We start from the raw sequence: 216,649 nt of genomic DNA, 5'->3' as shown, positions 1-216,649 counted from the left end.
TCCTCTCCCCTCACTCATCACAGATCCCCTAACCTATCGCCAGATGCCTCCAGGCTGCCTTCACCAACTACAGACCGCACCACCACCCCGCCCAAGCACTCGTTAGGCGCCGCCCCTCTAAGCGAGCACTACAGACTTAGCCCATCAGCGGAGGTTTAAAAGAACGGCACACGACACTTCCGTTTCCGGCGCACCCCGCGCCGACCACCTCTGCCGCTCACTCTTGGGCACGCGGAGATAAGAGGGCCGCATCCTCCCAAACACTGGAATTCAGGGCCGTGGATCCACGGCAAGTAATGCTGCTGCCCGCACTGAGCGGCTTCACAATGGGAGCGGTTGTCTTGAAATACGTGCGGGTCTGAGGCCTCCGCTCACGTGTCCTGCTCTGTCTCGCTCCCTCGCTTCCAGGCCCGCGCCTCTGCAGCCCGCCCGGGCCGCCACGCATGCTCAGTAGCGCGTCCAGTCCGCCGCGCCTCCGGGAGCCGCTACGCATGCTCAGTAGCGCGTCCGAGGCGCAGCGCCTCCCGATTGGCACCTCCAGCAGGAGGGTTGGTAGCGGAATCCAGGAAGACTTCTGATGAAGGGCAGCGGGCTCTGGGGGACACAGTAGACCCGTGCGTTGAGGAGAGGTAACTCTAGGGTATTCGTATAGAGGTTGTGGCAGAGGAAAAGGGAAAGGAGACACCGGGGCCAGTAGGAGGGGAAAGCCAACTGTGAGGGCGGGCTGCGTGCCTGACCCTGAGAAAGAGGGCCCAGTGGAGGGGGGCGGGGGAAGCTCTGCACGTGGCCGAGGCGCCCGGCCGCAGCAGAGCCGGGGAACTGTTGCGAATGCTAAAGCCAGAAAAAGTGCAGATCGGAACTACTGCATTTCTGGAATCGTCTGCCGGGCTCCGCTGATCATACCAACCAGCCCTACCCCAAACTCCACAGTCTGTGACACATCCTGGGAAACAAGAGTTCAAGTTACTCCATCAAAGAAGAGTATACTTCACCTGGATGCCTCCAACCTATCTGGGTTGGAGATGTCACATAAAGGCTTGGCTTTAAGTGCTTCTTCAACACGCAGGAAGAGTATTTTGTCATCTTCCCAACGACAAAGTGGAGACCCAGGCCCAAATGGGACTGGTCATGTTAATGTGACCTGTCGTCAGGCGGCAGCCAAGTCTCCTGGTGTACACTTTTATGGCTCTTATTACTTAGGGAATCCCCAGTGGCTTAACTTCCACTGTTTAATTTCTTAGGTTTAGTAATGATGTTTTGATTATGTAGGGGATGCATGATAATATAGATGTGATATAAAAAAAAAAGTAAAAAAAAAAAAAAGGGGGCGCCTGGGTGGCGCAGTCGGTTAAGCGTCCGACTTCAGCCAGGTCACGATCTCGCGGTCTGTGAGTTCCAGCCCCGCGTCAGGCTCTGGGCTGATGGCTCGGAGCCTGGAGCCTGTTTCCGATTCTGTGTCTCCCTCTCTCTCTGCCCCTCCCCCGTTCATGCTCTGTCTCTCTCTGTCCCAAAAATAAAATTAAAAACGTTGAAAAAAAAATTAAAAAAAAAAAATAGATGTGATAGTATCTTTACGACCAGAGGATTCTGAAAAGATAAACAGGCAGGTAACTAAATGGAAAATAGGTACATAACAAAATGGTGAAGTTGCTGAACCTATTTTGTAGGTACATAGGCCTCATCATTATTTAGACTTTCAATCTTTTTATACTTAAAAATTGTTAGAATGCAAAGTTGGAAAAATAACGATTTCTTCTTTGACTCATGCAATGTGGGGGGATAAGTTTAAGAATTCTCTGAACTTGCACCAGTGGGTTCACAAGGCTTAGGGCGGACAGCCGCTTTCACAGGACGAAAGCCTGCGAGAACTGGTAGAGGCGGAGAGCCGCGGCTGCAGGGCTAAAGCGTCCCAGGTTTGCTAGCGAGAAATATGCCTTGTTAAGCCTGAGGTGGCATGCCCCATTCATCTTAGTCCCTAGAAAAGGTAGACAAATACGGTGCCAGCAGTGAAGGGCTGCCTGCTTGGCACCAAGATGTTGATTTGTGTTGACCCTAACCCCTAACATCACATACCTTTGGAACCCCTTTTCTCTCACACACATGAATAATGATAACTGTTTTATTGTCTCTTTCGGCATGACCATCATATACGTAGTCCTTCTGATCCTAATGTGGAGAAAGGACCTTACTCAGGGCTCTTGTCTCCTCCCAGACATTAGCCTCTCTCGTGTTCATTTCTGTGTCTGCTCTCTTGCTGAACATGAGAGAACTCCAGACTCAAGGTCTGCAACAATGTAATATTTATAATTTATTTCTTGATTCCCAGAATTACAGATTTCTAGCTAATTTTTGTCCTGGACTTAGTGTATGTCGGCTTACAGAACAAGAGTGCACATTATTTAGTCCTTTCAGGTTTGTTGAGATTTGCGTTATAGGCTAGAACATGGCCAACACGGTAAACTATGGAAAATAAGTGCTTGAAAATTCTGTGAATTTTGAGAACATTGTATACAATATCTCCATTATATTGATTTTTGTTATGTTGTTCAAAACTTCCTTTCATAAATATTTTTATCAGCGTAAATTTATCTTTTTTTATTCCACGTTTCTTTATACTCTGCCTTCTTTTGGGTTCATGGTAATTTTTGTTTTTTAATCATTCTGCCTTTGCCCTTGACTAGTTTGGAAAATATGTACTCTGTTCCTGTTCCCTTAATGATTACTTTAAACATGGATTTTTTTTTAGGTTTTATTTACTTAAAATTAAAGTTTATTTTTTTATTTTAGAGAGTATATGAGCAGGGGACTGGGGCAGATACCAGCTGCTTCCAGTTTTTCAAAACTCAGGGACAGAAGAGTTGTGATTACTCATCACTCTTAAATCTCAGTATTTTGGGGGGTACCTGGGTGGCTCAGTCAGTTAAGCTTCCGACTCTGAATTTTGGCTCCTGATCTCATGGTTCGGGGGATTGAGCCCAGCATTGGGCTCTGCACTGACAGTGTGGAGCCTGCCTGGGATTCTCTTTCTCCTACTCTCTCTCTCTGCCTCTCCCCTGCTCATGTGCACACACACTCTCTCTCTCAAATAAACATTAAAAAAAATAATAATGGAAAAGGAAAGGGAGGATTTGGGGAAATGGTGAAAAGGGACCTTGTTTATTCTATAGACTTATTTAACTTTTACACCACACGTATTGATATATTTAAATCAATTAAATCAGAGTGGCAGAAGACAATTTGTGTTAAAAAAGAATATTATCCCAAATGGCTAAAAAGTATTACCAGATCCGTTCACACATACCAGCCAAGTTTTTTTTTTTTTAAGTCTTGTTTAGTTTTAAGCCTAATTACTTCCCTTGCAATTTATAAGATATACAAAAATTTACAATGCTGGCATTTCTTGATGGATTCTACACCTACAAACAAGAATTTTATGGTATACGATTTTCTTTCATGATCTTATGAAACCTGAAACTCAGGACATACACGTGCTACAAAAATCCTCTGGACACAAAATCACATACATCTTGGACCTTTCTTAAATTACTGCTTTGACTATTCCATATATTCAAACATGAAACAAAACTGTCTTTTAGCATACTGCAGTTATTTGCTCTTCTTGACTACTTCATGTTGTATTTTTTATAAATAAATGGTAATGTGACAGGAACAGAATTTCTATTATAAAGTTTATATGTAAGCAACTGGCCCAGCGTCATTACATTACACTAACTCTCCTTAATAAGTATTATCTGATGCACAGTAAGTTTTGGACTTCATGCCAGAGGCATCTCTTATCACAAGTCTTCAGTCAGCTATCTTCTTTGGTGTGAAAGCTCATTTGCTTGGAAGGTGTTCCAGGATTCCCAACATTTACGAGTTTTTTTCTTCCCCCTCAGTGAAAACTATTATATGATGACCCCTCAAACACATCTGTTGCGGCCAGGTTTTATTTCTGTGTGACGTATAATGGGATTTCTCTTCTCGAGAAAAGATGTTGACTTTTCACCTCATTTGTAGGCCTTTCCCTAATGAAATTAGGCTACACTGGTGGTAGATGGTTTTCCTATATTCACTGCATTTAAAAGGTCCCTCCTGGATAAGTTTTCTGGAACTGACAAAGACCAAAATTATCCTAACGTTCCCTGCATTCAGAGGGTGTCCTTTGTGTGGATTCTTTTGTATTCCGTGAGATCTGGCCCTTCACTAAAGTCTTTCCAGCGCTGTGTTCCCGAGATTTCTTTCCTGTGTGAATTTCCTCGTGTGAAGTGAGAAAGAACTTGACAGAGAATGTTTTCCCACACTCATTACAGTGATAAGGTTTCTGTCCCACGTGACTTCTCTGATGAACACTGAGGTATGATTTCTCAAAAAAGGCTTTCCCACATTGAGTGCACTGATATGGTTTCTCTCCTGTGTGGCGTCTCTGATGTCTGATGAGCTGTGACTTCTGGTTGAAGATCTGACCGCACGGAACACACCCATAGGGTTTCTCTCCAGTATGGCACCGTTGATGGATGATAAGATGGCTTTTTTGGCGGAAAGCTTTTCCACATTCATTGCATCCATGGGGTTTCTCTCCTGTGTGAATCAACTGATGTCTACTGAGCATTGCCATACTGCTAAAGGCTTTCTGGCATTCGACACATACAAAGGGTTTCTCTCCTGTATGCGTTCTGTGATGGACAATGAGCATCGCCTTTCGTATGAAAGCTTTTCCACACTCACCGCATTCATACGGTTTCTCTCCTGTATGAGTTCGCTGATGGACAATGAGATGTGACTTGTCGATGAAGGCTTTTCCACACTCACTGCATTCATAAGGCTTCTCTCCTGTATGAATTCTCTGATGTGTTATGAGGGATGACTTTTTATTAAAGGCTTTCCCACATTCCTTGCACTCGTAAGGTTTCTCTCCTGTGTGAGTTCTTCGATGAACGATAAGCTGGGAGTTGTCTATAAATGCTTTTCCACATTCACTGCATTCATAAGGCTTCTCTCCCGTATGGATTCTCTGATGTGTTATGAAGTGTGACTTTTTATTGAAGGCTTTTCCACATTCCTTACACTCATAAGGTTTTCTTCCTGTGTGATTTCTCTGATGTACAATGAGCTGTGATGTGTGTACGAAAGCTTTTCCACACTCATTGCATTCATAAGGCTTCTCTCCTATATGAATTCTCTGATGTGTCAGGAGATGTGAGTTTTTACTGAAGGCTTTCCCACATTCCTTGCATTCGTACGATTTTTCTCGTGTGTGAGTTCGCTGGTGAACAACAAGCTGAGACTTACTGCAGAAGGTCTTTTCACATTCTTTACATGCATAGGGTCTGTCTCCTGTATGAGTTCTTTGATGGATAAGTAGGTTTGACTTCTGCATGAAACCTTTCCCACAGTCACTACACTCAAAAGGTTTCTCTCCTGTGTGTGTGCGGTAATGCAACCTGAGCTTTGTCTTCTCTCTGTAGGCTTTGCCACACTCTTTGCATTCATAGGGTTTCTCTCCTGTGTGAGTCCTGTGGTGTAAAATGAGATGATACTTTGTTCTGAAAGACTTTGGACACTCAAAACATCCATACGGTTTCTCTCCTGTATGAGTTCTCTGGTGCAGAGTAAGATGACATTTTGTACTGAAAGCTTTCTGACATTCAGGGCATCTGTACGGCTTCTCTCCTGTATGAGTTCTCTGGTGTATTATGAGCTTTGACTTATACCTGAAGGATTTGGGACATTCACTGCATTCATAAGGTTTTCCTTCTGTGTGAATTCTGTGATGTCTTTTGAGATTTTTCACCGTGCTGAAAGTCTTCACACAGAAATTATGTTCACTGTACTGGGCTGAAGTATGGCAGGTTTCATGTAGAGTATGGAAAAATGATTTCCCATGGCCACTTAATTCATTGGAATTCATTTCTGCAGAATTTTTATTCTGAAGTTTTGGATCTGAATATTGTTTCAAACGTATTCCTCTTGAGAAACACTGAAGGGGTCTTTCTACAAATGGAACAGAGTTTTGCTCAGAGAAAAATTTTTTCCCAATGCATTATTTTCATTATTGCTTAACAGATTCATCATTCTCAATATTTTCCTGATACTAATCCTAAACCTGCCACATTACTTCAGGGAAAAAAAAAAAAATCCTATCATTATGAAATGGAGGGGGATGGAATCTCAAGTCCCTATCTAAAGAGAATGAAGAAAGTGACACAGCAGGTGCACAGAAGTCAGAGGCATCCAATAAAAGAAATAGATAATAAGTAATGAACTGAAGGACATGGGTGTCATCAAATTTTGGAGGGAATCTATGAAATCTCTAGAAGCGTAACAGAAGGGCTATGTGGGGGTGCCTGGGTGGCTCAGTTGGTTGAGTGTCCACAACTTCAGCTCAGGTCATGATCTTATGGTTTGAGGGTTCAAGCCCCATGTTGGGCTTTGCACTGACAGTGCGAGCCTGCTTGGGATTCTCTGTCTCCCCTTCCCTCTCCCCTCCCCTGCTCAGTCTCCCTCTTTCTCGAAAACAAACATTAAAAAAAAAAGCCTACCTCTTTAAAAAAAAAAAAAAAAAAAAAGGAGAGCTAAGTGAATATGGGTAAGACATGGGGAAAGTGGGTTGTGTCTGACAAGCTGCAAAAGAACAACTGAGCCAAAAAAGAAAGACCGAATGAAACAGGCCAAGATCTGACCCAGGGCAGATAAAAGGAGGTACGTCTTCTCTGAGGTGGCTAGCAAATGAGTCATACACGGTAAGAGAAGGAAGCACCATTCACACTGGTGACCTCTGTTCACTCAAAGTCACCTCTAAAGGTTCAAAGACGATGAGAAAAAAAAAAAAAACAAAATAACAAGGGTCCCAAAGCACCAAGATCAACTGTCACTTGGCTTCCGCTAACTCCCACTGCGCTGGTATACTCACCTGGACTACACGAACTTGGGAATTCTCTCTCTACCAGTCCTTGCACTCCTTTCTCCACAGGAACCGTTGCTTCTGGCCAGGGAGCGTGATAACCTGTCAAGGGGTCATCACAGAGAACGGAGCAGTATTAGGGCCTATTGAAGGAAAGTTCTGTTTTAGGGAACAGACAGTAAATCTCAGCAGAACAGAAACTCTTTATTCCAAAAATGAAAATAAGTACCGTCACTGGTCATAAGGAAAATAGGTTCTATCACCTTTCCAAGTCCAAAATCATTAAGGATATCAGAGTACCCATAAATTGTAGCAATGGCGGGGGGGGGGAAGGGGCAATTAATGGGCTCATGCTGAGATATTTAGGAAAGTTGTCTTTACCCAATGACATTAGGTTGCTGTAATTTTCCAACATCACATCCCGGTAGAGGTTCTTCTGAACAGTATCTAGTAGCTCCCATTCTTCGCAGGTGAAATCCACAGCCACATCACTGAATGACAATAAGCCCTGTAATAACATAACCCTTTTTGATCTGGAGTTAATATAATGGAAAAAATGTAGGAGACAGATATTATTCTGATTATTTTTTCTACAGACATTTATAAACAAGTATTTCTCTATGCCTAGTTTTGATTTATGCTTTGTGGGCTAATAACTTCATTTAAGCTATCCTTTCTGCATTCTTCATTCACTTCACTCATTCATTCACCCATGCAAAATGTTGCTAAAACTTTGCCTAAAAACCATCTGCAACCCACCTTAGGAGTGTTTAATGTTGGGGCGCCTGGGTGGCTCAGTTGGTTAAGTGTCCGACTCTTGAGCTCAGCTCAGGTCATGATCTCACGGTTTGTGAGATCAAGCCCCGAGTCGGCTCTGTGCTGACAGCGCGGAGACTGGTTGGGATGGATGGACTGATTGATTAATTGATTCATTCATTCTCTCTCTCTCTCTCTCCCGCCCCCTGCCCCTCTCTGCCCCTCCCCATTCACATGTGCGCATACTCTTTTCTCTCAAGTTAACTTTTTAAAAATGAGTAATGTTACCTACTGTAATAGGAATACATATGCACTAAAAAAGGAAATAAAGCATAATCCAGCCTTCATGTAGCTTCTGATAGTGCAGAGTGGCAAGTACACTCCTTGACAGAGTTGACATATGGGAAGACATTGTGGTTTAAGGGTTACGACAGAAGTATACTCAAGTCAAAACATGGGCACAAGTAGGTGGAGAAATAACAGTCCTGAAGAAGTGGTCAAGCTAGAGCTACATCCGGTATGTTCAGTGGTGTGTCCCACAGTAAGAGCTAGAAGAGGTGGGAGCCATGGGTCTTCCAAAGGGAGGACGAGTTCAAAGTGTTAAATCCTGGGGAGCCTGGGTGGCTCAGTCAGTGGAACAGCTGACTCTTGATTTCAGCTCAGGTCATGATCTCACGGTTCGTGGGTTCAAGCCCCAAGTTGGGCTTTGTGCGAACAGCGCTGAGCCTGCTTGGGATCCTCTCCCTCTCTCCTGCTTGTGCTCTTTCTTTTTCTCTCAAAATAAATAAAGTTAAAAAAAAAAAAAAGTGTTAAGTACCATACTGGCTTCAAGAAACTGCAAAAAGTTCAGCGAGACAAAAGAGGCCAAAGAGAACAGATGCCCTGGGCACAGGCAGCAACAGACCTTGGAGCAAGTGTTCATATTTCCTATAGACACTTGGTAGACACTATAGTGTTTTTCTTTTTTCTTTTTTTTTTTAAGTTAGTTTATGTATGTAATCTCTACACCAAATGCAGGGCTTGAACTCATGCCCCAAGATCAAGAGTCACATGCTCTTCCAACCGAGCCAGCCAGGTGCGCCTGCAGTGTTTTTCATATACAAAAGTATGTTATGCTCAGAATTACCTTTTAGAAATTGACCGTGCTACATATTAACTCATGATACAAAAGCAAACAGAAAGCACTTACTATGTATTGCTCTAAACACTTCATATGTGTTAACACAATGATCTGCACAATGACCCTCAGGTGAGCATTACTCTTCGCAAATAAGAAGATATTTTTTTTAAGTTTTCTAGCTATGCCTTTTATATCTCCTACATTTCCTTAGGAAGATGACCGTTCACTGGGTCCATACTCTGGAGAAGGACAGGAGAAGAAGACCCATCGATATTTGAGGACACTTCTTCACACTTAATGCCTGGGAAATATTTACTCAAAAAGTTCATGTGCTTCCTCCTTATATACAAAGTAAATCCCTTTTTTAAAAAATGTTTATTAATTTTTGAGAGAAAGAGAGACAGATAGAGCATGAACAGGGGAGGGGCAGAGAGAGAGGAAGACACAGAATTGGAAGCAGGCTCCAAGCTCTGAGCTGTCAGCACAGAGCCTGATGTGGGGCTCGAACTCACAAGTGGTTAGATCATGACCTGAGCGCAAGTCAGACACTTTAACTAACTGAGCCACCCAGGTGCCCCTATACAAAGTAAATCTTATGTTTTTATTCTTTTGTGATGGTTTCCAGTATTACCACATCTGTGAGTCTGCAACTCAGCTCTGGATCCCACTGCTTATGTGGCAATGTTCCAACTGTTATTAGCACCTTGCAACATGTGACATGCAGATTAGCTAGAACTCCCTCATTAGCTCCTCTGGATCATTTATTCCGTCTCTGGGTCTAAGCACATCTCTCCCAGCTGCAATGTATCTATATACATAGTTCACTTTGATTGTGTACGTGTTTTAAATTGTTAACTAGTTAATTAGTTGTCACACAATGTTACACTAGCTTCAGTTGTATAATAGAGATTCAACAAACTATAGTCATGTCGTGTTCACTGCATGTGTAGCTGTCTAAATACAACACTATTACAATATCATTGATTACATTCCCTATGCTGTACATTAAAAAATTTTTTTTAAATTGTTTTATTTTAGAAAGAGAGTGTGAGTAGGGAAGGGGCAGAGGGAGAGAGGGAATTTTAGGCTCTCAGCGTGAAGCCTGATATGGGACTCAATTCCAAGATCCTGGGATCATGACTTGAGTGAAATCAAGAGCCGGCCGCTCAACCGACTGGGCCACCCAGGTGCTACCCTATGCTGTAGCTTTTATGCTCATGATTTCTTCATTCCAAAATTGAAAGCCTGTATCTTCCACTTCCCTTCATCCATTTTGCCCAACTCCTCACTCCCTTACCAACTCTGGCAAGCATCAGATTGTATGCATTTTTATAAACCTCTAGAAATATGGGAAATAAACAGCTCACCTGGGACTTGGTCATTTTCAGCATTCAGGTGTCTCCGGTGTCAAGAGTATCCTCAGTAAGGATGAATTTCTAGACTCGAGATCTACTTTTTTTCTTTTATAGGAAGTGCCTCATTCTGGGAAGGCAGCATCTATGGATTCAAAGAAAGATTTGTTTGGCATGGAAATAATAATAAAAGCAAGCTCCTGTGCAGGCAAGGAACTGTTTTTAAGCGTCTTCTTTTCTCACTTAACCCTCACAATCCTAGTGGCTAGACTATAATTATTCCATTTGAAAGAAAAGAAAGATCAAACACCTAACTAAAAGCCACACGGTAACTGGTGGACCAAGGATTAAGACGCAAACCCTCAGAAATGATAGAATCTGATTCCAGGGAAATTACCAGAATGATGAATTATCCTTTCAGCCTAATCAACTAAAAAAAATGGGGGAAATATCTAAACTATTTTCAGACACAGAAGTCAGAGACGAAGGGGAACATTTGTGTGCTGAGACTCACTGCCTGGAGACCTTCTAGGCCACAGTTGGGGAGAAGGAACCCAAAGAGTCAAGCAGGCTTGCTGAATTAATGATAAAAAAGTCAAAGTCTGAGGAAGCAAAGATGACAAGCACTTGCCAGGCAGTATACCAGAGAAGAGAGAGAGGGAAAACTCACTCTGCAGATGCACAGAGGGTTCTTTTGAGTCTCTGGCTAAGGTCTAATGGACTGTGAGGAAAGGAGAAGGTCCAACAATTCCTGGAGCTCACACCAGATCAGGAACAGCCAGTGTTCCCACTAGCCTGGGTGGAAAGACCTTCTAGTATGCCTGTTTTTCAAATGTGCAGAGGTCTCAGGAGAATATTACCTCAATAATGGGGACAAAATAAGACCAAAAAGACTCTTATGGCCCCACCTAAGAAAGCTTAAAAGAAAGCCTGCAAAGAATCAAAACTCTTTCAGAGTAACTTGGTTACATCCCAGAGCAAACCTTAAAAGTAGTGAAAGGAATAAAAGAAAATCCTGCTAACAGTGTGAAGCTGACGATATATGATATCCAATCAAAAATGACCAGAGATGCAGAGAAGCAAGGAAATATGACCCACAGCTAGGGGGGAAATCAAGCAAGAGAAAGAGACAAAAATGGCCAAAGGGAGAGACCTGGCACCCAGTACACTAAAAACGCTATCATAGGCACACCTGGGTGGCTCAGTAGGGTAAGCTCAGGTCATGATCTCGTGGTTTGTGGGTTCGAGCCCCATGTCAGGCTCTGTGCTGACAGCTTATAGCCTGGAGCCTGCTTTGGATTCTTTGTCTCCCTCTATCTCTGTCCCTCCCCTGCTTGTGCTGTCTGTCTGTCTGTCTCTCTCTCAAAAATAAACATTAAAAAATTAAAAACAAATGCTATTATATATATATACTCCATATATTCAACACATTAGAGACAAGCATAAACATGATGAAAAACTATTAAAATGTTTAACAAATGTGACTGAAACACTAGGAGGACATTTACGTTTACCTCATACCAAAATTAACTCAAATAGATTACAGTTGTAAGAATTGAAACTGTGATACTTCTAGAAGAAAGCACAGAAAAAAATTTTTAAGTTTATTTATTTGTTTTAGAAGAGAGAAGGGGGAGGAAGCGGGGCAGAGAGAGAGAGAAAGAGAGAATCCCAAGCAGCCTCTGTGCTGTCAGTGGACATGAGATCATGACTTGAGCTGAAATCAAGAGTTGAATGCTTAACTGACTGAGCCATTCAGGAGCCCCAAGCACAGAAAAACTTTAAGTGATCTTGGATTAGGCAAAGATTTATTACAGGGCACAAAACGCACAATAAACAAAAAAAAAAATTGATAAATTGGACTTCCTCATTACTAAACATTTTTGATATGCAAAAGATAGTTGTAAAATGAAGGATGAAGCCAGAGGTTAGAGTAAAACATTAATGAAGTGCATACTTGATTGAAAGACTTCTATGTAAAAAATATGAAGAACTTTTCCAACTTCACAAAAGAGACAATCTAGTAAAAAAAGGAACAAAAGATTTAAACAAACACTTCCTCCCAAACATAGAGAGACAGCAATTAAGCACATGAAAAACTGTTTTAGGTTACACAACGAAAGCAAATTAAAACCAAAATAAAATACTGCTACAAACCTGTTAGAATGGTCATTTATTTATGTGTTTACATATGTGTGTATATATGTATTTATTTATTTATAAGTAAGCTCTAGGCCCAATGTGGAGCTCCAACTCACGACCCTGAGATCAAGACTTGCCAGGTGCCCCAGAATGGCTATAATTTAAATTTTTTTTTTCAACGTTTATTTATTTTTGGGACAGAGAGAGACAGAGCATGAACGGGAGAGGGGCAGAGAGAGAGGGAGACACAGAATCGGAAACAGGCTCCAGGCTCTGAGCCATCAGCCCAGAGCCCGACGAGGGGCTCGAACTCACGGACCGCGAGATCGTGACCTGGCTGAAGTCGGACACTTAACCGACTGTGCCACCCAGGCGCCCCTGGAATGGCTATAATTTAAAAGACCGAGGGGCACCTGGGTGGCTTAGTTGGTTGAGCATCTGAGTTCGCTCAGGTAATGATCTCACAGTTTGTGAGTTCGAGCCCCACAATGGGCTCTGCGCTGATGGTGCAGAGCCTGTTTGGGATTCTCTCTCTCTCTCTCTCTCTCTCTCTCTCTCTCTCTCTCTCTCTCTGCCCATCCTCCACTGGCACTCCCTCTCTCAAAAAAAAAAAAAAAAAAGAAAGAAAAAAACAAAAGAACTGATAAGTGTCATTGTATGTAAATTACACCTCAATCAAGCTAACTTTTGCCTACAAAAGCAAAACAAATACAGGCTGTCTGCCTCTGAAAACAAAGTTTGTGTCCTTCAATTCTGCAATGAAGTCTCAACTAAAATCTCAAATACTTATCTCTTGTTGAGACTTTATCTTCACATAAAATCCCAGCTGGATCTCTTATGTACTCCGAGCAGTGCTGACTGTTAAAGAATTAATTCTGGCTATGCAAAATTAATTTACCACAGAGTAATGTGGAGATGCCAGGACATCCTGGAAATACTTGGACACAGTTTATTACTCTCAATATCACACTGCTGAGAACTCTGAAAGAAAATACAACTCTGTGTCTTAGACTGTAGGAGAACTGAAGAAAACAGAACTGGATTTCAAAGACAATGGGAGAAAGAAATTTATAGGCCAATTGCATTTATTAGCTTCTCTATAAAAACCTGAAATAAGGGACTCCTGGCTGGCTCAGTGGGTAGAGCATGCAACTCTTTTGTTTTTAATGGTATTCTCTTTTTTTAATGTTTATTTATATCTGAGAGAGAGAGAAGAGTGAGCGCGCATGAGAGGGGGAGGGGCAGAGAGAGAGGGAGACAGAGGATCCAAAGCTGAAAGCACAGAGCTTGATGCAGGGCTTGAACTCATCAACCACAAGATCATGACCTGAGCCAGAGTCAGACGTTTAACTGACTGAGCCACCCAGGCGCCCTGAGGATGCAACTCTTGATCTCAGGGTTGTGAGTGTGAGCCCCATGTTGGGTGCAGAGATTGCTTAGGAAAAAAATAATTTAAAAAAAAACTCGAAATAAAATGCTAGATAACTGTATCCACTGGTATGTAGGAGGTATATACTAGGAAAACTGAATACAGAAGAACTGTACTATGCACAGCTGACTTTATTCCAGTAATGCAAGGATAGTTTAATAAGAACCATTTAATTCTCTCAAAAGATGAAGAAAAGAGATGTCAGAAAACCCCAAGCCACTCAATTAAAAAAAAATATATTACAGGGGCGCCTGGGTGGCGCAGTCGGTTAAGCGTCCGACTTCAGCCAGGTCACCATCTCGCGGTCCGTGAGTTCGAGCCCTGCGTCAGGCTCTGGGCTGATGGCTCAGAGCCTGGAGCCTGTTTCCGATTCTGTGTCTCCCTCTCTCTCTGCCCCTCCCCCGTTCATGCTCTGTCTCTCTCTGTCCCCAAAAAAATAAACATTGAAAAAAAAAATTTATAAAGTTTAAAAAAAAAAAAAAAAAAAAAAAAAATATATATATATATATATATATATATATATATATATATATATATTACTAAACTAGAAGTAGACAAGAAAGAGTATCTACAAAATAATCCACAGCACATTTCTTTAAACTCAGGGACATGGATAACCTCTCACTGAACCTTTAGTCAAAAATGTACCACAGATCAGAACCTGAGCAATAAAATGGGCAAAACCAATTGAAAGAAGACTGGAAAAAAACCAAAACTGTCATTATGCAACTGTTTTGAGATCAATATAAACATCAATTGGAATTTCACATTCAAACAACAATTAAGGTTTAAAAGGGGTTAAAACCAGTATTTACAATACCAGCAAAACCTATGAAGTACCTGGGGGGAACCTGTGCAGGGTAACAGATTATAGCAAAAGAATGCAAATCGTAAGCAGTCAAATGGAGAGAGGGACAAGAGGGTGAGGTTCGGGAGGATCCCAAACCAGAAGTTTCCATTGTCCTATCCTCTGGGAGTCGGGACACATTACTTATCCGTCCAGCATATCCACGAGTGCCAATATGTACGGTATTGCCACCACACAGGTGCATCTGAGTTTCAGTGTCTGTAGTTTTTATTAGAATTTCATTAATCAGTAAGCAGGACTGATTTTTTTTTTCAACGTTTATTTATTTTTGGGACAGAGAGAGACAGAGCATGAACGGGGGAGGGGCAGAGAGAGAGGGAGACACAGAATCGGAAACAGGCTCCAGGCTCTGAGCCATCAGCCCAGAGCCTGCTGCGGGGCTCGAACTCCCGGACCGCGAGATCGTGACCTGGCTGAAGTCGGACGCTTAACCGACTGCGCCACCCAGGCGCCCCTAAGCAGGACTGATTTAATCACTGGCCACTTGACTCAGCCTCCAGCACCACTACCATCTTGGAGCTAAGGCTGGTCTCACCAGGCTCAAAGCCCCCACCCTCTAATCGCATGGTTGGTCTTTCTGGCATAAATAGCCCCATGCCAAGTCTCCTCATTGGCATAAACTATCCATAGACCCACCATGAATAATAACAGGGACACGCCTGTCACTTAAGACATTCCAACAGTTTAGAGGCTACCTCCCAGGAACTGGGGACAAAGCCCAGGCAAATGGTTTATCACAAAATACCTAGCAAAAGACTAAGTTTCTAAGTACGTGACTATTCTCTAAAATGAGTAAAGACGAACTTGTAAGTTTTAAAATTGGCCAACGTAATATATAAAGATGTTGAATGACTATGTTGTACACCTGTAACGTTGTTGTATCAACTGTAATGAAATTTAAAAATTAAAGTAAGTAAATAAAATAAAACTGGCCAATGAACATATAAAAAGATGATCGGGGCACCCAGGTGGCTCAGTTGGTTAAGTATCCGACTCTTGATCTCGGCTCAGGTCATGATCTCACGGTTTTGTGAGTTTGAGCCCCACATCAGGCACTGTGCTGACAGCGTGGAGCCTGCCTAGGATTCTCTCTCTCTCCTCTCTCTCTGCCCCTCCCCCACTCATGCTGTGTCTTTCTCTCTCTCAAAATAAATAAACATTAAAATTAAAAAAAAAAAAAAGATAACCATCATAGTTATGGGAATAGTACATATGGAGACCACAACGAGAGGACTTTGACACCCAAAAGATGGTCAAAAACAAGAATGAAAATACTAAGTGTTGGAGAGCTTACTGATCAACAGGCACTTTTACAATACTGATGAGAGAGTAAGGTGGTACAAGAGAAATTTGGCTTTTCCTTTAGATGAAAATTCATCTATTTTATGTCAGAAATTATACTTCTGGGCTAGACTATATAAATTCTCACAATGACCAGGAGATATATAAGACTTTGGAACTTCGCTACTTTTAACAGCCGAAACCCAGAAACAATACGAATGTCCAACAGTAGGAGAATGGATGCGTGAACTACACTATATTCATGCAATGAAATTCATTTTAATGACCCAAACTTACATGCAAGATGGATGAATCACAGACTTTTTTTTTTTTTTAATTAGAAAAACAAAATTGGGGGCACCTGGGTGGCTCAGTCGGTTAGGCGTCCGACTTCAGCTCAGGTCATGATCTCACAGTCCGTGAGTTTGAGCCCTGCATCGGGCTCTGTGCTGATAGCCTGGAGCCTGCTTCTGATCCTGTGTGTCTCTCTCTGCCCCTCCCCTGCTCATGCTCTGTCTCTGTCTCAAAAATAAAAACATTTTAAAAATGTTTTTAATAAATAATTAAAAAAAATTTTTTTTTTTTACTTTAGAGAGAGAGTGCGAGCAGGGGAGAGGGGCAGAGGGAGAGAGCATCTTAAGCAGGCTCCAGGCTGAGCATCGAGCCTGACACAGGGCTCGATCCCATGACCCTAGGATCATGACCTGAGCCGAAATCGAGAGTCAGATGCTCAACTGACTGAGCCACCCAGGCGCCCGCAATCACAGACTTGTAATGAATCAAGAAAAGCAAGCCTCAGAAGACCACATTATAAGATTCTTATTATAACACTTACAAACTAGAAAAATTAAAGAGTGTACTCTTATGGTATTCATAGACGTGATAAAATTATAAAAGTCAAGGGAAGACTACATACTAATTTGTGAACAGTAGTTCCAAAGTTTGGGAGAGTTAAAAGGAGGGACTAGGAAGATGAATAAGCATGGAGACTTTTCCATTTTTAAATAATCAAATATGACCTTTAATTAAACAAAACTATAAAGAAAAGCCGAGGTTAATCACCTTTTTCTAAATGGGGCTATCACACTAGAAAAGACTCATAAAAGGATGATAACACCCACTGTCGCTAAAGATGTAGAAAAGCCTGGCACATGGTGTGTGCAAGCATTACATAATGGAACATTACTGGGGAGTTTGGTAAAACTAAACCAGAAGCCTTTGAAATATGCCGGCCTACTTTTATATATTAAAAAAGGAAAATAGATATAAAATATAATTCGGTTTAAAAATGCATTTCAAAATAGTACACTTTAAGGTGATTTTTATCTGCTTTTATTGATGATAAGTATATAACGATAACTTCCTTTTGTCAAGTACCTACCTGTTATGGACTTAATATTTATGTCGTCTAGGTGGCGCCTGGCTGACTCAGTCAGTAGAGCATGCCACGCTTGATCTCAGGGTCCTGGGTTGTGAGTTCAAGCCCTACCTAGGGCGGGGAACCTACTTAAAAAAATAAAAAAAAATTCACAGCCCCCAAACTCAGGATTAGTTGTGTATTTGGACACAGGGCCTTTGGGAGACAATTAGGTTTGATGAGGTCATGAAGGTAGGGCCCTCAGGAGTACCTCTGTGACGTAGATACCAATTTGTCTGCATGGGAAAAATGCGAATTATAGATAGAACTTGGTACCTCACCCCAAATCACACAAACAAGTAGCAGAACGGACATAAAAAGCTAGGACTAACATGTTTCACTTGCATGCAAACACGTATACACTGGCTGACACGCGCACACAGTGTTCATGGCACAATTTTTAACAATGGATCTATTTATGGCAGGTATACTCGTGATCACTTTGCTGTTCTTTCGAGTTCTCTTTATGCTTAAAATTCAGTATGAAAAGCTGGGAAACGTAACACTTCAATGCTTCATACACACCCAAATGTCTGTCTCCCTGAGGCCTCCTCGCGTGCCAACCCCACCCACCTCTCCCACGGACGCCAGGCTGCTGCACACCCTGCCCTTCGCTCTTGCACCTACTCACAGCCCCACCCCCCCCAGACAGCTATTTTCACAGGGATCACGAACCCCTCGGATGCTCGAACTCGGACCACAGGAACCCCAGACGACTAACCCCCAATCCTTTCCTCACCGACCGGACCCCGATGGGCCCCTGGGTCAGTGGCTCCCCCAGAGCCTCTGTCTACGGCCTGGGAGCGCGTTCCGAAGCACACCTGTCACTGTCAGCAGGAATGGTCTCTCGTCCTAAACACTGATGCCAGCCGAAGACTCCGACAGCCTCCAAACGGCCTTAAACAAGCACCTTCCTACGAGCACCCACCGCAAACCGCAGCTCAGGTCGAGGAATTCCCACAACGAGGGACTCTGAAAGGAGCCTGTAGAAACCTCACGGGACCTGGACCGCGAATCTGTGACCTTACGCCGTGGGAACCCAATCCTCAATACGCCACTTCCGCTTCCGTTCACCTGGTGTGCTGGCCCGCGTCCAGAGCCATTACTCAGATTGAGTAGCACTTTGGAGTGAGCGATCAAGCCACAAACCCTCACTCCGGCCCCGGCTAGAATTACCGCTGGCTAACTCCGCCGCGACGATTTCGCTGCGTATTGGCGGGAGCGGCCATTGCGGATCGTGCCCGCCATCTTGGGTCGTGCGCTGTACGGAGAGCGAGATGGCCACCGTAGGCGACCGGAGTAGGCCGGCCAGACACGAAAGGTGCAGATCCAGCCCATCCTTTCTCCACTTTTCGAGACTTCTCATGTCCGGTTCTTCCACCTCGGCAGCGGCTGTCAGTGCGGTCGCGCATGCTTAGTAGAACCTCAGCGCTCTCTCCTGCAGTCTTCCAACCTCACCGGGACGCTAAGCCAATCACAGACCAGGCCTGAGCCGGAAATGGCCGCTCCCGCTCTGTCTCGTCGCCGCTCTGAGGGCGCGGCCATATTGGGAAAGTCTGGATCCGTACAGGGAAGAGCGGACTTCAGGGCTGGGAATCCGGAGGCGTTCACGGCACGTTTGAGAAAACGGGGAATAGGAGGCTAGAACTGGATCTGGAGGAGCAGGGGCGGTACGAGGAGAGCGCTCTGGATGTGTGCTTCGCGATGAGAGACGGTTGTGAAGCATTCACTGGGACCCGAGGTCCACGCCAGAAGATTAACTCTTGTATCTCGTGTCCCAACATAAACTGAGTACATTAAAGAAGGATCCTGTGTATCCTCGTTAGTCACAGCCCACCAGTCATTTGTTTTTGTGAATGCCGCACAGATAATGATCCCAGCAGCATTATTTAGTCGGTTTCCCCCACTGCTTTGTAGTACCATCTGTCATAAATCAAGTCTCCTTACCTTCATGGCTCTGACTTAGGACGTTCTGTTCCATTGGTCTCTTTGTTTATCCCTGTGCCGGTGCCACTATGTTTTAGCTATGGGAGCTTTCCAAGTCTTCACAATCCGATAAAGCAAGGTCTCCTACCATACTCTTTTTCTATGAGCCTGTCTTTGTTCTTTAGGCCCTTTATATTTTCAAATAAGATTTTTTAAGTTTATTTTTGAGAGAGACAGACTGTGAGTGGCAGAAGGGCAGAGAGAGGGACAGAAAGAATCCCAAACAGGCTCCCGTCTTCAGCACAGAGCCTGAAGCAGAGCTCCAACCCAGGAACCATGAGATCATGACCTGAGCCAAAATCGAGTCAGACACTTAACCAACTGAGTCATCTAGACACCCCTATATTTTCAAATAAAATTTTAACTCACCTTGTGAACTTCCACACACACAGAAGTGTTTGTGGAAAAATTCTAGAATAGCATTCCAGGGCTATCTCTGTGAAGGGATCGGGACCATTGAAAATGATGAGAAGGAGGAACGCCTGGGTGGCTCAGTCACTTAAGCATCTGACTTTGGCTCAGATCATGATCTCCAGGTTCGAGAGTTCGAGCCCCATGTTGGGCTCTGTGCTGACAGCTCAGAGCCTGGAGCCTGCTTCGGATTCCGTGTCTCCCTGTCTGCCCCTCCCCTGCTTGCACTCTGTCTTTCTCCCTCTCTCAAAAATAAATATTAAAAATTTAAAAATGATGTAAGGGTGTTTACTGGAAAGGGATAAATAGGGCTTCTGGAATGTTCTATGGCTTGATCTGAGTGGTAGCACATAATTGTTAACACATGGGTGTTGCCATTTTATGTTAAACTAATACATATGTGTGTGATTGTATTTAATATACTTTTCTGTATGGTATATTCTAGAATACAAATGTTTTAATAATTGTACATACTCCACTTTACACAGCTGGCAACTAGGTAGAATTAATAGATTTTTAGTTACAGGCAACAACTGCCTTCACTTTTATGAATACTTCACGGAACCAAATAGCTTAAACATCCCAAAAGAGAGGATTGTGTTTGGGGTGCCTGGCTTGCTCAGTTGGTGGAGCATGTGACTCTTGATCTTGGGGTTGTGAGTTTGATTCCCACATTGGGTATAGACGTTACTTAAAAATAAAATCTTTAAGGGGCACCTGGGTGGCTCAGTCAGTTGAGCATCTGACTCTTGGTTTTGGCTCAGGTCATGATCCTGAAGTTTGCAAGTTCAAGCCCCATGTGAGGCTCCACACTGACAGTATGGAGCCTGCTTGGGATTCTCTCCCTCTCTCTCTGCCCCTTCCCTGCTCTCGCTCACTCTCTCAAAAAAAAAAAAAAAAAAAAAAAACTTAAAAAAAGAAGGGGGGGGGGAACACTTGGGTGGCTCGATGGTTGAGCGTCTGACTTTAGCTCAGGTCATGATCTCACTGTTGGTGAGTTTGAGCCCCACGTCAGCACAGAGCCCACTTCGGATCCTCTGTCCTCCCTCTCTCTATCCCTCCCCTGCTTGTTCTTTCTCTCTCAAAAATAAATAAATCATTTAAAAATATAAAAAATACAGAGAGGATTGTGTTTAGCTAGGCCCGAGTGTCTGGTCTAGGAGCCAAAAGCTCATGTGAAAAGAGCACTATCCTAAGAGCTCCCATTTTCCCCTCCTTTTCATTTACCTGCTAGATCTTGAGTGTTGAGCTCAATTGTTTCATTGTTTTCATAGAGGCATTAAAGGACTCTGGTCTTCAATTTGCCCAACTTAAAGGACTATGGTTGTTCAGTCCCAAGACCTAGTAACCATGTGGAAGCTAATACAGTAGGGCCTGATTCTGAACACGGTCATAGGATTTTTAAATTTCATGAAGGTTCTGTTGCTGCTTTATATTGTATCTTTGGCTTTGGGGGCTTCCTGGCCCCAGGAAGCTTCACTGTGGCTTTCTTGTCTGACACTTTCATTGAAGTGAGGTTTCTCTTTTCAGTATCTGGGCCTTATTTTTTTCCAAATACCACACTATCAAAGGATTAGCGTCAGAAAGACACTGTGGTTTGTAGGAGAGTATCTTTTATTATTAGAAGATTCAAGTTGAAGGCTCCTGGATGGCTCAGTTAGTTGAACTTCTGACTTTGGCTCAGGTTCATGAGTTCGAGCCCCACATCTGGTTCGCTGCTGTCAGCACAGAGCCCACTTCGCTTCAGATCCTCTTTCTCCCTCTCTCTGTGCCCCTCCCCCACTCGTGTTCTCTCTCTCTCTCTCTCTCCCTCTCAAAAATAAATAAAGAAGATTCTAATTGAGGTATTTGGCAGCGAAGGATCATATGTCTGCAATCTTACTTTCAATTAGTTCAATCAAAAGTAGATTGGGGGGTGACTGGGTGGCTCAGTTGGTTAAGCATCCGACTTTGGCTCAGGTCATGATTTCATGGTTCACGTGTTCGAGCCCCACATCGGGATCTCTACTGTCAGTGTGGAGCATGCATCAGATACTCTGTCCCTCCCTCTCTCTCTCTGCCCCTCCCCCACTCATGTTTTTTCTCTCTTCCTCTCTCAAAAATAAATGAACTTAAAAAAATGTTTACTTTAGGGGCGCCTGGGTGGCGCAGTCGGTTAAGCGTCCGACTTCAGCCAGGTCACGATCTCGCAGTCCGTGAGTTCGAGCCCCGCGTCGGGCTCTGGGCTGATGGCTCAGAGCCTGGAGCCTGTTTCCGATTCTGTGTCTCCCTCTCTCTCTGCCCCTGCCCCGTTCATACTCTGTCTCTCTCTGTCCCAAAAAATAAATAAATGTTGAAAAAAAATTTTAAAAAAATGTTTACTTTAAAAAAGCAGTAAATTGGATAGTAGAGATGGATGGATAAGTAGAAGATACACAGATAAAGCAAATACAGCAAAATGTAACATTTACTGAACTTATGTGATCTATATAATGGTGTCCACTGTACTATTCTTTGAGTTTTTGTATGTACATGAAGATTTTTATGATAAAAGGCTTGGGAAACTACTAGTGACTGCTTTTGGATATGTAACTGATTCTCCTTAGTGTGTTTGTTTGCAGTTGGGAGGAAGTGGGAGAAGAAAGTAGAGGTTCTGTGCAAACTTAGATTACTGGTAGAAATCAGCACTCATCTGGAAGAACCCATGCTATACTCATCCCCAGGGACAAGCAGGGTTTCTGTCTGGCTTCCTGGACTGAAAGCCTGTGGGGAAGGTAATGAATTGACGCTACTTGGGAGTATGTGAGCTTCTTGGATGTATAGAGTGTGTTCATCAAATTTGGGAGCTTTTGTCATTATTTGTTCAAATATACCTTCTGCCATGTATTCTCTCCCCCTTCTAGGGATTCCATTATGCATATGGTGGTATGCTTGAGGCTGTGCTATAGATCTCTGAGGCTCGGATCACTTTTTCTTTTTCTTTTTTTCTACTTCACTTTTTCCTTTTTCTCACAGTGGATAATGTTTATTGATCTTTCTTCGTGTTGGCTTGTTCTGTCTTGTGCCAGATCAAATTTGCTCTGAGCCCCTCTAGTAAATTTATCGTTTTTATCTCTTTGTTGATATATGCCATTTGGTGAAGAACCATTATCATACTTCCCTTTAGTTCTTTAGTTTTCTGCTCCTCGAACACACTTCTAACAGCTGATAATGTCATTGTGTATTAAGTCTGACACAGAAGACCTCTCAGGGACAGTTCCTATGGACTCCTTTTCTCCTTGTGTATGGGCCACACTTTTCTGATTCTTCGTGTATCACAAATTTTTATTGAAACTAGGCATTTTAGATAATATAAAGTTGCCCCCCCTTGCCTCATGGTTTGTTGCGGTTACTGTTGTTGCAATTTGTGTGTTTGGTGACATTCCTGGACTAATTCAGTAAAGTCTGTTTTCACTGTAGAATGTGGTCACTGAAATCCTTGCTTGGCTATCAGATTAGTCAGGGATTTCCTTAGCTGCCTTGGAAGTCTTCCCCTTTTGCCAAGAATAATTTGTGTGTTGAGGCACCACTTCAATGCTGAGGCAGGTGACAGTTTGGCCATGCTTCCATCAGTTATTTCAAAGAAAAAAAAATCACAAAGCGCTGAGACAATATAGACATTTATGCATTATTGTATTTATTTGATTGCCTTCTAAGCGAAGCTGAAAGCCTCTACATGACTCCGACGTCCTGTAAATCTTTTTATCATCAGTATCTTGGGTACATGTCTGTCATGTTCTAGACAGCCCTATGTCTTTGCTTGAGTCAGTGAATAACCAGATTCTTTGAAGAAAAGAGAAAGTGTTGTGAATGCATCGTTAGTAACTTGGGATTTTTTTCCGCACCATTTAAGAGCAGAATCTTGGTGCTTGGGGATCTCGATGCAACAGTATCAGGGGGCTGAGGGTGGGATAAGAGGCCGCCAGAAAGGTGGTGGTTTGCTGCATCCAGAGGTGAGACTTGAACAAAACACTGTAAAATGTAAGGACAGAATTGGTGAAGTAAAAAAATGTGAACGTGCTTGCTAGAAGCAAGATGGTTTGAGTGGCTCTCCCCTCTGGAGAGAATCGATGGGCGTTTTTGAGGGTGTGAATGTGCCTCACTCTCCGGTGGTGTCTATGAAGGAAAAGTACCATGTAAACACTGGCCCCAATCATGGCTCCCATGAAGACACCATCTGGGAAAGTCATTAGAATTGTGCATTTTGTAGCACTAGGTGTTTCAGGAGTTTTAGAAGAGCACAGTCCATAATCCTGTATGTTGGTAGAATTGTGAACAGGCTGCAGAGATTCTAAATTTATGGGAATAAAGATGTTTATCAGCAGGTTGGAGATCCAACATAAAAAGCAAGAAGACCTGATGTTTTTCCAAGCTCTTTCTTTGAGGCCCATCCACCTGCCGGCTCTGGGGCTGATGGTGACTGCCTGAAAACTGCTCAGGAGGGAAGTGGTGCAGAGGGAAAGGCCTCGGGCCATTCTATGGATATAATAGACAAATTTACACCCGATGGTGCCCAGCACATGTGTTACTCCCCAGGTGAGTATCATCTGGGGGATCCCCTTGGAGACAAGAACCAAGAAGTTGGCCACAGCCATGTTGGTGAGAATCAAGTGTATGGGCCTCAGGGCATGGTCAGTCCATGACGTGGAAGCATAGGATGAGAGAAGAAAGGTATTCCCCAGGACCCCAATCCCAGTCTGGACAAAGAAAAGTAGCATCAGGATCAAGTCGCCAAACATCATTCTCTTGGCATCATGGGAAGAAGCGGTTCAGCAAAGAGCCTGAAGGTCACAAAGTTAGAACTCAGTGTGACAGCATCGGTCACAGATTTGTTCCAATATTTCCAGCTCTGAAAGAGACTCTTGCGTCCTTGACAACTACCCTTTCTGAGGATGGAAATAACGTTTCTGGGAAGGGCACTCCACACCAGTGAGCTCAAAACTGCCCCTCAGAGTAGCCATCCTGGCATGTTTCTGCTTATGTTCATATAGCCATTCAAGATGGTTCATTATTTAGTCTATTCCCAAATCCTTGAGTGTTCGTGCCCAGGACATAACCTCCACTCCCAATGAGTGGATTCTAAAGATTAAATGAAGAATAACATGCTAGGTTAGGTAGGAAAAGTATAAAATTGCTATGAGCTAGAGAGTAGTTCTATCAGAAATTAAAACATACTTCAAAGTCTCTGTAATTAAGAGTGTCATACTTGCACACAGACAAACAGAACAGTGGAGCAGATGAGAGCAGAAAGATAACTAAGATAAATAAGTCTGTTAAAATGAAACACTCCATATAAATATTAGAAGATGTAAAATCTGGGAAATGCTTTCTAATGGACTCAAAATCAGAAGGTAATAAAATATCAATGAAGTCAACTACACCAAAGATTAAAAGAAAGAAGTCTTCCTGGCCAAAACACTAACAGTCAACTAGAAAAGAAAGAGTAGTTCCTGCTTCTGGTAATAGCTGAGCAACTCTCACTGAACCAGCTTCTTTGCAAACAATCGCCATAGACTCCAGACAAAATATTTTTTTTCATGACTAACTAAAGGGTTAGTTCACTAAAGAGGGAACACAACAAGCAGATCCTGGAAGGGGCTGACACTTGGAAGAACTATGGGTTTTCTTTCTTTTTTTTTTTTTTTAATGTCTATTTATTTTTGAGAGAGAGAGAGAGCTTGCAGGCACAAGGGAGGGAGGGGCAGAAAGCGGGGGAGAAGGATCCAAAGAAGGCTCTGTGCTGACAGTAGACAGCCTGATGCGGGGCTCGAACTCACGAGCTGTAAGATCATGACCTGAACTGAAGTGAGACGCTCAGCTGACTGAGCCACCCAGGCGCCCCAGGTTTTCCATTTTTTTTAATGACACTGTTTCTGAGGTTCAGGTTGTAGCTGGCAACATGCAAAATGCCTGAAGCCAAACAGATCTCCGTAGTCCTGTTGGTCTAAAGAACCAAAAAACAAAGTTCAGGATGATCACAGAAGCTGCAAAGGAGAAGGAAGTCTGTGAAAAAAGAAAGCCACAAAGGTGGAACTATAGATTTGGATGTAACCTCTATCCAAGGCTCTGGCTGACCCCTGACTATGCACACGTGGACAAGATGGCAGGTGGTCCATCTAAGCCTAAACTATCCAAACTGAGATTTCAAAATATGGTATTTAAACTTAGCCAAATTAAATGTTGTCTGAAAGAAAATAATCTATATTCTTTGGGGAAATGTAACAAAATCCACTCTCTACAGTGTATCAGTAAACAACCCTCAATTTCTAAACATGCAAAGGAACATGAAAATGTAGCCCATGCTCAAGGAAGAAAAATAAATAAATAAAGTAACCAATAGAGACTAAACCCGAGATGACCCAGATGTTGGAATTGGCAGACAATGATTTTAAAACAGATTTTATAACTGTGATCAGGGTAGTAAAGGGAATTTCTCTTCATTTAGTTCCTTGATCACAGTTACAACAGCAGGGCTTACCATCTCAAGGTGCCAGGGAACAGAATTCAGGGATAAAGAAAAAAAAAAAAGGCTGCAAATTTAAGGAAATCCTAGAAGTGGGAGAACTGAAGACGAAATAAACACCCACATCTAAATATGGATACTTCTAAAACCGCCGACTCACACCAAAACCTAATGGGTGCAGGAGAGATCCCAGAAGGCGGAGGGACTTTCTGTGACTTCTAAACTATTCCCATATAAAAGGGTTTTCAAAAATGGTTAAAGTTGAATGATATTGAAAACACTATACTTCTAAGCCTTGGAGTTTGTTAGAGCTATTCTCAGAGGTAAATGTATATCCTAAATGTTGAAAGAGAAAGAAATTAGAGAAAGAAAGAAGATAGAGAAAGAAAATTAAGAGGTATAAAGTTCTAGTTATAAGATAAGTCAAGGTGGCGGGGGGCAGCACCTGGCTGGCTTCAGTCAGTGGAGAGGGTGACTCTTGATCTTGGGGTTGTGAGTTCAAGCCTCCTGTTGGGTGCAGGGGTTACTTAAAAATAAAATCTTTAAAAATAAAATAGTGCCCAAGGGGCTCAGTTAGGCATCTGACTTCGGCTCAGGTCACACAAATTGTGGGTTCAAGCCCCACGTCGGGCTCTGTGCTGACAGCTCAGAGCCTGGAGCCTGCTTCAGATTCTGTGTCTCCCTCTCTCTCTCTGCCACTCCCCAGCTTGTGCTCTCTCCCTCCCTCTCTCTCAAATATAAACATTAAAAATACTTTTTAGATTAAAATAATAAAATAAAATAATAAAAATAAATAATAAAGTAAAATAAAATAAATAAAATAAAATAAAATAATGGGGCTCCTGGGTGGCTCAGTCAGTTGAGTGTCCAAGTCTTGATTTTGGCTCAGGTCATGATCTCATGGTTTGTGGGTTCAAGTCCTGAGTCAGGCCCTGCCCTAATGGTGTGGAGCCTGCTTGGGATTCTCTCTCCCTCTCTGTCCCTCTCCTGCTCTCTCTCTCAAAAATAAATAAATAAACATTAAAGAAATAAAAATAAAAAAGTCATGGGGATGTAAAGTACAGCATAGATAAAATAATGAATCGTATTTTAGTGACTCTGTATGGTGACACATGGTAACTAGACTTACCATAGAGATTGTTTCATAACGTATATAAATGCTGAATCACCATGTGCACCTGAAACTAACATAATACTGTATGTCAATTCTACTTCATAAAAAAAAACTGAACATAAAATGCCAAACATTTATAAAATTAGTGAAATAAATATCCCCTCCTCCGCCAAAAAGAAGAACTAAAAATGGAACTTTTAAATTTATAAATTTGGCTTCAGATAAGTGTATCTGGCACGTCTCTTGTCAGTATTGTTTTCTTTTCAAATTATTTGTCATTTTCCCACATTTTCTTCTTTAAGTGAATTATTAGAATAGTTTAAGTTTTGGCTGGAATTTCTCTAAATTCATAGAGAAAAAGGAGAAGAACTAATATCCTTATAATATTGTGAGATACATTTCCTAATTTTTTCTCTTTCTTTACTGCTCTGCTTATTTTCAGCTCACATGTTTTTTTTTTCTGCACACTTCTTTCAAACTTATTCCATTTACTGCTACATTTTGCCACATTAATTTCTTATTTCCTATTTGCTAATAATTTCCATTCCTATTTCTTATTTCCTATTTTCTTGCTTTTGTATAAGAAAGCTAATGATCATCATCTCTTATTTCCCTAACTGAACAAGCATATTACTACTCATATTTTTTCCATTAATTCTCTTGGACTGTCCAGCAGTGTTGCTACATTATCAGTAATTGCGATGGCAATTTGTCCCATTTATACCCGACACGGCCCTTGCTTCCCACCAACGCATTCTCCAGAGCAGGCTAATACTTTTGGAACCTGGATTGTATCACGTCACTCCCCGGATGAGCTTTCGCTGACATCCCATAGTGCTTAGGATTAAAGACAAAATCCTTCCCCAAGTCCTACCTTCCCGGCTTCATCTTCCTGCCCCTGTGCACAGCCAGTACGCCCCCGGGATGCAGCTGTCCTTCTCAGGACTTGTGTTTTCAAGCCCGTTCCTATTTTCAAGACAGAGAATGTTCTCTTTGCCTGCAACATCCTCCACAGTCCAGAGGCCAGCATTACTCTGAGTCATTACTTCGGTCTCAGCTACGGTTGCTCTGTCTGCGACACTGGCGCTAAGCCTTCCTCCTAAGTCAGGTGCCACCAGTTATTTTTTCCCTTGGAGCAAAAATCCTTCAGCTTTCATTCAGGCCTCTTTCTGCTACTCATACAAGATTTTATAGCCACTTTGTGTTTCAGCCCCCCAGCTTAAATTCAGTATCAGCAGGGGACGCGTTTGTTCTGTGGTCTCTGCCTACCCAGCACTCGGCAGGCTACCTGGCCCACAGGACACGTCAACAAATAGTTTCGAAATGACGGCAGTGGCTTGAGTTTCATTGGCAGCTTTCTCAACCATTCCCCCACGTGGCCGTCAATCATTCCTGAAGGCGGCGAAGTTATGCATGGCCCCGGAGGAGGCAAGATTTAGGACTGTGAATTTTTGACACAGGTTTATATTCTAGTTAAAACACACACACACACACACACACACACACACACACACACACACACACACGGGGACACGGGGACACAGACTAAGGGCTCAACATAACCCTGGAGGTGAATTTACTACCATCTTTACCAACACACAAGACTTTTTTTTCAAAAATAGTAAGTAGCAAATACCTCCAAGATTCTGCTTTTTTCCATTCTTTTTTTTTTTCAACGTTTACTTATTTTTGGGACAGAGAGAGACAGAGCATGAACGGGGGAGGGGCAGAGAGAGAGGGAGACACAGAATCGGAAGCAGGCTCCAGGCTCTGAGCCATCAGCCCAGAGCCTGACACGGGGCTCGAACCCACGGACCGTGAGATCGTGACCTGGCTGAAGTCGGACGCTTAACCGACTGCGCCACCCAGGCACCCCTGCTTTTTTCCATTCTAAAGTGAATATGGTGTACCAGGGAACATGTATCTCATGCTTAAGAAAAAGGTCTTACGACAATATATAATGATGGTATTGTCTGAATATCCCGAGAGGCTCCCCATAGTAAGGACAAAGAGTGCCCCACCTAGTAAAGAAAGCATCTAGGCCTGAAGAACAGAGGTGAGAGATCTGGGTTACAGTCTAGGACTAGTCAGATCTACCTGCAAATCTGTTTGACTATCAGCCACAGCTCTGCGTTTTGCGACCTAATTATGTCTTCCTTCTAACATTTGTCTTTCAGTCCAGACTGTAACAAGACCCACTGGCTTGTCTGTCCCAGGGAGACTTTTCTATAGAGTGACAGTGCCGGCTCCATAAAGAGCTGTGACACCCACAGACAGTATTGCTGAGTTCCTGTAAAACCCGCTCACGCTGACTCTCGTCGACACGGCCACCCTCCTGTTCTCCAGCAGCGAGGGCACCATCAGGACCAGAAACTGCAGAACGTGCGCGCGAGAGAATAGCACAGCCAGGTCATGGATCAAATTGGGGCTGGGTGAACTAGTGTTTCCTTCTGGAAAGGTGACACATGGTTCCCATACATCAAATCCCACCAAATCCCAGCCCTGCTCCAGGCTCCAAATGAAACGTGCACTATAACCTATGCTTTGTAAGACCAGGACAATAAGGATAATAAGGAATTAGTGAAAACTCACTGAGTATTGACTCTGTGCCAGCTCTCAGGGTTTTGAATACAGTGATTTCATTTAATGCCCATGTAACCCAATGGGATAAATAGAGTAATTATTCTTCTCATTTGGCAGGTAGCGACAATGAAACCCAGACAGTGCAAATCTTGCCCAAAGTCACACAATTAGTTAGTGGTGGGTGTGGGAGCTGACCCCCGGAAACCAGGTCTTAGGGATCCTGTGTCATCTGCTTTGTTTTGCCACGGACTAAAAGTTTCTGCAGTGGACCCCAAGATGTCCACTGGGTTTCCTTCTTCCCCTGGGTGCCTGTGCTTTGTGGGGTCTTCTTTATGGAAACAAATTTTAAGCTGACAGCAGGAACGAGGGGGGAAAAACTCCATTAATGCAAGTGCCCCAGGGGCAAGCCCTCACCAGAAATAAACACGAAAATTAAAATAAATGGAACTGTGAGGGACAGGTCCAGTACCGGTGACTTAGGCACAGTCAGATGTGCTAGCTGGAGCCAAGCGGGAGCGATGTTTGAGAGAGCTCCTGGCTTCAAGAGTTCTGGAAATAACCCCTGGGTCTCACTTAGAGATGAGCGACAAGGAAGAAGAATGGGACTGGAAGAACCTAGTGACCTAAGGGGGAGCATAATGAGAGGCAGGAGAGGAAAAGAGAAGGAGTAGGAAGAGAGAAATGCAGACGACGGAAAGAAGACGTTAGAACAGAGCTACCATTTCCTGTATTTCTAACCCACTTCCCAACAAGTGGCTCACAGTCTGTTCAGACAAACTATGAACAGATACAATTGCTTGATGACCTTCTCTGTATGTTGGGCATTAGGGGGAAGTACAGGGCCTTCACGTAAGTTAACACGGAGTGTTCGGTGTTAAAGAATATTCTTATCCTATTTTACATGGATAGAAAATGAGGCAGAGAGAATTCAACTTTCTCAAGGTCACTCAATTCCAGGACATGGCAGACAAGGTCTGATGACCTGAGGTATGTAATGTCTCATTATTCATACATATCTGGGAGAGGATTAATTCACCGGAATACTGGTAAGCATGGTGTCTAGATACCCATGTCCAGCTTTGGTCTCCCAAACACACACACACACACACACACACACACACACACACACACACACACACACACACACAGAGTCATTCAGACTCATCCCACAAAGTGTCCAAAACCACACAGAAATGGAGTTGGGACGTCAATAGGGAGAGTCACACAGAGATGGGGTGAATTTGATGATGCGGCTGCCAGCTGTGTGTTCATCTTATTGCAAAACACTGGCTCTAGAATCATGCAGAAGGGACCTATGACTACTATTTGCTAGAGATTTCCTGTGTACCAGCAACGCCACCCTCTTTCAGTCACTCTACTTGGTGTGCGGACTGACCCTGCATTCTTATCCCTGGCTCACAGGTTGGGACGTTGAGACGCACGGTCAGGAGCTCCCAGTCCCTCAGGGAGGGAGGCTGAGTCAGGAATTGAAAAAAAAAAAAAAAAAGCTGCCCCTCGTTCTAAAGGCTGGACTCTTCGTCAGTGTTGCTTTTAAATGGTGCCTTTCAGTGGTGAAGAAAAGCCACACGCTATCACAACCCACATCCATCCATCTCTCCAGCTCCATTCCAAATCCTGAAATCTGTCTGCGGGAGGTCCTGAAGCAGCAGGAGCCTGTGTGTTCACCCCGAACTCTTGACATCAAATTTATCAACTGCTCCCAGCCCAGTTCTCAGTGGTTTGAGCCAATGAAACTCCTCGTCTGCACTCTTAAGGGGAAAGTGGAGGGAGAATTGCAACTCTTTCCCCTCGGGCTGGCCTCAGCCTCAGCAATGTCCAGCCCCATCCAGACTCGTACCCATGACCATCCCTTGCCTGTCTTGGGGTCTCTGTGGTCACGCTGTCCCACCACTCTGTCAGCCAAGAAAGGAACCCAGAGCTGAGGCAAAGTTGCCCTGAGACCCAAGGGGAAAACTGCTGTCCTGTTCAGTTCTGTACCTGCCCTCTCCCCTCAGACATTCCCCCCGTACCTTATCCGAGCCTAAGCCGTAATGAGACACTCACCAGGGCTACAGGAACCGGCAGCAGGTCTGTGGCCATCAGTAAATATATGCCACGTAGAACCAGAGCAGTCATCTGTCTTGAGATTCCCCAAGTTCATTTCCCCCCATGAGCCGCAATTACCCTGTCATCTGCGAGGCACTGACACCTTCTGCAAAGGGACCACGGTGCATCTGCAGAGAAGCTGTAAATGTTAGTCCCAAGACAAGTCAGCATCGGCAGTTCCTGGGGATCATTAAGACATAGACTAATTAACAGCAGGTGCAGCTGCGAGAAAACTTTGCCGAGCCCCCTGCGGTGAACCTCGCGTCTAAGGGAGTGAGGGACAGACAGGGCGTGCTCAGCTCTGTGCTGAGAAAGGTCCTACCAGCGTCTGCAAAGTGAATCGTCATTTCCAAGTCCTGCTCCCACTTAGGGTCACAGTGATGAGATGTGTCACATACACACTAGACTCTGAGTTCTAATGGTTCACTGTTAAGGGCGTGACCTCTGCTGATAGTCTGAGTCACCCAGACATTGGGAAGGCTGCAACAAGTGCTATCCCCATCCTCCGGTGGGGGCCCTGGCCATTACTGCCAGTCCTACCCACCTCTCAGGCCGTTCCCAAATTTGTCTTCTCGAGCTGTCCTGCCAAGGCAGCGTGGTCCACAAGTGACTCCACTTTCCATTTCTGAAGGTGCCTCCACCCTAATCCTGGAATCCCTACTATGAGGAATAGTACAATTCACACCGTTCTGCTTCCTTTCTTTCCTTCCACTACCCGGAGCTGACTACAGATCTTTCTCGATGTTTCTTTATATACTTTATGTGTATTTGTTCTTCCACTTTTTGATAAGTCAGTTTAGATATTTACCTCCCTCCCTAAAATGATGAGATCAAGGTTCTCACATTACCTTTCACCTTCTTTCCCCAATTCTCTCCCAAATTTTTGTTTTACAATTTCTATATTATCATTGTTTTTAGCACTTACGTTAGGCTCTGTGACTAAAATTTTCATAATCTACTAAAGGCTTTTATATCTCTGGTTAAAGGGATTTGACACTTACACTCAGTTCTTTTGCCATTGTTTACCACTTCAACTCTTATGGGTAAAATTCACGTTCCAGTAACTTCTTGAAGTTCATGGGAACTACACTTCAGCAGTTCTTGCCTGTTCAACAATGTTTGACGGCATCTTGGCACTTGGAAGACTTATTTATTGGAGGTGAAGGTGGTCTTAGTGACCCTGAGCCTTCACATTTAGGAACCTATCTACCTCTTCCTTTATTTCGGTTATCTCGAGTAGTTTTCAATAAAGTGGTGTAAAACTGTCTAATTCTCTTATAATGTTTATCGTGAACAGAGAACTTAAAAAAAATTTTTTTTTACATTTATTTATTTTTGAGAGACAGAGCACAAGTAGGGGCAGAAATAGGAGACAGAATCTGAAACAGGATCCAGGCTCTGAGCTGTCAGCACAGAGCCCGACGCAAGGCCCGAACTCACAAACTGAGATCATGACCTGAGCCGAAGTCAGACGCTTAACCGACGGAGTCGCCCAGGTGTCCCGTGAACAGAGCACTTTTCAAAAATGTTCTGATTATTGCCTAGCACTCAACTGAAGCTGCATATTGATCAACATCCAGAGAATCCTCCTGGGTTCCCTTACTATTCTACGTGGTTGCCTGTGGATTCTGCTGCCATGTAGGCAATCATATCCTCTGCACATAATGGCAATTTTTTCCTGTTTCCAATTTTAAGCCCTTTCGTTTTTATTATTGTCATATTGTGCTGACTGAGATCTCCAGGAGTGCTCAGGAGAAAGGTGGCAGCAGATGTGTGTACCCCATTGCCCAACAACCTGGGAACATCTTTGAGGGTCTATCATTAAATGTGATGTTAGCTGTAAAGTTTTGCTAGCCAATACCCATTAAGCTGAGAAGTTATATTTACATCTGCTTTGCGGAGAAATTATGTTTTTCACAAATAACTGTTGACTTTTATCTGTATTTTGAGGGCCAGGGTTCTTGCAATGATATTCTTTTCAAGTATATTTTTATTGATGTAGAAGTTGACATAATATGTTAGCCTTTCAAAGTATACAATTCAGTGACGTTTACACCTTCACGATGCTATGCTACCACCATCTCCACCTCGTTCCAAAACATTTTCATCGTTCTAAAACCAAACCCAACCCGTGACCATGAATCAGTCAGTCTCCATACCCTCTTCTCCCCAGGCCCTGATAGCCAATCCAACAATTTGCTGTATTTTTTTTTCAAGTTTTATTTATTTGAGCAATTTCTACACCCAATTGTGGGGCTTGAACTCACGACCTCCAGATCAAGACTTGAATGCTCCTCTGACTGGGCCAGCCACGCGCCCCACCGCCAATTTGCTTTATGTCTCTATATAGATTTACCTATTCTGCACATTTTATGTAAACAGGAATACAACATGTGGTCCTCTTTGTCTGGCTTCTCTCACTTAGCATGTTTTTGAGGCTTCTGTGATAACATTTAACAACACTTCACTTGTATAGGTAATCAATATTCCATCACAGATATATGAGTGTATACGTGTGTGTATGTGTGTATATATACGCGTGTATATATATTTATACACGTGTATATATATATACACACATATATATACACGTATATATACATATATACATATATATACACGTGTATACATATATATATACATGTGTATACATATATATACATATGTATATATGTATACATATATATACACGCATATATACATACACATATATACATAAATATATATACACGCATATATATACACATATATATATACATACACATAACATATACGTGTATGTATATACATACCACATTTTATTTGCCCATTCATTCACTGATGGACATCTAGATTATTTCCACCTTTTGGTTATTGTGAATAGTGCTGCTGTGAACATTCATGTACAAGTATTGAAGTACCTGTTTTCAATTTTGTTGAATATATACCTATGAGTGGAATTCTGGGGTCATACGTAATTCCATATTTAACTTTTTGGAGGGACCGCCAAATTGTTTTCCACAGCAACTGAACCACTTCACATTCCAGTTATGTTCAAGAATTCCAATTTCTGCAATGTCATTCCTAATGTTAGTAAATACTGGGTATTTTAGGGAATGCTAAGACAGAAAATGTTTCTAGTGCTTAAGGACGTGTTTTCATAATAAATCCAAAGTTCCTGCATGATACAGCACTTGCAATAAATATACATGAACACACACACACACAAACCCAAGTCTTTTCTTCCCCTTTGTCTCATGTGTTGCTTGGTTTTTAGTATTTCATGTAAATCTTTTATCACTTTTGCATATTTAAGAAATAAGGCTCTAGAAAAACGGAGGCTTCAAGTAGTGATGATTATCACACTTGGCAGAAACATTACAAAACACAGTAAAAATAAGGAGAGCAAACTTATGCAGCCTAATTCTTTATAATACTTATTAATGAGTCAAATTACATATTACAAGACATTCTGACTCATAAGGAAATAGAACATCTCTATTTACACAAGATTGTGTTACTCAATATTCTATGTCTATGCTGAGAAATAAACCCTAAAAATAATGTTCCTTCATGTAACTCTAAGAAACAAAGGTAAATATATAAAGTCTACATTACACAGTATAGTCCAGAACATAACTCCTATAAACCTTTGTCACTATTCAACTTCTTATTCTGATTTTTTAAATGTATTCAAATGGTGTCATATTTGCAGAGAAAATATCTGATATCTCTGGAATCCTTTCTAAAACCATTATGTTAATCCCTTATAAAATAATTTCGTTCTATATATAGCTTCCAAGTTTAGCTAATAACCCAAATCTAAAATGCCATCAAACATAGAAAAACCCTGACTTTCCATCAAATCTAACACGCATCACACGTAAGATATGGTCAGATGTGAAGAAATAAATCCAGAAATGCAAAAGTAAAACACAATCTATTACTGATGCTTTTGCCACATTCACTGCTCTGTGGACAGCAAAGTCTATTTTTAAGAGCTTATTATGCTCAATGATATCCAATCCTCCACAGAAAGCATTTTTAGTGACTATGATCACAGTATTTCTATAATATATCAGACGTGATTCCTTATGGGTTTTATAACTTCACTGAACCTGGAAATTGTTTCCTCGTCTGAGAATAGGATCTCTCTGCTATGGGAGTTAGGGGGCAATTAAAAAGCTCTGAATTGTATCTTGTTTGAGGAAAGCGTCAGCATCCTAGAAAGTCTGATTGGAAAGCAAGGGCTTTGGGTGAATGCACTAACCTGTGCCTCTATACTTGCCAGCCTGCTGTCTCCTACAGGTCCAGCCCAGCCATCCCTGCTGCAGACTGGCTGCCCACATCCTGCCATCCTGTCCATTTCTCCTGCCTCATGGGGTTTTGTGCAATTTGGAGTTTTTCTATAAACTGACACTCTTATTTGTGTAGCCTTTAGTTAAGAAGAGATTTTTGTAGTAAGAAACTAAGGACATCCCTTCAGCCCTGAACAGGTCTCCCCTCTGATTGTAACTCAAAGTTTTACATACCTTTCCAGTTTACTACTCACTAAATGTGTGACTATGACTTCACCCCCCTTCACTCTTCTACATTCTTAAAGTCTTATTTTAGCTTTACATTTCAGAAGTGGTGAAAGATCCCTCTGTTCAACAAGATATGAAATTATTATTAAAAAGCTCTGAATTGTAGGGGCGCCTGGGTAGTTCGGTCGGTTAAGCATCTGACTTCAGCTCAGGTCATGATTTGCAGTTCGTGAGCTTGAGCCCCACATTGGGATCTGTGCTAATGGCTCAGAGCCTGGAGCCTGCTTCGGATTCTGTGTCTCCCTTTCTCTGCCCAACTTGTTCGTTCTCTCTCTCTCTCTCTCTCTCTCTCTCTCTCTCTCTCTCAAGAAAATAATAATAAAAATAAAAAATAAAAAGCAATTTAAAAAGCTCTGAATTGTAAATAAAGTATTAAATTTTTTTAAATGTTTATTTAGTTTTGAGAGAGAGAGAGAGATTGTGAGCAGGGGAGGGGCAGAGAGAGAGGGAGACACAGAACTCAAAGCAGGCTCTGGGGTCCAGGCTCCACACTGTCAGCACACAGCCTGACACAGGGCTCAAACTTACAAACTGTGAGATCATGACCTGAGCCGAAGCCGGAAACTTAACCGACTGAGCCACCCAGGAACCCCATGTAAATAAAGCATTTTAGATAATCAGTGTAATTAATGGCATTTCTTTCTTGCTATGCAAGGAGTTTTGTGGCCAAAGGATTTACCTACTATATGAGTTTGCAGATAATTAGTGAGCTCTGACGTCTAGATGCAGCCTTTACTACATTTGCTACATTAATAGGGTTTTCCTCCTACATGAGTTTGTTGATGTACAAAGATATGCATTAATTGGAGGACTGTATCACATTCACAGTGTTTCTCTCCTGCACAAGATGGTCAACGAGTCTGACTTTCCAGAGAATGGTAAGTCCTTTATCACAACCTTCCTGTAATTTTTATGTACAATGAGATGTGATTTTCCTTGGCTTTTCTGCACTCACTGCAACTCTAGGGTCCCTCTCCTGAACGAGTACCCTAAAGTATAACAAATGTGCTTTGAAAATGATTTGAGGGGCGCCTGGGTGGCGCAGTCGGTTAAGCGTCTGACTTCAGCCAGGTCACGATCTCGCAGTCCGTGAGTTCGAGCCCCGCGTCAGGCTCTGGGCTGATGGCTCAGAGCCTGGAGCCTGTTTCCCATTCTGTGTCTCCCTCTCTCTCTGCCCCTCCCCCGTTCATGCTCTGTCTCTCTCTGTCCCAAAAATAAATAAAAAACGTTGAAAAAAAAAATTGAAAATGATTTGAAATTGATTTCCCACTTTCCCTGCATCCCACAGGTATTGCCTCCTAAATGCACAGCGTCTTCCAAATGACATTTTTTAAATGTTTGTTTACTTTTGAGGGGGGGAGGGAGGCACAGAATCTAAAACAGACTCCAGGCTCTGAGCTGTCAGCACAGAGCCCAACGTGGGACTCGAACTCTGGAATGGCGAGATCATGACCTAGGCTGGTCTGACGCTTAACTGACTGAGCCACCCAGAGGCCCCCAAATGAAATTTTTGACAATCACTGCATTTATAATGTTTCTCTCTTTTGGTGAGATCCCTGTGGTATACTGAGAGGAGTCTTCAGATGAAAGGCTTACAACTTTCCTTGCATCTATAAGGTTTACTTCCTATTGAAGTTTCAGAAAGGTCTACTATAATCACAGCATTCATGGCATTTCTATTCTGAATGAGTTCTCTGAACAGAGAGGACTGACTCATCAAAACCTATTTCTCATGTTCCTATGGTCACTGCATAGACACTTTTCCTCTATGCTGAGTTTGCTGATGATTAAGAACAGCTGACTTCCGAAAGAAGGCTTTTTGGCATTCATTGCATCCATAGGGCCTCTCTCCTGTGTGAGTTCTCCGGTGACCTATGAGAGTTGACAAAGTAGCAAATGCTTTCTTACAATCAGAGCATTCATATGGTCTCTCTCCTGTATGAATTCTCTGATGGACAGTGAGATACGATTTAGCCGTGAAGGCTTTATCACATACGTTACATTTGAAAGGCTTCTCACCGGTATGGGTTCTCTGATGTATAATGAGAGTTGACTTACAGGACAAAACCTTTCCACATTCACTGCAGCCATGAGATTTCACTCTTGCATGACAATTTTGCATATGGTTAGTGAGACCTGATTTCTGGATGAAAGCCTGTTGACATTCACGGCATTCATAGGGTCTCTCTCCTGTGTGAATTCGCTGGTGAATCATAAGATGTGCCTTAGTGGAGAAGGCTTTCTCACAATCCAAACATTCATATGGTTTCTCTCCTGTATGAATTCTCTGGTGGACAATAAGATGTGCCTTTGATGTGAAGGCTTTATCACATACACTGCACTTGAAGGGCTTCTCACCTGTATGGGTTCTCTGATGTATAACGAGAGTTGACTTAGAGGACAAAACCTTCCCACATTCACCGCATCCATGAGATTTCCCTATTGCATGCTGAGTTTTCTTATGATTAGTTAGATCTGACCTCTGGATGAAGGCTTGTTGACACTGACTGCATTCATAGGGTCTCTCTCCTGCGTGAATGCGCTGATGAACCATGAGTTGAGCCTTTTTTGAGAACGCTTTCTCACAATCCAAGCATTCATATGGTTTCTCTCCGGTGTGAGTTCTCTGGTGCACAGTGAGATGTGTCCGAACCATGAAGGCTTTATCACATACTCTGCATCTGAAAGGTCTCTCTCCCGAATGAGTTCTCTGATGTAATTCGAGTTTTGACTTCCAAGGAAAAGCTTTCTCACATTTACTGCATCCATAGGATTTTCCTTCACTATGACGAGTTTTCTGATGATAGACGAGTGCTGACTTTGTAATGAACGCTTTCTGACATTGACTGCATCTGTATGGTCTCTCTCCTGTGTGAATTCGCTGATGGATTACGAGCTGAGCCTTTTTTGAGAACGCTTTTTCACAATCCAAGCATTCATATGGTCTCTCTCCTGTGTGAGTTCTCTGATGTACAGTCAGATGTGTCTGAACCATGAAGGCTTTATCACATACTCTGCATCTGAAAGGTCTCTCTCCCGAATGAGTTCTCTGATGTAATTCGAGTTTTGACTTCCAAGGAAAAGCTTTCCCACATTTATTGCATCCATAGGATTTCCCTTCTCTATGATGAGTTTTCTGATGGCAGCTGAGTGCTGACTTTGTAACGAAGGCTTTTTGACATTGACTGCACCCTAACAGTCTCTCCCTTGTGTGAATCTGCTGATGAGTAGCTTTACTTATTAGCTTCACCTTACTGGGAAAGGCTTTCCTACAATCAGTGCATTCATGGGATTTCCTTCCTGCACGAGTTCTCTGAAGCACGGTCATGAGTGGTTCAAAAGCGTTCACTGCACATTCATTGCATCCATATGGTTTCTTCCCTAAAGGAGTTAGGTGATAATTAGTGAGCTCTGACTTCTGGGTGAAAGCCAGTGTACCCACAACAGAATGAGCGAGATAATAAGGAAAGGTCCAGAAAAAATTTATTTCATTTACTATAAAAAAAATTAATGAGAAAATCAGTAAAGTTTGAGGAAGCTCTGTATATTGTGAAATAGTTCTGCATCAATGTCAGCATTCTGATTTGGAGTATTTTTTTTTTATTTTTTATTAAAAAAAATTTTTTTTTTCAACGTTTATTTTTGGGACAGAGAGAGACAGACCATGAACGGGGGAGGGGCAGAGAGAGAGGGAGACACAGAATCGGAAACAGGCTCCAGGCTCTGAGCCATCAGCCCAGAGCCTGATGCGGGGCTCAAACTCACGGACCGCGAGATCGTGACCTGAGCTGAAGTCAGACACTTAACCGACTGCGCCACCCAGGCGCCCCTGGAGTATTTTTTTGATAATTTTTTGAATATTTTGCTTATATGAAAAAACTAACTTGTTCCTAGGAAACACACACTTACATATTTAGGGGTAAAGAGTTCAGAAAAACAGTATGTACATATGTATGGAATAATAGGTAGATATACTATGATAAAGCAAATGTGGTAGAATATTACCAGTTAGGGAAACCTATAAAAACAATGTGTAAGAAATTTGTGTATAATGTTGGGATTTCTCATTGAGTTAAACTATTCAGAAATAAACATTTTCAAATGGAGAAAAATAAAAAATAAAGGACATCTATGTAAAGATATATAGGAATATTACTTACAACACCTGAATGTGGAAGAGATTATTTTATGTTCACACAGTGGATCTTGCATGGAACTCTGGTACTTTTGATCTACTGCTGGTTACACAGTATACTGATTGTAAAAATTAACTGAGCCGGACCCTTGTATCTATACACTTTTGTGTGTGTATGCTATACTTAAAAAAAATTTTTAGGGGCACCTGGGTAGTCGGTTAAGCGTCCGACTCTTGATTTCGGCTCAAGTCATGATCTCACAGTTCATCAGTTTGAGGCCTGTGTTGGGCTCTGCGCTGGCAGCTCAGAGCTTGCTTGGGATTCTCTGTCTCTCTCTCTCAAAAATAAATAAACATTAAAAATTTTTACATAAAAAAGCAAGCAAAAATTTGGGCAAGAGTCAGGAAATGCTCACATGTGGGAGGATCCTGGAAAGAATTAAGATATTATACTAATAGTTGCAAGATGCCATTCAAGGTAACGGTGGGAGACAGGTGACATGTCCTGATTTTCTCTTTAAGAATGTCATCCTGTGTGTATATATCCGTTATCACACTAATAAGGTCTTAAGTATTGCTACGTAAACACTATTTTTAGGATTGTGGACTATGCTTGTGAAAATTGGTAAAGATCTACTATTGCATACAGGATTTTTCTTGGATTATACTTTAGATATTTCCCTCTATTCTCTAACTCAGAAGATCATTCTTTCTATATGATGGCTTAATTAACTTCCATACCCATTTCTTCCTACCCAAGTAACTGTCAGATCGTGGTATCTTTATAAATCCAGATTTATAAAGTTTGTTTGTTTCTGTGTCCATGAATTTGGAGGGTGAAAGGCTGGAAAAACTGACTTCTATTACTTTTTTTTTTTTAATGTTTATTCATTTCTGAAAGAGACAGAGTGTAAGTGGAGGAGGTGCAGAGAGAGAGGGAGACACAGAATCTGAAACAGCTCCAGGCTCTGAACTGTCAGCACAGAGCCCAACGCAGGGCTCAAACCCACACACTGTGAGATCATGACCTGAGCCAAAGTCAGACGCTCGACCAACTGAGCCACCCAGGCTCCCCCTATTACTTTTAAAAACAAGCAATAAAATCAGACACACACAAAAAAAATCTGGCTGTTATGTGGCGAACAGAGAGAAGCAAGAGTAAAGAAGTGAGAGCATTTTCAAGAAAACTATATTAATTTTGGAAAGAGACGATGAACGTTGGGCGTTGGGTGAAACATTAGTTACAGAAAGGAGTGGAGGACCTCCAGATACAATAAGGAGAAAGTATAGACTGAAGTCGCTTATGGATTGGATTTGTGGTGTAAGTGAAAAGAGGAACCAGGTGACATGATGTTTGAAGCAGCTATTAAGTCTCCAAATGCAGAAATGAAATATCTAGGTCAATGTGCATGGATAAAAGAAGGTCTGGCCTACAAACAAACATTTGGGGGTCATCAGCACATAAATGGTATTCTTAAGTCCATGAAAATGAATGAAACCACTGAGAGCAAATGATGGAAATGGGCAAGGATGAAGCTTCATGCTCTCTGACTCTGGAGACTTTAGAAGATGCCCAGAGGATGAAGTAAGTCCATCCATCAGGTGCAAACGATGCCCAAGGAAAGATGCCAACTTAAGTCTTGAACAAATACCTGGGAGAAGCAGGTTAAATTTAGGGACCTTCGGCTTCTCACTGCAAGATAAGCATAGTTATTCTCTCGTACTGATTCTTCTCTAGTTCTCCATGCTATAGACAGTGAACCTTCCCAAAGCTCTAATACCATATTTAGAGAATACCACTGTGGTCAACATTCCCAACTTCTCGCTTGTTTTTTTTAATTTTTTTTTTTAATTTTTTTTTTTCAACGTTTATTTATTTTTGGGACAGAGAGAGACAGAGCATGAACGGGGGAGGGGCAGAGAGAGAGGGAGACACAGAATCGGAAGCAGGCTCCAGGCTCTGAGCCATCAGCCCAGAGCCTGACGCGGGGCTCGAACTCACGGACCGCGAGATCGTGACCTGGCTGAAGTCGGACGCTTAACCGACTGAGCCACCCAGGCGCCCCACTTCTCGCTTGTTTTGATACATTTTTCACATGGCCCACAGAAATCCAAAAACCAGATCCCTGGATAAAAGGCTTCGGTGTTAACTAGGTGAATTGTGACATTGTTCAGTCAGGGGAGAGAGGTGAAAACAAGAGCTGCGGAGAACACAGGGAGGGACATTGCCAGGCAGGAAGCAGAAGAGGAGAAGGAAGTCTGCAAGCTGCAAAGAAAACTTCCTCCTGAATATGAAACAACCCAAAAGAGAGAACAAGAGGTGCATCTCCCTTGAAACACCAGGCAAATGAGAGCCTCGCTAATGACTTAGGTATTTGCAATGATCTTTAACGTTCTGCCCTGGCCTTGTTAAACACATTTGGAAGGGGTCATCCCCTCATGGGCAACTACTTTACTTTCAAAGTCTCACAGCTTCCTGGTTCTCAGCTGCTCACTTACCTGAAGAGTACTGACATTGCAGTTCATCTTCTATGCTCCATGGCTTCCCTCCGTGCTCGAAATTAAGGATCATATGTGGGTTGGTAGCTGGATAGCCTGTTCATGGGAAACGACAAAGACTTGGACACTTATAATCTGACTGGGTGGGGGATACCCAGGAAAAGCACAAGGTCTCAGGAACTGACATACTTCCACTCTGGCAGATTAAGGATCTATTGAAGGTGACAGCACATAAATTCTGTCTGGGAACAGAAGACAGATTAAGACTCTATTGCCTATAAACTAAAGTCCAGTATGTTGAAGCTCTTTGGAAGCCAGGGCAAATGAAAAAGGAAAGGCTACTGTCTGTGACACTCTGATTGACACAGGGCAATCATCTTGAACTGCTGTCACAGGTTGCTATAATTCTCCAACATCATATCCTGGTATAGATTCTTCTGAGCAGAACTAGATGGCACCACTCATCCCCAGTGAAGTCCACAGATACATCCTTAAATGACACGAATCCCTATAATAACACATTCTTCTTCAATTTGTGGTGATCGTTACTGTCGTGAGAAAGATCTCTAGGTATATGTTTCGGTTGTTTTTACCATACCTTACAAAGGCTATGTTTTTGTGTAATACTTTTCATTATTCATTATGGTAAGAAATAAAATGCCATTAAATCTGCCTTCCCATATTATAATACATAGGTGTGTCAAATCAACATGTTACACACCTTAAATTTATATGATGTTATATGTCAAATATATTTCAATTTAAAAAATATATTGCAATTGTGCACTTAACTATCAATTAATCCAATAAATTAGAAGTTTGGGGGGCACCTGGCTGGCCCAGTGGGTAGAGCATGTGACTCATAATCTCAGGGTTGTGAGATCAATGTGGAGCCTACTTTAAAAAATAAATAAGTAAATTCGAAGTTTTTGAAAGGAATACTTAAATCCTACAGGTAAAATATCCCTGAAATAGAAATCTCTGAAAAACATTTTTTTTTAATTTTTTTTAACATTTATTTATTTTTGAGACAGAGAGAGACACAGCATGAACGGGGGAGGGGCAGAGAGAGAGGGAGACACAGAATCGGAAACAGGCTCCAGGCTCCGAGCCATCAGCCCAGAGCCCGACGCGGGGCTCGAACACACGGACCGCGAGATCACGACCTGAGTTGAAGTCGGACGCTCAACTGACTGAGCCACCCAGGCGCCCCTGAAAAACATTTTTAGTGTTTATTTTGAGAGAGAGAGAGACAGAGAAAGGGAGGGAGGTGTACCCACAGGCACGGGGACACAGAGGAGGGGCAGAGAGAGGGGGAGAGAGAATCCTAAACAGAGTCCTTGATGTCAGAGTAGAGCCTGACACAGGGCTCAATCTCATGACCGTAAGGTGCACAACTGGAGCCAAAATCAAGAGTAGGACACTTAACCTACTGAGCCACCCACACGCCCCTCTGAAAAACATTTTTAACATCTACTTAAAAGGTAGAGAGCAAAGTGCTAACATAAAAACACAGCAAGTAGCCCTCAAGGACCTTTTATCTTGTTTCCAACTAAACACTACCTTTCATTTATTTTTATTGAGGTATAATTGACATACATTATATCAGTCTCAGGTGTGCAACATAATGATTTGCAAAAGATCTGTGAGATGACTGTCACAGTAAGTCTAGTTAACATCTATCACGATGCACAGTTTCAGGGAAACATGTATCAACAGAGAGAACACGGAATCAGACATGAAATGACTGCACATGCATTAATTATCAGCATGGGCCATTAGTATGTTGTAATATATTGAGAAATAACACATCCAAAATATGAGGAAAGAATGAGATATTATTAAAATGACCATTCAGGGCGCCTGGCTGGCTCAGTTGGAAGACTATGTGACTCTTGATTTCAGGGTTGTGAGATTGAGCCCCAATTTGGGTGTGGAGATTACTTAAAAATAAAATCTTGGGGCGCCTGGGTGGCTCAGTCGGTTGAGCGTCTGACTTCACCTCAGGTCACGATCTCGCGGTTCGTGAGTTCGAGCCCCGCGTCGGGCTCTGGGCTGATGGCTCAGAGCCTGGAGCCTGCTTCCAATTCTGTGTCTTCCTCTCTCTCTGCCCCTCCCCCATTCATGCTCTGTCTCTCTCTGTCTCAAAAATAAACAAACATTAAAAATAATTAAAAATAAATAAAATCTTGGGGCTCCTGGGTGGCTCAGTTGATTAAGCATCCAACCCTTTTTTTTAAATATTTATTTACTATTTTTGAGAGAGACAGAGCATGAGCAGGGGAGGGGCAGAGAGGTTGGGAGACACAGAATCTGAAGCAGGCTCCAGGCTCTGAGCCATCAGCACAGAGCCTGACATGGGGCTCAAACTCGTGAACCGTGAGATCATGGTTTGCACCAAAGTTGGACACTTAACTGACTGAGCCACCCAGGCGCCCCATCATCTAACTCTTGATTCCAGCTCGGGTCATGATCTCACAGTTTATGAGTTTGAGTCCCACATTGAGCTCTGTGCTGACAGCATTCAGAGACTGCTTGGGATTCTCTCTTTTTTCTCTCTTCTCTTTCTGCCCAACCCCCTGCTCTCACTCATGCGTGCACACTCTTCTCTCTCTAAAAATAAATAAACTCAAGGGTGGCTGAGTGGCTGTCGGTTAAGCATCGGACTTCAGCTCAGGTCATGATCTCACAGTTCAGGAGTTCGAGCTCTGCATCGGGTGAGCTTGAGCCCCACTTCGGGTGAGCACACGCCCTGCTTCTCTCTCACTCCCTCTCTCTCTGCCCCTCACTCACTTGTGGCCTCTAAATACGTAAATAAATAAATAAATGAACTAACTTAAAAAATGTTTTAAATATATTAAAATTTTTTATTTTATTTTATTTTTTAACACTTGTTTATTTTTGAGAGAGAGAGAGACAGAGCGTGAGCAGGGAAGGGGCAGAGAGAGAAGGAGACACAGAATCCGAAGCAGACTCCAGGCTCCGAGCTGTCAGCACAGAGCCCGATGTGGGGCTCGAACCCACGAACTGTGAGATCATGACCTTAGCCGAAGTCAGACGCTCAACCGACTGAGCCACCCAGGTGCCCTTAATTTTTTTTTAATGTTTATTTATTTTTGAGAGAGAGACAGAGTGTGAGTGGCGGAGGGGCAGAGAAGGAGACACAGAATCCAAAACAGGCTCCAGGCTGTGAGCTGTCAGCGCATAGCCCGACACAGGGCTCAAATTCATGAACAGTGAGATCATAACCTAAGCTGAAGTGAGAGGCTTAACTGACTGAGCCACCCAGGCACCCCTATTTTTTTTTAAGTTTATTTATTTATTTTGAGAGAGAGAGAGAAGGGGTGGGGGGAGAGAATCCCAAGCAAGACTTTGGGCCTTGAACCCACGAACTGCAAGATCCTAATCTGAGCCAAAGTTAGACACTCAATGACAGAGCAACCCAGGCTCTCATAAAAAAATTTTTAATGACTATTCAGATGTATATGAACCTGTGGACCCTTGAACAATGTGAGGGTTAGAGGCAGCAACCCCTTATGCAGTCAAAAATCCATGTATAACTTTTGACCCCCCAAAAACTTACCTACTAATGGCCTAATGTTGACCAGAAGCCTTACCAATAACATAAACCATTAACACATATTTTGTATATGTTTAAATACTGTAGTCCTTCAATAAAGGATGTTAGAGAAATGTGACGGATCCACGCAGTTCAAACCCATTGTTGTTCAAGGGGTCAAGTGTACAGTCAACCCTCATTAGTCACAGAGGGTTTCTTGACTGTGAATTCACCTACCTGCTAATATTTCATTGTAACCTCAATATCAACAGTCACAGTGAAATTCTGCAGGGAGCGAAGAGTCATTTGAGCAGTGGGTAATTGGAATTGCCCCCTTGGGTATATTCCCAGTTGAGTTTGAACAAAATGATGTCCTGCCTTCTTGTTTCAGTTCTCATACTGTAAACCAGGGTCCTTTTCATGGTCTATTTAATGCCATTGTTTTTGGGTTTTTTCCCCCAAGTTTTTGCTTTTTTCTTAGTGATTTTGCTATTTGAAATGGTCCCCAAGCACGTGCTGAAAAACTGTTTAATGTTCCTAAGTGCAATAAGGCAGTAAGGCAGTGATGCCCCTTATGGAGAAAATATATGTGTTAGATAAGCTCTGTATAGGCATGAGTTATAATGTAGTTGGTCATGAGATTTATATCAATAAATTAATGATATATGTTAAATAAGGTGTCTTTAAACATAAGCACACAAAAACCAAGGTTATGCATTGCTTGACGAAAATGTTGTGACCAGGGGCTCACAGGAATCTAACCCATATTTCTCCTAGGAGCAATTGTTCAATATTTGGTAATCAGTGTTCATGGTGACTTTACAGAATGTAACTATTGTCAATAATAAGAATTGACTGTATATAGTGTATATAGTAACTAAAACTGGTGACCTAATTGACAATTTAATAGCTGAACAGATACAGATGAAGAATTAGTATATTGGAATAGAGATCTAAACCTCCAGCCTGAAATGCAAAGGAGAGAGTAAGAAACATAGAGGTCAATTCTAAACTGTATACAGATGTAGAAAAGACTTGGAATATCCAAGGCAATGTTGAAGAAGAAAAAACCTGGAGAGGATAACCCTCACAGATTTTAAGACTTAATACATAAAAACCTATAGTAATCAAGATATGGTAGTATTATTAGTACGAGGATAGTAAACACAACAATAGAAAAAAATACAAAGATCCCAGAAAGACGACTCAGTATACAAAATTACCTATTTTATGACAAGATGCCAATGTAATTCAGTAGGGGAAAAATAATGGTCTTTTCAACAACAGCTGTTCAATTGGATAACTATACGGGGAGGGGGCAAGATTTTCACTCCCACCTCACACATACCGAAAAGTAAATACAGGATGGATCACAGGCCTAAATATAAACAATGAAGTATTCAAATTTCTAGGGAAAAACTTACAAGACTCATCGATTATGATGGGATATGCAAAGATTTCATATACAAGATGCAAAAAGCACTAACTAGGAAGGAAAATATTGACAAAGTGGGTTATTACCAGGCATGACTAATCTTTACCAATTCTCAAAACCATGGCCCACTTTAAAAATATCATTCTGGGGGTGCCTGGGTGGCTCAGTTGGTTGAGCATCCAACTTCAGGTCGGGTCCTGATCTTACAGCTGGTGGGTTCGAGCCCTGCATCGGGCTCTCTGCTGTCAGCACAGAGCCTGCTTTGGATCCTCTGTCCCCCTCTTTGCCCCTCTCCCTCTCCCTCCCTCCCTCCCTCCATGTCTCTCTCTCTCTCTCTCTTTTTCAAAAACAAATAAAAAAAATTAGAGGTGCCTGGGTGGCTTAGTTGGTTAAGCATCTGACTTCAGCTCATGATCTCCCAGTTCACAAGTTTGATCCCTGCATCAGGCTCTGGGCTGACAGCTCAGAGCCTGGAGTCTACTTCAGACTCTGTGTTTCCCTGTCTCTCTCTGCCCCTCCCCCACTCATGCTGTCTCTCTCTCAAAAAAAAAAAAAGAATATTTTTTTAAAAATTAAAAAAATCATTGTGTGTGCTTGGCAGTTATACTGATAAGGTCTACATAACATAAATGCAGCCTACCAGTGGTTATAGGTAAAAGAGAAAGGTGTAAAATCAATGATCTAATTGCCACTTTATGAGGCTAGGGGGAAAAACAGCAAACAAACTAAACATGCTAAAAACAAATGAGTAGGAAACTGATAAACAAGAAAATTGAAATTGGTAAAGCCATAGGGAGACTGATTAACAAAAGAGAAACTAAAACAAAGTGATGAAAAATTAATCAACACTACTAACCCTAAAGACATTAAAAGGAAAATATGATATCTTTTAATGACAAAGCACATTTCAGGCACATCATACTGAAGCTGCTGAAAACCAAAGATAAAAACTAAATCTTGAAAAGAGTCAGAGGGGGAAAAAAGGCACATTATATACTGAGAAATAGCGATAGGAATGATTGCTGACTTCTAACCAGAAACAATTCTGGGAGGTCAGAAGATACTTTAATCACATCTTTAAAGTGACCCTTGGGGCGCCTCGGTGGCTCAGTCGGTTAAGCGTCTGACCAGCTCAGGTCACGATCTCGCGGTCCGTGAGTTCGAGCCCCGCGTCGGGCTCTGGGCTGATGGCTCAGAGCCTGGAGCCTGCTTCCGATTCTGCGTCTCCCTCTCTCTCTTCCCCTCCCCCGTTCATGCTCTGTCTCTCTCTGTCTCAAAAATAAATAAACTTAAAAAAATAAAAAAAAATTATTAAAATAAAGTGACCAATAAACAAACAAACAAACAAGCACTGTTAACCCAGAATTCTATCCTCAGGGAAAATATTATTTTAAAAGCAGTGCGAAATAAAGACATTTTCGTCACTAGAAGTCCAATGCACTACACATTACACCACAGAGCCACTGGAGATACATTTTTAAATAAGCAAAATCTGAGAGAATTCACTGCTGAAAGATCTGCACAAATGAAATCCTAAAGGATGTTTTCAGGCTGAAAGAAAATTTTCTAGTTGAAAACTCCAATCAGTAGAAAGTAGTCAACACCAGATATGGTAAATAATAAGATATTCTTCTTACTTTCCTTAAAGGGTGAATTGTTTAGAAGCGAGGTCCATGGGCCAAATTCAGCTCCCTGACTACTTCTGTAAATTAAGTTTTATTGGAACATAGCCACATCTATTTGTTTACATATCTCTGAATGCTTTTGCTCTAGAAGAGATCATTGAACAGATGTGATAGAGACTGTATAGCCAGCAAAGCTGAAAATATTTACTATCTCACCGTTTATTGCCTTAGTACAAAATAATTAACACTGTAAGGTGGGCTTATAACAATAAAAAACTAAAAAGCGGGACAACAATAGCTCAAAAGACAAGGTGTGGACCTAAAAGGAATTATATGGCCCTTAGGTTATTACATTTTTGGAAGTGTGACGTGGAATGTGTGAATTACAAGTGTGAAGTAGGAAAGGTAAGGTGTCATGTGTGAAATGAATAGTGTAAAACGGCACAATATCAATTCTAAGTCAACCTTGATGAATTAAAAGATGTCACACTGTGAGCTCTATAGCTACCACTAAAATAATAACAATAAAATCAACAACAATAATAAAAACAAGACATACCATTCAACCCAGCACAGTCTGTCCTTGAGGCACCAAAATTCACAACCATTCCATGTGCAAAATGCACTTTTCCTTTAAGACTGAGAATGAGACAAAATGTTCACTCCCATACTCTACATCATACTAGAGGACCTCACAGCGTGATAAGACATGAAAAATAATAGGCTTAAATATCAGAAAAGAATATTGTTATTTGCAGACAACAGGATTCTGTATAAAGAAAACCCAAGAAAGCCTACAGAAACTACAAAATTTATGAGTGAATCTACCAAATTCATAAGATAAAATGTCGGGGTGGCTGGGTGGCTTAGTTGGTCAGGTATCTGACTCTTGGTTTCAGCTCAGGTCATGATTTCACGGTTCATGAGTTCAAGCCCCGCACTGGGCTCTGTACTGACAGCTCAGAGCCTGGAGCCTGGTTCAGATTCTGTGTCTCCCTCTTTCTCTGCCCCTCCCCCGCTCGCTCACGCTTTCTCTCTCTCTCTCTCAAAAAAAAAATAAATAAAAACATTTTTTAAAAAGCCCTGTGGGTCCACACCTTGATTTCAGTCTTATGGAATTCAGGGCAGAGAAATTAGCCAAGCCAATCCAAACCTCTGTGGGATAATAAATTTGCATTATAAAAGTTTGTGAGAATTTTTTGGGCAAGAGAAAACTAACACATTATTGATAATGGAAAGATTAGAAAGTATTTGTAATTTGGGGCACCTGGCTGGCTCAGTCAGTAGAGTGTGAGACTCTTGATCCTGGGGTTGAGTCTGAGCCCCACGTTGAGCATGGAGATACTTAAAAATAAAATCTTAAAAAGTATTTGTAATTCAACTTACATACATCATACATTCTTACGTATCTATTCACCAGTATTCCTTTAAGTGAACTCTATGGTCTACATTTCCCTATTCTACCTTTGTCCTAATCTTAATGTTATGGCTTATTTTTCCTTAAATTCTGAATTTAGGAAAGCGTATGTTTCCATTTGATAATTATTTTTACATGCCTCTGCAAACCCATGAGAATGAAGGCAAAACACAGAAACAAACAAAAACCCACCAGGACCTTTCTTTTGTTCTTAGGAAATGGCCAGCATTTTTAGTCAATTGTCTTTTCTGGTTCTGAACATCTGACAAGAGAGCGCTGACCAAGGATAAAGGAGCCATTTTTAAAAAATGTTTATTTTTGAGAGGGAGAGAGACAGAGAGAGACAGAGCGCGAGCAGGGGAAGAATAGAGAGAGACACACACATAGAATTTGAAGCAGGCTCCAGGCTGTCAGCACAGAGCCCGACGCAGGGCTCAAACCCACAAACCATGAGGTCATGACCTGAGCCGAAGTCGGCCGCTTAACGGACTGAACCACCCAGGCGCCCCTAAAGGAGACATTTCAATGAGAGGCTAGCTTTTAGGGTTTTGACAATTACTCAACTCCCCTCTTTTCATGAAGGATGAACCCTCAAAAGCACAAAGCTAAGGTTAGGAAGACAGCCTCAGACAGGGGACTAATCAGCCCACACAGCAACTAGGAATCTCTAGTCTTCTACCTTCGCCCCTAAAACAAACCTACAAACACAGAAAAGGGCAAACCTGGAGTAAATCCTCCCCTGTACCAAACCAGCACCAGACAACTTGTTGTAGGGTAGCTGATTCTGGACTTCTCCTCTGAGGTCTGGCAGGTTCTAAAATCTAGAGACTGAAGCTCTAGGCTGGAAATCAAGACAAAGTAGGTAGAATCTATAAATGTGTACAGATTGTTGTATGTTCTAAAGTGTGTAAATCAAATTTCTTTCTGCCTAAATCATCTCATTCATAAGAATACTATTTGAAAGTTGCTTGCTTAGTCCTCAAGGCACTGCATGGCAGACACTGTTCTAGAAGTTTTTTGTTCGTGGTGACACAGCAGGTAAGAGGAGGCTAGGACAAGACACCCCACAGAACACAAAGACACTCCAAGTTTTTCTGGGGACCAGGAGGGGAAGGGGTGGGATAGAAGGTATAGTAAGGTTCAGTAGGACCCACAATCAAATTCCCCTCCCAAGCTCCCAACACGGGGTCCATCTAGCCACCTAGAACCCGGAGGAACAAGGGTGAATGCCTCCCACACAACAAAGGAGCTGTCTAGTGCCATCTCTTACCCCAGCCATACAGCAGGACGGACCTACCAAGATCTGACCTTGCCCAAGCTGAGCCACAGGATGAGTTTGGAACTGACCCACGGAAAGCCAGTTCCCTCACATGCTGCATACAAAAGCCCCAGTGGTCTTTGATAAGATTCTGACAGGCACCCTCTTCAACAACCGCTTGGACCCAGGCCAAATTCTCATGTGAAGAAAAACAGACAAAGGCAGACGAACTACATGTGCCAGAACCCCCGTGGCAGCCAAACAGCCAAGAAGCACCAGCCCGTAACTAGGAAGACCATGCACCCCAAACCACACTTTCCAGAAACCTGTGGCCGTGCACAGGTGCCTCAGTTCCCACAAAAACCAAAGACGGACTAGACGGAGGTCAAACTACACTCCCCAACTTCAGCTGGGTCTGGGTCTCCTCCTCACAGGACCTGGTCCTCACTGATGGAAATGATCTTCTGGCCTCTTCCTGCGAGGCTGAACAACCTGGGGCTAGGGGCTCCAGTGACCAGGCTGGGCATCTATCCCTTTGCTCCCGTGGAGAGAAACCCCAGGAAATTATAATTCTTATAATCCACTTGACACCACCTTCTTGAGCATACAGAACACTTACAATGGCTGTTTTTAACATCATTTTCTGTTAATTCTGTCACCCATGCCAACTCTGGGTCTCTATTGACTTTTCTTCACGTTTACAGGTCCTGTTTTCCTGTTTTTGTTTTTATTTGCATCCCTGGGTAGGTTTTGACTAGATGCCAGACACTGAGTTTGACATTGTTGGTCGATGGGATTCCTTTCTATTCTTTAAATACTACTGGGCTTTGGTCTGGGAAGGAGTTAAATTACTTGGAAACAGTTTGCGTTGGTAGCCGCTTGCCTTTCTACTTTGTCAGGAGGGTTCAGAGCAGCCTTTAGTCTAGAGCCAACGTGAATCACCCAGTAGAGTCACTATTTTTCTGAAGTCCCACTGTGATTCTCCCGATGCTAGGAGGGGTTTCCATTCCGGCTGTTGGAAACACAAATTATTCCCCACGTGTGCAACCTCCAAGGATGGTTCTGCCTGTTCATTTCCAGTGGTTCTTTCTCCAGCCCTGGGAGTTTCCGCACATATATGTGCTGCTCACAACTGAAAATCCTATGGGGGCACTCTCTCACCCTGGGTGCAGCTCTGTCCTCTCCTGTGATCTGCCCCATGAACTTGAGTCGCTTTGAATTCCCCGAACTCTAAACTGTCTCAGTTCACAGACTGTCAGGATCTGATTAGATTCCCTCTCCCTGTGCTGCAGAATGGAAACTCTCTCCAGGCTATAAGCTGAGGGCAATAGTAAGGCTTCCTTCATTTGTTTCCTTTCTGAGAGACAGCTGTCCTGATGTCCCTATTACCCTATGTCTGCAGTCCATTCCTGTATTTTTCTATTATTTTCTTTTTTTTTTTTAATTTTTTTTTTCAATGTTTATTTATTTTTGGGATAGAGAGAGACAGAGCATGAACGGGGGAGGGGCAGAGAGAGAGAGGGAGACACAGAATCGGAGACAGGCTCCAGGCTCTGAGCCATCAGCCCAGAGCCCGATGCGGGGCTCAAACTCACAGACCGCGAGATCGTGACCTGGCTGAAGTCGGACGCTTAACCGACTGCGCCACCCAGGCGCCCCTTATTATTTTCCATTCTGTAATACAGTCCATTTCAGTATTTTTCATTATTTAATGAGGGTATATACATTAAACATTTACTGTTAAAGAAAAAGGGCTGTTGGAATTGGCTGTGAAAAATTCTCACACTTAGGTGTGGTATGGAGTACCATACTCAGAACGGGATAATTTATACAATTTCAGAATAGATACAAACATACGTTTGGCAACATCTGCAGCACATAAATCTCATGTTCCTTTAAAACATTTAGTTCTTCTCCAGTGTATCACTTGATTTACATATTTCAAGAGCATTCCACGGTGATCACATCTAATGACACAAGTGTAAGATTCCTTGATTTCAGGGAAAAAAGTTACTGTATTTGGACCATGATAACTAAAGACAATTACTTCTCTGAGAACATGCTTCTCTACATTTATTTAATGGCTAGGTAGGAATTTACTGTAGTATGAATTCTCTGAAATGTAATGTTTTTGTGGTAGACAAAATGATCTCCCAAAGACATTCATGTCCTAATCCCCAGAACCTGTAAATACGTTATGCTATAGGGCACAGGGCATTTGAAGTAAAAGACGCAATTGGGTATTTTAGGGCCATGTGACTCGTATCTGGAGTTTCACAGGCTCACAGTCAAGAGAGGAATTGTGCCTCAGGACAATCTGTATGCAGAGCCTCACCCAATGCTTGATTTAGAGCTTTTGAGCTGATAAGATTTAGGTGGGAGTTTTGGACTTTGAGTTGGTGCTGTTAATAGTTTGCGACATTTGGAGGTGCTGGGATAGAGCGAATGTATTTTCCATGTGGTATGGACACAAATCACTGGGTGACAGATGGTGGTCTGCAATAGGCAGGATAATGGCCCCCCAAAGATATCCACATCTTAATCTCCAGGACCTGTGAATATGTCAGAGAATAAGGCAAGGGAGAATCAAGGTAGTTAGGTGGAGTTAAGGTTGCTAATTAGCTGATTTTAAATAGGAAGGTTATCCTGGATTATCTGGGTGGGCCCAATGTAGTCACACGGGTCCTTAAATGTGGGAGAGGGAGGCAGGAGGCAGTGCCAGAGTGATGGAGGAGTTGACTGGCCATTGCTGGCTTTGAGGTGGAAGGGACCTGCAAGCCACAGATTTGGGCAGCTTCTAGAAACTGGAAGGACAAAGAGAACAGGTTCTCCCTGGAGCCTCCAGAAAGAAATGCAGTCCTGCCAACCCCTTGCTCTGAGCCCAGTGAGATGCATTTCAGACTTCAGACCTCCAGAACTATAAGATAATACATCTCTGTTATTTTAAGCCAACACATTTATGGGAATTTGTTACAGCAGCGATAAGAAACTACTACACTTGTATCTCCACATTCATCATATTCATAGGTTTTTGCTACATAACGCAATTCCTGGTGCCCAAGATTTCATTTATTAGAGAAGTCTTTCCCAGATTCATTCCCAAGGTATAAAATTGTGACACATTAGTTAGTTTGGTGACAGAATTTCCATCTTTTATTGCATTCAGGGGTCTCTCTTTCCTATGAGTTCTTCCACATTTTACTAAAAATGCTGTCTGTATTCAGTGTCTCTAATATCTTTCTACACTTCTCTGGCATGTGATTAGGTACAACTTATCATTGAAAACATCATCACATTCTTTCCTCATGTTCTGGTCCTGTGGGAATTCTTTGAGAGCAATGGAGATAATCATCTCCGGGAAACGGGTTCCCCACAATAGCTGCATTTCTGTGGACTGGGCTTTCATGGATATTTAATAAGTCTGAATTCTCACAGACGTAGCCTCCACCACTGCTGCCTCCATAGCATTTCTGCCCAAAATGAGCTCTCACATAGAATGTGTGGAGGATTCTTGCTAAAGGCTTTTCTAGTATCAGATAGATCCTGGTACCAGAGGATTTTCTTTCTTACACAATGTCTGTAACATATAAAACATAATTTATTACAGAAGGTGTGGTCACATTCACTGCATTTGCAAGACATATTCCTTGTGAAAATTCCAGATTACTTACTGAGGCCTGACTTCTTAGAAAAGGCTGTCCCAAAAACACTACATTTCTACCCCCAAGGAGCTCACTGAGGTTTAACAAGGGCCGAGTTCCCGAAGAAGGTATTTCCACAGGCACCGTGTTCATCTGGTTTTGCTCCTGGGCAAGTTTACTCACGTATAAAGAGCTATGACTCCCTGAGGAAGGTTTCTCCACTTTCAGTGAATTTATAGTTTTCTCTCTTGCATGAGTTTTCTTATGTTTCATGAGGACTGACATGTGGGCAAAGGCTTTGCCACATTCACTGCATGCATACGGCCTCTCTCCAGTATGAGTTCGCTGATGCTGAATGAGCTTTGACTTGCTCCTGAAGGCTTTTTCGCACTCACTGCATTCATAAGGTTTCTCTCCTGTATGAATTCTCTGATGCTTGGTCAGGTCTGACTTAAAAAAGAAAGTTCTTCCACATTCACTGCACTCATAAGGCTTCTCTCCTGTGTGAAGTCTCTGATGTGCAATGAGGTATGCCTTCTGGGAAAAGGCCTTCCCACACACGCTGCATCCATAGAGTTTCTCTCCAGTGTGAGATCGCTGGTGTCTATTGAGCCGGCACTTCCTGCTGAAGGCTTTTCCACATTCACTGCATCCATAGGGTTTCTCTCCTGTGTGAGTTCTCTGATGTACCATAAGCTGTGACTTCCTAGAGAACGCTTTTCCACATTCATTACATTCATGGGGCTTCTCTCCAGTATGAATTCGCTGGTGTTCAGTGAGCTGAATCTTCCTCATGAATGTCTTCCCACATTCACTGCATCCATGGGGCTTTTCTCCCCTTTCAGTTCTCTGATGTCTAATGAGCTGTGCCTTCCTGGAGAAGACCTTACCGCACTCACTGCATTCATGTGGTTTCTCTTCTGCGTAAGTTTTTTGATGTTCACCGAGCTGTGATTTAGTGCATTTAATTCCAGTAAGAGTTGTATCCTGTTGGATGTAGACAGAGGATTTCCCATATCCACTAAACTCATCAGGCTCTTCTCCTGCATATCTTCTATTCTGGAGAACAAAACCTAAATGTGATTTTAAACCTTTACAATGTGAACCAAATTTATTGTGTCTTTGTGTTAAAGGAACAAGACTTTTGCATAAATTGAAATTATTTCCAAGTGCATAATTTTGCTGACATCTTTCCAAAGTTTTAATCTCGTTTTGGTTTTCTGGGTGCCACTGCATATGGTCAATCTCCCATATTTCTTCTAGGAAAAAGAACAATGAAAACATCCATGATAATTTTAGGGGGAAAAGAAGGTTAAAAAAAAAAAAAAAGCCATGGTTTGGGCTAGCTCTAAGATCGAAGTCTAAGAGAAATGTACCCTGTGCTCTGTGAGAAAAAAACAACACTATAAAACAGCAAAAGGAAAAACACGTACTTTAGAAACAACAATGGACAGTCTACAATGAATAAATATAACTTGGGCTTCTCTCCAAATAGGACCTTGCAAAATGGAGACAAGTAAAAACAGAACCACACCATGACTGGAACAGAACAAAAGAAGACGGAGGGGATGGATCCTTTCATCCAACAAACACTGAATGCGCTGGTGTTTGGGAATACATTAGAATATGATATCAGAATATTACCATACTATGTTTGAATATTAGAATTACAATATATTGGTCACACTAAGGCAACTTATATATTCTGTCTCTGTGGAGCTGTCATTCTAGTAACGAGACAGAGAAAAAGATGGGGGGAAGGGAGGATCAAGAAGTAACCAAAGAAATAAAAAAATTACAGAACGTGCAAAACAGTGTGTATGAAGAAGGTGACAGAGTAGTAGTAGGTTAGTCTTAGATAAAATAATCATCCATGAGACAAGGAAGTTAAGGTGACATCACAGGGTAAGAATGAGCGGTGTTATACAGATAACTCAATGAATAACATTCCAAAAAGGAACAACCAATGCAAAAACTCAGAAGCAGAAAAACTTAGGCATGATCAAATAAAATAAGAGAGGCTGGTGCACCTCGACTATGTCCTTGGCTTGAGTGAAGTAGAAACAGGTAAGTTTGGAAAGGGAGGCAGAACTGAGACCATATACATGATGTAGGGAGACTTTGTTAGAAACTGGATTTTCTATCGGGGTGCCTGGGTGGTGGCTCATTTGGTTAAGCATCCAACTCTTGATTTTGGCTCAGGTCGTGATCTCAAGGTTCATGGGTTCAAGACCCCGCATTGGGCTCTGCACTTGACAACACGCAGCCCGCCTGGAATTCTATCTCCCCCTCTCTCTGCCCCTCCCCTGCTTGCATGCACATGTGTGCTCTCTCTCTCACACACAATAAATAAACATTAAAAAAAAAAAAGTTTAAAAAAACTGGATTTTATGATAAGAGCGATGGCCAGAAGCCACCAAACATTTTCCGGCAGGAATACAACCCATTCTGAATTGGTATTTCCAAATGCCACATGGCTGTTGCATGAAGAATGAACTGGAGAGGTGAAAATATTGAAAGAATACACAAGAATCTACAGCAGAGTTCAGGCAAGAGGTAACAGCACCTTCTGGGGAACCTGGATGGTTCAGTAGGTTAAGCGTCCAACTCGATATTGGCTCAGGTCGTGATCTTACGGTTGTGAGACGGAGTCCTGTGCCGGGATCTGTGCTGAGTGTGGAGCCTGCTTGGGATTCTTTCTCTCCCTGACTCTGTCTGCCTCTCCCCCGCTCAAAAGAGGTAACAAACAGCAGCTTCAGTGCGACTGACTACAATGGAGTTAGAGAAATGTACAAAAACAAGGACATAGTACAGAGAAGGGAAAGAGTGACAGGAGGAAAAGAGAAGGCTCAGTCAAGAGTGAGTGCTAGAAGAAGAAAAGGGAATCACTGAAGATAGCTCCTCGATATGTGGCTTAAGTATTTGTGTAGGGTGCTGGTGCCATTTAATACGATGAGGAAAATCAGGGAGTTAGGTTTGGTATGTGTGGGGAATCAAGCGTTCCGTTTTGAGGGATGCATCAGGTCTGAGACAAACATTCAAGAACAAATATGAAGTATCCGGTTAGATCTAGGAGTGTGGAGAAAGTTCCAGACTTCAGATAACAATTTTAAGTTGAGTACATAAACAGTACTTAAACATTTGGACTACACAGAACCAGATGAGGTAATGGACAGAGAAAGCGGAAGGCCCTGGACAAGAATTTCATGGATTCCAAGTCTTCAGAGTTTTGGGAGAGTGATATGCAAAGAGAATATGAAAATCCCATCCAGAAACATCAAACAAAGGCTGACCAAACATATAAACAACGGAGGTTTTCATAAGAAAGGGCTGAAATTGGAAAATCAGAATGCAGGATCTACGGAATCTTATCCCAAGATTATTGAGGCAAAAGAGTCAAAATCCCTTGTTACTAAACCTTTCCCCTCTCATTCCACCTGCATATCAAAACTAAACTTTTATAATAACACCAATTACCTATTTAGAGTAGTACAGTAGCCAATACTTCAACTTTCTATGTAAAAACGATACAACCTCCCTCAGTCCAATATATACAGACACGTATATGTCCACCTGGAATTTAAAAATAGGTCCTTGGTGGGGCGCCTGGGTGGCGCAGTCGGTTAAGCATCCGACTTCAGCCAGGTCACGATCTCACGGTCCGTTGAGTTCGAGCCCCACGTCGGGCTCTGGGCTGATGGCTCAGAGCCTGGAGCCTGTTTCTGATTCTGTGTCTCCCTCTCTCTCTGCCCCTCCCCCGTTCATGCTCTGTCTCTCTCTGTCCCAAAAAATAAATAAACGTTGAAAAAAAAAATAGGTCCTTGGGCCATCCGCCCTTGCCCCAGAGAAGAGTATAGCTGTCCTAACTGGTGGAAACATCAGCTTCTCCTCAGGTTCATCATACTGCAACTGTGTAATGTGCTATTCAATAAAATCTTCTGCAACAATGGGAATGTTTTATATCTGTGTTTTCTAATATGGTACCCACTAGCTGTGTGTGGCTATTGGGCACCTGAATGTGGGTGACCAGAGTGACAGAACTGAATTTGTAACTTTACGTAATGTTAAATAAATTTAAGTAGCCACATGTGACCAGTGGCCAACACAATGGACGGCACAGTATAGACCATCACATCCGTATATACTGTAATATCCATATTTGCCATTATAATCTACTTGATAGACTCATCTCCCAATTTTTTCCCTTCAACTAATGCTACATTCTTCCTTAATCTCTGTTCCTATCTCCTCTCTGGCACCAGTTAAGAGATTCTGAAGAATCATCCTCTATCCAGGAGCAAAACATTGACCTGCCTTATCTTCCACTTATTCTAGAGCTCCAAGCTCTAACTTCTTATTGTTCCAATGCTACTACCCAGCTATCTATCAAGCAAGACTCTCTAGAAATAGCAATGAAAAGCTCAGACAGAACCAAAGTCACACTTTCTAAGCCAATTATTAACATAAAATCCACAGTAATCAGCCATTTCCTTTCACATAGTCTCATCTCTCAATTGCCTTCCTCATTTCCATCTCCAAAATCTTTTTACTGACCCACAGGCCTTCCATCATCATTTTTATTTGAAACTCTAACATCTTTCTTGCAGAAATTATTTTATCATGCTTCCAAAAAGTACTTCATTCTTTCTGTAACACTTTATCAAAGCTCAATTTTCTCTAACTTTATAAAAACAGTCCTTTCTATGCCTCATAATCAAATGCTAACAATTTTAGAATTTCAGGCATCTCTGTCAACCCTTCGCAACTGAGGACTTTGGACACTTGGAAGGTATTTCTGTCCTGCATTACATTTGAACCTTTTGGAGCTGTATTTGGGTGGCAGTTCTACTACAGGGATCAGAGCACAGCTGGCCTAGCGAGCATTTCCAACCTCATTTGCTCAGGACCCTCCCCATACCTAGTAGATCAGAAGATAAATCTTAAGAGACAAAGTCTGTGGTTTGAAAAACTTCCCACACAGTTTACGCAGATCCCTGATTTAAAAACAAAACAAACAAAAAACCGAAGCAAGACCTGTTTTCAAGATGTGATAAACAGATGCACATGAATGATTATGCAGTCTGTACGCAGTAAGGAAGAGTGAGATAGAGACCCTTTCTCTGTATGGAAAAGGAAGCCTCATCCTAACCAGCGAAGCAATACAATAACACCCGTCAATCATGACTGAGTCAGTGCAGTTTAGATAGAGTACAGAGACGTTAGGGAAGATGGAGTTCCAAGTGTGCACTGGAACTTTGGGGAGATAAAAAGAAGGCAGTATCTGGACGTAAAAATGCAACACAATCAAATGCATAGATGCCAGCCGTTAGTTCACTGGACATTGTGGTATCTGTGGCATTCAATAAACTATATCACTTCTGCCTCCCCGGAATAAGTTTGTGGCTTGTTTCTGGGACATCTTCTGACCCTCCTCCTCCCAGAGCCCTGATACTTCTCACTCTACCTGGCTGGGTTCTTATCTTCTCAACTTCTAAATACATGTGGGCCTTTTTTTTTTTTTTAACCAATTCTCACTTTCATGTTTTCTCATTAAGTTTCACTGCTTTAATGCCCCCTGCCCACAAAGGAATGCAGCCATACCATGAAAAGGGACTAACTGGGGGTGCCTGGGTGGCTCAGTCGGTTAAGTGTCTGACTCCTGATTTTGTCTCAGGTCATGATCTCACAGTCATGAGATCAAGCCACATGTCAGGCTCTGTGCTGGGTGTGGAGCCTGCTTACGATTCTCTCTCACCCTCTCCTTCTGCCCCCCTTTCCCCTTCATACTCTCTCTCTCAAAAGAAATAAAAAAAGGGACAAACCAAAAACTGGAAACAGCCAGTGTGGGGGTGAGTGTAGCAACTCAGCAATCCAAGTCTAAATCATCACAGCCTACTCTGAGGTGGGACTTGAGCATGTGCATGCAATTTCCAAAGGCCTTTCCAAAACAACAAAAAGAGCTTTTTTAAAGACTGTATTTTTAAGTAATCTCTACACTCAATGCGGGGCTCGAACTCACAACCCCGAGATCAAGAGTCGCATGCTCCACTGACTGAGCCAGCCAGGCACCCCAAAACAACAAATTTAATACAAACAGCAAAGACCTTCCAAAAAGTAATAGAGAAATACGGAAAACTCAAGGCAAAACTCACCGGTGACCAGGCACCAGTGTGAACAGCAGTACAGCAGAAACTAAGTAAAATGCACTTGGAATGAAAGGATTTACCAGGAGGAAAAATGATCTCAGGTTCCGGCACTGAAGCACAAGGAAAAAGGATTTCACAGGATAATTTGCCTGGGTGCAGGCAAAATAGAGAATTAGAGATCAGATCAGACTACAGAAGGGCAGGTGTCCACTTGGGAATAACTGTCAGACTACAGAAAGCTCAGCTCGTCAGTATATATGAATACGCTCTATGATGGCAAAGACAGCATCTGGGAGAAAGGAGGACTCTGGTTTCGCATATGGGGAGTAGGACGTCAAAGGGCAGCTGCCCTGGTGGCTGGCAACGTACCTGCATTACAGTGCAGATTAGACGTTAGCAGAAGAGGTCAATTTGGGACTCTCCCAACCTGGGACTCTCTCAGAACAGGAGCTTAGGCCTTGACAATGAATGAAACTTTTTTTTTTTAATTTTTTTTTTCAACGTTGATTTATTTTTTGGGACAGAGAGAGACAGAGCATGAACGGGGGAGGGGCAGAGAGAGAGGGAGACACAGAATCAGAAACAGGCTCCAGGCTCTGAGCCATCAGCCCAGAGCCCGATGCGGGGCTCGAACTCCCGGACCGCGAGATCATGACCTGGCTGAAGTCGGACGCTTAACCGACTGCGCCACCCAGGCGCCCCTGAATGAAACTTTTAATATGAGAATTAAGCAGAAGATTTAAAAAAAACAACAGAACCTGCAAGTTGGGGAAGCAGAGGGTGAAGAAATAGATAGAGGTACCCTGAGAGACAAGGTACGTGTGGTTTCAGATGACCTCAGGGTACGTGAGTTGTCAGGGAGGGATACCAGCCCTTTCAAAAGGGGCAGGGATGTGCAGAAGATGAGAGCTGGGCCAAGTGCAAAGCCATCTGTTTGAGAGCAAGCAGGCGGAGAAGAGGAAGTGGGAACGCTGCAGAAAAAGAAAGGGAGGGGCGCCTGGGGGGCTCAGTCAATTAAGCATCTGACTCTTGATTTCGGCTCAGGTCATGATCTCATAGTTCATGAGTTCGAGCCCTGAATCGGGCCCCTCACTGACAGTGCAGAGCCTGCTTGATATTCTCTCTTTCCCTCTCCCTCTGTCCCTCCCCCACTCCTGGGCGACCTCTATAAATAAATACATATAAATAAATAAATAAGGAAGAAGGTGTGCAAAGCTGAGGCAGGAGAGAACCAGGTAAGTATATGGATCCAAGGTGGGACAGACTGTAATCAGATCTAGAAATGAGGAGAAAAAAAAAAAAAAAAAAAAACGGGGTGGGGGGAAAACCTCATCCTTTAATAGCTGACAAAGAACAGCCCTAATAAAGAACAAAGATACAGAAAGGAGTTGATTATATTTGTGTCACCAACTGGTATAAGAAAAGCTCTCCACACAACAAAGTGTTAACCTTTCCTTGACCGACTGGAATTCTAGTTTTCTTGGTTTTCCTTTCAGTCACTCACCTGGACAGGGTGGCCTCGGAGCTGCTCCCTCTACTGCCCTCAGTGGTCCTGCATGCTCCAACTGGAAGAGTGAACCTGGTTCGCTGGCTTGGTATCCTGTAAAATGGGAAATCACTGAAGACTTGGCACCAAGTATTTTAGCTTGGGCACCTACAAAAACCGGAGAAAGTTTATGCATCATTTGTACTTCAGTAAAGTAAAATCTTTTTCCTGGGGGAAGGGAGAGCGTATACACTCTAGGGCCAAACGGGAAAATAAAAGTCTATACCCTACAACATGTTAGTGCCAACCAGGAGATATTTCAGAGACACTATGGGTTCTACTCAATGAGAAATGAAAGACAACGGACTGTGATGCTGTCCTCACCCACTGACACCAGGTTCCTGTAGTTCTCCAGCATCACGTCCCGGTACAGGTCCTTCTGGGCGGGGACCAGGAGCCGCCACTCCTCCCGGGAGAAGCTCACGGCCACGTCCTCAAATGATAACGGTGCCTGTAACAACAAATGCCAATGCACTCTAAGGCAGAACAGATGATGCAGAAAAGCGGGACAGGAACACGTTCTGATTGACTTCCTGTGATAAATTATGTGCATAGTTACTATTTCACATACCACAGGACCCTGTGTCTTAGTCTCAGGCTGCTATAACAAAATAACACAGACTGGGTAGCTCATAAAAACAGTTTATTTCTTACAGTTGGGGAAGGTGGGAGGTCCCAGATCAAGGAGCCAGCATGGTTGTATTCTGTTGAGGGCCCACCTGCTGGTCCAAAGGCCCCCACCGCCTAACACCATCATCCCTGGGGGGCAAGATTTCAACATATAAATTTTGTGGGAACACAAACATTCAGACAACAGCACCATGGAATTCTACTAATTAGTTCTTTGTAGGCTAAAAGAGTATCAAAACAATATTCGAAAATATTTTCAGAGACAAAACAATGTGCAGAAGGAAATGTTCATTCTTTGTTTATAAGTGAAAAACTATCCATCATCTAAACACCCATCAAAAGCAGGCAAGAATGTGTTACAGCACCTCCATGCTGTAATAAACCATGCAAATGTTAAAATCAATTTGGTAGATATAAACATTGGTATCAATGATCTTCAAGGCATTCTCTTACATGAAAAAAAAAAAAAAAATCAAGTCCCCAACTAGTATATATGTATTCCAGACATATCTTTATAGATTAAAGACCAAAAATCTTTATAGATTTAAGATTTTTTTTGATTTATTTATTTTTGAGAGAGACAGAAAAAGACTGCAAGTGGGAGAGGGGTAGACAGAGAGGGAAAAGATCTGAAGTGGGCTCTGAGCTGACAGCAGCAGGCCGGATGCAGGGCTCAAACTCACAAACCATGAAATCATGACCTGAGCTGAGTCGGATGCTTAACTGACTGAGCCACCCAGGTGCCCCTAAAAAATCTTAACATATACCCATACGTATGCATATAGAAATGTGTATAAATATATTCTACCACATGTCAATTATACAGAGATTAGTCAGAGACCCAAACTATTAACATCTGTTACTCCTTGGTTTGGGGGTTGGGCAGGAAAAGGTAAAAGGGGATATTCTCTTTTAGTGCGAATACTTCTTTTTGCTTGACTTTTTTACATTTAAATATAGCCATGCACCATTAAGTATTTAAAAATACAAAGGCCAGGGGCACCTGGGTGGCTCAGTCAGTTAAGCATCTGACTTTGGCTCAGGTCATGATCTCACGGTTCATGAGTTCGAGCCCCGTGTCGGGCTCTTTGCTGACACCTCAGAGTCTGAAGCCTGCTTCAGATTCTAAGTCTCCCTCTCTCTCTCGGCTCCTCCCCTACTCGTGCTCTGTCTGTCTCTCTCTCAAAAATAAATAAACGTTAAAAAAAATTAAAATAAATAAAATAAAAATACAAAGGCCAAACTAAGAATAGTTGACTCTGACTTCTTTTTCTGAACCTGTGGTTAAGAAGGTATAGGGGCGCCTGGGTGGCTCAGTTGCTTAAGTGTCCGATTTCGGCTCAGGTCATGATCTCACAGTCTGTGGGTTCGAGCCTTGTATCAGGCTCTGTGCTGACAGCTCAGAGCCTGGAGCCTGCTTTGGATTCTGTGTCTCCCTAGCTCCCTGCCCCTCCCCTATTCTCTCTCTCTCTCTCTCTCTCTCTCTCTCTCTCAAAATTAAATAAACATTAAAAAATTTAAAAAGTTAAAAAAGAAGGTATAAAGGAGGGGCCGTGCTGTCAGCACAAAGCCCGCTTTGGATCCTGTCTCCCCTTCTCTCTCTGCTCCTCTCACACATAACATGCGTGCAGGTGCATCCTCTCTCTCTTTTTCTCTCCCTAGAAAACAAACAAACAAAAAGGTGTACAGGGAGCATTGTCACTATCTGTATTCCAAGCTGTTATCAAAGAATGGAACTTTTAGCTGTCTTCCGCCAAATGGCAGAATTCTTCATGGAGAATGGCTCAAAGGTCAAGCAGCCCATTCATTCTATTAAATAATCCAGGCTTTATTCCTGGGTAAAGTGTGGACTGCTGGAAGGTTCTATTGTCAAGGTGCGCTGCTTTTGAAGAATTCTGTCCAATCCAGTTCTGCTCTGGCATTACCCCCTGAGCTTACTCTGAGGAACACGATGAGAAAAAGCCAAGGGAAGCATCCTATGCCTTTATGACATGGTTGATATTGAGGACACTGTCTACCACAAAATCTCTCTGGAGGGCTAGGAAAAGAAATTTCTTAGACTCTCTGAGCAATGAGATTACTTTCCCTGAAGAAATGGTTCGCTTTCCCCTCACGGACACTGCAAATCATGTAATATTTCGTGTTTTTCTTAGTACCACAGCTGCCAAGAGGAGGAGACACAAGTTCAAAGCTAAGGCAGCCCACAAGGCCTTATAGAGCCATTTAGCTCCCATCCTTAAGGACTTTGTATGGACCTTAGGACCTATGTATATCCCTTGCTTCCTAATTTGCCCAGATTTGAAGATTATAACCCAAACTTATTTTCCAACAGATCCCGACTTTTATCAACATATACTGTCTCATTTTATCAGACTGTCTGTTAGAAGCTTCCACAAATCCACTGGGAAACAAAGGACAGAAAGGTACAACAAACCTCACCTGGGCCTTGGTCATTTTCTCCTGTTCTTAAAAAGGGCTACAAACTCCAGGATATGCTCTGTCTTCTGTCTGCTCTGGGCCTGCCCAGAAGAGACGGTCAAGGTATCTCAGGTCAGGCTGCTGCCAGAAATGATGACCTCCCAGGCCTGGAACCTCTTCCTTCTTCTAGGACCAATAATGCCTTGTTCCCCTGGACTAGAACCTGTGGATTCAAGAGCAAATTAATGGCAAGAGGACATTCACCTGGGACCACAGCTCTCTACGGCTGTGTGGATTCTAACAACAGGCCCCAACATTTCCTCTGTCTCTTTAACACCCAGGAAGCTTTTACATCATGAGGCCAGGCTCCATGGGGAGATACGGAATGGGTGAGAGGAATGCCTTTTTTTTTGGGGGGGGGGGCAAAGTTGGACAAGAATGGATATGAAAGAAATGGGAGAAGAACACGGCTCATGGTCTTGCCTGCTGTCAATTTCTCACACAGATCAATTTTAGGAAAGATAATGTATATAAGTGGTGGCTTTGGAAACTGCCTTAAACCCACCTGTGCCTACACATCCCTAAAATTTTTGTTTATTGCACTGGAGCAATTATCCCATTTGAAGACCAAGGTACTATACAAATCATGACCATTGTCTTATTTAATCCTCAGTACTACTCTATAAGGTAAGCATTATCTCCATTTTTTTTTAATTTTTTTTTTTAACGTTTATTTATTTTTGAGACAGAGAGAGACAGAACATGAACGGGGGAGGGTCAGAGAGAGGGAGACACAGAATCCGAAACAGGCTCCAGGCTGTCAGCACAAGGCCTGACGCGGGGCTTGAACTCACCGACCGCGAGATCATGACCTGAGCCGAAGTCGGACGCTTAACCGACTGAGCCACCCAGGCGCCCCAGCATTGTCTCCATTTTAAGCGCAAGTAAGCTGAGGCTCGGTCAGGTGAAGTGTGTTGTCCAGGTTAACATCCTTCCTAAGCAGCAACGTGGGATCTGAATCCACATCTGCCTCTCTCCTTTATGACATATCCCTTTTCCAATAGCCTCACGATACAGTTTTCTCTCTCTCTCTCTCTCTCTCTCTCTCTCTCTCTCTCTCTTTCTCATGCACTTTATGAACTTGACTCCCTTGGCACATCACACTGTGGAGTGGCCATACTGTGGAGTGGCTATATGGTCACAGTTACAAAAACAGAGCCCCTGCAACTGTCTCTTGTAATATCTGTTGTGCACCCCCAGCCAGCTCCTTCCACATAATCAGGAAAGCAAATGCAGCCCCATTCTTGCCTCAGTAGCAGCAGATCAGAGATCAGTCTCCCCACGGGCCAAGCCCTGGAGTCATGCTGGAAACTGGAAACCCACACCGAGGACACCAACACCATGAAGTCAATTTGAATACCGCTTTCACCCTACAAGGCAGCAACTAGGGAGTTAGATAGGAATGAGTTTACAACTGAGATCTCTAGGAATGGAGATCAAGGACCCAACTGTTTCCAAGAAGCTCCTTGGCAGACTTTCCCTCACATTTAACAGATCAGAGCTGCGTAAAATGTTCACGCCTGGAACACAGCAGTGAAACTGAGAATGGCAATGGACGTACCCTGACTGGTAGGACTAATCTGCATTTCCTGCTGAACTGAATGTTAAGGTCAAGTTCCCAGATGGATAGCTATCTAAATAAAATAGGGATTTTTTTTTTTAAGGGGCATAGATGTCAGGTTGGCAGCCAACCTCTTTATTTTATTAGTCCTTTATTTTAGTAGCCACTAAAATAAATTAATAGGTTACAGGAGAAAAGCCTAAATTGATATTTAAAAAGCAGTTCATAAGATACAGTATTCTTTTTGTTACAAACCTAGGAATGGAGTGGCTACTTCCTTAGACTCATGGTACAATGGGAAATAGATATTTGGTATTTGTCCCAGATTCCTGGCACAGAGCTCCTAAAATCTCTGGACTCTCTGGAGAGACAAGAGTAGCTTTTATATGCCAATGATTTATGGGTGGCTGGGGGTCCCCAAATAGCCTCAGGATGGGACTTGGTCCCCAAAAAGACCAAGGCATGATTAGAGGGTTGGAACTTTCAGCCTCACCTCTGGAACCTCTGGGAAGCCAAGAAGGGCTGGAGATTGAGCTTGGTCAATGATTTAATCAATCAGGCCTATTTAATCCACAAAATCTCCTACATTACAGGGTTTGGAGAGCTTCTGAGTTGGTGAACACTTCGAGGTGCCAAGAGGGTGGTGTACCCCAACCGCACAGGGACACAAGCTCCTGTGCTCAGGACCCTTCTGGACACTACCCCATGTACCTCTTCACCTGGCTGTTCCTTTATATCTCTTATAATAAACTGGTGATAGTAAGTAAAGTAGTTACTTTACTGAGTTCTGTGAGCTGTTCCAGCAAATTACTGAACTTGAGGAGAGGGGGTGTGTAGAAACCCCTGAGGTACTGTTTAGGTCCACTGATAGAGGATTAACTGAATGAATAATTATATTCTACCTAATGGAATATTATGTGATTATTTAATATGTTAATACATATTTCCGAAAATAAAAAATGTCCACGCTATACAGCTCAATGAACAAAGCACATTTCTACTCATTATGTATATAATATGATACTGTATTTCTGCCAAAGTAAAGCAATACATCTACACCTGTGTGTGTGTGTGTGTGTGTGTGTGTGTGTGTGTGTGTGTGCGTGTGTTTATACACACAAAAATAAATATAACAATGGGAATAACTGTTATAGCTGGCTCTGTAGATTGGGAAAATGGAATTCACGTCTTTTTTCTTCCCTGCAATACCACAGGATTTTTTTTAATTAAATATTTTTAAATTAAAAAAAAATCTCCATTTGAAATAAAACTAAAGATGTTGCAGGTCATTGTAAATTGACAGCCATAGGCTTTGAGAAGGAATGAAGGGAGGACAGAAGAAAACAAGTACCCTGGCCCATAAGATACCCTAGCTTCAGGATTTGGCTGAGTGCTTCATCATTCTATAGTTTAACTTGTTCTTCCCCACCTCCCCTAAACTTTTCTTATAACCTGGGTAGTTGGACTTATGAGGTCTGATGACTCTTTTGGCAAGAATCTTTCATTAATGGTGCCATATACTTAATGCAACATGTTGACACGTAAGAGGAGGAAAAAAGGAAACAGAAGAGGGGCTGTTAAAGAATAACAGAGACCTAAGGGGTATAAGAAGGAAATGTAATGCACATTATTTGGGTCATAACTCAAACAACCCAATGTTAAGGGCAACATTGCCAATATCAGAAAAAATTTGAATATGAATATGCACTGGGTCTTGGGTCAAATAAAAGAATTATTCATTTTGATACATTTGAAAATGGCCTACTGGTTATGAATTTTTTAAATGACCTTACCAGTTAGAGATGCACAAGAGAATATTTACAAGTTTAAGGACAACAGGCCTTGGATGTGCTATGACATTCTCCAGAGAAAAACGAGAAGTGGCAGAGGCATGATGAACCTGACTGGCCATGAGTTGATAATTGTGGAAGCTTAGTGATGGGCATGAATTGTACTGTTCTCTCTACTCTGAATCTCCATGAAAAAAAGTTAAAAAGAAAAAAGTCATCAGGGCCTGATGACTTCTACCTAAAGTTTACAGTACAGATGATTCTGGTATTATATAAACTCTCACAGATCACAGTAAAGTAGGAGAAGTTTCTGTACTAATTGTATGAAGCCAGCACTTTAAAATACTAATCACTACGGGGCTCCTGGGTGGCTCAGTTGGTTGAGCATCTGACTTCAGCTTGGGTCATGATCTCGTGGTTCATGGGTTTGGGCCCCATGTCGGGCTCTGTGCTGACAGCTCGGAGCCTGGAGCCTGCTCTGGATTCTGTGTCTCCCTCTCTCTCTGCCCCTCCCCTGCTCATGCTCTCTGTCTCTCAAAAATAAGTAATGTTTAAAAAAAATTTTTTATAAATAAATATTAAAGTAAATAAATAAATAAAATACTAATCATTAGATTTTTTTTAGAAAAAGAGAGAACTACAATAGATGCTTGCTTATACATTGATTTTCATTCTTCCTTCTTTTTAAAAAATGTTTATTTTAAGACAGAGCACAAGCATGAGTAGGGCAGGGACAGAGAGGGAGAGAGAAAGAATCCCAAACAGGCTTGGTGCTAAGAGTGCAGAGACTGATGTGGGACTTGAACTCACGAACTGTGAGATCACGGCCTAAGCCAAAATCAAGGGTAGGATGTTAACCGAATGAGCCGCCCAGGCGCCCCAAAATGGAGATTTTTCTAGATATCATTTTGGTATTGCTTTCTAAGCTTAATTACACTGTAGTAGAGAAAATCTTCCAAATGATTTCAATCCTTTGAAATTTGTTTAGACTGGCTTTATGGCCTACCACATGCAAACTTTATATAAATGTTCTATGTGCATCTGAGGAAAATTGTTGGGTGGAGTGTTTTACATCTATCAAGTTTGTTAATCATGTTATTCTTGTTAATCATGTTATTCTAACGGTTCAGGGTTAGCACTATCGTAGGCTGGTGACCTGTTTTTGTAAATAATGTTTTTCCAGACCTCGGCCATACCCATTTGTTTATGTATTTTCTATGGTTACTTTCATCTTACAATGGCAGAGCTAAGCAGGTGCAGAGAGACTATCTGGCCCGCAGAGCCTAAAATATTTACTCTCGCTGCCCTTTACAGAAAGTTTGCTGACCACTGTTAAACTATAGCCTTCTAGCTTTTTCTCTCCTTGTTCTATGTTACCGAGAGAGGTGTGCTGAGAACTCCCATTATCACTGGGCATTTGTCATTTCTCCTTGTATCTAGTACACCCTACATTCAGGAATTCTACTAAGTGTATACCCAGTACAGCTTTTATGCACCAAAAAGTACAAAAATGTTCATGTCAGCACTACTCATAATAGACACAAGTCAGTAACAACCTAAATGTCTGTTAATAGCAGAATGGATACATAATATAATCACACCAAAGAATACTACACAGCAGTGAAAAGAAATGACCTACTGCTATATGCAACAATTTAGATCAATTTCACAACAAAATACTGAGCAAAAGAAGGCAGATACAAAAGGACAGGTAACCTATGGTTCCATCTGCATAAAGTTAACAACCAGGCAAATTTAATATAATGTTTTTAGGATAAGAATACCTCTAGAGAAGAAGGGGATTAGGATGAGTTGGCACTCCTAGGTTGTTATAATAGCTTATTTTTTCATTTTTCATTTATACTTTAAAAATGCTTAAATTTTTTTTTAATTAATTTATTTATTTCTGAGAGAGGGACAGAAAAAGCATGAGCAGGGGAGGGGCAGAGAGAGGGGGCGAGAGAGAATCCCAAGCAGGCTCCACACTGCCAGCATGGGAGTCCAATGTGGGGCTCAGACTCACGAACCGTGAGATCATGACCTGAGCCAAAACCAAGAGCTGGATGCTTAACTGACTGAGCCACCCAGGTGCCCCTTGAAAAATACTTTAAAATAATTTTTTAATGTTTAATTTATTTATTTTCGAGAGAGGGAGAGAGAAAGGAGAGGGCAAATAGAGAATCTCAAGCAGGCTCCAGGCTATCAGCACAGAGCCCAACGTGGGGCTGGAACCCACGAACCATGAGATCATGACCTGAGCTGAAATCAAAAGTCAGACGCTGGGGCACCTGGGTGACTCAGTCAGTTGAGCGTCCAACTTCAGCTCAGGTCATGATCTCGCAATTCGTGAGTTTGAGCCCTGCATCGGGCTCTGTGCTGACAGCTCAGAGCCTGGAGCCTGCTTCAGGTTTCTGTGTCTCCCACTCTCTGCCCCTCCCCCCACTCATGCTGTCTGTCTGTCTCTCTCTCAAAAATAAACATTAAAATTAAAAAAAAAAAAAAGTAGGATGCTTAACCAACTGGCCCACCTAGGCGCCACTTAATTTTTTTTTTAATGTTTATTTATTTGGGGGGGGGGGCGCAGAGAGAGATGGGGACAGAAGATCTGAAGCAGGCTCAGTGCTGACAGCAGTGGGCCCCATGCAGGGCTCCAACCCACGAACTGAAAGATCATGACCTGAGCCGAAACCAAAAGTTGGACTGACTCACCCAGATGCCCCTACTTGAAAAATACTCTTAAAGAAAAGTACAGCTCAGTTTCACTTATAAATGTAGAAGCAAATATTTTTAAATTTTATTATGAAAAATTCCAAATCAAAGAAGAAGAAACAGTATAATTAAACCCCATGCACAAAGAAAGAGGAAAGAACAGTATAATCAAATTCCTCACATCCATTGTGTCTTCAATAGTTAGCAACGCAAACCTAATTTTGTGTATCTACACCACCACTCATCTCCCTCTACCACTGGATTATTCTAAAGCAAATCTGAGACATCTTTTTATTTCTAGACGCAAAAATACTAAGTAAAATATTAGCAAATAAAACCCAACCACATATTAAAAGAACAAATCATTATGGAGAAGTATGGTTTCTCCCAGGAATATAAGACACTGGGAAATCTAGCTATCTATAAAGCAAATATTAGAGAGAGGAAAAATGTAAATGAAAATAATTTTATAAAGTGATTCGAAGAGCTTTAATATACAGCATAGTGATTACAATCAACACTGTACCATAGAACTGAAAGCTTTAAGATCTAAGCAAGTAGATCTTAAATGTTTTCACCACATAAAAGAAATAGTAATTACGGGGGCACCTGGGTGGCTCAGTCGGTTGAGCGTCCGACTTCGGCTCAGGCCATGATCTCACAGTTTGTGAGTTCGAGCCCCGCGTCGGGCTCTGTGCTGACAGCTCAGAGCCTGGAGCCTGCTTCAGATTCTGTGTCTCCCTCTCTCGCTGCCCCTTCCCTGCTCATACTCTGTCTCTCTCTGTCTCTCAAAAATGAATAAATGTTAAAAAAAAAATTTTTTTTTAAAGAAATAGTAATTATGTGACATGATGCAGGTGTTAGCTAACTTAAGGTAATAATTATTTTGCAATACGTAAGTATATTAAATCAACACAGTTGTACACCTTAAACTTACAGAATGTTATATGTCAATTATATCTCACTAAAGCTGGGGGGGGGGATCTTTGAGAATGGTGGGGGGGGATCTTTGAGAAAGAGGAATAAAGCTTGATAAATCACGGCTACCATTTATTCAGACTAGACTAGGTGCCAGGCACTACACTTTGTATTTATTTTATTTTTTATTTATTTATTTTTTTTAAAGTTTTTAATTTTTTTTTTTAACATTTATTTATTTTTGAGACAGGAAGAGACAGCTCATGAATGGGGGAGGGTCAGAGAGAGGGAGACACAGAATCTGAAACAGGCTCCAGGCTCTGAGCTGTCAGCACAGAGCCCGATGCAGGGCTCGAACTCACGGACCGTGAGATCATGACCTGAGCCGAAGTCCGCCGCTTAACCGACTGCGCCACCCAGGCGCCCCTACACTTTGTATTTAAAGAACATCTGCTAGGGGCCCCTGGGTGGCGCAGTCGGTTAAGCGTCCGACTTCGGCCAGGTCATGATCTCGCGGTCCGTGAGTTCGAGCCCCGCGTCAGGCTCTGGGCTGGTGGCTCGGAGCCTGGAGCCTGTTTCTGATTCTGTGTCTCCCTCTCTCTCTGCCCCTCCCCCGTTCATGCTCTGTCTCTCTCTGTCCCAAAAATAAATAAACGTTGAAAAAAAAATTAAAAAAAATAAAATAAAGAACATCTGCTAATTTAATTTTCATAATGACGCTACGAACTAGGAATTACGATAGCTTTTTCACAAATGAAGAAACTGACTCAGACATTAACCTCCCCAAGTCAGAGGCAGAGGCAGGTTCTTCTTATTCCACAGTCCATACACTTGCCACCTGACCAAAATTATTTGCAGGTAACAAAAACCGTCAACTAGAAAATATAAAGGAATTGATTTATAAGCTAGTAGCAGTAACGGTAGTAGACTGAGGTGACAGAATAAACGTACCTTTTAAAGTTTTGTTCTTGTGCATTATATAAAATTAGAAGAAAGAAAAAAGAGGGAGTGGGGTCATAAGGAGAAAAACCACACCATTTACCATTACAACAACAGTATAAACTATTTTTAATTTTTTTTAATGTTTTATTTATTTTTGAGAAAGAGTACAAGCCTGGGAGGGGCAGAAAGAGAGGGATACACAGAATCGGAAACGGGCTCCAGACTCTGAGCTTTCAGCACAGAACCTGATGCGAGGCTGGAACTCGAGAACTGTGAGATCATGACCTCAGCCAAAGTCAGACGCTTCACCAACCGAGCCACCCAGGCAACCCAACAGTATAAACTATTTAGGAATAAACATAACCAGATATGTCTAAGACACATGTGGAAAAATCACCACCACAGCTGGTCAAATCCTCTTTAAACACTTGGGTTAAAGGAAATCCATCAAATGTTCCAGAAAGTGGTGGACCTAACCCTCATCAGTTCCACCCAAATTAAAGCACCCACTTGATGGAACATAACTGCAGTAATTAAAAAAAAAAGAAAGATGAAAATTTCCAGAGTTAAAAATATGGAAATAGCTGATAAAATTAAGTCACTACCTACACAAAACTGATCCCAACACTAAAAGCGAAATACACTATATTTTAACAAGAGTTATTTTCTGGAGTATGTAGGAGTTTGGGCATGTCATTACATGGGCAGGAAATAAAACTGGAAACATGTACTTTCAATAAGAATATACAGTAAACATGGACGCAAGTGGCCAGAAACCCCATCTTTGAAAGTAAGGATGTGAAAAGCATCAACAACGGAACTCCCCATAGGCGGTCACCGACACGGACACGACTCCCGCTTTCCCCGACCAGACACCCCACAGCGCTACTCTCTCCAAGTGCACGTCCCAACACGGAACCCCCACGTGACCCTCCGACACAGAACACCCCAGCGGGAATTCCCACTAGCTTCCCCCAACACCGACCCCCCACGAGCTCCGGGGTTTGAAAAACAAAAAACAAAAAACCAACGAGCTCTCCCTGGCCCCGAAACACTCCCAGAACCGACACTGACCTGGCGATGGCCTCGCTCTTCACCACTGGAGAAAACCACGGTACCACGTCTCTAAACACTTTGCCTCTGTGTCCACAGAACCCCCCGAGTCCCACCTCAGCCTCTCCCAGACGCTCACGGAAAGGATGGTGACCGGTAAGGGTCAGCGCGCGTCGTTCCAGAGACGCGAATTCTGGCGCTAGGTTCGGCCTCTGTGACGTCATATTGCAGCGCCCGCTCCAGGCTACTTGAAGGGAGCCGCCGGTTCTTCACCTATTGCCCTACGGCGGGGGTCATCTCTTTTTCTGTTTTTCGCGGGAAGGCCCAAGACGGTGAGAAGCTATTGAAAACGCTTTATTTCACTTCATTTCCAGGCCACTTGACCCCCTGGGCCCCGAATTTACAACTTCCACCAGGGGCAGTGCATAAACTGCTTAGCTTCTCAGCAACTCGGGCCTGCCCAGAATTCTTCTCAGGACGGGCGAGAAGGTGGCGGACTTTGACGCTCTGATTTCAAGGCGAGGGAAAAGCCGGGTGGGCGCAGCCAGCGTAGAAGTTCGACAGGGAGGAAGCCCGAGCCGAAGGGAACAACAGTTGGGAGGGAACCCGGCTAGCATCTTGGGAATGCTGGCTAGAGGGGGCTTTGTGGAGAAAGTGGCATTTCAGGCCAGTCTAGGGTTGTAGAGAACCGCTGAAAAAGCCGTTGGTCAGAGAGCAGGTAGACAGAATCATAGAGCTCTCGGTATGATTTGTGTAGGAGAAAATGTGGCTGGTGGTTGTTAGGGGTCAACAGAAGGGGCAGAGCCAATGGAGAATCGTGGCTCTACCACGGTGGAAGGAGCCAAAGGCCGGGCAAGATTTTCCTTCCATAAAGATGGAAAATTCCTTGCATCAAAAGTGCTGACGCGGGGGGGGGGGGGGGGGGGCTGTGGGGGGGCGCCTGGGTGGCTCAGTCGGCCAAGCATCCGACTTCGGCTCAGGTCATGACCTCACGGTTCCTGAGTTCCAATCCCGCGTTGGGCTCTGTGCTAACAACTCCGAGCCTGGAGCCTGCTTCCATTCTGTGTTTCCCTCTCTCTCTGCCCCTCCTCCACTCATACTCTGTCTGTCTGTCTCTCTCTCAAAAATAAATTAAAAAAAAAAAAAAAATTAAAAACATTAAAAAAAAAAGTGCTGAGGGGGCCTCTCTGGCTCAGTTGGTAGAGCATGTGACTCTTGATCTTGGGGGTAGACTGTATTTAAAATTAAAAACTTAAAAAAAAAACTCTAAGAAAGGGAAGTGGTTGTATTCAATATTTCAGCCCAAATGATTAAACTGAGGAGCTCCCAGTGCAAAACTCATTCCCCATAGTTACACAACCACCATCAGAGCGCCTCCCCATTAAAGGGATTAATGATTCATTCATTCACTCAGCAGATGCTTATAAAATGTGGCACTGTTCTGCGTGCTGGGGATACAAAAGCTATAAGTGCAGACATACCCTTTGCACATAAGTGCAAAAATACCCTTCGTGGAGCTTAAAGTTCTACTGACATGCAGAATGTAAAATTGATGGTTTGAATGTAAAGTTGCAAGACTGTTATGAGTCCTACCTACAATGCCTACCAGCCAGAGCATAACCGAAGATAAATTACCAAAGATCATTATTTTTTTTTTAAAGTCTGTGTTATTAGCTTCCATGCTTTAAGGAAAAAAAAATTTTTAGTGAGAGAGCCGGGGGACAGGCAGAGCGAGAGAATCTTAAGCAGTCTCCATGCTCAGCACACAGCCAGGCTTGGGGCTCCATCCCACAACCCCAGGATCATGACCTGAGCCAAAATCAAGAGTTGGACCCACCGAGAGGTGCCTGGGTGGCTCAGTTGGTTAAGTGTCGGACTTCGGCTCGGGTCATGCTCTCGTGATCCATGAAGTACAGCCCCGCATCAGGCTTTGCACCGACACCTCAGAGCCTGGAACCTGCTTCAGATCATGTGTCTCCCTTTCTCTCTGCTTCTATCAAAAATAAATAAACATTAAAAAAAAAAAAAAAGAGTTGGATGCACTGACTGAGCCAACCAGGCACTCCAAAGATGATTATTCTTAAGATCTAATGGGATATGCTTTGCTAGGTTTTGGGTTTGCTTGGGACTCCTCACCCCCTTTCTTCTAATTTCTCTCTCTCGGAATGGGAATGTCTATCCTACCCCTGTCCCACCATTTTTTTTTGGAAGTGAATCACCTCTCTGATTTTAGTTCACAGCTGGAGAGGAATTTTGCCTCAGGGTAAATTGTACCAGAAGTCTCACCTATATCTGATTTAGATGAGACTTAGATTATATAGACTTTAGAGTTGATGCTGGAATGAGTTAGACTTTGAGGGTTGTTGGGATGGAATGTGTTTTGCATGCAAAAAGGTCATGAATTGGGGGGTGGTTAGGGGTGGAGTATTATGGACTGAATGTTGGTGTCCTCTTAGATTCACGGGTAGAAACCCTAACACCCAGTGTGGCCATATTAGGGGATGGGACCTCTAATGAAGTCATTAAAGTTAAATGAGGTCAAAGGGTAGGGCTCTGATCTTAGTAGTTTGGTGTCCTTAGTACAAGAGACACCAGAGTGCTCTTTGTCTGTGCAGACAAACTGAGGAAATGCCTTGCAAGGACATGGGGAGACGGCAGCTAGAGTCCTGACCAGAAACCAAATCTGCTGGAAACTGGATTGTGAACTTCTAGCCTCAGGAACTGTAAGAAAAGGAATTTCTGTTGTTTCAAACACCCACTCTGTGTTATTTTGTTATGACAGCCAAAGCAGTCTAATACAGTGGTAAGGGGTGCTGGATGGCTCAGTCGGCTAAGCATCTGACTTAGGCGCAGGTCATGATCTCACAGTTAATGAGTTTGAGTCCCATATTAGGTGAGCTTGAGCCCCATTTTGGGTGAGCCCCTCTTCTCTCTCTCTTCCTCTCTTTCTCTCTGCCCCTTGTGGGATTCTCTCACTCCGCCCTTGCTCACTTGCGTCCTCTCTCAATTAAAAAAAAAAAAAAAAGAAAACTAATTAACTAACTTAATTTGCATCCCTTGGATAAACACAATGTAATTATGAAGTATTTATTTTTTTATATATATTGCTTATATAAAGAGAATCCTGGGAAACATTTGTGGGATTATGGTAAAAAGGAATAAAAATTTGGATCAGGCAAACTTAACAATATGGGCTGACCATGAATGGATTCTGGCTTTAATGTGTAAGCTCAGTTAGAATGGCTTTAGTTTGCTTTGTTGGTTGAATGTAACCTGACTCAAAGGTGGCCTAAAGTTTAAATGCCAGAAATTTCTTCATATTTTGTAAAGATTCTGAAAGTATATGGAGTTAGAAATGCTAATGTGTAATTATGTAAAGCCAGTTTATCCATCCCCTAAAAATATATCCTAGGGTTTAAAAAAAAAAAAAAAGTGTCCCAGGAGCATCCAGAAGATAATCTCTTCAACGAAGCTGATCTGGCTGCAGAAAACTGAAGTATACTATTACAAGTATTACAAGTATACTATTACAAGATTCTAGTACTACATGTGAAAAGTATGATAACTTGAAGATACACTGTTAAGTGAATGATACATTCTGTAAACTCTAAAGGAACCACTTAAGTAACAAAGTTACACCTAATGAGCCAACAAAGGATATAAATAATCATAAAACATAGCTACTCCAAAAGAAGGTAGAAAAAGACAAAAAGGAGAGCAAAACCAGATAGAATAAATAACAAATTGCACATTATTTGAACATAACCACATTAATTATGAATGACCTAAATACCCCAATAAAAAGAGATTGTCAACTAGATTAAAAAACAAAACAAACAAAAACCTAGGTCTAACTATATGCTGCCTACTTTTTTAAAAAAATACTTATTTTTGAGAGAGAGAGAGGGAGAGAATCCCAAGCACACTCTGCACTAGAGCCCAGTGTAGGGCTCGAACTCACAAACCATGGTAACATGACCTGAACCAAAATCAAGAGTCAGATGCTTAACTGAACTACTCACTTTAAATACTGAAAACTCACTTTAAATACTGTCACAATTAGGTTAAAAGTAAACCATGTTGGGATGCCTGGCTGGCTCAGTCGGTAGAGTATGCGACTTGATTTCAGGGTTGTGATCTGTAGAGACTACTTAAGTAAAAACTTAAAAAAAAAAGTAAACCATGTTTTTTGTTTTTTGGTGCTTATTTATTTATTTTGAGAGAAAGAGAGAGACACACACAGCATCTGAAGCAGGCTCCAGGCTCCGAGTTGTCAGCACAGAGCCTAGTGTAGGGCTTGAACCCATGAACCCCAAGATCATGACATGAGTTGAAGTCAGACACTCAACTGACTGAGCCACCCAGACCCAAAAAATAAACCATATTAAATAGAGATATGAACGATCTAAAAAGAAAGGCCCCATTCAAATTTCTAGAAATAAGACATACTCTTGATGGGATTGATGGCAGAGTAAACATTGTTTCTTTTTAGTGTTTATTTATGTTTGAGAGAAAGAGGGAGATGAGTGTGAGTGAGGGGTGGGGGCAGAGAGAGAGAGACACAGAATCCAAAGCAGGCTCTAGGCCCTTGAGCTGTCAGCACAGAGCCTCATGTGGGGCTTAAACCCATGGACCACAAGATCATGACCTGAGCTGAAGTTGGAAGCTTAAAGGACTTATCCACCCAGGTGTCCCTAGCAGAGTAGACATTGTGTAAGAAAAAATTAGTGAACTGAAAAGACACAGCAATACAAACTATCCAAAATGAAAAACAGGTGGGCGGGAGTCTAAAAACTAGGAATTTACCCTATTCGTGTATGCAAAACATCAGTGAACTTTATGGCAAGGCAAAAGAAAGTACAAATTTAAGCATAATGAGGACAAAAGATTTTATTAAAAAGTGAAAAACTGTTCAGAGAACCTGAACTTAAAAAAAAAAAAAGGCGGCCTTATGTTCTTGGCCAAGTGGCAAAAGAGGTATTGTGAGGAATGCCTAGGGGAAACTGCTAACTGCCCGTCACTCTCTGATCAAGATAGTGAACAAACAACAGTATTCTGGGAAGGTTTATAAAATATGAAGTAAAATGTATTACATATCTTATCAACCCAAGACATGGTTGTTATTAACATGTTAATCATTCCTCTTTTTGATATAATGGAATACAGCTATAACCGTTTATACAATGTCTTTGTTCGCTCAATCTAGCGTTGATATCAGTTCTAGGTCACTTTTGATTGGTCTTTCAACACTGGTCACATTTTCCTGCCTGATAAGTTTGTCAACTTTATTATGGGATTATGGGGGAGTAGGTACAACAGGGGAGATCAGGATATTTTTGCACTCTATTTATTTATTTAGTTAATTTATTGAGAGAGAGGAGAGTGGGGTGGAGGGGCAGAGAGAGAGGGGCCAGAGAGAGAGAATCCCAAGCAGGCTCTGCACTGTCAGTGCAGGGCCCAGCATGGGACTTGAACCCACAAACTGTGAGATCATGACCTGAGCCAAAACCGAGTTGGATGCTAACCGACTGAGCCACCCAGATGCCTCTCTTACAAATATTCTTGAAGCGCCCCTCTTACAAAGAATTGTTTTGGGATACATTGAGGTTACTTGAAAAGTTTGGTCCTTTCTGGCCCTGTTTTATTATTTGGTTAGTTAATTTCTTCCTGGCCCTGCTTTAAATCTCAGTTAAGCAAGACAAGATTGCTTATTGGATGGGATTCAGTCAACTAACCATGTGTATCAAGTGCCTACCCTATATCACATATTCTTCTAGACATCTTGTATACAGGGGTTATCAGAAGTTCCCTACCCTCATGAAGCTTATAGTCTAACTTTTACAGTGTATAACTTACATTCAAGACCTTACACTTGCGCATAAAGTTGATATTGTAATATGGTTTGTATTAAAATTGGTAACATTTATACATGACCCAAGGTCTTTATATTCCATATCAAAATCTCGAAGAAAACAAGTGAAATGTTCTCTCCAAGTGATTCTAGTGTTTACATCACTGATTTACAAAAAAAAAAAAAATCAACTGCCTAAATGCCACTCAACTATCTCGTCTGACAGACCTCTACCTTTAGTTTCTCCCTGAGACCTGACCTCATGCCCTTTTCAGATCAGTTTTTCACCAGTAGACGTGGTCTGAACTTCTTCCTGTATTGTTTATGCCAGCCCCTGTGATTACCCCTGACTACATTTAACTAATTATACATATCAGATTCCAAAAATACTTTCCAGGCTGGTTACAGGCCTTCAGTAATTCCAGCACTAGATTCACCCTACTCTTCCAGAAACCCTATGCCTACTCTAGGTCCAAATCCAGGTCTCTCTGGCTTTGTGGAGCATGAGATACCAGTCCAAGGCTGATTCTATGAAGATCTACTTTTGTCTTCCTCGTGTTTGTAGGACTCAGAGTCCCTCTGAGTTGAGAGAAAATGGGAATAGATGCCAGGAAGAATGTTGGGGTGGTTCCATCAATGAAGCAAAAGTTAGGGTTAGACAGGGTATTGCCTCCAAGGGGAGGCAACTGGATAGTTATCCATGCATTTAGAACTTCAGATTCCCAGCATTCTGAGAATTCAATAATCAGGGAAGGGACAGGGAGAGCTAGGATGGAAGTAATCCTCCTAATTTGTGTTCAAATTGCCTACCTTACTTTCTCATGTTTTCGAAAATGACTACTGAGAGCTTTGTTGGAATGTATTTTGTTATTTAATGTGTAGGTTTAAATTACTAATTGTAGGGGCGCCTGGGTGGCGCAGTCGGTTAAGCGTCCGACTTCAGCCAGGTCATGATCTCGCGGTCTGTGAGTTCGAGCCCCGCGTCGGGCTCTGGGCTGATGGCTCGGAGCCTGGAGCCTGTTTCTGATTCTGTGTCTTCCTCTCTCTCTGCCCCACCCCCGTTCATGCTCTGTCTCTCTCTGTCCCCAAAAATAAATAAACATTGAAAAAAAAAATTAAAAAAAAAATTACTAATTGTACTTGGGCTTTTAGTTCATTTTGCAAACCTGGTTTCTCTATCTTTTCAGGTCTAGAAAATTTTAAAAATCGCTTTTATGGTGACATTGTGTAATGCTTGCTCTTATTTTTAAATTGAACTTAAACTCATCAAAGGACAGTAAATTATATTCATGAGTTTAAAATATTCATTTCTTTTTGAAGGACTTCAGTTGCCTGAAATAAAATCTAAAGCCAAAGAAATGCAACAGGGTAAACATTATATGATACTGAAGAATTTTAGAATTGAAGAAAATTTTAGAAAAAGAGAAAGAGGTGCACCTGAGGTTACTTGGGAAGTTTGGTCCTTTCTGGCCCTGTTTTATTATTTACTTAATTTCTTCCTGGCCCTGTTTTAATTCTGACTGGCTCAGTTGGTTGAGCTTCCAACTCTTGATTTCAGTGGAGGTCATGATCCCAGGGTCATGCTTGAGTCTCTCTCTCCCTCTGCCCCTATCCCCAGCTCACATGCGTACACTCTCTCTCTCTAAAACAAAATTAAAAAAAAAAAGAATCCACAAACGGGAAAAGTGAATATAGTGTGATAATGTTAGCCAGTGATGTAGGGCAGAAACTATCTCCTCTAAATTATGGAATCACTAACATGGTAATTAGGAATGTGGTTCAAGGTACCCTGTCTGAAAATGTACATTAGGTGTATTACATGACATAGGTCAAATTAGAAAAGGTACATAAAGCTCTCAAATGTTCCTCATCTTCACAAACCTTTCACAAGAACTTTAGTATTTCGTTAAAGGAATTCCACAATTAGTGGATTAACAGTTTTATTTCTCTGTGATTTTACCTAATGCATGAGGCAGAATGTACCACTGAAATCCCAGCCATGTTCACTGCCTTTTTTTTTTTTTAATGTTTATTTTTGAGAGAGAGACAGAGCTGAGTGGGGGAGGGGCAGACAGAGAAGGAGACACAGAATCTGAAGCAGGCTCCAGGCTCTGAGCTGTCAGCGCAGAGCCCGACATGGGGCTTGAGCTCACGAACCGTGAGATCATGACCTGAGCCACCTAGGTGCCCCACGTTCATTGCCTCCTGTTTCTCCTCAGTATGAACTGACACATATTAAGGGTAGGGACTTTCCCACTATTGCCATGTCTCTACTCACTATAAGCTCCCTGATGAGCTATGTTGATCACTGATGACAGACAGAGTCGGTCTTCTAAAACTAGCCTCTGCACTCATGGGTTTTGTTTGTGTATAACCATATTATCAACAAGACATTATTGCTCAAGGCTTTTCCTAATTGAATGTACCAGTTTTTTTCTATGTGTTTTTCGTGACATAAAATAAGATGTAATTGACCACTGAAGGCACAACCACATTCGCTGCATTCATAAGGTTTCTCTCCTGTACAAATTCTCCGTTATTTCCTGAGGGTGCACATCTGGCAGCTGGCTGTCCCACTAGGACTGCATTCCTATCTGCGAGGAGCCCACTGATGTTTAATGAGGTCTGAGGGATAGCGGAAGGCATCTGTGCAGTCACTGTATTAACAGGGCTTTCCCCCTGCATGAATTCACTAGTATCTAATAAGCTGTGACCCTCTGTGGAAGAATATTCAACCTTCACTGAATCTACATGTTTCTCTCTTGTGTGTATCCTCTTATGTTTAACAAGGCATGACATGTGGGAGAAAGCTTTCCCACATTCATTGCATCCATAGGGTCTCTCTCCTGTATGAGTTCTTTGATGGACAGTGAGCATTGTCTTTGTAGTGAAGGCTTTCCCACAGTCACTGCATTTATAGGGTTTCTCTCCTGTGTGAATTCTCTGATGTTTAATGAGTCCTGATTTCTGTGAACAAGATTTTCCACATTCAGTACATACGAAGGGAGTCTTTCCTGTATGAAATCGCTGATGTGCTATCAGGCACGCCTTCTGGCTGAAGGCCTTACCACATTCAATGCATCCATAGGGTTTCTCTCCAGTATGAGTTCGTTGATGTATAAGGAGATTGCCCTTCTGAATGAAACCTTTTCCACATTCACTGCATATATAAGATTTCTCTCCTGTATGAGTTTTCTGATGTAGAATGAGTTGTGATTTTCTGGCAAAACCTTTTCCACATTCACTGCACTGATGGGGCCTTTCTCCTCTTTCATTTCTCTGATGTATAATCAGTTCTGCCTTCCTGCAGAAGGCTTTGCCACATTCAGTACATCCATAAGGTTTCTCTCCTGTGTGAGTTCTCTGGTGTTCAGTCAGCTTGAACTTTCTGGAGAATGCTTTCCCACATATACCGCAGCCATGGGGTTTATTTCCTGTATGAGTCTTCTGATGTTCAGTAAGCTGAAATTTCCTGAGGAAGGCTTTCCCACACTCACAGCACTCATAGGGTTTCTCTCCTTTGTGAATTCGCTGATGTTCAGTGAGCTTGAACTTCTTGGAGAAGGTTCTCCCACATACACTACACCCATGGGGTTTTTTTCCTGTATGAATTCTCTTATGTTCTGTGAGCCGAGACTTCTTGAGGAAGGCTTTCCCACATTCAGGACATTCGTGGGCCGTCTCTATTTTGTGTATTTGCTGATGTTTAAGGAATTGTGACTTAGTGCTGGTGGGCCTTCTACTTTCATGGAATTGAATTTCAGTGTGAGTTTGCTTGTGATTAGCACTGAGAAAGGATCTCCCGTCTCCACCAGACTCAGCAGGCTCTTTTATGTCACAGCTTCTACTTGGGTTGATTAAGTGTGGCTTCAAAGTTTTTCCACGTAAATGAAACCTATCATGATTTGGCCTGAAAGGAAAATGACTTTTGCTCTGATGAACAGTCTTTCCACATGTGTTCAGTTCATAACACTGTTCCATCCTCTTCGGCATTTTGAGATTTTCTAAGTGCTGAGGCAGATGATCGTCAACTCTCTCAATTTCTAGGAAAGAAGACAACGGTGAATCTTTCCATGACCATCATATGGAATAAAACTGCTTCAAAAGTACTGTGGGGTGGGCTGGCTCTTTAGTGGAAAACTTTTAGTATCAACATAAAAGAAATTCCAAGCATATCCTTGTATACATATTCCTTATCTTTTTTTTAAAAAAGCTCTTAAAATTGTAGCTAAATACACATAAGGTAAAATTTGCCATTTTAACCATTTTTAAGCGTACAGTTCTGTGTCATTAAGTACAGTCACGCTGTGGTGCAGCCACCACCATCATCCATCTCTAGAACATTTCTATCTTCCCCACCTAAAAAAATTCTGTACTCATGAAACACTAACTTACCTGTTAGAAATGTTTAAAAACACAGTAATACAAATACAACAAACCAAAAGATGACAGCTGTCAGTGTCATATAGGGTAAATTCACAACAGATCAAGAATTATCTGCTTCGTAAATAAGGCCCTGGAGATAGTAAAATACAAGGAAGTCACTAGCAGCATCAGATCACAGAGGCTGGAGGGATACCTGATTCAAAATGGTAAGAGACAAAATCCACTCATTCAATACATCCTTCTTAAGTGGCTACTACCATATACCAGGTATCATGTTAGTGTTGGAGAAATAAAAAAAATACTCTTTATTTTCACTGAACTCCTACTCTAAGGATGGGAAGAGAAACAGAATAAACACGCAAGAAAAAGAAGAAAGTAGGCAATTGCAAATGTGACCCTAGTTGGAGGAAGCAAAGGGAATGAAAAGTGGAAGAAATCTGGATGTGTTTTGAAGAATGGATAAGACCCATTACTGGATTTATCTGGGGATAAGTAACAGGAGGAAATCAAAGCGTGTTCCTAAGTATTTGGCTTGAGCTAATGGGTAAGTGGGTGATGCCTTTTAATAAGATGAAGATGTTGTTCAAGTTCAAATAGGATGAGAACAAGTGCATTTTGAAGCACATCACCTTTGAGGTAATTATTAGATATCCAAGTACAGACATGGAAAAACCAGTCAGATATACATGAAACTTGAGAGAGGTCTTAAATGGAGATATGTGGAAATCATCAGAACGTAAATATCACTAAGGTCAGAGTGTTAAACGGGATCACATTTCAGAAGGTCAAGACTGAAAGCAGATGAAGGCACAAGACTATGACCTTAGTCATTTCAACATACAGAGCTTTGGGACTCTGCGAGACCGCTGAAGAGACCCAAGCATCAACCACACTGATAGAGAAATAAGCGGACCCAGTGTTAGAACAAATATCCCAGAGACAAGTCGGAATGTTGGATGCATAGAATCTGATTTCAAAAAAATTCTAACAGACTCCGGGGCCTCACCTTGTTGCTAAAACACGTCATTCTTGTTCATTATGTAGACCATCATCAAATGAACTTTCCCAAACACTCTAACCTTTCTTCTAGGTGTGACACATTCTCATATGTTCCCACAGAAAGACGGACTTGATCATCCTTACAGACTTTTACAACATGCAGTCTTCTCTACAAGCAGATCTGCTGCACCAGATGTGGGAACTGTCACCTTCTTCATCATACTGTACCTGCATGGAGATCATACTGGAGTTTCTCCCATTTCACTGTCCCTGACAGACTAATCTCTCGTCTTGCCACTAACAGCTTCTTCCTTAATTCTACACTCTTTATGTTATCGGCAAAACTTCTGGTCAACAGTAGACTATTAATAGTTAGGTTATGGGGTATCATTTAAGGGGTCCTAATGGACCACCTTCCTCCTGAATCAAGACTCTGGCAGGTTTGCCTTTAGTTTTACTTAGAACATCTGGCTACACCTTATTATTGCTACAGTGCCTACCTACAGAAATTTAGAAAACCTAATCTCTACCGTGCCCTGTTTATTGCTAACATGGAAAAATCACAAAAGTAGCCTGGTGATAAACCTTTACATTAACATAATGTGCCCAGTTTACCCAATTTTCCACTCACTAGTCTCCAACAAATACCTTCTGACCTTGATCTTCATGTGGCTGGTTTTAGGCCAATCTTTTGACAGTTCCCATATGGCTGTGCATATTTCCAATTTTGTGGCATGTTTCTTCATCATCTTCTTCAAAGCCTAGCTATATCTCTTGCAACGTAAGGTACTTTGTGATACTATCATTCTCCATTCCTTCTATACCACTTTAGGTTACTTTTCTTCTCAACTTCTAAAACACAGTTGACTGTTAAACAACATGGGAGGTTAGGGGTGCCAACCCCCCCTTCCCTGTGGTTGAAAATACACATTATGGGGCGCCTGGGTGGCGCAGTCGGTTAAGCGTCTGACTTCGGCTAGGTCACGATCTCGCGGTCCGTGAGTTCGAGCCCCGCGTCAGGCTCTGGGCTGATGGCTCAGAGCCTGGAGCCTGTTTCCGATTCTGTGTCTCCCTCTCTCTCTGCCCCTCCCCCGCTCATGCTCTGTCTCTCTCTGTCCCAAAAATAAATAAACGTTGAAAATACACATTAACTTTTGACTTACCCAAAACCTAACTATTAATAGTCTACTGTTGACCAGAAGCCTTGCCGATAACATAAAGACATTAACACATATTTTGTCTGTTATATGTGTTATATACTGTATTCTTATTTAAAAAAAAAAAAAGTAGAGAAAAATGTGTTATTTAAAAAATCATAAATTAGGGGCACCTGGGTGGCTCAGTTGGTTGGGTGACTGACTTCGGTTCAGGTCATGATCTCAGTTTGTGAGTTCGAGCCTCACATCGGGCTCTGTGCTGACGGCTCAGAGCCTGGAGCCTATTTCAGATTCTGTATCTCCCCCTCTCTCTACCCCTCCCCTGCTCATGCTCTGTGTCTGTCTCTCAATAATAAATAAATGTTAAAAAAAAATTTTTAAAAATCATAAATTACATTTACAGGACTGTATTGGAAAAAAAATTGTGTATAAGTGGACCTGTGCCTTTTAAACCTGTGTTGCTCAAGGGTCAACTGTAGTCCCTATGTTTATTATTTGCTTGAATTTTGTAGAGCCTTGAATTATAGCAAAAACATCTCACACAATCAAAAGCTTCATTTCTAAATATTACATGAAGATCTGTCCAATCTTTGCTTATCAAATCTTTGGTGTAGAGAAACACTTAACTTTGTTTCCCACTAATTTCAATCTCTTTTACTGTGTGTTAGGACTGTAGTTCATCAGCTTGGGTCACAATAGCACCCTTGCGGGGCTCTGCATAAAGACATATGCGGGCCCTGAACCCTATTCTAATAAAACCCAACTCTCTGAGGAAGCAGCGTTGGTAAGATTATAATGAAAACTCCTTCAATACCAATCTGGCATTTAAGAAATCCTTGATATACAGATGGAAAAGTGTGGGTCTCTCTCCAACCTGGCTACAATAGTTATTTGATGAAGACATAAATGGATGACCAGATGTATTTTCTTCTTGTACAAGGAGGAATGAAAAGCAAGCCCTTGACACAAGAATAGTAAAGAAGCCTCAGGTACCACCAAATCATAGAGATATAGTATCTTTTGGAGTGGCTGGTTAACTGGGGCCAAAGTACAATTCAGAGAAGGAAGATAATACTATATTTTTGTTTAGCAATAAACCATCTCATGGGAAGAATTCAAAGTGAAAATATATATTATTTGAGTGGGAAGAACAAACAAAAGTGAAAATATATATTATTTGAGTGGGAAGAACAAACAAAAAATGACCTACTTCTCTCTGAGTTCTTACCTTACTTGATGCATTGTCAACTCTCTAGAAAATGTTTGACTTTGTCTTTCACAAAACACTTGCTCATCATGCACTCTCTCTCTACCATGTTTGTTATACACTCATCTGTTGATCCCTGACTGTCCAAGGCTCTTGTTTTCTTTATCTGGATCCACTCCCCAGGAGATCTCATCTGGTCCAAATTTCTTTCTCTGCACCTCACCTATCCCTGACCTTTCCAGGTACATCAAACTGCAACAGAGAGCCCCACTTAGATGCTAACAAGCACATCTAACTTACAATCTCCGCTATAGAACTCTTTGACTTCCCAGCCCAAATCTCCTCCTCCCACATATCTTCTCTATCACAGTAAATGACAGAAGAGTCACTCTTCTGGTGACTCATGCTAAAAATTCTTAGCATCATCATTCATCTGTCTCCTTTTCTCACCCCATGTTGTGGGTTGAACTTGTTCCCCAAGGAGATATATTCAATTGCTAACCCCCTGGTACCTGTGAATGTGACCTTTTTTGGAAATAGTCTTTGCAGATATAAACAAGTTAAGATGAGCTCACTTTGGATTAGGGTGTGACTGGCATCTTTATAAGGAAAAGGAGATTTGGGACACAGACACAGAAAATATACACAGAAATGGCCATAGGATGACAGAAGCAAAGACTGGAAAGGTGTTCCTACAAGTCAAGGAAGGCCAAGAATTTCCAACAACCACCAAAAGCTAGAAAGAGGCAAGAAAAGATTCCTATTTCGACTCTGGAGGGAACATAGCCTGCCAACACCTTGATTTCCAACTTTTAGCATCTAGAACTAGAAGGTAAATTTCTGTTGTTTTATGCCACCTAACTTACAGTTCTCTGTTAAGCAGCCCTAGGAAACTAAGATACCTGATATCTATTTTGATGGCAAATTCAGTCTTTATATATATATCCAGAATCTTCTATTACTCACATCTCAAGCCTAGGGAAGCCCACCAATGACCAGGTCTCCTATCTGGCTTTCTGCTTCAACTTCTGCCCTATTCCAGTCTACCCATAGTCAAAGTGACACTTCCAAAATATAAATTATATCTGTCACTGCTATACTATAAACTTTGTTTCTCGATTTACTAGGAGTAAAATCAAGTCCTCAGAATGGACTACAAGGCCCTCCATGACCAACCAACCTATCACCACTACTCCATTGACTTCATCTCCAGTAATTTTCCCTCTTGCTCACTCTGCAGTATCCACACAGGCTTCTTTGATGTTCCTCAGACACATTCTTGCCTCTGGCTCTGCACTTCCCATTCTCTTCATTTTTCACCCAGGAAACCTACTCCCTGTCACTCATCCTCTGCTCACAGGCGTCTTGTAGTCCACAGACATTCCTATTTGTAGAAGGGCAGACCCCATCCCTTCCACCCACTGTTCCGTGATGCCAACGGATTGGTGTTCACAGCCCTTTTCACCACTAGACATAGTTTCTATGTACTTTTCCCACTTCTTAAATTGTGATAAAATCCACAACACAAAATTTATCATCTTAACCACTCTGAGTTTACAGTTTAGTGGTATCAAATATATTCATAATGTCATGCAACCATCATCACTATCCACCTTCATAACTCTTTTCATCTAATAAAATTGAAACTCTGCATGTTTACTTTTGTTATATTTATGCCTCCCCCTTTCTGAGAGTAGAGACTTTAGGTCTTTGAAAGAAATAAAATTTCTGTGTCATGGATGATAATAGGGTCAACTGCAACTTACTGTCATCAATCTATGGGGAGACAAGGGAAAGCTTTAGGGACAATAATCCATTAACAAAATCTAAGTTAAATTAAGAAAGAGTAGAATTAACAAATATACAAAGGAATTACAGTAAAGCAGAGAGGAGGCTTTATTTAGGCTAGGAACTGAGAAGAAGAAATTGTATCCTAATTAAAGAAGAGGAACAGTAGACACCTTAAATACCCTAGAGAGTAGAGAAGGTTCAAGGTAATCACAGCATGGCCAGGATTTAATATGTACAGAAGTACAAGAGAATTTCAAATTAAAAAAAAAATTTTTTTAATGTTTATTTAAACATTATCATTGTCTTTTTAAAAACTGAAATTCTCTTGGGGCACACCTAGGTGGCTCAGCCGGTTAAGCCTCCCACTTCGACTCAGATCATGATCTCACAGTTCGAGCCCTGTGTCAGGCTCTGTGCTGACAGCTCAGAGCCTGGAGCCTGCTTTGGATTCTGTGTTTCCCTCTCTCTCTGCCCCTCCCCCACTGGCGCTCTGTCTCTCTCTCTCCCTCCCTCAAAAATAAAAAATAAAATAAACATAAAAAATTGTTTTAAAAAATAAAATAAAAAGACAATGAAACTGTAAAATAATGTAATGTCAATTATACCTCAACAAAACCCTAGCAAATATTAAAAATAAATTTTTAATGAAAAAGATGATGGAAAAGGGTTTTCTTAGAGGGAAGATCATTCTAGTTTCTCACATAAGTGTGAACCCTAGGGAGTTGCCATGGAAAGAGGTAAGCTACAGCTGACCCTTGAACAACACAGGAGTTGGGGTACCGACCCTCTGGGGCAGTCGAAAATATACATGCAACTTTGACTCCCCCAAAACACAACTAGTAATAGCCTATTGTTGATTGAAAGCCTTACTACCAACAGCCAGTTAGCACATACTTTGTATATGTATTATATACTGTATTCTTACAATAAAGTGAGCAGAGGAAAGAAAATGTTAAGGAAATCATAGAAGAGACAGTATATTTATAGTACTATACTGTAAGGAAAAGAATCCGTGCATAAGTGGAGTCAGGCAATTCAAACCCATGTTGTTCAAGAGTCAACTGTGTATAGATTAGACAATATTAAAGGAGATCTCAACTTGGGAATCTCCACAAAGAACAGGAACTTAACATTTTTTAATAAAGTAAGGTTTTAAGGCCTTTGAGACAGAGCAGAGAATAAAAAGAGAAACTTTGAGTAACCCCAGAGTGGGGAAAGAGAGAAGCAGATAAATGCATAAGAAGAGACCAGGTTGGGGTGCCTGGGTGGTTCAGTCAGTTATGTGTCTGATTCCTGATTTTGGCTCACATCATGATCTCATGGTCCTGAGATCAAGCCCTGCATTGAGCTCTGCACTGGGCGTGGAGCCTGCTTGAAATTCTCTGTCTCTGTCTCTTTCTGCCCCTCCTCCATGCGTGCACACCCTCAAAAAAAAAAAAAGCAGCTTTAAAAAAGAGAGAGATGAGGTTACCGTGGAAGCAAAGCATCCGGGGGGGGGGGGGGGGTTGGATGTTATGAAGGGAAATAAGTATTTCCCAACGGGGCAGGAAGGTGTATTAGAAGACAACAATGAATTCAAAGTTTTCTCTTAGCAAGACATGGAAGGAAGAATTTCATAAAGAGAGGTGAAAGGGACTCTGACAAGTGATGAAGTGGGAAGATGTGCAAATCTAAGCAAGAATAGTCCTAGGGTAAAAAATGTTGACATCTAAGAAAAAATAGATAGGGATTAGTTCCATGAAGAGATCAAGCAGTATGTTTTCCTCTAAATTCCTACAGCGAGAAAGAGTTCTCATCTGAGGAGAAAGATACATAGAAGTTCCAGTTCTGTAGCCCCAGACACCCTCACCACTATGATGCCTTCCTGAAATGACAAGAAAGTGATTTCCACAGCCTTCCCCTCCCCTCTCCCCCTCCCCCACTGCTGGTTTTCTCTCACCTGGGTGGGTTTGACTTTGGACTTCATCTTTGAAAACCCATGGTGGTTCTTCTTGTTCCAATTCAGAGAGTGAATCTGGTTGGCGAGCTTGATACCCTGTATATGGGAAATGACAGAAGACTTCTTAGGCTCATCAAACTGCCCCGGGCTCTGCAATGATATGAGGGCGATACATGTTAGGGACTGCACAATTTGCATGTCGCAAATCAAAGGCTTTTCTCTGAGACAAGGAGAGCTTCTACCTTCACATCAGGGGCCAGGGAAGGGACTGAAAACCTACACTTCAGCACAGACACGCCACAGCCCTCAGAAGCTGACAGAGGAAAGGCCTCCGAGTGACAGGGAAGCTGTCCTCACCCAGTGACACCAGGTTCCTGTAGTTCTCCAGCATCACATTCCAGTACAGGTCCTTCTGGGCGGGGGCCAGGAGCTGCCACTCCTCCCACGTGAAGTCCACGGCCACATCCTCCAGTGTCAGCGATTCCTGTAACAAAACGGTCCTCTTTGGAAGTATTTCCCTTTTATTGAAATGGAAGGTGCGAGGTAATAGAAAATATATATATTGGGCTCTGTCCCTGGTTCCTGGCAGAGCTCCTAAAACCCCTATAATTTCCTAGGTGATAAGGGCCCTGGGAGCATCTTTTATTTTCTAATTGGTCTTTAACTCCAATTTCTCACAGGGTTCCTGAAACCGTTGTAAATTCCTAAGTGTTAAGAATGGTATGAATGTCTTTGTTCTGATGGGGCAACTGGCTGGGCTCCTGGATGCTGCTGGTCACCGGAAATACCAAGCCATGATTGGAAGCTTGCAACTTTCAGACCAGTTAACTTTCCTTAATTCTCGTATCTCTTGAGATATGATATCTATTCTCTTGAGAACGGAGAGGGGCTGGAAAACAGTTAATGATCAATCATGCCTAGGTGAGGAAGCCTCCATAAAATCCCTAAAGTACAGGGTTTGGAGAGCTTCTGGGAGGATGGTGCCTGGAGAGGGGGTAGAGGCTCCATGCCCTTTCCCACACACCTCACCCTACACATCTCTCCCGCCCAGCTATTCACCTGTGTCCTTTATTACCTTTTCTAATAAACTGGCAAGTGTGTTTCCCAAGTTCTGTGAGCCACTCTAGCAAATTCATTGAAACTGAATTTGAACTGGAGGAGGGGTCGTGGAGAACTTCCAATTTGTAGCCAAATCAGACGGAAGTTGTGAGTAACCTGGGGACCTACTGTTTTTCAATTAACATCTGAGTAGGGGACAGTCTTGTGGGAGTGAGCCCTTAACCTGGAATCTGATGCTAACTCTACGAAGTGTCAGAATTGATTTGAATTGTAGGCCACCCAGCTGGTGTCAGAGAATTGTTTGGGGGGGGGGTCCCCATGCCTGGCATCAGAAGTGATGTGACTGGCAGTGATATGAGAGTTAAGGAGACATAAAGGAGGAAGGGCGAGGTTTTCCCTACTCAAAAGGAATGTGAAGGAAGTGGTTCTGCTCATTTTCACCTTGTAAGCTGTTTCTATTCTTATTTTTTTCAATTAATCACAAAAGAAGCAAAGTCATTAAAATATTCAGTCATTCTTTTATCCCACAAGTCACAGATATCTGTGATATGCAGCCATTAAATCCTCTTGCTACCCTGAGATCATTTGCAATCTGTGTATTTCAGCACCTATTTGTCAGTCACTGTATGAAATGCTAGGGACATCAGGGTGACATAGTATGAGTTCATGCTCGTAAAAATGTCTTCACAGGTGTAAGCATTTGCCTACATAGATTCACGTAGATATATGCACACACAGGCATGCACATATACACACACACACATAGATACACGTAGGTAAATGCCAGAACACAGGAACACACTACCAAGCATGTGTTAATGATGTGCCAGAGAATTGTGGGCCAAAGAATGTATGGAGGGGAACTTTATCACTATGTGTACTATATAATGAGCCTTTTACATTGAAAATGTATCTGACTCTGTGGTTCTTCCTGACACCAAATACATGGTCTCTTCCAATACTAATTTTCCAAGTCTCTGATTCTCAGACACTGGGTGTCTACTCTGACACTATTCAGAGTCAGCATCAGACCTTAACCGGCTTAAGGGCTCACTTGATTCTACAAGACTGCCTTCACTTCAGAGACCGGTCACAAGTACCAGGTCCCCATGTTAGCTGCACTTCTATGCAACGTGGCTATAAATTTAGGGGTTCCCACAACCTTCCCCTCTCAGGTGTGATTTTGCTAGAACTCACTCAGGAAAATATTGGACTTAAAATTACAGTTTATTATGGGGGCACCTGGGTGGCTCAGTTGGTTAAGTATTCTACTTCGACTCAGGTCATGATCTCACGGTTTGTGAGTTCCAACCCTGAATCGGGCTCTTTACTCTCAGTGCAGAGCCTGTTTCCTGTCTCCCTGTCTCTATCTCTCTACCCCTCTCTCAAAAATAAACAAACATTAAAAAGTTAGTTTATTATAAATCATACTATGAAGAGGTACTCAGGTGAGGTCCAAAGAGGTCCTGCGTGGAGGAGCCTCTGTCCCCAAGGAGTTGGGGTGCACTGCCCTCCTAGCAGGTGGATGGATCTGCCCACGTGGAAGCTCTCTGAACCCTGTCAAGTTTCTTTTTTTTTTTTTTTTTCAACGTTTATTTATTTTTGGGACAGAGAGAGACAGAGCATGAACGGGGGAGGGGCAGAGAGAGAGGGAGACACAGAATCAGAAACAGGCTCCAGGCTCTGAGCCATCAGCCCAGAGCCCGACGCGGGGCTCGAACTCACGGACCGTGAGATCGTGACCTGGCTGAAGTCGGACGCTTAACCGACTGCGCCACCCAGGCGCCCCAAGTTTCTATGGAGGTTCCGTTACACAGGCACAACTGATTAAATCACTGGTTACTGGTGACAGAACTCCAGCTGCAGCTCTTCTCCTGTCCCGAGTTCCAGGTGGAGCTGAAAGTTCCAGCCCTCTAACCAAAGCTTGGTCTTTTGGGGGATCAGCCCTCATCCTGAAGCTATCTAGGGGCTTACCTTGAGTCACCTCATTAGCATAAACTTAGATATGCTCAAAGGGGCTTGTCATGAAAACAAAAGACACTCCTGCCACTTAGGAAATAATGGGATATAGGAGCTCAGCCAGGAACCAGAGACAAAGAGCAAATACATATATATTTTTTATTAGGCCACAATGAGTCATTTGTGTAATTAAAGGCAGTACAAAGGTGGAAGGTGACAACTCGATTTTGAACACAGAAGGCTCTGTGTTTTCTGAGATGAGCTGAAGTTCTAAGGCAACCCTGTGTAGATCTCAACAACCCGAGCCAGCACCAGATAAGAACTTGTAACTCCCTCTGGCCAAATCTGTACTCAAACACCAGTCCAGCGACCTGTTCACAGAGGGCCTCTGAAAGGTGTGCAAACCTTCCATTTTACTGGGCACTTCCAGTTCTACTCAAGGACAAATCCAGATGGAAGTAAGGCTGGGTATGGAAGTCATCGGGCTGTGGTCTCCTCAAAAACCAGTGTCTACTGAATTCTACTTGATCTACTCCCACAGGGGACTCAGAATAATCAGGTAAGTAACAGCCATGCTCGTACACTGATTAGAAGAAGGCTGCTGAGATCACACAGCCTACCAGGTCACCTCTGGAAAGAAACCATCAAAGAAGAGTTCCTAATGCTTACGTGCCATGAAATGGTGACCTCTCCTGAGGAACTGATATGCTTTGTCCTGAGTCAAGGCATCTGATGTAACTTACCGTGATTTTCTGGCTGCAGTGACTGTCAGAGATAGTAAGTAGGTACACACTGATGGTTGTACCAGCAGGATCCTGCAGATCCATACACCACAGTCCAGCACTAGTCATGCACGAACTCTAGGAACAACATGTTCCTGATCCCACTCTGCCCTAATTTTGAAGGGACATCTATTTCTCCCCAGAGCCCATTTTTCCCCATTTACACTTTTTATTTAGTCGAACTGATTTTTTCAGGCCTCCCCAAATCCATGAAAGACTCAACTTTTGAATACAACAAACCAAAAGTCACTTGGGCCTTCATCATTTTCTTCTGTTTCAGAAAATGCCCAGTAACAGGGATGTTAGTTCTTCTGGATCTGCCCTAATTTTCTGTTCAGAAATCTTGGTCTTAGGACAAGGATGTCCCACGAATGGCCGTATGCAACTCCAAGAACCCCTACTTGTCCTTTACTGGATCTCTCCTATTCCTGAGAATCCAGGACCTGTGGGGTGAAGGGCAAGTTCATTTTGGATGATCCATTCGCTCTGGGCCCAGACACTGACACTGCTGCTGTGCACCCACCTTAAGTCAAAGTCAGTATCTGTAACTTTCTCTTTACTTGGTGCCCCCAAAGGCTTTCTAACCCAGGCAAATAAAACATAACATCTGAATGTGGGGGAGGCATGCCTTTCTTCTGTGAAGAAGAAGTGGCCTGAATGGGGGGTGCCTAGATGGCTTAGTCATTTAAGTGTCTGACTCTTCATCATGGCTCAGGTCATGACCTCACAGTTTGTGAGATCAAGTCTGGCATCAGGCTGTGCAATGACAGGGCAGACCCTGCCTGGGATGCTCGCTCTCAAAATAAATAAACTTAAGAAGCAGCAGCATGAATGAGAAAGGGAAAGTGGGAAAAACGACATACAGAAGGTTAGACTCTGGACATATAATCCCTTAAAATCCATATCCCCATTTGTACTTGGTTAAATGGTCCCCCCCCCAAAAAAAAAGCTGTATCCATGTATTAACCCCATGAACCTGTGAATGAGACTTCATGTGGAAAAAGAGTCTTTGCCGATGTAATTAAGGATCTTAAGAGAATCCAGGAGTATCCAGATGGACCCTACATCCAGGGAAGATGAGACCACGTGAACATGGAGGCAGAGTAGAGACAAGCTGCCACAAGCCAAGGAACACCTGGAGAATCTGTTAGAAAAAGGGAAGGAAGTGAATGGATGTTGGGCAGATGTGCTGGAAATACCCAAGACCACCCCCCAGGGTCAGTGATTAACTAGGACTGACAGACCTTAGCAAATTATTACCACGAAAGCATACAAAGCAAAATCAGCAAAGAGAAAAAGTCCAAATGGCAAAATCTGGAGGAAATCAGGTGCAAGCTCTCAAGAGTCCTGTCTCTGTGAAGTCACACAGGAAGCCTTTACCTCCCCCAGCAACAAGCTGTGATAACACACAATGTGTTAGCTTACTAGAGACATGGTGCCCACGGCTCTTACTGGGGGCTGTTCATGTAGGCACCCACTGCCTAGCACATGCCAAAATCCCAGATTCCCAGAGGAGAGCAGGTGTTGAGAATAAACCATACTGCTTGAAAGAACGGTTTAAGCACAGTGAGCCATTCAATAGGGAGTGATGGGAACCCTCCCCAAAGCTAAGTTCCCAGATGCCAGGCAAGGGACTTGTAAGCAACCTTGCAAGAAGGCCTTTCTAAAAAGAGCTGTGTTAACTCTTTTCTGCAATAGCAAGTAACCAACTGTGTCTGCTACAATATATTAGCAGGTTAGAAAAGTCCTACGGTCACCAAAATTGATGCTGAGAAAAACATTCCATAAAAATCCAAAACCTATTTCAAACCTGAGCCCTTAGTCGGTTAGGAATTCATTACTTCCACAGCATGAAGAACAAAACAAAACACTACCTGTAATTTTATTAGCACCACGTTCTAACCAGCTGAGCTAACCGGCCACCCTACCTGTAATTTTTTTAATACATACAATATACTACCATTCTCATGTTTCTAAAACTCGCACAAAAGATTATGTATTGTTTGTAGATACATACACATCTAGTAAAAGCATGAAGACGTGTAATATAAAACAAGATAGCAGTTATTATAGGAAGGAAAGAAAGACTGCACCTCCACCCCCCTCCACTGCTTCAAGTCAGTCCCAAATCCAGTTGTGACTTCTCTTTCTGACCAACTGGCTATAAATCAGGTTCCCATGACCTCCTCCTCGGGTGCAATTAATTTGAGAAAGTGGCTCACAGAAGTCAAACCTTTTACTTACTAGGTTACCAGCTTATTATAAGAGGCTGTCACTCGGGAACGGTCAGAAGAGACGCAGATGGCATGGGGAAAGGGTGTGGACCTTCCTTGCCCTTCTCCTGGTTCTCCACTCTCCCAGCTCCACACGTTCTCCAGGCCAGCAGCTCCCTGAACCGTGGCCATTGGGGTTTTATGGAGGTTTTATGGAGGTTTTATTACATAGGCATGATTAACTCATTGGCCAGTGGTGACCGATTCCACCTACAGCTCCGGTCCCTCCCCAAAGGTTAGGGGGTGGCCTAAGAGTTTCAACCCTCCAATCACAAAGTTGGTTCCCCTGGCAACCAGCCCCCACCCACAGATGCTTAGCAAAAGTGGCCTCATTAATATAACAAAAGACACCTTAACCACTCTCACACTTAGAAAATCCCAAGGATTTTAGGAGCTCTTGCCAGGAACAGGGACGAAAACTATATATATACATATGTGTGTGTGTGTGTGTGTGTGTGTGTGTATATACACACACACACACACACACGTATATATATACATACATATATATATACGTATATATACGTATATACATATACGTATATGTATATATATATATATTTAGTTTATTTTCGGAGCAAGCGAATGAGAGAGACAGAGAGAGCGCGAGAGCAAGCGTGCGAGCAAGGGAGGGGGGGAGGGGGAGGGGGAGGGAGAGAGAGAAGAAGAGAGAGAATCCCAAGCAGGCCCCACACCCAGGGCAGAGCCGGACGCAGGGCTCATTCTCACCAATGGTGAGACCATGACCTGAGCCAAAATCAAGAGAATAACTAAATATTTTAAATATTCAAAAGCAATCCAAATAGATGCAAGTATTTAATCATATTCTAGTCACAACATCACCCCTTCTTTTACCTGTTTATTAGTGTAGCCACTAAAACAATTTTTTCATAAGAGAATTTGTTTCATGGAAATGTTTAGAATATGAAATTAACTAAAAACAGCAAATTATCCCAGTATTTCCAGAGTTTATCTGAATTGTGAAAATTAAGCAGAGGGACACCTGGGTGGCTCAGTCGGTTAATGATCGACTCGGGCTCAGGTCATGATCCTAGGGTTGTGTGATGGAGCCCCGAATAGGGCTCCGTGCTGAGCGTGGAGTCTACTTAAGATTCTCTCTCTCCCTCTGCCCCTCTCCCCAGCTTGCGCACTCTCTCTCTAAATGAAAGGGAAAGAAAAGAAAAAAGAAAAGACCTGAAATACACTTTGGATTAAAAATTATGTTTGGGAAATAGAATTTGGGAAGCTACAAATGTTGTTTTACTGGTGTCAGAATCTGAAAGCAAATATCCAAATAAACTTCCAGTGAAAACGGAAGTTTAGTTATAGTAAAGTCATTTTTAACAGAGGGCTTAGCAGTTTAGATTTGCTTAATCCTTGATCTCCCTAAAATTCTTATCTGTGGGGGCCTGAGGAGCCTTGCAAAACAGTCGGTGAAGAGGAAACTGAACAGCGCTTTCATCGACAGATACCCACTCCCCTCCAGTTCTCAATCCCGGAACGCCCCTGGCACAGTGACCCGCACAGACCCCAAACTCTGACCTCACGATCTCCACAGAGCCTGTATGCCCGACCACCGCAGTCCCCCGGGCCTGGCGGCAAAGGCATCGCAACCTCAGAGCCACGGACCTCCGTGGATCCTCTCCCCTCCTTAAGCTCTTCCGCCGAGACTCGCACGCTGATCTGGGTTCCCCCCGAGTCCACCGCGACCTCCGGCGGCCACGCCTCACCTCTGCGAATTCGCCCGTTCCCGGCCGCACACCCAGCTCTGGGGGCACCGGCTACGGCGGCCGGGGCGGGGGCGCGCGAGCGTCCCCACTTCCGGCGGCACCCTGGGCGCACGCGCGCTGCAAGGCGGTCTTTCGCCCCCGCGGTCTTCCCGCCGCTCACCTGGGGGGTTCCGGTCAGATTACTGGCGCCTACGTGTGTCCCTCCCATGGGGAAGCTCGCAAACAACGCTGCGCTCGCCCGAGAAATGGTCGGAGACTAGCGGGCTGTGAGCGCGGCCATGTTGGCGGAATGTCAGGGGTCTGTGGAGCCGGGAAGAGGGCGCGGGGGAAGGAAGGGTCCGCTCGGCTGGGATCTAAGTGGGCATCCTAGCCATTGAGGTTAGGCTTGGAAGGTGTGCTGGAGCGTCGCGATCTAAATTCCCAGCCAAGGTCGCCTTTTGTTCCGGGCCTGTTTGGAAAACACCAGTTGTTGAAATCTGGAAGTGTGGGCTATGAAATAACGGGATGTAAAAGCAGCTGTGACGCTATCGTAGCTTCAGCAGTGCGGTGCGAATGGTTTTTGAAGAAATCACGCACCAGCATTCTTGATGGCAGTGTCATCAGGTCTTAAAGCCCGCTGCTTGCAGCTAACGTTACCGGAACCTCCGAGGATTCTGGAGCGTCTGCGTGCCGTTTTGCCGCTTTGGTGCGCAGGTCCGCGTTCTCTGCGCCCGCGTTACTTCTCTGCGCTCTAGGCCAGGCTGCCCCACGTGCAGCGGCTTTGAGCCCTGACAGAGACATATCAAGTGCTGCAAACTTTTCAGACAATATACATGGGTCAACCGTGACTTTGTGAAAATCTGCGAAAGCTGTTAAAACTACCCATTCCAATAGGAGCTGCTGTGAATTTTTTTTGAAAAGATCAAAGAAATCTGAGAATTGGCTCATGCACAAATTGGGCTGCTTCCAATTTAAAATGTAGTTTCTTTGGGGCGCCTGGCCGGCTGGCTGAGGACCATGCGACTTTTGATCCCGGGTTGGGGAGTTTGAGCCCCATGTTGGGTGTAGAGATGAAAATTTTTTTAAAAAGTATCTTGTGGGGGCGCCTGGGTGGCTCAGTCGGTTGGGCGTCCGACTTCAGCTCAAGTCACGATCTCGCGGTTTGTGAGTTCGAGCCCCGCGTCGGGCTCTGGGCTGATGGCTCAGAACCTGGAGCTTGCTTCCGATTCTGTGTCTCCCTCTCTCTCTGCCCCTCCCCCGTTCATGCTGTGTCTCTCTCTGTCTCAAAAATAAACGAACGTTAAAAAAAAAAAAAATTTAAAAAAAAAGTATCTTGTGTTCATTGGCTATTGAGAGTTGTCTCTTCCGTGAATATTTGCCTATTGGTTTTTACTCTTGTCATTTTCTTACTGATTCGTGAGAGTTCTTTATATAATCTTAAGTTTTCGTCCTTTTTCGGTTAAGCATTACAAAAAGATGATCTCAGTGCGCAGCTTGTTCTTACTGTTTTTGATGTATTTTAGATGGAATATCTAATTTTAATGTAGCTGAAATTTAACAATCTTTCCTGTTGTAGTTTCTACCTGTCTTTTAAAAGAAATCCTTCCCCTCATTAAGATCATAAAGATAGTCTCTTTTATTTTCTTCTAAAACTTTTAGGGTTCCACAGGTCAGCACCTTATGGGCAAAATCCAGCCCCCAGCCTGTTTGGCTTTGCCCTTAAGATTGGTTTTTAAATTATTTTTTGTAATTAAATATTTTTTAATGTTTATTATTTTTGAGAGAGAGAGAGAGCGTGAGTGGGGCAAGGGCAGAGAGAGAGGGAGACACAGAATCCGAAGCAGGCTCCAGGCTCTGAGCTGTGAACAAAGAGCCCTATGCTCATGAGCCGTGAGATCACGACCTGAGCCGAAGTCGGATGCTCAACCGACTGAGCCATCCAGGCGCCCCTGGTTTCTAAATTTTTAAAGGGTTAAATATATGGAGGTTGTATGTGGCCTGAAAATTCTAAAATACTGTCTGGCCCTGTGTCAAATCAGTTTGTTGTTTTTCAGTCTTAATACATGAAGCATTGATTTGTGTAGGGTGTCAAGTAGACACCTTAATTTACTTTTTCCATAGGATAACTAATTATCATTGGACTGTTTTAAAACTAACCACCATAAGGGGTTTGGCTAGCCTTTGTCCCAGGTTCCTAAGAGGTAATCTCTAAACCCTTAGAATTTCCTGAGTGATGGGGGTGTCTTTTTATACATGAAGGGCCCCCAAACCACAAGGTAGTTTCTGCTGAGGAGATGACTCACCTCAGGAGCTGGCCAGCCAGAAAAACCAACCATGTGATTAGAAGATTGAGGCCTTGAGCCATACGATATCATTCTGACCTCCAGGAGGTAGTAGAGACTAGAGATTGAGTTTGACCCCAAATCGATCATGTCTGTGTAATAAAACCCAAATTAGACCTCTGGATAGGAAGCTCAGGGGAAATTCCCTGGTTGGCAATACTCTTTTCAGTATGTCATTTCTCAGTGCCCGGTGGGTGATGCATCTGGAAGGGTGATGGAAGATTTAGGTTTACAACCTTACAGACTTTTCTCTATGTGTCTCTTTTGGGTTGTTCTTATTTGTACCTTTATGCTATTATAAAACTAGAATAAGAATAGGACTTTTGGTGTTCTGTAAGTCTCTCTTTTTTTCAAGTTTATTTATTTTTGCGAGAGAGGGAATCCCAAGCAAATTCTGCACTATCATCATGGAGCCCTACCGGGGACTCAAACTCATGAATCTTGCGATCATGACCTGAGCCAAAGTCAACAGTTGGTCGCTTAACCGCTTCACCGACTGAACCACCCAGGCACCCCTGTAAGTCTTTCTTACCTGAGGGTGGATATGGGAACTCCTAAATTTGTAGCCAATTGGTCAAAAGGTGAGAGTGGCCCTGGGAACCCCTGAACTTATAGCTGGTGGCTGAATTGAGGACAGTACCCTTAACCTTGATTTTAACTAACTCTGAATCATACCCCTTTTTGCACTGACTTGTAATGCCATCTCAGATATCCATATCCAATTTCCATGTGTACAGATCAATTTCTGAGCTGTCTTTTACAATTTGTAATCTGTCTCTATCCCTGTATTTGATACTGCAATATATTAATTACTATTCATTTAGAGTAAATCTTGTTTGTTATCAAGTAGAGCAAAACCCCCATCATATTTCTGTGTTAGAATTGCTTGAAATATTTTTTGGCAGTTTGTCTCCTGTGAGAATTTTAGGACTGGCCTGTTAGGATTATAGAAACCCGATCGGGATGCTTTTTGGTTACACAATAGATAATAATACAAGGTCCTTGCATAGCATGTCAAGGAGATTGGACTTTTTTTTTAAGTCCATAGCTACAAATGAATTTATTTATTTATTTTAATGTTTACTTATTTATTTTGAGAGAGGGAGAGAGAGAATCCCAAGCAGGCTCCACACTGTCCGTGCAGAGCCCGAAGTGGGGCTCAAATCCACAAACGATGAGATCCTGCCGTGAAGTGAAATCAAGAGTCAGATGCTTCACCAATTGAGCCACCCAGGCGCCCCAATGAATTTCTTAATAGGATTTCCAGACTGAGTGAGCGTGTTGCATTATGTTATAATAAAACCAACCCCAAAATATCTGTGGCTTAAAACAACAAAGATCAACTTCTCACTCGTATTCCATGTGCCTGTGGGTCGCCTGGGACTTCTGCTCCACATCATCATTGCCCTCACTCGGGACCCCTGGATAGGACTCCTCCCTGGAATATTACTGGTTCCTAGGAGAGATGGAACCAGAAGATAGAAGAGTACAAACTGGCTAAGGCTTCTGCTGATTCGTCAACCAAGCCTACCTCATGGTGATATGTAACTTCAAATACGTGGAGAAGCACAGTTGTTCTGTGTGTGTCCCAAAGGAGAAAGACTTGTGAACGGCCAGCCCTAATGACTTTCACAGCCCTCTACGAGGACCGAAATAATGGAGGTATGAAAAATGAAAACGACAGAAAGAATGGAGATGCAATTGTGCGTAGGACTGTAGGCCCTAGAAACTATAGCATTTAAATCAGAGGGTCTGATAGGTGTTGGAAACATGTACTTAACACTGACAAAACCAGGGACCTCATGGCTAAATTGCTGGATTACAAGACAAGTCAGTGATTTTAAGAGCATTTTGCAACATCTTCTAAAACCCATGTACACTGGGGGTAGCCTCAGTCACACAGGTGAGCCAACCTGGATATCCAGCTTAAGGAATGTAGGGCTAGTCAGTAATGTCAAGTGTATACCTCTGCCTTCTGCCTTCTGTTTTTTACAGCTTTCTGGGACCATGTGTTCCTTGCTTTTATCTTTCATTAAAAAAAAAAAAACTTCAGTCACATAAAAAATAAAATTCTTTAAAAAAATTTTTTTAAACATTTATTTATTATTGAGAGACAGAGAGACACAGAGCATGAGCAGGGGAGGGGTAGAGAGAGGAGGAGACACAGAATCTGAAGTAGGCTTCAGGCACTGAGCCATCAGCACAGAGCCCGACGCAGGGCTCGAACTTACCATCTGTGAGATCGTGACCTGAGCCGAAGTTCGTCACCTAACCAACTGAGCCACCCAGGCACCCCACAAATAAAATTCTTAATTCCCACTATCCAGCATCAATATATGCCTTCCATTCATCAAGATTATTTTTCTGATTGAGGAATTTTGAGATAAACCAGTGATCCTTGGGTTTATATAATCTGATGCTCAGTAGAGGGCAAGTCTTGATGTAAAAATACCAAGAGGACCTGAATCCACGCAGTAACAAAGGTCCGCAAGGAGACCATCGCCAGATAAGTCCTCTACAGATATTTCTTCAACATGCCAGTTCTGAAAACCCACTGCCAATTTTAGGGCTGTTACCTGTTACGATAGGATGGGGAAGTAAACTTGGAGGGGCCCGTACCATGTCATGAGAATAAATGCAAAGCTTTATTCTTTTTTAATATGGGCTTGACATGTTTTTGCACCAGCCCCCACAATGCTGACAGTCAGCACAAGGTGAAAAAGATAAAGATTCTGTAGCTCAAAGTAGTCTTCTGTCACTGTTACACTTCCCTTGCACCCCAGGCAAACCATGGCTAGTTGAGAGAGAAGCCATGGGGTCCGCAATTCGATCACTAGCTCCTAGTCTCACGTCATAGTGAAAGAATTGAGTCAAATGACATTGCCAATGGGTTTGTCAAGAAAGAGGTAGTTTATTTAACCTTCAATCTCACAAGATCCTGTAGATACTGTAAATGTTTTGATGAAAGTCTAGGTTTGGAATTAAAATTTGAGAGAGAAGTGAGAGTAGTCTTTGCTGTACTTTGGTTGGTATCTGATAGCAGTTCCTTCCCTGCAAATACAGTTTGACTGACAGAGCGAGCAAGGATGAGTGATGAACCACATGTTTTCCACCTTGGTAGTGAATAGATTCTTCCCCTTTTAATACTTTGAACATGGCCAGGCAAAGTTGGGAAGCACTTATCCTGCTGACTTTCCTGTTGGAAAGTGGTTTGGGGTGGGAGCTCTGGAGGGACAAGATGATGAAGACTCTTGATTCACTGAAATGCTTCTGGGCTCACAGGTAAGAATCTTTGTCTTCAAGAGAATAGTGCTCTCCTCAACTTCCCAGGCTTTACACTCAAGACAATGGAGAGCTTCCAGTCATTCCAGAACAAATCCTTTGGGAATGCACACAGTAGAACAGTAGTGTTTATTTTGCTAACCATAATGTCACATTGTAGTTGACCCTTTGTAGTTATGACCCTTCACACCCTCAAGATTTGCAAACTTTCCCCATGTGCAAGACTAGCGGTGCCTGGGTTTGGGATAGAAAGTCTGTCAGCGTCCCTGGGATTAACGTGAGCCTTTCTTTCTTTCTTTTTTTAATTTTTTTAATGTGTATTTATTTTTGAGAGAGAGAGAAAGAGAGAGAGCGAACAGGGGAGGGGCAGAGAGAGAGGGAGACACAGAATCCGAAGCAGCCTCCAGGCTCTGAGCTGTCAACACAGAGCCCGACGCAGGGCTTGAACCCGCAAACCATGAGATCATGACCTGAGCCAAAGTCGGACGCTTAACCGACTGAGCCACCCAGGCGCCCCAAACATGAGCCTTTCTGACTTTTGTCTCATGCTGTACTGTACTGCTCAGGGTGGGCATTACCACCTAGTCTACATCGCTTATTGAAAACAGAGGAAGAGGATCTACCCCCTTTACAAAGGCTGCTTCTGGTTGTGTGACCAGTGAGTATAAAAGACCCCTGAGTAAACTTGTGCCTTGATTTCCCCGAAACTGAGACACTTCACATGTATGTTGGTGGCTTATGATTTAGAGACAGTGTGCTGTGACTGAAAAAGGTCCCTGGAATCTGTGCCCGCATGTTGCAGAGCACCTTGAGGTTTACCTGTTTTATTTTTTCTCAGGCTATGTGGTAGCATTTGTCTTTATTGGAGTCTTCTGTAAGTGTAAGTCGTGGAGCTTTGGGAGTCCAGTCACCTCAAACTGGGTACCTGCTGTAGTGGTACTTCCCCCATTTTAATGTAAAACAATGTGCTTGGAAAGGAAACCTACTTTAGTAAAATTAAGCTCATTTTGTCTTAGAGTTTAATTCCCATGAGGGGGTGCCTGGATGGCTCCACTCTGACTCTCGATTTTGGTTCAGGTCATGATCTCATGGTCAATGAAATTGATTGGGCTCCAGGCTCCGTGCTGACAGTGTGGAGCCTGCTTGGCTCTCTCCCTCGCTCTCTGCCCCTCCCCTGCTCTCTCTCCTTGAAAATAAACATTTTTTTAAAAAGAAAATAATTTGTGAGACTTTCCAGCTACATTCTACGGAAGGATTAATAACACCTCTAAAGTTTCACTTACGCTCTTTCAAAGGGAAGCATAGCTTGTGTAGTATAGGGAAAATAGAAGCCTATTTTATTTATTATGGGAACAAGTTACATTGTCCAATCAAGCAATACCAGGACCAAAGCTAGTGTTTATTTCTGTCTTTTAATATCAGGGACTATCTCACAAACTGTTTAGAATTCACAAGGGTATACAACATGTGAATACTTGGCATTTTCCAACCCTAAATATCTGATCAGTTTAGAAGATACAAAATTCTTTCTTAAAGATACTTCCACTGTATTGCATCTGATCTAAAATACCTTTGGTTGTGTAATGCACCATTATTTTATGTACTAAGCTCTCTATTTAAATATGTCAAACCATAAGGGCGGATGGGTGGCTTAGTCGGTTAAGCGTCCCACCTGATCTCAGGTCATGATCTTGCAGTTCATGAGTTCGAGTCCTGCATTGGGCTCTGTGCCGACAGCTCAGAGCCTGGAGCCTCTTTTGATTCTCTGTGTGTGTCTTTCTCTCTCTGCCCCTCCCCCACTCACACTCTGCTCTCTCTCTCTCTCAAAAATAAATAAAAACGTTAAAAAAATTTAAATATGTTGGGGCAACTGGGTGGCTCAGTTGGTTAAGTGTCCGACTTTGGTTCAGGTCGTGATCTCACAGTTCGTGAGGTTGAGCCCTGTGTCGGGCTCTGTGCTGACAACTCGGAACCTGCTTTGAATTCTGTGTCTCTCTCTCTTTCTGCCCCTCCACCACTCATGCTCTGTCTCTCTCTCAAAAATAAATAAACATTAAAAAAATTTTTTTTAGTTTAAAGATGTAAAACCATCAACTGTATGCTCCATTTTAACTTCATTTTTAATTATATGGGGGAAAAAATTCTATCTTGGAATTGTTGAAAAAATGTTTTACTCAAGAAATGCTACAAATCTTCCAGGCCCATTTACAAATACCAGTAAATAGAGGCGTGGCAGAGGAGGAGATATTCAGTATTTTATTAATTTTTATTCATAAAATAAATTTTATTAATTTTATAATATAAATTTATTTTTATTAATAACTTTTTTATTTATTACTAAAATAATGAACCGTGTAGTTCAATTACAACAGATGCAATGATGTAAAAATGCAATGCAAATATTCTATTGGCAAGTTTTGTGTACATTTAAATATGTGTCCTAGGGAGTCCCAATTGGTATGATAATACAAGCAATTCCCAATTATGAACAATCATTTCAATAGTAAAAATAGATGTAAAACCCATATTCTCACATAGTTATATAATTTTTGCTTTATTTTCTGACAGGTATATTTACATACTTAATATTTCCCATAATTGTCTATTGTGTCACAATTACAGAATATAACATCCCTCATAAAACAACACCCATGAAAGATGATTCCTCAGATTCATTATAGATTTTTTTTCCTCAGTGTCAGTTCTCTGATTATCAGCGTAGCAGGATTTCATGCCAACAACATCTTCACAATCTATACACACACACACACACACACACACACACACAGATCTTCCCTCCTATTTGTTCCCTCTGGGCTACATTCACCTAAAATGTACTGGGGAAGGGATTTCCTGCTGTCTGGCATTCTACCCAGTACCATCCTCTTATAAGCGATGACGTGTGAGCTTGGGGAAAAAAAAAAAAAGTGTGTCCACATCGGTAGCCTTTGTTTTGCTCCTATGTAAGCTCTGGTGTTATGAGCCATTCACTCTCAAAGACAAGTTTTGGATATTTCATGATTTCTCTCCCCTATGAGTTTTCTGATGTAACATGAGGCTGAATTTGTGGGAGAAAGTTTTCCAACACTCACTGCATCCATAAGGCTTCTCCCCTGTGTGAGTTCTTTGATGGATAATAAGATGTGACTTCTGGGCAAAAGATTTCTGACATTCGCTGCATTCGTGGGGTTTCTCTCCCGTGTGCGTTTTCTGATGCAAAACAAGGCTGAACTTAATAGGAAAAGTTTTCCCACATTCACTGCATCCATAGGGTTTCTCTCCTGTATGGATTCTCTGATGAATAATAAGGCTAAACTTGTGAGAGAAAGTCTTCCCACACTGGATGCATTCATACGGTTTCTCTCCTGAGTGAATTCTCTGGTGAATGAGGAGATAGGACTTCCGGCTGAAGGCTCTGTGGCATTCGCTACACTCGTAAGGTTTCTCTCCGGTGTGAGACCGCTGATGAATAGTGAGGTGTGACTTTTGGGTGAAAGCTTTCTGACACTGACTGCATTCATAAGGTTTCTCACCCGTATGTGTTCTTTGGTGTAGGATGAGACTAAACTTGATGGAGAACGTCTTTCCACATTCACTGCACCCATAGGGTTTCTCTCCCGTATGAGTTCTCCAGTGAGTATTGAGGAGTGACTTTACACTGAAGCCTTTCCCACATTCACTGCAATGATAAGGTTTCTCTCCTGTGTGAGTTCTCTGATGTCTAATGAGCTCAGATCTCTGGATGAAGGCTTTTCCACAGTCACCGCATCCGTAAGGTTTTTCCCCTGTATGAGTTTTTTGATGTAAAATGAGGCTAAACTTAAGGGGGAAATTTTTCCCACATTTGTCGCAACCGTAAGGTTTCTCTCCCGTGTGAGATCTCTGATGAATAATGAGCTGTGACTTGTTGCTGAAGCTCTTCTCGCACTCACCACACCTGTAGGGCTTCTGTCCCGTATGCGTTCTTTGATGTGAGGCGAGTTGTGACTTACCGCCGAAGCTTTTCTGACATATGCGACACTCAAACCGTTTCTCTCCTGTGTGAGTTCTCTGGTGTTTGTTAAGGCATGACTTATCAGTAAAAGCTTTCTCACATCTACTGCAACCATAGGGTTTCTCTCCTGTGTGGGTTCTCTGATGCTTAAGGAGGTCTGCCTTCTGGGAAAAGACTTTCCCACACTCACTGCAGTTAAACTGTTTCTCTCCTGCTCGAGTCTTCCAATGTTCAATAAGCTGTGACTTATGGCCGAAAGCCCTCAAATGTTCATTAAATTCATTATATTTTTCTCCATTATGAATTTTCCCATGCTGGGTATAAAGAACTACTTTGTCGTACCCATTAAATTCCACTTCGTTTCTTGCATAGCTTTTATTCTGAATAATGTGCTCTACGTTAGGCTTCAAGTGTTTCCCAAGTACATCAAATGTATGGGATCTTTGTGCTAAAGGGACATCAGAATTTAAGCTTAGAGACAATATTTTTCTAAATGGGTTATTTATGTGGTGACTCTCCATAGTTTCAAGGTTGCCTTGGTTTTCTTGGTGCCAGTCTGTATGACTATCCACTTGCCAGGTGTCATCTAGAAAGGAGACCAAGGAACCACAATGATCATGTAATAGAAGGAGGGGAATTTCATAGCAAAGGCCAAGCAGAGAAGAGGAAACGAGACTGGGTATACAGTGAAAGTCTGAGACATTTGTAAGTGGAAGGAAGAAAAAAAAGGGAATGAACTAGAAAATGAGAAGAGGGACAATTTACGAATGCTGAGTATATAAGAAAAGAAAGCTATAACTGTGGGTTAGGGAAACAAAGATGAGAAGCCAGGTAAACTGAGGATGCCAGGGAGAAAGATTAATTAGGACAGCAAGTTCCAAGATGCACTAGAGGGGGATCTGATCCAAATACAAAAGAGAAGGAGATGTATTCTTTTATTTTCTTTTATTTTTAATTTTTCTTTTTTTTTTTAATTTTTTTTCAACGTTTTTTTATTTATTTTTGGGACAGAGAGAGACAGAGCATGAACGGGGGAGGGGCAGAGACAGAGGGAGACACAGAATCGGAAACAGGCTCCAGGCTCTGAGCCATCAGCCCAGAGCCTGACGCGGGGCTCGAACTCACGGACCACGAGATCGTGACCTGGCTGAAGTCGGACGCTTAACCGACTGCGCCACCCAGTCGCCCCAATTTTTAATTTTTCTTTTTGAAGTAGGCTCCATGCCCAACACAGGGCTTGAACTCATGACCCTGTGATCAAGAGTCGCACACTCAGGGCACACGGGTGGCTCAGTTGGTTAAGCGTTTGACTTCGGCTCAGGTCGTGATCTCGCGGTTCGTGGGTTGAGCCCTGTGTCGGGCTCTGTGTTGACAGATCAGAGCCTGGAGCCTGCTTCGGATTCTGTGTCTCCCTCGCTCTCTGCCCCTCCCCCGCTCATGCTCTGTCTCTCTCTGTCTCAAAAATAAAATAAACATTAAAAAAAAAAAAAAAAAAAGAGTCTCACACTCTACTGAATGAGCCAGTCAGGTGCTCCCGGAAATGTATTCTTTTAAAAACCAAGAAAAAGGGGAGCCTGGGTGGTTCAGTAAGTTAAGCATCCAACTCTTGGTTCTGGCTCAGGTCATGATCTCATGGTTTGTGAGATTGAGCCACATGTCAGGCTCTGCATTCACGGTGTGAAGCCTGCTTGGGATTCTCTCTCTCCCCCTCTCTCTGTCCCTCCTCTTCTCTATCTCACTGTCTCAAAATAAATAAATAAACATTAAAAAGAAATAAAAACCAAACAAAAGAATCCTAATATGGAGAGATTAAAAAGTGGAATCAAGGGGCATCTGGGTGGCTTAGTTGGTTGAGTGCCGGACTTTGGCTCAGGTCATGATCTGATGATTCGTGGGTTTGAACCCCACATCAGGCTCTGTGCTGACAGCTCAGAGCCTGGCGCCTGCTTCGGTTTCTGTGTCTCCCTCTCTCTCTCTCTGCCCCTCCCTTGCTCGCTCTCTCTCTCTCTCTCTCTCTCTCTCTCTCAAAAATAAACAAACATTAGGGGCACCTGGGTGGCTCAGTTGGGTAAGCATCGGACTTTGACTCAAGTCATGATCTCACAGTTCATGAGTTCAAGCCGTGTCAGGCTCTGTGCTAACAGCTCAGAGCTCAGAGCCTGGAGCCTGCTTCAGATTCTGTGCCTCCCACTCTCTCTGCCCCTCCCCCACTCACAGTCTGTCTCTCTCTCAAAAATAAACAAACATTAAAAATAAACAAACATTAAAAATAAACAAACATTAAGAAAAAAGTTATAAACGGAGAGGGAGGGAGGCAAACCATAAGAGACTCTTAAACACAGAGAACAAACTGAGGGCTGACGGCGGGGGTGCGGGGGAAAGGGTAAAGAAAATGGGTGATGGGCATTGAGGAGAGCACTTGTTGGGATGAGCACTGGGTGTTGTATGTAAGAAATGAATCACGGGAATCTACACCCAAAACCAAGAGCACACTGTATACACTGTATGTTAGCCAACTTGACAATAAATTATCTTTAAAAAAATTAAAAATTAAAAAAAAAAAGAATGAGATAACAAAAAAAACACTTTTTTTTTTTTTTTTGTGGAGTCAGTATTAATGTTATATGGGAGCTTACATCCCCTGTCCTAAGTCATACTCAGAGCTTAAAAACTTCAAGATTTCTCTGAACAACAATAGGTACCTCCCTGTTTCTGACCAAATAGAAATTTACTTCCATTTATGCCCCGGGGATGGTTTCTCACTCACCTGGATGAATCTGACTCTGGATTTCTTCCTCTGTTATCCATGGTGGTCCTTGTTCCAACTGGTAGAATGCATCTGCTTTGGTAACTTGACACCCTACTCAAGGAAAATTATAGCGGATCCATGGACCCACATACTTGGGCTTACAAGGCCTCTGAAAAACGGGGAAGGTTGTTTTTAAGGGCCCGAACAATTTGCCTCTTAGCCAAGTAAAGGCCTTTTATTTTGGGAGCGAGAGAAAAGCACTCTGTTTGTTAAAGGCCAGAATGTACTAAAATCTATGAGGTATGAAACTCAAGTTCAAAAAAGTAAGGTACTTGTAAGGCTCCACACATTTCATTGGTGAGAAAAGAAAGGCAACTGATTGCCTGCATTACCCTGGGAAGGCTCTGCTTACCCACTGATACCAGGTTGCTATAATTTTCCAACATCACATCTTGATACAGGTGCTTCTGAATGGGGTCCAGTAGCTGCCACTCCTCCCATGTAAAAACCACAGCCACATCCTTGAATGACAGTAAGCCCTGCAATAGAACGTTCCTATTCATTCTAAAGGGATTATCATTGGTTAATACTACAAAAATAAGTATCATATAATAATTTTTCAGGTGGTAAGTCATTTGCCTTCTACATAACTAGTTTTGCATCATACTTTTTAGGAAAAACTAATTTTTTATTTAAAATTTCCTATCTTTGGGGCACCTGGGTGGCTCAGTCAGTTAAGCATCTGACTTCGGCTCAGGTCATGATCTCATGGTTCGTAGGTTCGAGCCCCACATTGGGCTCTGTGCTGACAGCTCAGAGCTTGGAGCCTGCTTCGGATTCTGTGTCTCCCTCTCTCTCTGTTCCTCCCCTGCTCACGCTGTCTCTCTCTCTCTCAAAAATAAACATGAAGATTTTTTAAATATCCTATCTTGATGCTTCCAATCATTCACTGATGTACATGTTCACTCTTTCATAAGAGACATAGACTAGAGCATCCTCAAATCCTTTAATCTTGGAACCAACTACAACCTATGTGAATGCACCTCTATGTCAGACACTGCACTGGATACTCCTTTGTATGGAAGACTTGCTTCCACCCTGAAGGAGCATACTGGCTTGCAGAAAGAGGAATGGAAGTGCACAAGTCTACAGTACATATATAGAAGACAAGAAAGAAATACATACCATGTGGGCACCAACGGGGAGCAGAAAAATTATAAAGGTTGAACTTCAGAGGGGTAAGGAGAGAGGTGCATGGAATTCAAGAAAGAAGTAACATGAGGGGCACCTGGGTGGCTCAGTCGGTTGAGTGTGTGACTTAGGCTCAGGTCGTGACCCCATGGTTCAAGGGTGTGAGCCCCATATAGGGCTCTCTGCTGTCACAGCGGAGCCTGCTTTGGATCCTCTGTCCTTCCCCCTCTCTGCCCCTCCCCCACTCATGAGCATGCGTGTGCTCTCTCTCAAAAATAAACATTAAAAAATACAAGAAAGAAGTAACATGAATGACAGCACAATGAAAAACCATGAGCATTTAAAACCCGCAAATACATCCTGAGTTGTGAAACCAAACGACTGAATTTAAAGCAGGTAGAGCACACTGTAAGCACTTAAAAAAAAAAAATGTTCACTTATTTGTTACTGAAATGTTGATAGGGATGGATTTCCAAGGTACTGGCTTAAGTACACTTAATAAGTTACAGAAAAGTACATGAACTATAATCTCAATTATGACAATGGGTTATTAGGGTCTGTGCAGAAAAGGGTTGACTCCGCAGGCTTGGGTTGCCCAAACCCCGCATGCTCCAAAGAAAGGCCTGTCTTCAGGAAGACCAGCCATTGACTTGCTCCTGGGTGATAACCTCTGAACCCCTGGAATATCCAGCCCAATACAGGTGTTTCCACATTCCTGAGGCTTGGGCTACGCTCTATCAGTTAGAATTTGGGGGGCCTGGAGACTGAGTAGCTGAGGTCAGTCACATATGCTAAATGCCTATGTTGACTGACATTCAATACAACCCTGGACACCAAGCTGCAGGTGAGCCCCGCTGGATGGCAGCACTTTCCACCTGTTGCTACACATCGTCATGGGGAGAATTAAGTGCTATTGGAGCTACTCCACTGGGTTAGGATAGCTGGAGGCTGATGCCGAGTCTTTCCTGGATGCTACTCTGAATCTTTTGCCTTTGCTGATTTTACTTAAAAAAAATTTTTTTAAATGGGCTCCACAACCAGAGTGGAGCTCAGTACGGGACTTGAACTCATGACCTTGAGATCAAGACTCAGATGCTTAATTAGAAAAAAAAAAATTAAGAGTCAGATATTTAACCAATTGAGCCAAGCAGGTGCCCCTGCCTTTGCTGCTTTTAATCTGTATTTTTTTCACCGTAATAATCCATAACTGTGAGTATAACAGCTTTTTTGAGTCCTTTTGAGTTCTTCTGGAGAATCATCAAGACGGAGGGTGGGCCAAGGACCCCCAACTCAAATATATAAAAATTCATAGTTATATATGTAATTGCTGACAGGGAAATTCAAAACAATACATATAACTTTTTAGATTATTTATTTTGAGGGTGGTGAAAAAGGATCAATGAGGGACTTACAAGTTTATCTCTAGAAACTTCTGTACTATTTGAAACTTTAGACATTGAGACTATTTTAAGGTTTACTAATATAATTGGAAAAATTTTATAATAGAAGAAATGAACTATGAACTGACAGTTGACATCTGCATTTTGGGGTGTGAAAAGATTACAAAGGAAATATTCTAAGACTTCACTAATAGGTTGGGGTTTCTCAGCCTCAACCCTATTGACATTTTGGGCTGGATAACTTCTTGTGATAGAGCCCTGTACTGTGTGCTGTAGGATGTTTACCAGCATCCCTGGCCTCTATTTACTAGATCCCATTAACAGTCATGACAATCAAAAATGTCCCAGAGGGGTGCCTGGGTGGCTCAGTTAAGTGTCAGACTCTTGATTTTGGCTTCAGTCATGATCTCACAGTTTGTGGGTTGAAGCCCCACATTGGACTCTGCAGCTGACAGTGCAGAGCCTGCTTGGGATTCTCTCTCTCTCTCTCTGCCCCTCCCCTGCTTGTGATGTCTCCAACTCTCTCAAAGTAAATAAATAAACTTAAAAAAAATGTCCCATACATTGTCAAATGTCCCCTGGGGAGACAAAATCATCCCGAATTGAGAATCACTGATTTAAAGAAAAAAATTTTGAGAGCTGTTTGTGGAAGACCAAATGATGGTCTTAGAATCCATCCATTCTTGTTGATAATCTAGGTGTTATCCCTGAATACAGTCAGACCACCAGGAAGCTGTGGACGTGAGCTACACTGTTTTGAACCCCTAAAGCACTCTGATCACTGAGTTTGGCTCTGGTGTAACACCACTGGCTTATCTGTGGATGGCTGAGAAATAATCAAAGGAAACTCACCGCTTTTTTAGTGGTTTGCTATATGTAGAAGGCACTGAGCACTAAGCAATCTAACCTAAATACCCACCAAAGAAATGTCTTCTACTTATGTGACAGAAACTATCTACTTTTCTAGAGGAGCCTTCTCCTTAAGGTAAGGCAAATCGCCAATGATTTTTTTTTTTAAGTTTATTTTGAGAGAGAGTACACAAAGACGAGCAGGGGAGAGGCATAGGGAAAGAGGAAGGGAAGGGGAGGGAGAGAGAGAGAGAGAGAGAGAGAGAGAGAGAGAATATCCCAAGCAGGCTCCTTGCCGTCAGCACAGAGCCTGACTCAGGTCTTGATCTCATGAACCTAAATATCGTGACATGAGCCAAAATCAAGAGTTGGATGCTTGACTGACTGACCCACCTGGTTGCCCCTCACCGACAATTTTTTATTGACAGCCATGCAGTAGATTATATTTCCCAAGGATGACTACAATAATATGCCCCATTCCAAAGCCTTCTGCAACATGACCTTGCAACTCCCCTGTCAAGAGGCAGAACCTGTTCCCCTCTCCTGGAATCTAGTTTGTCTTAGGGTGTTTCTTGTAACAGAGAGGATGCAGCTGAAGGGATGATGCAGAAAAGGCCATGTAGTTTCAGTCTGGTTCTGTCATCATCTAGCATCATTCTCTGAGAAGCCTGAGCCACCCTGGGAGGACGTGCATAAATACTCCAATAGCCCCAGCCCAGCCTAGCTTTTGAGTCATGTCATCCTGGAAAACAGATACAGGAATGAAGAAGACTTCAGATGGTTCCAGTCCCCAATCTTTGAGTCTTCCCAGCTGAGGTTCCAGAACCATGATGTGGAGACAAACTGCAATAAAGGAGTAACACAGCAGTCTGGGTTGTCCACACCCTGCACATGCCAAAGAAAGGTTTGGTCCTTACCTGTTCATAGGAAGTAACCTCTGAGCCCTGGAAATATCTTTACCTGAGAACGCTGAGCTACACCAGATGATCTATGCTATCAATGTGATTCACGGTGGGGGGCCTGGGCCACACCGTAGCAGCTTGACTTCTGAAAGGCCTGGAGACTAAAGTCAGCCATTGATGTAGTGAGTGTTGCCTACGTGCCCGAATCAAATAAACACCCTGCAGTGGCGCCTCGGTGTCTCAGTTGGTTAGGTGTCTGATTCTTGATTTAGGCTTAGGTCATGATCTCAGGGTCGTGAGATCAAGCCCCATGTCCATGTTGAGATTCTCTCTCCCTCTCCCTTGACCCCTCCCCCCCTGCTCTTGCACCACACACACTCTCTCTCTCTCTTTAAAAACTCCAAACCCTGGAAACTAAGGTGTGAGTGAGCTTCCCTGATTAGCAATACTCAATATGCGTTGTTACAAACACTGCCGGGAAAATTCAACACTGTCCACGTGACTCCACGGAGAGAACTTTTTGCCCGGTGTCTCCTGGATCTGACCTTACAGACTTTCTCTGTGGCTGATTTTAATCTGTATCCTTTTGCTGTAATAAGCTATAATCGTGAATATAACAATGTTTCTGAGCACTCTGAATTCTAACAAATCACTGATTCTGAGGGTGGTCTTGGGAACTCATGAACAGGTAAGGCACCACCAAGGGGCCCCGTCTGACCCACTGAATTCCTGACCCACTGACTCCATGAGGATGATAAAATTAAATGCATATCACCAGGTTTCAGGGTGGCTTGTTATGCAGCAATAAATAACTGGAACAGGAAATACTAAAGACAAGTTTGTAGCTCAATTTTATGATTTAGAACTTTGTGGACTATATATTCTAACTTAGAACAATGTGTATAACATATGATTTACATATCCTCATTGCTACCTGGCTGTGAGGTTGATTCTTTGTCTATTTTTCCCCAGATTCTGACATTTATCTCTTCATGCCTTATCTGGTATAGAGTAGTCAGCATAAATACTGAATAAACATATTCTTTTAATAGGTGTATTATTAAATCTCCCCAAACCCACTGCAAAGACTAATGGAAAAAATATATATAAATATACAACTCACTGGGGACTTGGACATTTTCTGGGGCCCTTAGACACCGTCAGAAAGTCTAATATCTGCTCTGTTGTTGATTCTGGGCTGTTTTCTGAAGCTCTAGTTCAAGGTCTCTGGTCAAGGATGCAGCGTTGATCTTTGTATCTTCACTTCCTTCCTTCATAAGAACTATTTTATCCCAGGAAGCCAGGACCTGGGAATTATAGAAATTGTAACTGTGAGTATAACAGATTTTTCTGAGTTGTTTGAGTCCTCATTTGTATGTGTATATGTATTTTAGATACACACAAATACAAGTATATCAAAAAATTGTTTTCTTTAGGTAAATATAATCGTCTAAAGAAAACAAGTAATATGTATTACCTGATGGCTCAATAATTATTATATAATAAACACTAACAATAAAGTGTCACCATTAAATTATGTAATTTTACCGAAACTGTACTCAAAACTAAATCTACACCTAGAGAAAGACCATTGCAAGGAAGTAGGGGAGAAAAATGTCCAATGAGGAAATTTTAAAAGCCTAAAAAATCCAGAGAAACGGGTATAAATACTGGAATACTGCTTGCTGACCTGTCTTGGGTATCCACTGTGTGATCCTTAACTGTATGAGTAGTTAGTACTGTTCTGTTTTTTTGCTTTTTTTAACAAATGAGAAAAGAATCTCAGAGAGGTTGAGAAACTTGCTCAAGTTTACATAGTAAAGTGACAGAATATGGATAAAAACCTAGGTCTGCCCAAATCCAAAGTCCATATTCTTTTCTCTGAATTAAACTTACCTGCAGGTACTCTGACTGCTTACCTGGAAAACCTACAAGAATCAATTAGTAGTTACATTAGTAATAAGAGTTCAGTAAAGAAAGAAAAGAGAAAAACAATTTTTTTAATAGCTGCTTTTATATCTACCAGAAAATAAAAAATAAAATAACCACTGGAAACGCTCAAAGACAACAAAGTTGGCCAAGCACTGACCACAAGCCACTCCATTCATTGACCACCTCCAAAGGCACTCCCATTCCTGACTTCTTTCATGAACACCCCAAACACTGACCTCCCCATCATTTGCCTCTAATCAGTGACTTAACCTGAAAGACACCCCAAACATTAACCCTAAGTGCATTCCAAACACTGACCCAACGTCTAGGAAACGCCAGTCACTGATTTACCTCCAAGACCGCAGCCCAAGTCACTGACCTACCCCACAAAAGCAATACCCCAAGTCCTAACACCTTTCTCCAGGCCACTCCAATCCCTCACCAGCCCAGACCTGCACCATTTCCGACAATCCCGCTTCCTCAATCATGGAATGCATCCACCGCCCACAACGGCTTGCTTCCCTCACGGACAACCCAAAACCTCCCTACCATAAACCCCAAATCTCCACAAACCAAGCTCAATCTGATTCCGCTCCCAGAACGCGAAACTGAGACCCCTCAATAGAGCCTTCGCGCACCAGTTGGGTTGGTAGAAAGGGCCACGGTCCATCACTTCGGCTTTAGACTCACAAGCGCTACTATTGCACCTCCCAGGTCAAGTTTAACGTCTTTGGTGTCCGAGTCTGCGGGTTGCCAACCACCACACCGGGGGCGTCCTTCCACCGATGAAGATTCCGTTCAGCTTTCGGTCTTTTAGACAAAGACACTACGAGATAGTATGGCGGCGCCCTGTTGGCCGATTTATGCGGGAGCCGCCATATTGGAAGATGAGATGCCGTACAACATCTTTTTCTGCCCTAGATAACAGTCCCACTCCACGTTACGTCAATTGTGAGCGACGCAAAGGGCGAAGCTCTTGCTCCCGTCTGCTTGGAACCCGGAGGCGCACCAAGCCAAAGGCAGCAAAACTTGGCAAGCAGCAAAACTTGACAGCAGGCGCGGCCATTTTGACAAAGGTGCACATATCCGTGCTGGAAAGGGAGTCGTCCTTTAGGGAGTGCAAAGCAGGGGGAACAATCTCAGGAAGTGCTTATGAAGAACAATAGAGGGCTTGGAGAAGCCAAAGTAGGATGACAAAGGCAGCATGCCTCACTGTGGGCACAGAGTAAACTAATTTAGTTTAAGGAAAAGATCTCTTCCTGACAGGATTGCAGGTGGCCCTTCGGTGACATCTCCCGGTGAAAGGTGACAGGGTAGGTAGAGCTAGTAGTGAGGGAGAGGTAACGGTATTGGCCAAGGTAGAGGGTGGCGAAATGCTAGGAATAGAAGACTAGAAATTGTTGGTAGAAATTAATTAACAGGCTTTACCTCAATTCAGATGTTTTCACATTTAATTTTTAGTGAAGTTACTGTAATTGGAATTGAGTCAAAGAGAATGTAAAAGTTTAATTGGGTAGATCATTCCAGATTGTTGTCCAAAACTGTCCTATTAATGACACATTTTACTGGCTGCTTCCCTTCTTGAAGGACTATATCCTAAAACTAATAGCTAATTTTTAGTAAGTGTACACACATTTTTTGAACAGGAAACTATTTCAGGCATAATAATTAGATTATCTTGGTACTCTGAAAGCTATAGATGGTGATCCTGAACATTACCCTCACTTCCCATATTGGGGGGGGGGGAAGGCCAAATGTATCAGAATGTCTGTTTCCTCAACACCTCATCAATCTTTTAAATTGTGCCCATTTTAAGGGTGGGGTGCCTGGGTGGCTCAGTTGGTTGGGTGTCCAACTTTGGCTCAGGTCACGATCTCACCTTTTGTGGGTTCAAGCCCCGTGTCCAGCTCTGTGCTGACAGCTCAGTGCCTGGAGCCTGCTTCAGATTCTGTGTCTCCCTCTCTCTCTGACCCTCCCCCACTCACATTCTCTCTCTCTCTCTCTCTCTCTCTCTCTCTCTCTCTCTCTCTCTCTCAAAAATAAACATTAAAAAAATTTTTTTTAATCTTATTCTAGTTTATTTTATAAACTGTTTATTTCCATTTCCCTCAGTATTTTAAATTGGTTATCTTTTTCTTAATCATATTGGGGGCATTTATACCTATTAATTCTACCCCCATTCTCTTATATTTACAGACACCTATATTGTTTCTCATTTGGAGCTATTTGAATAAAGGTGCTATGAACATTCTTGTGTAAATCTTCCTGAAGATATACCATTTCAGCATTGTTGAGTAGATATCTAGGAGTGGAACTGCTGCTCTCATATGGTTCTCAGTTTTATTTTGCAATTCTCTTAATCTTAGGAGTTAGTTTTGAAAGGATTTTTAGTCTTTTAAAGATTTCTGATATCTTAAGTAAGATGGATATACTTCTAATGGATTTATTTGGGGGCATGATTTATCATGAAGGACACTTCAAAATACTCTCCCGCAAATACAGTCTTCTGCCATAGGCATTTCCCTTTCCTCATTCTTCCAATCGAGTTGTATATATTTTTTTCATGTTTACTTATTTATTTATTTATTTGGAGAGAGCGAGTGAGCACAAGCAGGGGAGGGGCAGAGAGAGGAGAGAGAGAACCCCAAACAGGCTCAGCACCATTAGTGCAGAGTCCAGTGCAGGGCTTGAACTCACACACCCGGAGATCATGACCTGAGCTGAGATCAAGAGTTAGATGCTTAACCAACTGAGACACCCAGGCACCCCCAAGTTACATGTCAATTTTGGTTGGATTAGATTGGTGTTTACTTTATGATAACTATGTAAATACTACTTATAGCTCAGCCATGTAGTATACTATGATTATTTTTCCTTTCTTGCACAATTTTTTATTCTCCCTGGAGTTGTCTTATTCCTTCCTTCCAGAAATTCTGGCCTTTGGTTCTCAGAGAACCAATGGTCCTTGTCACTGGCTCCATAGCAGGATGGGGAGCCTGCTACCACATGTAACTTGCCACCTGGACATTGGCTGGAGACTGCTCTCCTCACCTTTACTGGGCGGTAATTGTGTTCTTGGGGGCTCACATCTGGGATCCAGAGACTGTTTCCACCTCCTTTGTCACCAGGGTGCGAACCTTGGAGCTCCAGGAGAAGTGACCTTGCTTAGCGTCAGTGGACCGCTTGGCTAGGATGCACAATGGAACCCAGTGAGGCCCAGGAACCAGCTCAGGGAGCGCCGCCCATCAGACTGGTAAGAACCTGGGTTCATTTTGGTAGACCTGTCCCTAAGAGGCAGAAGGGGAGCCTGATCATCTCCCAGAGTTGCCTGAGTAGTTCCATAAGGGACAAAACTGCAATTTCAAGGCGCTGGGTGCTGGACGGTGGGTTGGAGTCCCTATGTGACTGTGTGTGAATGAGACAGACAGTGGAAAGGTTCCTACCTGACCATTGGGCCACAGTAAGTGTTGAGTCCCCGCTGAGGTTCCGTGGGGACCTCATACGGCTTAGGGTGGTGTCAGACTTCCTCAGGAGTCTGATCCCTGTCAGGACTTGATACTGAACCCGCCAATGCTAAGAGGCGCCTACAATATCTCCTAGAGGAGAGCGGCAGGAAACTGGCAAAGCGAGTGTGCATCCTGTCCAAATTAGTCCCTCCCTTCCCCTTTTTTCCTCTCTTGTGCGTGAAAGTTGTCCGTTAGGGGGAGGAAATGCGTGGAAAGCAGAGTAAACTGACTCCCCTAGAGTGTATGTTGAGGAATTTCAAAAAGCGATATTCAGAAGACTATGGTATGAAATTAACTCCCAGAAAGCTCCAGACAATCTGTGAAATTGATTGGCCATCGTTCAAGGTGGGCTGGTCCTCTGAGGACTCATTGATAAGAAACTAGTTGGCCGAGTGTTCAGGGTTGTTGTGGGGGATCCAGGCCACCCCAACCAATTTCCTTACATTGATTTTTGGCAAGACCTGGTCCTATCCTGGCTACCTTGGCTAAAAGTCTGTATTGAGGAGAACTGTAAAGTTATGATGGCTCGTGTCACAGCTTTCTCCAAATGCCAGCCCAAAACTGAAAAACCCATGCTGTCAGGAGAACTTGAGGAGACCCCACCACGATATGCCCCACTGTCCCCCTCACTGCCACCTGTGCCTCCAGCCACTGGGCTGCCGAAACCCTACCGGAGCCTGCCTCTAGTCCTGAGACCTCACCACCTCCAGCACCACCGGCCTCTCCAGATGTGATGGGCTTGCCTGGACCACTTGTCCTAAACCCATACACCCCTCCTGGAAAGCAACTAGAAGATCAAGCCAGCAGAGACAGTCCCTCCCTGCAGCAACACGAGAGCCCTACAGATGCCACTAAGGGAAACTAGGGGACCTGTCTCTTATGATCAGGAAGGCCAGATCTGAGGAGACCAGCATGTTTTTGTGTACCCAACCTTTACCACTACGGACCTCCTAAATTGGAAGCACCATACTCCTTCCCATATGGAGAAGCCCAGGCTATGATTGAACTAATCCATAATTCACACCCACAAACCTACCTGGATGGACTGCCGCCAACTCCTCCTGACCCTCTTTGACACAGAGGGGCGTTGTGGAATGACCCAGGCGGCCCTAAAATGCTTACAGGAGAATGCCCCGGCTGGGATGCTAGACACCCAGGCTTATGCTCAAGCTCACTTCCCTGGGGAGGACCCCAAATGACTCAAGTGTAGATGGAAGGTTCACAAGGGCTGAACGGTCTCAAGAAGCCCTTCTAAATGGCATGAAGGAAGGGGGTGAAAAGGCCATAAATGTGAGTAAAACATCAGAAGTGCTCCAGGCACCCGAGGAGAGCCCAAGCCAGTTCTACGAGACATTTTGTGAGACATTTCGTCTCTACACCTGTGCTGATCCAGAAGCGCCCGTGACCCAGCGTATGGTCAATGGGCTTTTGTCAGTCAGGCCCAAGGGGACATCTGGCCCAAGCTGCAAAAGCTGGAGGGTTTTGCTGGCATGAATGCCAGTCAGTTGCTGGAAGTAGCAACTCAGGTGTTTGTCATTAGTGACCAGGTGGCATGGAGGAAGGAATGCCAGAAGGTGCAGAAGAAGGCAGACTTGTTAGCTGCTGCCTTGGTGGAGCAGTCGGAACACTCCTGGAAAGGTGCCCCATAGGGACGGAGCCGGGGCCAAAAAGGGGACAGGCGGGGAGGATCGTCTTGCCCAGGACCAAAGTTAGGATGGAACCAGTGTGCTCACTGCCATCAGGAGAGCCACTGGAAAAATGAGTGCCCCCTGCGGCTGGGTAATTCTCAGCAGGGCCCCAAGCAGAAACAAAGGGGCCATGTGGTCCAGGGCCAGTACCAACCAGCATCACGGCCTCATGGGGCCCCCAAAGATGATTTTGTGGAGCTAACTGCCATGGAGGACTATGAGGAGGACTAGGACAGACTGGGCTCTATTTTGTTAGGCCCCCAAGAGCCTATGGTCCAATTGAATATGGGGGGCTGATCCACTGACTTCATGGTAGATACTGGAGCAGAACACTCGGTGGTGATGCAACCAGTGGGCCCCCTCTCGCAGAGACAAGCTACTGTTGTGGGGGCCACAGGCAATCAGACAGGCAGTCCCTTCCTGCTGCCTCGGTAATGCAGTTCAGGCGGCCATGAAGTCATCCATGAATTCCTGTACCTCCCCTCCTGCCCTGTGGCTTTAATGGGCCAGGACCTCTTGAGAAAGCTGCAGGCCCAGATAACTTTCAACTCCCATGGACAAGCTGCTCTGGACCCTACGAAAGCCGGAAGCAAAGATTATGACTGTCAGGATCCCTCAAGGGGAAGAATGGCGCCTCTACAGTCTCATGGGAGAACCACAACAGGGACCTGAGCTGCCCTTCAGAGTACCCTTGTGTGGGCTGAGGACAACCCCCCAGGACTGGCCTGGAACATACCTCCAGTAATTGTAGCCAGGGGCAGAGCCCATCCACCAAAAACAACATTTCATCCCTCGTAAGGCACAGGTAGGGCTACAGAAGCACCTGGAGAGACTTCTAAAATATGGGATCCTCCAACCCCGTCAGTCATCTTGGAACATGCCTCTCATACCAGTCCAGAGCCGGGCACCGATGACTATCAGCCAGTCCAAGACCTGCATGCTATCACCAGGTCAGTAAACCAGGCCGTTGTCACCCTACACCCGGTTGTCCCAAACCCATACACTCTCTTGGATCTTATCCCCACAGAAGCTGCCTTCTTCACATGCCTAGAGCTCAAGGATGCCTTCTGCATCCACCTAGCCCCCCAGAGTCAACCAGTCTTTGCCTTCCAGTGGGAGAATCCTGAAAATGGTGACAACGACCGGTTGACTTGGACCAGATTGCCTCAGGGGTTCAAAAACTCCCCAACTATTTTCGGCACCGCATTAGCCTCAGACCTAAAAGCCTTCCCAGCGGATCAACATGGCTGTGTCCTGCTTCCGTATTAGATGATTTACTGTTGGCTGGAAGGTCTCGGGAGGATTGCATGGAAGGAACTCGGGAACTCCTTACCCTCCTATGGGAAACTGGCTATAAAGTCTCAAGAAAAAGGCCCAAATCTGTCAAAAGAAAGTCAAGTACCTTGGCTTTCACCTCTCCCAGGGACAGTGCCAACTCTGCCTGGAGAGAAAGTAGGCCATATGTTTAATTCCGGTCCTGTCGACCCGACGTCAGGTTCGGGAGTTACTCAGGGCTGCAGGTTTCTGTAGAATCTGGATACCTAACTTCTTGGTCTTGGCAAAACCCCTTTATGAGGCCACAAGTGGGGAGAGCAGGAATGCCTGTTACGGGAGCAAGTACAGCAAAGGGCCTTTAAAGGGCTCAAGTGGGCCCTTGCCAACATGCCTGGTCTGGGGCTCCCAGACACGTCCAAGCCCTTCTTCTTGTATGTTCATGAACATACTGGCATTGTGCTGAGAGTCCTAACTCAGATGTTGTGGTCATGGCACCTCCCAGTGGCACATCTGTGCAACTTGACTCTGTTGCCCAAGGCTGGCCACCCTGCCTACGGGCACTTGCAGCCACGGCCCTCTTAGTGTCTGAGGCGGACAAGTTAACTATGGGACAAGAACTGACAGTCTGAGTGCCACATTCAGTATTGACATTTATGGAGTACAAGGGACAGTACTGGCTATCCAACGCCCAGATGACCACATATCAGGGAATGCTATGTGAGAACCCATGCATTCACCTAGAGGTAGTGCAGCCCCTAAACCCTGCAACCCTATTGCCTGTCAGGCCAGGTCAACCAGATCGTGACTGCATTGAAGTCATGGATGAGGTGTTCTCCAGCTGACCAGACTTGAGGGACCAGTCCCTCAAGGACCCCAACTCTGAGTATTTCCCCGATGGTAGCAGTTTTGTGAAAGAGGGAGAACGCCTTGCAGGGTATTCCATGGTGACCCTGAGTTGTATCGAGGCCAAACCCCTGCCAAAGGAGGCTTCGGCACAGAAGGCAGAGTTCATCGCACTAACCAGAGTCCTCCAACTGGTGGCAGGGATACGTGTTAATATATACACAGACTGTAAGTATGCCTTCACCACCCTCCACATACATGGGGCTTTATATAAAAAGAAGGGTCTAATAAACTCGCGAGGAAAATACACAAAGTATGGTAAGGAAATCCTTGAACTCTTAGATACTGTGTGAGCCCCTAAAAGAGTGGCAGTCAGACATTGTTGGGGACATCAAAGGGGAGACACCACGGCTGCATGGGGAAACTGTAAGGCAGACCAAGAGACAAAGCTTGCAGCCTCCAAAGGAACAGCGGAATCAGCAGCTTTAACCACCACACTGTTCCCTAGTCCACTGGGCAGAGTGGGACCCTAATTACTCACAACATGATAGTACCTGGTTTAAGACTGAAAATCAAAGCTACCTCCTACGTGGATGGTGGAAATTCGAAGACAGCCGAGTAGCGATTCCTAAGACCCTGGCCCTTACTCTTGTCAAGCAGTTCCATCAGGAAACCCATATTGGCCAGACAGCTCTTGAGACTACTTTGAGCCTACATTTCTACATCCCTTTACTCTCTAGCATAGCCTGAGCAGTAGGCAAGCAATGTGAAATGTGTGCCCAGCATAACCCATGTCAGGGACCCAAGGCTGCCCTTGGGGTACAGAGTGTTGGGGGAGCCCCATTTGAAAATATCATGGTGGGGGCACCTGGATGGCTCAGTCAGTTAAGCATCTGACTTTGGCTCAGGTCTTGGGTTTGAGCCCTGCATCGGGCTCTTTTCTGACAGCTTGGATCCTGGAGCCTGCTTCAGATTCTGTGTCTCCCTCTCTCTCTCTGCTCCTTCCCTGCTCACGCTCTCTTTCTTTCTCTCTCTCTCTCAAAAAATAAACATTAAAAGAAAATTAAAAAAAAAAAAGAATATATGACGGTGGACTTCACTGAGCTTCCCCAGGTCCAAGTCTGTAAATATCTGTTGGTCTTGGTGTGCACCTTCTCTGGCTGGGTGGAAGCCTTCCCTACTCACATAGAAAAGGCACATGAAGTGGCCCAACTTCTAAAAGAAATCATTCCTCCATTTGGGATCCTTATCACTATGGGATCAGATAACAGGCCAGCATTCGTGGCCAAGGTGGTGCATCTGGTGTCAAAGGGGTTAAAAATCACCTGGAAGTTACACACAACATACCGACCCCAGAGCTCCGGGGAGGTGGAACAAATGACCTGAACCCTGAAGCTGCAAGTAAGTAAACTATGTCAGGAAACCCACCTATACTGGGACCAGGTGTTGCAAATTGCCTTGTTAAGAATCAAGGTGTAGGGGTCCCTGGGTGGCTCAGTAGGTTAAGCGTCCTACTTCAGCTCTGTCATGATCTCATGTTTCATGGATTCGAACCCCACGTCGGGCTCTGTGCTGACACCTCAGATCCTGGAGCCTGCTTCGGATTCTGTGACCATCTCTCTCTGCTCTTTCTCAAATATAAATAAACATTAAAAATTAAAAAAAAAACTTTTTAAAAAAAGGTGTAGCCCCACTAAGCAGATGGGGTTCTCCCCTTATGAAATCCATTATGTGCGCCTTCCCTGTATTTTCAAGGGCATAAGGAGGGATCTAAATGAGATAGGGAATCTAATCCTAAGACAACAGATGTGGGCCCTTGGCTCTACCCTAACCATCTTCCACCACTGGGTTAGGGAGCCATTACCTGTGAGTCTGACCACAGAGACACTCACCCCTTTAAACCAGGAGATGCTATATGGGTGAAGGAGTGGAATGTCCAGTCCCTAAAACCCCTCTAGAGGGACCCGGTCACTGTCATTTTGTCTGCCCCTCCTGCAGTAAAGGTGGCCAAGGTGGATCCCTTGGATTCACCACAGCAGAGTGCAGCTAGCATCTCCAAACTGGGAGTGCATTCCTGATCCATCAATGCCATGCAAGCTGACCATACGGAAGAAGCAATCTGCAACTCCAGAGGCTCCGGGAGACTGCAGCCCTGCTTTAGTCACTCCGGAAGCTGACTGATCCATGCATGGCAGAAGCTTGAGGAGTCGACGGTCCGGTGGAACAAACAGACTGTCCGTATTTTCTATATCTGTTTCCTTACTCTGATGCACTGTCACCTTTCATCTCTCGCTGTTATTGTGATTCTTGCTCTACTTTTTGCCATAGGATCGGCAGAGGCCGCCCCGGCCAGCGGGGAGTGTGGTGAGAGGTTTCTGTTAGCATTCGCCTTCCTTTTGTGGATAGGATAGTTTGTTGGCATTGGTTCCTTCTAATCTGGACCTCTTCTGTAGACCTAGATTCTTCATCACGTGACCCATGTATTCACATAACCAGGTCAGGCCAGGGAGTCACTTGGACCTTACTATACCATACCCACTTCTCATGCCAGGGGAGGGTCCTGGGGCCCTGCAGACACAATAAGACCACCTATTCTATCTGCCAACGGGAGAGTCAATACACTTGCTTTGGCCCACAATACTCCCCCAGTGAAGATTGGTTAGAAGTCCAATCCTACCAAGGGTGGGGGCTGGAGGGGGGGTGCTTGTCAGCCAGACATAAATTACTAACCCAAAGCGACCTGTGTCAATGCTGTTTGACGTCTGTGTGGTTATAAGTATTGGCCCAGGGGCATCTGTCATACGAAAAAAGCGGGCGCTTGTCATAGAGGGCCCACAGACTGTTGATATACCATGCAGAGGCTTAGATTGGGAGCCGGAATACTGACTCAATGACAAATACGTGTGTGAGGAAAGTGGTTTATGTGCCTATACACCTGAATTTTTATGCCCCAGCTGGAGCTGTGTTTCATGGGCTACTTGGAAAAAAGAAGGCACAACAGTGCTCCTTCAAAAGGGGCTACCACATCAGATTGTCGATCGAAGGCCTGTAACCCTGTTAATTTTACCATTATTAACCCAGGAGATTCCAAATGGCAATGGGGCACCTGAATTGGCATCTGGATCCATGGGTGAGGCAGAGACCCAGGGACTGTGCTATATTTCAAGAGAGTTACTACCGCCCATCCAACCATGTTCCATCAAGTCTTCCATGCCTTCTATGGAGAAATAAGAAGTAGCCCCCCTCCCACTTCAGTCACAGTAAGAAACTTGTTTCTAGCCCTAGGAGAGACATAGCCCAAACTCTAAAGATCTCTTCTTGCTATGTATGCAGGGGAACCAACATGGGGGATCAATGGCCATGGGAGGCTATAGAATTAGATCCCTGTGAAGCTTATAATGGAACAGAATACCCCAGTCCTACTACTGGGGCTTGGCTCCTCAAAAACTCACTTATAGGGAAAAATTGCCTTGCCCAGTGGGGAAGAAAGCTCACCATTTCTGTTGGAAACATAACATGCCTAGGCCAAAGATTTTATAACTCAACCACCTGGGAAACCCAATGGTGGGGGTCCCCAGATCACCTTGAACCAGATCCCCACCCCTTGTCTAACTTCCCTCATCTCTGAGAGGCCTGGGACAATGTTGACACAGCCATCAAATGGCGGGCCCAGGTGAATATACTGGATATGTGGAAGGACAGCCTATACAGCACTTCCCTCAGGCTGGTCAGGGTTATGTGTGCTGGAAACTATTCATCCATCCTCTCTTCCTGCTCCCACTTGCCAGAGGGGAATATTTGGGAGTCCAAGTGTATGGGGACAGAGAGACTCAAAGGAAATGATGTGCCCTACAAATTGGCAATTGGAAAGGTGGTGAATGGCCTCCCTGGCATATAATCCAATATTATGGTCCTGCCACCTGGGCAGAGGATGGGACCTGGGGTTACCGCACTCCCATTTACATGCTAAATAGACTAATCAGACTGTAAGCAGTTGTAGAAATTATAACCAATGAAACTGCCAGGGCTCTTAACTTACTAGCTAAACAGAGAACCAAAATGTGCAATACCATCTATCAAAATCGCTTAGCCTTAGATTATCTGCTTGCTTCTGAAGGAGGACTTTGTGTAAAGTTTAACCTGAACAACTGCTGCCTACAGATAGATGGTGAAGGAAAAGTCATAGAGGAGATCACAGATCGAATGAGAAAGATTGCTCATGTCCCATCCAGATCTGGAAAGGTTGGGACCCCGGGGAGTTATTTGGAGATTGGTTTTCAACTCTTGGAGGATTCAAAACCCTCATAGATATTATTCTCTTAATTTTGGGAACTTGCTTAATCCTACCTTGCCTAGCTCCCCTGGTTATACCGTCTGTCTCCAGCCTCATTGAGGCAATGGTCAAAAAGAAATGGCCATGCATGTGATGATGTTATGGAAATACATACCTCTAAACCAAGGTGATGCTCTTTGACCCAAAGGAAGGGGGTTCCAGCATCAAAGGAGGAAATGTGGTAGAGTCCCTCCCTAAGGAATGTGGTGGAGGCCTCCTCAGAACAAAGGAAGGTAACGTGGCCCAATCAACTCCTATAGGCATATGCGTAGCTCTGACATTACTCTGTAACTTGGACTGTGTCCGGTCAGACTGTATGTCACCATACATGGGAGACAAAGAAGTATAAATTGCGTAAAAGCTACATTCCTCTGTGCCTGAGGCTCAGTTTTTTGGGTATGAACCCACTGAGCCTGTGCAGGCACGACAAATAAAGTTGCGTATTGGACTGAAAAGCCTATGTGTCCCATCTCTCTGTGTGAGAATCCTGCTGCAGTGTCTCCCTCCACCTCCCCCAAAGGAAGCTTCGTTTCTTCCAGTCGCTGTTCTTTACTTCCTTGGATGGCGTTATCACTCTCCCTATATTCTATTCTCCCTATATTCTCCCTATATCTTCTCCAGATACTGGAGAAGATACTGAAGATTCTCCAAATCTTCCTCTTGCCCTCTATATCCAGTCATCAGCGTTCCTGGGGTATTTACCCTTTATGTTTGCCCTTTGTCCTCCATTGACAGGTGTTTTCCTTTGTAGAGACACCCAACTTCTAAGAAGACTGCGCCTTGTGTCTTTCGGCAATCTTTCTTTGAGCAAAGTCATTCACTTTTCTCGCGAGCCCGCTGAGTTGGACATAGCTTATTACCCCATGTTTGTCTTGTGTAAACTCGAGCTTCTGAATATCCGTGCGGTTTGCAGCGCAAGATTTAAGGTGCGAGAAATGGGAGTGTTTTCCGTAGGTGCTCACTGTGCCGAGCCTTTCCTGGGGACTCGCCAATAGGACTACTTCGCCTTCTGTACGTCAAGTACAGAAGGATGGCCGCCTGGGACACCCGTGGCCAGATGGGCGCGGACATATTGACTCCGGGAAAAGCCGGAAGTCCAGGCGTCCGTGCTCCGTAGAAACGCCGCTGGCCCTCGCCGGCCGCCGTCGCTGGCGGGGAGCTGGGCACGGGCGCGGCAGGAAAATTCGCGGAAGTGTAGCTTGTAGGAGGTCGTCGTGGGGTCTCTAGAACATCAGGTCTGTGTGTGGGTCCGTCTGGGGAACAGGGTGAGAGGACCGAGGTGACTGTGGGGTCCATGGGGAGAGGACGGAAGTGGGAGCCCGTGGTCGGGTGTGTGTGGGTGCAGTGCCTCTGGAGTCGGTCCTGAAGGATTGTGAGGGTCAGTGATTACACGTCTGTCGAGATCCACGTTTCCGAGTCTGTGGTCAGGGTTCGGTGCCCGTCTGTAGCGCCCAGCGACTGAGGACTAGTTTTGGAAGTGGGTTTTGTTCATGAAAGCGGTGTCCGCTTCGGATTCGGGTTTTACCCTGTGGCTCATTGACAGGAGCGAGGGCGCGCGGTTAGCGAACACAGGTGTCTGGTACAGGTTTCGGGATTATTCCAGGGTGGGGGGTGACGAGTGTTTGGGGGAAGTCCAGGTGTGTCGGCCCTTGAGAGGTTTGTGAGGGCTGAAGCAGGTGGGTGGGTGGGTTCCAACGTTTCCTTCCCTGTCAGCCCTTCCAATCCAAGCCCTCGTTTGCCTTCCTTCCTCTCTTCCTCTCTTCCTCGGGGTCGCATCTCTTCCTCTCGACCCCCTAGATAGGAGAGCTTTGTTGGAAATCGAGCATTAAACACAACGAAAATGGTAAGGTTTCTACTAAAGATGAGGATTTTGCCCTTTCTGGAAGTTTACTGTGTGCACACATACACACACACTTGGAAACACTTCTTTTCGATGCCACTGTAACACAAGTAAAATAATATATATATTTTTAAAGTTTATGTATTTATTGTGAGAGAGAGCGAGGGAGAGGCAGAGAGAGGGGAGAGGGAGACAGAATCCCAAGCAGGCTTGACACCGTTAGCACAGAGCCGAAGTGGGGCTCTTTCTCATGGCTGTGAGATCGGGACCTGCGTGGAAATCAAGAGTCAGACGCTTCAGGGGACTGACCCACGCAGGCGCCCGTGTGTACAAAGTTTTGTGTGGACATGCCTTTACTTCCGGGTATAAACCTGGTGTGGAATTGCTGGGTCACACGGTAAATATGTTTAACTGTTGGAGGAACCACCAGACTATTTTCCAAAGTGGCTGCACCATTTTGCATTTCCACGAGCAGTTATGAGGGTTCCATTTCCTCCACATATTCATCAACGCTTGCAATTTTCTTTTTTCTTTTTCTTTCTTTTTTTTTTTTTTAACTATATCTCAATTGTGGTTTTGATGTTCATTTCTCTGAAGAAAAATGATATTGGGCATCTTTTCATGTGCTTATGCTATGCATAACTTCAAGGTATATATCTTTTCACTAAATATAGATTGTTAGCATTTCTCATAGCTGCATAATATTTCACTGGATGTGTATACTTTTATTCATTCAATTAATTCTCTATTAGCAGACCTAAAATTATACTTTTATATCAACTTGGCCTGCTTGTTCCATTATTTCTTTTGCAACTTTTCCTAAAAGTGGATTTTTTTTTTTTGGATTCTAGCAAAATCTCTATTGAAAGTGTTCAATACGAAGTGTTAAGCCATTCCCCTAATAGTCAGTCACGTAACACTGCTGTAAGAAATGTGTGTTTTGGAATGCTATCTATTTAAAAATTTTTTATGTTTATTTATTTTGGACAGAGAGAGACAGAGTGTGAGCAGGGGAGGGACAGAGAAAGGGAGACATAGAATGTGAAGCAGACTCCAGGCTCTGATTGTCAGCACAGAGTCCGACGCGGGGCTCGAACTCACAAACCACAAGATCATGACCTGAGCCAAAGTCAGATGCTTAACTGACTGAGTCACTCAGGTGCCCCCAGAATGCTATCTACTTTTAGATAGAAGTCCTATAATCAGCCATCTGACCAAAAACTTATTTTTTTATATGAGAAATATTGTTTTTTTAGTTCATAGAATGTAAGATGAAAAACTTATTTTTGGTATATGTTCGCTCAAATCTCTGAAGTTCTGACCCTTACTTAATCATATTGAAGGAACTTTTAATCATATCCTTCCTCTTCTCTGATACTGATTATTCTTATTTGATTCTTTTTTTCTCTTACTTGATTCTTTATGAAATTAACTGGGTAGCATTTCCAGAATAGGTACAGATAATGTGACGAGGTGTTACTGCTCATCCTTTTCTTGTTCTTGGCTTTAAAGAAGGTACTTTATTGTTTTACTGAACATATTTAGGACGTGTTGGATTGTTTTTATTGAATGAAATTCACAAAACAACGTTAACTATTTTAAAGTCAACAATGCAGTGGATTTTAGTACATATGTAACATTGTGCCCTCACTTCTGTCTAGTTCCAGAGCATTTTTATCACTCTGAGGGGAATCCTCTAACAATTAAGCAGTCACTCTATACTCCCCTGCTCCCCCAGACCATGACAACCACCAATCTGCTTTCTGTCTCTGTGGATTTACCTATTCTGCATATTTCATAGAAGTGGAATCACACAACATGTGACCTTTGGTGTCTGGCTTGTTTCACTTGGTATGTCTCATGGTTGTGTGTTGTATCCCGGGGTGCTCCTTCAGTGCTTAGCCAGACTATTTTGTTTACAACTCTGCCTTACCGTTCATTTCCTACTTGCATTGAGTGTACAGATCAGCCAGAGGGAAAGCTTAGGGTCTTCTCAGGTTTTTTTCTGAGTAGGTGTCCTGCCCTGTGCATGTACTTGGCTTTATACATTCCCCAGTATGCACTGGTGCTTTTATTTCTTTCTTCTTTATTTTTAACGTTTATTCATTTTTGAGAGACAGAGAGAGACAGAGCATGAGTAAGGGGGAGGGGCAGAGAGATTGGGAGACACAGCATCGGAAGCAGGCTCCAGGCTCTGAGCTGTCAGCACGGAGCCCAATGCGGGACTTGAACTCACGAACTGCAAGATCATGACCTGAACTGAAGCCGGACACTTAACCAACTGAGCCATCCAGGCGCCCCTGAACTCGGTTTATATAAAGCATGTTTTTATAGTTTCATTCAATGTGTATATAGCCAGAAAGAATAGCCTTGTCCAATATGCTTTAATTTTTTTCCCATTGGTTTGGCTTTATTTCTTTCACATAACAATTAATGAAAATGGTTTGTTAGATAATGCTTTGCTGAGCACATTGGGTCTTCAAACTGAGCCATGTATGAAGACTTTTGAGGAGGTACACTAACCCATGTGATTTTAAAGGAATAGATGTCCAAATTCTCACCTTTTACTTCTTCTCCCAAACACTGACCTGTGTGAGAGGCCCCCGTTGGGGGCGTCACGCTGTGTTGTCTCTCCTTTCATGGCGCCTTTTGCAGACCCCACTTTCACTTCCTAGAAGAAAGTGCCCACACACTCACGGTCTGGTGTTTCTTTGCTCCAGAGTGCAGTAGCCTTTGGGGCTCCATACAAAGGGACAGATGGCCTTGAAATCAGGCGAGTGACAGTAGCAGTGATAGCATCTGGGCCCAGAGGAAATGTGCACTCAAAGTGAACTTACTTTTCAGCCCACAGGTCCCAGCTCTGGGAGCAAAATCCATCAAGCGAAGCAAGGAGCGGGTCTCAGGACCTGCGTGCGGTCATTTGTGGGGACACCACTGACCAGAGACCAAGATTTCTAACCAGGAATTTAGGACAATGCAAGGAGAAACTAGAGACCCAGCGTCCCCGTTACTGGCTGTTTTCCAATAACAGAAGAAAATGATTAAGGACCAGGTGACTTTATCTTATTCGTCCCTTAATTCTGTGATTGATTTTTGGAGGACTTTAAAATGCAACTGAATTAAATGGAAGAGTATACATTGGTAAATAGGATTTGTTTAGAAATAGATTTAGATTCCGATTCCAGTATCGAGGCAGACAGGCTCAGGAACATGTTGTTGTTAGGATCCACACTAACCCGTGTTAGAACATCCCGTGTGACTGGAGCATCTTTTGGGCTACGTTAGCTGTCGGCTTATGTCTGATGTCTCTGATGGCCATCACAACTGGAGAATCACGATGATCACAGGATAGACCATGACTGAGGAGAAAGCAGACTGGTTCCACAAGGATGTCACTATATATTTCATGGCACCTAGGCATCCGGACTTTTGTCTAGGGGTGCTTCCTAGACGTGATATGGTGTCTTGAACTTCCACTTTCTCCTAAGTGCAAAACAGGGTTCCTCAGAGTCCTCTTTGAGAATAGACCAGGAGACCTCAGTGGGCACAGTTTTTTCTGGGACCATAACGAGAGAGCCCATGGATCCAGCCTTGCGGCCATCAGGGTTATTCTGAAAATAAAACCCAGGTGACCTAAGAAAATGGAAGGACTGCATGACTTTAAAAAGTCCTTATGAACAGGGGGCTGAACTGGTTGGTGTTTGAGTTCAAATATGGCAGTAGAGAGTTGAAGGTACTGTTGTTGGGTAAGGTTGTTGGGATCCAGGCAGTTTGCTTTCAAACTCCCCCTTAATGAAAGATAGTACATGCTCCTTGCTCATGTTCAAAGCCAATTTCTACTGTCTCCTATTTTATTTACTAAATATTTTTAATGTTTGTTTATTTTTGAGAGAAAGAGAGACAGAGCATGAGCAAGGGAGGGGCAGAGAGAGAGGGAGACACAGTCTGAAGCAGACTCCAGGCTCTGAGCTGTCAGCACAGAGCCTGATGCAGGGCTTGAACCCACGGACCACGAGATCATGACCTGAGCTGAAGTCGGATGCTTAACCAACTGAGCCACCCAGGCACCCATATTTAAAAAAAAATTTTTTTTTTTTACATTTATTTATTTTTGAAAGACAGAGAGAGACAGCATGAGCAGGGAAGGGGCAGAGAGAGAGAGAGACAGAGTCAGAAGCAGGCTCCAGGTTCCGAGCTGTCAACACAGAGCCTGACGTGGGTCTTGAACCCATGAACCATGAGATCATGACCTGAGCTGAAGTTGGACCCTTAACTGACTGAGCCACCCAGGTGCCCCTGGGCGCCCCTATTTTATTTGTTTTTTGAGATACAGTATATTTTTAAGGATTTTTTTAAAGTTTATTTTTGAGAGAGAGAGAGAGAGAGAGCGGGGGAGAGGAAGAGAGAGAGGGAAACACAGAATCTGAACCAGGGTGCAGGCTCTGAGCTGTCAGCACCCTGACGTGAGGCTTGAATCATGAACTGTGAGATCAACACCTGAACCAAAGTCAGACGCTTGACCGACTAAGCTACCCAGGCACCCCATTGGAATACAGTATATTTTTAAAGTTTATTTATTTTGAGAGAGGGAGTGTGTGTGTGAGTGAGGGAGGGGCAGAGGGAGAGAGAGAATCCCAGGAGGCCCTGTGACTCAAGGCTCAAACCCACGAACTGTGAGATCATGACCTGAGCCTAAATCGAGAGTGAGCCGACTGAGCCATCCAGGTGCCATCTCCTTCTATTACCTTTTAAATATTAACCCCATAGAACAGCCTGGATATATTTTAAAGGTAAAAAACTCCAATGATTACAGAGTTATATAGCAAAACTATGATTCTTCTTCATGTATATATACAGCCAGTGCTTCAAATACATATATTGGAAATGTTTTTAGTTTAGCAGAATTTAATGACTACTTATTACAGAAACTTCTGATTTGTTGAATGATACTTCACTGCGTGCTTACTGAGCATTTTGTTCTACATACTTTAAACATGGATGTATTTTGCTTCTATAGCAACATAGTTTAAAAAATATCTGGGGTGCCTTAGTGGCTCAGTCAGTTAAGTATCTGACTTTGGCTAAGGTCATGATTGTGTGGTTCGTGAGCTGCGTCGGGCTCTGTGCTGACAGCTCAGAGCCTGGAGCCTGCTTCGGATTCTTTGTCTCCCTCTCTCTCTCTGCCCCTCCCCTGCTCACACTCTGTCTCTCTCTGTCTCTCAAAAATGAATAAACGTTAAAAAAATTTTTTTTTTTTTTTAACTATCCAAAGACCTGGGGGCACCTGGGTGGTTCAGTCAGTTAAGTGTCTGACTTCAGCTCAGGTCATGATCTTGCAGTTCACGAGTTCAAGCCCCGCGTTGGGCTCTGCGCTGACAGCTCAGAGCCTGAAGCCTGTTTCGGATTCTGTGTGTCCCTCTCTCTCTGCCCCTCCCCTGCTCACACTATCTTTCTCTCTCTCAAAAATAAATAAACATTGGGGCGCCTGGGTGGCTTAGTCGGTTAAGCGTCCGACTTCGGCTCAGGTCATGATCTCGCGGTTCGTGAGTTCGAGCCCCGCGTCGGGCTCTGTGCTGACAGCTCAGAGCCTGGAGCCTGTTTCAGATTCTGTGTCTCCCTCTCTCTGACACTCCCCCATTCATGCTCTGTCTCTCTCTGTCTCAAAAATAAATAAACGTTAAAAAAAAAAAAAAGAAAAATAAACATTAAAAAACTTTAATAAAATTAAAAATAAAACAAAAAATAATAAATTAAAAAAATATACCAAAGACCTAAGTGTACATATGTGGCCTATGTGGCGAAAATGAGAACAACTCCCCTTATATTCCTTCCATTTCAGGAACTCGAGGAACAGTCATGTTAAACAGGACTGTGTTGTTACAGGAATCGCTGACACTGGAGGATGTGGCCGTGGACTTCACCCAGGAGGAGTGGCGGCTCCTGGCCCCCGCCCAGAAGGACCTGTACCGGGACGTGATGCTGGAGAACTTCAGGAACCTGGTGTCAGTGGGTGAGGATGGCTCCCCTGTGTCTCTCTTTTAGGGGGTTCCCAGTCAGTGGCCTTTCCTCTGTCAGCTTCGGAGAGCTCTGGCGTGTCTGTGCTCCTCTGACATGTAGGTTCTCAGTCCGTCCCCTCTGGCCCCAGATTCGAGGGTGTCATGTGCCTTTCCCGAGACAAGCCCTTTATCTTTGCCTGCCTGGAAATTGCAATTGCATGGCCCCTGACATAGAACGTTGTTCTGTGTTGGCAGACCACGGCCCAGTTCACAGAGCCTGCCTCTTCTGTCGTTTCCCACGAACAGGGTATGTGGCCAGCATGCCGGCTGCACTCTCCAGACTGGAACGAGGGGGATGGTGGATGACAGAAGATGAAACCCGCCGTTGGATCTGTCCAGGTGAGAGCCAGTGGGGAAGATGGTGAGGAGGTCGCATTTAGTCACTCAGAGTGTCACGGCTGCAAGGGTGTCTGAGGACGTGTGTCACAGAGCTCCGAGAATCTCCCGTAGAAGGGTCCTTTCTCTTTTAGGTGCTTAGAGGACCTGTCTCTGCTTGGGTTCAATTCGTGGTTGTTTCATACAGGTCTCTGTTATTTTTCTCTCTGGGTTTCTTTTTCGAATCTTCAGATCTCATCAGCCTTCTTTGCCCGGTGCTGTATCATCACCTGTTCCTTCTGTTTCCCTTGCTCCAAAAGTCCACCTTCCACACCTCTCTCCAAAGAGAAGTGTTCAATTTGAGCCCCGTCTTCTGACCAGTGCCCCTTCCTGTCCCTTTGGATAACGTCATTTTCCCTTCCTAACATTCACTTCCGGTTTTGATTGGGAGTTAGGATTTCAACATGTGAATTTGGGAGGGACGTAACTTCTGATCTTCCCATCCTGCATCCGGGCTGTGTAGAAAACCTCTCGTATCTCTCCTTTGACACCATGGCCACATGCACAGAACTTCTGATGCTACGTGTTGGGGTTTCTCCCCACACCAAGCAGTTCTTTGTGACACTGGCCGGGTGTCTTACGATTGAACTCAGTTCTGACATTATCTACCTGGAGGGTAGTGTTAGATCCCATAGGTTAAGGGCAGATCCCATGAGACTGCCCCCCGCTTTAGATATCAATCAGGTTACTCACAGCTTCTGTCTGACTTGGCTACAAATTCGAGGTTCCCATGACCTCCTCCCCCTCGAATTTGATTATTTGCTAGAGTAATTCAGAGAATTTGGGAGATGCATGGGCATCTTGGTTTCCATTGACCCTTCTCCCACTCTGCATGCATGGGAATTTGGGAGAATTTGGATATGGCAGAGGAGTCCAGGGAGAGTTTAGGACTAGAGATGGAAATATGGATTGAGTATATCTCGTGTGGCATGTGGACAGATTAAGAAGAGCCTTGGACAGAGGTGCCTGGGTGGCTCAGTCGGTTAAACGTCCAACTTCCTCTGAGGTCATGATCTCGCCGTCCGTGAGTTCAAGCCCATCATCGGGCTCTGTGCTGACAGCTCAGAGCCTGGAGCCTGCTTCTGATTCTGTCTCCCTTTCTCTCTGCCCCTCTCTACTCATGCTCTGTGTGTGTGTGTCTCTCTCTCTCAAAAATAAATAGATATCTAAAAAAAAAAAAAATAAAGGAGCCTTGGACAGCTAGGAATCAGAAAGGTGGCCATTTGTTAAACGCAGGGTTTCCCAGACCCTTTCTTTTGAGAGCGTGTTTTTGTTAGCTTCAGGGTGATGGCCTGGGCTGGTCTATATATCATGCTGTAAAACAGGCCCTCTTGAGCCTAATTGGTCGAGCCACAGTCTTCATATGTGCTGGAAGAAATTGAATTTAGTGAGAAGTAAAGCAATATATTCTAGAAGTAAGATTTTAGTAGAAAATAGAGAACAGGGGCTTCTGGGCGGCTCAGTTGGTTGAGTGTCTGACTTCGGCTCAGGTCATGATCTTGCAGGTTCGTGAGTTAGAGCCCCGCATCGGGCTCTCTGCTGTCAATACAGAGCCCACTTTGGATCCTCTGTCCCCCTTCTCTCTCTCCCCCTCCCCTGCTCACATGCATGAGTGCACTCTTCCTCTCTCTCTCAAAAATAAATAATAAACATAAAAAAAAAAAGAAAACGGGACAAATTGGCATGTAAAACATGGAGGTTCTGCTTTGAATGAGGCGTCTCGTGCTACAGTCCTGGGCTGGGTGAAGTTAATTGTCAGTGAACGGTAAAGCTAGGAGTACTTTAGAAACCGAGGGGAAACAGTTCACAGTGACGCAGAGTGGGAGAAGGGTGGCATGATATGTGGGAGGCATAAATAAGATTGGAGTAAAGATGATGAAGGGCAAAGAACGCAGGTGTGAGTGTGGGAATGGGCACAGCCGTGTGGGGGCTGTCAGAGGATTAGCCTGACTGCAGCCACATGAAGGCCAGGTTTAGAAGGAATTCGTGGGGGAAACATGGATAAATGAGGTCATCGTTGGAGACGTAACTTATTTCCAGGCTAACTGTTGGGACTTGGTTAGTAAGTGAGGTAGAATGGTGGAGCTGTAAGTTGGATTTGCATTGTCCTTGGATGTGTGGTCTCCCTTTTTAACTGAGTGGCAGTGGTGTATATGCATCCAGTAGTTCTAAGAAAAATGGAAGGCAAAGCCGCCAAGAATCTTGGTCTAGGATCAGAAATGTGATCCTTTAGCATCCTGTAAATGATGGAAACCAAGATGTATATGTAGAATTTTGAAAGAGGGGCACCTGGCTGGCCCAGTTCGTTAAGCGTCCGACTCTCGATTTCGGCTCAGGTCATGATCTCATGGTTCGTGAGTTTGAGCCCCATGTCGGGCTCTGTGCTGACAGCATGGAACCTGCTTGGGATTCTCTCTCTTTCCTTCTCTCTCTGCCCTCTTCACCCCCACTCATTGTCTCTCTCTCTCTCTCTCTCTCTCTCTCAAGTAAACTTAAAAAAAAAAGAATTTTGGGAAAAGATGCTATTGGGGGCAAGGTGTCGGTTTGGGGGCTCATTACACTGACATGGGAACAGTTGGAATATTCCTTGTGTGCAAGTACAAAATGTAAATGTGACAGAAGAAGGTGACAGCCCCTCGTGTGGTATTGTGATGTAAGAAACATGTATTTGGTCTTTCGCCCTGGTTCCTGGCACAGAGTGTCTACAACCCTTGTAATTTCCTGACTATGGGCATGTTTATTTCCCTTATTAATGTAGACAATGTTTGTTGCTTCTCCCTGGGTTCTTCCCCCCCCCCCCTTTGGTATTTTTGTTTCTAATTAAATTTTTAGTTTTAATTCCGCTATAGTTAACATACGGTGTTATATTCACTTCAGGTGTCCGATATAGTGATTCGACAATTGGACGCACTACTCAGTGCTGATCATGATAGATAAACGTAATCTTAATCCCCTTCACCTATTTCACCTACCCCCACCCTCCTCCCCTCTGGTAACTGTCAGTTTGTTTTCTATAGTTGAGAGTCTGTTTTTTTGGTTTGTCTCTCTTTTTTTTTTTTTCCCCTTTGTGTATTTTTGTTTCTTTTTTTGAGAGAGCATGCACTTGCGAGCAGGGGAGGAGCAGAGAGAGAGGGAGAGAGTCTTAAGCAGGCTCCACAGTCAGTGTGGATCCTGACCCGGGACTCAACCTCATGAACCATGAGATTATGACTTGAGCTGAAAGCAAGAGTCGGACACTTAACAGACTGAGCCACCCAGGCGCCCCTGTTTTTGTTTCTTAAAGTTCACATATGAGTGAAATCATATGGTATTTGTCTTCCTCCATGGGCTTTTTTTTTTTCTAATGTTCATTTATTTGTTTTGAGAGAGAGAGCTGGGGAGGGGCAGAAAGAGAGGGAGAGAGAGAATCCCAAGCAGGCTCTGCACTGTCAGCACAGAGCCTGATGTGGAGCTCGATCTCACAAACCATGAGATCATGACCAGAGCTGAAATCAAGAGGTGGACCCTTAACTGACTGAACCATCCAGGCGCCCCAGTCCATGGGCTGTTTAAAACCCAAACTCCTGGCGTGCCTGGGTGGCTCAGTCAGTTGAGCATCCAATTCTTGATTTCATCTCAGGTCATGCTCTCACAGTTTGTGAGTTTGAGTCCCTCATGGGGCTCTGTGATGACGGCACAGAGCCTGCTTGGGTTTCTCTGTCTCCCTCTCTCTCTGCCTCCCCGCCGCCCCCAACACTCTCTCTCTCAAAAATAAATAAATAAACATTTAAAAACCCAAACTCCTAATGTTCCAGTAATTGTAAACATGGTCCCGTACTTTCATCTTTCAACGTACTCATTTATCCAAGTGCGAACCCAACCAGTTTCCTGTCTTTATGTGACATTTATACACTGGTGATTTCTACATTGTTATTTCTAGTTGAGACCTTTCTTAGGATTTACATATCCAATCAAGCTCTTCGTGTCTGTATCAGCTATCCAAAACGCCTCTGAAGGCTGATACACTCGCTTAATTTCCCCACATTCCAAACCCCAATAATATTTCCCATCTCATTAAAAGTCACTACCCACCTGTCAATTGGCCTAGGTCAAATACTTCAGAATAAGACCTGATTCCTCACGTGTATTAATTCCCCCCAAGTTGAAGTTGTGAGCGAGCCTTGTCTTTTCTCTCTCCACATTATGTTCTGACTCTGTCCACCTCACTCTCCATTGCTCCCTGAACCCACTTTTCACAGTTTGTACCTGCTTTCTCTGTCACTGCTTGCTTAATTTGGTTTTTCTTAACTAGAACGTATGCTCAGTGGAAACAGGAAATGTGTTTCTATGTCCTCGTCACCAGCACAATGCCTGGTACATGGTCATAGTTTCCTAAGGATTTATGGATGTATGAATGTGTCCCACAACATTTTAAAACAGATATCCTTCTATCTCCTCTGGGAACTTGGTTTTATTGGACTTTCTTAGCATGCTTTGTAAGGTCACAGTTAGAAAGGAGCCAAATCTATGTTTATTCATTTTGAGTGATCTAACCTTATTTAAGCACTGACTATTCTTACCTTTCTTCTTTGCTTATATTATTGTGCTTAACCTTTGTTCAAATGATAACAAACATATTTCCTGGAGTTTCTTTAAAATGAGGTCATAGTGTTGTCAATAAGGAACCAACCTACACAGATCCACTTGAGAAATAGTTTTAGTATATATCAAGCTGATATATCAAGCTCATGGAAAGATTCATTCTTCTCTTCTTTCCTAGAGATCAAGAAAGATGGTGGCCATCTACAGGGGCACTTGCAAAATCAAAGATGTCCAAAGAGAATGAAACAATGCCATGAACATAATGCGTTTGGAAACATTGTTCATCGGAGTAAAAGTAATTTTCCTGTAAGGCAAAGTCATGACATCTTTGACTTACATGGGAAAACGCTGAAGTCAAATTTAAGTTCAGTTAACCGGAACAGAAGCTATGAAGTAAAGAACCTGACTGAGGTTAATGGGGATATGAAATCCTTTTCCCATACAAAGCATGACCAGTATTGTATTGAAATTAAATTTCCTGAAAGTGGAAATTCTGCAAATACAAATTCCCAATTCATCAAGCATCAGAGAACTCAAAAGACAGAGAAACCCCACGTATGCGGTGAGTGTGGAAAAGGCTTCTTCAAGAAGTCTCGGCTCACGGATCATCAGAGAGTGCACACAGGAGAGAAGCCTCATGGATGCAGCATGTGCGGCAAAGCCTTTTCCAGAAAGTCCAGGCTCACCGAACACCAGAAAACTCACATAGGAGAGAGGCGGTACGCATGCACTGAATGTGACAGATCATTCCCCAAGAAATCACGGCTCCTTGTGCATCAGAAAACTCACACAGGAGAGAAACCCTATGTATGCAGTGAGTGCGGAAAAGGCTTCTTCAAGAAGTCTCGGCTCATTAACCATCAGAGAGTTCACACGGGAGAGAAGCCCCATGGATGCAGTCTGTGTGACAAGGCATTTTCCAGAAAGTCCAGGCTCATTGAACACCAGAGAACTCACACAGGAGAAAAACCTTATGAATGCACCCAATGTGACAAAACGTTCCGCTGGAAGTCGCAGCTCAATGCCCATCAGAAGACTCATACAGGAGAGAAACCGTATATATGCAGTGATTGTGGGAAAGGCTTCATTCAGAAGGGCAATCTCATCGTACACCAGCGGACGCACACTGGGGAGAAACCTTACGTATGCAGTGACTGTGGAAAAGGCTTCATTCAGAAGGGCAATCTCCTTAAACATCAACGCATTCACACTGGAGAGAAACCCTATGTATGCACCGAATGTGGGAAAGGCTTTAGCCAGAAGACCTGCCTCATATCCCATCAGCGGTTTCACACTGGAAAGACACCCTTTGTGTGTAGTGAGTGTGGAAAATCCTGTTCCCACAAGTCCGGTCTCATTAACCACAGGAGGATTCACACAGGAGAGAAACCCTATACCTGCGGTGACTGTGGGAAGGCCTTTAGAGATAAGTCGTGCCTTAACAGACACCGGAGGACTCATACAGGAGAGAGGCCCTACAGGTGCACTGACTGTGGGAAGGCTTTCTCCCACCTGTCTTGCCTCGTTTACCATAAGGGAATGTTGCACGCAAGAGAGAAAGGTGTACGTCCAGTCACGGTGGGGAATCCTTTCTCAGAGAGCCACAGCCCGTCACGTTCAAGTGATAGCACGCAGGAGAAAGACCCTGTTAATAAGGTGTCCAGGCCAATGCCTTCTGTAGCGGCTCAGACTTCGTTACGCCTCTGTGGGCTCCTAGCAAATAGGAACACAGCCACGGTGGGACAGCCAGGTGCTAGGTGTGCACCACCAGCAGATAACCAAGTTTGCACAGGGAAACCTGTTGAATGCAGTGAATGTGGTGCTGCCTTCACCGACCAGTTGCGTCATAGTTTATGTCCCAAAAAGCACACAGGCATAAAGTGTGATACAATCTAGGTGGAAAGCCCTTGAATAAAACCTGCCAGGTCAGTGTGTGGCTGACAGGCGTATACTGAGACGCATAGTGTAAAGCCCGGGAATAGTATAAAAAGACAAATAGAATAAAGATCCAGAAAGCCTTTGTGGAAAGATAGAGCCTGCCGGGTGTCTCACGGGTCCCATATCAGCAGTGAGCTCATAGCTGGTAGAAATATAATGACTGTGGGAAAGTCCTTCCCCAGAGAGAAGACCTCACTAGGTGCCAGACGGTTCCCACAGGAGAGAAACTGTTGGAAGAGCTTTGAAGGCAGTGACTGTGGCAGGACTGTCACTGAAGCATCCTCAGGCTGGGGAAATCCTACAGAAAAAAAGGACTCTGAGCACACCAACTGTGGAACGTCTTCAGCAAAATAGCAGCAAACACATCCAGCGAATACGCCCTGTGAAAGTGAATATTTCAGAGATTTCTGCCAGAAGTCTAGCCTCATTCCACACCGTGCACATTTCAGGACAATATACCTTGAATCAGACTCCTAATTGATGTGATGGTGACTCCTTAATTCAAAGGAGGTGGTAGATGGTGCACATCAGTGGTTAGAACTATAACCGTGCACCCCCCCTTTTCTGGGGGGCGCATGAATCTTTCATTCCCACCCAGGATCAGTATTTGGTTAGCTCCTGTATTATTTTGGTTCTAAATTTATTCAGTTAATTTTAGACCACTGAAATCCTTCAAAAGGAAGCTGAATACATTTAATTCAGTGTTGTACTGTGGCATATTTGGATTCATTTGACTTTGTAAATATCCCCCAAAGGAACAACTACTCGGAACTCCTGAATAACCTATCCGTCAAGTTCTTTGCCTAGAAGACAGTTCCCAGCCGGTACACACACTGCTCAGAAAACCTTTCATTAGCTATTTCCTTACATGATCTACAGATGCTGACAGTAGTGAACTAAATAAGAATCCTTGCTGCCTTTGAAGTGTTTTTTTTTTCTTTTTAAACTGAATTACATGCATATAGCACTTTGACCTTCCAGCACATGTAATCAGAGGATAGATACACCTACATTAGCTGAAAGGGACATAAGGTAAAAGGTACAAAGTATCATGGTAATTTCTTGCTGGAGGGGCATGTTATTATTTGGACAGGGATGGGGAAAAGATTCAGTTGGTTTTACATGTGTAAAATAGGATATGGATACTTTGTTAAAAGATACTATCTTTCTACCTGGATTATAAATCCCTACCCAGATAGTTTATAGATTTTCGCATATTCCCCAGCCCATAGCAGACTGGAAACAAATCCCATGGCTTTGAAAGGAAACTGAAAGTAAATGTGTGGCCTAAATGAATGACCCACTGGACTAATCAATCAAGCGGATTTTTGTTCACTTAAGGAAAGGAGCTACGGAAAAGAAATTTCAAAGATCAGAAAATTATAAGCAAAAAAAAAAGAATCCTGAATAGAGGCCCCTGGCAATAGAGAAAGGGCAGATCAGAGAAGGAATAGGATCCTCAGAGCAAGCCCAATTGATAGAAAATGACGTCACCTCCAAAAAGGAGGACAGTGCGTTAGATGGGTGGAGGTGAGATTCTTTCGATGCTGTGAAGCGCCCTGACCCTCGCTCCACAGTCTGCCCCCTGTTAGAGCTTTTATCTCAGGGATCCCAGCTCCTTTGTGATGTGATGAACTGGGACACGTAGCTTCATCACGCTCACTGTCCTGGGAACGGGGCCTTGTCCTCTCTCCTGTACTCAGGGTTCTTTCCCTTGCTTCAGGAAAGATCTGTCCAGCTTAAAAGCGGAGCGCTGATTACAAGGGAAAAAAGTGGAAATTTGCCATCAAGTGGCTGTCTCATCATTGAATTCCAAACACTGGATTTTTGAGGAATTTACTGCAACAGATGTTTTTTTGAGCGCCTGCACTGTGCCAGGCACTGTTGTAGACATGGGGTACACACTGGTGAACAAAACATGCAAAATAATGGCCTCTGGAAGGATGGATTTGGGACAGATGCTCTTCAAAGAATCAGAAATGGACTCTTGTTCGACTCAGGCTTCAGGTCATCTCCACTCCTCGTGTCACGAATCTGCACCGCCTCTCGTGCCCCGTGTCTTTGTCCTTGAATCTTCAGTCGGGGTCCCTGAAGGGGCTGCCCAGGCCTGCCTTGAACCCTGAGGCCCAGGTGCTGACTTACCTTTCCGAGGCTGGCGTCCCAGGTAAATAAAACATTTTAGTAGGATAGGTAATTCCAGATGGTCCTCTTTGAGAAGGCCATGTCTGTTTACATCCTCTAGGCTCCACCCCACACCTTCATAAAAATCGTAACAATTACTAAGCGTGCTGACTGCCAGATGATAATGGCATTGTTGGTTACTTAGACTCTGGAACGCTCCATTTCCGTCTTCGTGTATTTTAGGGAACTGCTTTTCTACCTTTGAAGCCTCATCATTTTCCCCTCCGTCCAGGTGCCACGTTCTCAGCTGTGGCACAGGGTGACGAGTGAGGATCCTAAGGTCTAAGGGCTTGGGTCTACATGGGTCACTGCCTTGTCTGGCTCATTGGAGTGGGTGTATTAGTCTTCTCGGGCTGTCATAACAGAGCACAGACTGGCTGGCTTATGCAACAGACATTTCTCACAATTCTGGAGGCTAAAGTCTGAGATCAAGGTCCCCATGGTTGGTTCCTTCCGAGGTCTTTCCTCGACTTGTACATGCCACCTTCTCCCTATGTCCTCATGTGGTATCTGGTCCAGGTTTCTTTTTCTTTTTTTTAATTCATTTTTATTAAAAAAATTTTTTTAATGTTCATTTATTTGGGGGGGGAGGACAGAGCGTGAGAGGGGGAGGGGCAGAGAGAGCAGGAGACACCGATCCGAAGCAGGCTCCAGGCTCTGACCTGTCAGCACAGAACCCAAGGAGAATGGACTCCCGAGGTCATGACCTGAGCTGAAGTCAGACGCTTAACCAACGGAGCCACCAAGGCGCCCAATATATATGTATATTTAATAGTTAATATTTATGCATATATTGTATGTATATTCAGCAAACAAGTGAGTTCCCTTTTACCTTGCGGGTCCCCAAGACCACCCTCAGGTATGCTAATTTGCTAAGAAGACTCAGAACTCAGAAAGCCTTTTATACTCGAGGTTACATTTATGATAGAAAGAATAGAGATTAAAACAGCCAAGGAAAAGCCACAGCGTGACTTGGGGGGCGGCTGTGTGTCCGTGCACCCCTGGAGAGGCTGGAGACTGAAGGCGGACATGCGTGTGTCCTGCCCAGCTGATTGAGCCCCCACACGGAGCAGACATCAAGCTCGGGAGTTTTCTGCTGGCAGTTTCCCCTGCCTTCTGTCGCAGGTGCATGCTGAGGAAGTAACACTGCCCGTGGCTCCATTGTGGGAGGCCATCTGGAAGCTCCATGTCTGGGACTTTGCTGTGCTCTGCCCTTTGCGCCACTTTTCTTGGCTCATGTTTACCTGTATCCTTTAACTATCATAAGCTGTAACAGCTTTCAGTGAGTTCTGAGTCCCGCTAGCAAATTATCATAGTCTTTCGGAATATTCTGCCCAGCTGCAGTAGCTCTGCTGCATTTTGGGTAATTTCTAGTTCACTAATTATCCCGTCAGTGCCTCTAATATGCTTTCAACCTGTGGGGGTGTTTCTTTTTTTCAGATATACTGTTCCTCAATTCTGCCTACCTGTCTCTTTATAGTTCCTGTTCCTTAGACATTTTAAAATACTCCTGGCGACATTTTAAAAAGATGTTTATTAATTTATTTATTCTGAGAGGGGGTGCAGAGAGAGAATCCCAAGCAGGCCCCACACTGTTGGTGCAGAGCCCGATGTGGAGGCTCGAACCCACGAACCGGGAGATCACGACCTGAGCTGAAACCAAGAGTCAGACGCTTAACTGACTGTGCCACCCAGGTGCCCTACCTTGCAACACTTTTTAAAAATTCCTGGGGCTCCTGGGTGGCGCAGTCGGTTAAGCGTCCGACTTCAGCCAGGTCACGATCTCGCGGTCCGTGAGTTTGAGCCCCGCGTCGGGCTCTGGGCTGATGGCTCAGAGCCTGGAGCCTGTTTCCGATTCTGTGTCTCCCTCTCTCTCTGCCCCTCCCCCATTCATGCTCTGTCTCTCTCTGTCCCAAAAATAAATAAACGTTGAAAAAAAAATATTAAAAAAAAAAAGAAAGTATAAATGCAGAATATCCCAATAGTATTTTCCTTCTACAGACTGATTTAAAATAGTTTTTAATGATTATTTATTTTTGAGAGAGAGACAGAGTGTGAGCAGGGAAGGGGCAGAGAGAGGGAGACATAGAATCCAAAGTGGCCTCCAGGCTCTGAGCTGTTAGCACAGAGCCTGATGTGGGGCTCGAACTCACAAACCATGAGATCATGACCTGAGCCAAAGTCGGATGCTTAACCGACTGAGCCACCCAGGTGCCCCTACAAAGTGGTTTTTTAAAAACTGCTTGTGGGGCTCCTGAGTGGATCAGTTGGTTAAGCATCTGACTTTGGCTCAGGTCATAATCTCACAGTTCACGGGTTCGAGCCCTGCGTCTGGAGGGGCAGAGAGAGAGACACACACACACAGAATCGGAAGCAGGCTCTGGGTTCCGAGCTGTCAGCCTAGAGCCTGACCTGGGGCTCGAACCCACGAACTATGAGATCATGACCTGAGCTGAAGTCATACACTTACCCAACTGAGCCACCCAGGCACCCCAAGAAAAAATAAAATCTTAAAAAAATAACAAATAAAAGGGAAACACTTCTATTAAACAAGACCATGTTATTACAGGAGTTGCTGACACTGGAGGATGTGACTATGGACTTCATGTGGGAGGAGTGGCAGCTCCTGGCCCCCACCCAGAAGAACCTGCCGGGACGTGATGTTGGAGAACTACAGGAACCTGGTGTCAGTAGGTGAGGACAGCCCCCCTGTCATTCAGAGAGTCCCCATCAGTGGCCTTTCCTCTGTCAGCTGCTTAACACTTCAGAGTATCTGCAGCGCTTTCCAGTGGTAGATTCTCAGGTCCTTCTGGGGCTTCAGACAAGAGTGTATAACGTGTCCGCTCCTGTGAGAGAGGAACCCCTGCCGTGCAGATGCGAAAACTGTCAGCCCCTCACGTGTAGCGTCCTCCCATCCCGACACACCCCAGCCCATCTCCAAGTATCCCGTCTCTCCCACAGGCAGGGCATCAAGCCAGCAAACCAGACTCGCCAAGCTGGAGCTAGGGGAAGAACCGTGGGCGATAGAAGAGGAAGTCCGCAGTGGAACCAGTCCAGGTGAGCAAGTGACAACAGCAAGGTGAATGGCCGAGGAGGTCACATTCTCATGAGCCAGGGAAGGTGCCAGGGCTGTGAGAGTGTCTGAGGATGTCTAAACAGCTGCCCCTCATATCCTTCCCTGATGAGAGCTTCTTTGTAGGAGCCAATAGGAAAATATGCCCCTTTTCTTCTTCCAAGAGCCGACCCCTGTTTATTTTATGTACATCTTAATTTTTTAAAAAGATTTTATTATTATTATTTTTAATGCTTTATTTATTTTTGAGAGACAGAGACAGAGTACAAGCAGGGGAGGGGCAGAGAGAGAGGGAGAAGCAGGCTCCAGGCTCTGAGCTGTCAGCACAGAGCCTGACGTGGGGCTTGAACTTGTGAACTGTGAGATCATGACCTGAGCCGAAATGGGACACTTAACCGGCTGAGCCACCCAGGCACCCCTAAGATTTTATTTTTAAGTAATCTCTACATCCAATGTGGGGCTCAAAATTATGACCCTGAGATCAAGAGTCACATGATGTACCGACTGAGCCAGCCGGGCATTCCCATCTTGATTTTTGTCATTGTTTGCTTAGTTCTCTTCTTCCTACAGTTCTCAAGTCTTTTTTGTTCATTGTTGCAGTGTCTCTAGCTACTTCTTCCACACTTCCATTGCTATGAAATTCCACCTTCTAAGTGTTACTCCAGACATAGCTCTTTGAATTCAAAATAGTCTTCCAATTGGTTCATGTAACTGCCCCATTGCAAACTAGTGATTTCCCTTCCCAGCATTCAGCCTCGCTTTGGATGCTGTGTCCACACTGTAATCTGATCTCTGTGTTTCCATGGCTTCTTAGCTTCTTGTTCTAGACTAAATGTTTGTGTCCTCTCGAGATTCAGGTGTTGAAATCCTAATCCCCAAGGTGATGGTGTTATGAGATGTGGCCTTTGAGAGGTGATTAGGTCATGACGGTCCTGCCATTTCTGCCATATTAGGGTGTAACTAGAAGGTACTGCCCACGAGGAAGCAGGTCTCACCAGACAGCCAATCTGCTGGTACCCTGATCTGGGACTTCCCAGCCTCCAAAAATATGAAATACATTTTTGTCAGTTTTTGTTCTAGCAACCTGAATGAACTAATGAGACACTTCTCTTTCCCCACTCAGAAGTTGTCCAAAGATTCTGTTTTCCATTTCTTGTTCTGTTCTCCTGTCCTTAAACTTTCCCTTTAATTTGTGAGTTAAGCTTTTATTTTCTTTTTTTTATTTTTTTTAATTTTTTTTTTCAACGTTTATTTATTTATTTTTGGGACAGAGCGAGACAGAGCATGAACGGGGGAGGGGCAGAGAGAGAGGGAGACACAGAATCGGAAACAGGCTCCAGGCTCTGAGCCATCAGCCCAGAGCCTGGCGAGAGGCTCGAACTCCCGGACCGCGAGATCGTGACCTGGCTGAAGTCGGACGCTTAACCGACTGTGCCACCCAGGCGCCCCAAGCTTTTATTTTCAACAGAGACTCCTAAGTTCACAGAAACTCCTGAATGAATTCAGACTTTTTAGTAAGGAACTAAAATCACTTTCTCTAGAAGAAAATTTCTTCCACCTTCCTCTTTTTTCCCCTTAAGTTTAGTGTCTTCTAACAGTTTAGAAAAATGAGTACTATAGAAGGTTAAGAATGGGGGGCACCTGGGTGGCTTAGTTAAGCATCTGACTTCAGCTCAGGTCATGATCTCATGGTTTGTAGGTTTGAGCCCCACTTCCGGCTCTGTGCTGACAGGTGGGAGCCTGGAGCCTGCTTTGGATTCTGTATCTCCCTCTCCTCTGCCCCTCCCCTGCTTACACTCTGTTTCTCTCTCTCTCTCTCTTTTTTTTTTTTTTATTTTTTTTTCAACGTTTATTTATTTTTGGGACAGAGAGAGACAGAGCATGAACGGGGGAGGGGCAGAGAGAGAGGGAGACACAGAATCGGAAACAGGCTCCAGGCTCTGAGCCGTCAGCCCAGAGCCTGACGCAGGGCTCGAACTCACGGACCGCGAGATCGTGACCTGGCTGAAGTCGGACGCTTAACCGACTGCGCCACCCAGGCGCCCCAATCTCTCTCTCTCTCTTAAAAATAAATATAAAAGAAGAAAGAAAGAGCAATGGAAATTAAGAAAGAGGTGGTGAGGTTGGAAGATCTAAGAGAGGCTGGTTCTCCAAAAGCAGAACAAAAATGTCTTTCAGGAAAGTAAGAACCATAAACGTTGTCGGGAGTTGCTGATTCAGCAAGAAAGACATAAACTAAGGGACAGGGATATGATCTTAGTGTTGTCTTCCCATTCATATAATTGTGTGTGTGTGTGTGTGTGTGTGTGTGTGTGTATTGCTGCACTTTGAATTCTCTGTTCATGAAATGGTCTCTGACTGCTTGTTTTCCTTCTATGAATTCTCTTAGCGCTTTGTGCCCACAGCACTGAAACTCAGCCTTGAAAACATCGTATCTATTTTTCAAACATTTCTTAAATCCAAGGCTTTTGTTGGAGACCGTGTGTATAATGCATGCATCCAGGCCTATCTTTCTCAGCCTGGTTGATTAGATTTCGGGTACAAGTCTGGGGATGTTGATATCTAAAGTTCTTTAGAGGCTGCTGTTGCGGCACTTTATTTGGTGACTCACAGCTAAATGAATGAATCACAGCTGTGAATGGTGTGAATGGTGACTCACAGCTAAAATGCTGAATTTCAAAAGAAGCAAAGAAATACCACCTAGTAGCAGAGATGTTTGTGGTAAATATATGACCTAGATCCATGAAAATCTGTATGCAATACAGGTTTTGAACACATAGTATTGTTGCTAGAATTCAAGGTTGAGGTTACATGTCAAAATGATTAGCAAAGGTGTGATACTGTGGAAATCTAGAGGAAATAGAACCTACAGTTATATAGAGAGCCTGGGGAATAACGCCACGATATGTGGGCGCATACCTTGATTTTAAATAAAGAAGGTAATGAAGGGCAAAGAAGAGAGAGAGGCATAAATAGTAAGAAATCTGCAAGGCCATGGCCAAGACTGCCACAGAGCAGCCTGAAGCCTCGCAGAGGCCAGTGTCAGAGGGTATTTGTGGGGGCAGCACTGGAATGGAAACAGGTAAATGGGGTGATCAAGGCAATGTTAACTTTTTTATTTTTAAGTTTATTTACTTGAGAGAGAGAAAGCGCGAGTTGGGGAGGGACAGAGGGGGGGCAGGAGAGAGAGAATCCCAAGCAGGCTCCACATCATCAATGGAGAGCCCGATGCGGGACCCGAACTCACAAACTGTGAGATCACGACCTGAGCCCAAGTCGGACGCTTAACCGACCGAGCCCCCCAGGCACCCCAAGGCAATATTAACTTTTATTGCCAGGCTGACTGTTTAGACTTTATGTATTGGTAATTGAACTAGTTGAGGTAGCATGATGAATGGTAGGGGTTTTTTGTTGTTTTGTTTTTTCAGCTCTGGGTTGTCTTAATTTCTACCTGGTGGCAGCTGTATAGCAATAATAAGGAAGGGCCTGAGGCTGTGGGAAAAACAGCGTACCAGTGGCCCAAGTCTTGGTTCAGAAGGAGGCAAGTGGTCCCAGAGGCTGCTTAAATGAGGCCAACATGGAGACAGAAATGCAGAATTATGGAAGAAGACGCAGTCCATTGCAGGATGAGGGATCAGTGCCTTAGGGGTGTCAAAATGGGAGGAAATCAGATGTGACACCTGTACAGGTACAGCTTGCAGAATGCGACGGAAGGTGATGGTCTTCTTCCGTATGGAAGCACATCTGTCCCTGGAGAAGTCTGCGTGTCCACCAGTCTGGTGGAATTTCCTGGATGGTCATTCTCTCTCACCTTTGCCCCTTTCTTCAGGAACGTGCCCCAGCTAGACTAAAAGTTGGGAGTGTGGAGATAAGAGTCTGTCCCTAAATGTATGGCCAGGGTGATGGTGCTCTGCAGAATGAAGAAAGGGGTAAATTTTAGAAAGCGGACGACCACCCAAGAGTATCACAGAAATGTCAAACTCAAACGCTGAGGGTCCAACATTCTGAATTGCCTGAGATGTTTGTTCATAACAAGCATCTGCTTCTGCCCTTGACCACCATAGTCCGTTTGCTTCCTTTGGTGGGACTCTTCCAAACCGGAAGTCTGAATGTTTGAGCAACTAACATCTTGGTCCTTTGCCTCAACTTTGTTTCAGGCTTTGCGCTCTGAACACGACCTCAGCTTATCCTTTATCCTTAAAAATTTACATACGGATATTTTCCACATCGCTGTGTCCACTCAGGCCAGTTCTCAACATTTGTCTATCCAACTGGGTACTGGCACCTTGCCGTCTAATAAAAATCAAAATGTTTATATGCTTCGGAAAGTCCACTTATTTCCCCCACATTCTGAACCTCAGTAACATCCACCCTCTCGAAGAAAGTTTCCACCTACCTCTTGACTCCAGCAAAATATTTAGGAGTGAACCTTAATTCTTCATGTCCTTTCTCCTTCCATTTTGAACTCAGTGGTAAGACTTGTCTTACTCCACAGTGTATCCTCATGTCCTCCACCTCTCTTCATCTCTTTTGCTTCTTCTAACCACTTCTCATAATTTGCAGCTGTCTCCCTTTTTTCTTTTTTTTTCAATATTGATTTTTGAGAGAGAGAGAGACAGAGCATGAGCGGGGGAGGGGCAGAGAGAGAGGGAGACACGGAATCCAAAGCAGGCTGTCAGCACAGAGCCTGATGCGGGGCTCGAACTCATGGACCGTGAGATCATGACCGGAGCTGAAGTCAGACGCTTAACTGACTGAGTCACCCAGGCGCCCCTGCCTCCCATTTTTCTTTGCTCAGTGTATTTTCCATACCTAGAATGTAAACTCAGAATAATACATTCATGTGTCCCCAACACCAGCGCCGTGGCCAGTACCTACCAGGCATTTTATTAGGATTTGTGGAATGACTGAATGCAGCCCTTGTAACCTTGGATGAAGTTTTTTTTTTCCACCTGTGTTTTCTCTTCTAACAGTGGTTTTCTTATTTTCTGCTCTCTCTGCATGTTTTGCAAGATGCTATTTAGAAAGCAGCCGACTGTATAGTTATTCATTGTGAACTATCTAAACTTATTTGTATGCTTTTTGCTTTTGCCACTTGATTTTTGTGTGTTGTGTTTTTACCAGTGTTCAAGAAATAAGGGACATTAATAGAGACTCTTTTATACTGAGATCACGCAGTCAACACTAAAGATTGGCTAGTCCACACCTAGGCACTCATTGTTCTCTTCTTTCCTAGAAGCTGAAGTTGATGATCACCTACGGTGACACTTGCGTGGCTGGAGATGCCTAAAGACAACTAAATGCGGAACAGTGCTGTGAACATGATGCCTCTGAAAATATTGTCCATCTGGACCATCATTTTCCTTTAAGGCAAAATTAGGGAAAAACTCTGAAATCAAATTTAAATTCAGTCAGTTAAAGCAGAGGCTATGAAATAAAGAACTCCGTGGAGTGTAGTGGAGATGAGAAATCCTTTCTCCTTACAAAGTATGAGCAAATTCATACTAAAATTGCCTGAAATTGGAAAACCCATCAGCACTAAGGCTCCCGTTTGTTCAGCATCAGAGGGCTCACAAAATTGGGGAATGCACGTATGCAGTGAATGTGGGGAATCCTTCATGAGGAAGTCTCAGCTCACTAAACGTGAGAGGACTCACCGGGGAGAGAAACCCCATGGATGCAGTACATATGGGAAGGCACATACCACAAAGTCCAGGTTCACTGGACACGAGAAAATTCACACAGGAGAGAAACCTATAGGTGAATATGGCAAAGCCTGTTATAGGAAGTCAGAAGTCATTATACACGAGAGAAATGGAAGAGGAGAAAACCCCATTGAGGCAGTAAATGTGGCAGAGCCTTGCTCATTAAATGACATCTCATTTTACTTCAGAAAACTCATACCTTAGAGAAACCCTATGTATGATTGTGGAAAGGGCTTCACCCAGAAGATTAGTTTCATTGTACGTGAGTGAACTCATACTGGTAAGAAACCCTGTATATGTAGTGAGTGTGGACAAGGCTTCATCCACAAGGTGCGCCTCTTACGATATCAGGGAGTTCATGCAAACAAGGCTTCCTTTGTATGTAGGGACTGTAGAAAATCCTGTCCTCAGGGGCACCTGGGTGGCTCAGTCAGTTAAGTGTCCAACTTCGGCTCAGGCATGATCTCGTGGTTTGTGAGTTGGAGCCCCGTGTTGGGCTCTGTGCTGATGGCTCCGAGCCTGGAGCCTGTTTCAGATTCTGTGTCTCCCTCTCTCCCGGCCCCTCCCCACTCATGATCTATCTCTCACTCTCTCTCTCTCTCAAAAATTAAAAAAAAAAAGAAAATCCTGTCCTCAGAAGTCAGGTCTCATTAAACATCAGAAAACGCACACAGGAAAGAAACCGTATAAATGTAGTGAATGTGGGAAAACCATCAGGAAGCAACAGGTCATTATCCATTAAAGAACTCCTACAGGAGAGAGATCTGTGAATGCACTGGGTGTGGGAAAGCTTTTGCCTACAAGTCTTGCCTTCTTAAACAAACAAACAAAAACCCCCCACACAAAGGAGAAACACGTAGATTTATAAAATTGGAAAACCCTTCCACAGAGTCACAGCTTCTTAGAAGTGAAGTCCTGTTAATTTGGTGACTGTGCAAATGCCTTCTGTCGCCTCTCAGACATTATTAAATATCAGTGGGCTTCTAGCAAATAGGAACTTAGCCCTTTTGGAACAGCCTCTTGCTAGGTTGCGCCCTCCAGTGTTGGCAGAAAATTTGCCCAGGGGAACAAAAATCTTACAAATGTAGTCAATGTGATTGTGCCTTCAGTGGTCAATGATTTCACACGTTATGTCTCAAAAAAACCTATGGGAAGGAAATGCAGAGTAGAAAAACAGTGAACAAAAAATTCCAGGCCATTATATAGTTAAGTGTATTTTGAGAGAAATATGAACGCAGAGACTGGGAAAGCCTGATAAATTTCATTCTCTATATTGTTGATACAGAGACACAGTCTGATGTTAGTAACCCTGTCGTTTCTTTGTTTGCCTCTTTTGTTTCCTCCCCTATGTTCATTTGTTTCTTAAATTCCACGAGTGACATCATAAGGTATTTGTCTTTTTCTGAGGTATTTTGCGTCGCATAATACTCTCTAGCTTCCACATCAGTTGCTCAGTTTCGTCAACTAATGTGGAATGCCTGGGATCATAAGTGAGACAAAACACTGCTGTGAGTATAAAGAGATAAGGTGGTATCTGGATATTGCTAGGAATGAAAATCTTTATAATATAGAGTTGGTTGATAGGAAAAAGCAGTCTTTGACTAGTGGAGTTTGGGGAACATATAAGATCTGTTCAGTTTCCCTAGGATAGTGTGGAGGATTAATTGAAAAGCAGTCGGTACTCCTTTCATAGATTTTCAGGACCTTATATTATGTAAAGTCACCTGAGAAACAGCCTTTCAATGAATTGCTGTTCATTCAGTGAATGTTTGTGAAGTACCTGCTTTATACCCGGTAGTATTCTACCAGCTAAGGACACAGGTGAACAAAATGTCTTTGCTCTCCTGGAATGAGTGTTAAGTTAGCTGAATTATATGTAAGTGGTGTATCTTCACGCTCCATCTAACATACTCAGGGTATGTAAACTCCACATTAGGTGAAATGGGACGTGAAATAATTGGATCACGGGTTTTGTGCTTAGAATGACGTGGAGTTAGAATGATCCTAAGTACATTTTTCCCCAAGGAGAGTATTTGAATGGGAGACAAGCGAAGGAGTCCTATTAATAATGTATAAGTAATTGATTAATGAATGGATAAAGATGTGATACACACACACACACACACACACACACACACACACAAATGGAATGTTAGCCACCAAAAAGAGTGGAATCTTGCATTTGCAATGATATGGATGGAGCTAGAGAGTATTACACTAAGTAAAATAAGTCAGAGAAAGACAAATACCTTATGATGTCACTAGTGGAATTTAGGAAACAAATGAACATAGGGGAGGAAAAAAAAAGAGGCAAACCGAGAGGGAGGGTGGGGAGGGGTGGGTTAAACTGGTGATGGGGATTAAGGAGTGCGCTTGTGATGAGCACTGGGTCTTGTATTAAGTGATGAAGCACTAAATTCTACACTTGAAACTAGTATTACACTGTATGTTAATTAACTGGAATTTAAATTAAAACTTGGAAAGAGAAAAATAATGTATAAATAATCCAGGATACAAATACGTCTTTAGAAATGCCCATGTCTTTTCTCCCCGCGTTGACTGTACATTCCTTGATAGTTTTGCACTGCCTCAGTACCACTAGCCACATGCGGCTATTTAAATGTAGATTAATTAAAGTTAAATTAGACATGTATTTCCTTAATATCAAGAGTTCACATTCCAAGAATTCAATAGTTCTAGGTGACTAGTGACTACCATGTCGGACAATACAGATGTATTACATGACAATTACATCATCACAGAACTGTCTATTGATTAGTGCTGCTTTATAGGGTCATACATTCTTTGTGACATAGAAGAAATAAAAGAATTATGTGAAGATGAAGGTGAATGGACTATAAAGAAAAAAGTTCTATCAGTGCAAAGAATGAGCGATTGTAAGGCAGTTCTAAAGAATGGAATTGTTCAAAAAAACACTGTGTGTACGTGTGTGTTAATAGGCTAAATGTTTGCCTATAAAAGGGGGAGAGAAGAGGACTAGGATCCCCAGAGAAGCAGAATAAAAAACATGAGAACCTCAGGCAAGATGGAGGAAAGCAGGGATATGAAAGGAGGTAAGATTCCTCTTGAGTGTATTGGAGAAGAACCCTTAAATTGTTCACAGCCTTATCACCTTTGAAAGTTGCTATAATTTGAGTTCCCATTTCCTCTGTGACCTGCTTAACAGCATATGTGGTTTGCCTTTTCTATTCCTTTTTCCTCTTATGACTGGGGCTCTTGTCCTCTCTCCTCTTTCCAGTCTTTCTCTTGGTCCAATAAAGATATCCTGCTTGAGTCCTGGTTAGAGAAGAAATGGATATTTGCTATGCAGTAGCTGTTTTACATTTCCATCACAAACCCTGGATTAAGGGGTAAATTGAATCCGACATATATATTTTTAAACATTTAAATGTTATTTTTTAAAATGTTTTTTTTTTTAATTTTTTTTTAATGTTTATTTATTTTTGAGAGAGACAGAGACAGAATGTGAGTGGGTTAGGGGTAGAGAGAGAGGAAGACACAGAATCTGAAGCAGGCTCCAGGCTCTGAGCTGTCCGCACAGAGCCCGATGCGGGGCTCAAACTCATGAGCTGTGAGATCATGACCTGAGCCGAAGTCGGACACTCAACCGACTGAGCCACCCAGGCGCCCCAACCCAACATATTTTTAAGCACCTAAACTTGGTTATCTCAATTCCTGAGATTTTATTCTGTATTGCAGTCATTAGATAATGGAGAACAGGAAATTTTTCATGATTGATTTGTATTTTACAAACATCACCTTGCCTGCTGTATGAAAACGAGCTTAGCACAGACCAACGGTGCAAGCAGGGACAATTTTAGTAGCAGGGGCGAGACTGGGCCAGCATAGTAATGATGGAGAAGTATGAAGATGGAACTGTCTTTTGCTTTGACCTGTGGTTACATGACTTTATCAGGTGCATTCTGAAAATTATAATAGCCTACGGGTTTTAACATAGCGGGGGCAAACAGGTGAACACAGCCTGTGTTCTTGAGGTGTCTGGTTCCTCGCGGTGAGGGAGACTTCTAAGCTCAGCAACTGGCATTGGCGGGAGTGTGGGTGGGGAGGCGGTACGGGGTGGAGAGGAGAATATGAGCGAGAGCCGGCTAGAAACGCGTAGCAGGCCTGCAAAAGGCTGGCAAACACGTCTTGGTGAAGATGCCCAGGGCTGTGGTCAATCTGTTTTTTGTGCTCATTTTATTTCCTGCAGGTGAATATTCACAGCATTTCCAGCTGCAATATCCAGATCACTGGAAACAACCCCAAGGCAATTATGCTGTGTGCAAGAAGCTAGAAAAAGGAGTACATAACGCAACTAATTTCATGAATATGTTGCAGACTAATCTTTATAATTTTTTTTTTTTAAGTTTATTTATTTACTTTGGCGGGGGCGGGATGCAGAGAGAGAGGGAGCGACAGAATCCCAACCAGGCTCCGCACTGTCAGCACAGAGCCCGGTGCGGGGCTCGAACCCACGAACCAGTGAGATCATGACCTGAGCCGAAACCAAGAGTCGGACGCTCAACCGACTGAGCCATCCAGGCGCCCCTTTATAAATTTTTTTTTAAATTAACATGTATTTACTTTTGAGAGAGCACGAATGGGGGACGGGCAGGGAAAGAGTGGGAAACAGAGCCCGATCGCCGGCTGGAACCCACAAACCGTGAGATCGTGACCTGAGCCAAAGTCCCACGCTTAACCGACAGAGCCACCCAGGCGCCCCTAACCTTGAGTGACAGAAGTGGCTGCCTGGGATGTGTAAGGGACATGGATGGGATGAGGCTGGCAAGAGGCTCACAACGACCGTGGCTTCAGCTCTCTTGGCGACCGCCGCATGCCCCGCTCCATCTCACTTTTCCAAACCGTGGTCTCCCCGGCACCCTCGCCGAGCTCCCGGCCGCGCGGCTCCCTCCCAGCCGGCGGGCACCTGCCCCGGCCCTCTCCGGCCGCAGCGCGCCGCCCGCTTTCTTGGCAAGCCTGCTGGAGCTTTTACACGGCCGCTGAGCCTTTCCTCAATGAGAATCGAGACCGAGGTGCCCAGAGGTTATTTTAATTTCCCACCGAGCGGAGACCTCACGGCCGGAGGAGCCGCGCCCCTTAGATGGGGAAGCGCTCCGGCTTTGGTCAACTCGGCGCCGTTCCGCGTCCCCTACAGCTAAGGGTCCTCTGTCCCTTCAAAGGTTACCGCCATATCACGTCTGCTTCGCGTGAGCGGGAGCCTCTGAGCATCTCCCCATTTTCCTGTGAGGCCTAGAGGGGCGAGAAAGGGCGAGGGTTTCCGCGGCGTTCTTTCACCGCCGCCTCACGGCGCAAACACACCGCTGCCCAGGTTTCCGTACGGCGGGTATTCAAAGATGGCGGCCCCCGGGGCGCCGACGCGACGGCCGCGCGGACTTATGACCTCATAAGGAGGAGCCGGAAACCCGTATTCCGTTCTCCATAGAAACGCGCCAGAAACGCCGCTGACCCTCGTCAGGTGTTCCCGGGAGAGGAGGCCGGGCGAGGGAACTAGAGCGAAGGAAGTTTAGGGAAGTAAGTTAGGCCCTGAAGAGGTCGCTGCAGGTTCAGGAGAGACTCAAGTCCTTGTGTGGGTCTATTTGTAGAAAAGGCGGGGAGAGGGGCGGCCTGTCGGCCTCTAGGTAAGTTGTTGCTCCCCTAAGTCGGTGAAGGTAGCGTAGGGCGGGTGTGTTTTTGGAGGTGAGCACGGAGGAGTCTGTATTGAATGTCTGTAATCGAGATGTCTTTGGGGTCAATCCTGGGGGGGGGGGGGGCTGTGCTGGTCAGTGATTAAAGATCTTAACAGATCAACTACCGAGAGTCCTGAGGTCAGGGTTTAGGGTCTTCGCAGGTCACCCAGCCTGTAGGTGATTGACAGCTGGTGGGGTGGTGTTTGTCACAGAAGGCGGCGTTTGGCTCTGGTTCTGCAATGATTTGGAGCTCAGTGATTGAGGAAGGGAGGTCAGTGTAGCTGATCCAGTTTTGGTATTGATTCGGTGGGGTCGTGGCCTGTCTTTTGTGCAGGATCGTGTGACAGCAGGCTTGGAGGCTCAGGGGCCCCGGCTGGTTCGTGCGTTGGGCTCAGACCGGCTCCTGGAACAGACGTGTTGAATGTTAACATTCCTTAAAAGCTTCAGGTCCAAGTCGCTCCTCCATATAATTTTCTGATCTCTTTTGGCTCTCCACATCATCCCGTCCCTTTGAATCCGCAGAAATGAAAGTTTTGGGAGAGAGAAACGATTCAGCAGATTTAAAATTAATTAGCCTTTTATTTAAGATTCTGTGTTTATCCTTCTGTAATTTTACTGTGTGTTGTCTTGGATATTTCCTTTCAGGTTATACATTATATAAAGTCTGCTATTTTCCCAGTATTTATTTAAAAAATTTTTAAATGTTTGGTTTTTTAGAGAGAGAGAGTGTGAGAGTGTGAGAGGGGAGGGAGCAGAGAAAGAGGGAGACACAGAATCCAAAGCAGGCTCCAGGCTCCAAGCTGTTAGCACAGAGCCCAATGTGGGGCTCGAGCCCATGAACTGAGAGATCATGACCTGAGATCACATCGGACACTTAACGGACTGAGCCACCCAGGCGCTGCTCAGTATTTATACTTTTGAGTTGTCTTTTAATTTTTAATTTGTTGAGGTGTTTTTAAAACTTTGATTCTATAGCTCATATTCTCTCTTTCTCTCTCTCTTTTTTTGGTGTGCTCATTGTTCTGCATATGGAAGTGTATGTACATAGGGTAAATAAAGAGATAGGAGAGCAACATAGTTTAAAGGAAAAATTCACTGTTCCTCGCTGTCCGTATGGCCTCATTTCTAAAATTGATCTGAAAATTACTTGCCACTGAGGCAGAGTTCTGTTCCGATTCTCCTTTGCCACTTCCCATTACCTGCTACTTCAGGGTCTTATGCCTAAGTCATGATTCCTGGGGAACCAAATAGACACAAATACTGGGGACCATGTGTCAAGGTGAGTACACAGCAAGAGAGGATGTAACATTGAAAGTAATTTTGCTCTTCGGCCTACAGGTCCTGACAAGAGACAAGAAATGAATGAAGAAAGAGGAGGTTCCACGACCCAGACAGTGTCATTTCTGGAGCACTTTTGACTGGCTACTAGATTTCTAACTAGAAATTTGGGGCATATCCGGAAGAGACAAAAACAGAATATCCCAGTTGTTGGCCATTTCTCAAAACAGAAGAAAATGATCAATGCCCAGGTGATTTTTGTCTTTTTTTTAATTCTCTTCTTTATTCCCTGGTGAATTTATAGAGGCTTGTGAAAATATAGAGCCTGAGTGGCTCAGCTGGTTAAGCGTCTGACTCTTGATTTCGGCTCAGGTCACAATCTCACAGTTGGTGAGTTCAAGCCCTGCATCGGGCTCTGCATTGCAGTGCAGAGCCTGTGTGGGATTCTCCTTTTCTCCCTCTCTCTCTGCTTCTCCCCTGCTCACGTTCTCTCTTTGTATCTCAAAATAAATAATTTTTTTTTTAAATCCGTTCAGTATCTAGAGAGAAATAAACTTTGACTCTACCTCCAACATCATGGCAAAGTAGAATCAAGAATATAGTGTTAATGTGATTCCTGGTAAATGACCAGCGTTGGAACATAATATACAACTAAAGGATCCTCTGGGTTACATCAGCTGACACGCTGCATCTAATATGTGTGACAATGACAAGAGAATCATGCTAAGTTACATGATATGCAGTGACTGAGAGGAGAAAGCAGAAAGGTTCCTCAGGGGATGTCAATATTTCATGGCACTGAGGACTCAGGAAAAATTTTATATTCTTCTTAGAGGTGATGGGGTAGACAGTGTTTTCAGCAGTCACCTTTTTTTTTTTTTTTAAAGTTTATTTATTTTGAGAGAGAGAGAGAGACTACGAGCGTGGGAGGGGCAGAGAGAGAATCTCAAACAGGCTGTGTGCCATCAGTGCAGTGTATGGGGCTTGAACTCACAAACTGTGAGTTTACGACCTGAGCAGAGATCACGAGTCAGACACTTAACCAACTGAGCCACTGAGGCGCCCTAGAACACTAACCTTCTAATGAAGGCAGTAGCTGACTCCCTCCTGCTGTTTATTATAGAGTTCCACAGAGACTCCTGGGGCATAAACCAAGCAAATTCAGTGAACACGGCTTTTTCAGGGGACCAAAGTAAGGCTCCAGGAACAGGTGCCTGTACTGGCATTCAAGTACAGATTTGGCATTAGATAGTTGCACAAAATTTTGTCTAGTAAGGGCTTGAATTACTGGGTTCTAGGATGTTTACAACTTTATGTTATCTCAGAAAATGAAGAATCCTTTCCTGTTTAAAAAAAATTTTTTGGGGGGCGCCACCCAGGCGCCCCCCATTCCCGTTTTTAGATCCAGTTTTTACCTACTCTTCTTTTTAGTGCTTTTGTTTCCTGTAACTATACAAATTGCTCACGAGTACCTTTTAAAGAAAAAAAAAATCGGGGCACCTGGGTGGCTCATTCGGTTAAGCATCTGATTCTTGATCTCGGCTCAGGTCGTGATCTCACAGTTTGTGAGTTCCAGCCCCGTGTCAGGCTCCGCACTGATGGCATGGAGCCTGCTTGGGATTCTCTCTCTCCCTCTCTCTGCCCCTCCCCTGTTCATGCTGTCTCTCAAAGTAAATAAATAAAACTTAAAAGCAAAAAAGTACCTTCTCTCTTCATGTCCTCTTTCCTCATTCCTTCATACCGCTTTACCAGATGTGTGAGGTGCTCCTGCTGTCCCTGGACCTGTGTGTCCATCTGTGCACGTGGCCCCCTTACAAATGTAACTGGATTTATGTACATCCGCGTATGTAAACACACCTGTCATGACATCTTGTGTGTCGGTGGAACCATACTCCAAAGAGCATAATCTGTTCTTAATCCAGGCATCTAAAGAAATAATGACTGCAATGGACTGATGAATAGTAACTATACAAAATTCCATTGGTCTGTAGTCATACTCAATGAGTAAAACTGTGTAAAGCATTTAGCGGGTACCTTCTAAGTGATATGTGGATCGTCTATGCCTAAAATCTTCGCCAATGCTTAATAATAGCACATTATCAAATTGCACAATTGCAATCTGGGGCTCGAACCCACGAACCGTGAGATCAGGCCGAAGTCAGCCGCTTAACTGACTAGTGAGCCACCCGGGCGCCCCCTAATATCCTCGTAATTCCTTCAGTGAACAGAGCACTAGAGGCATCTTTCGGTCCGATATTTGGTCTTCGATCTCATCTGTGACAGAGTTCCTAAATCCCTTGGAATGTCCTGGGTGATAGGAGCAGCTCTTGTTCTTAATAAACTTCTTATTTAAATTTTTTTAATGTTTATTTATTTTTGAGGCCGAGAGAGACAGAGCATGAACAGGGAAGGGGCAGAGAGAGAGGGAGACACAGAATCGGAAGCAGGCTCCAGGCTCCAAGCTGTCAGCACAGAGCCCGACGCGGGGCTCGAACTCACGAAGTGTGAGATCGTGACCTGAGCCGAAGTCGGATGCTTAACCGACTGAGCCACCCGGGCGCCCCAGAGCAGCTCTTGTTCTAATGGTGTGACTCTGGGTGGGCTCCTGCATGGGGGCTGGTCTGCAGAAAGGCCAAGCCATTATCAGAAGTGTGGAATTTTCAGCAGTATCCCCATTATCCAGAGAGGAGAGAGGGGCTGGAAATGGAGTTCATGACCCCCCATGCCTGTGATGGAGCCTCCATAAAATCCCAAAGGTGTGTGGTTTGGAGAGCTCCAAGCTTAGTGGACGTGGGTGCTGAGGGGGTGACGTGCCCCTCCCCTCGGACCTCGCCCTGTTCGTCTCTTTCATCTGGATGAAATCTGTATCCTTTATCATATATAATAAACTAGTACACGGTTAAGTACACTGAGTTCTCTGAGCTGCTTAAGCAAATTAATCAAACCCAAGGAGGGGGGGGGGGTCACTGGAACCTCCACTCTGTAGTTTGTTAGAGCACAGGTGACAACATGGACTTGGATTGGTGTCTGAAGTGGGGGCAGGGGCAGTCTTGTGGGACTGACCCCTTAACCTGTGAAATGTGACGCCGTCTCCAGGTAGGTAGTGTCAGAATTGAGTTCAGTTGTAGGCCATCCAGCTGGTGTCAGAGAAGGGCTTAAAAAACACACAAAAACACCACCTATACTTCAGAACTGGTCTCAGCGTCATAGTTACTATTAGCAGGGCAGCTTCCTTTATATTCCTCATGAACCACTAAAAGCGAACCTTTCATATTAAACAGGGCTTTATTATTACAGGAATCACTGACACTGGAGGACGTGGCCGTGGACTTCTCCCGGGAGGAGTGGCGGCTCCTGGCCCCCGCCCAGAAGGACCTGTACCGGGATGTGATGTTGGAGAACTACAGGAACCTGGTGTCAGTGGGTGAGGACAGTTTCCCTGTGTCCCTCAGAGAGTGCCCGGTCGGTGGCCTTTCCTTTCTCAGCTGCTTACAGTTCAGGGTCCCTGCACTGTTCTGAATGGCTGATTCCCAGGACCACCTCTGGCACGTGCTAAAAGGGTCTAACGTATTATGAGCTGTTTTTATTAGCAACACAAATGATGCCAAGCGCGTGGGGGTTTTCCGCACCGACAACCAGGCCTCCAGCTCTTCAGGTAGCAGCTAGGTGTCCTGCAATCCATTTCGGTTCTGACACTACCCAGAGTTGGCGTCAGACTCCACAGGTTTAAGGGTTTAGTACCGCAGGACCGCCCTCACTTTGGAGGCCAGTTGCAAGTATTGGGTACCCACTGTACCCACGCTTCAGTCCAGCTATAAATTAGGCATTCCTGCAACCCCGCTTCTGGTCTGCTAATTTGCCAGAACAGGTCGCAGAGCTGAGGACCTGGGTGGCTCAGTCGGTCAGGTGTCTGACTCTTGGTTTCGGCTCGGGTCATGGTCTCGCGGTTCGTGAGGTTGAGCCCTACATTGGGCTCTGTGCTGACAGCACAGAGCCTGCTTGGGATTTTCTCTCTCTGCCCCTCCCCTGCTTGTGCTCTCTCTCTCAAAATAAATAAATGAACATTAAAAAAGAAGATTACCATTTTATTATAAAGGATAAAACTCAGGAGCAGCCCAAAGGAAGAAAGGTAGAAGGGAAAGTATGGGGGGAGGGGTGTGGACCTTCTATGACCTGTCCAGGTAAGCCACCCTCCTAGCACCCCAGTGTGTTCATCAGCCTGGAAGCTCTCCCAGCCTGGTTTTTTGGGACTTTTTATGGAGATTTCATTATGTAGACATAACCACTGAGATCATTAGCCACTGGTGATTAACTCAGTCTCCAGTGGCCGGGGGAGGGGGTTGGAGCTGAAGGTCCCAACCTCCTAATCACTCGTGGGTGTTTCTGGCAGCCAGCCCCCAGGCTAAAGCTAGATCGGTGCCCCTGTGACCAGTCATTAGTTCACAAAAGACACCCTTCACTCTGGAGACTCCAAGGGCCTTAGAAGTTCCTGTGTCAGGAACTGGGACTTAGAACAAATCCTGGAACAGATGTTCCTATCACAGCTGCCACTCAGGAATTTACAAGGGCCTTACGAGCTCTGTGCCGGGAGCCTGTACAAAGACTAAATATATATTATAATATCACAGCATCACGAGTGCCCTCTCCCGAGAGAAGAACCCCTGCCGTGCAGATGCGAAAACTGTCAGCCCCTCATGTGTAGCGTCCCCCCATCCCGACACACCCCAGCCCATCTCCAAGTGTCCTGTCTCTCCCACGGGCAGGGCATCAAGCCAGCAAACCAGACGTGCTCGCCAGGCTGGAACGAGGGGAAGAACCGTGGGCGATAGAAGAGGAAGTCCGCAGTGGAACCAGTCCAGGTGAGTGGGAGCCAGCTAGCTGGGTCACTGAGGAAGTCCCCCTCCAGCCGGGGAGAGGAGGCGGGCCGGGTGCTTGAGGACTCCATGCATCTCCCCGCCATGGGAGAGCTTTTCCTCCAGGTCTTTAGAAGGAAGTAGAACTCTTTTTTTCCTCTTCTGATATCTGATCCTTGCTTTTTTTCATTTTACACCTTAATTTGTGTTGCTTTTGCCTAGTGTTCTTCCGTGGATTCTGTAGCTGACCCCCTTCTTTGTGCCCCATCAGAGTGGGTGTCCCTGTTCCTCCCACCCTGGCTGTGAAATTACCCTCCCGGGGGCTGAGTCCAAAGAGAAATGTGTGACTTCACACTGTTTCCGACGGTTGCACGTTCCGGCCCCTCTGGAAATGCTGATTTCCCTCCCAACAGCCAACCCCACCCTGTATGTTGTGTCTCCACAGTAACCTGTTCTCTTCCCTGGTCCGCTTCCTAGCTCTTCCCCCACCTCGAAGGTCTTCAGATCCTTTCCATTTTCTCTGCTGTATTCCTAATACTTGAGATTTCTCTTCTGGGTTATGGATTAAGCTCTTTCTGATGTCTGGATGAGACTCCAAATCGACACCTCCCTACTTGTTGTCTAGTGTGAATTCAGTTCTAGGTATTTTACCTGCCTACGATTTCCGAGTCCCTGCATGAGGAATAGGAATGCTCTGCCCTCCACACAAAAAATCCCTCTTGATCCCATTTTAACATTATTCTGTCTTAGTACTGCACACCTTTTCCTGCCCATGCTGTTAACTGTGGCATTCTTGTCTTAAAGACATCTGCTGTTTCTGTTGACTGTGTCACTAGAAAAGTTTCTGTTGACTGTTTCACTGGAAAAGATGGTTTTACATCATCAGGTCTAGCCTAAATTAGCTGTGTTTGCTTCTGTGGCTTCCTTCCTGTGGTTGATATTTCTGATTTTCCTTTGGTTCATCGTAGGTCTTCCCGTTGTACTAATTTCTCTAAATCATTTGTTTTTCATATTCTTTTTTTGTAAGCAGTTTTAAGATAATTCACATAGCCTACAATTTGCCAACTTAACGCATACAATTGAGTGCTTTGTATCACATTAACACAGTTATGTAACCATCCCCGATTCTGAAAGATTTTAATCACTTTAAAAAGAAACATTTCTGGGGCACCTGGGTGGCTCATTCGGTTAAGTGTCTGACTCTTGATTTTGGCTCAGGTCATGATCTCACGGTTCATTAAGTGCAAGCCCCGCATGGAGCCTGCTTGGGATTCTGTCTCCCTCTGTCTGCCCCTCTCCCACTTGCTCTCTATCTCTCTCTCATAATAAATTTAAAAAAGGAAAGTTAAAAAAAAGGGAAACATTTCTAGGGCTCCTTTTTTGAAATATTTTGAAATATTTTTATCACTTTAAAAAGAAACATTTCTAGGGCACCTGGCTACTGGCTCAGTTACGAGAGTATGCAACTCTTGATCTCAGGGTTATAGAGATTACTTAAAAGTCAAATCTTTGGGGCGCCTGGGGGGGCTCAGTTGGTTAAGCGTCTGGCTCTTGATTTCAGCTCAGATCATGGTCTCATGGTTTGTGAGATCGAGCCCTGCATTGAGCTCTGTGCTGACAGCATGGAGCCTGCTTGGGATTCTCTCTCTCCCTCTCTGCCCTTCCCTGACTCGTATTCTCTGTCTCTCTGTCTCTCTCTCTCTCTCCCTCTCAAAAAAAAAAAATTTTTTTTTTTTAAAGTAAAATTTGGAGTGCCTGGGTGGCTCAGTCAATTAAGTGGCCGACTTTGGCTCAGGTCATGATCTCATGGTTCATGAGTTCAAGTCCTGCGTCGGGCTGTGTGCTGACAGCTCAGAGCCTGGAGCCTGCTTCAGATTCTGTGTCTCCCTCTCTCTCTGCCCCTCCCCCGTTCACACACACACACACACACACACACACACACACACACACTCTCTCTCTCTCTCTCTCAAAAATAAACAAATATTAAAAGGGTGCCTAGATGGCTCAGGCTGCTAAGCTTCTGACTTCAGCTCAGATCATGATCTCACGGTTCATGAGTTCGAGCCCCGCGTTGGGCTCTGTGCTGACAGCTGGGAGCCTGGAGCCTGCTTCACATTCTGTGTCTCCCTCTGTCTCTGTCCCTCCCATGCTCACACTCTGTCTCTCTCGTAAATAAACATTAAAAAAAAATTTTTTTAAGTAAAATCTTTTAAAAAATAAGATAAAGGGCGCCTGGGTGGTGCAGTCGGTTAAGCGTCCGACTTCAGCCAGGTCACGATCTCGCGGTCCGTGAGTTCGAGCCCCACGTTGGGCTCTGGGCTGATGGCTCAGAGCCTGGAGCCTGTTTCTGTTTCTGTGTCTCCCTCTCTCTCTGCCCCTTGCCCGTTCATGCTCTGTCTCTCTCTGTCCCAAAAATAAATAAACGTTGAAAAAAAAAAATTAAAAATAAATAAATAAATAAAAAATAAGATAAAGAATAAAAGGAAACATTTCCTCCCAGGCCCCCAGCCCCAGGCAACCCCTGCTCTCCTTTCTATATCTACAGATTTGCCTGTTCTGGATATTTCATATAATCATAAAATATTTGGTCTTTTGTGTCTGGCTTCTTGCATTTAGCCTAATGTTTCTGAAGTTCTCCTGTGCTTTAACATGTATCAGCACTTCATTCCTTTTTATTGCCAAATAATACTCCCACTGTATGGATATACCACATTTTATTTACTTATTCATCCATTGATGGACATTGGGTTCTTCCACTTTTGGGGCTTTTATGAATTATTCCAAGAACATTAATTTTTCTTGGGTATACATCAAGGAGTGGAATTCTTGGGTCACATGGAGTCCAGGAAGTGTCCGAACATGGTGCTTCCAGACTCATGGTCAGCATTTCCTCCTCCCAGCCACGGTGTGTGACAATAACAGAGTATTGCCAACCAGGGGACCTCACTTGATCCTTTGGGTGTTTTTGCTGGGGCTCAATCCCACATTGCCCACGTGGCTGAACTTTAGTTTCTAGCCCCTCCAGAAATCAGGCTAATTCCTATAGTCTCCAGTTCCTCTGAGGGTCTGAAGGTTGGAACTGATATGGCATGACCCAAAGCCTCCATCGTAAATCACATTGTTAGAATGTCCAGTGGTCAAAGACCCCAGGCAAACAAAGACACTCCTGTCAGGTAGGACATCCCAAGGGCCTAGAGATCACTTCCCTGGAGCCAAGGGCAAGGGCCAGACTTCTCTTTGGGTGAGGTTAAATCTTCACTGAAGGTAACTCTAAACACGAACAATAAAGGGATTAATTTAGAAATAAAGAAGAAATAGAGCCCAAGGCCGTCCGATCAGAATGGAATGACAGCATGAAATGTATAAGGTGCACGTACATTTTGAATTAAGAAGATGCTGCCATGAATTAGGAATGAAGGCATGAAATAGGAAATGGGCAAGGCCATGGGGTTGACTATTCAGAGTGGTCTGGGATTGGCTGGATGAAAGCCAGCATTAGAAGGTGTCTGTCGGAGAAGCAGCGGGGACATGGATGAGTGGGAGTGTTCATGATGATGTACATGTTTATTGCCAGGATGACTGGGTTTGATAGGTGAGTAATCGAGGTAGCATGGTGGAGGGCTGTGCTTGGTTTTGCATTTTTTGTACAAAGATTTCCTGCCAATCACGTGTGGCCTATATGAGCCAGGTGGACCAAGGCTGGACTGTGGTCCACTAAATCTGATTGATGTTTGGGAAGTTAGTTGGATGGTGGTCTATAGAAAGGCAAATTTAGGAACAGGATTATAATGCAAGAGTATCTTTCAGCTCATGTTAAATTCTGAAGGCCTTACTTTCTTATTTGCTAGGTAACAAATGCATTTTTTCTATATACACCTTAGTATGCATATTTCCCTGATCTCTCTAGTCAGAATTTGGTTTCTCTCAGTGAACTTAAAGAATCCACAAACTAAATGTTGGACTATCTAAAACCTTCGTTATCTTTCATTCTCTGTGTCCTCCCAGTGTTTCACCCGGTCCTCTTTTGAATAACAGGTATGTATTCTTTCCACACTGCTATCTCTATTTATACCCCCAACCAGATCTTGATGTCTATACTACATTTTTTTAAGTTTATTTATTTTGAGAGAGAGAGACAGAAAGACCGTGTGTGGGGGGAGGGGCAGAGAGGGAGAGAAACAACCCCACGCAGCACAGAACCTGATGCAGGACTCCCCATCCCACGAACCATGGGATCATGACCTGAGCCAAAACCAAGAGTTGGACGCTCAAACAGCTGAGCCACCCAGATGCCCCTATACTACATTCCTAATAATCCTCTCGATGTTTGCAACACAGACTTTTTCCAACACTTTCTGGATCTCAGTAATATTCCTCATCTCCATTTGACATGTTTCTACCTACCCAGTGGCTCAAGCCATAAAGTTAGCAGGGTCACCCTGATTCCTGACCACTGTCTGCTGAATTCATCATTTAACTGTCTTTTCCTTACGCAAGTATGTCCTGTTTTTCTCTACTTTCCAGTGTCCATTTCTCCTTTAATCACATTTAACAGTATCCAACTCCTTTCTTTTTTTTTCTTCATTTGGTTTTCCCCAACTAGGCTTAAGATCAGTGAAAGTGAGGCATATTTTAAATGTTCCAAACACCAGCATAAGTGCCTGTACACAGGAGCCATTCAGTAAACAGCTTGGAGTGAATAAACACAACCCTCATCGTTCTGGATAGTAGTCTCTTCTACCCCTGTGACCTGATGTCTTTCCAAGTTCTGTGGAATGGTATCCCTCCGACCTTGTCATTTGCTGCCCAAAATGACTTGTGTTTTAGTATCTCTGCAAGTTCCTAGTTAGAAAGCAGCCAAATGTACATACGTTGTCAGCGGTGTCACCTTATTGGTACGCTTACTGCTTTTTTCTTTTCATTTGTCTGTATAATTATGTTTTTATCAATGTATAAGAGATAAGGAACATTTATATATGGCATTCTGTATTATACTGTTGTCACTAAAATGCCGTTTTTAAGAAACACCAAAGAATTTCTTAAAGTTTTATTTGGGGGCACCTGGGTGGCTCAGTCAGTTGAGTGTCCGACTCTTGATTTTGGCTCGGGTCGTGATCCCCAGAATCTTGGGATTGAGCCCCACATCGGGCTCCAAGTCTGGAATCTGCTTGAGATGATCTCTCTCTCCGTCACTCTCTCTAAAAAAATAAAAAATAAAGTTTTATTCTCTCTTTCTCTCTAAAAAATAAAAAATAAATAAAGTTTTATTCAAAACAAGATTATGAAAGGATTCATTGTTCTCTTCTTTTCTAGAAACTGGCAAAGTTGATAATCACCTGCAGGGTCACTGGGAAGATGAAAGAATGCTGAAAGGTATGGAACTGTACCCCGAACACAATGCATTCGGAAATATCGTCCCTCAAAGCAAAAGTCATTTTCCTTTCAGGCAAAATCATATGTTTGAGTTCTATATAAAAACTTTGAAATCAAATTTAAGTTTAGCCAACCAGAGCAAGATCTATGAAATTAAGAACTCTACAAAAGTCAACAGAAGTGAGAAATCATTTCTGCATGATAAGTGTGAAGATTTTCATTCTGCGGTTAAATTCCCTGTAAGTACAAGACCCGTCAGCAATAAGTCCCAAGTCACTAAGCATCAGAGAACTCATGAAATAGAGAAAGCCCATGTGTGTGGTGAGTGTGGAAAAGCCTTCGTTAAGAAGTCTCAGCTGACAGATCATCACAGAGTTCATACAGGAGAGAAACCTTATGGATGCAATATTTGTGCAAAAGTTTTCTCCAGAAAGTCCAGGCTCAACGAACATCAGAGAATTCATAAAAGAGAGAAATCCTTTATATGCAATGATTGTGGAAAAATCTTCACCATGAAGAGCCGTCTAATTGAACACCAGCGAACTCACACCGGAGAGAAACCCTATGTTTGCAGCGAATGTGGCAAAGGTTTCCCAGGGAAGCGTAATCTCATTGTGCATCAGCGAAATCATACTGGAGAGAAATGCTATGTATGCAGTGAATGTGGGAAAGGCTTCACTGGGAAGAGCATGCTCATCATACACCAGCGAACTCACACAGGAGAGAAACCCTACATCTGCAGCGAATGTGGGAAAGGCTTCACCACGAAGCACTATGTCCTCATACATCAGCGAAATCACACAGGAGAGAAACCCTATCTATGCAATGAATGTGGGAAAGGTTTCACCATGAAGAGTCGACTGATTGAACATCAGCGAACTCACACCGGAGAGAAACCCTATGTATGCAACGAATGTGGAAAAGGCTTTCCCAGGAAGAGTAATCTCATTGTACATCAGAGAAATCATACGGTAGAGAAGTCCTACGTATGCAGTGAATGCGGGAAAGGCTTCACTGTGAAGAGCATGCTCATCATACACCAGCGAACTCATACTGGAGAGAAACCCTACGTCTGCAGCGAATGTGGGAAAGGCTTCCCCCTGAAGAGTCGGCTGGTCGTACATCAGCGAACACATACCGGAGAGAAACCTTACAGATGCAGTGAATGTGGGAAAGGTTTCATTGTGAATAGTGGACTGATGTTACATCAGCGAACTCACACTGGAGAGAAACCCTATATATGCAATAAATGTGGAAAAGGCTTTGCCTTTAAGAGCAATCTCGTGGTACACCAGCGAACTCATACTGGAGAGAAACCCTTTACATGCAGTGAATGTGGGAAAGGCTTCACCATGAAACGCTATCTCCTCGTACATCAACAAATCCATACAGGAGAGAAATCCTACGTCTGCAGCGAATGTGGTAAAGCCTTCGCTGTGGAAACCGAGCTGATTTTACATCAGCAAATTCATACTGGAGAGAAACCTTATGCGTGCAATGAATGTGGGAAAGGCTTCACTGTGAAAAGCCGTCTAATCGTTCATCAGCGAACTCATACAGGAGAGAAACCTTTTATATGCGGTGAATGTGGAAAAGGCTTCTCCTCAAAGAGAAATCTGATTGTACATCAGAGAACTCATAATGGAAACAAACCCTAATGACACAATGACACCTTGAGGAGGAAAATACGCCTTGTGCCACATTGGAGATTTCACACAGGATTGACTTCCTTGATTTGTACCGACTGTGGAAAATCCTATTCAGTACCTCCCAGGGAATTTATGCAGGAGACAAACTATGTATGTGGTGAGTGTGAGAAAGTCTTCCAACACCAAGTCAGCACCATTGGACATCAAAGAATTCATAGAAGAGAAAGACTCGATGGGTTCAATAACTGAGGATTACATTTCTCTCATTTGTCAAGCCTCGTTAATACACACAAGAAATGGGGGCACCTGGGCGGCTCAGTTGGTTAAGCGTCCAACTTTGGCTGAGGTCATGATCTCACGGTTTGTGAGTGTGAGCCCCACATCAGGCTGTGTGCTTTCAGTGCAACAGGCTCTGTGCTCTCAACACAGAGCCTGCTTCGGATCCTCTGTCTCCCTCCCTCCCTCTCTGCCCCTGGCTCACTTGCATTCTCTCTCAAAAATAGACACTAAAAAAATACACACAAAAAATGTGTAAGTCAAAGTACATAATCCTTTGCAGGGAATCTGAAGTTACATACAAGTGAACCCAGGCAGGAGGCAAACAGTGATAGTTCAGTGAACTCATTAAACACCAGTGTGCTCCCAGCATACCTGAAAAAGTCAGTGTAGGTTAATTAGCCTGTTGCTAAATTTTCACCCTTGGGAAGGTAGGGAATTTTGGATAGGAGTGAAATCTAATGGGTGCAGAGAATGTGCTAGTGCCTTCAGTGATCAGTTACCTCACACCGTAAGTCAAAACAGGTAGACAAAACCCCTGACACATTCAATGTGGAAACGTCTTGAGGAAACATTTTTAGGTAATTATATATCTGAAAAGCATACAGTAAGATGAATCTTGTGACTGGAGAGAGCAGGAAAGCCTCATGGGAATAAAGATCCTGTCTAATAAGTGATCATAACAGATCACCAGTGAACTTACACACAGTAGCAACATGATGATCGTGGGAAAGTCGTTGCCTAGAAGTAAAACCTCAATAGTTGTCTGAAAGTCATGCTGAAGGAAAATGGCAGTGAATATGGCAGGATTTTAGTGATACATTCTGCCTCATCCTTTCTCATGAAGTCATGCAGAAATAAAACTCATGAACACACTAAATGTGTTGGAACTAGCAAAATACCAGAAATTCTGAAGAAAAGAAGCCTCATGAAAATGATGCACACCTGAGTTTTCTGTCACAAATCTAAACTTAATACACCTGATGTCCATTTTGGGGCAGGGTACCTTGAATCACATTCTCAGTGATTCCATAATTTTAAAGCAGGGTGTTCTCACTGCTGATTAAATGTTAACGTTGTACACAAGGCAGGGGTGTTCTGTGCCCAACGTGTGTCATCTGATTCTTGCATTTCTGAGGCTCTAAATTCATCTCTTTGGGCAAAAGAAAAAGGAATATATTTATAAATGTAATTTAACATTTGGACGTATTTATCTGTTTATAAGTTAGCATTAAGTAGTTTACAGAAATAACCTTATATATGATTTTTCTAAGTTTTTTGAAATAATTTTAGACTCACAAGAAAGTGTAAAGTATGCAAAGTTCCTGAGTACCTGTACTCAGCTTCTTCAGTGACGTGATCTTACATAACTGTAATACATAATCAAAACCAATAAAATAACATTGGTACAATGCTGTTAACTATAGACCTTTTTTGGTTTTCACTAGTTTTTGCATGCACTAATTTGTGTGAGGTTTTGTTTTGTTTTTTAGTAGAGACTTCTAAGAAACTTTATCACATATATAGATTTCTGTAAATCCCACCACACCACAAGCAGGAAGCAGAATTGTGCCAACACAAAGAAACATCCTTGTGCTGCCCCTTATAGTCACACTCTCCCCACAACCCTGACCCATGGCAACCGCTGACCAGTACTCCATCACTCTGATTTTGTCATTTCAAGGATGCTGTTGAAATGGGATGATTCAGTGTAGCCTTTGAAGACAGGCTTTATTTTACGCAGCAAATTGCCCTTAAGTTCCATCCACTTTGTTGGGCATATAAATAGTTTTGCTTTTTGTTATGAGTAGTGTTCTTTTGTGAGGAATGTACCATGGTTATCTGTTCAGCGTTGATGGACTTTGAGTTGTTTCTAGTGTTTCACTGTTATGAATAAAGATGCTATGAATCCAGTTTCGTGTGAATGTAAGTTTTCATTTCTCTGGGATAAGTACCCATGTTAAATTTGTGTTTAACCTTATAAGAAACAGCCAGGCTCTTCCTGAGTAGCCATACTAATTTACATTCCTACCAGCAGTGTGCGGATGCTCCAGTTGTGTTTTTTCTAGCATTTGGCACGGTCATATCGGATCCTAGACATCCCATCCAGTGTGTGTATGTAGCACATAGTGGTGGTCTTAGCTTTCCCAACGGCACGTGATGCTTACTTAGCACTTCTACATATGCTGAGAACCATTATCAGGGAAAGTTGTTACTTTTGTTTTCAACCATCGAACATAATTTTAAAAACTCAAAGCCTATCATGTCTGATGATATATTCACCTTTTCCTTTTTTTACTTTGATATGTTTATTTTTATTTTATTTTTTAATTTATTTATTGTTTAACATACATCCAAGTTGTTTAGCATATGGTGTGACAGTGATTTCAGGAGTAGATTCTTTAATGCCCCTTTACCCATTTAGCCCATCCCCCCTCCCACAACCCCTCCAGCAACCCTCTGTTTGTTCTCTGTATTTAAGAGTCTTACGTTTTGTCCCCCTCCCTGTTTTTATATTATTTTTACTTTCCTTCCCTTATGTTCATCTGTTTTGTCTCTTAAATTCGTCATAAGAATGAACTCATATATTTGTCTTTCTCTGACTAATTTTGCTTAGCAGAGTACTCTCCACTTCCATCCACGTAGTTGCAAATGGCAAGATTTCATTCTTTTTGATTGCTGAGTAATACTCCATTGTATATATATACCACATCTTCTTTATCCATTCATCCATCGATGAACATTCGGGCTCTTTCCATACTTTGGCTGTTGTTGATAGTGCTGCTATAAACATGGGGGTGCATGTGCTCCTTCAAAACAGCACATCTGTATCCCTTGGATAAATACCTAGTAGTGCAATTGCTGGGTCGTAGGGTGGTTCTATTTTTAACTTTTTCAGGAACCTCCTTCCTATTTTCCAAAGTGGCTTCACCAGTTTGCATTCCCACCAACAATGCAAAAGAGATCCTCTTCCTCCACGTCCTTCCAACATCTGTCATTGCCTGAGTTGTTAATGTGAGCCATTCTGACTGGTGTGAGAGGTGGTTTTGTGGTTTTGATCTGTATTTCCCTGATGATGAGTGATGTTGAGCATTTTTTCATGTGTCGGTTGGCTATCTGGACGTCCTCTTTGGAGAAGTGTCTATTCATGTCTTTTGCCCATTTCTTCACTGGATTATTTATTTTTAGGTGTTGAGTTGGTAAGTTCTTTATAGATTTTAGATACTAACCCTTTATCTGATATATTGTTTGCAAATATCTTCTCCCTTCTGTTGGTTGCCTTTTAGTTTTGCTGATTGTTTCCTTTGCTGTGCAGAAGCTTTTTATTTTGATGAGGTCCCAATAGTTCATTTTTGCTTTTTGTTTCTCTTGCCTCTGGAGATGTGTTGAGTGTGAAGTTGCTGTGGCCAAGGGCAAAGAGGTTTTTGCCTGCTTTCTCCTCTAGGATTTTGATGGCTTCCTATCTTACATTCAGGTCTTTCATCCATTTTGAATTTTTTTTTTTTTTGTATGGTGTAATAAAGTGGTCCAGGTTCATTCTTCTGCATGTCGCTGTCCAGTTTTCCCAGCACCACTTGCTGAAGAGACTGCTTTATTCCATTGGATATTCTTTCCTGCTTTTGTCAAAAATTAGTTGGCCATATGTTCCCTTTCCTTCATTCCTGATGTTTCATGTTTCCTTCTGTCATTTCCTTTTTGTTAAAACTTCCTTTAATAATTCTTGAGCAGATCTACTGGCAACAAATTGTTAGTTTTCGTAGCAAAAGGGCTCTTGTTCTCTCTTTTTTCTGGTTCTCTCTTTTTTGGTCAGTTATTTCTCTTGATATAATAAGGATATGCAATCCAATTTACAAATCCTACTTGGGGGGGGAAAAAGATGTTTGCCATGCAGTGTTATGGTAAAATTCATTACCAACTTAGTGTTGAGTAATTCATTTATTTAAAAAAAATTTTGGGGGGGGCGCCTGGGTGGCTCTGTCAGTTAAGAGTCCGCCTTCAGCTCAGGTCATGATCCCACAGTTCATGGGTTGGAGCCCCGCGTCGGTCTCTGTGCTGACAGCTCAGAGCCTGGAGCCTACTTCGGATTCTGTGTGTGTCTCTCTCTCTCTGCTCTTCCCCCACTCATGCTCGCTCTCTCTCTCTCTCTCTCTCTCTCTCTCTCTCAAAAATAAAAAAATAAACATAAAAAATTTTTTTTAATGTTTATTCATTTTGAGAGAGAAAGAGTGTGGGCACATATGCATGAGTTGGGGAGAGGACAGAGAGGGAGGGATAGAGAGAATCCCAAGGAAGCTCCACACTGTCAGTGCAGACCCCAACGTGGGGCTTGAACTCATGAACTGTGAGATCATGACCTGAGCCTAAATCAAGAGTCAGACGCTTAACTGACTGAGTCACCTAGGCCCCCCTAAAAATATATTTTTTGAGCATTTATTCTGTGCCAGGCACCATTGTAGTCGCTGGGGACACATCAATGAACAAAATGAACAAAACAGGCAAAGTCATGGCCTTTGTGATACATATCATGTCGTGAATGCGACTGAGTAAAATAAATACATAATAGAATGTCAGTTCTGCTAAGTGCTATGAAGAAATATTAAGCTTAGTACATAAGTTGTAATGGAGGAACTATTTTAATAAGGGTTTTCAAGGAAGGCTGTTCTGAGCAGATGTAATTTGAACCAAGACCTAAGTGTACTGAGGGCAACCAGCCAGCATATTTGTAAGCCAGGAACACTCCAGATCAGTTTCTAAGTGTTTTCTCTGGGCTTCCTGACTCAGGATTCTCTGAAAAGCTTGAAAAAGATACAAATCCTTGAGTCACACTCCAGACCTCCTAAACCAGGACCTCTAGTATCGGGGTCCAGGACCCTGCATTTATAAAATGATCTTTGTGAACTCTTCTTAAATTTTAATATCTCTTCCCTAAATCCTGGATTAGTGTTCCTGTCACTATCTCCACTCTGTAACAGGATGGATTCTGGGCACTCTACAGTAAAAACAAACAAACAAACAAACAAACAAACAAACAAACATGAATGCTCTAGCAAGCAAGCGCTTAGAACCCTTTTACTTCTTATCCTTCTGTGAATCTACACATCCTGCCATGGCAAGGAAACTGATCAGGCAGGGTCCAAGAATAGGCTACCCAGGCTGCCCTGAGCTCTCTGGACCAGATACTGAACTCACTTTTCAGAGCTTGACATCCCAGGTGAATGGGGCTGCCCATTTAATCCTTGAAGGGGATATAATACTATTAAGAAATTATGCCAACAATAAGTTCTAAACGTATAGAAACTAGAAAACATATATAAGCAAATGAAGACATCTTAAATGACCCATAACTGTACCTGAGAGTCTAGCATTGTTAACAGTATCTTCTCCCAAATTTTCAAACATATGTAAGTATGTCTTTCATGAAAGAAAAATGAGGCTTTTTATTATATTTACTATGTTATGAACATCTACATCATTAAATATTCTAAAACTTTCCTAAGATTGACATCTTTTTATAATATTAAAGTAACAGAATCATGATACAAAGATGTTAATGGAAAACTGCAAAAATTGGGAATGTGAAAACTTTTTAAAAAAATGATACCTCTTCAGTGACTCAAGAATGAACCTTTTATTTTTTTCCAAGATTTTATTTTTTTTAAGTCATTTCTACACCCAACGTGGGGCTCACACTCACAACCCAGAGATCAAGAGTGAATGGCACGCTCCACGGACTGAGCCAGCCAGGCCTGCAGGAATATGAAAACTTCTGACATTCACTACCCATAAGTATAAACCCTGAAGTAATCCAAACTAAATATTTAGCCAATGACTGGGGCGCCTGGGTGGCTCAGTCGGTTAAGTGTCCGACTTCAGCTCAGGTCACGATCTTGCCTTCCGTGAGTTCGAGCCCCGCGTCAGGCTCTGGGCTGATGGCTCAGAGCCTGGAGCCTGCTTCCGATTCTGTGTCTCCCCCCCCCCCCCCGCCCCTCCCCTGTTCATGCTCTGTCTCTCTCTGTCTCAAAAATAAATAAATGTAAAAAAAATTTTTTTTTAAATATTTAGCCAATGACAAATATTTATGATTTGTTCCCATAACGGGGGTCATAATATTTATACTATCCAGCAGGCGTGTTTTTTTCTTCTTGAGAAAAGTTATATATCCTTATTTAAACTGACAGCTGCAGTATATTCTTTTCTCTCTTTTTTAAGCTTATTTATTTTGAGAGAGAGAACAAGCAGAGGAGGGGCAGAGAGAGAGAGAGAGAGAGAGAGAGAGAGAGAGAGAACCCCAAGCAGGCTCCGCATGGTTAATGCAGAGTCTGATGCAGGGCTCAGTCTTATAAACCCATCTCATGAACCCTCAGATCATGACCCGAGCTAAAATCAAGAGCCGGAGGCTTAGCCGACTGAGCCACCCAGAGGCCCCTACAATATATTCTTTTCAATTTCTATATACTGTTTCTCTGAGTGGATATTCCACAATTTACCAAAGTATTCGTGTATTATTGTACATTTAGTTTTTTTCTTCTAAATTACAAAAGCCAATGTGGTTAATATTAAGAAACATTTTTACCGAGTAAACTGTTGCAATTAGAATTTCTAGGTCAAAGAGAAATTTTTAAATTGATTCAAGTTGCCTTCTTTTTATTTATTTATTTTTTTTAATTTTTTTTTCAACGTTTATTTATTTTTGGGACAGAGAGAGACAGAGCATGAACGGGGGAGGGGCAGAGAGAGAGGGAGACACAGAATCGGAAACAGGCTCCAGGCTCTGAGCCATCAGCCCAGAGCCTGACGTGGGGCTCGAACTCACAGACCGCGAGATCGTGACCTGGCTGAAGTCGGACGCCCAACCGACTGCGCCACCCAGGCGCCCCAATTCAAGTTGCCTTCTAAAAAGGGAGTAGCTAGGGGCGCCTCGGTGGCTCAGTCCGTTAAACGGACGACTTCAACTCAGGTCATGATCTCGCGGTCCGTGAGTTCGAGCCCTGCGTCGGGCTCTGTGCTGACAGCCTGGAGCCTGTTTCAGATTCCGTGTCTCCCTCTCTCTGACCCTCCCCTGTTCATGCTCTGTCTCTCCCTGTCTCAAAAATAAATTTAAAAAAACTTTAAAAGAAAATAAAGGGAGTAGCTACTTAACATCTTCTAAGATTAAACCTCCCACGCCTAAATAGTAATAAAATTTTAAAGTGTGCTTTTTTTTTATTTGGGAAATGTGCAAAGTATCATCTCGTAATTTCATATTCTGCAATGCCCCACGGTCACCTTCATCTATCTTTGGAAGGAAACATACTCATTTGCACCTTCACTTCATCCCTTCCCGCTAGAGGTAGCTATGTATCTACTCCCGGGGGGGGGGGGGGGGGGAACATTAGTATCTATCAGGAAGCTCCGCCCTATTGGCTTCGTCCCTTCAATGGCAGTCTTCCTGAAACACAACCGCCCTCTCCCCACACCCAAGATGTCAAGTAACCACTGCTTTTGTCAACTCTGTGACTGCCGCTTCTCCAAGACGTCTCAGGTTCTACAAACCTTTTCCCCCCGCCGTCTGTCGGGGCATGAGCCCATCTCAGCCGTACGGACACCTGCCTTTCTCTAAGATGGCCGCGCTCATGGTGTTCCAGTCTGACGTCGGCGCTCGGCCGTGCACAAGGGCGCTGCCATCTTTCTTCCCCTGACGGATAAATGTGCCTGGTGGCCTTAGGTAAGCACCGGTCTCTGAAGTCTCACCTGGTTAGTACCGCTTTGTTGGTCATCCCTCGCACGGAGGAGGTGAAAACACTGAGGTGGCCAGTAATGATTTTGGCCTCCTCGCAGAGCCGCTCTGGCCCCTTCCGTTAGAAACGCCGGGGTGGGCGTGGCCGCTGACATCATAGAGCGGAGCCCGCCGTCGGAGCCCCGAAATCCCTCAGCGCCCTCAGGTCCTCGCGGGATTCGCTGGTTCCTGTGTATCCGAGTCCCTGGGTACTGCGAAGAAGGGCTTCCGACCAGGAAGTAGCTTCGGACGTGGGCGGCCTTTCGTCTCTACCCGCGGCGTTTGGAGAGGTACTGGTTCAGGTGAGTCGGGTTCTGGGCTTGGCTCGCCGCCTGTGGCGTCCGTGAAACGGGAGCGCGTGTGAAGGACCGCCGTTGGGATTTTATTTGGGTTCAGTCATTGAGGAATCCGGGGTAGTGATGGGGCCTTTGGGAATCGGTGATCAAGAGTCTGAGGAAATCGTCCACCGAGAGGCCGACTGTGTTAGGGTTCGAGGTCCACGTGGATCACGCTGCTTACGGGACTCGGTGCGTGAGAAGGCGGGTGGAAGGTTTTTTTCCGTGAACGCGTGTCTCGTCCAGGTTCGCGAGTTAATGTGGGGCTCCGTGTTAGAGAAGTCTGGGTTGGTTCAGTATGGCGTTTAATAGACGACTGACTCTCAGAGACTCCCGGTGGGCGCTGTCAGTGTTTGAGGAGGACCAGGGTCCTCGGAGAATCGGAAGGTTCAGGCTCAAACCCTGAAAGCCGTAAACAGACCTGAAACCTGCGTTTCCCCAGTTAATCGAAACCCAGTTCGCTCCTTCAAGGTCTTCACGGACCTAAGAAAAAACTTTGCCTCCCCACATCACCACTCTTCTCACTGTCTCCGCAAAATTCAGTGTGTTCGGGGTGAGCTAGTGATACATTTACTGCTAAAGATGTAGTTCTTGTTCTTGCCTTTAAGGGGGTGCCTGGGTGGCTCATTCCGTCAAGCGTAGGACTTCGGTTCAGGTCGTGATCTCATCGTTCGTGGGTTCCAGCCTTGCGTCGGGCTCTGTGTTGACAGCTTAGAGCCTGGAGCCTGCTTAGGATTCTGGGTCTCCCTCTCTCTCTCTGCCTCTCCCCTGCTTGCGCTTTCTCTCTCAAAAATAAATAACCATTTAAGAAATTTAAGTTTACTATACTTTTGGAGATTTTAGATTTTTTAAAGCTTTATTTATCTTTGAGGGAGGGAGCGCGCATGCGTGGGGGAGGGGCAGAGAGAGGGAGACACAGAATCTGAAACAGGCTCCAGGCTCCCAGCGGTCAACCCAGAGCCCGACGCGGGTCTCGAACTCACGGACCGCGAGATCGTGACCTGAGCTGAAGTCGGACGCTTCACCGACTGAGCCACCCAGGCGCCCCGAGCACAATCCAGTTTTAAAGCATTTTCATCACTCTGAAAAGTTTTCTTGGTCTTCTATCCACTCCTTCTCCACTCCTTCCCCCAGCCATGTACAACCACTGATCATCTTCTTGGGTCTATTAGTTTGCAATTTCTAGACATTTCTTATAAACAGAATCATAAAGCATGTATAGTCTTCTGTTGCCACCTTTTTTGATTGGCATTAAATTTTGGTCTATATTATAATTCTCACCAGGTTTTTCCCCTTTTTCCCAAGTGATTTTTTTTTTAATTTTTTTTTCAACGTTTTTTTTTTTTTTTTTTTAATTTTTGGGACAGAGAGAGACAGAGCATGAACGGGGGAGGGGCAGAGAGAGAGGGAGACACAGAATCGGAAACAGGCTCCAGGCTCCGAGCCATCAGCCCAGAGCCCGACGCGGGGCTCGAACTCACGGACCGCGAGATCGTGACCTGGCTGAAGTCGGACGCTTAACCGACTGCGCCACCCAGGCGCCCCTCCCAACTCCCCTTTAATAGCCATGCCACTTCTGCTCCACAGAGGAAAGGCATACCTTTCACACAGTTAGAACTCCCCTGCTTTATTGCCTTACGGTGTGAAAGCCTCGGGGGCACCAGATGAAGGAACAGTTGGAAATATTGGGGTCCTTTAAGGTAAGTGCATAGCAGCAGTAACAACACCTGGGCCCAGGGCGAATGTGTAGGCAAAGTCCGTTTGCTCTTTACCCCACAGGTCCTGGGTCCCCAGGAGCAAGAGAGGTCAAGCGAAGGAATGAGGGAAGAAAGAGGAAGTTCTTGGACTTGGCTGTCATTGCTTCTGGGGAGAACTTCAAGGGGACACCAAGATTTCTGACTCTAAGAACTTCGTGGCAGATGCAGGAGACACCAAAGTCATAGAATCCACGTTACTGCTTCCTGAGCACAGAAGAAAATGATCAAGGCCCAGGTAATTTTCTTTTGCTACATCTTTCCTGTGTTTTCTGACATATTTGTGGTGACCTGGAAAAAAATCAATTCAACTAAAAGAAGTATAAATTGGGATACTTGGGTTCTAGGGAGAAATTATCTTAGACCCTAAATTCAAAAGCAGGGCAAAGTGAGATCAGGAATATATCACTCACAGGCGTCATCCTGAACGATGACATCGGAACACCGTGGGTTACATTAGCTGTCACTTTGCCTCTCGTATCTCTAACAGACATCACAACCAGACGGACATGAAAAGCTACGTGATGTCCACTGACTCTGTGGAGCATCTCAGCTGTTCATTCATATCCTTTTTTTTTTTTTTTTTTTTTTAATTTTTAAGTAAACTCTGTGCCACACGTGGGGCTCAAACTCATGACCCCAAGGTCAAGAGTTGCGTGTTCTACCGACTGAGCCAGCCAGGCTCCCCTCATGTGTATCCTGTAAAATGTCCTTTACAATATAGTAAACGTGTGGGGTCTATGCCGACTCCAGGTGGTTGGTGCCAGAATTTCTTGGTGTGGAAAACCCACACATCTGGTCACTGAGGTGTTCTGTGTGAGTGTGTAAAGAAAAACAGAAGTGAGTTTTTCTCAGCTGCCTGACAAATTACTCCAAAACTTAGCAACTTCAAACAACACCTTTTTTTAATCTCATACTTTCTGTGGTCAATAATTTTAACATGATTTAGCTAGACTGTGTTGTTTTTACTCATAACACCTTTGACACCGTATGAGGTTTTTTCCTCCTGACCCCAGATATTGGATCTCTTCCAACACCACTTCTCCAATTCTCTGACACTGAGTACCTGCAGTTAGCAACAGGTTACATGGATTTAAGGCTGCAGACCAGCAAGAATGCCCCCACTTCAGATGCCAATCACAAGTCTTGGTCTCCTGCACTGACTGATGGGCTCTAAATTTTTTTTTAAATGTGTATTTATTTTTTGAGAGAGAGAGAGACAGAGTGTGAGTGGAGGAGGGGCAGAGAGAGAGAGGGAGAAACAGAATCCAAAGGAGGCTTCAGGCTTTGAGCTGTCAGCACAGAGTCTGATGTGGGGTTGGAACTCATGAACTGCGAGATCATGACCTGAGCGGAAGTTGGACGCTTAACTGACTGAGCCATCCAGGTGCCCCTGATGGGCTCTAAATTTATCACGGTTTCCATGGTCCCTTTCTCAGGACAGAGTGTGGGGGCCTGCAACCCTTCCAGGACCTCGATGTGCTAATGAACTTGGAGGAAGCTTGCTGAGCCTGTAGTTTTGGGGGTTTTGTGAAGATTTCGTTATGTGGACATGATGGATTAAATCACTGGCCACGTAAACTCCATCTCCAATCCTTCTCCCCTCTGTGGAGGTTGGGAGGTGTGGCCAAAAGCTCAACCCTGTAATTATGGGTTTGTTCTTCTGGCATCCAGCCCCCATCCTGCAGTGGTGTAATAGCCTGGGCTACCAGTCATCTCATTAGCACACAAAAAACACTTAACACTGGAGATTCTAGGCATTTTCGGAGTTCTTTGTACTTGGAACCAGGGCCAAAAGCCAAATATTTTTTGTCATGTTGCTGCTGGGTACTTTGTTTCACACTCTTTCCTGAGCCTGTAATCAAGGTGTAAGCCAGGGTGGCGTCTGATCTGGAGGCTCAGGTGGGGAAGGATGCACTTCTAAGCTCACTTACTGGGTTTTTGGCAGGATTCATTTCCAGAAGGGCTGATCAAATGAGATCCTCAATTCCTACCTGTCTGCTCGTATAAGATTCTTACTTTTTAGTTCCTTGCCACATGGGCCTCCCCAACATGCCACTTGTTACATCAAAGTCATCAAAGGACAGGTTCTGTTAGCAAGATGGAATTCACACGCACAATTGTATGAGGTCACCTCTAAACCCGTGGAATTACCTGTGTGATTGGAGTATCTTTGTTATTCATCATGGGCCACGGGGACCACACTTTATAGTTTATGTCAATGAAGTGACTCATGTAGGCCCTAAATAATTTGCGCTAATGAGGTGACTCAAGACGGGACTGTCCATGCCAGAACGACCAACCATGTGATTTGTGGCTTTGAACCAGGTGACCTCCAGGAAGGGGAAGGAACCTGGAGACTGAGTTCAGTGATGTAGTCTGTGTTTCAGTAAATCATGCATAAATCATGAGGCCTCAGTGAAAACTCTGGACAGTGAGGTTTCGGTGAGCTTCCTAGGTTGGCAACAGTCTTGAGTACAGTCACCGTGACTAGGAGTACACAATGCTGTCCACACTTCACAAGGAGAGCCCTGTGTTTCAATATCAAATGGCCTTCATGCCTGGCCATTTTGGCACAAAAAATCAGGACTTTGAAAAGAATATTGCATTCTTTTCTGAATTTGGTTGTTTCTGCTGTAGGTGACCTGGCTTTTGTCTCTGGATGCTTTTATAGTTTCCCTTTGCATTTGGTGTATCATAGTCTAATGCGTTGAGGTATAGACTTCCTGCTTGGAGTTTTTTGGGATTTGTGAATCTGAGGTTTGGAGTATTTAATTAGTTGTGAGTTTTTCAGCTTTTAGGTCTTTGGATACTGCTTCTCCAGTATTCCCTTTTATTTTTGAGAAACTATAAGCTAGTATACATCAGATCTTTTGACACTGTATGCTTATTAATCTCTTTCTTACATTAACCTTCTTTTCTGTGGTCCATTTTTGGTAATTTCTTCCGTTATATTCCAGCTTACTACAGTGTATCTAATCTGCTGTTTTCTGTCCACTGATAGATGTATGTGTATGTATGTTTGTCTATTAGAAGTTTCTTTTTTTCCCCTCAAATATTCCTAATCAACTTTAGTGGTCTTTTTGCATTAGATATACCTTGTATGGTTTCTCTTATTCTTTTACATTTATTAAATATACTATCTTATAAACTGTGAATGTGGTCTGGTTGATGCTCATATTGGCTGTGAAGTTTTCTTGTAAAGTAAAAATATTTTATTTGTCCTGGTGTTATTTGCCTATTTTTAGTATTTGAAAATGGTGCTTATGTAGTCAACTAGTCTTTGACAAAGCAAGAAAAAATATCCAGCGTGGGGAAAAAAGCCTATTCAACAACTGGTGTTGGGAAAAATGGACAGCTACGTGCCGAAGAATGAAACTGGACCACTTTCTTATACCATACACAAAAATAAATTCAAAATGGATGAAAGATCTAGATGTGAGACAGGAAACCATCAAAATCTTGGAAGAGAACGCTGGCAGCAACTTCTTTGACCTTGGCCGTAGCAACTTCTTATTAGATACATCTCCAGAGGCAAGGGAAGTAAAAGCAAACATGAACTATTGGGACCTCATCCAGATAAAAATCTGCTGCACAGCAAAGGAAACAACCAGTGGAACTAAAAGGCAGTCTATGGAATGGGAGAAGATATTTGCAAGTGACATATCTGATAAAGGTTAGTATCCAAAGTCTATAAAGAACTTAGCAACTCAATACCCAAAAAACAAATAATCCAGTTAAGAAATGGGAAGAAGATATGAATAGACACTTCTTCAAAGAGGGCATCCAAATGACTAACGGACACATGAAAAGATACTCAACATCACTCATCATCAGGGAAATACAAATCAAAACCATGATGAGATACCACCTCACACCTGTCAGAATGAATGGCTAAAATTAACAACACAAGAAACAACAGGTGTTGGCAAAGATGCGGAGGAAGGGGAACCCTCTTACACTGTTGATGCAAATGCAAACTGGAGCAGCGACTTGAAAACAGTATGGAGATTCCTTAAAAAGTTAGAAATAGAACTACTCTATGACCCAGTAATTGCACTACTAGGTATTTACCCAAAGGATACAGAAATACAGATTCGAAGGGGCACATGCACCCTGATGTTTATAGGAGCATTATGAACAATAGCCAAAGTATGGAAAGAGCCCAAATGTCCATCAACTGATGAATGGATAGAGAAGTGGTATATATATGCAATGGAATATTACTCAGCGATCAAAAAGAATGAAATCTTGCCATTTCCAACTATGTGGATAGAGCTAGAGTGTATTATACTAAGCGAAATAATCAGAGAAAGACAAATGCCATATGATTTCACTCATGTGGAATTTAAGAAACAAAACAGATGAACATATGGTAACGGGGGGAAAAGAGAGCGAGAAGGAAACAAACCAAAAGAGACTCTTAATTTTTTTTTTTAATGTTTATTTATTTTTGAAAGAGAGAGAGAGAGAGAGAGTGCGAGCAGGGCAGGGGCAGAGACAGAGGGAGACACAGAATCCGAAGCAGGTTCCAGGCTCTGAGCTATCAGCATACAGCCCAACATGTGTCTCAAGTTCAAGGACTGCACGATCATGACCTGATCCAAGGTCAGACACTCAACTGACTGAGCCATCCAGGTGGCCCAAACCATAAGAGACTTTTAAGGATAGAGAACAAACTGAGGGTTAATGGAGGGAGTGGGAAGGTGGTGGGCTAGTTGGGTGATGGAAAGTAAGGAGGGCACTTTTTATGATGAACACTGGGTGTTGTAGGTAAGTGATGAACCACTGAATTCTTTTTTTTTTTTTTTACATTTTTTTATTTTGATATACAGAGAGCAAGCAGGAGAAAGGCAGAGAGAGAGGAGAGAGAGATTCCAAGCAGGCTCTGGGCTATCGGCACAGAGCCCAACATGGGGCTCAAACTCTTGAACTATGAGATCATGACCTGAGCCGAAATCAAGAGTTGGACACTCAACTGACTGAGCCACCCAGGTGCCCTGTGATGAACCACTGAATTCTATTTTTGAGACCAATATGGCACTGTATGTTAACTATTTAAATAAAAAGTTGAAGGAAAAATAAATAAGTGAAAAAGAAAATGGTGCTAAAATATATAGAAAGATAGGATTTTGCTTCCACTAAAATGCATTTAAGAAAAGTATATAGGGGCACCTGGGCGGCTCAGTTAAGCCTCTGCCTTCGGCCCAGGTCATGAGCTCGCAGTTTGTGAGTTCAAGTCCCACATCAGGTGGTCCCACATCAGGTGAGCTTGAGCCATGCATCGGGCTCTCGGTGAACTTGAGTCCTGCATTGGGCTTTGGGTAAACATGAGCTCTGCTTCAGGTGAGCCCTGCTCCTCTCTCTCTCTCTCTCTCTCTCTCTCTCTCTCTCTCTCTCTTCCTGCCCCTTGCTCACTTGCACCATCTCTCTCTCAAAAAAAAAAAAAAAAAAACGTATTTGGATGAGGCTTTGGTGATTACAACTTCCCTCATGCTTCTTCCATGTTGATAAAAGTAATTCACATCAGGGGTGCCTGGGTGGCTCAGTTGGTTGAGCATCCGACTTCGGCTCAGGTCATGATCTCGCGGTCCATGGGTTTGAGCCCCGTGTTGGGCTCTGTGCTGACAGCTCAGAGCCTGGAGTCTGTTTCAGATTCTGTGTCTCCCTCTCTTTCTGACCCACCCCCGTTCATGCTATCTGTCTCTGTCTCAAAAATAAATAAACGTTAAAAGTAATTCACATTAAACAGGACTGTTGTCGTTACAGGAATTACTGACACTGGAGGACGTGGCTGTGGACTTCTCCCGGGAGGAGTGGCAGCTCCTGGCCCCCGCCCAGAAGGACCTGTATCGAGATGTGATGTTGGAGAACTACAGGAACCTGGTGTCAGTGGGTGAGGAGAACTCCCCTGTGTCACTTAGAGGTGCCTGGGCACTGGCCTTTCCTCTATCACTCAATGAAAGCTTTGCCATCGCTGTGGTCTTGAGAAGAGTCCAATGTTTGGTCCCCTTTCTTGACCCCAGACAAAGCGGTGTAATCTTTTCTATCCTGAAAGAGAATCTTTGCATGTGAGAGATTGGTCGTCTCTAAAATGTAGTATTTTCCCATCTTGACCTACTGTACCCAAGTCACTTAGCATCTAAGTTCTGTCATTTCTCATGAGCAGGGTGTCAAGCCACCAAACGAGATGCACTCTCTGTGTTGGAACACAGAGACGAAGCATGGATGAAAGCAGAGGATGAAATCCAGGATAGAACCCATGCAGGTGAGTGAGTGAGAACCAGCAAGGGGATGGTGGAGGAAGTGACATTCTAGTCATGAAGACAGGGTGTCACAGCAGAGAGGGTATCTGAAGATACCTAAACAGCCCCTCCTCATACTCCTTTCCCCAGATGAGAACTGTTTTTCTTTGTGGCTGTTTAGCTTTAAATATGCTCCTTTTCTCTCCTTGGATCTTCCATTTATTTCATCTTACATCTTTATAATTTTCTTTTAAATTGGGATCATGTAGGGGGCGCCTGGGGGGCTTAGTTGGTTAAGCGTCCGACTTCTGCTTGGGTCATGATCTCATGGTTCATGGGTTCGAGCCCCACATCAGGCTCTGTGCTGACAGCTCAGAGCCTGGAGCCTTCTTTGGATTCTGTGTCTCCCTCTCTGTTCCTCCCCTGCTCACACTCTGTCTCTTTCTGTCTCTCTAAATAAACGTTGAAAAAAATTTTTTTTCAATAAATTGGGATCATATGATCAACAATAAAGAGTCAGCCCCGCTATGTCATCTTTAAAACACTTTTATTTCATACCGTTCTCATGAGAGAATTTGTTACTGTCTTTTTGCCTAGGAATTGGGAAGGTTGACAGTCATCTGCAAGAGCACTCTCAAAACCACAGATTTCTGAAGAGCCTTCAACAATATGGAGAACAGAGCGCATTTAGAAATGCTGTTCACCTGAGCAAAATACATTTTGCCTTAACGCAAAATCATGTGTTTGACTTATGTAGAAAAGCTTTGAAATCAAGTTTAAGTTTAGTTAACCAGAAGAGAAGATATGAAATAGAGAAAGCCGATGACTTTAATGGAGACAAGAAATCTTTTCTACGTGGTAATCATGAATGTTTGTATACTGGAATTGAATTCCCTGAATGTGCGAAACACATCAGCACTAAATTCCAAGTCTTTAAGCATCAGAGGACTCCTAACACGGAGAACTCCCAAGCATGCATCGAAGGTGAGAAAACGTGCATCAGGAAGTCCCGGCTCCTTTACCGTGAGGGCGGTCACAGAGGAGAGAAGCCCCACGGGTATGATCCGTGTGGGAGATCCTTCTCCAGAAATGTCATGTTCACTAAGCATCAGAAAACTCCTGCACCAGACAGAGTCTGTATAGCCAACGACTGCAGAAGAGGCGCCAGTGCGAAGAGCAGCCTCGCTGTGCCTCAGCAAACCCATACGGCAGAGAAGTCCTACACGTGTGGTGAGTGCGGAAAAGGCTTCACCATGAAGCGCTATCTGATCGCACATCAGCGAACTCACAGTGGAGAGAAACCTTATGTCTGTGACGAATGTGGAAAAGGCTTCACCGTGAAGAGCAACCTCATTGTGCATCAGCGAACTCACACAGGGGAGAAACCCTACATATGCACCGAATGTGGAAAAGGCTTCACCATGAAGCGTTATCTTGTTGTACATCAGCGAACTCATACCGGAGAGAAACCCTATATATGCGGCGAATGTGGAAAAGGCTTCACTGTGAAGAGTAATCTCATTGTGCATCAGCGATCTCATACTGGGGAAAAATCTTACATGTGCTCTGAATGTGGAAAAGGCTTCACCACAAAGCGCACCCTCGTTATACATCAGCGAACTCACACAGGAGAGAAATCTTACCTATGTAATGAATGTGGAAAAGGCTTCACCACAAAGCGCACTCTCATTATACATCAGCGAACTCATACAGGTGAGAAACCCTATGAATGCAGGGAGTGTGGTAAAGCCTTTAGCCAGAAGATCTGCCTCATACAACATGAGAGATGCCATACAGGAAAGACTCCCTTTGTGTGTACTGAGTGTGGCAAATCCTATTCTCACAAATACGGTCTCATTACGCATCAGAGAATTCACACGGGGGAGAAACCCTATGAGTGCAGTGAATGTGGGAAAGCGTTCACCACAAAGTCAGTACTCAACGTCCATCAAAGAACTCACACAGGAGAGCGACCCTATGGATGCAGCGATTGTGAGAAAGCCTTCTCCCACTTGTCAAACCTTGTTAAACATAAGAAAATGCACATGAGAGAAACGGGTAGATTCAGTCAGGTTGGAAATTCCTTTAACACAGAGTCGAGGCTCATTACTTAACGAGTGAACTCATCCAAAACAAAAGCCCTTTGAATGTGATGCCTTCTGTGGCAAGCAAGACTTCGTTAAACATCACTGTTTCCGGCAGATTGGAATGTCATTGTGTCCCTGCCTGTTGTCATGTGTGTGCCCTGAGGAGATTAAAGAACTTGTCCAGGAGGTAAACCTGGTGAATACAGTGAATGTGGTGCCTTCTGTGATCCTTACCCTGTATTTTCTGTCAATGAAAACATGCTGGAAAAACTCATGCATTGAGCATGGAGATGCCTTGAGCAAAACTTGCTAGCTTCATTATATTCTGAGAAGTGGATACTGAGCCAAATTCTGTTGACTACAGAGACTAGGAAGGCCTTCAGTGGGAAGGTAGATTATTATCAGGGATCGTCGTAGATCATCAGTGAGCTTATTGTTCATAGAAATACCATTTTAAAGAAATTCATGTTGGCCATGACCATGGGAAAGCCTTTACTCAGAAAGAAGACCTCAGTGAGTGTCAAGAGTCCACACTGGAGAAAAACTTTAGGAAGACAGTGTGACAGGATGTCAGTGATACATCCTGCCTTGTTTGGTCAGGTATCATACAGAAATTAAAACTATGAACATGCTAAATGTAGAGCACCTTTAGTCAGATATCAGAGAACTCGTGAAGGAATGAAGTCCTGTGAAAGTGGAAAATATTTGAATGCCTTTTTAAAAAAAAGTTTTTTTAATGTTTATTTTGAGAGAGAGGGTACAAGTGGGGGAGGGCCCGGGGGGTGGGGGGAGCGGGGACAGTGGATCCAAAGCCAGCTTTATGTGGACAGCAGAGAGCCTAATGCGGGGCTCGAACTCGCAAACTGTGAGATCATGACCAGCTAGGCCAAAGTTGGACGCTTAACCAACTGAGCCACCCAGGTGCCCCTGTTTGAGCGCTTTTAAATATTGCAAGTCTGACCTCATTGTATACATCAGGTAATTCACCTGATGTGCATTTTCAGATGATACTTGGGGACCCTTTTCTAGTTGCCTTGTCACTGATTCCATAGTTTTAAAAGTTAGTCTGCTTTCTTCATCATTGACTAATATTTATTGTTCTATGGAGTGTTCTAGGACTACCCTGTATTATATGATTTGTAAATTTAGTATTTTGAAGTATTTTTTTTATTTAAAAAAATTTTTTTTAACGTTTATTTATTTTTGAGGCAGAGAGAGACAGAGCATGAACGGGGGAGGGTCAGAGAGAGAGGGACACACAGAATCCGAAACAGGCCCCAGGCTCTGAGCTGTCAGCACAGAGCCCGACGCGGGGCTCGAACTCACGGACCGTGAGATCATGACCTGAGCCGAAGTTGGACGCTTAACCGACAAAGCCACCCAGGCGCCCAAGTATTTTGAAGTATTTTAAAAGGAAACTTTTAAATTTATGATACCAGATATTTGTACTTGCTTAACTCAGTTTTTAATTATGACCAGATATTTTATAAAACCACCTTCCAAGTTTTTTTTTTTTAATTTTGTTTTTTAATGTTTACTTTTGAGAGAGAGAGAGAGAGAGAGAGAGAGAGACAGAGCACAAGCGGGGGAGGGGCAGAGAGAGAGGAGACACTGAATCTGTAGTAGGCTCCAGGCTCTGAACTGTCAGCACAGAGCCCAATGTGGGGCTCAAACTCACCAATCAGGAGATCGTGACCTGAGCCAAAGTTGGATGCTCAACCAACTGAGCCACCCAGGCACCCCCCAAGTTATTTTTGAAAATGTTTAATTTGAAATCATTTTAACTTAGAAGAAATTGCAAGATAGTCCAGAGACTTCCCTAGTATCCTTTACCTAATGTCTCCCAGTATGTAAACCACATTTTGTTGTTGAATCTAGGAAAATGACATTGGTAGTGTACTGTTAGCTAAACCCTTAACCTTATTTGGATTTCATTAGATTTTCATAGTTTTTGTTTTGTTTTGTTTTTTTAGGTTGTAATTCTAAGCAGCTTTATTACATTATAGAGAGTCATGTAAACCACTACCACAACCAGGATGTAAAACTGTAATCAACACAGAGTCTCTCCCTTTTTATGTTCATACCCTTTATCCAGACCTACCTCCTGCAACCACTTACATTTTCCATCAGTATAACCGTGTAATTCTATGAATGCTATAAAAATCATTTTTATAACTGGATTTTATATATTTTGTAGATATATTGTATTTATATAATTTTATAATTTTGATAAAGGTTATTACAATATTATTGACTATGTACAAATTTATAATTTTTTATTAATAGGGAGCATGTAAACTTTTCGTGTTTTTGTCATTCGCAAATTGCTCTGAAGACTTACTTGAGTTGCTGGATGGTTTTATTATTGTGAGTAGTACACATACAAATGTGTCATTACTGACACATTTTATTAGTAATACACATGACCAGTTTATCCCTTTATTTTTTTAAATTTTTTAAATTAAAAAAATTTTTTGAGAGAAAGAACGCACGTGAGCAGGGGGCAGAAAGGTAGAGAGATGGAGAGAGAAGCGGGGCTCACCTGCAGCGCAGCACGAGTTCACCCAAAGTGGGTCTCGGGCTCACCGATTATGGGGCTTGAACTCATGAACCGTGAGATCATGACCTGAGCTGAAACCTGAAGCTTAACTGACTAAGCCACCCAGGTGCCCCTTTCCCTTCACTCGAGATTTCCTGGTTTCAGCTGTTGTAAAGATGGTATGAAATCTGCATACGGGGCTTTGTGTGAACATAAATTTTAATTCCTCTACAATAAATATTCAAGTGTATGATTGTTGGGATGTATGGTAAGTTGTGTTTAGCCTTTTAAGAAACTAGTCTCTTCCAATGTCCCTGTGCTCTTTTACATTCTCACCAGCAGTGTATGAAATACTGTTCCACATCCTCTCCAGCACTGGGCATTCAGTATACTTGGCCTTGAATAATGCAGGGGTTAGGGGCACTGACCCCCACGCAGTTGAAAATCCACATATAACTTAACTGCTAATAGCCAACTGTTGACCGGGAGCCTTACCAATAACATAAATAGTTGCTTAACACATATTTTGTATATTATATGTATTATATACTGTATTCTTAAAGTAAGCTATAGAAAAGAATGTTAAAATCAGACTTTGGGGAAGAAAGAAATATGATTTCACTCATACATGGAATTAAAGAAACAAATGAATAAAGCAAAAAAAAAAAAAAAAGACCAAAAAACCAGACTGTTAAATATAGAGAACGATCTGAGGGTTACTAGGAGGGGAGGTGGGTAGGGGAATGGGTAAAAACATGGGGATTAAGAGTACACTTATCATGGTGAGCACTGAGTAATTTATAGAATTGTTGAATCACTGTATTGTACACCTAAAATTAGTATAACACTGTATGTTAATTATACTGGAATGTTAAAAAATTTACAAAACCTAAGAAAAACAAAAACAAGAGAAAGTACATTTACAGTGCTTTACTGTAAAAAAAAAAAAAAAAACAAAAAACCCTGCATATAACTGAACCCATGCAGTTCAACCCCACGTTGCTCAAGGGTCAGCTGTAGATTTTATTTTAGCCATTCCACCAGCAGCGTAGGAGAGACTCAGTCGCTCTCCATCCTCACCAGCACTTGGTATTGTCGTTATATTTTACATTAACCATTTCATTAGGTATATAGTAGTAACCGATCTGGAGCTTAACTTGGGTCTCCCTAATGGCTAACGATATTCCACACATCATTACTACTATTATTACAGACTTATTTATCTTATAACTGGAAGTTTGTACCTTTTGTTCACCTTCACCCATTTCATCCACATCCCACCCCCACCCCTGCCTGTCACAACCAAATTTTTTTCTGTATCTAGGAGTTTTGTTTTGTTTTTTTTTTTAGATTCCATATATAAATAAGATCATACAGTATTTGTCTTTCTCTGATTTATTTCACTCAGCATAATACCCTTAGGATCTATTCATGAGTCATATATGACAGGATTTTCTTCTTTTCTTTTTTTTTTTAAGTTTATTTATTTTGAGAGGGCACAATTGGGGGCAGGTCAGAGAGAGGGAGAAAGAGAATCCCAAGCAGGCTCCACGCTGTCAGTGCAGAGCCCAACACGGGGCTCAGCCTCACAAACCGTGAGAGCGTGACCTGAGCTGAAGCCAAGAGCTGGATGCTTAACCAACTGAGCCACCCAGGTGCCCCACGGTTTTCTTTTTTATGGCTGAATATTCAATTGTGTGTGTCTGTGCCTGTACCACATTTTTTAAATCCATTCGTTTGTATAGGACACTTAGGTTTTGATGCATGGCTATTGTAAACAATACTGCGGTGAACGTGGGGGTACGGCTGTGTTTCTGAAACTGACTTCATTCCATTTGAGTGGATACAGGAGAATTGGTGGATCATATTGTAGTTTTGTTTTTAATTTTTTTGAGGAACCTCCGTACTGTTTCATAGTGGCTGCACCAGTTTACAGTATGTCTGTAGGTTGTTCATGAAGAGACATCTCTGATTTAACAAATCACCTACTGGTGGACATTCATACTGGTATTCGTTTCTTTTGACTGCATTACAAAATTACTTTCCTAAAAGTTAATGTCTAAAGACAAACATTTACCAATTCTGTTGTGTGGGTCTAGGGTTGGATTGTCTAGTGTGGGCTGTCTGGACTGGGGCTGCACAAGCTAGATGGCTTTTTTTTTTTTTTTTTTTTTTTTTTTACATGTCTAAGTGTCACTGGAATGGATGGGGTCATTCACAATCTCATGCTGCAAGAGGCTAGCCTGGGCTCTAGTATAATGTGTTAGAGGAGCTCCAAGAGAACCATATACCATACCTCACTGAGCAAGTCTGGTTCTGTCCTGTTTGTTACTGTCTTATTGGACACATTAGTCAGAGTCCCTAGGAGGGGATGCTATCCAAAAGTGTGAATATAGAGATGGAAGGATAAATTTATTTTTTTTAATTAAAAAATGTTTATTTTTGAGAGAACAAGCAAGCGAGGGGCAGAGAGAGAGGGAGAAAGAAAATCCCAAGCAAGCTCTGAACTGTCAGTGCAGAGCCGGATGTGGGACTCGAACTCATGAACTGTGAGATTGACCTGAGCCAAAATCGAGAGTTGGACGTTTAACCGACTGAGCCACTCAGGCGCCCTGCAAGAGTAAATTTAAGAATCACAAGAGTGTTTATTTCCTTACATTTGTCAAAATTTATACCATAAATATCCTTGTACATGTTTGTTCTCAAAAAGATTAATTTCTACTGAATCAATTCTTAATATTAATCCCTGGCTCAAGGAGAATGAAAAGCTTAAACTGGATAATTGCAGATTGTACTCTAAAAACATTTTACTAATTTACATACTCTGGTCTGAAGCCTGTCGTCCTAAACATACCAAATACCTAAAACTTATTAAATGTGGTGTGCATCTTTTAAACTTAGAACTGTGATAAGCATGATAATAACCTCAATTCATTCAAAGCTGTGCATGGTGGACAACAGTTACCTACTAAGCAGATGAGAAAAAATAAAATTTAGGCTTAGCATAAGAGTGCCTTTATCCACATGGCCTCGCCACTGTGAATGTTGCTCATCATGAATGTTAAGTTTTAAAATGTTTTTGTTTCATGTTTATTTTGCATTTATTTGAACATTAGATGCATTTTAAAACTTGTTATGAGTACTTGCGACTTTTAAAAGTAAATGGCCTGTTTATTATTTAGTTATTTAAAAAATTAGGTTGGCCTTTCTCATTCCTTTTGTAATAGGGTGTGGAAGAGTGGATCTCATGTATTGATCATAGGAATGGAAACTGGCACATTGACTCTGGAAAAGTTTGGCGGTTTCTCTTACACACACACACACACACACACACACACACACACACACACACACACACACACTCAGGCCTTTCCTGTCCTTTCCCTCCATTCTTTCAATATATATGACAGGTTCAGTTGGATCCAAATTTAGGATTTATATTGCTGTGACTGTTGACGCTTCTCGCAATTGACACATGTGGTATAACATTTTTTTTTTACACAACTTTTATTCTTGTGGAAGCTGTCACAGTTGCCTATTCCTGGCCACTGTTCCTCAGAGCCCTGCCTTCCTCTCTGGACCCAGGAAAAGCTCTGTGTGCAGCCTAGGCTCCGCCCTTCCCTGGGCACTGATCTTCTCTCACTTTCGCTGGCCTTAGTGGCCTTCCCACCCCATTACTCTTGCCCACGCCTAACTGGCGCGTTCCAGCGGTTTTCTTTCCTAGTCAGTGACCGTCATCCCTGTGCCCTCAGAGCTTCTGCGAACGTTGTTCTCCGTCCAAAAGTCGCTTCAAACCCATTTCTGCTGGAAACTCCCCCGAGGAGGCTTCTGTGAGTTCTGTGCTGTACAAATACCTCCACTTCCTGTTAACAGGATCACGCCAACCGAGCCGTGTCCTAACTTTAATTTTCCAGTCCGCTCGCTGAAAGGGATTTTCCCCGCACCGTTTTTTGCCTGGCGTAAGCTCCAGTTTTGCTCCTCCTACCTGTGCGTTTCTGCCCAGACTGACGGGCCCTTTCACTTTCCCAGCCGCCCCTGCCGACGGGCGCGGAATCGGACTCTTGGCGCCCCGTAGGGCCGAGATCCAAGATGGCTGCCCCCACGGGGCACGGCCAGGGTGCGGCCATGTTGCCGCAGCGGCAAAGCCGGGGTCCAGTTGTCTTTTCTCTAGAAATGCTTCAGACCCTTGTTGGCCGCAGCCCCGCGGTGCTGAGGGACGCGGACGAAGTTCAGCGAAGTAAGTTCAGGTGCCGGTCGGTCGCAGTGGTGTGTGGCGAGAATCAGGTGCGTTCGCGGACTGTGGCCGGGGACGGTTCGTCGGCGTCTGCCTGGGGTGGTGTGGGTGGAATTCTTGCGGGAGGAGACCGCGGGTGGGTGTTCTTCCGTGTTAGGGTGTGCGCTTGCGGTGCCCGTGGTCTCGGTCAGGAGGTGCTCTCGTAGTTCGTGGGTAAAGATTTCTCGGGAACGGCGACCGGGTGCAGAGGGCACATTTGGGGGCCGTTTCCTCGCTGGGGCTCAGAGATTGCGAGCGGGAGGGTGGTGGCGGTCAGCTGCAGGTGGAGCGGGTTTTGTTCGGGGCTCACGGGTCGGGGTCCGTGGAGCTCACGCGGGGGCCGCCGGGTGCGTCGGGGGTACGGGTGGGAGCGTGGGCTGCGCCTGGATGCGGGGGGCTTGGCCGCGGCGGGCGGAGCTCGGGCCTGGGCTGCCGCCAACGACAGCGGGTGTGCGTCCCCGCTTCTGCCCTTTAGCCCCGGGCCCTTTTTTCAGCTCTGGTTTTTTGGCAGCCGGCGCCACTTCGTACCCTCGAACTCTCAGGAATGAAAGTTTTTGCCGAGATGAACGAGCCAGCCTATCTAATAGCAGTTTTATGTTGAAGATGCCGCCTTTTCTCTTTTGTCCTCCGAGATTCCTTGCACATTCCTCTTGGATATTTCTTTTCAGATTCTGACACAAGTAAAATCTCTTATCACACTGTACGTTCCGTTCACAAGGGATAATCCTTGTCAACATTTTGGTAGATTTCAATTTGAGGCTTTTAGATTATGTGCTTAATATTTGTAATTCAGATAAGTTGTGTAAATGGTACTATGATTTTCTCCTTGGCCTTATTTCATATAATAAACACTGACAAATTATTTTTAATGTGTGAACCGGTGATATTGTGAGTGGATTCGTATTAAGCATTTGCTTATGTATAATCTATATAGAGATGAAATGTTTGAGATGTTTAGGTGTCATTCGGGGGACAGTTTATGATTATGCATTTATACCCTTGGATTTGTTCCCTAGCCTTTCGTTTCCAATATAAACTGTTTATTTTTATTGCAGTTGTAAGCGTGTTATTACTTTCTGACTCCCTTTTCCTTATCATTTTCTGTAATGCAAAAGATCAATTAACTGTAAATATTTATTTGCTACTTGGTCACCCTACTAAATTCTTATTACAGTATCTTTCTCTCCACCCAACATTTTAGTGTAGAAAATTTTCACACATACAGACATACTGAAAGAATTTTAAAGTAACCATTCATATACCTACCACCTAGATTTTACCATTAACCTCAGACTAGACTAGCTCTACCAGTTAGTTACCTGAGCTTCTATCCATCTTCTTTTCATGAATCAGTCTTCTAGTTGGTTTTGGTGCATTTTATTTATTTATTTTTAATGTTTATCTATTTTTGAGAGAGAGACAGAGCACTAGTGGGGGAGGGGCAGAGAGAGAGGGAGACACAGAATCGGAAGCAGGCTCCAGGCTCGAGCTGTCAGCACAGAGCCCGAGTCGGGGCTCGAACTCACAGACTGTGAGATCATGACCTGAGCCCAAGTCGGGCGCTTAGCCGACTGAGCCACCCAGGTGCCCCGGTTTTGGTGCATTTTAAAGACAGTTGCAGATCACTGCCAGTACTCTAAATGCCTCTGCAATTACATGATTAATAGCGTTCCAATAGCTTTTCACTTGTTTCCTTTGTTTACTTAATGAACAGAGATTTTATTTACAAATAGTCTTGGCCTGTTGTGAAGTGGAATGAAAGTGAATTTTGGAACGAAATTAGTCTGATTTTTCAATTCCATTGTGTGATGGGTGTGACCTGTGTCTCTTTCCCACTTGGCAAAAAGAGAAGTTAAACTCTCTCCCTCAGGGTCGTTTTGAAGATAAGTATAGTAAAATACCTAAAATTGTGGTCTGTGATGGCAGGAGCCTAGTGTATTTCAGTAAAAAGGCTGATAATTCCCCATATTTATGGTTTTGTGCTGTGTAAAATTTGTATTTGTAACTCATTTTCTCTCTCCCTACCTCCTTCCTTACTTCTCTGTCTCTTTTTTATTTTAAAAAAAAATTTTTTTTAACGTTTATTTATTTTTGAGACAGGGAGAGACAGCATGAATGGGGGAGGGTCAGAGAGAGAGGGAGACACAGAATTTGAAATAGGCTCCAGGCTCTGAGCTGTCAGCACACAGCCCGATGCAGGGCTTGAACTCACGGACCACGAGATCATGACCTGAGCCGAAGTCGGATGCTTAACCAACTGAGCCACCCAGGTGCCCCTTTGTTTCTTTTTTAAAGCAAACTTGTGAACTTACATTAATGATCTAGCAACAGCAATTTAAATGTAGACTGCCAATACTTTTCTGACTTAAAATATAAGTGCTCTTATGAAAAAATATAATGAGGAACTAAAAATGACCTCTCAAATATTACACTGTTGTCAGTATTTCTTTTCAGAAGTTCTTAGAAGTGGATTTTTCGGTTACTGGTGATACTTTTATTGCCTAAGTGAATGTTAGGTGTGGTTGGGTGGCTAAGTCTATTGAGCAGCCGCATCTGACTCTGTGTTAAGCCCGAGTCAGGCTTGTGCTGCGTGTGGAGGCTGCTTAAGATTCTCTCTCTCCCTTTTCCCCTCTTCTCTGCTCGGGCTTTCTCTCTAAGAATAAATAAATAGGTAACTGGATAAATTTTAAAAATGTTAAATTATCCCCATGAAATGTCCTGCTCTTTAATACTGACCTTGACCTGTGTATGCTTTAAAATGGTCTAGATTTTTTTGTTGTTGTTGTTAATATTTAGAGAGAGTGTGAGTGGGGGAACAGGGCCGAGGGGGAAAGAGAGAGAGAGAGAGAGAGAGACATTGAGAGAGAGAATCCTAAGCAGGCTCCATGCTCAGCACAGAGCCTGACACAGGGCGTGATCCTAAGACACTGGGATCATGACGTGGGCTGAAATCAAGAGTCAAGGCGCCCAACCGACTGAGCCACTGAGGTGCGCCTAGAATTAAAAATACATATTTTTTTAAGTTTACTTATTTATTTTGAGAGAGGAGAGCAAGCAAGTGGGGTAGGGACAGAAAGAGTAGACAAGAGAATTCCAAGCAGGCTCTGCACTGTCAGCACAGAGCCCTACTCCGGGCTTGAACTCACCAACCTCAAGGTCATGACCTGAGCTGAGATCGAGGGTCAGTCGCTTAACCAACTGAGCCACCTAGGCGCCCCTAGAATTTTTCTATTTAAATGTTGTAGCCAGCCACCTGACTAAAGATGTACACAAACGTGTTAGGTGAATACTGATGATTTGCCTCTTTCTATATTCAAAAGTCATCTTTGATTATTTTTTCAAAGTGTGTTGTACTGGGTAATGTTTTCAGATGTAAATTCTCAACTCTGCCTTTGTAGATAGAGTGTGAAAGCCTGAGAGAATGGTCAACAAGTGGATCTGACTGTATTCCCATAAAACTATTTACAAAAACAGGTGGTCTAGGCCCTGTGTTACTGACCCTTGATTTATTTATTTTTTTAACGTTTTTATTTATTTTTGAGACAGAGAGAGACAGAGCATGAACGGGGGAGGGGCAGAGAGAGAGGGAGACACAGAATTGGAAGCAGGCTCCAGGCTCTGAGCCATCAGCTCAGAGCCCGACGCGGGGCTCGAACTCACGGACCGTGAGATCGTGACCTGAGCCGAAGTCGGACGCTTAACCGACTGAGCCACCCAGGCGCCTCTACTGGTCCTTGATTTAGATGATTATGTGGCTTTTGTGTTCTCATATGGAGTTGGGCAGGTAGAGCCCATGAACTGAATCTGGGCCAGTGCCTGTTTTTGTTAATAAAGTCTTATGGGAACTCAACCACACCTATTTTTTTTTTTAATATGACTGCTTTTGAGCTATAGTGGTATAGTTGAGTAGTTGCTACAGAAGCCACGTGCGTTATATTTTTTTCTCTTTTAACGTGTAGTTATGTATGTTTAAAAATATATATATTAGTTTTATTCACACTAGAGATTGCAAAATAACATACAGTTTGTATTTGTCGAAGTATTATGGTAATTAGTACTTTTATATTCTTCTCTGTCTATACAGAGATTTTAGAACAGTTTTTCATTCACCACTTCTATGTTATATGCTGCCATGGAATACTTTATTTTTTACTTTATTTATTTAATTTTATTATTAATATTTTTTAATGTTTATTTTTGAAAGAGAGAGAGAGAGAGATACAGAGTGTGAACGGGGGAGGGGCATACAGAGAGAGGGAGACACAGAATCCTAAGCACTCCAGGCTCTGAGCTGTCAGCACAGAACCCGACGTGGGGCCCGAACCCATGAAACTCGAGATCATGACCTTAGCCAAAGTCTGACACTTAACTGACTGAGCCACCCAGGTGCCCCTGTCATGGAATATCTTAACTCTTCATGTTTTTAAAACCTTCTGAGAGATGATCATTGTTATATTTCCAGTTGGTACTGATTTAGACTTCAACTCTTATTTACCAGTTTTATTTCTCTTGACTCCTTGCTCCTCTGCTTACATTGGAAGATCCTTTCCTTTTGCTTGAAGAACCTTCTTTTTTTTTTTTTTTTTTAATTTTTTTTTCAACGTTTATTTATTTTTGGGACAGAGAGAGACAGAGCATGAAGGGGGGAGGGGCAGAGAGAGAGGGAGACACAGAATCGGAAACAGGCTCCAGGCTCTGAGCCATCAGCCCAGAGCCTGATGCGGGGCTCGAACTCACGGGCCGCGAGATCGTGACCTGAGGTGAAGTCGGACGCTTAACCAACTGCGCCACCCAGGCGCCCCTGAAGAACCTTCTTATTTGCTGTAACACAGGTCTTCTGATGAAGAATACTGTGTGCTTTTGCCTGAAAATTCAGTTCTATTTCTAAAGAATGTTTTTGCCAACTATCCTATACAGGTTTATACTTCTAATACTCTACAGAGTATGAAGAACTGGATGGCAATGAGAAATTATGAAGACAATGTGTTATTATTTGCTTATTAGCATGATGTTCTCAAAATCAAAGTGTATGTCCCCTAGGATGTAAAAAGACTTTTGCAGAGGTAGATGGACATGCATGATTTAAGAGAAAAATGTGTATCTCTTACTGTCTGTGTGTCCTCTTTCCTAAAAATGATGTGCCTGAGGAGGCCCCTGCCACTTGGCCCAGAGCACTTAATAAAAAGACCGATTTTTTTTTTAATTTTTAAATTTTAGTTAACACACTGTGCAATATTGGTTTCAAGGAGTAGAATTCAGTGATTCATCACTTGTATACCACAGCCAGTGGGGGGCGCCTGTGTGGCTCAGTTGGTTAAACATGCAACACCCAGTGCTCATCCCAAGTGCCCTCCTTAGCACCCAGCACCCATCTAGCCCATCCCCCACCCACCTCCCTCCATCACTCCTCAGTTTCTTCTCTATCATGAAGAGTCTCTTTGTTATGCCCAGAGTTCCTGATCCCCAAAGACCACCAGGGAGCCGAGTCCGATATAAAAGCAAAAGGGCCTTTATTCGAGCTAGCTCGAGCTCAGTCCCCTACCTGCACCAACACAGCGGTGAGATACCGGGGAGAGAGAGCCAGTTTCAAAAGCACAAAGGTTTTATTGGGGTCTAGGGGCAGTTGGTGAGGTAATGGCTGTGGCCTCAGCCGATTGGCTGGGGAAGGGTCGTTGCCTTGGCCGATTGGCTAGGGAAGGGTCGGAGTCCTGTTACTCAAGGGGAGGAGGCGTGGTCGGCCAGCGTAGGTCCGCCCCTTCATCTTGTGGTTTTTTTCCCTCTCTTTTCAAAAAGACAGATCTTTGGGGGCCTTGGTTTAAGGTGAATGCATAGCGACAGTGACAATATTTGGGCCTAAAGAGATTGTGCCGCTCAGAGTAATTTGCTTTTCAGCCTGTAGGTGCTGGCTCCCCAGGGACAAGAGGAATCCAGGGAAAAAGGAGAAGATTCCAAGACTTAGGCATCAGCATTTCTGGGGAAACCTTTGACTGGAGACTGAGATTTTTGAACAGAAATTTAGAGCTGATCCAGAAGAGCTAAAGACAGAGCATCCCTGTTAGCACCCATTTCCCCAAATCAGAAGAAGATGATCCAGGCCCAGGTGACTTTTGGTTTCTTTTATTCTTTCCTCCCCCTCCCCCAATGGATTTGTAGAGGCCTGTAGAAAAAAAAAAAATCAGTGCAATTAAACAAAAAAGTTTGAATTGAGAATAGCAGGATGTGGAGAAATCTGGGCCAAGTAGGATCAGGAACATATTTTTCGTAGGATTCATACTTTGTGGCTCTTGTTGGAATATATGTGATTGTGCAAGACCCTGTAGGTCACGATACCTGTCAATGTTGCATATATCTCTGACAGCCATCATAAGAGAATCTTGGTAAGTTACATGGTAGGCATTAGTTACTGTGATCTGTTTCTACTGCCAACACTTCTGATACCAAACATGTGAATTTTTTCATACCAACGACCAGTTCCTCAACTCTCTAGACACCACTGTGTACAATTTGATTCAATCTTGACACTAACTACCTGGAGTTACTATCGTACTCCACAAGTTTATAGGGCTCAGTCCCACAAGACTGACCTCATTACAGATGCCAAGCATTAGGTGCCCAGGGTACCCATACTTCTGACTTGGCTACAAATGGGCAGTTCCCACAATCCCTTCCTTGGGTTCGAGAATTCACTCCAGTGGCTCACGTAACTCAGGAAAACACTTCACTTCACATTTACCAGTTTATTATAAAGGCTACATGATGGGAACAACCAAATGGAAGAGAAGCATAGGGCAAGGTATGGGAGAAGGGGCGAGGACCTTCCATGCCATCTCCAAGCAAGCCACCCTCCCAGCACCTTGATGTGTTAACCAACATGGAAGCACCCCAGCCCTGTAGTTTAGTGTTTTTTATGGAAGTTTCATTATGTAGAGGCGATTGATGAAATCACTGGCCATTTAGTGATTATCTCAATCTCCAGTTCCTCTCCCCTTCCTACCCTGGGGTAGGGCTGACACTTCCAGCCCTCTAATCAATAGCTTGGTTCTCATAGGAACCAGCCACATCCTTAGGGTATCTAGGGGCCCACCAGAGTTACCTCGTTAATATAAATTCGGGTATGGTTGAAAGGGGCTTGTTACAAATAACACAAGGTGCCCCTCCCACCGCAAGCCCTTCTAAAGGCTTTAGGAGCTTTGTGCTAGGAACTGGAGATGAATACCAAATATATACCTCTTAGTATATCACAGTATCACAGGCATCGACTGTGAGGAGAAAACAGACTAGTTCCTTGAAGGAATGTTAACGTTTCATGACACATAGGTTTGAAGTTCACATAGGTCTTTGATCGTTCCTCATAGATCTGTTGTGGTGAGTAAAGGCCTTAACTGCCCTTACTTCTCATAAATGTAAAAACGTGGTTCCTGCAGCTGTTTCTTCATTGTTTCTATTGTAGTGTTAACTCTGCCTAATGATATGCACACATACATATATATATTTGTCTATGTACATCTGTGTGTCTATAAGTATATTTGTAGGTTTTTTTATAAATTTGCTTGATCATTAATCTCTTTGCTTTATACATGTATTATACGATTCCTTTATTTTGTTTAGTATATTAACCACTGAAATTAGTATGGGTTTTCTGGTGATTCTAGCATATCTGCAGTCTTCATCACTGATTTTGGTATTGGTTCACATGCTCGTGGTGAACTTAGAAATCTGTGTCATTCATCTACATACTTCCATATTGGCAAATAGATGCTCAAATTTATACAGATGTTCTTACACCAGCAAGGGGATTTAATGGCACATATTACAGAAACTTTCTCTGATTTTCAACTTTGTTTGATGAAGAGAAGACTGCACAGTAACATAATATTTTACAAGACTTCTTATTCTATCACCATGTATTAAAGAACAAAACCCACCAATTTCCTTTATGGTGAAATGAACACAATAGTTTCCCTTATCCATTTTTTACATATCACTGAAAGAATATCATTTCATTAAATGTAACTGTGTTATAACAGGAATCCCTGACATTTGAGGACGTGGCCGTGGGCTTCTCCCGGGAGGAGTGGCGGCTCCTGGTCCCCGCCCAGAAGGACCTGTACCGGGACGTGATGCTGGAGAACTTCAGGAACCTGGTGTCCGTGGGTGAGGACGACTCCCCCGTGTCTCTCACAGGGTGCTCTGCCGGTGGTTTTTTTCTTTCTCAGCTACTTAACTCTTTAGTACTCTGACATGATAGATTCTCGCATCCTTTTCTTCTCTCAGACAAGAGGATATAATGTCCCCTCTCTTGAGAGAAAAGCCTTGATGTTTACAGATGTGAAACATTGTTTATCCCCTAAAATGTAACATTATGCCCTCCTGATATACCCCAGGCCACGGAGTCATCTTCTTCTTCTTCTTCTTTCTTTTTTTAAGGTTATTTATTTATTTTGAGAGAGAGAGAAAGTGTGAGTCAGGGAGGGGCAGAGAGAAGGGAGAGAGAGAGAGTCTCAAGCAGGCTCCGCACTGCCGGCGCAGAGCCCAACATGGAGCTTGACCCCGCGAACCACGAGATCGTGACCTGAGCCACAGTCGGACGCTGAACCAACTGAGCCACCCCGGTGCCCCAACCACTGAGTCCTCTATCATTTCTCACGAACAGGGTATCTCGCCAGCAAACCAGATGCACTCTCCAAGTTGGAAGGAGGAGAACTTTGGACAACAGAAGATGAGATCGACAGTCGAATCTGCCCAGGTGAGTGAGAAGTTGGCAGGGTGGGGGGTGGCTGCAGAGGCAGTACCCTGGTCAGACAGAGAAGGCGTCACAGCTGTGACAGCCCCTCCCCACATCTGTTTTCCCCTATGGGAACTCTTCTTCTTTGTTGACATTTCGAGGAAAATGTATCCCTTTTTTTCTTTTGAGATCTGATCCCTGTTCCCTGTTTGCTTTGTATACTTCTTGTTTTTGTTTGTTTTGCATAGTCATCTTCTTCCTCGGACTTTCTAATCTTCATCCACTGTGACAGTGTCTCTCCTGCTGTGAAATTCCACTTTCCAGGCCTTTCTGGAAAAAAACAACTTTGACTTCCCCACTTTTTTCTCACTGCTATGCCTGCTTACCAGGAAATAATGATTTCCTTCCATAACTTCTGACTATACCTTTGATACTTGGTCTCCATGGTAACCTGGCTTTTGCTGTGCATTTATGCACCCCCACCCCCACCCCGGGAACCCCTGAAGTTCTCCATACTTTTGTTCTTGTTTTCTTCTCAGTTCTCCTCACTCTTAAGTTTCCTCCATTCCCGTGAATCAACCTCTTTCTCTTTTCTTAAGATGTCCAATTGACTTCTCTCTCAATATTGTCTAATGCATGCTTTCATCCTATATATTTTACCCTTCTTCATGGCAGCCAGCCGTAACTTCCCATTCTGTGTGTGAGCACAGGAATCCTCCTCTCTTCATCCTTTTTTTAAAATGCAGGTTCTTGAGGTGCCTGGGTGGCTCAGTCGGTTGAGCATCCGACTCTTGGTTTCGGCTCAGGTCATGATCTCGCGGCTTCGTGGGCTCAAACCCACAGAGCATCGGGTTCTGTGCTAGCAGCACGGAGCCTGCTTGGGATTCTCTGTCTCCCTCTGTCTCTGCCTCTCCCTTGCTTGTGCTGTCTCTGTCTTTCTCAAAAAAATAAATATATAAACTTAAAAAAAATAAAATGTAGGTTCTCTTTGAGTTCAACACAACTACACATTTTAAATTGTCCCCATCCTGGCATCACCTTGAATGTTCTCTGCTTGCTGAGCTCTCCAAGGTTATTTAATTAACAAGAAAATATCTTTTTTTTTTTTTTTTTTTTTATTTATTTTTTTTTTAATTTTTTTTCAACGTTTTTATTTATTTTTGGGACAGAGAGAGACAGAGCATGAACGGGGGAGGGGCAGAGAGAGAGGGAGACACAGAATCGGAAGCAGGCTCCAGGCTCTGAGCCATCAGCCCAGCGCCTGACGCGGGGCTCGAACTCACGGACCGCGAGATCGTGACCTGGCTGAAGTCGGACGCTTAACCGACTGCGCCACCCAGGCGCCCGAAAATATCTTTTTTAACATGCCACATGATTGCCAGCCCAAACTGGGTCATAAGTTATGTCTGCTTCAAATGATTTCCTTCACGGTTTTGTTAATTCAGATTTTCCTTTAATTATTAGATGTTATCACTGCATTTATTTTCCTAAAGCTTTTGTTTTCACATGATTTTTTAAAAATTTTTATTATTTATTTTTGAGAGAGAGAGAGACAGAGCACGAGCAGGGGAGGGTTAGAGAGAAAGATGCAGAATCCGAAGCAGGCTCCAGGCTCTGAAGCACTCCCTGACATTATTATTATTATTGTTGTTGTTGTTGTTGTTGTTGTTGTTATTGTAATTCAGTCACACCCTGATACTGGATGTACCCATGTATTATTACTTTTCAATTTGTGAAGTGATGGCAAAATGGGGCACCTGGGTGGTTCTGTAGATTGAGCGTCCAACTTCGGCTCAGGTCATGATCTCACAGTTCGTGCATTGGAGCCCCACGTCGGGCTCTGTGCTGACAGTTCGGAGCCTGGAGCCTGCTTCGGATTCTGTGCCTCCCTCTCTCTCTGCCTGTCCGCCACTCACTGTCTCTGTCTCTCTGTCTCTCTGTCTCTCTGTCTCTCAAAAATGAATAAATGTTAAAATAAATAAATAAATACAAAAAATAAATTTGAAGTGATAGCAAATGGAATTTCTACTAATTTTTCAAGAACTTGAGTCTGATTTTTTTTTTAATTCAAGTATAATTAACATTCAATGTTATATTAGTTTCAGGTGTACAATTCAACAATCTAGGGGTGCCTGTGTGGCTCACTCAGTTAAGCATCCAGCTCTTGATCTTGGCTCAGGTCATGATCTCACGGTTCATGAGTTTGAGCCCTCCAGTAACACAAAGCCTGCTTGGGATTCTGTCTCTCCCTCTCTCTATCCCTTCCCTGCTCTCATGTGCTCATCTCTCTCTCAAAATAAATCAACTTTTAAAAAAATCTCACATTTTAAGATGTGATTTCACATTTTAAGGTCACATCTTCACATTTAGCATGCATGTTTCACAATGCATGCTAGATTTTCCCCTCATTCTGGACTTCAGTAATATTCCTTATTTTAGTGAGAGACATTTTGTCCAGCAGCCCAAGCCACACAATTCCTGAAGTGATCCTTGAGTTCTCGCTTTCATTAACCTCTTCCCACTTCTCCCATTGAGCCCATCAGTGAACCTTATCTTTTCTTTAAATATATCTTGATTTCGTCTACCTCTTACTTCTCCACTGCTTCTTTAACTGTGTTTCACAAACTGCAATTGCCTTCTTTAATCCTTTGCTTCAGTTGTCTATACCTAGAATAAAATCAGGATGTTTTACAGATTTAACTCAATTCTGATACTATCTACCTGGAAAGAATGTCAGATCCTATAAGCTGAAGGTTCAGTCCCACAAGTCTGTCCCTACTTCAGATGTCAGTTGCAAGTCCAGATTGTTACCTATGCTTCTGTCCATCTGGCTATAAATTGTAGATTCCCATGTCCCCCTCTTTGGGTTCAATTAATTTGCTAGAGTAGCTCACAGAACTCAGAGAAACACTTGTGTTTGCCAGCTTAATAAAGGATTTATAAAGGATACAGATGAACAGCCAGATGAAGAGGTACATAGGGCAAAGTATGAAGGATTTCTGAATGCAGGAGCTTCTGTCTCCATGGAACTGGGGTGCACCACCCTCCTGGCACACGGATGTGTTTACCAACCCAGAAGCTGATCAGATCTTATTTAAGAGTTTCTATAGAGCTTTGTTTTTTAAAAAAAATGTTTATTTATTTTGAAAGAAAAAGAATGAGCAGGGGAGGGGGAGAGAGAAAGAGAGAATCCCAAGCAGGCTTCGTGCTGTCAGCACAGAGCCTGACATGGAGCTCAATATCACAAACCGTGAGATCATGATTTGAGCCAAAGTCGAGTCAAGAGCTTAACTGACTGAGCCACCCAGGTTTCTGTACAGCTGTAATCTCTAGTTCCTCCTGCCTTTCCCTTTCTTGGTGGTGGGGCTGAAAGTTCCAACCTTATAATCCCTTGGTCTTTCTGGGTACCAGCCCCATTTCGTGGTTGTGTAGGAACCCTATGCTAAATCGCCTCATTAGCATAAACTCAGTTGTGATTGAAAGGGCTTGTTATGAATAACAAAAGAAACTCCCGTTAGGACATTTAGAAGCTCTGTACCAAGAACTGTGGATAGAGACCAAATGTATTTCTTATTATACCACCCTGTAGGATTGTCACTTAAAATAACTACTTCACATGAAGGCCTTTTTAGAACAGTTTTATTCCAAACTAAGATTATGAGAGATGACAGAGTGATTCATTGTTCTCTTCTCTCCTAGAAATCAGGAAAGTTGATGATCCCCTGCAGTGTCAGTTACAAAATCGAAGCATTCAGGAGAGTGTGGAACAATGCCGTGAACATAATACATTTGCAAGCATTTTTAACCAGAGTGAAAGTGATTTTCTGTTGAAACAAAATTATGATATGTTTGATTTACATGAAGAACCTTTAAAATCAAATTCAAGTTTGGAAAGCCAGAGTATAAGCTGTAATTTGGAGAACTCTGCTGAGTTTCATGAAGATGGAAAATCCCTTCTTTATGGTAACCACGAACAATTTTGTAGTGTAAATAAATTTCCTGTAGGTGTAAAACCCATTAATAATAATTCCCAGGTCATGAAACAACAGAGAACTCAAAATACGCAGAAAGCCCATGTATGCAGTGAATGTGGGAAAGCCTTTGTCAAGGTGTCTCAGCTCACTGATCATCAGAGAGTTCATACTAGAGAGAAACCTCATGGATGCGGTATGTGTAGGAAAGCATTCTCCAGAAAATCCAGGCTAATTGAACATCAGAGAATTCATACAGGACTGAAACATTACGAATGCACTGAATGTGACAAAACATTTCCTAAGAAATCACAATTCAACATACACCAGAAAACTCATATGGGACAGAAGCCTTATACATGTAATGAATGCGGGAAGGCGTTCATCAAGAAATGTCGGCTCGTTTATCATCAGCGAACTCATACAGGAGAGAAGCCCCATGAATGCAGTCTATGTGAGAAAGCCTTCTCTACAAAGTTTAGTCTCACTACGCATCAGAAAACTCATACAGGAGAGAAACCATACATATGCAATGAATGTGGAAAAGGCTTCATTGAGAAGAGGCGTCTTGTTGCACATCATCGAACTCATACTGGCGAGAAACCTTTTATATGCGACGAATGTGGGAAAGGTTTCACCCTGAAGAACAGTCTTCTCACACATCAGCAAACTCATACAGAAGAGAAATTGTATACATGCAGTGAATGTGGAAAAGGCTTTTCAATGAAGCACTGTCTCATCGTACATCAGCGAACTCATACAGGAGAGAAACCCTACACATGCAGTGAGTGTGGAAAAGGCTTCACCTTGAAGAGTCCGCTCATCAGACATCAGCGAACACATACGGGAGAGAAACCCTATGTGTGTAGTGTATGTGGAAAAGGCTTCACCATGAAGAGTGATCTCATTGTACATCAGCGAACTCATACTGCAGAGAAACCATATATATGCAGTGATTGCGGGAAAGGCTTCACCGTGAAGAGCCGCCTGATTGTACACCAGCGAACTCATACGGGAGAGAAACCCTACATCTGCAGTGAATGTGGGAAAGGCTTTCCAGCAAAGATACGGCTGGTCGGACATCAACGAACTCACACGGGAGAGAAGCCCTATATATGCAGTGAATGTGGAAAAGGCTTCACAGAGAAGAGTCATCTCAACGTGCACAGGCGCACTCATACAGGAGAGAAACCCTATATATGCAATGAGTGTGGCAAAGGCTTAACTGGGAAAAGCATGCTCGTTGCACATTTGCGAACTCATACCGGGGAAAAACCGTATGTATGCAGTGAGTGTGGAAAGGGCTTCACCATGAAGAGTACTCTAGGTATACATCAGCAGACTCATACCGGAGAGAAGCCATACAAATGCAACGAATGTGATAAAGCCTTCCGGAAGAAGACCTGCCTCGTACAACATCAGAGATTTCACACGGGAAAAACCTCCTTTGCATGTACCGAATGTGGAAAATTTTCTTTGCGCAAAAATGATCTCATTACCCATCAGAGAATTCATACAGGAGAAAAACCATTTGAATGCAGGGAATGTGGGAAAGCCTTCACGACCAAGTCAGGGCTCAATGTTCATCAAAGAAAACATACCGGAGAGAGGCCCTATGGATGCAGTGATTGTGGGAAAACTTTTGCCCACTTGTCAATCCTTGTTAAACACAAGAGAATTCACAGATAGTCACTTTGGGAAAACCTGTTGCCAGTTGTAGGCCCTCAAGATAATATTTTGCAATGAAGAATGAATGCAAAGAATGGTATTATCTTTAGTGATCAGTTGTGTCACATTTTACGTTGACAAAAAATTTACAAAACTGCTCGCGTAGTCAGCCTTGATGAAAATATCTTAGGACATTATACATCTAAAAAGTGTTGACTAAGATAGATTCTATGAATGTGACAGACTAGGAAAGCCTTCGGTGGGAAGAAGACCTATCACGTGATCATCACAGATCATGAACGACTAGGAAAGCCTTTGCCCAGAAGCTAAGACCTCAATAGATGTTAATTCACACTAGAGAAGTACTTTCCTATGGTAATAAATATAGTCCGGTCTTGAAGTAACGTATTTGCCAGGAAATCCACACAGAAATAACTTAGGAACACGTTCAATGTGGTGGACTTTAGCAAAATACCGGACAACTTAAGGAAAGAGGCCTTGGGGAAATGATGAAGGAGAGCCTTCTGTCATATGTCTAAACATGACAGATAATACACCTCTCAGACATTGAGAACAGGATACCTTCAGCCATATATCTGACTGCCTTGTCATTGATGTTACCAATTTTAAATCGTGGCAGTTACTCTTATCATGTATTAAATTTTAATATGCACAATGCAGGAGTGTTCTATGAGTGTTCTCTGCCTGTTTCATTATATAATTAACCCTTGAATTTCTTTGTTCCAAGTTTAATTGTTATTACCAAATACTTGAAGTACTTCAGAATGAAACGATATATTCATATGTGTAACTCAATATATTTGGATGTGTTTAACCAAGTTTATAAGCAGCATCAAGTGGTTTATAAAATTAATGTAAATGCAACGTTTATATAACTTCTAATTTTTTTTAAGTTTATTTATTTTGAAATAGAGACCGAGATGGGAGAGGGCAGAGAGAGAGAGGGAGAGAGAGAGAGAATCCCAAGCAGGCTCTGTACCATCAGTGCAGAGCCCAACGCGGGGTTTGAGCTCACGAACCGTGAGGTCATGACCGTCAGATGCTTAACCGACTGAGCTACCTCGGCGTCGTATGTGACTTTTAATTTTGAAATAAGTTTAGAATCACAAAAACGAGTATTTCTGAGATTTCCTA

General features: G+C 43.4%; 7 protein-coding genes, 1 long non-coding RNA gene and 1 pseudogene across 48 annotated transcripts; 4 read left to right on the top strand and 5 right to left on the bottom strand.

Moving 5' to 3' along the window:
• Positions 1-2,285: 2,285 nt before the first annotated feature.
• Positions 2,286-43,171, bottom strand: LOC101092973 (zinc finger protein 260-like). Of its 14 annotated transcripts, none has more exons than XM_006940918.5 (6): positions 18,091-19,402; positions 17,234-17,358; positions 10,148-10,277; positions 7,286-7,412; positions 6,914-7,006; positions 2,286-5,994 (listed from the first exon to the last, which is right to left on the bottom strand). In XM_006940918.5, the coding sequence occupies exons 3-6, from the start codon at positions 10,169-10,171 to the stop codon at positions 4,136-4,138; spliced, it is 2,103 nt and encodes a 700-aa protein (XP_006940980.3). In that variant the 5' UTR covers positions 10,172-10,277; positions 17,234-17,358; positions 18,091-19,402; the 3' UTR covers positions 2,286-4,135. The 14 variants fall into 14 exon arrangements, with proteins under 14 accessions (XP_006940980.3, XP_019674085.3, XP_019674086.3 ...); XM_019818526.3 differs by having other exon boundaries at positions 17,234-17,355; XM_019818527.3 differs by having other exon boundaries at positions 17,234-17,355; positions 18,198-19,402.
• LOC102901153 (zinc finger protein 577) lies at positions 23,301-76,032 on the bottom strand. 7 transcript variants are annotated; one of them, XM_045046249.1, is made up of 6 exons: positions 75,879-76,031; positions 66,846-67,047; positions 64,101-64,227; positions 63,735-63,830; positions 43,150-43,245; positions 23,301-23,656 (listed from the first exon to the last, which is right to left on the bottom strand). In XM_045046249.1, the coding sequence occupies exons 2-6, from the start codon at positions 66,858-66,860 to the stop codon at positions 23,577-23,579; spliced, it is 414 nt and encodes a 137-aa protein (XP_044902184.1). In that variant the 5' UTR covers positions 66,861-67,047; positions 75,879-76,031; the 3' UTR covers positions 23,301-23,576. The 7 variants fall into 7 exon arrangements, with proteins under 7 accessions (XP_044902184.1, XP_044902185.1, XP_044902183.1 ...); XM_045046250.1 differs by lacking the exon at positions 23,301-23,656 and adding an exon at positions 29,130-32,130; XM_045046248.1 differs by lacking the exon at positions 23,301-23,656 and adding an exon at positions 41,999-42,302 and having other exon boundaries at positions 75,879-76,032.
• FELCATV1R-PS8 (vomeronasal 1 receptor felCatV1R-ps8 pseudogene) lies at positions 23,533-23,874 on the bottom strand (annotated as a pseudogene).
• Positions 76,033-76,061: 29 nt separating the features above from the next.
• LOC123382291 lies at positions 76,062-88,384 on the top strand. 2 transcript variants are annotated; one of them, XR_006590474.1, is made up of 3 exons: positions 76,062-76,189; positions 78,473-78,580; positions 87,214-88,384. It is a non-coding gene; the product is annotated as an uncharacterized LOC123382291 (long non-coding RNA). The 2 variants fall into 2 exon arrangements; XR_006590473.1 differs by having other exon boundaries at positions 87,185-88,384.
• On the bottom strand, positions 83,102-101,630 carry LOC123378944 (zinc finger protein 613-like). Of its 10 annotated transcripts, none has more exons than XM_045046198.1 (5): positions 100,991-101,116; positions 96,949-98,131; positions 93,545-93,671; positions 93,188-93,283; positions 83,102-85,751 (listed from the first exon to the last, which is right to left on the bottom strand). In XM_045046198.1, the coding sequence occupies exons 2-5, from the start codon at positions 97,054-97,056 to the stop codon at positions 84,145-84,147; spliced, it is 1,938 nt and encodes a 645-aa protein (XP_044902133.1). In that variant the 5' UTR covers positions 97,057-98,131; positions 100,991-101,116; the 3' UTR covers positions 83,102-84,144. The 10 variants fall into 10 exon arrangements, with proteins under 10 accessions (XP_044902133.1, XP_044902135.1, XP_044902131.1 ...); XM_045046200.1 differs by having other exon boundaries at positions 100,890-101,016; XM_045046196.1 differs by lacking the exon at positions 100,991-101,116 and adding an exon at positions 100,803-100,940.
• A 7,498-nt stretch (positions 101,631-109,128) lies between these two features.
• On the bottom strand, positions 109,129-120,432 carry LOC109494588 (zinc finger protein OZF). 5 transcript variants are annotated; one of them, XM_023244971.2, is made up of 5 exons: positions 120,301-120,432; positions 118,802-118,985; positions 113,749-113,875; positions 113,355-113,447; positions 109,129-111,173 (listed from the first exon to the last, which is right to left on the bottom strand). In XM_023244971.2, the coding sequence occupies exons 2-5, from the start codon at positions 118,814-118,816 to the stop codon at positions 109,609-109,611; spliced, it is 1,800 nt and encodes a 599-aa protein (XP_023100739.1). In that variant the 5' UTR covers positions 118,817-118,985; positions 120,301-120,432; the 3' UTR covers positions 109,129-109,608. The 5 variants fall into 5 exon arrangements, with proteins under 5 accessions (XP_023100739.1, XP_023100737.1, XP_044902167.1 ...); XM_023244969.2 differs by having other exon boundaries at positions 120,249-120,422; XM_045046232.1 differs by lacking the exon at positions 120,301-120,432 and adding an exon at positions 119,575-119,611.
• Positions 120,433-120,604: 172 nt separating this feature from the next.
• Positions 120,605-156,755, top strand: ZNF613 (zinc finger protein 613). 4 transcript variants are annotated; one of them, XM_045046217.1, is made up of 8 exons: positions 120,605-120,923; positions 122,739-122,863; positions 138,979-139,105; positions 139,398-139,490; positions 144,286-148,209; positions 150,796-150,920; positions 151,188-151,283; positions 156,536-156,755. In XM_045046217.1, exons 2-5 carry the CDS (start codon positions 122,810-122,812, stop codon positions 146,001-146,003), a joined length of 1,992 nt encoding a protein of 663 aa, XP_044902152.1. In that variant the 5' UTR covers positions 120,605-120,923; positions 122,739-122,809; the 3' UTR covers positions 146,004-148,209; positions 150,796-150,920; positions 151,188-151,283; positions 156,536-156,755. The 4 variants fall into 4 exon arrangements, with proteins under 4 accessions (XP_044902152.1, XP_044902154.1, XP_044902153.1 ...); XM_045046219.1 differs by lacking the exons at positions 120,605-120,923; positions 122,739-122,863 and adding exons at positions 132,354-132,490; positions 135,940-136,147; XM_045046218.1 differs by lacking the exons at positions 120,605-120,923; positions 122,739-122,863 and adding exons at positions 132,354-132,490; positions 135,940-136,236.
• On the top strand, positions 150,881-178,054 carry ZNF432 (zinc finger protein 432). Its single transcript, XM_045046220.1, is given in 8 exon segments — positions 150,881-150,920; positions 151,188-151,283; positions 159,987-160,078; positions 164,051-164,241; positions 167,288-167,414; positions 168,754-168,849; positions 174,157-175,740; positions 175,743-178,054. Coding segments are annotated over 5 exon segments (1,881 nt in total). The 5' UTR covers positions 150,881-150,920; positions 151,188-151,283; positions 159,987-160,078; positions 164,051-164,226; the 3' UTR covers positions 175,802-178,054.
• Positions 178,055-184,045: 5,991 nt separating this feature from the next.
• LOC111556180 (zinc finger protein 615) lies at positions 184,046-216,172 on the top strand. 5 transcript variants are annotated; one of them, XM_045046208.1, is made up of 5 exons: positions 184,046-184,199; positions 186,012-186,224; positions 191,756-191,882; positions 192,156-192,254; positions 192,829-194,528. In XM_045046208.1, exons 2-5 carry the CDS (start codon positions 186,210-186,212, stop codon positions 194,343-194,345), a joined length of 1,758 nt encoding a protein of 585 aa, XP_044902143.1. In that variant the 5' UTR covers positions 184,046-184,199; positions 186,012-186,209; the 3' UTR covers positions 194,346-194,528. The 5 variants fall into 5 exon arrangements, with proteins under 5 accessions (XP_044902143.1, XP_044902145.1, XP_044902141.1 ...); XM_045046206.1 differs by lacking the exons at positions 184,046-184,199; positions 186,012-186,224; positions 191,756-191,882; positions 192,156-192,254; positions 192,829-194,528 and adding exons at positions 200,256-201,094; positions 207,023-207,230; positions 209,158-209,284; positions 209,784-209,876; positions 213,555-216,172; XM_019818509.3 differs by lacking the exons at positions 184,046-184,199; positions 186,012-186,224; positions 191,756-191,882; positions 192,156-192,254; positions 192,829-194,528 and adding exons at positions 200,256-201,141; positions 207,023-207,230; positions 209,158-209,284; positions 209,784-209,876; positions 213,555-216,172.
• Positions 216,173-216,649: the final 477 nt, after the last annotated feature.

Source organism: Felis catus, chromosome E2 (genome assembly GCF_018350175.1).
Source record: "Felis catus isolate Fca126 chromosome E2, F.catus_Fca126_mat1.0, whole genome shotgun sequence".
Classification (NCBI taxonomy): domain Eukaryota; kingdom Metazoa; phylum Chordata; class Mammalia; order Carnivora; family Felidae; genus Felis; species Felis catus.
The sequence above is the reverse complement of the archived record's forward strand: the minus strand, read 5'-3'. Positions and strand labels throughout refer to the sequence as shown.

Bases quoted from the DNA above. Each gene is read 5' to 3' on its own strand.
- LOC101092973 (XM_045046214.1), bottom strand. From the start codon at position 10,171: ATGCTGAAAATGACCAAGTCCCAG. The intron at 7,413-10,147 runs GTGAGCTGTTTA...ATGTTATTACAG, and splicing joins TGAAAATGACCAAGTCCCAG to GGCTTATTGTCATTCAGTGA. The intron at 7,007-7,285 runs GTAAAGACAACT...ACCCCTTGACAG, and splicing joins CAGCAACCTAATGTCATTGG to GTTATCACGCTCCCTGGCCA.
- LOC102901153 (XM_045046245.1), bottom strand. The intron at 63,831-64,100 runs GTGAGGACAGCA...CCCATTTTACAG, and splicing joins CAGGAACCTGGTGTCAGTGG to GATACCAAGCCAGCGAACCA. The intron at 57,344-63,734 runs GTGAGTGACTGA...TCTTTTTCCTAG, and splicing joins TCCGAGGCCACCCTGTCCAG to AAGAAATATGGGAGATTGAC.
- LOC123378944 (XM_045046194.1), bottom strand. From the start codon at position 101,198: ATGGGAGGGACACACGTAGGCGCCAGTAATCTGACCGGAACCCCCCAG. The intron at 93,672-100,802 runs GTCAGAGTTTGG...GTTTTGTTACAG, and splicing joins GGCTCTGTGGAGATCGTGAG to GAATCGCTGACACTGGAGGA. The intron at 93,284-93,544 runs GTGAGGACAGCT...TCCCATATACAG, and splicing joins CAGGAACCTGGTGTCACTGG to GGTATCAAGCTCGCCAACCA.
- LOC109494588 (XM_023244971.2), bottom strand. The intron at 113,448-113,748 runs GTAAGCAGAGCC...TTCCTTGAGTAG, and splicing joins TAGCAACCTGGTATCAGTGG to GGTGTCAAGTTACCAAAGCA. The intron at 111,174-113,354 runs GTGAGTGAGAAA...TCTCCTTTCTAG, and splicing joins CCAGAGTCAGATTCATCCAG to ATGACACCTGGCAAGTGGAT.
- ZNF613 (XM_045046217.1), top strand. From the start codon at position 122,810: ATGGAACCCAGTGAGGCCCAGGAACCAGCTCAGGGAGCGCCGCCCATC. The intron at 139,106-139,397 runs GTGAGGATGGCT...TCCCACGAACAG, and splicing joins CAGGAACCTGGTGTCAGTGG to GGTATGTGGCCAGCATGCCG. The intron at 139,491-144,285 runs GTGAGAGCCAGT...CTTCTTTCCTAG, and splicing joins CCGCCGTTGGATCTGTCCAG to AGATCAAGAAAGATGGTGGC.
- LOC111556180 (XM_045046210.1), top strand. From the start codon at position 193,326: ATGTTCACTAAGCATCAGAAAACTCCTGCACCAGACAGAGTCTGTATA. The intron at 194,256-214,132 runs GTTAAACATAAG...ACATTTCCTAAG, and splicing joins TCTCCCACTTGTCAAACCTT to AAATCACAATTCAACATACA.